Source organism: Papio anubis, chromosome 7, assembly GCF_008728515.1.
Source record: "Papio anubis isolate 15944 chromosome 7, Panubis1.0, whole genome shotgun sequence".
NCBI lineage: Eukaryota > Metazoa > Chordata > Mammalia > Primates > Cercopithecidae > Papio > Papio anubis.
Genome location: NC_044982.1, coordinates 86,175,060 through 86,402,452, shown reverse-complemented (window position 1 = coordinate 86,402,452; position 227,393 = coordinate 86,175,060). Strand labels below are relative to the sequence as shown.

Sequence of the window (227,393 nt, the reverse complement as noted above, 5' to 3'; positions counted from 1 at the left end):
CCTTTCAACATTATGTGTTCTGGGCACCTTTGTCAAAAATGAATTGACCATAAATGCGTGGATTCATTTTGGAGCTTTCCATTCAGTTTTGTTGGCCTATATGTCTGTTTCTATACCAATACCGTGCTTTTTTGGTTACTATAACTTTGTAGTAGATTTTTACATAAGGTAGTGTGATGCTTCCAGTTTTGTTCTGTTTTCTCAAGATTTATTTGGGTTTTCAGGGGTTTTTGTGATTCCATACAAATTTTATGATTTTTTTCTATTTCTGTGAAAAATGTCATTAGAATTTTAAGAACTTCTGTTTTAAAAGTTGAACTACACTGAAATATAATTTCTTATATATTACATTGACAAAAATCTAAAATTTCAATGTACTCTCTTGAGAAGGCTATGAAGTACTCTCATATATTGCAAGTGAGAATGCAAAACAAAAAAAGGAAGTGTATTTAGCAATGTGTAGAAAATACGTGTGCAACTGACCCTTGTACTTAGCAATTTTACTTGAAACAATAGGAAAAAAGAAAAGGCTAGACATATGTTGATAACTATAAAAGCTGGGTATAAATGCACAGATGGGAGCATGTGAGTACATTCTCATCTTCTGTATAATTTTTAAACGTCCAAATTAGGAAGTTTAAAAAATAACTTTTATTCTTAACTACAATTATGTCTTCCGTCATGGCTTACTTGTCCTGTTACAAACTTCTTGTGTTCAATGCCTGGTTAATTTGAAATCACTTTATAATAGCACATAACTGCATTTCTTCACTGAATGGTCATGGAACTCTGGTTTACATATACTAAACTAGGAGCTGGAAATTCATTGAGGTACAAGATAGCAGGTCCTAACTTTACAAAACTTATATTCTAAGGCACAAAGCACATACCTTGACAAGTAATTAAAGTAAAATTATACTTGTTTTTTTTCATAGGGGAAGTAGAAAGTGGCATTGTGTCTGGAATTGGTGGGTTCTTGGTCTCACTGACTTCAAGAATGAAGCCACATACCTTTGCGGTGAGTGTTACGGTTCTTAAAGATGGTGTGTCTGGAGTTTGTTCCTTCTGATGTTCGGACATATTCAGAGTTTTTTCCTTCTGGTGGGTTCGTGGTCTCGCTGGCTTCAGGAGTGAAGCTGCAGACCTTCACGGTGAGTGTTACAGCTCTTAAGGCAGCCCGTTTGGAGTTGTCTCCATCAGGGGTGTGCATAATTTATACAAAGACAAGACCTAATTTTGAAATGAAAGAGTAAGGAATTCAATCAAGTCTTTCCTAACAAAAGTAATAATAAACTGGAAAAAAGTGATTGGAAACAACTATTTCAGAATCCTGGATATTGACTGTTAAGAACTGAATGTTTATGTCCCCCAACCCCCACTAACAATCCATATGTTGAAATCCTAACCTCCAATGAGATGGTATTAGGAAGGGCAGACTTTTGGAGATAAATCAGGTCATGAGGGTGGACCCCTCATGGATGGGATCAGTGCCTTTGTAAAAAATACTTTAGAGAGATTTGTAGTTCTCTTTCTGCCACGTAAGGGTATAAGGAGAAGTTGATGGCTTGCAGCCTGAAAGAGGGCACTCACCAGAACCCAACCAGACTGGCAGTCTGATCTCAGGCTTCCAGCCTGCAAAACTATGAGAAATAAATTTCTGTTGCTTATAAACCACCTAGTCTATGGTACTTTGTGATGGCTGCCCAAACTGACATTAAGACAAAAAGAAAGAGAAACCTGTATTTGTGAAAACCTAATGAATATCACATAAGAACAGTAGAAGTATATGGTATTTTAGCCTACAGCTTCTTGCATTATCACTACCCCAACAAACTCCTTCAGCATAATAGTTCCAGCAGGGTGGGGGAAGTGGTGGAAGTCAGCCGCTTTTCTGCCAGAGGTGGCTGATACAATTTAGAGCTGGAAACAGAAAATCACATGCCCAGGGGTGTTGTCTAAAATAATAATGACCTTGGTGTCAAAATGTCATGAAATTCAGCATTGGAGTTAGTCTAATATTGATATATTGGATCGAACAAGCAGGAAACTGGCACACTTTGGATGTGTGTCTCCACCCAAATCTCATATTGAAATGTAATCCTCAGTGTTAGAGGTGAGGCGTGGCGGGAGGTGATTCGATCATGGAGGTGAATTTCTCATTAATGGCTTAGCACTGTTATGCCCAGACCGTTTATTCCCCCAAAGAAGACCACCAGAGTCCAGAGTCAAAGCTAAGCAGCAAGGATCTTTATTGCAGGTTCGAACCTGGAACTCTCACTCGCTCGTGAAACGAGAGGGGCAGGAGAGCTCCCCCACTGAGCTCCGAACAGTGTTATATAGTCTAAGAAAAGTGGGCATAGAATTATTATACAAATCAGATGTATGATTGGCTAGTGTTTGAACAAGGCAATTTGGCTAACTATGATTGGTTCCCGCCATTTCTGATATTTCGGTTCAACCCTTGAGGCAGGAGAGCAGTTTTACACAAAGGCAGTTAATTATATTGCGTCAGGTTGCACAACCGGTTTATGGCAGCATGAGTGTATCTTAATTAAACACGTCTTGTGACCCGGCCTCAGAAAGAAAAACAGGTACTTACAGAACTTACGAAATCTCTGGTACGTGCAGAGATTAGAGAGCAGAACAAAGGGTTTAGCAATAGGGTGTAGCGGGGGAGCGGGTACGCATTTTTGTGTCTTTGTGTCCTTTCAGCACCATTCCTCTTGGTACTGTCCTCGTAATAGTGAGTGAGTTTTCATGAGATCTGATTATTTAAAAGTGTGTGGCACCTGCCTTCTTTCTCTCTTGCTCCTGCTTTTGCCATGTGACATGCAAGCTCCCTTTCAGCCTTCTGCCATGATTGTAAGTTTCCTGAGGCCTCCCAGGAAGCTTGGCAGATGCTAGCATCATGCTATCTGTACAGCCTGCAGAATCTTGAGACAATTAAACCTCTTTTCTTTATAAATTACACAGTATCCGGTATTTCTTTATAGCAATGCAAGAACGAACTAATACATCACCTCGACGCATAAAAAAAGAAATTAGCTGGGCATGGTGGTGTATGCCTACAGTTCTGGCTACTTGGGAGACTGAGGTGGTGTGGGGAAAAGAAAGAGAGATCAGACTGTTACTGTGTCTATATAGAAAGAAGTAGACATAAGAGACTCCATTTTGTTCTGTATTTGAGATGTTGTTAATCTGTGACCCTACCCCCAACCTTGCCCTTGCAAGAGACATGTGCTGTGATGACTCAAGGTTTAATGGATTTTGGGCTGTGCAGGATGTGCTTTGTTAAACAAGTACCTGAAGGCAGTATGCTTGTGAAAAGTCATCACCATTCTCTTAATCTCAAGTACCCAGGGACACGCACACTGCCAAAGGCTGCAGGGACCTCTGCCTAGGAAAGCTAGGTATTGTCTAAGGTTTCTCCCCATGTGATAGTCTGAAATATGGCCTCATGGGAAGGGAAAGACCTGATGGTCCCCCAGCCTGATACCCATGAAGGGTCTGTGCTGAGGAGGACTAGCATAAGAGGAAAGAAGGTCTCTTGGCGGTTGTTGGCAGCTGAGATAGAGAAAAGCATCTGTCTCCTGCCCATCCCTGGGCAATGGAACATCTCGGTGTAAAACCCAATTGTATGTTCTGTTTACTGAGAAAGGAGAAAACCGCCTTAGGGCTGAAGGTGGGACGTGCTAGCGGCAATGCTGCTCTTTATGCACTAGAAAGGTTTATGGAGATGTTTGCATATGCATATCAAGGCACAGCACTTTTCCTTAAACTTATTCATGTCACAGAGATCTTTATTCATATGTCTTACTGCTGACCTTCTCCCTAAGATGATCCTATTATCCTGCCACTTCCCTTTTTCTAAGATGGTAAAGATAATGATCAATAAATACTGAGGGAACTCAGAGACCAGTGCTGGCGTGGGTCCTCTGTATGCTGAGCGCTGGTCTCCTGGGCCCACTCTTTCTTTCTCTATACTTTGTCTCTGTGTCTCCTTTCTTTTCTCAAGTCTCTCATTTAACCTAATGAGAAACGCCCACAGCTGTGGAGGGGCAGGCCACCCCTTCAGATGGGAGGATTGTTTGAGCCCAGCAGGTAAGGCTGCAATGAGCCATGATCATTCCACTACACTCCAGTCTGAGCAACAAAGTAAGACTCTGTTTCAAAAATAAAATAAAATAATAGTGGGGAGCTAGGTGCAGTGGCTCATGCCTGTAATCCCAGAGTTTGGGAAGCTGAGGAGGGTGGATCACTTGAGGCCAGGAGTTCGATACCAGCCTGACCAACATGGTGAACCCCATCTCTACTAAGAATACAAAAAACTAGCTGGGCATGGTGGTGTGCACCTGTAATCCCAGCTACTCAGTAGGCTAAGGCATACAAATCACTTGAACCCAGGAGGCGAAAGTTGCAGTGAGCCAAGATCCCACCACTGCACTCAGCCTGGGTGACAGAGGGAGACTCTGTCTCAAAATAATAATAATAATAATAACAATAATAATAGGGGGGACTTTAATACCCCAATGAAATCACTAAATAGATCATTGAAGCAGAGAATCAACAAAGAAACTCTAGCCTTAAACTGAACAATACACCAAATGGACCTAATAGATATCTACGGAACATTTTACTCAACAACTGCAGAATATACATTTCTCTTATCTGCACACAGAATACCGTTAAAAATCAACCATATACTCAGGCATAATGCAAGTCTCAATAAATTTTTAAAAATTGAGATTATATCCAGTACCTTCTGGACCACACTGGAATAAAATTAGAAATTAATACCAAAAGTACTCCAAAACTATGCCAGTACATGGAAACTAAAAACGTGCTCATGAACAACTTTTGGGTAAACAATGAAATTATGACAGAAATTATAAAAATTCTTTAAAATAAATGAAATACAAACACAATATACTAAAGTCTCTGGGATACAGCAAAGGCAGCACTAGAAGGAAATTTTACAGTGTTAAATGCTTACATCAAAAAGATGGAAAGATCTCAAGTTAACAATACAATGTTGCACCTCAAGGAAATAGAAAAACAAGAACAAACCAAACCCAAAGTTAGTAGAAGAAAAGATATACCTGAAATCCAAGCAGAAATAAGTGAAATTGAGACAAAACACAATACAATGTAATCAATGATTACAATGTAAAACAAAAAATTGTTTCTTTGAAAGAATAGACAAAATTGACAGACCACTAACTAGACTAAGCAAAAAAAGAGAAAATTCAAATAGTACAATCAGAAATGATAAAAATGACATTACAACTGACACCAAAGACATACAAAAAATAATAAGAGACTACTATGAACACCTCTATGCACACAAACTAGAAACCTAGAAGAAAGGAATTAATGCGTATAAACATACACTCTTATTCCACATAGCACTGGCAGTCCTCTCAAGAGCTATCAGGGAAGAAAAAGAAATAAAGGCATTCAAATTGGAAAAGAGGAAGTTAAATTATCTCTGTTTGCTGACGACATGATTGTATGCTTAGAAAACCCTAAAGACTCCTCTAGAAGATTCCTAGACTTGATAAGCAACTTCAGTAGAGTCTCAGGATACAAAATCAATGCACAAAAACTAGTACCATTTCTATACACCTATAATCTTCAAGCTGAGAACCAAATTAACAACTCAATTACATTTACAATGGCCACATGCAAAAATAAAATGCCTAGAAATATACTTAATCAAGGTGGTGAAATATCTCTACAAAGAGAACTACAAAACACTGATGAAAGAAATTGAAGATGACACAAAAAAATGAAAAAACATTCCATGCTCATGAATTAGAAGAATAACTATCATTAAAATGACCTCATTACCCAAAGCAATCTACATATTCAATGCAATTCCTATCAAACTACAATGTCATTTTTCACAGAATCAGAAAAAAAGTCCTAAAGTTCATATGGAACCACAAAAAAAAAAAAAAAAAAAATCTCAAAGAGCCAAAGCAATCCTAAGCAAAAAGCTCTAATTTGGAGGTATTACATTGTCTGACTTCAAATTATACTATGAGACTATAATAACTACAGAAGGATGGTACTGATACAAAAATAGGCAATAGAACAGAATAGAGAACCCAAAAACAAAGTCACATACCTGTAACCAGTTGTTCTTTAGTAAAGTCAACAAAGACAAGCAATGGAGAAAGGACACTCTATTCAATAAATATTCAATAAATGGTGCTTGGAAAACTGGCTAGCCATATGTGAAAGAACAAAACTAGACCCCTACCTCTCACCATATACAAAAATTACCCCAAGATGGATTAAAGACCTAAATGTAAGACCTGAAACTATAAAATTATTAGAAGAAAACCTGGAAAAACTCTTTTGGACATTGGTCTAAGCAAAGAGTTTGTGATGAAGACCCCAAAAGCAATTGCAATAAAGACAAAAATAGGAAAATGGGACTTAAACAAACTAGAAAGCTTCTGCACAGCAAAACAAATAATCAACAGAATAGACAGACAACCTACAGAATGGGAAAAAGATATTTACAAATTATGCCTCTAACCAGAGATTTATATCTAGAATCTACCAGGAACTCAAGCACCTCAACAAGAAAAAAGCAAACAACCTTATCAAAAACTGGGCAAAAGACAGGAATAAACAATTCTCAAAGAAGAAACACAAGTAGCCAACAAACACATGAAAAAATGCCCAACATGACTAATTATCAGAGAAATGCAAATTAAAGCCACAAGAGATACCGTCTTACACTAGTCAGAATGGCTTTCATTAAAAGTTATAAAACAGATGCTGGTGTGGATGCAGAGAAAAGGGAATGCTCATACACTGTTGGTGTGACTGTAATTTCAATCTCTGTGGAACACAATATGGAGATATCTCAAAGAAATAAAAATAAAACTACCATTCAACCCCGCAATCCAACTACCAGCTGTCTACCCAAAAGAAATCATTATATCAAAAATATATTTGCATTCATATGTTTACCGAAGCACTGTTTACAACAATAAAGTCATAGAACCAGCCTAAGTGTCTACCAACAGCTGATGGGATAAAGAAAATGTGATATATACACCATGAATTACTACATAGCCATAAAAAAAGAATAAAATGTCATTTGCAGTAACATGGATGAAGCTGGAGGCCATTATCCTAAGTAACACAGAAGCATAAAAAATATTGCATGTTCTCACTTTTAAGTTGGCACTGAAGAAAGACGGGGAAAACAGACTCTGAGAATTCCAAATGGGGAAATGCAGGGGTAGGTTTGAAAATTACTTACTGGGTACAATATCCAATATTCAGGTGATGGGGACACTAGAAGCCCAAACCCTACCATTACACATGTAATACCTATGTAACAAACAACCACAGGTACCTCCTGAATCTATAATAAAAATATTTTTAAGATTAGAAAAAAAATAAAAAGAAGAGAGATATGACTGGATCAGAAAACAATAATTAAAGGAAAGAATAACAACAATAATTCACCAAATAGAGAATGAAAATAAAGAAATATAATTCATAAATAAACAATAGAGATTCTAAAGAGAAAAAATAAAATACGTGAAATGAAAATTCACTAGAGGGATTTGATACCAAATTTTAGGTGCCATAAGAAAAAATCAGCAAATCTAAAGATGGATCAATAGAAATTATCAAATCTGAAAAAAAACAAGAAAAAAAAGTATGAAGAATAATAAACAGAGCTTCACAAACTGGCAGGACACAATAAAATTATAGCAAAATGACCAAAATGGAAGTCCCAGAAGGACCAAAGAGAAAGGCGCAGAAAAACATGTGATACCTGAAAAACATACCTCAAGACCTCCCAAAATTGATGAACATTAATTTACAGATCCCAAAACCTTAACAAACTTTAAAGAAGATAAACACAAAAAGATCCATACCTATTATAGACTCTCATCCTCAAACTGTTGAAAGACAAAGAGAAAATTGTGAGGTCAGTAAGAGAAAGCCAACACATCAGGATAAAGAAACCTCATTAAAATTAACAAGTGACTTTTCACTGGAAAAGAATGGAGGTTAAAAAACAGTAAGATAGGCCGGGTGCGGTGGCTCAAGCCTGTAATCCCAGCACTTTGGGAGGCGAGGCGAGGCGGATGCAGTCAGAGATGAGATCATCCTGGCTAACACAGTGAAACCCCATCTCTACTAAAAATACAAAAACTAGCGGTGAGGTGGCGAGCCTGTAATTCATGGCTACTCGGGAGGCTGAGGCGGAGAATGAAGTAAACCCAGGGGCCCGGAGCTTGCAGTGAGAGCTGAGATCCCGCCACTGCACTCCAGCCTGAAGCTGACGGGCCGAGACTCCGTCTCAAAACAAAAACAAACAAAACAAAACAAAACAAAAAAAACAGTAAGATAGCATTACTGAAAGAAAAATATTAGCAATGAAAAAAAATCCTTCAAAAATAAAGGTGAAATAAAGATAGTCCTGGATTCAAAGAGAATGATAATCAATTACTAGATCTTCTCTACAAGGAATACTAAAGGAAATTCTTCAAGCTGAAATAAAAAGACACCAGGGAGTAACCTCATTCGACATAAATAATTAAAGAACACGAGTAAAGCTAACTATGTAGGTAAATATTAAATCCTATATAAACAGGCTTTTTTCTTTTCTTCTATAATCTGATTTGAAAATCAACTGTATAAAATAATTATACAGCTTTATTTTCTACTTATAAATATGAGATGTAATGTATGTGACAATATCAGCACAAAGAAGTGGGAGGAAATGAAGATATACTGAAGCAAAGTTTCTATATTTTACTGGAACTAAATTAGTATTAATCTGAAGTAAATTGTGATAAATCAGCATGCAGGTTGTGATCCCTAGAGCCACCACAAAACAAAATAACTGAAAAAATTATAGTTAAAAACCAAGAAAGAAATTAGAATTGTCACTAGAAAATATCAGCTAGATTGTTCATTAGAAAATATCAACTAGATAAACTTTAGATTTCATATCTAGTTTTTCTTTCAGCCACTACCTTACTAACCCATAAGCAACTTCAGGTGCACCAGCTTCAGAAGCAGCAGCCTTCCATAGGGTTCTCCAGCGATTCTTATTATTGTGTAATGTCTAATTCTTATAATCAATTCCTCATTACATGTCACTCTTAGTGGTTCATCTTTCCTAATCAAATCCTAACAGATATGTGTACTGCATTAAAAAACAAAATTGTCTAAAAACTTTCCTTCTAGCATCTTCACAGGGTTTTGACATTAAGCTTAAGCTACGTCCATAAAGACAGCTGGAGAAAATGTCGTTATATTCTGCTGTTACATTTATGATTTTTCTCATTCTCTTCCTTTATTCCTATTTAGTTTTTTTTTTCTAATTTCATATATAGAACACTAAGCTTACTGTGTTTTCTCTTATGTTTTAACTTGCACATTTATGAATAGACATTTTCTTCACAAGTGTTAATATTAAGTCTATTTGTATTACTCAGTTCAAAATGTTAGTTTTAAATTTTATTTTTCCATAAGGTATTGGGGCACAGGTGGTATTTGGTTACATGACTAAGTTATTCAGTAGAGATTTGTGAGAGCCTGGTGCACCTATCACCTGAGCAACATGCACTGCACCATAACTTTTTTTCTTTGTTTTTTTGAGACGGAGTTTCGCTCTGCCACCAGGCTGGAGTGCAGTGGCATAATCTCGGCTCACTGCAACCTCCGACTCCCTGGTTCAAGTGATTCTCCTGCCTCAGCCTCCTGAGTAGCTGGGATTACAGGCACACACCACCATGCACAACTGATTTTTGTATTTTTAGTAGAGACGGGGTTTCACAATGTTGGCTAGGATGATCTCGATCTCGTGACTTTGTGATCTGTCCACCTCAGCCTCCCAAAGTGCTGGGATTACAGGAGTGACATATTTTTTTGAATTATCTTTTTGACTAATGGATAAAGCATTTTTTTTATTTTCCAAAGGTATAGGGTTTATTTTAGGGGACAGTGGGTGGGTAAGGAAGGACTATTTATCATTTTATTATTTTTATCGCATTGTGATTAATGTCTTCTGTAATTATCGATTTTCTGGTATTTATCAAGACATTATGGCCTATACGTTAATGTGTTTTTGTAAATGTTACATGAGTTTTAAGTGAAACAGACACACAGAAAGACTAGTCTCAACCTTATTTGAGCTACTTCACAATATATTCATAATTTGTTCTTTTCCTTTAAGATAAGAAGTCATTTCATTTTTTGTAGCATAATTGCCTTATGAGTGCAGAAATTTTTCCTCCATGTGTGAAATGTGAGGTGAGGAGGACAGATCCAAAAGGTATCCAGGATACAAATAGGGATTCAAATTTATTTTATTAAAAAAGCAATTGAGCTGCAAGTGAGGTATCTTTCTTTAAAAAATTGGAAAAGTTAAATAAATATGTTGATGATTCAATTACATGTTACTCTTGAAGAACAATTTTATTTAGGTACATTTTAATATACTTAAAGGAAATTTAGAAATTTAAATGTTTTAAAAATCTCTTGAGTGCAATGGAATCCTATTTAATTACTTTAGAGAGACTACTAATATAAATATCAGAAGGGTTATCAATACCTCCCTCCAAAAATTAAAACATCAGTTCCAAACTTCTAATTGTATGGTATGCTAGGGTGAGCAAAGAAAAATACAGTCATTCTTTCAATTTAAGATAGTCAAGAAAATAAAGAAATAGCCAATGAATTTACAGCAAAATTGACTTTGAAACATTTATGTTTCAAAGAAACTTGCTAACATGCTGAAATTCAGAGAATAGGGTCTTCAAGACTTCCTGAGGAATATAGTAGAGAACAAACTTCAGCCAACAAAAATGGTTACAGATATCAACTATAAGCTGCAGCCTTGAGCAACAGCAGTACTGTCATTCCCAAAAGAGATACAGCAAGATATCAAGATATTTTCGATGAAAAAATATAACATCATCTGTCATTTGTCTTGCAAAAAGTATCAAACTACATATGATTATGCCACTGGATAGGCATTTTGCAGAAAATACAGGGACAGAAGTACACGTTGAACAGTACCATGAGCATGCAATCAGCATATCTCAGACTCTGGGAGACCCTACATGGTAAATAACTCAGGCTTTTCAAAAGATAAATTATACACAAATGGAAGAGAGAGTGATAGTGAGACTTGTGGGCTACAAGAAAAGGAAACAAAGTTGATGAGGCTAAGTTTGAGTGTGGATGGATGTATATTTGAGTGTGTGTGTATATATATATATATATTTTTTTTTTTTTCATGAAACTGAAAAGAAATGCAAAGAATGTATTAAGTCAGGGTAATGGTTAATTTTGGAAGGAGAGAGTTGTCATGGAGATGAACAAATATGAGGACTTCAGGAGTGGCTGACAAAGTTCTATTTTGTGACTTGAGATGTGATTATAATGGTGTTTGCCTTATAATATTTCATTAAGCTAAACATGTTTGTGTATTTTTCTTTACCTTGCTTTTACACTACAATAAAAGGGTTATAATTTAAAACAATTGAAGTAATGTATATTGATTGATTGATGGAGTCTCCCTCCAATCCACCCTTTATTAGCATGTTTTCTGTTGCATAAGAATCTTGAAATCTATAAATTGATTTTTAAGCCAAGTTTCTCTATGCAAAGTAGATTCCACCAATTAGATGCACCAAATGAGCTTTAGAAAGCGCAAGTGAGGCAGAGACATCTACTGATATAATTGCTGCTGGTGAGCAAGATGATGATGAGATGTGAGGGAAAGCAACTGTGGCAGCCATAACTGTGTCCAGTGACTATTCACCACCTTCAAGAGTGTTGAGGGTGATGGAGTGGCAATGACACCAAGGCTTTTTGCCTTTTGCCCTTACGTCACATTACTGGGGTAATGTGCTCTGGAACACAATAGCTCCAGTAGCAGCCTCCAATGCATGTTCCTGTAAGTCTTTGAATTATTCAGAAGCATTTAATACATTGTATTAATTCTGCTTAATTTACCCAATGGTTTCTATTTTCTTAACTGTAGGACAATCAATGTAAGTATACTCAAACAAGAAGAAAAAACTTAGATATAATTATATTATCATATAAAATCAAATTACTAATTAAATTTCTATTTCTAGTCTCAAACTAAAAAAAAAAAAAAACTCTCCTTTAAATTTTCTTTAACAGGTGAGGAGTGAGCAAAAGGAGAAAAATCTAGCTTTTGTTGACGGCTTCAGATTCCTAGTACAGTTAAAACGTAAAGAAAAATAGATAGGCGAATTAACAATGGTCTTGCATTGAGTAGTCATAAAAAAGCTAACGGGGAAAAAAACCTGGAGCCTCCAGTCCGAGAACATTTTTTAATTTAAAAAATAGGTATAAATCTCCTTATATTGGCAGTGTAAATTATCAGAGTAAAAAATAAAAATGAAAGTATAATATCTTAGTACATACTACATATTGGAATTTATTTGTTTGTTTTACAAAAATCAGACAGAAAAAATAAACATGTCAATTGAGTTATATTAGCAACAATACAGACAGAATACATCAATCAATTATCCCAGTCACATTTTCAATCTCATTTGAGTGTTGGTCCTACATACTCCGGAATAATTTGTGCATATTTACCTCATAGGTGTAACCAAGAGCACTAAAAATAATTCCAAACAACAAAGTGTAACAGAAACTTATAAACTGAAAAACTATCAAGTTGCTTAGTGGATTTCATTGGCATCTGAGAGCACATGCATGAAGTTCACATGAATTAGATTTCCCTGGCTGTTTTCTTCTCACCATTTTTCAATTGGCACACACATCCGAAAATCATGGAAAATCATATCAGGGAAATAATAGGGGGATAAGAGGATTACTCCAACTCTCTCAACAATTTACTTTAACTGAGTTGTTTAAAAACTCACGTGTAGAGAAGAGATTCACTGGTAGTTTTTTAAATTTGAAAATACTTCCCTAAAGAGTCTGGATATGCACAAATAATAGAATTTTACCAAGAACTTCTATATAGTAACATAATCCAGTGATCACATTATCCTAAGCCCTTATCAATGCAGAAAAATACTTCACATAAGACAATTCATATAATATGAAACTTTACCTATCTACTAATCTATCCATCTGCCTATCTCTTCACTTTAATAATATGAGTCAAACATCATTCTTATTCTGACAACAATTGTAATGTAAATTCATCCTAAAATCAATAAACCAATTTAATATTTATTCATTGTAAGGAAGCGATAGCATAATGATTAAACAACAACTTGATACTTCTCTTGATTAATGACAATTGTGAATTGACAGAAAAACAAGTTTCCAGAAGCTTTAACTAATGTACGAACCAATGTAATTTTCTAGCGGAAGTTACTTTCAATTTTTCAAATTAATACTGACACACATATACAGACATGAACATTTACACACACATATACAGACATGAATATTTAAAACATATAAATAAAAATTTACCTTTTAAATTAAACAAGTCAATTGTTAGCTCAAGAGACTATCACGTCCCATAAACAAAGATATCCAGAGGTTATCACACAGAATGTTATAATAACTAACATTTTTTGACAACTATATGCTTTATATTATTTACTTCTTTTATGCCTCAAATAACTCTGTGGTGTAGAGACCACTATTACCTCCTTTAACGGATGTAGAAACTGAAGCTAAGAGGCATTAAGTATTTAGCTTAAGTTTACACCACTAGCAGTAGAAGTAGTATTAAACACTGGTTTTAAAAAAAAAAAAAAGAAAGAAAGAAAGAAACCAGAGTCTAAGACTTTTAAAACTACACATTAGATACTTCAGAGCCTTTTAAAGCAGGGGTGTCCAATCTTTTTTCTTCTCTGGGCCACATTGGAAGAATTGTCTTGGACCATACATAAAATACACTGACACTAAGGATAGCTGATGAACTTTAAAAAAAAAAATCACAAGAAAATCTCATAATGTTTTAAGAAAGGTTACAAATTTATGTTGGGCTGAATTTAAAGCCATCTCTGGGGCCGCATGCAACCTGCAGGCCATGGGGTTGGACAAGCTAGGCCTAAACCTTATACAGTTCAAGGACACCTGTTTCAGGGGAAAAAAAAAAAAAATCAAAATAACTAATAAAAGGTTGTTAGGTTCCATTCTAGGGCCTTGGAGGAAATCCATGCAAAGGAGGAGTTCTAAAACTTAAGCTTTACTAGCTTTATGGTAAATCCACCGTCATTATACCATATAGTATTCTAAAGTTTTCTTAAGCATTTTTAGAAACAAACATAATTTGTAGTTTTTATTGCTATTACATATATCCCGTTCCTTCACAAATTAAAATTTACACTTTATCTGTTTTTATCTATACCTGATTTTTAACAGTTTTTCCATCCTCATTCAATTATTGTCAAGCTTCATGGCTTCCTAAACACATAGAGGAAGATGAAGTTGCTTGTCAACATAGTCTTATTATAAATGCTCCAGAACTCCCTCCGTTGTGTTATTGTAGATGGTGCAGATCACTTAAAATTATACTTGTCAGCTTATCTTGTATTCTCTGCAGAACATCACCTCTGTCTCTGGAAACTCTGGTGGCAGCTGGCACCATCCTTATTATTGCTTAACGAGTCCATGGCCATTTCACTAGTTATCCTTGGTAAAAGAGTGTCAGTATCGGCCGGGCGCGGGGGCTCACGCCTGTAATCCCAGCACTTTGGGAGGCCGAGGCAGGCGGATCACGAGGTCAGGAGATCGAGACCATCCTGGCTAACATGGTGAAACCCTGTCTCTACCAAAAATACAAAAATTAACTGGGTGTGGTGGTGGGGGCCTGTAGTCCCAGCTACTTGGGAGGCTGAGACAGGAGACTGGCCTGAACCTGGGAGGCAGAGCTTGCAGTGAGTCTAGATCTTGCCACTGCACCCCAGCCTGGGTGACAGAGCGAGACTCCGAAAAAAAAAAAAAAGTGTCAGCATCTTGTCTAAGAGATATGTTGATAAAACCATCCACCATGAGTCCTACAGTCCTAAGATTTTTAAGTGTTTATATCACGTGCAGAGGTACCATGAATATTGACTCCTCACACTAAGCCACCAAGAAATGTGGTAGATAGTTCCATGTACATATGGAAGTCCCCCAACGGCTTTCTGTAATCCTTTTTATTATCAGCTACAGAACTTTACTATCACTCCAACTTCTTAATCTCATTATTGACTTGCCTTATACAGTTGTCTGCTGATCAGCTACACGTTGGAGGGTATTTTGGCAAATGTTCTTGAGTTTTAGAATTCTCCACAAAAGCACCGAAAATCAATAGCATCTCTTCCAAAAGATTCCACAGTTTTATATTGCAAAAAGCAACACAGCTTTGAAAATATTCCCTGGACAAATAAATATATCAAGTAAAAGAATTATTTCTAGCATTTTTAAACACCAGCTAAAACATTCTACATGAACAAAGTCCTTGAATCTGAACATATCTGTACATATAACTGCAACCAAGAGAAAGTTCACACTCCAAACCTAAACTGGCCTAATTGTATCCCTATTTAAAATAGAATTATGCTAATTTTGTGCTTACATAAGCATGTTTTATCTTATGTTAATACTGTAGACATTATTATTTAATAATTTCAAAACTGCTCAGGCTTTAAACACAATATCACAGACCTTCAAGCTGTTAGTTTGTTCCTTATTTGGTTAGTACGTTAACGAAGAAATAAAACACAAACTGATGAAGAAAAAATACATTCCTTTTATAACTTGGCTTAAAATGAACATCTAAGAATTTTCTGTTTTAATTATCTTTCATAAATGATAATAAATGCATTTCATTTGTTTTCTCCATTTACTCAATCATACCACAAAATAACAACTTGATATTATCAAATACTGTGGTTGCAATATATCTTTCCCTTTGTGGATACATGTTGGATCATATATAAGACACTATATTTTATCAATATCATTTAGAAAATTCTAAATAACAGTTAACTCATGAATGTTTGCCATCATTTAAAGATGATTTGCAAAGCAGAGTATACAGAATTATTATTACTCTTTCAATACTTGCGATTCCAGTATGTACCAGCAGGTGACAGTAATACTTTGTATACATTAAAGCTAATATTAACCCTACCAGGCTTATTTAAAATAGTAACAAAACCTATTTGTGTACTAAAACTTACTTATTACATTGACAATGTATTACTAAATGCAGATTCATTATTTTTACATCCAAATATTTCAAGAAAAAAACAACCAAAATGCAAAGTAATATCACACTTTAAAATGAAATCGTGAACCCTCCATAAATTCAACTATTATAAGCTGTCTCTCTTAACTTAATTGTAGTTTTAACTCCTTAGGAATTAAGCAACCATAGTGTCTGTACAAAACAAAGTGTACTGATCTGCAACTCATTTCATATTTTCTGATTTGCAGAATTCTCCAGCCTCTCTACTCATTCTGCATTATCAGAAAGAAATATATGACTGTATTGCTTTGATGATGAATAAAAGTGGTTGGTAAAGATTGCTACACTTACAGCATTTTTATGGACGTCATTAACATTCGTAATAAAATATATCTAGAGTTATATTTTATTAAAGAAAAATAGAAGATATCACAAATTGGTTTAAATGTTAAGTAGGAGTGGCTTGGGAAAGTATGTGGAAAATCATTGCTTCTCTGTCAGAGGCTAAGATCGTATAGCAGTATGGAGTTCCTAAGGATTATAGGAATCTTGCTACTTGTCATACTTTAGGAGCATCTCACTGAGTGACTCAGTTGCTAACTGTGTGTAATTGTCATAATCTCCTAGTTCTGCTTTAATCTGTATTTCTTCTCCTCATTCCTTGGTCTTCTTTTCCAGTTAATTGATTATTGATATTGAATGTCCTAACTGGAACTATCGCTCCTGACATTTTTATAGTCTTTGTTTCTAGAATAAATTGTTTTCATTAACTTGCTTTTCTGAAATTCTAAATGTTTTTTGAACACATTCACAATCATGAGAATAGTTTCAAAATACACTGAACTTGAGCCCTCACAAATTCTTGGCAATTACAATTTGATAAGAACCCTCTAGAACAAAGAGCCTAACACAGCATTGTGACTAATGTTCTGTGTCAGAAAACTATGATGGCATTGCCTTATTAAAATTTAGAAACCTATTTTTCAGTTTCCTCATGGCTATCTTTACTTCTTGATTCCTCAAAGTATAAATTATTGGGTTCAGAATAGGAGTAAAGATGGTATAAAACACAGACAGGGTCTTGTCTGTGAGAAAGCTGCTTAGTGGCCACATGTAGATGAAGATGCATGGCCCAAAGAACAAGAAGACAACGATGAAATGAGCTGTACAAGTAGAGAGGGCCTTAGATGATCCTCGGGAAGAATGATGCTTCACAGTAACCAGGACAATAACATATGAATGAAATAAAACAATAAAGCAGGACAATGCAATTATGCCACTTGTTGAGATCATAAAGAGGCCCAGAACATAAGTATCCACACAAGCCAATTGGAACACCACAGGAAGGTCACAGAAAAAGCTGTCTACCTCATTGGGACCACAGAATGGTAACGTGAGGGCAAATATGACCTGACTCATTGAATGCATGATTCCCACAATCCAGGAAGCCACCACGAGAGCAACACACACCTGAGGACTAATGATTGAAGCATAGTGCAGGGGCTTGCATATTGCAATATACCTATCGAAGGACATGGCCATGAGTAAGATGATCTCGGTGCCAGTGAAAAGGTGGAGAAAGAATATCTGGGTAAGGCAGCCATCAAAAGAGATGGTTTTGTGACCTGTTAGGTAATCTGTAATCATCTTTGGGGTGGCAAAAGAAGCAAGAGACATATCAATGATTGAAAGATTGGTAAGCAGGAAATACATAGGGGAGTGTAGGTGAGGGTCCACTATAACTGTGATGACTATGAGGCTGTTACCCACCATTGTTGCCACATAAAACAATGAAAACACCATAAAGAAAAACATCTGTAGTTCCCAGGAATTACAGAGCCCCAGCAAAACAAATTCAAACATGGTAGACTTATTGGCCACATCCATTGCCTTGATTCATAGGTAGAAGCCTGTAACAAAAAAAGAGAGAGAGAGAGAAAAGTCAGATTCAATGGAAGCAAAAGATTCATTTCCAATAATCTACTTTCAGAAATTTTATCTTCTCTAAAAAACTTGACTATTCTATCCATTCTTCTCATTTGGTATATTGTTTTGAATGGAAATTATGGAATATTAGAGTTTTTTGCAAAATATTCCTTAATTCATAGGAATTGAAAAGAACACTTTCTTTTCTGATACTAAATGGCAATCCAACCAAGATAATATCATTCTGAACAGACCTCCTACTTATTTGTCCATCTATTCATCTATGTAATCCTAACGATAACAGTAAGCATTTACTTTATGCTGATAATATGTGAAACACACATACACATATATGTTTAGTCATTTGGAATTTGTCCATAAAGACATCCTTACTGACAAAAACATGTAATAATTATATCACATATAAGGGCTCCTAAGCACATTATAGTGAAGTTTCAATGGACAGTTGTAGAGCTTTTGTAAATTTCCAGAGATGAACTGTTAAAGTATTCCCAGATAAAGTTTCCTGTTTGAAACTCAAAAAAAATACATTGAAAGTTAGTTTTGCTGATATTCATCCAAGAAAGAAGACTAATTTATTACAATACAGTCATATAGACAAAGGAAAGGCATTTAACTTCTTCTGGTCCTTTCTTTTTAATTAAAATATGAATGTGTTCCTTACAAATATTTATAATTCTATTATTTAAAAGTTTATATCCTAAAGGATATATAACAACATTTTCCTGGGAAAGTACTCAAAGATCAATTTCTTTCATTTCACCTCTGTATTATATCTTCTTCTGTAAATGTCAACATACATAAACTGTTGTATTGATCTAAGCTTCACGGAATAGGGATTAGGAAATGGGAATGGGAAGGGCAAACGTTTAAAATATTTCAGCAGAACTCATTTTTAAAACACTTTTTCTTACCGGATCTATAGCAGAGCCAGGGCTTTAGATTACTCAGTGTTAAGTAGGCTTCTGATAGAGCATAGAAGGCAATTTTAAATATAAATAATGACCTAGTTGAATCATTAGTTGTGTACCAGCTGTGGATAAAATGGATGTTGTAGGGACTCAGGAATTGAACAAGAAATCATCTTGCAATGGGATTTATTAAACAACAAAGATGGCATTATCGAGTTCACAAAGGAAAGACATTTCAAGAATCTTGTGGGAATTTACAATGATTGTTTTCACCTGGACCTGAGAGATTCAGGGACTAGACGTTGGGAAAGTCCTAATTTCAAAAAGCAACAGGAAATATCAATTCAACTAATTCTGATAAGGACTCTTGGTTCTCTAATGCTATATTAGAAGCAATGGAGAACAAAATCTAAACATTTGCCTCTGCTTCAAGTAATTTAGAGTTATTTGGCAATATTAAGCACCTATAAATAAAACAATTGGTGAAAAATACCACCAAATAAACCTAGTATTCAGTCAATTCTCAAATACCATGGATGAACTAGATCTTAGTTTAAAAACAACAACAAAAAACAAACAAACAAACAAAACTGGTAATGTGCAGAATCAATCAAGCAAGTGTTCTTGCAGGAGACATGTCATGAACTTGACTTAGAATGAAAACTAAAATATTGATTGACAGAAGAAAAAAAATGCATGTGGAGGGAAAACAGTGCAACTTATTTGCCATGAAACAGGAGATTTAGTTAGCAGTTTAGAAGAATATGAATACCTTTCTAAAAATTTAACTTGATATAAAAGATAAGGGGTCATTTTTCTTTTTAATATCATGGGCAGAATTATAATTATTTGAAAGCAGTATTGTGTAAGGATTTACTTAGATAGTTTGGAGAAGGGAGAAATTTAATACAGATCATTAAATGAAATGGATATAAGGAGATAATTTTGACTAAGTTACCAGCAATGTGAATGTGATTGTAACTAATTAAATGAGACGTCCAAGTAACTGTCATTATGAATATTTTTATTTATTGGATACTAATAATGTGATTATTCTCCTGTGCAGTCTATGTAGTAGAATAAATTTTTTTTTTTTTTTTTTTTTTGAGACAGAGTTTCACTCTTGTCACTCAGCCTGGAGTGCAATGGCGCAATCTTGGCTCACTGCAACCTCCACCACCCGGTTCAGGTGACTCTCATGTCTCAGCCTCCAGAGTAGCTGAGATTACAGGCATGTGCCACCATGCCCTGCTAATTATATTTTCAGTAGAGGCGGGGTTTCACCGTGTTGGCCAGATTGGTTTTGAACTCCTGACCTCAAGTAATCAGCCCGCCTCCACCTCACAAAGTGCTGGGATGAACAGGTGTGAGCCACCGCACCTGGCCGACTGAATTTTAGAAAATCAAAATTGGTTACCTTTTTGTGTATGGCTCATCCCTTCAGGAACCTTCACATGCTATGGAAGGAGTGTAACCCTCCCTTTATTTACCAGAACCTTGGATACATGACTTACTTTGTGCAATGTAATGTGACTAGAAGTATCATATGCCACACATGAGCAGAAGTTTTAAAAGTCAGTGTGTGACTCCAGCACTGTTAATATATTTTAATTTTTAACTCATCAGGGTCCTAGGATAAATAGAAGAAATACAAAGAAATATTGAGAGACAGACACACATGTGTACACACACACACACACACACACACACAAGGAATACAGAATGATGAAGTATTATATGTAAACATAGAGCACCAGCCAGACCCCAGCCATTTTATACACTCCAGGTGAGGCACAAGATATGTCAGGAAAGCCATTCTGGAAGTTCCAGTACCAGCTGAGCTCCCAGGTACATAATGCAAGTGCATGAGTCTTTCCTATAGACCAGAGAGTGGCACGTTACATCTTTCTATTGTCAAAGTGGTTAAGCTGAGAACTACATTTCCCAGAATTCTTTTCTCCACGTCTTTCTGTATTGGAGTTGTCTAAAAATAAATTCGTTTGGAATTTGAAAACAGCCTAAAGCACCAGCCATTACTCTCTGATCTTTGTGGCTATACAGATGCAGAGGTGCCAACAGCTTCTAGCTTGTTTTGCTCTCAGCCACTTCACTCTATGTCCACCTTTTTCCCAACTTCTGAATTTGAGGATCAACAGTAGCCTCAGGCTGCCTGCCTGCAGATCCTCAGAAGTAACAACTTCACAAAAATTTTTCTATCAGCAAAATTTTCTAAATTTTGCTCCTTTCATGACCTCTACTTCGTTGGCTAGATGGGCTTGGTTTCTTGATTGACTGGCTATTGCTGCCTCTAATTCTGCAGCTCCCTGTTTCACGTCTTTGCTTTCCTAAGTCCTTCCACATTGTTTAAGGTCTAATTCCTATGGTAAATGCCTTATCCCACAATGCATGATAGCTCTGCTTTCTAAGTTGAACTCTATTTATTAACCTAAGTCAAAACTAACAAAGTAGATAAAATCAGAGATGTTTTGATTTTATCCCTGACATTTCAACACATCAATTCTATTGTCCCCTATCATATCCCTCTCCTTAGAGGTAAATTTATATAGATATATAGATATACACATATACTTAGTTAAATATATATGTATATATTTAATATATTTAAATATTCCTCCATGGAATTTTATTATTTTATATTCCTTCTGGCATTACCTCACTGTAGCATCATCTAGAGCAGAGTGTTCAATCTGCTAGAATTTTGCCACCTGATAGAAATGTTTACCATATGTTTAATTAGATCCACTTGTCAATTTTGGCTTTTGTTGCCATTGCTTTTGGTGTTTTAGACATGAAGTCCTTGCCCATGCCTATGTCTAGATGGGTATTACCTAGGTTTTCCTCTAGGATTTTTTATGGTATTAGGTCTAACATTTAAGTCTCTAATCCATCTTGAGATTAGTACCATTATGGGAGTAAGGAAAGGATCCAGTTTGCAGCTTTCTACTTATGGCTAGCCAATTTTCCCAGCACCATTTATTAAATGGGAATCCTTTCCCCATTGCTGGTTTTTCTCCCAGGTTTGTCAAAGATCAGATGGCTGTAGATGTGTGGTATTATTTCTGAGGACTCTGTTCTCTTCCATTGGTCTATCTCTGTTTTGGTACCAGTACCATGCTGTTTTTGGTTACTGTAGCCTTGTAGTATAGTTTGAAGTCAGGGGCGTGATGCCTCTAGCTGTGTTCTTTTGACTTAGGATTGTCTTGGCAATGTGGGCTCTTTTGGTTCCATATGAACTTTAAAAGCAGTTTTTCAATTCTGTGAAGAAATTCAGTGGTAGCTTGATGGGGATGGCATTGAATCTACCATAAATTACCTTGGGCAGTATGGCCATTTTCACGATATTGATTCTTCCTATCCATGAGCATGGTATGTTCTTCCATTTGTTTGTGTCCTCTTTTATTTCACTGAGCAGTGGTTTGTAGTTCTCCTTGAAGAGGTCCTTTACATCCCTTGTAAGTTGGATTCCTAGGTATTTTATTCTCTTTGAAGCAATTGTGAATGAGTTCATTCCTGATTTGGCTCTCTGTTTGTCTGTTACTGTGGTGTATAAGAATGCTTGTGATTTTTGCATATTAATTTTGTATCCTGAGACTTTGCTGAAGTTGCTTATCAGCCTAAGGAGATTTTGGGCTGAGACAATGGGGTTTTCTAAAGAAACTACCATCAGAGTGAACAGGCAACCTACAGAATGGGAGAGAACATTTTGCAATCTACTCATCATGACAAAGGGCTAATATCCAGAACCTACAAAGAACTCAAACAAATTTACAAGAAAAAAACAAACAACCCCATCAAAAGAAGTGGGCAAAGGATATGAACAGACATTTCTCAAAAGAAGACATTCATACAGCCAACAGACACATGAAAGAATGCTCATCATCACTCACCATCAGAGAAATGCAAATCAAAACCACAATGAGATACCATCTCACACCAGTTAGAATGGCGATCATTAAAAGTCAGGAAGCAACAGGTGCTGGAGAGGGATGTGTGGAGAAATAGGAACACGTTTACACTGTTGGTGGGATTGCAAGCTAGTTCAACCATTATGGAAACAGTATGGCGATTCCTCAAGGATCTAGAGCTAGAAGTGCCATATGACCAGCCATCATGCAGGTATATACCCAAAAGGATTATAAATCATACTGCTATAAAGACACATGCACACGTATGTTTATTCGCGGCACTATTCACAATAGCAAAGACTTGGAATCAACTTAAAATGTCCATCAGTGACAGACTGGATTGAAAATGTAGCACATATACACCATGGAATACTATGCAGCCATAAAAAAGGATGAGTTGGTGTCCTTTGTAGGGACATGGATGCAGCTGGAAATCATCATTCTTAGCAAAACTATCACAGAACAGAAAACCAAACACATGTTCTCCTCATAGGTGGGAACTGAACAATGAGATCCCGTTGGACTCCGGGAAGGGGAACATCACACACGGGGCCTATCATGGGGATGGGGGAGTGAAAAGGGAGGGATTGCACTGGAGTTATACCTGATGTAAACAACAAGTTCATTAAGGTGCTAGCCGAGTTCTTGAGTGCAGCACACCAACATAACACAAATACATGCGTAGCTCTAAACCTGCGTTATGCACATGTACCCTAGAACTTAAAGTATAATACTAATTAAAAAATAATAATAATAAATTCAAAAAAGAAAAAAAAAGAAATGTTTACCATATGATAGTTGATAAGTGGTATCTCAATGAATTTCAACATATGTTCATATAAAAAGAGTTTGAACATCTTTTATACAGATAATAGCTATTTGTACTTTTTTCCCATTTTATGCAGGGTTCTTGGTCTTTTTAATTCTCTAATTTAGTAGTTTTTTATGTGTTGATACACCAATGCTTTGTTTTTTATCTCTCAGTGCAAATGAGGAAATTGAGATTTATGATAATGTGGTGATGTACTCAGTATAATATAATAAAGTATTTTACTGTGATGTAAACTCAGGCCTCCAAATCTGAGATTCAATGTTCTTTTTATTACACTAGAGGCATATAATGCAGTTTCATCAAGCTATTTCTTTTCATCTTATGAATACAAGCTCTGTGAAACGTAAATATTCAAAACTATTTTGTTAATAGAGAAATATTTAAGTATGGATGGCATTTAAATTTTATTTTTATTCTGATTTTTAAGAGATATTAAAATTTTGATGATTACTTGACATTCTTTACATAGTTAGAATTTATAAACCAGAATTTTTTCACTTTTCAATTTTTTCTTCCATTACTCCATAATGACTCAAGTGAATAGTACAAATTTGAAATTCTTGAACATTCATTTTATTATTTTCTGTATCAGTTTTTTTCCAGATGGGGAGACAGAGGCCTTATACTCATTTATTAATGGAGGAACTGAGAGATAATGTAGCAGGACCAGCCACAGACAAAACCTCTCAGACACCAAGTTGTAGAAGGAAGGGCTTTATTCAGCTGGGAGCATCAGCAAACTACTGCCTTAAAGTTCGAGCTCCCCAAGTGCACAGTTTCTGGTCCTTTTAAGGGCTCACAACACTAAAGATTTCACATGAAAGGGTCGTGATTGATTTGAGCAAGCAAGGGGTACAGGACAGGAGCTGCATGCACCAGTGGTCAGAGAGAAACAGAACAGGGCAGGGAGTTTCACAATGTTCTTCTATACAATGTCTGGAATCTATGAATAACATCAGTTTCTAAGTTATGAGTTGATTTTTAACTATTGGGTTTAGGCCAGGCAGGCCCACGCCTGTCTTTGGTTTTACTTCTTTGTTTTTTCTTAAAACAGGTACTGAGTATAAAACAATATAAAACAATATGAGAGGGTCTCTCTCTTTCCTCAATAACACTTGTAGCCTCATAAGTCAAATAATAGATACTATTTGTCTTGTCTTTGCCGTGGTCCAAGATACACGTTATTCTTTATATTTTCCCAGCCAATCACATCCATACCCTGTACATGAAACATTTACGAGCAATCATGCATTCTGTAATTCACCTTTAAATATGGCCAAACGAACTTGAAAGTTTTAATAACTCCCACTGCAACTTGAACATTTGTATATTCCCCAAGCAGCAGCTGGTCTTTTTCTTGCCATGTAATTCACAAAATTATTTCATATCAATACAGCTGTCATAAATACAAAGGTCTCAAGGACTGTGAGCCTCCTTTCCCCAGAAATTAGGCAAGGGATTCACCTGACTTCACTGTGAAGCAGTTGTCCCTGCTTTCAGGAGTTGGTTGAGTATTACATTACGTGTGTGGAAAGGATCTTAAAATTATCTAGATCAACGCCCCGATTTTACATATGAAGACTTGGAAGCATCGGTTGACTCAGTAAATTACTCGATCCCACACTCGAAGGACAAGATTTCAATTCCCATTTTCTGACTCTCAGGTCACTGTTATTTGTGGTACACCAATTTAAATGAGAGTTGTGCTAGAGACATCTGTTTAAATATCAGGTAGAAATTTAAAAGTTTCTGGGATGAGTAAAGCTAGAAGAAAAATGTGAAGGTTTTTTTGTTTATTTGTTTTCCAAAGGCCACAAAATTTTTAATAGAAAGCCAAAGAGGAGGGCGGAGCAAGATGGCCGAATAGGAGCAGCTCCAGTCTTCAACTCCCAGCGCCAGCCACACAGAAGACCGGTGATTTCGGCATTTTCAACTGAGGTACTGGGTTCATCTCACTGGGGAGTGCCGGACCCGATGGAAGTTACGCAGTCCCACAGCTGCTGCAGCCGACCAGCGAGAGCTGAAGCAGAGGCCGGAGCATCGCCTCACCTGGGAAGTGCAAGGGGGAATCCCTTTTTCCTAGCCAGGGAACTGAGACACACAACACCTGGAGAATGGGTAGCTCCCACCCCAATACTGCTTTTGAGCAAACAGGCACACCAGGAGATCATATCCCACACCTGGCGGGAGGGTCCCACACCCACGGAGCCTCCCTCATTGCTATCCTGGCAGTCTGTGATCTACCGGCAAAGGCAACAGCGAGGCTGGGGGAGGAAGCCATGCTGAGGCTTAAGTAGGTAAACAAAGCTGCTGGGAGCTTCCGAACTGGGTGGGCTGCAGCTCCACTTCTACTGCCTGTCTCTGTAGACTCCCACCTCTGGGGACAGGGCACAGCTACACAACAACAACAACAACAACAACAAAGCAGCAGAAACCTCTGCAGGCATAGCGACTCTGTCTGGCTGACGGCTTTGAAGAGAGCAGTGGATCTCCCAACACAGAGGTTGAAGAGATCTGAGAAGGGACAGACGCTGCCTGCTCAAGTGGGTCCCCTGACCCCTGGTAGCTAACTGGGAGACATCCCCCACTGGGGTGTCCTGACACCCCACACCTCACAGGGTGGAGTACACCTGAGGAGAGGAAGCTTCCAAAGCAAGAATCAGACAGGTACACTGCTTTGTTCAGAAATATTCTATCTTCGCGGCCTCTGCTGCTGATACCCAGAGCAAAACAGGGTCTGGAGTGAGGACTCAAGCAATCTCAACAGACACACAGCTGAGGGTCCTGACTGTTTAGAAGGAAAACTATCAAACAGGAGGACACCTGCACCCAAACCCCATCAATTACAACACACCACCCATCATCAGACCAGAGGCAGATGAAACCACAAAGATGGGGAAAAACAGAACGAAAAAGCTAAGAATAAAACCTTATCAACAAAGGCGCCATCGCCATATGCCAGTCAAAGCAGACGAATAAACTGGCGAGATGAGAGAAAGCCAGTCCATCAAATTTCTCAGAGCTAAAGAGGAGAATTACGTGCAGCAAAGAAGCAAAAATCTTAAGTGGAAATTGATATTCCGGTAGTCATGCAGAAGGTCATAAAGCAAAGAAATGAAGATAAAACCACGAAATCATCCAGTAACGACTTCGATCAACTTCGATTGAAGGATCGTGGAATAAATCAAGCGAAATGAACAAAGCCTGCAGAAGTATGGGATTATGTAAAAGACCAAATCTACGTCTGATTGGGGTGCCACCTGAAAGTGAGGGAAAATGGAACCAAGTTGGAAAACATAACAGGATATCATCAGGAGGAGCACCCCAACCTAGTAGGGGCAGGCCAACATTCAAATCCAGGAAATACGAGAGAGCATACAAAGATACTCCTCGAGAAGAGCAACTCCAAGACACATAATTTACTTAGATTCACAAAGTTGAAATGAAGGAAAGAAATGCCCAAGGGCAGCTGAGAGAGAAGGTCGGGTTACCCACAAAGGGAAGCCCATCAGACTCTGGCAGAGTCTCTGCAGCAGAAACTCTCAAGCCAGAAGAGTGGGGGCCAATAAATTCAACATTCTTAAAAGAAAGAATTTTCAACCCAAGGAATTTCTATCCAGCCAAACTAGAAGTTTCATAAGTGAAGGGAGAAATAAAATCCTTTATGATAAGCAAATGCTTAGAGATTTTGTCACCACTAGGCCTGCCTTACGAGACCCTGAAGGAAGCACTCAACATGGGAAAGAACAACGGTTACCAGCCATTTGCAAAAGCTTATGCCAAAAGCGTAAAGACCATGCGAGGCTAGGAAGAAACTGCATCAGCTAACGAGCAAAATAACCAGTTAATATCATAATGGCAGGATCAAAGTTCACACATAACAATCTTAACCTTAATGTATGGACTAAATGCTCCAATTAAAAGACACAGACTGGCAAATTGTATAAAGAGTCAAGACCCGTGTCAGAAGTCTGCTGTATTCAGGAGACCCATCTCTGCCTTGAGAGACATACATAGGCTCAAAATAAAGGGATGGAGGAAGATTTACCAAGCAAATGGAGAACAAAAAAGCAGGGGTTGCAATCCTAGTCTCTGATAAAACAGACTTTAAACCATCAAAGATCAAAAGAGACAAGAAGGCCATTACATAATGGTAAAGGGATCAGTCAACAGGAAGGCTAACTATCCTAAATATATATGCACCCAATACAGGAGCACCAGATTCATAAAGCAAGTCCTTAGAGACTTACAAAGAGACTTAGACTCCCATGCAATAATAATGGGAACTTCAACCTCCACTGTCAACATTAGACAGATCAACAAGACAGAAAGTGAACAAGGATATCCAGGAATTGAACTCATCTCTGCAGCAAAGCAGACCCTAATGAACATCCTATAGAACTCTCCACCCCAAATCCAACAGGGAATATACATTCTTCTCAGCACCACATCGTACTTACTCCAAAATTGACCATATAATTGGAAGTAAGCACTCCTCAGCAAATGTACAAGAACAGAAATTATAACAAGAGCTGTCTCTCAGACCACAGTGCAGAAATCAGGAAACTAGAACTCAGGACTAAGAAACTCAATCAAAACGCTCAACTACATGGAAAGTGAACAACCTGCTCTGAATGACTACTGGGTACATAACGAAGTAGAAGGCAGAAATAAAGATGTTCTTTGAAACCAATGAGAACAAAAGATACAACATACCCAGAGATCTCTAGGACACATTTAAGCAGTGTGTAGAGGAAATTTACTTAGCACTAAGAAATGCCCACAGAGAAGCAGGAAAGATCTAAAAATTGACACTCTAACATACGCCAATTAAAAGAACTAAGAGAAGCAAGAGCAAGAAAAACACATTCGAAAGCCAGCAGAAGGCAAGAAATAACTAAGATCAGAGCAGAACTGAAGGAGATAGAACACAAAAACCCTCAAAAAATCAATGAATCAGGAGTTGGTTTTGAAAAAGATCAACAAAATTGACGTTACTATGAGACTGGCAGAGAAGAGAAGAATAAATTATTGTAATTAAAAATGATAAAGGGATATGCATACGACCCACAGAAATACAAACTACCATCAGAGAATACTATAAACACCTCTCATGAAATAAACTGGAAAACCTAGAAGAAATGGATAATTTCCTGGACACTTACACTCTTAGGAGCTAAATGGGAAGAAGTTGAATCCACAATTATAGACCAATAGTAGGCTCTGAAATTGAGGCAATAATTAATAGCCTACCAACCAAAAAGTCCAGGACCAGATGGATTCACAGCTGAATTCTACCAGAGGTATAAGGAGGAGTTGGTACCATTCCTTCTGAAACTATTCCAATCAATAGAAAAGAGGGGAATCCTCCTAACTCATTTTATGGGGCCAACATCATCCTGATACCAAAGGCTGCCAGACACAACAAAAAGAGAATTTTAGACCAATATCCCTGATGAACATACGATGCAAAAATCCTCAATAAAATACTGGCAAACGGTTCAACAACACATCAAAAGCTTATCCACCATGATCAGAGTAAGGCTTCATCCCTGGGATACAGGAGCTGAAGTTCAACATTAAGCAAATCGTAAACATAATCCAGCATATATAAACAGAACCAAAGACAAGAATCACATGATTATCTCAATAGATGCAGAAAAGGCTTTTTGACAAAATTCAACAGCCCTTCATGCTAAGCGGCTCAATAAATTATTGATGGGGCGTACCTCAAAATCATAAGAGCTATTTATGACAAACCCACAGCCAGTATCATACTGAATGGGCAAAAACTGGAAAAATTCCCTTTGAAAACTGGCACAAGACAGGGATGCCCTCTCTCACCACTCCTATTCAACATAGTGTTGGAAGTTCTGGCTAGGGCAATTAGGCCAAGAGAAAGAAATCAGGGGTATTCAGTTAGGGAAAAGAAGAAGTCAAGTGTCCCTGTTTGCAGATGACATGATTGTATATTTAGAAAACCCCATTGTCTGGCCAAAATCTCCTTAAGCTGATAACTTCAGCAAAGTCTCAGGATACAAAATTAATGTGCAAAATCACAGCATTCTTATACACCAATAACAGACAAACACAGAGCCAAATCCTTGAATGAAGACTTCCATTCACAATTGCTTCAAAAGAATAAAAATACCTAGGAATCCAACTTACAAAGGGATGTAAGGACCTCTTCAAGGAGAACTACAAACCACTGCTCAGTGAAATAAGAGGACACAAACAAATGGAAGAACATACCATGCTCATGGATAGGAAGAATTAATATCGTGAAAATGGCCATACTGCCCAAGATAATTTATAGATTCAATGCCATCCCCATCAAGCTACCAATGAGTTTCTTCACAGAATTGGAAAAAACTGCTTTAAAGTTCATATGGAACCAAAAGAGCCTGCATCTCCAAGACAATCCTAAGTCAAAAGAACAAAGCTGGAGGCATCCACAGCTACCTGACTTCAAACTATACTACAAGGCTACAGTAGCAAAGCAGCATGGTACTGTGGTACCAAAACAGAGATATAGACCAATGGAGACAGAACAGAAGTCCTCCAGAAATAATACCCACACATCTACAGCCATCCTGATCTTTGACAAACCTGAGAAGAAGCAAGAAATGGGGGAAAGGATTCCTATTTAATAAATAATGGTGCTGGAAAATTGGCTAGCCATAGAAATTAAGGAAAGCCAAAACTGGATCCTTTCCTTACTCATATACGAAAATTACTTCAAGATGGATTAGAGACTTAAATGTTGAATATAATACCATAAAAATCTAGAGGAAAACCTAGGTAGTACCATTCAGGACATAGGCATGGGCAAAGACTTCATGTCTAAAAACACCAAAAAGCAAGCGGCAGCAAAAGCTAAAAATTGACAAATGGGATCTAGTGTTAAACTAAAAGAGCTTCTGCACAGCAAAAGAAACTACCATCAGAGTGAACAGGCAACCACAGAATGGGAGAAAATTTTGCAATCTACTCATCTGACAAAAGGGCTAATATCCAGAACCTACAAAGAACTCAAACAAATTTACAAGAAAAAAACAAAACAACCCATCAAGAAGAGTGGGCAAAAGGATATGAACAGACATTTCTCAAAGAAGACATTCATACAGCCAACAGACATATGAAAAAATGCTCATCACTGGCCATCAGAGAAATGCAAATCAAACCACAATGAGATACCATCTCACACCAGTTAGAATGGCGATCATTAAAAGTCAGGAAACAACAGGTGCTGGAGAGGATGTGGAGAAATAGGAACACTTTTACACTGTTGGTGGGATTGGCAAAAACTAGTTCAACCATTATGGAAAACAGTATGGCGATTCCTCAAGGATCTAGAACTAGATGTACCATATGACCCAGCCATCCCATTACTGGGGATATACAAGGATTATAAATTATGCTATAAAGACACATGCACACGTATGTTTATTGCAGCACTATTCACAATAGCAAGACTTGGAATCAACCCAAATGTCCATCAGTGACAGATTGGATTAGAAAATGTGGCACATATACACCATGGAATACTATGCAGCCATAAAAAAAGGATGAGTTTGTGTCCTTTGTAGGGACATGGATGCAGCTGGAATCCATCATTCTTAGCATAAACTATCACAAGACCAGAAAAACCAAACACATGTTCTCTACTCATAGAGTGGGAACTGAACAATGAAGATCACTTGGACTGCGGGAAGGGGGAACATCACCAGGGCCTATCATGGGGAGGGAGGGGGAGGGATTGCATTAGGAGTTATACCTGATGTAAATAGCGAGTTGATGGGTGCAGCACACCAACAAGGCACAAGTAATATACCACATATGTAACAAGCCTTACGTTATGCACATGTACCCTACAACTTACAGTATAATAATAGTAAATAAATTTAAAAAATAAATAAAATAAAATAAAATACATATCAATCAAAACAGACCTTATGAAGAAAAAAAAAAAAAAAAAAAAGAAAGCCAAAGAACAGTAGGTAGTTGAATGAGTAAATTGGGTTTGGTCTTAGAACAATTTGTTTAGACTATACAGTTACAACAGAGGTTTGAGAAGAAAAGAAAAACAAATGCTTGGATTAGTAGAAAGATGAAAAGGTTTTGTCATGAATTTTGAGTACACATCATTTCAATTGGCTTTCAGTGCATTTTGTAAATCTCAGATCTCAGTGTGAGAGAGATTTCCTTAATCAGTCAAGTTACAACTTTTGAGGTATGTTATATTGCATAGCTTCTAAATTCATTACTATCTTCTGTCTGATGTAAATTTGTCTCAACATTTGCACCATGTAAACTCTGGAAACAGGAAGAGTTTATTTTTGTTTCAAACAGCTTCTGTGAAATCGATAATTTCTAGCATTTAAAAAATGTCTGGCTTCTGGTAGCATGGTATTTAACAGTCTTTCTATTTAAAATATACTTAGAAATGTATGAGTACTTCAGGCTTTAACCAGAACATGTTCATTAGCCTCTAAAAAAATGTATGGCATTGGTGACATACATCAAGTGTCATTCATAATAGCTGTATAACTGAAATAAAGAAGTAATAAATAGAGGCGATTTCACTTTTTTTTTTTTTTTGGAGGCGGAGTCTCACTCTGTCACCAGGCTGGAGTGCAGTGGCACGATCTTGGCTCACTGCAACCCCTGCCTCCCGGGTTCAAGCGATTCTCCTGCCTCAGCCTCCTGAGTATCTGGGATTACAGGCGCCTGCCACCATGCCCGGCTAATTTTTGTATTTTTAGTAGAGACAGGGTTTCACCACGTTGGTCAGACTTGTCTGGAACAACTGACCTCGTGATCTGCGCGCCTCGGCCTCCCAAAGCCCTGGGATTACAGGTGTGAGCCACTGCACCCGGACACTTCACTTTTATTCTAGACAATCTCCATTAGAAAATTGAAACAGATGATGTTTCTCTGTAGCCATTTTCCTCCCCTCACGTTTGATTCCTGTTTCCTAGCCACTGCAAGAGACCAGTGCCCACACCCTTCCCACTATTGTGTTCCCACTAATAGTAAGCTTTGATCCTCAAATATTCCTCGTCAGTCTTTCACCCTTCATGAGGTTTGAAAAAGGTCTTCACTCCCTTTTCTTACAAAAATCTGCTGTCAGCAAGCTGTGAAATTTAAAAAGTATTTCACAACTGAGGAGTAAATATTTGAAACCGTTAATTTTTATTTCTTTTATGAATATTTGTATTTTACTTGTAAAACAAATTGCTAAGTCATAAAAAATAATATTTAACTGAATCACTCGAAATATCTGGAAAAGCTAGTGGGAAAAATATGTGGTCACTGTGAGTCCAGAAAAGAGACAATAGGGAACTATCCGATGGTGGGCTGCCACTAAATTAGTCTACACAAAAATCCCACTTTGAGTTTGATTGCTGTATTTTTTCCTAGTTCTCCTCCCAACTGGAAATGCTAGAGTCCTTCAGAAATCAGAGCAAATGGCCTGGAGTAATCAGTCTGTGGTAACCGAATTCATACTACGGGGTCTGTCCAGTTCTTTAGAACTCCAGATTTTCTACTTCCTGTTTTTCTCCGTAGTCTATGCAGCCACTGTGCTGGGGAACCTTCTTATTGTGGTCACCATTGCATCAGAGCCACACCTTCATTCCTCCATGTACTTTCTGCTGGGCAATCTCTCCTTCATTGACATGTCCCTGGCCTCATTTGCCACCCCCAAAATGATTGCAGACTTCCTCAGTGAACACAAAGGCATCTCTTTTGAAGGCTGCATGACCCAGATATTCTTCCTACATCTCTTAGGAGGTGCTGAGATTGTACTGCTGATCTCCATGGCCTTTGATAGGTATGTGGCTATCTGTAAGCCTCTACGTTACCTAACTATCATGAGCGGGAGAATGTGTGTTGGGCTTGTGATACTTTCCGGGATCGTCGGCATCTTCCATGCTCTGAGTCAGTTAGCATTTACAGTGAATCTGCCCTTCTGTGAAGTAGACAGTTTCTTTTGTGACCTCCCTTTGGTGATTAAACTCGCTTGTGTTGACACATATATTCTGGGGGTGTTCATGATCTCAACCAGTGGCATGATTGCCCTGGTGTGCTTCATCCTCTTGGTGATCTCCTACACTATCATCCTGGTCACTGTTCGGCAGCATTCCTCTGGTGGATCCTCCAAAGCACTCTCCACTTGCAGTGCCCACTTTACTGTTGTGACCCTTTTCTTTGGTCCATGCATTTTCATCTACGTGTGGCCTTTCACAAATTTCCCAATAGACAAAGTACTCTCAGTGTTTTATACCATATTCACTCCCCTCTTGAATCCAGTGATCTATACGCTTAGGAATAAAGACATCAGGTATTCCATGAGAAAACTAAGCAGCCATATCTTTAAATCTAGGAAGACCGATCATACTCCTTAATTTTCCTCAGAGAAAAGTTAAATACTTTTTCAGCATTTATCTCCCTCATTTAATTGGTCAACATATTGATGCTATCGCAAGAAATCGATTAGTTCATGGTAGAACTGTTTCTGTAATCAACCTCAGCTGTCATGAAGTTCTGGTCATATTAATTGTTTCTTACACAACATAACATTTACTAACGAGCATTACAAAATGTATACTTAACGTTTTAGTGTGAAAGGACCCACAATGTCGAATTTTTCTTTCGGATCTATTTGAATATAATTTCCTTTCAGACTTTCACATGTTTTAAGAAAGAGGAGATTTCCTCTCCATCTCTAGCAATAGTCTCTAAGAAAAAAGACAAGTATAAAAGTACCAGCACCTAGTATAGTACCCTATACACTAAAGTAGCAATAGAATGTTTATTGCTGATGAGATGCTAATGCATGTGGGGTTTTTGTAGCTCAAAATTCAGAAGGCAATAGAGGGTTTTTGGTAAGTAAAAATATTTGCCATTTAATACGTTTGCAACCCATTGTGGATAAGAATAGGAATGTATCTTACTTGTCTGTAGTCCCTACGTTCCCTAGAGTGGACTTCATAGTTTTAAAACAGTATAGGAAACTCCATGCAAATTCTCATAGTCATACCTGTATCTCTATCTAACTATCATATCTATCTATCTATCTGTCTAAAAGATGGAAAGGAACCTAGAGTACTGTGCAACAAATCTCATCCACAGCCCTGTTATACAAAAGATAAAATTAAGACCCAATGATACACTAGGTTTTTCAAAATCATGCTAATTAGGGACAAAATCTACATCATTCACCTACAAATATAGATATTTGTTTATTTCCTAAGCAGTAACAAATTGTTTTGGTATCATGATGTTTACTGTACCATTTTTTAATCCAAAGCCACATTGTAAATAGTGGGGTTCAAAGGATCTGGGCCATTCTCCCTATGGTTAAACACAGTATTTGACATAAGGACTTCATTAAACAGAGGTTCTTCAACATATATAATATATCTAATAAGTGCAGATTTTAGAAAATATAAATTATCTAGTCAAATCTATTTATTTTACAGATGATGAAATTGAGAACCAGGGAATAATGTTACTTTCCCAAGTAAGCTATTCAATGAAATAATCTAGCATAAAAGATGCTCTTTCTCTCTCTCTCTCTCTCTCTCTCTCTTTCTCCCCCCCGCCCCACCCCCCACCCCTTCTCTCCCTCTCCGTCTTTCTCTCTCTATTGAACTAGGGCCAGATTATCTGCAAGAGCGTTTTGGTCATTGTCATTCTGAGAGCTACATGTAGAAGAAATATTTAATGTATAAAACTGAACTATTGTAATCACTAATAATGGCTAATTAGTGGCATTGTCAAAGTTTACATAATATTCTGAGTAATATTTCCTTAGCCTGAGTATAAATAAATACAAAAAGATATTTAGATGACTAATGGATAGATTTTAAGGAGTCAAATAGATAGAATAGCCAACAGGTAAGTATATGGGCAGATATATTAATAAGTTGATGGATGGGTGGATACATACATATACATATGGCAATATAGGTGGATAGATAATTTATCCATGATAAAGAAATGAATATACAGCTTACTATACTTACTCAGTGGTTTCTATGGGTTTATATTGAGCCTGTACCAACTGTAAATTGCCTTACTTGTTTAAAATTGCTGTAAAAGTTAATGAAATTGGCATAGTTAAAAAAAGTAATATTAAATGTGTTTCTTGTGATGAAGTACAGCCAATTCAATTTATGAATGTGTTTAATGATTACTGGAGAGATCTAATAATGAATAAAGGTTAAACAAAAAATAGTAATAATGTTCTTTATTTATATGGCTCTCAGAACATTATAAACCCGTCCTCCCACCTTCTCAGTCCTTGTAATAAGACCGAATTTCTTAAGTTGGGTTGTTCATATTTTGTTTTAGTCAATAGTCAATGGTCAGCTGATTGAGGTCGAGAATATAGTATAGTTGTTTCTATATCAGGCTATGAATTTTGTGTGCCTGTTCAGCATCTTAACATATACACGACCAGAATTCTAACCAAATAAATGCCAGGGGTTCCATTATATTAAAGTTTGCATGTGCTCTAAAATAAAGCCATCAGTTCTAAGCCTTAGGAAAGCAACATAGGAAATTAACCCTAAAGAAAAAATACAAATAGGTGATATAATCACCAACTTAAGAAAATTTGAGTAAAGGAATATTCCAGTCCCCATTCTAATCCATCCATTGATGGAGTCCTCTCTTTCCCTGCCTCATATTATCTATTGACAATCGATTATCTGAGCATGTTCTTTAATCTTTGATCATCGTAGTCACAGAAAAACCTAACACTGAATGCCCACAGTTTATTGTTAAAGACGTACCTAGCAAACACTCTAAGGGACTATTGAGTCTAATTTCAAGATGCTATGTCTTAGGAGATTAATATTTTTTGCCTCTTATCATTTAAAATGAGTATTTGTTTTACATATCTGAACCTATTTTTTTTGTTTACTTAATAGTATGGAAGAGAGCTTTTAATATCAGTACATAGAGTTCTAATTATTTTTACCATTTCATATTATTTCACTCAATGGATAATTTATTTAATTTGTATCTTATTGATAGGTAATGAAGTTTTCTCCTATTTATTTTATTATAGTGCCACATTAAGTAATAGTGAACATATACCATTTCTTAAGTATCCAGACGTATTCATAGAATAAATCCTCAGTAATAAGATTTTATATCAAAAGGTATACACATTTGTAAATAGAAAATTGCCTTTGTAAGTAGTTTAATGTCTATCCAAATGCCTAAATCTTTAGCTTCATATCTTACCAGTCTCCTAACCAGCATCTTTTTCTTCTAAATTGATGGACGAGTTCCACTTCTCAGAACACATGTTGTTTCACCCTCCACATTTTGCATATGCTCTTCCTTTTGCCTAGAAGGCTCTCCCCTCAACCCTGCTGTCCTAAGATCCTATTTTAAGATTCTACTAGACTATCACCACATTCTATTACATCAATTAACCTTCCTTTATACCTGTCATAGTTGGCCAATCCCTCCTCTACACTCCAAAACTAACCTGCAGATACTTCTATCATTGCAGCTCATTTAATATTTCAGTAAGTGCACGAGTACCTGTGTGTGCCAGGCATTCTGTTACTTCTTGGCAATAGAGAGTAAATATGATGTATTTTGCTCTACCCTCAAGGAATTCCAGTCTAGAGGGGGGAAATAAAGGTATTCAATAAATAATAGCATAATCATTTCTAATTATAATTATGCTGTGCACTATTAGGAACATGTATAGAATAGAGAAAGAACATGTAATGCTGGAACCTTCTCCAGTTGCCGTGGTCATCGGAAGACTTCTTGGAGAAATTCCATCAAGGTTTAGTCCTGAGGGTACATGTACAGGACAAGGGCAGGGTGAACAAGTGGAGAAGGAAGACGTCATTACATAGATATAATAGCATTTGGAAAAGGCCCCAACAGCATGGAGACTGGCACACTAGAAGACAAGGGAAGTTAGTGTTCAAGGGAGAGAAAAATACAAAATAGGACTGAGGAGGTAGGCAGAATCCTGCATTGTAGGAATTTGTTGCTTTCTATTTCCCAGCCTCACTGCCATTTTTTCTTTAATCCATAAAATAATGCCCATCACATTATAAACTTTTAGTAATAAATATTTGAGAATAAATAAATATATGATATTCCATAGTAGATGAAAATTGTCAAAACTAGTATCAAGTCTGATTACTTCATGCCTAGAAAAACAAGTGCTGAGCAGTGCATCCCTCATGAGGGATATCTAGATCTCTTTGGCAATCCTTCCTGCTCCCCTCCGGGTGTTCTATCGTCTAGGCTTCCACCAACTACCACATCAGTGAAAATGCAAAAATTGCAATGCAGAGGAACAGATTTCTATAAACCAATAAAGTCATTTCAGAGTATGGGAGGTAGAGAGACTCTGAGAAGTTGCTTCAAGATGGAAGGCGATGAGGAAAGAAGGTAATAAGAGGGAAAAGAGAGACTTCGGTCTGGAAATTACAAGGCTAATAGTCCACCCAACTCCACATAACCCAAATCTCAGTATGTTGGTCAAACAAGCAAATTCAAAGTTTTACAGGAGGGGTGGAAAGAGACAAGAAGAACAAGGATAACGTTTCTTCTGTAGCTCCAACATAGTCTTCAAGTGCAGACTATATGTTTAGCACCCTTTTACCCACTACCGAGAAAAATAAGATAAAACTTCCTCAGCAAATCACCTGAGAAGTCTGTAAAAAGTTCTCACAGCAGAAACTGGATTAAAGTTGAGCAGCTGCTGGTAGTCTGCCCCCACTTAATCAATGCTTCCCCATTACGCTTACAATATGCCTAGTGTCTTTATTATAGTAGCATCCAAGGCTCTGACCACCTCCTATCAGCACAGATTCCCTTTCCACTACTACTAACTTAATACCTTGTGCTCCAGAAAAGTAAACCAAACGTAGCTCCTCAATTCATTGGGCATTTCATGCTCCTCTGCCTTTGTCCATGCTCTTCCCTTCCTGGCTTATTTTACTCCAACCTGTCATCCATCAAATTCAGCACTACCTCTGATCTCCAAGCTTACACTGACTTTGCCAGGGACATTTAGACTTGCCTTTTCCTAGCTTCCCGTATCACTACATGCAAATTTACACCATGGCAATTATCTTTCCCCTTATTAGAATATAATCTCTTCAAGGTCAGGAAAGTTGTATTATCATTTCTGTTTCCTCAGTACATCTCACAGATTCTGATATGTAAAAAGGGCCAAACACGTTTCTTGGATTATCTTTACTGAAAGGAGCCCAAAAGGCAGAAAACCCAACTTATGACAGTCATCTCCTCCCTACTAACTAATTCTGAGATACTTCATGTAGAGAAAAATCCTATCCTCTTATAATTAGACATATCTTTGGAAGAGCTAGCATAGCTCTTCAGTGTATAATGAAATGCCAATGACTGAAAACAGGTTTCTGCTAGAGTACAAACAGAAAACGAATCAGGACACAAGGGGAGACAGGTATAAAACAAGAAGAGGATAGAACTATAACAGATTCTATAACCCTACTTGACCTAAAGTCTCATATAGGAATAATTTGTAAGAACATTATATTCCTGGTGATTCAACAAATGCTATGTTTGTTGGGAGTAAGGCATGAAAGGCTAGGAACAAGGATGGATTACAGTAAAGTGAGAGTTAGAGATGCAAAAAAAGTTGTAGGCATGGTGGTAGAAAGGGCATGCTCTGTTTTGCACCAGGCTGCTCTATTCATGTAGGCAGAACTGCTGGTATAATGTATATGAATGGAGTGGCCTGATGGAAAACAAAACAGAGAGATGAGGTCTCTGGTTGTAATTCCATCTAAAAGCTCAGCTCCGACTTGGAATTCTGGTCAAATATTAGCAGGCTTACATTTGTTTCATTTTTTCATGAAAATAAATAAGTCTGTATTTGTTTGTGAAACTTTCCACTATCTAATTTTGGTAATTAACTTGATTTCTTTAGAAATCTTTGAGGGAACACAAAACATGTTGGGAATAGAGGACAGTTGTGGCTTGCAGCCTGCTAACTTACAAACTCTGCTTAGAAGATGATGAGAAAATTAGAATAGAGAAACTAATTAACATTCCCCAAGCCACGAACCTGGTAAATGGTGAAAAGCTGGATTGAAATCAGGCAATCCAGTTTCAATTATGGTGCTCTCGATCCCTACTCCAGGGGTTCTTAACTGTGTGTGTGTGTTTGTGTGTTTGTGTGCATATACAAATGCATCATAGACTCCTTTGGAAGTCTAGTGAAATCTGAACCCTTCTCAGAATAATATCTTGCACACATAAAATATACAGGGAATTAAAAATGGCCAATAAATATATAGAAAAAATGCTCAACATCACTTATCATCAGGAAAGTGCAAATCAAAACCACAATGATAGATTGTCTCACCCCAGTTAGGATGACTATTATCAAAAAGACAAAATAATAAATTCCAGTGAGGATGTGGAGAAAAGAGAACTCTTATACACTATTGGTGGGAATATAAACTAGCACAACCACTGTGAAGAACAACACAGAGTTTCCTTAAAAAAAAATATATATATATATATATAAAATAGAACTACCATATGATCCATCCATCCCACTACTGGGCATTTATCCAAATGAAAGAAAATCAATATATCAAAGAGACAGCTGTACCCTCATATTTATTGCAGCACTATTCACAATAACCAAGACATGGAATCTTCCTGTGTCTCGCAGCAGATGAAGAGATTTTTTTAATGCAGTACATATATACAATGGAATATTACTCGGCTATAAAAATAACGAAATCATGTTATTTGCAACAACATGTGTGGGACTGGGGTACATTATGTTAAGTGAAATAAAGTAGGAACAAAAAGCTGTTCATCACATGTTCTCATTCTTATGTGGAAATTTTAAAAAGTTAATCATGGCCAGGCACGGTGGCTCACGCCTGTAATCCCAGCACTTTGGGAAGCCGAAGAGGGCAGATCACCTGTCAGGAGTTTGAGACCAGCCTGGCCAAGATGGCGAAACCCTGCCTCTACTAAAAATACAAAAATTAGCCGGGCATGGTTGCAGGCCCCTGTATTCCCAGCTACTCGGGGAGCTGAGGCAGGAGAATCGCTTGAACCCGGGAGGCGGAGGTTGCAGTGAGCAGAGATATTACCATTGCACTCCAGCCTAGGCAACATAGCTAGACTCTGTCTCAAAAAAAAAGTTACTCTTCCAGAAGGAAAAAGCAGAATAGGCATTCATTTTCAGAGGCTGAAAAATGTAAGAAAAAAGGAGAAAGGGAGATATTTGTTAAAGGATACAAAATTACAGCTAGATAGGAGACACAAGTTCTTATGTTTTATAGCACTATAGGATGACTATAGCCAAAAATGATATTTTTTATATTTTCAAATAGCTAGAAGAGAAGATATCAAATATTCCCAACAAAAAAAAAATGATACTTGTTTGAAATGATGAGTATGCCAGCTACCCTGATCTGATCTCTACATGTTGTATGTATCTCATCACTATGTACCCCATAAATATGTATAATTATTGTCAATTTAAAATAAATTTAAGAATATAAGAACACAAAGAAAGTCAATTATACTAAACTCTAGTTTTCAAATATTTTTTCAATTGTGATATAGTAATACAAGTGCTTTCTGAACACACTGAATAAAAGATCTAGTGAGAATCTAACAGCTAAACCAATTTTAAAATAGTGATGATCCATAAACAGAACTAAAAACAAAAACCACATGATTATCTCAATAGATGCAGAACAGGATTTCAATAAAAGTCAGCATTCCCTCATGATAAAAAACACTCAACAGACTAGACTTTGAAGGAACCTACCTCAAAATATTAAGAGCCATATATGACAAACCTATAGCCAACATCATACTGAGTGGGCAAAAGCTGGAAGCATTCCACTTGAAAACTGGCACAAGATAACCATGCCCTCTCTTACCACTCCTATTCATCATAGTATTGGAAGTTCTGGCGAGGGCAATCAGGCAAGAGAAAGAAATACAGGGCATTCAAATAGGAAAAGAGGAAGTCACACGATCCCTGTTTGCAGACGACATGATCCTGTATCTGGAAAACCCCATAGTCTCAGCCCAAAAGCTTCTTAAGCTGATAAACAACTTCAGCAAAGTCTTGAGATACAAAATCAATGTTCAAAAATCACTAGTATTCCTATACATGAACAACAGTCAAGCTGAGAACCAAATCAGGAATGAAATTCCATTCACAATTGCCACAAAAAGAATCAAATACCTAGGAATAAAGCTAAATAGGGAAGTGAAAGATTTCTATAAGGAGAAGTACAAACCACTGCTCAAAGAAACCAGAGATGTCACAAACAAATGGAAAAATATTCCACGCTCATGGATAGGAAGAATCAATATCGTTAAAAGCGCCATACTGCCCAACGCAATTTATAGACACAGTGCTATTTCCATCAAACTACCATTGACATTCTTCACAGAACTAGAGAAAACTATTTTAAAATTCATATAGAACTAAAAAAAAAAAAGAGCCTGAATAGTCAAGGCAATCCTAAGCAAAACTAATAAAGGTGAAGGCATCACACTCCCTGAATTCAAACTATATTGCAGGGCTACAGTAACCAAAACAGTTTGGTACTGATACAAAAATAGACACATAGGCTAATGAAACAGAATGGAGAACCCAGAAATAAGACCACACACCTGCAACTATCTGATCTTTGACAAACCTGGCAAAAACAAGCAATGGAAAATGAATTCTCTATTCAATAAATGGTGTTGGGATAACTGACTAGCCATATGCAGTGGATTGAAACTGAACTGTTTCCATACACCATATACAAAAATTAACTCAAGATGGCTAAAAGACTTAAATGTAAAATCCAAAACTATAAAATCCCTGGTAGACAACCTAGGCAATACCATTCAAGGCATAGGCACGGGAAAAGATTTCATGATGAAAATGCCAAAAGAAATTGCAACAAAAGCAAAAATTGACAAATTAGATCTAATTAAACCAAAGATCTTCTGCACGCAAAAGAAACTATCAACAGAGTAAACACACAACCTACAGAATAGGAGAAAATTTCTTCAAATAATGCATCTCACAAAGGTCTAATATCCATCATTTATAAGGAACTTAGACAAATTTACAAGAGAAAACCTATTAAAAAGTGAGCAAAGGACATGAACAGTTTTCAAAAGAAGACATACGTGCAGCCAATAATCATATTTTTAAAACTCAACATCACTAATTATTAGAGAAATGCAAGTAAAAACCACAATGAGATACCATCTCACACCAGTTAGAATGGCTGTTACTAAAGAGTCAAAAAATAACAGATGTTGGTGAGGTTATAGAGAAAAGGGAATGCTTACACACTGTTGGAGGGGGTGTAAATTAGTTCAGCCATTGTGGAAGACAGTGTGGCAATTCCTCAAAAAGACCTAAAGACAGAAATACCATTTAACCCAGCAATCCCATTACTGGGTGTATACCTAAAGGAATATAAATTATTCTATTATGAAGACCTATGCATGTATATGTTCATTGCAGCACTATTCACAATAACAAAGACATGGAATCAACCTAAATGCCCATCACTGATAGTCTGGATAAAGGAAATGTAGTACATATACACCATGGAATACTATGCAACCATAAAAAGAATGAGATCACGTCCTTTGCCAGGACATGGATGGAGGTGGAAGTCATTATCCGTAGCAAATTAACACAGAAACAGAAGACCAAATACTGCATGTTTTCATGTATAAGTAGGAGCTAAATATTAAGTACACATGGACATAAAGAAGAGAACAATAGACACTGGGGCCTTTCAGAGGCAGAAGGGTAGGAGGAGGGAGAGGATCAGGAAAAATAACTAATGATTACTAGGCTTAATAACTGGGTGATGAAATAGTCTGTGCGGCAAAGCCCCATGATTGAAGTTTACCTGTGTAACAAACGTGCACTTGTACCCCTGAACTTAAAATAAAAGTTAAAAAATAAAATGAAATAGTGATCTTTCACAATATTGTGAGATTTCTGCAACAGTTTTTTATGACATAAATATATTTGTGATGACATTATCACAAGTACTGATAATACTGATTACATTCGTAATTGAAAGAAATGTTACATGTCAATTAATTAGTAAAAAATAAATGTGTAATTTTTTTCACCTAGGTTCCCAGACCTCCTGGATTCTATTCATAGACCTCTTGAGAGTGTATGATATACAGATGAAGAACCCAACTTGTGCTCCACTATTCCTCCTGCTCACATTTATGTTTTGGAAATACTTCTTGCTCTTATGTGGAGAGTGAAGATGGGAAACCATGAGGAGAAAGGTAGAGAGACCAACTCGCAGTTCGTTGCAATAGTATTGACTAAGCAGTGCTCTATGTACCACCCTGTAATAGTATACTGTGAGGTGGTACTACTGTGCAGTAGAGACTGCCTTGTCTAGGGAGATGGCAGCAGAGATGAAGAGACATAAATGAAGTCAATATATATTATTAAAATAGGAGGACTATTTAGTGGATTGTATAGGGTAGTAGATGAGAAAAAAGGGAATCAAAATTGTGAATATATTAATAGCTAATTATTTATTTGACTACATCCATTTTCCCTCTCCTTCTACTCTCCAGTTTATTCTCTTTGTACCTCTGACTCATCTTCCTTCTTTGAAGACAAGAGCTCTCGAGTGAGTCACCTAAAGTGCAATCTGAGGAGTCAAGGGTACTGCAAATGTGAGAGCCATATTCAGATACTGGCATGTGTAACATGTCGAAGAATGGCTAATCTGACATGCTGTATTTATGCAGAAATGTTAACTAGGATCCATGAGTAAGGCTTTGAGGGCACAGTCACAGTTCAGGGCTTAACTGTTTCCCCAGAATGTGTTCTAATACCATAAATTCTCTAGTAGAGATTAGGTATTTATTCTCCAGCTTTAGGGCTTCACTAGTCAGATGAAATGTCTTACTTCATGCTTTAATTTTATGGTTCTATTTTTAACAATTTCCTGAACAGTACATTCTACCATGTCTCAAAATAAGCAATTTCTTATATTTTTATAAATCTGGACAAAGTCTGCCTTGTACATTAATGTGTTTTTTAAAAATTCAATAGATAACTATTAAGTCATTTATTTCTCAGTTGATATATATAAGAACTTAAAGCATTTCCATGACTATTTTTTGAATGGGTAAAAGATGAGGGACAAAATACTGCAGGTTTTTTAACCATGTTTATTTTATTTAAAATCATTGTTGTAGAAAAAAACAAGACATTGACCTATAAAACATAGTGTATTTATTATTTTTCCCTTTTATGCAATCTTGGAATATAGTTCAATTCAAAATAAGAAACCCTAAAAGCATAATACTTCTTTGGAAACATATACAAAGGCCAATGCATACAAAGGACAATGCTAACTACAGAAGTGCATCAAAGACTAATAATAATTGATAAAAATCCAGTATTTTAACAATAATTAATACTAGGTAAATTGGTACATCCTATTACAGTATGAAATTCTGCCATTGAATTTCAAGTAAGAACCCTTATTTCCATTCCAGTACCTGTTATTTTACACATGTTTAAAGCAATAGCAACAACAACAATAATATTATTAGTTAGTATTTATTAAAGTATTAATGAACACCAAGCATTGTTAAATATATTACATATATTTTTGCTTAATTTTCACATTACTAATGGTTAAATATTACTACCACATTTTGTAGGTAAAAAAACTGAGGCTTAGAAACATTGAAAAAAACTTGCTCAACGTTGCAAAACAAGAAATCTGTGACCCTGGAATTGATACCTACAACACATTGATCTAACTAATTGCTGGATACATGTCCCTCAACGACAAGAGAAACAGATCTTGTATTTTAGTGGATCTCCGGCATCCAGCAAGGACCTGAAACAGAGTAGATGTTCAACAAATACTTATTGAACTAAAGATTGACATTTCAGGAGCAGAGATTTATATTCAAAAACAAAGATGAGAATTTGGGCAGGAAAGTGGAAATGAGGCAAAAGTACATTTCCACCCTAATCTTTTTTTTTTCATATGCCTAACTGACTCAAGGCAAGAAGGAAGAGTTTATAATTTGTTAAAATGAACTAGTGTTTCAAATTTAAAGTGTGGTTTTATATCTAGCTCCAACACTACGTTTCTTCATAAGCTTCTGCACATTATTTAATGTTAAATATTTGGCTTGGAGATTGTGTTGAAGCATGTTTTACAATTATCTTGGACTTTTAAGTGGCAAAACTATTAATGCCATTTCTTTCTTTGCAAGGCAAAGTCTTGTGTTTTGCTCATGCTACTCACTGTTCAAATCTATGATAACAGATTGCTTCCAGAACTCTTTTTATATACGTCAGTTATTTTAAGTAGACACATTTTTATCAGTATATCAAGATACCATGCAATCTAACCTAGTTTTGTCACCCCACCCAACCATACTACTAATGAAAAACTGGAAAATGTTCTATTAGTTTTTCCATCATATGTCTTTAACAAGCTGCAGTCTTAAAAACATCCTAAAACTAGAATATCTAATTTAACCTGCTAGTGACTTTTTTTGAAAGAAGTTATTCTTCAAAGGCATACTACTTTAATATAAGATGTATTTTGTGTAGAAGTCATAGGGAAATAGAAATGACATTTTTAGAATCCATTCTGTATACTTTCCATTAAAAAAGTTATGATAAATATTTAATTTACCTTTTACAGTCTTTTTAGAGATGAAAAAGGGACAGAAGTAAAGTGAATCCCCAAGGATAATACAACTAGGAAATGACAGAATTAAGATTTAATTCCAGGGTCCATGTGTGTCTAGAGAAATGTCTTTGCCCCTTACAGTGATTCAGCCTTCAACCAGTTCTGTGAATTCTCTGGACCTTCAGTTAGAAATTGGACTGGCTGACTGATTTCAAAGACTCTCTTGTCATAAAAAAAAATCGATTTAACGTGATCAATAATATACCAAATTAGGGAGAATCATGCTATATATTTCTTAAATTCTTTTTTCCTTTCTTTCCACAGGTTATATTATGTTGAAAATTAGACACAAAGCTTCTTCTAAGACTAATAATATGCTGCAAAATTTTATTTTGGAAATGAAAAAGTTATCATTAATTTCATAGCTAATATTTTTCCCAAACATTGTACATAAATTCATCATATCTATAATTTTCAGCCAGGTTTTGAAAACCAGTCAGATTTGGGTAGTTTGCTATGATTTAAACTTTACAAATTATTATTTGATTATTTGCTATATTAATTATGAAGTGTGATAGTGATACAAACACCTGTTAAGAAACTGTATTGCTAAATTTCTGATTCTTCGAACTGTTCTCTTATTTTCAAAGTTGACACAGAACTCAAATAACTGAACCCCTTAAATCGAGATTGTTGAACATTACCTAAAAGAATCTCTTCGCAGTATAAATTTTCCCATAAAACTATTCCCAGTGTTATTTTTTTAAAAACCTGTTTTGTCCTACACTGCTAATTATAGTTCTAAATTAATCTAAACACCATCAGAGTACCACAAGGCTGTGCAGAATACGAATGTTCTGGATTAGAAAACAGGAGAATCATATTTTATCTCATGCTTCTCTAAGTTGTCTTAATCTGAGGTATGTTTGTAGGATCCAGAGGTCTATGAAGTCCTGAATTTATATTCACAATTTTGATGATATGTTCATTTTTCTACGAAGATAACCTTTACATTTCACCAGATTATCAAGGAGACCTATAACTCAAAAGCCTTGTAAACACTGCGCTAACTTTTCATCAAGATGTCACACATTTCTTATCCCTGACTTCTTTTCATAAATTTAAACTAAATGATTTGAAAGGTAAATTCTAACTTTAATTTTTTGATTGCTCTAAGAACATAACTGTTAATATATCTCACAAAGGAGATCTCTATTCATTGTACGTAGTATCATGGAACAGTTTTCCCAAGACTGAAATATTGGGTATTCAGTTTCTTCTTCATCGCTGTCTTCACTTCCTGGTTTCTCAAAGTATAGATAAGTGGATTCAGAAAGGGAGTGAAGATGGTATAGAAAACAGAGAGAATTTTGTCTACCAGGAAGTTTGTGGTAGGCCACACATAAATGAAAATACAGGGCCCAAAGAACATTAACACAACAATAAAATGTGCTGTACAAGTAGAAAGAGCTTTGGCGGATCCTGTGGACGAGTAGTCCCTGACAGTAATAAGAACAATGATGTAGGAGGTGAGCAAAAGCAGAAAACTTATAAGAGCAATCACACCACTGGTTGAAATCATGAAGATCCCAAGAACATAAATATCTATACAAGCTAGCTGGATGACCAAAGGAAGATCACAGAAAAAACTGTCTACAACATTGGGACCACAGAAGGGCAAATAGAGGGTAAAAGCTAATTGGCTCATTGTATGCAGAAAGCCCACTGTCCAAGAAACTAGCACAAGCTCAACACACACTCTTCGGCTCATAATTGTTGAATAATGGAGAGGTTTACATATGGCAATATACCTGTCAAAAGACATGGAGATCAGCAGCACAATCTCAGTCCCGGTGAAGAGGTGCAAAAAAAAGATCTGAGAAATGCAGCCTTCGAAAGAGATGGTCTTACGCTGAGCAAAAAAGTCCATAATCATCTTTGGTGTGGCAAAGGAGGACAGGCACATGTCAATGAGTGACAGGTTGCTGAGCAGGAAGTACATGGGAGAGTGAAGGTGTGAGGTGGATAGGACAGTGAGCAAAATCAGGCAGTTGCCCAACATGGTCATTAAATAGAAGACAGAAAACACCACAAAGAAGAGTATCTGGAGTTCAGGTGAATCAGTAAGTCCAAGTAACACGAATTCAGATACTCTGGAATAGTTGAACCCCTCCATTCATCTGCAGACTCGGCTGCAGACAAAATTACAGAGTTTGAAAATGTGATATTTCTACAACCACATATTAACTTATCATTCGCTAAAAGATTGATTACCTAGAATCCAACTAAAAATCCTCAGGGTGAAGATATTTGGGGGGAACCACTTAACAATTGCTACCAGATATAATCTGAAAAGTTTAACCCCTTGGTTTTGACCAGCATCAGTACACATTGAGTTGTAGTCATCACATGCCCACAAAATTATATACCTATCTGAATACAACTTAACGAATTACATAATACACATTTACTGAGGCAGATTACATTACATTTGTGTGCTTTACTGAATAAGGCATATAAATAAAACTAAAAATAAAATGAGTGTTGAATTCTTAAAGGTTTCTCTTACACACAAAAATGTGAATATTTTGAATCAACTATTGTTAAACAGTAGACTTAACTAAGACTTTACTATAATGATTTCAGAAGATCCATTTAATATCTTATGAGGGTGATAAATTATTTAATTTTTAATTACTTAATTCCATAAGACAACTGATAATCAAAAGGCATACTTGTAACCTGCAAGAGTTATTCTCCACTTTGGGTAATTTATTATTTCATAAAAACATGTTTTAAAAAGAGAATCTCCTTCCTTTAATTCTCTTCATTCTACCCAAAGCTATATTTTAAACTACAAAAACAAACAAAACAGATACATTAAGAACTCAGAATTTTTTCAGAATTAATGTTTTCATTTACAGTGCTTCCCAAGTTCTAGAAATTTTATTTCCTATGGAATATCAATGTCTTTACCAAAGAGTCAAATGTGTGGTACAAAGCAAATGAAACTTAGTCCTAGTAAATGAAAGCTAATTTTGTGACCAGGTAGGGTTTACTTTGCCAACCACCTAATGAAATTTAAGCCTTTGACTACAGAAATTTTAGCTGGGTAACTGTAAAGTTGTCTAGGTTACTGGAAAATTTGATGAGACTGAAATTAATTATGTAAAAAAATATAGTGTTAGATCAGGCATTTATAAGTCTATATGCATCTAAATCATCTTTCTTTAAATTGCTTTTTCCACATGTAAAACTATATGAATTCCCTTGTTATATTACACATTTGAATATTTCACTTTACACATGTGAATATTTATCTAGTTTTGATGATAATTTAATGATAATCGATAATGCAGTTTTATCTAATCCTGTATTATAACTTATCCATCTTTGAAAATGCAATATTTCATTCCTTCTTCAATAAAAGTTTTCAAGGTACACTAAAAAAGACTTCATTATGTCAGTGAAACATGGTGGACCAATGTCAAAAATTTAAAATATCAACATACTAATATTTAAGTTATAGTCAATATTAATATGCTTAGAAAAGAATAAAATCATTGTTATGAATTTGAAGAATGAACAAATGGAAAAAGAGTCAATCAATGGGCCGGGCACAGTGGCTCATGCCTGTAATGCTAGCACTTTGGGAGGCTGAGGCAGGCGGATGGATGGCTTGAGCTCAGGAGTTTGAGACCAGCCTGGCCACCATGGCGAAACCCTGTCTCTACTGAAAATACAAAAATTTGCCAAGCATAGTGGCACACACCTGTAATCCCAGCTTCTCGGGTGGTTAAGGCAGGAGAATCCTTTGAACCTGGGAGGTGGAGGCAGAGGCTCCAGTGAGCCGAGAACATGCCACTGCACTCCAGCCTGAGCACTAAGTGAGAATCTGTCTCAAAAAAAAAAAAAAGAAGAACTATTTGACTTTTATTTTCTTCAATCTCTTCCATTAATTTATTCCCAATGATCCTTCCAAAAATTCTTGAAAATAAATAATAAAAAAGAAAATCTTGTATTATGAAAGCCTGAGATTACTGACTATTGAAATTTTAGATTGTAGATCAATACACATATAGATTTAACTGTCTGACACCGCCAATGTATCAGTTCAGTGAAAAAATAAGTTTTATGATTATGTGCCACCTTTTTTCTGAATTAACTGATTGGCTGATTACATTTGCAGATATTAGCTGGTTGTTTTCAGTTAAAAGTAGTGGCATGGTTTCTAGTCTAAAGGAAAAGTCTTACCTGATTTGTAGTAAAAACTGAAACAAATGTTCCAAAACAATTTTGGCTTCTTTTTTGGATAACTATCAGAAATTTTACAGTGACTACATATTCTGACTTTAGAGTAGAAGGATTATAGCGATTGTTCTGTTGCAGCAACTTTCAGAGTCCAGTTAGAAGTGGAAAAATAATAATGGGAAAAAATCTGATTCATTTTAAAAAATTTTAATTTGTTTTTAATTGTTGCTGTGCAGAAGCAAATGTACTGGAAATGAATTGTACTTTGTTAATTACAATTTACCTTATTATTCCATCCTTAACTCATTCTGCGATTGAACACTAAATATCAAAATTTTAAATATTACCTTCACGGCCGGGTGCAATGGCTCATGCTTGTAATCCCAGCACTTTGGGAGACCACGATGCCTGGCCAACAATGTGAAACGCTGTATCTACTAAAAATACAAAAATTAGCCATGTGTGGTGATGGGCACCTGTAATCCCAGCTACTCAGGAGTCTGAGGCAGGAGAATTGCTTGAACCCAGGAGACGGAGATTGCAGTGAGCCGAGATCATACCACTCACTCCAACCTGGGAGACTCCATCCCCAAAATAAAAATACAAATAAATGTCACCTTCAGCAATATTTTTCCTTTAGATGACCTCACGTTTTCCCATGTGGAGAAAAATCTGGTTACATCTCCATTTATTTGCACATATTTAAATTGTTTTGTCAATATTGAAAAATTATTTTGGCCAGGTGCGGTGGCTCATGCCTATAATCCCAGCACTTTGAGAGGCCGAGGTGGGTGGATCATGAGGTCAGGAGTTCAAGACCAGCCTGGCCAATACGGTGAAATCCCATCTCTACTAAAAATTTAAAAATTAGCTGGGCGTGGTGGTGTGTGTCTGTATTCCCAGCTACTCGGGAGGCTGAGGCAGGACAGTTGTCTGAACCTGGGAGGCAGAGGTTACAGTGAGCCAAGATGGCGCCATTGCACTCCAGCCTGGATGGCAGAGCTAGACTCCATCTCAAAAAGAAGAAAAAGAAAAATTATTTTTAAATTTTGTCATAGAATGATATTCTAGAATTCTTAAAAGGAGTCTATTGCCCAGTGCTTAAGAGTAGTTACGGTATTCTTGACTTCACTTATGTCTCAGTAGCCTAAGATTTGACCTCAACTTGTGAGAATTATATTACATGGTCTATGTAAAGCTTGAAGCATATTTTCTGGGCAAAATTTAAGGAATTTTCTAGGTTTCAAAATCCAGATCTAATATTGCTGTTTGGAAATAATCCGCTTGTGTTATTATTAATAACATATGCAATAAAAATTCTAATCTAAGTTCAGGGATTTAGAAAAAGACCATATGCTACCAAAATAATTTCATAGGTTTGAAATTGCATTTTTCATATGAAAATGGCACAAGTTCCTTTTACATTAAATGCATTGAAAATCCTCAGCTTCACACATTTGAATATTTCTATTTTATTGACAATTTATTTACTAATGGGAACTATTCTTATATTGATTAAACATATACATAAATTTATATTTATATTTTTTCTCCTTTTCATCACCAGAAAGAATGCTTTAAGCCCTATTTAATGGAACCATCCATTTTTAAGTCTTTAAGTCATATATACTTTTTCTTTACTATTCCTCCATTATTTCTGTTTTATATAATTATTAAATAAACGTTCATTGTTTTGCTACCTGAAGAATGCAAACCACAACTGCTTCTGAAGAGCCTTACTATCATATCTAGCTTTTAACCTACCAGTTATGCACCTAGCATCAAAAACACCATTTGCTCCGAGATTCACAAGCCTACTGAAATCACCATAGTTCTTTAGTAAGCATCAGAAGCCTGGAGTATGGATGCATATTTTCTCCTGTCTTTATATAAAACCCCTTAGAAAGCAGTGACGTTTACTAGATCAGGGATTAAACACTATAATCTACTTGCAGTGGGAGTCATTAAAATGTTGACCCAACTTTTCACAGAGTTGCAACAAGAACTGTGAAGTGTGTCTTTGCTATTTAAAGTGGGAATGCACACCTGTGATGTAGCAATGTTCACTGGAGAAAAGCACAACTGGAACCAGCCTGGGAGAAGAAAACATCTAAGCAGTCATTTACAGAGCATATGGGGAACAAAAAATTACTCCTTTAGTTATGGAAATATTCCCATATTTATGCCCCAATGTTCAAAATCCCATAATTGGAAAATTATTCTTTTAGGCTAAGGCAATTTGTCTCCAACAAATACTTGCTTACTGGAAGTTGCATATTAAAGGAAGAATCATGCATTAAAGTTTCTGACAATACATTAAAAAATTAGCACAAACTAATATTGATAGCTATTTCGAGGGATAGGTGAATCCTAGAAAGGGGGATATTGGAAAGTCCAGCATAACCAGGGGAAGTGAAGAGAGGTACTATGGAGTACCTTAGAGGAATAATGTAAAAATTAAATTATAGAAATAAATTTTAAACATTCAGTTCAATGCTTACTACAAGGAAAGTACTTAATAAAATATAGTAGAAATAATAGCAGGGATGTTTATAATAATTATCATTACTTTTGAAGTGTTCATAATAGATCATCCAGGAAGACAGTAGATGTGGATTCACAACCTAAAACCATAAGCCAAGGGTCTTGCCATATTTGCCTGCAGGTCAATCATTTATCTGTGGCTTGCTCTCTAAGCACAACTTTTTTCCCAAATACCTCAAAGACTGAACTCTGCACAACAGTCCTACATTCCCCATCAATATATCCTACATTCCCCACAGGTCTGGCAATAGAGCCCAAGAAAATCTTCCTTAGCTGACCACATTTCAGCACTCTTTGAAATAAGGAAACAAGTTTAGTTTTAAGATGTTTATCCCTTGTGGAGAAACAGGAACACTTTTACACTGTTGGTGGGATTGTAAACTAGTTCAACCATTATGGAAAACAGTATACATTCCTCAAGGATCTAGAACTAGATGTACCATATATGACCCAGCCATCCCATTACTGGGGATATACCCAAAGGATTATAAATTATGCTGCTATAAAGACACATGCACACGTAAAGATGTTTATTGCACCTATTCACAATAGCAAAGACTTGGAATCAACCCAAATGTCCATCACTGACAGATTGATTAAGAAATGTGGGCAATATATACACCATGGAATACTATGCAGCCATAAAGGATGAGTTTGCATCCTTGTAGAGACATGGATGCAGCTGGAAACCATCATTCTTAGCAAACTATCACAAGAACAGAAACCAAACACCGCATTGCCCTCACTCATAGGTGGAACTGGAACAATGAGATCACTTGGACTCAGGAAGGGGAAACATCACACACCGGGGCCTATCAGGAGGGGGGAGGGGGAGGGATTGCATTGGGAGTTATACCTGATGTAAATGACGAGTTGATGGGTGCAGCAGACCAACATGGCACACAAGTATACATATGTAACAAACCTGCATCGTTATGCACATGCACCCTCACAACTTAAAGTATAATAATAATAAATAAATTTAAAAAAAAAAAAGATGTTTATCCTTCTATGAAGAAAAAGGAAACAACTTTTGAAAAAAAATTAACAAAACTGGTATAAAGATTTAATAGTTGTCTAGTTGTCCCTTGGTATCCACAGAAGATTAGTTCCACGACCCCTACTGATACCAAAACCCATGGATGCTCAAATCCCTGGGTTAAAATGGCATGATATTTGTATACAATCTAAACACATCCTCCCATATACTTTAAATCATCTTAGATCACTTATGATGCCTAATACAATATAAATGCTATGTAACTAGTTGCTATACGGTATTGCTTTCTAAATTTGTATTATTTTATTGCTTTTTATTAATATTTTGGATCCACTATTGAATCCAAGAACATGAAACCCACAGAAAGAGAGGGCTAGCTGTAAATCTAAAATATTTGTCCTATTGTAAAACAAAAATAAGGATATATAATAATTATTAGAGTAATCCTGGAAAACTGTATAAATCCTGGAAAACAGGTATAATTATTATTAGAGTAATACTGGAAAAGGCAAGAGAATAAACAGGAAAAGAATAGAAATAAAAAATAATTCAGAAAGAGAGAGCGTGAAGGAGTTTTTTGGTATTAGTAACCTGTCCTATATCTTGGTTGTGGTGCTGATTACATAATCTATATATGTGCTAAAATCAATGGATTGTATACCAAAACAAAGAAAAAGTCAATTTAACTTTAAGATCATTTATAAAGTAGAATTTTAAAAAGTAAATCCAGATCATTCAGTACAAGGGCAAATTTCAAAATGAGCAAATAAATTCAATAACCTTCTTATAAATTATTCAACAATTAAATATATTTAACTTATTTAATTGAAATATATTGTTAAATATATTTATTTAACATTATATTAAATTTGTATTAAATATATTTAACTTGTTTAATTTAAATATAATTGTTGAATAAATATATTTAACATTATATTACATATGTATTATATTAAAATATAATATGTTAAAATGTAACCAAAAAGAACCTATTCAGATGAACGATAGACTATATAAAGTAAATAGAAATAATCTTAAACAGAAACGTGTTGTTCATAAATGACAAAAGCTATACTATTCTAAAAAAGAAAAAAGTTGACAAATTTAAATACTTATTGTGGTATCGGAGAAAAACACAACATTGTTCAATGCATACATTTTCCCTCTTATAAAACAAAATTCAATAAACCATGAGATATTTTTGAGTTCACAAAATAATTTTCAAAATTTGTGTGAAGCAATCAGATTAAAGTAGTCAATAATTAGAAATATTATTTCATTTTGTTTGTTTGCTTTATGTTTTCTTTTTTAGCTAACTTAAACAATTTTTTATTCGTACAAATTTATGGGATACGTGTGAAATTTTGTTACATGTATGTAATGCATATTGATTAAGTCAGGATATTTAGGGTGCTCGTCATTCCAGTACAATACTTTTTAAAGTATAATTATCCTCCTCTGCTATCAAACATTGAGTTTATTCCTCCTATCTTATACTTTAATGCACTTCTCTTTATACTTTCCCCTGCCCTTTCCGCTCACTTTTCCCAGTGTCTGTTATCTATTTTTCCACTCTCTACCTCCTCGTGATCAAAATTTTAGCTCCTGCATGTAAGTGAGAACATGGGATATTTATCATTTTGTGCCTGGTTTATTTCACACCAGTTTTATCCATGTTGCTGCAAATGACATTATTTCATCCTTTTTTATGGCTGAATAATATTCTGTGGTGTATATACACCACAATTTTTGTTGTTTTGTTTTGTTTTTGGTTTATTTTTTCATGATTTTTATTGCAGGATATCATCATGAAATATTCTGTATTTTGTATGTGACTGGCATGATAATAGATCACGCTTGGAAATTATTTCAGAGCTTCATCACCTTTTCCAAGCACCACTTGGGAACCGAGTACCCCAAACATTTTTGGGAACACCTGCACATCATGCCACTGCCCCTGCCCACCAGCACATCCCTGGCTGCTGAGCTGTCCACCTTGTCATCCTCACTCGTCAACAGCTCTGCATGCAGTTTGAAGAGTTTTGCAAAATCCCTCACCAACTTCACAAACCCTGAGTTTTTACTATCATAAGCCCAAAACCCCACTTAGATTGGTTTCATATATTTGCATTGTGAATAGTACTGCAATAACATGTGAAAAGTGCAGGTATCCCCCTGATATATTGATTTTTTTCCCCTTTGAGTAAACACCCAGTAGTAAAATTGCTGGATCCAGTGGTAATTCTATTTTTAGTTTTGTGAGAAATCTCTATAATGTTTTCTGCAGTCGCTGTACTGGTTTACATTCCCACCAACAGTGTAGAAGAGTTCCCTTTTCAATCTGTTATATTTTGTTTTGTTTTGTTTTTGTTTTTAGCAATAGTCATTATGACTAGGGGAAAATAATATCTCATTGTGGTTTTGATTTGCATTTTTATAATGATTAGTGATGTTGAGCATTTTTTCATATATCTTTTGGCCTTTTGTATGTCTTCTTTTGAGAAATGTCTGTTTATATCCTTTGGCCACTTTCCGGTAGAATTTTTTTTTTCCTGTTGAGTTGTTTGGGTTTTGTTTTTTTGTTTTGTTTTGTTTTGTTTTGCATATTTTAGGTATTAGCCCACTATCAGATAAATAGTTTGCAAATATTTTCTTCCATTCAGGAGGTTGTCTCTTCACTCTGCTGATTATTTTTTCTGCTGCTCAGAAGCTTTCTAATTTAATTAAGTTCCACTTGTCTATTTTTATTTGTGGTGCTTGTGGCTTTTGAGGTGTTAGTCATAAATTCTTTCCCTAGACCAAAGTCCAGGAATTTTTTTCCCTAGGTTTTCTTCAAGCATCTTTATAGTTCCAGGTCTTATGTTTAAGCCTTTAATCTATTTTGAGTTGATTCTTGTATATAGTGAGATAGTGGTCCAGTTTCATTCTTCTGGATGTGGCTATCCATTTTTCCCAGCACCATTTATTGAAGAGTGTATCCTTTCCCCAGTGTCAGCTTTGTCGAAGATCAAATCTGCAAAAAATTGTAAAACCGTAATATCTAAGTAATATTGGAGAAGCACAGAAAACAACTGACAATTAATATAAGGGACTTGAGAACAACAAATTATATATAGACCAAGTATATATAAGACCTTACAATATTATAATGTGAATATGTTACTTGAATTGCCAAAAGGGACTTTGTAGATGGGTTTAAGGTTGCCAATCAGCTTGCCTTACAATAGAGAGATTATCCAGTATTAGCAGAATGAGCTCAATAAAAATCACAGAAGTCATTAAAAGTAGAAAAGAGGTTTTGTAGATACCAACAAACTAACTCAAAAGTTTCATGGAAAAACACAAGACTTAAAATAGATAACACAATACTGAAGAAAAAGAACAAATTTGGAGGATTCACACAGCCTGACATCAAGACTTACTATAAAATTACTCTAATTAAGGCATCATGGACCAGACATGGTGGTTCATGCCTGTAATCCCAGAACTTTAGAAGGACAAGGCAGGAGGATCACTTGAGCCTTGAGCCCAGGAGTTCAAGACCAGCCTGGGAAACATAGTGGGATACCCAATCTCTACAAAAAAAATAAAAATTACTTGGGCATGGTGGTGCACACTTGTAGTACTACCTACTTAGGAAGCTGAAGCAGGAGGATCACTTGAGAAAGGAGGTTGAGATTGCAGTGAGCCATGATCACACCACTGCACCCTGCCAAAGAGACAGAGAAACACTGTCTCAAAAAAATTAAAAGAAAAATAAAATAAAATAACAGCACAGTATTGGTGAAAGAATAGACATGTAGATCAGTGAAACAGAAAACAGAGCCTAAAAATAGACCCACAGAAATAGAGTCAATTATTTTCAACAAAGGAGAAAGGGCAATTTAATAGAGAAAAGATAGTTCGGGAACAAATGAATCATAGACCTATTCTATTCCATTGTTATATGTGTCTGTTTTGGTTACTGTAGCCATGCTGTTTTGGTTACTGTACCATGCTGTTTTGGTTACTGTAGCCCTGTAATATAGTTTGAAGTTGGGTAACATGTTGCTTCCAGCTTTGTTCCTTTGCTTAGGATTGTGTTGGCAGCTTGGACTCTTCGTTGGTTCCATATGAATTTTAAAATAGTTTTTCCTAGTTCTGTGAAGAATGTCATTGTTTGATAGGAATAGCACTGAATCTATAAATTGCTTTGGACGGCATGACCATTTTACTAACATTGATTCTTCCTATCCATGAAACCTCAGTTTCATAAAACAGTTTCAGTAGGAATGGTATCACCTCTTGTTTGTACATCTGGTAGAATTTAGAGGTGAATGTGCCTGGCTCAAGGATTTTTTAGGTTGGTAGGTTATTTATTACTGATTCAATTTCAGAGTTCATTATTGGTCTCTTCAGAGATTCAATTTCTTCCTGGTTCAGTCTTGGGAGGGTGTATGTTTCCAGGAATTTATCCATTTCTTCTAGATTTTCTTGTTTGTGTGCACAGAAATGTTCAAAATATTCTACAGTAGTTATTTGTATTTCTGTGGGGTCAGTGATAATAACCGCTTTGTCATTTCTAATTGTGTTTATTTGGATATTCTCTCTTTTCTTTTTTATTAGTCTAGCTAGTGGTCTATTTTATTAATTTTTCAAACAATTAATTCCTGGATTCGTTGATATTTGGAATGTTCTTTTTGTGTCTCAGTCTCCTTTAATTCAGCTCTGATTTTGGTTAGTTTTTGTCTTCTGCTAGCTTTTAGGTTGGTTCGCCCTTGGTTCTTTAGTTCTTTAAGTTGTGACACTTAGTTGTTAGCTTGAGATCTTTCTAACTTCTTGATGTGGGTGGTAAGTGCTATAAATTTCCCTGTTAACATTGCCTTAGCTGTGTCCCAGAGATTCTGGTATGTTGTATCTTTCTCATTAGTTTCAAAGAACTTCTTGATTTCTGTTTTAATTTCATTATTTACCCAAAAGTCATCCAGGAAAAGGTTATTCGATTTCCATATAATTTTATGCTTATGAGCAATTTTCTTAGTCTTAATTTCTAATTTTATTGTGCTGTGATCCAAGAGAATGGTAGTTACAATTTCAGTTCTTTTGCATTTGCCAAGGAGTGTTTTATGTTCAATTATGTGGCTGACTTCAGAATATGTGCCATGTGGTGATGAGAAGAATGTATATTATGTTGCTTTTTGGTGGAGAGTTCTGTAAACATCTATCAGGTCCATTTGATCCAGTGCTGAGTTAAGGTCCTGAATATCTTTATTAATTTTCTGCCTCAATGATCTGTCTAATACTGTCAGTAGGGTGTTGAAGTCTCTCATTATTATTGTGTGTGAGTCTAAGTTTCTTTGTAGGTTTCTAAGAACTTGTTTGAATCAGGGTGCTCCTGTGCTGGATGCACATATATTTAGGATAGTTAGCACTACTTGTTGAATTGAACCCTTTGCCATTATGTAATCCCCTTTTTTGTCTTTTTTTATTTTTGTTGGTTTAAAGTCTGTTTTGTCTGAAATTAGGATTACAATCTCTGTATTTTTTATGTTTTCTATTTACTTAGTAGATTTTCCTCCCTCCCTTTATTTTGAGCCTATGGGTGTCATTGCATGTGAGCCTATGGGTGTCATTGCATGTCTCTTGAAGACAGCATACCATTGGGTCTTGCTTTTTTATCCAGCTTATCACTCTGTGCCTTTTAATTGGGGCATTTAGCCCATTTACATTCAAGGTTAGTATTGATATGTGTGGATTTGATCCTGTCATCATGCTGTTAGTTGGTTACCATACATACTTGTTTGTGTGGTTGCTTTACAGTGTCATTGGTCTGTGTACTTCAGTGTATTTTTGAAGCGGTTGGTAATGATCTTTCCTTTTCTTATTAGTGCTTCCTTCAGGAGCTCTTGTAAGGCAGGTCAGTCTGGTAGTAACAAATTCCCTCAGAATTTGCTTGTCTGAAAAGGATCTTATTTCTCCTTCACTTATGAAGCATAGTTTGGCCAGATGTAAAATTCTGGGTTGGAATTTCTTTTCTTTAAGAATATTGAATATTGGCCCCCAACCTCTTCTGGTTTGTAGAGTTTCTGTTGAGAGGTCTGCTGTTAGTCTGATGGGCTTCCCTTTGTAGGTGTCCTGACCTTTCTCTCTAGCTGCCTTTTGTATTTTTTTCTTTCATTTCAACCTTAGAAAATCTGACAATTATGTGTCCTGGAGATGATCTTCCTGTGAAGTATCTTACATGGGTTTTCTGTATTTTCTGAATTTGAATGTTAGCCTCTCTAGCTAGGTTGAGAAAGTTCTCATGGATGATATCCTGAAATATGTTTTCCAAGTTACTGCCATTCTCCCCATCTCTTTCAAGGACACCAATGAATCATAGATCTGTTCTCTTTACATAAACTCATATTTCTCAGAGGTTTCATTTGTTCCTTTTCATTCTTTTTTCTCCATTCTTGTCTGCCTGTCTTGTTTCAGAAAGCCAGTCTTAAAGCACAAATATCATTTCTTCTGCTTGGTCTATTCTGCTGTTAATAGTTATGATTGCATTATGAAATTTTTGTAGTGTGTTTTTCAGTTCTATCAGGTCAGTTATGTTCTTTTCTATACCATCTATTTTGTCTGTCAGCTCCTGCATTGTTTTATTGTGACTTTTAGCTTCTTGGATTGGGTTTCAACATACTCCTGCACCTTGATGCTCTTCATTTCTATCCATACTCTAAATTATATTTGTGTCATTTCAGTCATCCCAGCTCAGTTAAAACCTTTTGGTGGAGAGCTGGTGGAGGCATCTGGAGGAAAGAAGGCATACTGGCTTTTCGACTTGTCAGAGTTCTTGCACTGGTTTTTTTCTCATTTTTGTGGACTAGTGTTTTATCAATCTTTGAAGTTCCTGTCCTTTGGATGTTTTTTCTTTTATCCTATTGGATGACTTTGAGAATTTGATTGTGTTATAATGTGGGGTCAGTCAACTGGCTTCATTTCTGGAAGATTTTTGGGGACCAAGGTTCAGCTGTCATCTCCCCAACTGCATGTTTTAATTCTGGGGGACTTGTATCCTACCCTACTTTGTTCTCTGACTTCTCAAGGTTATGAACAGACTGTGATGGTGGGGGTTAAGGTGCTCCTGGACTGCTGGTCACTACATGTTGATGGATGGTGCCAAAGTGTTTTGTAGGGTGGTGGCAGTGGGAATCTGTCCTTGTTCACAGGTGCCCTCATCAGCACCAGCAGTATTAGATCAGCATGCATGCTTGTCAGCTGCAGCAGACTGCTAGCAGGTGCTGAGATGCCTGCCTCCATGAAGGCATTGACAGCAGGGGTAGAGTCAGCATAACTTGGGGAGTCAGCAGGCCCCCATTGGTGACTGTGTGCATTGTCGCACTGATGGTGGTGTTAGTATGGGGGCAGGACACTGGTGGGTGCTGGTGTGTGTGCACCCTTTGTGGCTGCTCAGGGCAGGGGAGGGTTCATTGTTTTCAGTGCCTAGTTTCATTCTGGTGGCAGTGTTGGCACAGGGGCAGGTCACTGACAGAGGCAGGACTGGTGGGCTCTGTGCCCAGTACAACTCTGACTGCAATGGCAGTATGGCAGAGGAAGGGGAGCAGAGTGCACTCCTGCTGGCATAAAGGTAGGGCAAGGTGCACATGCTCACACAAGCTGGTGAGGCAGGGAAGGGAAAATCCACCTGCACACATACAAGCCAGCCAAATGATGTCAGGGGGCAGGGGCAGATAGCCATGGGCTTGGAAGAAGCTGCAGCAGAGGTAGGGAGCACGCAAGCAGGTGCATGGCCCTCAGGGCCACCCCACTGGAGCTCTCCACCAATCACATATGGTCTGCCAGTGCAGAAACTAAGATGTGGGTCCCCAGGGAACCTGAGTCTGCACTGCAAGCAGAAAAAAGCCAGGCTGGAGCACTGGGAGGGGTCAGCAGATCAGGGGGTACTAAGGTTGGATCTGCCCTATCTGATGGGCAAGACTGCCCTGCAGAATTAATGTCCGACAGTTCCCCTAGGGCAAAAGTCTCCCATGGAAGCAACTCAAGCCTGGAGGGATGGGCATCCCTAGCCGTGCTCTGTTATAGATATTCCTGCAACAAACCCTCTGGGCGCCATATCGGCTAGCATGCTGCTCCTACTACTCTTCTAAGCAGCTCTCCCTGCCAACTCTGTGTCTGTGGTGGTTGAGGGGTCTCCTCCTGGTGGGATTCCAGAGGCTTATGGCAAAAGTGGGTTGCTCCCTGCCAGTTCAACTCACCCTTTCCCCCAAAGTTCTTGGGGGCCAGGAGTGAGTCCCATTGCACGGTCACCCCACCCAGGGTTCCCAGCTTCCTCTCCCTTCTGCCCAGCGTTTGTGTCTTGAGGACCTGTTAGGAGTGTGCCAGTCATCCCAGTCCCACAGTGACAGCTATTCTACCTGGCTGCATCTAGTCAGACATCTTGACCAAATTGGAAGTTTCTTACAAAGCTAAGCATAGCCTTACCATATGATCATACTCCTAGGCATTTACCCAACTGATTTGAAACATGTGTACACAAAAACCCAGTCATGAATGTTTACAGCAACTTCATTCCCTAACAGACAAAAATTGGAGAAAACCACAATGTTATTCAACGAGTGTATGAATAAACTAACTGTGCTATATTTACAATAGAATGTTATTCAGCAATAAAAAGGGCATTAACTACCAAGCCATAAAAAGGCATGAATGAATCTTACATGCATAATGCCAGCTGAAAGAAGCCAGTTTTGAAAGGTTATATACTGTATGACTCCAAATATATGACATTTTGGAAAAATTAAAACTATAGAGACAGTAAAAGACTGCTGGTTACCAAGAGTAAAAGGAGAAGAAAGAAGAGTCGAATAATTTAAGTTGAAGAACAATTTAGAGTGGAGAAATTATTCTTTGTAATACTGTAGAAATTAATACATGACATTATAAATATGTCAAAAACTATATAAAAAACACTTACTTCGTGTAAGTTTTAACAACTATACTATAATAAATTGAATAATCTGGAAGAAATAGATAAATTTCTGGACACAACTTATCAAAATTAAATGAAGAAAAGATAAAAAATCTTAACAGATCTGTAAGGAATAAAATTAAATCCAGCAAAGAAAAGCCCAGGACCTAATGGATTCTCTTTTAAATTTTACCAAACATGTGAAAAAGAGCTAATATCAATTTACTCCAAACTCTTCCAAAAATTGAAGAGGTGGGAACACTTCCATACTCATTTTATAAGGCCTGTATTACTCTGATATCTAAGCCACAGATGGATACTAAAAGAAAGGTTCAATCCAGTATCTCTGATGAACATAAATGCCAAAATACTAACACACTAAATCTGACAGCACATTAAAAGGATCATTCACTGTTATCAAGCACAATGATATTTGAACATATGCAAATCAATAAATGTGATATACCTACATTGGCAAAATGAAAGGCAAAAACCATATGATCACCTCAATAGAAGCAGAAAAGGCACTGACAAAATTCAACATCCTTCATGATAAAAATTTCCAATAAATTACACTTAGAAGGAACTTACCTTAGCGATAAATGCCACATATGACAAGCCCACAGCTAACATTACATTCAACGGTGAAAAACTGAAAACTTTCCTTCTAAGATCAGAAAGAAAATAAGGATGCCCACTCTTACTACATCTACTCAATATATTACTGAAAGGACTAGTAGAGTAAGTAGGTAAGAAATAGAAGGCAACCAAATTGGAAAAGAAGAAGTAAAATTGTCTGTTTGCAGATGACGTGATCTTATATAGAGAAAATCCTAAAGACGTCATCAAAAAAAATTTAGAATGAATGATTTCAGTAAAGCTGCAGATTAAAAAATGAACATACAAAAACTAGTGGTATCTCTATACACTAACAATGAATTATCTGAAAAGGAAGTCAAGAAAACCATCCCATTTATAACTACAAAAATTAAAACAAAATACTTAGGAATAAATTTAACCAAGGAGGTGAAAGCTCTGTACACTGAAAACTATAATACATTGACAAAATAAATGGAAAAAGAGAATTAAAAGTAAATATATATGTACATGAATTTAAAAAATTAATATCATTAAAATACCCAAAATAATTAGATTACCTACAGATTCAATGCAGTCCCTATCGAAATTTCAATGGCATTCATCACAGAAATGGAAAAACAAAACCAAATTTGTATGTATTCATAAAAGACTCCAAATAGCCAAAGTAATTTTAAGAAAAAGGAACAAACCTGGAAGCATCACACTCACTGTTTCAAACTCTATTACAAAGCCATATTAATTAAAACAGTGTGGTGCCATAAAAACATGACACATACCGATGGAACAGAGTAAGGAGCCCAAAAAATAAATTCACACATATACGGCCAACTAAGATTTGACAAGGGTGCCAATAATATGCAATGGAAAAAGGAAAGTCTATTTAACAAATGGTGTTGGAAAAGCTAAATATCCACATGCAAAAGAAAGAAACTGAAGTCTTGTCTTATAACATATGCTAAAACTAACTGGAAATGAATTAAAGATTTAAATGTAAAACCTGAAACTGAAAACTACCAGAAGAAAACATAAGGAAAAAACTCCCTGACAATAGTCTTGGCTATCACTTTTCGAATATGACCACAAAAGCACTGGCAACAAAAAAATAAACAAGTGGGACTATATCAAACTAAAAATTCCACTGCACCACAAAAGAAACAATTGACCAAATTAAAAGGCAACCTACCAAATGGGAGAAAATGTTAGTAAACCATATGTATGATAAGGGGTTAATATTCATAATAGGAAGTACACAAGTCAACAGCAAAACAACAAACAACCTGATTTTTACAACTGGAAAAGATTTTAACAGACATATTCCCAAAACAGACATAGAAATAGCCAACATGTATATGAAAAGGTGCTCAACATCATTAACCACTGGGAAAATGCAAATTAAAACCACAATGAGACATCACCTCATACCTACTGAAATGGCTACTATGAGAAGACACATGATAACAAGTGTTGGTGAAGATGTGGAGAAAAGGGAACCTTTTTACACTATTGATGGGAATGTAAATTGGCAGAGGCATTATGGAAAACAATATAGAAGTTCCTCAAAAAAATAAAAATTAAAACTTCCATATGTTCCAGCAATCTCACATCTAGATATATACCCAAAGGAAATGAAATCAGTATCTCTACAAGATAACTCTACTGCTATGTTCACTGCTGCGTTATTCACAATAGCCAAAATATGGAAACAGCCCAAGTGTACATCAATTGATGAATGAGTATAAAAATTGTGGTACATATATGTGATAGACTGTCATTCAGCCACAGAAAGAAGGAAGTTTTGCTCATTTGCAGCAATATAGATAAACCTAATAGACATTATGGTAGGTGAAATAAGCCAGACACAGAAAGAGATACTATATAATCTCACTTACATGTAGAATCTGAAAAAGAAAAAGCTCATACAAGGAGAGAGTAAAACAGTGGTTGTCAGAGGTTTTGAAGTGAGAGAAAAGGGGAATATGTTCATCAAAGGGTACAAATTTTCATCCATAAGATGAACACATTCTGGGTAACTAATGTACAACATGAATGGTGATTAATGTGTTAATTTGATTGTGGTAATCATTATACAATGTATATGTGTATCAAATTATCATTTCATATGCTTTGAATATATTTGATCTTTGTCAATTAAATATTTATAAATTTAAAAATCTACCAAAGAAATAAATCATTTCAATTTCTGTACAATAACAAAGAACTATCTAAAATGGAAATTAAGAAATTTATCTCATTTCCATTAGAACCAAAATATAAAATATTTAGCAGTAAACTTAACCAAGGAGGTGAAAGACTTGTACACTTAAACTATAAAACATTGATGAAAGAAATTAAAGCAGATGCAAATAAATGGAAAGACTTTCTATATTAATGGAATAGAACAATTAATATTGTTAAAATATCCACACTACCTGAAGCAATCTATAGATTCAATGCAATCTCTGTGAAAATCCCAACATCATTTTTTAAAGAAATTTTCAAAAATCCTAAAATTCATGAAGTGACACGGAGAGGGGAAAAGGTGGCAAGAAGGTTTTATTTAGGAGCGAAGAAATGTGGTTACATGCTAAAGGTTACACCCAATAGGGAGGACAAAGTTCATGTTATAGATGAGAGAAAGGAGAGTTACCAGAGTAATTGCCTTTAGTAGAGAGGAGGGGATGGAATCTGGGGCACAAGTGGAAGAGTTTACTTCTGTAGGAGCAGGAGCAGGTCACCCAGTCTCAGGAGAAGTTAAAGGAAACTTAATCACAGATGCAGGTCATATAGTGGTAGTGATGGGAGATTAAGGAAATCTCACCTGCTACCTTTCTCAGTAAAACAGGAAGCAACACAATAAACAGAGTGAGAATGGAGAAGGATTATTTGAAGATTCAGACCACTTTTTCTATATTCTATGAATATTTTTACCATGTACATAATTTATATTCATAAGTATAAACTTTGGTTATTATCAAAAATAAAATATTTTAAAACTCAGTTTTAGATCTCCTTGCACTTGGGGTTCCAGATTTTTCTGATGCTGCCCATTTAATGTACTCATATGAGATTTGAATTTGTAGTAAGCTAGTTAGGCAGGGAGGTAGTAGGAGAGTCTTCTGTTGTACTAAAGGTGATTTGATAGGTCCAGAGTGATTCTGGATCATTAACTTGATCCCAGGCACATGGCTAAAGTGGTAATGTTTTACAGACAACAGATGGCTAAGATTGTAGCAAGAACAACTTCCCTGACGACATAGGTCACCTGTGTTAGTCTGTAAGGCTTCTCTGGATGTCCAGCCTATAGTCCACTCTTTTACACTTTCCAGAGATTTTGTGAACACCTAACTCTCGATATTAAATGATGTTTTGTTTAAAATAGCTAGAATGGTTTCTTCTCTCTGACACAAAATCCTGATTGGTCTACCAAAGGACTATCATTATTAAACTTAGAGTGAAATCCATTGGCGATAAGGTCAAACATACAGCTAAAAGTCATAAAAATTTGCTAGGATTAATAATGAAGCTCTAGAAAAAAAAAAGTAAAATGTTTTTGTGACCTTTTTCAATAAAAGTAACCAGCTTTCTTTTGCCACTCTCTGCTTATTTATGGAAGAAAAATTGGTAGTTTAATATCTTTCAAAGTGCACTTACAAATATAATATTTTCCTCTTAATGATATTTTTAAACTCTTTGGTATCTGCATAGAATCTTGAGTTTACAGCCCTAAGTCATTTATGAACCTTCAGTAGAGGAATCACTCTTTTGCTTAAAGCCACAGAATGGCTTCTTATTGTAATAAAATTAAAACTCATATTTACTATGTAGACCATATGTTTTTGACACTACCAGTATCTCCAACTTTAAATCTAATCATTTTCACCTTAAATTACTATATTCTGGGTAACATGGACTTAATCATATTCCTCAAATATACCAAGTTCATCATCATCTTTGAGTTTTTGCACTACCTGTGCCCTCTGTCTAGAATACTATAGCCCCAAATGTTTGCATGTTTGGCTTCTTCAGTTTATCTAGATATGATCCAAAACGTCAGCTCCTCAAGGCCTTTTTTGATTATTAAACACAAATTGGTTACTCCCAATCCAGAGTCACAATTTATCATTTCACTTTTCTTCTTAGTTTTTACAGAGCAATATCTCTTCCTGAAACTATGCTGTTTATTTTCTACCTTAATGGTGGTCTATTTTTACTAGGTTATATCTCTTGTTATATCTCTTAGAGAGCAGATAGACCTTATCTGCCTCATTAATTTCTTTCTTCAGATCCTAGAATAGTCCTGACAAATGGGAGGTATTCAATGATTGCAGTGCTTGGAAATAAACAAATCAATTTCAGATACAATTCTACACTCTATTTCCACCCCCCCCCCGCCTTTTTCAGGCTATGTGCTTATTAAACACCTTTTTCATGGAAGCTTTCACTTCCTGGTTGCGAAGAGTGTAAATGACAGGATTCAACAAAGGAAAAATCACTGTATGGAAGAGAGAAACCACCTTGTCAGCTGGGAAAGCCCTGAAAGGGCGCGTGTAGATGAAGATGCCAGGTCCAAACATGAAGAATATAACAATGATATGGGTGGTGCATGTGGACATGGCCTTGTTTTTCGCCTCAGAAGAAGACCCTCGTATGCGACAAAGAATGACTGCATAGGAGGCCAGAAGCCCCAGAAAGCACAGAAGTGTCATCAGGCCGCTGTTGAAGACCATCAGAAGCTCTACCACAAACGTGTTGGTGCAGGCCAGCTTGATGACCTGTGGGACATCACAGAAGAAGTTGTCCAGTTGATTTGGGCCACAAAAAGGCAAGCGGAGGATGAAGACCACCTGGATAATGGAGTGAACAAAACCCCCAAGCCACAGAGCCAACAACATTGCATAGCAGGCTCTAGGGTTCATGACAGTTGAATAGTGCAGAGGCCGGCAGATGGCGATGTAGCGGTCAAAGGCCATCACAACAAGGAGTAATCCCTCCCCTCCTCCAACGAAGTGTAAGAAAAAGAGCTGAGTGATGCAGCCTCTGTAGGAGATTACCTTCTTCTCAGAGAGGAAGTCCACCAACATCCTGGGAGCCACAATGAAGGAGTAGGATGCATCCAGGAAGGCCAAGTTGCCCAGAAAGAAATAGAGGGGGGCTGTGAGTCCAGGGTCTGACCTTATGGTGAAAATAATGAGAAAATTTCCAGGGAGGATGATGAAGTAGAAAATTAAAACTAGCACAAAGACCAGGAGCTGAATATCTCGAGACTGGGTCAGACCAAGGAGGATGAATTCTGTTATCACTGTTCCGTTCTCGCTTTCCATTTCCCTGGCCTGCAGTACATTAACAAGCAGAATTAATTGTTATTACTATGTCTCTGTGTCTTCCAACTAGATACTAGTTCTACTGCTAAAAAATATTTGGCACATACAGTACTTCAGCTAAAAACAACACTTCCCATCCCTCTCCTATTCTGGGTAAACTCCATTACCTTAATTTCTCCAAATTTAAAATGAAAACAAAATACAGTTCTCAAAGCTACAGTTTTATTCCCATTCAACCACGTGCTTCTACAGAATCACTTTCCACCTTAGGAGTCTGGCATCCCCCCTGCTGAGATTCCTACATTCTTAAATCATTCAAGTTTCCTAATGGAGACACAGCCTAACTTTGAATCTGAAAGTCTTTGAGTTTTTGTGGATATACTGTGCTTGAGGCTTAGCTCTTTTCTTGGGATTAGACCCTTTTTCTCCTTGTCCACACCACCCCAAAATCTTCCTAGACATTTTCTTCCCTCAATTCCTGTGTAATTTCCAGTTCCTAGCTGGTAACTCTCTTCCTTGCCCTCTGACTAATCATCTAATGTACTTATTATACTCCTTCTGGTCTGATATCCTTGTATACTCTTTTCCCAGACTGTTCACCAGAATCCCAAGCTGTAGCTCCACTTTTGACCTAACACAGACATAGTGCTCCAGCCATACTCTGTTTGAGCACCACTCCTGTGGCCACTCCACACCTGCATGCAGGTTATTTAGCACTTTTTGAGTTTCAAATACTAATAAACTCAACACATTTCTTTCTCTCTTCCCAGTATGACACCCAAGACAGAGCCTTTTAACAAACAATATGCTACAATATAAAATTTGCAAATATAAAACTTATCTCAACTCATAAAATCATAGCATAGATACACTGTAAGTACCCATAAAGATACTGTAGTCTTATTCTTCCATTTCAAAGATGAGAAAACAAAAGCTCCTGTGGTTATATTACTTAAGTTTAGAGTGAGTTTTATTTTTTGCTCTGCTTGATAAGTAATAGGATAAGGCAAGTGTATACTATTCAGTTTAAATAGATAAAGAATTTTTTAATCACAGCTTTAATGAATGAATGTTCTTTTTTTGCATTTGAATAACTAAAAATAATATTGCTAGTCTAAAATCACTCCCATATTGCTTTGATTTGTAAGTTCAACCTTGTTTAAATAAAAAGAAAACAATGTGCATTGTGAATAAAATTCATATTTAAAATTCAGATTGTTTCATGGTGTATACTCATTCCAGAAGGTGCACATAATAATCCACTGAAGTATAGGAAGAGCATAGTAATTTATCTATATTTAGTAGATGTATAATATTTTATACATATCACAATATTTTATTCTTTTCTAAATTCACTTTTTAACATTTATAATGGATAACATATTAGTACAATGGTTGATATATACTTTATAAATAAATATGCATACATTTAAGGTTATATAGTCAAAAAATGTCTTATGGGAATAAATTTTTTAAGTTTGAAAATTGCTGGCCTACAACAAAATACAAACTATAATATGAAAGGATATTCTTCACATGATTTAACTAAGCGGTGTATTTGTTTTAAATAAGTGCTTCAGCGGCAGGGCACGGTTGCTCATGCCTGTAATCCCAGTACTTTGGGAGGCCGAGGCAGGTAGATCACAAGGTCAGGATATTGAGACCATCCTGGCTAACACGGTGAAACCCCTTCTCTCTAAAAAAATACAAAAAAATTAGCCGGGCATGGTGGTGGGCGCCTGTAGTCCCAGCTACTCAGGAGTCTGAGGCAGGAGAATGGCGTGAACCCGGGAGGCAGAGCTTTCAGTGAGCTGAGATCGAGCCACTGCACTCTAGCCTGGGAGACACAGCGAGACTCCATCTCAAAATAAATAAATAAATAAATAAGTGCTCTAGCACATGGGGTGCAGAAGGAAGGGAAAATCTTTGACGGAAAATGCTACTGTGACAGTACCTAGAAAAGAAAGACTGGAAGATAGAGTATGAGGGAAGAAAAAAGAGAGAAATAGAAAATGAAAACAAACAAGCAAGCAAACACCAAAAGACAGTGCATCTATATAGTGTCATCTTAAGGTACATATTTTAAGAAGCATTAAAACTATCTGCTTTATGTATCCCTAGAGCAGAATAGAGTGGTTAATACAGAAATTTCTGGGTGTTACTGGCAGCCACAGGCGGAATTTATGAAAGTCATCCTTTAACACATCATCATATATACATATGCAAATACCACATGAATACACACATATGCACACAAATACGTACAAACACACACTAATTGTAACAGGAAAAAATATTTTGTGGGTCCTTCAAATGAGCTTTTCTTCTCCTGTCTTAACCTTTCCCCCCTTTGCCAGCCATTTGTCTCAACATTTATTCTACTATCTGCCTATATAAATATTTCCTTAAATCAAGAGCCCCTTCTACAGTCGACACTTGAACAATGCAGGAGTTAAGGGGGCAGAACCCCTGTGCAATAAAAAATTAACATATACCTTGACTCCCTAAAAACTTAGCTTCTAATGATTCCTGTTGATCAGAAGCTTTGCTGGTAACATAAACAGTTGAATAACAAATATTTTTATGTTTTATGTATTATATACTATATTCCTACAATAAAATAAGCTACAGAAAATAAAATATAACAAAATCATAAGGAAAGGAAGATACAAATACTATTCACTAAGTGGAAGTGGATCATCATAAAGTTCTTATCCTTGTCATCTTCCCACTGAGTAGGCTGAGGAAGGGAAGGAAGAGGAAGGGTTCGTTTTGTTGTCTCAGGGGTGGCAGAGGTGGAAGAAAATCCACATATAAGTGGACCCATGTGGTTCAAACCCATGTTTTTCTGGGATCAACTGTACTTATTCGTATGTTTTATGCATCCCACATACTCACATAGAATGAAGTATTTCTTGATGTGTTAGCATTTAACAATATCCTGGAGACTTTTGAGGATTTCTGAAGGACTTTGAAATTGAAGGTTATAAGCTCTTCCATTCTGCGTGTGTCCCAGCCTCACTGTTATTTTTCTACTGTTTCTTAACAGATGGGATTCTGTACTACTTGGCATCTTGATCAACTTTCTGCCCTGTCCCATTTCCATCTTTGAAGTATCTCTACCTTCTCTAAATGGTGGTTGGAAGAGACACAGAGACTAATCAGATGAGCCTTCCTCTAAGCAAAATAAAATAAGTTTCTACCAAAAAAAAATCCATAAATGACGGCATCATCAGAATAAAGTGTTTTATTTTAGCCAAATTAGTAGAGAAAGTTCTGTCAAAAGTCTATACCATACCCTTCTCACTGTATCTCTAATCCTTCTTGCCATTTCAGCTAATTCACAGATTCATCAGTTTCTGGCCATGATGACACACTACAGAAATAGGGAAGATGAAGGAGAAGGGTTCACCATTTGCAGGGTGGAGACAGAGAAACATCTCCAGGCAACTCTATGTGTGCATGGCTGGAGTCTGAACTGTAGTCAGATGGGCTCCTGGAGCCAGGTGTTTAGAGATCCTATGTGCTTACTCCATCTCCTTTCTTATTTTTCTTTTTCTCTCTTTCTTTATTCATCAATAAGCGTTCATTTTCATTTTTTTATTCTGGTCGTGATTTCTTTTCCCTGTTAATTTGTTGCCTGCTCTTTTTCACCTCTCTGTGTCTTTCTGGCTTCATTTATTTTGTTCTCTTTAAATATTGTGCTTTATTATTTTTTCTTTCTTATCCCTTAAATGTATCTATGTTTTTTCACTCCAAAATGTTTTCACTGTCTCCACTTTTCCTCTATGTTCATGGCTACTCCATTCTACCCTACACCTGTCTTGCTAATACATCTAAAAACAAAACAAAACAGAAAATCTCATTGTCATTTTCTTTCCCAACAAGACTGAGAAATATGTGTGCTTCCCACCATCTTTCATTTTAAATATTAAGTCTACAAAATGAAAATTTATAATTCACTCATGTGTATGTACACATATATATACACATATATATATTGCTTGTAAGTGAAACTGATAAAAATGAGATTATTCCCCTTTTCTAAAAAAAGGAAGTTAATTTCATTAGTAGCATCCTAATAAATATACTGAATAAAAAATTTCAAAAATAGGGATGTAATATTAGTAGTTAGTAATAACTTACTAACTATACAAGGTTAGTAAATTAAGTATGAAATAATAAGTTTTATATTTTCTAAAAAGTGTGAATCAGGCTGAGAACATAATAGAAAATTTAATTTATACTAATGCTGATGATAAGTATATAAAGCACTAAACAAATGTATAGATTCTTAGCCAGAAAATTTATTCGTCAATCAAATGACATGGCCAGATTAAATGACCTCTAAATTCCATTTGAATGCCAGCTTTTTAGGCAATGTAATAACATAAAAGGATCCCTGGTTTGGGAATCATGTATCTGACTCTCATGCCTTGGCTTAGCAATTAACGTATTGTGTGATTCTTGGAAAGTCACTTAGCTTTCAGAAGCCTGAGATTTTGGCCGGGCGCGGTGGCTCAAGCCTGTAATCCCAGCACTTTGGGAGGCCGAGGCGGGTGGATCACGAGGTCAGGAGATCGAGACTATCCTGGCTAACATGGTGAAACCCCGTCTCTACTAAAAATACAAAAAAAATTAGCCGGGCACGGTGGCGGGCGCCTGTAGTCCCAGCTACCTGGGAGGCTGAGGCGGGAGAATGGCGTGAACCCGGGAGGCGGAGCTTGCAGTGAGCCGAGATCACGCCACTGCACTCCAGCCTGGGAGACACAGTGAGACTCCGTCTCAAAAAAAAAAAAAAAAAAAAAAAAAAAAAAAAAAAAAAAAAAAAAAAAGAAGCCTGAGATTTTATCTACCAAATAGATTAATGTATTGACTCTTTGGGTCTAATGGGGGTAACATGATGATCAAATGAGGTGATGATGAGGATCAAATGAGGAATTCCTTCAAGTATGCTTCAACCAAAGTTAACCTGAAAATATTTAGATATTAAAAGTAGTTATATTGAATGGACAGAATGCTGCTAGATCTCCTGTCAATGTCTTTGAGTAACACCTGGGATAATGGTAGTTGCATAAATCTGAATAGTTAATAGAGACAAACTGTGGAGGGTCAGTAACGTAAAATTGCCAATGCAGCTAGTGGTTTGTATATCAAGCTTTTTTCAGTTCTACAACTTTCTGTCAAAATTCTGTGAATGAATGATAGAACCATATGCAACAGAAGAAACGTTCATACCTGCTGAATGTGAAAATGAAGAGGTCAAGGACTTACCTCCTGCAAAATCATAAAATCTGTTAAGTTTTTCTCTGGAGCTTTTAGCCTACCATTTCTGCATCCTCCTCCCTTTTCTTCCATATTCAATAAGGAAAATGATACATATCAGTCACTTGTATGATCTTTGGATTTTAACACCAGATTTCAATTCTCTCGAGTCTATGGAAAATTATAATAGAATTAAAAGTTTTGTTCACCAGAAAAGTAATCCCAAGGATTAAATGCAGATGGAGATCTATTAGGAGAGAGAATACATAGTGCCCCACTGCTGAATTTAGACCTTAGCCTGTGGCTATTCCTGCTATTACTCTGACCTGTCTATTCAACTGCAATCTAAGATATCAGGTAAACAAGTAAAATAGTTGCAATATTTTTTCTATTGTCCCTTTCTTCTTGTTTCTTATATATATATGAAGAGCTCCAGAAATTTAAGCCTTCAGGGATCCTATGTTACTCTCACAAAGTAGCCATCCTCCCCCTCCAACTAAGACTAACCAATTCTGCCATTGTTCATAAATGTTGGTTGCCACATGAGGAACCTTAGATTTTAAAATCTCTCTATTGTAATGGAGAAAGTGCTTTTGAGATTTGAGACTACCATGACCCACTGAATGCTTCCAAAGGGAGTTATTAAGCAAACTATATTAGTTATCAACTAAATAAGGCAAAGAAAAATACCAGAGGTTTGCAAGAACTAAATTTTTTTAAATGTGCTACATAATGCCAAGCTGACTTACTTTCTAGTTCTAAAACAAAAATCCTATTGTGAAAAAGACAGAACCCTATTCAGAAGCATGTTTATTAGTCCAGAAGTAAATAGAAGTTTGAGAGAAGTAAATTTACATGTTATAATTAAAATTCAAAAGGAGAAAATTATTAAATAAATGATGAGAGATTATTGCTTTGTATCACAAAAACAAGCAGGGGTAGGATGAGGCAAAAAATACATATATGTGTGTGTGTGTGTGTATGTGTGTGTGTGTGTGTGTATACAGACTCCAGACTCAAATTTTTCAGTTAAAGGCTTCACCAAACTGTAGAGGGTGGCTGGCAAGATGGCCAAATAAGAGCAACTCCAGTCTGCAGCTCCCAGCAAGACCAACGCAGAAGGTGGATGACTTCTGCATTTCCAACTGAGGCACCCAGCTCATCTCATTGGGACTGGTTAGACAGTGACTGCAGCCCACTGAGGGTGAGCCAAAGCAGGGTGGGGGGGGCATCACCTCACCCGGGAAGTGGAAGGGTTCAGGGAACTCCCTCCCCTGGCCAAGGGAAGCCATGAGAGACTGTGCCGAGAAGAACGGTGTATTCCAACCCAAATACTAGGCTTTTCCCAAGGTTTTCCAACCTGCAGACCAGGAGATTCCCTCGGGTGCCTACAACACCAGGGCCCTGGGTATCAAGCACAAAACTAGGCAGCCATTTGGGCAGACACTGAGGTAGATGCAGAAGTTTTTTTTCATACCCCAGCGGTACCTGGAATGCCAAGACAAAACTGTTCACTCCCCTGGAAACGGGGCTGAAGCCAGGGAGTCAAGTGCTCTATCCCAGGGGATCCCACCCCTATGAAGCCCAGCAAGCTAAGATCCACTGGCTTGAAATTCTCATTGCCAGCACAGCACTCTGAAGTCGACCTGGGACACTCGAGCTTGGTGGGGGTAGAGGGATCTGCCACTATTGAGGCTTGAGTAGGCACTTTTCCCTTCACAGTGTAAATAAAGCCACCAGGAAGTTTGAACTGGGCAGAGCCCATCGCAACCCAGAAAAGCAGCTATAGCCAGACTGCTTCTCTAGATTCCTCCTCGCTGGGCAGGGCATCTCTGAAAGAATGGCAGCATCCCCAGTCAGGTGCTTATAGATAAAACTCCCACCTCCCTGGGACAGAGAACCTGGGGGAAAGGGCGGTTGTGGGCACAGCTTCAGCAGACTTAAATGTTCCTGCCTGCTGGCTCTGAAGAGAGCAGCAGATCTCCCAGCAAAGCACTTGAACTCTGCTAAGGGACAGACTGCTTCCTCAAGTGGCTCCCTGATGTCTGTGCCTCCTGACTGGGAGACACCTCCCAGCAGGGGTCGACAGACACCTCATACAGGAGAGCTCCAGCTGGCACCTGGCTGTTGCCCCTCTGGGACAAAGCTTCCAGAAGAAGGAACAGGCAGTAATCTTTGCTGTTCTGCAGCATCTACTGATGATACTCAGGCAAACAGGGTCTGGAGTGGACCTCCAGCAAACTCCAGCACATCTGCAGCTGAGGGTCCTGACTGTTAGAAGGAAAACTAACAAACAGAAAGAAGTAGCATCAACATCAACAAAAAGGACATCCACCCAAAAACCCCATCTGAAGGTCACCAACATCAAAGAACAAAATTAGATAGGTCCACAAAGGTGAGGAAAAACCAGAGCAAAAAGGCTGAAAATTCCAAAAACCAGAACACTTCTTCTCCTCCAAAGGATTACAACTCCCTGCCAGCAAGGGAACAAAACCGGATGGAGAATGAGTTTGATGAGTTGACAGAAGTAGGCTTCCAAAGATGGGTAGTAACAAACACCTCTGAGCTAAAGGAGCATGTTCTAACACAACACAGGGAAGCTAAGAACCTTGAAAAAGGTTAGAGGAATTGATAACTAGAATAACCACTTTAGAAAAGAACATAAATAACCTGATGGAGATGAAAAACACAGCACGAGAACTTCATGAAGCATACACAAGTATTAATAGCCAAATCGATTGAGCAGAAGAAAGGATATTAGAGATTGAAGATCAACTTAATGAAATAAAGCATGAAGACAAGATTGGAGAAAAAAGATTGAAAAGGAATGAACAAATCCTCCAAGAAATATGGGACTATGTGAAAAGACCAAACCTACATTTGATTGATGTACCTGAAAGTGACAGGAAGAATGGAACCAAGTCAAAAAACACTCTTCAGGATATTATCCAGGGGAACTTCCCCACCCTAGTAAGACAGGCCAACATTCAAATTCAGGAAATACAGAGACCACCACAAAGATACTCCTCGAAAGAACAACCTCAAGACACATAATCATCAGATTCACCAAGGTTGAAATGAAGGAAAAAATGTTAAGAACAGTCAGAAAGAAAGGTCAAGTAATTACCCACAAAGGGAAGCCCATCAGACTAACACTGGATCTCTCTGCAGAAACCCTACAAACCAGAAAGAAGTGGGGGCCAATATTCAACATTCTTAAAGAAAACAATTTTCAAACCAGAATTTAATATCCAGCCAAACTAAGCTTCATAAGCGAAGGAGAAATAAAATCCTTTACAGATAAGAAAATGCTAAGAGATTTTTGTCACCACCAGGCCTACCTTACAAGAGCTCTAGAAGGAAGCACTAAATACGGAAAGAAAAACCGGTACCAGCCACTGCAAAAACATACCAAATTGTAAACACCATCGACACTATGAAGAAACTGCATCAACTAACGGGCAAAATAACCAGCTAACATCATAATGACAGGATCAAATTCACACATAACAATGTTAACCTTAAATGTAAATGGGTTAAGTCCCCAATTAGAATACACAGACTGGCAAATTGGATAGTGACTCAAGACCCATTGGTGTGCTGTATTCAGGAGACCCATCTCACATGCAAAGACACACATAGGCTCAAAATGAAGGGATGGCAGAAGATTTACCAAGCAAATTGAAAGCCAAAAAAAAGCAGGGGTTGCAATCCTAGTCTCTGATAAAACAGGCTTTAAACCAACAAAGATTTAAAAAGACAAAGAAGGGCATTACATAATGGTAAAGGGTTCAATGCAACGAGATAAGCTAACTATCCAAAATACATGTGCACCTACTACAGAAGCATCTATATTCATAAAGCAAGTCCTTAGAGACATGCAAAGAGACTTACATTCCCACACAATAATAGTGGGAGACTTTAACACCTCACTGTCAATATTAGACAGATCAATGAGACAGAAAATTAACAAGGATATTCAGGACTTGAACTCAGCTCTGGACAAAGTGAACCTAATAGACTTCTACAAAACTCCCCACCCCAAATCAACAGAATATACATTCTTCTCAGCACCACATCACACTTATTATAAAATTGACCACATAATTGAAAGTAAAACAGTCCTCAGCAAATGCAAAAGAACAGAAATCATAACAGATAGTCTCTCAGACCACAGTGCAATCAAATTAGAACTCAGGATTAAGAAACTCACTCAAAACCACAAAACTACATGGAAACTGAACAACCTGCTCCTGTATGACTACAGGTTAAATAACAAAATTTAGGCAGAAATAAATAAGTTCTTTGAAACCAATGACAACAAAGATACAATGTACTAGAATCTCTGGGACACAGCTAATGCAGTGTTTAGAGGAAAATTTATAGCACTAAATGCCAACAGCTTAAAGCAGGAAAGATCTAAAATCGACACCCTGACATTACAATTAAAAAAACTAGAGAAGGAAGAGCAGATACATTCAAAAACTAGCAGAAGACAAGAAATAACTAAGATCAGAGCAGAACTGAAGGAGATAGCAACACAAAAAAACCCTTCAAAAAATCAATGAATCCAGGAGGTGGGTTTTTGAAAACATTAACAAATAAATAGACCACTAGCCAGACTAATAAAGAAGAAAAGAGAGAAGAATTGAATAGACACAATAAAAAATGATAAAGGGGATGTCACCACTGATCCTACAGAAATAAAAACTACCATCAGAGAATACTACAAACACCTCTACACAAATAAACTAGAAAATCTACAAGAAATGGACAAATCCCTGGGTACATATACCCTCCCAAGACTGAACCAAGAAGAAGTTGAATCCCTGAATAGACAAATAACAAGTTCTGAAATTGAGGCAGTAATTAATAGCCTACCAACCAAAAACAGTCCAGGACCAGACAGATTCACAGTCAAATTCTACCAGAGGTACAAAGAGGAGCTGGTACCATTCCTTCTGAAACTATTCCCAACAATAGAGAAAGAGGAACTCCTTCCTAACTCATTTTACTAGACCAGCACATCCTGATACCAAAACTGGCAGAGACACACACACAAAAAGGAAAATTTCAGGCCAATATTCCTGATGAACATCGATGCAAAAATCCTCAATAAAATACTGGCAAACCGAATCCAGCAGCACATCAAAAAGCTTATCCACCACAATCAAGCTGGCTTCATCCCTGGGATGCAAGGCTGGTTCAACATACCCAATCCATCACATAAACAGAACCAATGACAAACACCACATGATTATCTCAATAGATGCAGAAAGGCCTTCAATAAAATTCACTCCTTCATGCTAAAAACTCTCAATAAACTAGGTATTGATGGAATTTATCTCAAAATAATAAGAGCTATTTATGACACACCCACAGCCAGTATCATATCGAATGGGTGAAAGCTGGAAGCATTCTCTTTGAAAACCAGCACAAGACAATGATTCGCTTTCTTACCACTCTTATTCAACACAGTAATGGAAGTTCTGGCCAGGGCAATCAGGGAAGGGAAAAAAATAAAGGTATTCAAATAGGAAGAGAGGGAGGTAAATTGTCAAATTTTACAGATGACATGATTATTATTTAGAAAACCCCATCATCTTAGCCCAAAATCTCCTTAACCTGATAAGCAACTTCAGCAAAGTCTCGGGATACAAAATCAATGTGCAAAAATTACAAACATTCCTATACACCATTAATAGACAAACAGCCAAATCATGAGTGAACTCCCATTCACAATTGCTTTAAAGAGAATAAAATACCTAGGAATACAACTAACGAGGGATATGAATGACCTCTTCAAGGAGAATTACAAACCACTGCTCAAGGAAAAAAGAGAGAACACAAACAAATGGAAAAACATTCCGTGCTCATGGACAGGAAGAATCAATATCATGAAAATGGCCATACTGCCCAAAGTAATTTATAGATTCAATGCTATCCCCATCAAGCTACCATTGACTTTCTTCACAGAATTAAAAAAAACTACTTTAAATTTCATATGGAACCAAAACAGAGCCTGTATAGCCAAGACAATCCTAAGCAAAAAGAACAAAGCTGGAGGCATCACATTATCTGACTTCAAACTATACTACAAGGCCACAGTAACCAAAACAGCATGGTACTGGTACCAAAACAGATATATAGACGAATGAAACAGAAAAGAGGCCTTAGAAATAATGCCACACATCTACAACCATCTGAACTTTAACAAGCCTGACAAAAACAAGGAATGGGAAAAGGATTCCCTATTTAATAAATGGTGTTGTGAAAACTGGCTAAACATACGTAGAAAACTGAAACTGAACCCCTTTCTTACACCTTACAGAAAAATTAACTCAAGATGGATTAAAGGCTTAAACATAAAACCTAAAACCATAAAAACCCTAGAAGAAAACCTAGGCAATACCATTCAGGACATAGGCATAGGAAAAGACTTCATGACTAAAACACCAAAAGCAATGGCAACAAAAGCCAATATTGACAAATGGGATCTAATTAAACTAAAGAGCTTCTGCACAGAAAAAAAAAAAAAAGAAAAGAAAAGAAAAGAAAACCTCTCATCAGAGTGAACAGTCAATCTACAGAATGAGAGGAAATTTTTGCAATCTATCCATCTGACAAAGGGTGACAAAGGGCTAATATCTAGCTTCTACAAGGAACTTAAACAAATTTACAAGAAAAAATAACAAACAACCCCATCAAAAAGTGAACGAAGGACATGAACAGACACTTCTCAAAAGAAGACATTTATGTGGCCAACAAACATATGAAAAAAGAGCTCATCATCACTGGTCATTAGAGAAATGCAAATCAAAACCACAATGAGATACCATCTCTTGCCAGTTAGAATGGTGGTCATTAAAAGGTCAGGAAACAACAGATGCTGGAGATGATGTAGAGAAATAGGAATGCTTTTACACTGTTGGTGGGAGTGTAAATCAGTTCAACCATTGTGGAAGACAGTGTGGCGATTCCTCAAGGATGTAGAACCAGAAATACCATTTGACCCAGCAATCCCATTACTGGGTATATACCCAAAGAATCATAAATCATTCTACTATAAAGACACATGCACATGTATTTTTATTGTGGCACTGTTGACAATAGCAAAGACTTAGAACCAACCCAAATGCCCACCAATCATAGAACTGGATAAAGAAAATGTGTCACATATACATTATGGAATACTATGCAGCCATAAAAAAGGATGAGTGCATGTCATTTGCAGGGACATGTGTGAAACTGGAAACCATAATTCTCAGTAAACTAACACAGGAACTGAAAACCAAACACCACATGTTCTCACTCATAAGTGGGAGCTGAACAATGAGAACACAGGGACACAGGGAGGGGAACACCCCATGCAGGGGCCTGTCACGGAGTGGAGGGCTAGGGGGAGGATAGCATTAGGAGAAATACCTAATGTAGGTGACAGGTTGATGGGTGCAGCAAACCACCATGCCACATGTATACCTATGTAACAAACCTGCACATTCTACACATGTATCCCAGAATTGAAAGTATAATTTTTAAAAAAGGCTTCACCAATATTATTTATTTTTCCTGTTGCCTCAGGTACCAACATAGCTCAACATGGCAGTTGCTGATCCTGCCTTTGCTTAAAATTTGGTATTTTGTTTATCACAAATTTTAAAATTAATTTTGATTTCTCAAAATATTGATTTCTACTACTGAGTTTTTGGGCATGCCTTTAAATTTTGCATGCAAGATAAGCACCTTACTCAGTTGTAGGATGTTGCCAGTGATAAGGATATTAGCAAATGAAATATTAAAAAACTCATGAATACTGTTACATAATTCTTCTTAGAGAAAATAGTTTCTTGGATAGGATAGAACAATTGCTAAAGGGAAGGTGATCTCCTAAAAAAGGATGAAAAGATGTGTCATGATCTTTGTATTTGTCATTTGTTCCCTTTCACTATGCTCAACTAAAACTAGGATGAAAAACATTTTTCCATTAAAGATTATTAATTTTAAAAATTAATTGAGTCAGAAAAATTAAATGCAAATTAATTTTATTAATTTTATTTTTAAAATATTTTAATCTTTTATTTCGCTTTAAAGAAAACACTGAGTTTATGTTCACTTTACAAGCGAAATAACACAGATTTGGGGGTAATAAACATAATTTATCACCAAATATATTTGTTCTAATTTATTTCACAGTTCAAAAACAAAGTGTGAAAGTATAAAAAGGAAAGAAAGAAGAAAGGAGAGAGAGAGAAGTACAGAAAAAGTTACAATAATCAAAATAAAGATCAAGAGAAAAGGGAAAAGAAAGACTAGCAAAGACATAAATGAAAAGACAGTGGTATTGACAGGTGACAACATACTAGCAGCCCTCCATCTCGGCACCTCCTCCACCTCCGTCCACTCTGGCGGCACTTGAGGAGCCCTTCAGTCCACCACTGCACTGTGGGAGCCCCTCTCTGGGCTAACCAAGGCCGGAGCTGGCTCCCTCTGCTTGCCGGGAGGTGTGGAGGGAGAGGTGTGGGCCGGAACCGGGATTGCAGGCTGTGCTCACGGGCCAGGGCCAGTTCTGGGTGGGTGCGGGCTTGGCAGGCCCCACACTCGGAGTGGCTGGCAGGCTCTGCCGGCCCTGGGCAGTGAGGAGCTTAGCACCCAGGCCAGCAGATGCCAAGGGTGTGCCAGATCCCCCAGCACTGCCGGCCTGCCCGTCGCATGCTCCAATTCTCACCAGGTCTCAGCCACCTCTATGCGGGACAGGGCTTGGGACCTGCAGCCCGCCATGCCCAAGCCCCACCCACCCATGGGCTCCCACGCAGCCCAAGCTTCCCCTACAGGTGCTGCCCCCTGCTCCACGGGGCACGGTCCTATCCAATGCCCGAGGGCTGAGGCGTGTGGGCGTGTGGCGTGGGACTGATGGGCAGCTCTTCCCCAGCCCCAGCATGGCATCCATTAGGAAAAGCCAGATGCAATACTGAGTCCGGTGGGGATTTGGAGAACTTTTATGTCTAACTGGAGGACTGTGAATGCACCAATCAGCATTCTGTGTCTAGCTCAGGGTTTGTAAAGGCACCAGTGGGCACTCTGTGTCTAGCTAATCTAGTGGGGACTTGGAGAACTTTTCTGTCTAGCACTCTGTGTCTAGCTAAAGGATTGTAAATGCACCAATCAGCACTCTGTGTCTAGCTCAGGGTTTGTAAACGCACCAATCAGTGCTCTGTGTCTAGCTAATCTAGAGGGGACTTGGAGAACATTTGTGCCTAGCTAAAGGATTGTAAATGCACCCATCAGCACCCTGTCAAAATGGACCAATCAGCTCTCTGTAAAATGGACCAATAAGTGCTCTGTAAAATGGCCCAATCAGCTCTCTGTAAAATGGACCAATCAGCTCTCTGTAAAATGGACTATTCAGCAGGATGTGGGTGGGATCAGATAAGGGAATAAAAGCAGGCTGCCCTAGTTAGCAGTAGCAACCTGGTGGGTTCCCTTTCAACACTGTGGAAGTGTTGTTCTTTCTATCTTTGCGATGAATTTTGCTGCTGCTCACTCTTTGGGTCCACACTGCCTTTATAAGCTGTAACACTCACTCGCAAAGGTCTGCAGCTTCACTCATGACGCCAGCAAGACCACAAAGCCACCAGGAAGAATGAACAACTCCAGATGCACTGCCTTTAAGAGCTCTAACACTCACCCGAAGGTCTGCAGCTTCACTCCTGTCAGCGAGACCATGAACCCACTAGAAGGAAGAAACTCCAGACACATCTGAACATCTGAAGGAACAAACTCCGCACACACCATCTTTAAGAACTGTAACACTCACCGCGAGGGTCCGCAGATTCATTCTTGAAGTCAGTGAGACCAAGAACCTAATAATTCTGGACACAGTATGATTGGAAAAAAAAAAAAAAAAAAAAGGTGAAGAGACAGAGATACTAGCCCATGAGGAGAGCAAGACCGTTCAGAGGCAAAACTCCTTATCAGATGAATTCAGAATTTATTAGACATCCCTATTGTGTAAAGCCAGCATCTGGTATCAGATTTCTTTTCCAAAAATACTTGTGAATAAGTAGAATTTCTATACATCGCCGGAATGCATGTATTCTCAACTCATTGTGCAACCCTTGCTGACATCAAGGCACCAAAATGTCTGTAAATGTAATCGTTTACCATGAACTATGTGTCCAATATGGCTCAAATTACCCTTAAGCTCCCACTTTAAGGTCCATAAATACTCTAAGGAAAAATCTGCAGTGGTGTACTCAGTCCTCTCTCGCTGAGGCGCCCTGCTGCACTCCTCTGCAGCATTCTTTCCATCTAATACAACTTTCTTTTTCAAATCTATACAGTTGTTGGTAAATTCTTCTTAATATCCATAAGCCAATCACACTCCACTATTTGGGCTCTGACAGCTCACATGGCAGTCCATATAAATGGTACAGTCTATGAATCCATATAACCACAAAAAGAAAACAATGATAAAGAGAGTTACATAGAGGAAAATAGAAAAAGAAAAAATGCATGAGGTTAGATACGTTTTTAAGTGGAGTAACAACCCCTTCTTGGAGTAGTTTAGTCCTGCCACCAAAACTTTTAAAAAAATGATTTTTCTCATAATTGTGAATATAACCCAGGATCTTACTCACCTATTATTCACTCTAATACATAAGATAAAATTAACCTGAAGACCTAAAATAGTCCTCAAAATGGAGACTTTTTAACCCTTCTAGGAAAGTTTTATCACCTTGGATAGATTTTTTCTTTCAGATAATCTTGAATTAATTTTACAATGAAAAGTATTACTGGTACTTTATTAAATTGTATTCAATTTATGCATTGATATGTATATATTCAATAACATTTTTATCCAACAAAAGAGTTTGTCTCTGAATTTATTCATTTTTTTCTCAAAAAATATTACCACTTTTCCAAGTTTATTCTCTGTCCTCTCTCAGTAATGGCAATAAGTTGTAGATTTTGTCCCTTTATGTAATCTTTCTCAGAAGTTTTGTTCACTTTTTAAAATTGTTTTTTCTTTATTTTTGTCACACAGTGTTAATTAAAAGAACCAGTCTTTGAGCTCAGACATATCTTCCTTAGCTTGGTCTATTCTGCTGTTAATACTTCCAACTGTATTATGAAGTTCTTCTAGTGAATTTTTAACTCTAGAGTTTCAGTTTGATTCTTTCTTAAGGTGGCTAATTTGTCTTTCAACCCTTCTATCATTTTACTGGATTCCATAATTGGATTTCAAATATGTCCTGAATCTCAATGAGCTTCCATGACATCCAGATCCTGAGTTCTATGTCTGTCATTTCAGTAATTTCCTATGGGTTAGGAATCATTGCTGGGAAATACACAATCAAACCTTGAGTGACCTTGAATGTAAATGGATTAAATGCCTCAATTAAAAGGCATAAAGTGGCAAGTTGGATAAAGAAGCAAGACCCAACTGTATTCTCTCTACAAGAGACCCATCTCACATGCAGTGACATCCAGGGGTTCAAAATAAAGGGATGGAGAAAAATAGACCAAGCAAAAAGAAGCAAGTGATCTGATTCTAATTTCAGACAAAAGACTGTAAACCATTAACAATCGAAAAAGACAAAGAAAGGACAAAGAGTTAAACTCAACAAGAAGACCTAACAATCCTAAGAATACATACATACAACACAGAAGTGCCCAGACTTATAAAGGAAGTTCTTAGAGACCTTTGAAGAGACTGTGATGACACAATACTACTGGGAGACTTCAACACCCCACTGACAGTATTAGAGCACTGAGACAGAAAATGAACAAAGAGATTCAGGACTGAGCTCAACATTTGACAAAACAGTCCTAACAAACATCTACAGTACTCTCCACCCAAAAACATTAGAATATACATTCTTCTCATCTGCATATGGCATGTACTCTAAAGTCAACCACACTATCGATCATAAAACAATTTTCAGCAAATTCAAAAAATCCAAAATCATACAAACTACACTTTCTCAGATCACAATGCAATAAACATTGAAATCAATACAATAAAATACATCAAAAGCATACGTGAAAATGAACCAACCTTCTCCTGAATGACTTTTGAGTGAACAACGAAATTCAGGCAGAAGTCAATAAAATCTTTGAAACTAATGAGAACAAACATACTACATATCAAAATCTCTGGCACACAGGTAAAGTAGTATTAAGAGGAAAGTTTATATCACTAAAAAAAAAAAAATCTACATCAAAGGTTAGAAAGTTTTCAAATTAACATCCTAACTTCACACCAAGAGGAACTAGAGAAACAAGAGCAAATCAGTCCCAAAGCTAGCAAGAGAAAGGAAATAACTGAAATCAGAGCTGAACTGAGAGAAATTGCGATGCAAAAACCCAGACAAAAGATTAACAAATCCGGGTTTTGTTTCTTCAAAATAACAAACCAGATTGATTGAGCACTAGCTAGACTAATAAAGCAAAAAAGAGAGGAGATAAAAATAAATACAGTCAGAAATGACAAAGGGAACATTACCACCAATCCCAAATAAATTAAAAAATAAAAAAACCCTCAGAGACTACTACGAACAACTCTATGCACACAAACTAGAAGAAATGAATAAATTATTGGAAACATACAACCTCCTAAGATTGAACTAGGAAGAAATTGAAACCCTGAACAGACTAATAACAAGTTTCAAGATTGTGTTAGTAATAAAAAGCCTACCAACCAGAAAAAGTCCAGGACCAGAAGGATTCACAGCTGAGTTCTACCAGATGCACGAAGAAGAGCTGGTACCTTTCCTACTGAAACTATTCTGAAAATTTAAGGAGGAAGGACTCCTCCCTAATTTATTCTATGAGGTCAACATCATTCTGATACCAAAACCTGGCAGAGACACAACAAAAAAAGAAAACTAGCAAAAAAAGAAAATACTAGCAAATTGAATCCAACAGCACATTAAAACTCTAATCCACCACAATCAAGTAGGCTTTATCCCTGGAACACAAGGTTGGTTCAACATATGCAAATTAGTAAATGTGATTCACTACATAAGCAGAACTAAAAACAAAAACCATCTAATCTTCAACAAGGCTGACAAAAACAAGCAATGGGAAAAGCATTCCCTATTCAATAAATGGTGCTGAGATAACTAGGTAGCCATATGCAAAAAATTGAAACTGAACCCCTCCCTTATACCACATATGAAAATCAATCCAACGTGGATTAAAGACTTAAATATGAAACCCAAAACTATAAAAACCCTGGAAGATAACCTAGGAAATTCCATTCTCAGCATAGCCCCTGACAAAGATTTCATGACAAAGGTGACAAAAGCAAAAATTAATAAATGTGACCTAATTAACCTAAAAAGCTTCTGCACAGCAATATAAACTATCAATACAGTAAACAGACAACCTATAGAATAGGATAAAATATTTGCAAATGCACGCCTGTAGTCCCAGCTACTCAGGACACTGAGGCAGGAGAATTGCTTGAACCTGGGAGGCAAAATTTGCAGTGAGCCGAGCCCACACCACTGCCCTCCAGCCTGGTGACAGAGTGAGACTCCGTCAAAAAAAAAAGTAGTCAAGGCTGGGCACAGTAGCTCATGCCTGTAATCCCAGCACTTTGGGAAGCCGAGGTGGGTGGATCACCTGAGGTCAGGAGTTCGAGACCACCTTGGCCAACATTGGGAAACCCCGTCTCTACTAAAAATACAAAAATTAGCCAGGCATGGTGGTGGGCGCCTGTAATCCCAGCTACTGGGGAGACTGAGGCAGGAGAATCTCTTGAACCCAGGAGGTGGAGGTTGCAGTGAGCCGAGATCGCACCACTGCACTCCAGCCTGGGTGACAAGAGTGAAACTCCATCTCAAAAAAGAAAAAGAAGACATACACATGGCCAAGAAGCATATGAAAAAAATGCTCAACATCACTAATCATTAGAGACATGCACATCAAAACCACAATGAGATACCATCTCACACAAGTTAGATGGGCTATTATGGAAAAATCAAAAAATAATAGATCATGCTGGTGAGGTTGCAGAGAAAAGGGAATGCTTATGCATTGCTGGTGGGAATATAAATTAGTTCAGCCATTATGGAAAACAGTGTGGCGATTTCACAAAGTACTTAAAACCAAGTAGCATTCAACCCAGCAATCCCATTGTTGGGTATATACTCAAAGAAATATAAATCATTCTACCACAAAGACACAGGCACACGTATGTTCATCGTAGCAATATTCACAATAGCAATGTCATGGAATCAACCTGGATGCCCAACAATGGTGAACATGATAAAGAAGATGTGGTACAAATATACTATGGAATACTATGCAGTCATAAAAAAGAATGAGAACATATCCTTTGCAGCAACATGCATGGAGCTGGAGGCCATTTTCCTGAGTGAACTAACATAGGAACAAAAAACTAAATACTACATGTTCTTATAAATTGGAGATAAACGTTGAATACACATGAACACGAAGAAGGGAACAACAAATACTTGGGCATTGTTGAGATTGGATGGTGGGAAAAGGGTGAGGATCAGAAAACTGCCTATCAGGTACTATGCGTATTACCTGGGTGATAAATCCGTTCACTAAACCCCCATGACAAGCAATTTACCTATATAACAAATCCGCACATGTATACCTGAACCTAAAATAAAAGTTAAAAAATTAAAATACAAAAAGTAAAAGTTATCCCAAAACAAGCAAATAAATAAGGAAAGCAACAAAAAACAAACAAAAAATCATTGCTTGGGGTCTGGTAGACTCATTTGAAAGTAAGGGGACACTGGCTTTTTGAATTGCCAGAGTTCTTGCACTGATTCTTTCTCATCTGGAAACACCTGCGTTCCTTTACCTGTGGTATAATTTGAGTATAGTCAGTTGGCTTGGTTTCTGAATGTTTTCAGATAGCCAAGGCTTGGTGCAGGGTCTTTATTTGTGGCTGGATTCTTGCCTTTGGTTTCACTGAGGGATATTAGCAAACTATTTTTGGTGTTGTAGCAGTTTTGGCTTCAATCCAGTAGATGTCGCTTAAGAGTAATGGACTGTAGATAAGCTCTTGCTCAGGCCTGTGGTTCCTTTGTGCTTCCTCACATCTACAACCTGGTATCCGGGACAGTGGGGAAAGAAGTGACTCCCTCACCAGGTCCGCTCCTGAGCCTTGGGGGGAACCCCCTCCGGTCACTAGCACTGCACCCTCACTTCTTTTGCTAGGTGTTCCAGGCTGCGGGACTCGCTCAGGCAGAGGCCACCGCAGGGAGAGAGGCCACACCTTTTCCAGGCTCGTCCTGCCGAGGGAGGCCTACCCTGCTCCCACAGCAGCCCGGGAACCCACGCGGTTACCCCTCAGTGCTCTGAGAGTGTGGGTTTCTCTTCTTGCTCTGGTGTTGGACCTGGGGCGAACTCGGGCTTTGTATTCCCTCCCCAGCTTGGGGGAGTAGGGGTTGGGACCTTGGCGGTGGCAATGGCAGAGGACTTGTCAGTCGTCTCTGGGAACTCCACCCCAAAGAAATTCAGAGCCGCTGCCAGGCAGAATGATCAGCCCGGGATGGGACGTTTGTGCTGTGGGCCCAAGCCGGGGGCCGTCCCTGGTGAAGAGCAGAGGGATGGGGGGCTTGTTGGGGGGGACTGTCTGGCCTCCTCTCCATAGGGCAGCTGTGGCGTGCTGGATATGCAAGCTGAGCAAGCAGGCTGTTTGTTCCCTTCCTAGCCTGAGGGTGGCAGCAGTGGCAGAGGGCCTGCCAGCTGCCTCTGGCAACTCCACCCAGAGAAACGCAGAGCTACTGCCCAGGGGAAGGATCCAGGGGCGACGCGGTTGTTCTGTGGGCCCAAGGCGGGCCCTGTCTGGTGAAGAGCAGCGGGGGTCAGGGGCCCGCAAGGAAGACAATCTGGCCGCCTCTCCCTAGGACAGCTGCAGTCAGGCTCTTTGTTCCCTACCTAGCCTGCGGGGAGCAAGGAAGGGCCTTACACTCAGCTGGTGATGGCACAGAGCCTGCCGGTTGTCTCTGGAAGCTCCACCCCAGAGAAACTCAGGGCCACTGCCAAATGAAAGATCAGGTGGGGGTGGGGCAGTTGTGCTGGGACCCCAGGCAGAAGGCCTTGCCCAGTGAGGAGTAGCTGGGACAGGGACCCACGTGGAAAATAATCTGGCCGCTCTTCCGTATGACAGCTGTTTGACAGCTGCCTTGCTGAAGGTCTAGGATAGCTCCTGTGCCCTTGATCCCTCCCCAGCCTGAGGGCAGCATGTGGCAGACCACAGTACCGGACATCTCAGGCCTATTGGTTACCTCTGGGAGTTCCTTCCCAAAGAAATGGAGAGCCGTGACTGTCCTGAGTGCTCAGGTGGGACTGGGGCAGTTGCGTGGGCGACCCAGGCCGGTGGGCTTTGCCTGGCATGATGAAGCAAGGGGGGGGCCTGCAGTTAGTCTGCTCTTCAGCACCATGGATGCAGTCCCTATTCTAGGGGCATGCAAGAGAGCTGGCCTCCCTTGGTGGTGGGGCTATGGCAACTGGCACCAGGGTGCTCAGGGCCCCAGGGCTCATGGGGCTCCAGGTGAGCCTAGCTGCAGCTCTGCCCAGACTCCAGTAATCTCTCTGTGTTGGTCTGGAGGCCTCCCGGGGTCACGGGAGATCTCCTGTGCCAGGATTGCAATGGCCCATGGCAGAAGTGTGGGCCCATGGCAGAAGTGTGGGCCCCACACTTTCCCTACGGTAGGGAGCCTCCCCTGGCTCTATGCCAATCCTGGGTGGACTGCTTTCCTGCCTGGCCCCTTTCTGCTGTCCGTGGATTGCAGTTGCTTCCTTGATGAATCCTAACATGGCCTCATGGACGAGCCACTTGAAGAGCTAGTGTTTACTCACCACCTTGTCTCCCTCTCCATGACTGGCACATGATAGCTCCTTCTGGCACCTCTCCCTATTCTGTACTTTTTGATTGATAATACATGAGCAACATTCTAATGCCAATCAAAATCAGTGGTTTTTATTTCTGTGGTTGATTTTTAAGGGTAAGCTTACTTTCATGTTTATAAGCCTTTTCGTTTTTGCCTTTGTTCATTGCCCACATTTCCTTCTATGTACCTATTTCATATTCATTTAAGCAAATTATGTATTAGATAAATTTTTATCATTTATATCAATTTTTTAATAATTTTTATTTTAATTTTTATGCATGGATGCTCTCTTATGCAATCTTGGAGTAGGGAGAAAATATTCAATTTACATGCAAACCCTATAATCGTGCAGAAAATAATCTTCACATCTATATGTGATAGAAATATTTTCAGCATTTTTCTGCCTTTTGCCCGTATAAACTTTTTCATTTTTACATATCAAAATATGTAGAAGATATCAAGATTTAATATATCTTTTCATTTTCATTTTCTTTGTCAAACTGCAATGGCCTTTCTCACCTCCAAGATTGCAAACTTTTTATCCTATATTTTACCACCATTTTTGTTTGTTTTCTGAAGAAGCTGTCAACATATAGACAGGTTTGTCGAAAACTTTTGCCACTAGCATTACAGATTCTATCAAATATACGAAATTTAATTTAGAAAAAATAATTAGAGAGAGAGAGACAATACCATGAGAGGTGCTCTCTACAATTCTCTTCGTGCCAGACCATGGCTGATTGATGTGTTCCTTGAGCCAAGAGCTGGGAAAGCGGCTTCTTGTCCTCTTGGTCTTCTGGTTATTGCAGGGATAGATCACTTAGCAGGTTACTTCTACGGTGTTTTTCTGGAAACAATTTCTATAATAGATGCCCAGCATAAATAATGGTCTTCTACACTTGAACAGTTTTATAAGTACCTAATTTCTCACATTAGACCCCACTATTAATACAGGAGTTATGAAGAAATTACTTTTAGGCAGCTAGAAAGGGTAAAAGAGTCCTCAGAAAGGCTTTTCCTTTTAATAAAAAAGCAGCCCCCAAACCATTTCTTTTCTAACAGAAAGCAGCCTGAAAAGCCATGCTACAAGCATAGATATGTAAATTGCAGGCTTGCAGAAGTAAATGCAGGTGGCTAAGAGCCAGGTCCACTTAATATGACTGTTCTCGCTCACTTTCCTTTGTTGCCACATGTGCCAGTGTCATGGCACCAGCCAAGTAAAGCCACATGTACAGGCATCATGGCGACAGCCAGGTAGAAGCCGCATTTGCAGAATAAAAGATTTGGGTGGGAGGGCCAGTCTTTTCTTGGGTTGTGTGAATGACAGACACACCTGGTCAAATGAATCTGCTGGGCCCTATGCAAATCAGACACCACCTCTCTGAGCCTCCCAATATAACTGACTGCTTTCCCCGCAAGTGGGGCTATTCCATTCAAAGCCCTTCTCCCTCTGTATGGGGGAGCTCTTCTCTTCTTTCTTGCCTATTAAACTTTCTGCTCCATAACCCACTCCGTGTGTGAGTCCGTGTCGTTAATCTGCACAGCACAAGACAAAGAACTGCAGATATTTCCCCAGACAACAAAGCTGCTTCACTATGTTGAAAAAACTGGAGTGATTTCTGTAATCTACAATATAATCTGTAGTACTAAATATCTAATAATGTCTAATAATCATCATGAAGCTCTAAAGAAAAAAATAAGTGAAATAATTTCATGACATTTTACCATGAAACAAATTGGCTTCCTTTCTTCTCCCTCTACCAAATTTGGGGGGCAAATATATATTTATTTATATATTGATTAAATATCTATAAAATATATATTTATAAATATATAAAAATATATTACATATTTTATATGTATACATAAATATCGAGAGAACCCACTCCCGATGGTTACATGGGTTCTTTTCTGTTTCCTAAGTGTCTTAGCTGGTTTGAGAAATTAAGGGAAAGAGCACAAGAGAGAGAAATTTAAAGCTGGGTGTCCGGGGCAGACATCACATGTCGGCAGGATCTGTGATGTTCCCCGAGTAAAACCAGCAAGTTTTTATTAGCAATTTTCAAAAGGGGAGGGAGTGCACGAATAGGGTGTGGGTCACAGAGATAACATGCTTCACAAGGTAATAAAATATCACAAGGCAAATGGAAGCGGGGCGAGATCACAGGACCACTGGATGAAGTGAAATTAAAATTGTTAATGAAGTTTCGGGCACACATTGTCGTTGATAACATCTTATCAGGAAACACGGTTTGAGAGCAGACAACCTGTCTGACCCAAATTTATTAGGCAGGAATTTTCCTCCTCCTAATAAGACTGGGAGCACTACAGGAGACTGGGGCTTATTTCATCCCATCAGCTTCGACCATATAAGATGGCATGCCTTAAAGGGGCTGTCTATAAGCCTACCTTCAGGGCGCATTCTCTTTCTCAGGGATGTTGCTTGCTGAGAAAAAGAATTCAGTGATATTTCTCCTATTTGCTTTTGAAAGAGGAGAAATATAGCTCTGTTCCGACCGGCTCACCGGCGGCCAGTTCAAAGTTATGGCTCTTGTTCCCTGAACATCGCTATTATCCTCTTCTTTTTTTAGATGCCCAGATTTCATATTGTTCAAACACACATCCTCTACAAACAATTTGTGCAGTTGACACAATCATCACAGGGTCCTGAGGTGACATTCATCCTCCTCAGCTTATGAAGAAGATGATGGGATTAAGAGATTAAAGTAAACACAGGCATAGGAAATTATATGAGTATTAATTTGGGGAACTAATAGATTCATGAAATCTTCACAATTTATGTTCAGAGATTGCAGTAAATACAGGCATAAGAAATTATAAAAGTATTAATTTGGGGAACTAATGTCCACGAAATCTTCACAATTTATGTTCTGCCATGGCTTCAGCCGGTCCCTCCGTTCAGGGTCCCTGACTTCCCACAACATGTAAATATACATATTTATAAAATATATATAAACATTAAAATTATGTAATTTTAATTATATTTTATATATATATAAAAGACTACATATATAGTCTTTTACACAACATACTTGCAACATACATTTGGTTTTTGATATTTTACAGCTTATTAATCTCTGCCTAAAATCTTGCTGATGTTGCTCTAACCAATAGAGGAAAGCATTGCAGATGAGCTGCTCCTTTGCTTAAAACATTAAAATGGATTCTTACCACAATTAAAATACGAAAAATTTCTTACCTCAGACTAAAAGACCCTTGCAGTCACATAAAACTTAACCCCTAAATTTCTCACACTTACTCATTATACTTCAACAACTCTGGGGTTTCCTTTATATTCTTTAAACATAATAAGTTTATTCTCTCATTATGCATAACTCTCCCCCATTGCCTACAATAGTACCTGGCAAATGGGAGGTACTCAATGAAAAACAGGACTTGTTAAATGAGTGATATGAATTCCAGCCAGAATTCCTCCTTCTCAGTTTCTTATTATAAAGTCCACTTGACAGACTACATGCCGACTCAATAACCTCTTCATGGAAGTTTTCACTTCCTGGTTGCGAAGGGTATAAATCATAGGATTCATCAATGGAAAGATCACTGTGTGAAAGAAAGAAACCACCTTGTCAGCTGGTAAGGCCCTGAAGGGGCGAGTGTAGATGAAGATAGCAGGTCCAAACATAAGAAGTATAATAATGACATGAGTGATGCATGTGGACATGGCCTTGTTCTTCCTTTCAGCAGCTGTCCTACGAACATGGCAGAGGATGACTGCATAGGAAGCCAGAAGCCCCAGAAAGCACAGAAGTGTCATCAGGCCACTGTTGAAGACCATCAGAAGCTCTACCACAAATGTGTTGGTGCAGGCCAGCTTGATGACCTGTGGGACATCACAGAAGAAGTTGTCCAGCTGGTTTGGGCCACAAAAAGGCAAGCGGAGGATGAGGACCACCTGGATAATGGAGTGGACAAAACCCCCAAGCCACAGAGCCAACAACATTGCATAGCAGGCTCTAGGGTTCATGACAGCTGAATAGTGCAGAGGCCGGCAGATGGCGATGTAGCGGTCAAAGGCCATCACAACAAGGAGTAATCCCTCCCCTCCTCCAACGAAGTGTAAGAAAAAGAGCTGAGTGATGCAGCCTCTGTAGGAGATTACCTTCTTCTCAGAGAGGAAGTCCACCAACATCCTGGGAGCCACAATGAAGGAGTAGGATGCATCCAGGAAGGCCAAGTTGCCCAGAAAGAAATAGAGGGGGGCTGTGAGACCAGGATCTGACTTTATGGTGAAAATGATGAGGAAATTTCCAGGGAGAATGATAAGGTAGAAAATTAAGATCAGCACAAAGACCAAGAGCTGAATATCTTGAGACTGAGTCAGACCAAGGAGGATAAATTCTGTCACTACTGTATTGTTTGCTATCTTCATTTCTTCTGCCTATGGAATATCAAAGAGTTTATTTTCATGTGTTACATCTAGATTATAGTTCTTGAACTAAACACAAGGTATGCCACATTTATATTATTCTATCTGTCTTAACAACCCAAGAAATCACTTCTACTGTTTATGCTTCCTCATGTCATGATGGCTAACACCCTGGTCCTGAAGCCACATTCTTCCTTCTGTTTCAGTCCTGAGCTTCTGTTTAAGTGCTCACTCATGTGCGACTTGGATGCTACTGCTCTGAATGTGTTCCTGATTTGTATGAGGCACAGGAAAATTTTTCTGACTGAGAAAAAATTTAACCCCAGTTATCGAGGTCTTCATGTTTTGCTTTGAATGGAAGATAAGCTGGGATTGACAGCAAAGAAGAATGACAGAGCTTTTCAAGGGGACAGAAATGTTTCATTTTTAATTATAATGGTTATATGTATCTATTTTTGTCAAAACTTATTGAGTATTGCACTATATAGCAATTAGTACAATTTATTTTATATAAATGATACTTTAGGAATGTTAATCTAAAAACTTTTATAAAAGCAACTGTACTTACCAGAAATAATTCCCTTTTCTCTATAGAACATCAACTGAACAAACTGGTCTAAATATAAAGACTCTTGGTCACTCTGGAGCAAACAAGATCTGAGACTTCTCTGTACAGTGGCCTCCAAATTGAGACTGTGCTCCCGTTTGGGGATGTGTGTGATAATTTATTGGTATGAAAGCAATAATAGGAGAATTTCTACACTTACATTATTATATCCTATGGTTTGAAGTTTTATTTTTGAACATTTTACAGTTTATATAGAATCATGGTATGATTGAATATGAAATGCATAAAGAAGATACGTATGTTTTTGGTGCATGCTGAAAAATGGTTTGTGGTTGAAATAAAAAAAATAAAAGCTAAAGATCTTGAGCTAGAACAAAACACTACAATGTGATACGGAAAAATATTTCATATGCTTCTGTTACATGGCACATTTGTTTTAAAATAATGTGGAATATGAAGTGTAGAGTAGAGGGAAAGAGGTTCATTAACTAACTGAATGAGGAGACAGCATGTAAAAGGAGAGGGAAAGAAACAAAAACAATAAAGTTCCAAATTAAGAAATCAAAGAAAACATTTATAATGGCACATCTATTTGAAACATCAAAAGACATGCTTTCTAAAATGTATCTAACCCTGATACATTAATTAATAGCAGAGGTTTTCGGTTATGGTCAAAATTGGGAATTATGAAAGAAGTACCTAGGCCAGGCACTGTGGCTCACACCTGCAATCCCACCCTTTTGGGAGGCCAAGCTACGTGGATCACTTGAGGTCAAGAGTTCGAGACCAGCCTGCGAAACCCTGTCTCTACTAAAAATATAAAAATTAGCTGGACGTGGTGACAGGAGCCTGTAGTCAAATCTACTTCAGAGGCTGAAGTATGAGAGTCGCTTGAACATGGGAGGTGGCAGTTGCAGTGAGTCCATGTGCACCACTGCACTCCAGCCTGGGTGACAGAGCAAGACTCTCTCTCCAAAAAAAAAATGTATCTTACATCACATGTATGTACATCACATAGACACACATACACACGTATTGTATCCTAACCAAAACAGAAGCATAAAATTTTACATATGGTACCCTTCCTCTTTTCTTACTTTTTTTTTTTTTTTTTTTTTTTGGTACTTGGCCATTTATTGACCTTAATATTTATCAGTCTTTCTGTGCATATAAAACCTGCTAATAGAAAAGTCAGGAATCCCTCTCTGCTTACTCCTAAGTTGTGTGCATCTTGCACATTATTATGCAGTGTGTTATTTCACACTTTCAAAATTTGAGGATATATTTGAGTCATAGGAGCAACTTTTAAGTATCTCTCAGATTGGGAGTTATAGGTTCTTGCACTATACCTTGCATTTTATTCCCTATCATCCACTTCTGTTCTCCTGTTGACTCTGTAATATCTGGAACCCACTACCATCAAATATCTGTTATTCACTGTGTTCCCTTTGTGTACTTCCCTCTAAGCTCTTTTATTATACCGATAGTGCTCACATCATGCTCATTATGGATCCAGAGACCAAATATATAGATTCATAAGGACATTCCTCTAGGTAAAATGAATTAAGTCCTAGCAAAATAAAAGCACAGAAATCCCTGCAAAGACAAGCTTGGTCTTGTCTAACTATATTAGAAAAACATCACTATATTAGAAGGATCCTCAGTGGAAGCTGATATAGAAATCTGAATGACTGCCACTCCCTCTATCCTCTATTTCAGTTTCAAGAGAAACAAAATTTCATCTGTTCCTGACAATGCTGGAGCAGCACAGAAGAGGAAACAGTGATGGCTGGGGGCACACACACGTTCCAGCTAAAGGCCGCCCTATGCACTGTTCGTGTTTAGAGTCCAGGATCTTGTTAGAAAGTTCATGGAGCACGTGTTTCGAGACTTGATTCCCATCCTCAGGCACTAATTCATTCATTCATTTTTCTTTATATTTCCTCATGCCTCCTTTTAAAATATTTCTTTTATTATCTTCCACTCCCATCTTGTCAAATATTTCTACACTTCATTTTTTAAGTTATACTTTTCCTTAAGTTGGTTTCTCTTTCTCTATTTTATCTTCTCTCTTTTTCTCTCTCATATTTGTTCTCTAATGATTCCCCTTGCTTTTATCTCTGTCTTTTATTTTTTCTCCTTTGTTGCTTTTATTTCTCAATGTTCTTGCAGTTTCCAGTATTTTTCCACTCTCTCTTCTTGTCTTCTCTATTCATTTCTCCTTTATTAGATCTGTTTGCCTTCCCATTAATTCTGAGAAGCATCACTATTGTTTTCTTTTGAAATAATAGTAAGGGCAGCACATGAAGTTCCTTCACTCCAATTTTTCTAAGGGTTAAAAATACCTAACCCCCCTTTTGTACTAAATTACTTTCCTTGAATAGTATCCTCCTTAAAATACACTGTGTGAACACTTTTAAATTATTTCCCATTACCTCAAATATTTTATTTGTTTGTAACTGATCTTAATAAAAGTGGCACTACTCACCTTTACACTTGAAAGAAATTGCTCATTAATCCACCCTACCAGCAAAAATACATTTAATAAATGTCCCCAAAATAAGAATAAGAATGTGATGTCTATTAATATGCGCTATCTAGTTTGTAATCCATAACCTATTTAATTACTAATTTTTTGTGTGTTCTGAGAAATGTGGATAAAGTTAAAGAGTATCATCAAATCATTAACTGATACAAATGTTTATAATGCCATAATTTCTAGGCAAAGTAATGGATGTCATTTAAAAAGCCCTCGTTTGGGCATCTGCCTATCTGGGTTTGAGTTCTTCATCCTGCAATTTTTTTAACCCTGAGATCTTGGGAAGGTCATCTTCCTTAGCCTGAGTTATTTTATCTCACTGTGTTGACTTATGAATATCATGAGAATGATAGCAACAAGTAGCATATTGAAGTCTGACTCAACCAAAACTAAACCAGGAAAAAATGTACATATCAAGAGGAGTTTTAGTTTCTAAGAAGTAAATATATTATATAGATCTTCTGCCCCTGCCTTTGAAATGAGTCACTGGGGTAAAGGTGTAAATTTAAGAGATTACAAGAAAAGAATTTATGGAGGCCCCACTTCAGCCAACTGTCAAAGCCCCGACCGGTATATGGTAAGACTATTTATAAAAGAACCTCTCATCCCAGCAGGTGTGGGAGCTAGTCAGAGCAAGTGTCCTGCAAAATCGTGAAGTTGGTGAAGATTTTCTCTGCAGTCTAGCATTTCTGCATTGGTTACAATTTCCGTTCCCTCAAATCTTTCAGTTAATAGACATAAGTTTAGGACCAAGTATAAACATTCCCAAGGCAATGTTAATAAAGGTTTTATATATTCCCAATAAATTAATTCTAAATATTAGGAGAAACTGAAGCTATATTATTAAGAACAGGTAAAAGGTGCTACTGTATTATTGAATTCAGATTCAACATATTAATCTATTTCTGTTGTAATTCTGATCTTTGCATTTCAAGGCAGCAGATGTCCCACCTGAGGTGTTACAATATCCGTTTCCATTTCTTCCTTCTTTATGTTCCTTATAAACATGGAGAATGGCAAAAACATTTACCTCTCTAGTAATCTAATGTTCTTCTCAGACAGCAGAGATCACCTCCTTATAATAGAAGGAACAATAATTGATTTTTCCTGACTTCATTCTTAAATATCTCTTCTCACTGGGGAATCTCTTACACTTTGAAATATGCAACCAATCTGTGATGCAATGGAGAATGTACTTTGGGAATTTGAAGGCTAAGAAAGCTGCAAAACACTTTCGATGGGAATTGTTGAAATGCCAACAAAATATAGTCAAAGAATGAGACTAGAAACATGTTATATATAAATAGTCAAGTAATATGATGTAAAAGTCACTATGTCACTGCTAAGTTTTAAAATCAACATTCTATCAGTGACAGAGATTACAGAATAGCCAGCATGTTTATTAGGTCCATATGGGCAGAAAGCCAAAAGAGGTTATTTTATTTCTTAAATTACTATTTCTTTGAAAGCATATAGTAGGAAATCATTGATATATCAAGAAAGGAAGTAATGTGGTCAGGTAGGTAGTATATTAAACTCAATATATTTCTGGTGACAAAGAAACAGGCAAAGAAAACTAGATGATGTTCACAAAGACTCTTTGGCATAATCCTTCTTGGAGAAGAGAACTGCACTTTGAAGGACTAATTCCTCACAAAGAGAGGTACTCTTAAATACACCCTATTGTGGTCTTGGCATTTGTTGTTTTCATTTTAGGAATAAGTGTCTCTTATGTTCCACTAAAGCAATGACAACTATTTTTTTTAATTAAATATTACTAAACAGAAGAAAAGTAATTCAGAATCATATAGTAGAACACAATATAATTAAATTTCAGTAGATTTATTTTTATTTAAAAAGATTTTCTTATTTTAAAAATTAAAACACTAAACAATTTTTCAACAAATATAATGCATAATCAAAAATGTTTTGTCCTAATTTATGTCCAATTCAGAAAAAAAATAAGTGGGAAAAATGGAAAATGGGAAAAAGAGAAAAAGGGAGAAAGAGATACACAAAATCATAAAGGTCAAAAAAGGGTGGGGAGAAATGCAAGAACAGGAATAAATGCAAAGACAGTAATGGAATAATAGGAACTAAAAAGACAGAGAGGCACAAAAATGCATATTTTGCAAAATTATATGTACCAAATAAACTAAAAAACACAGTGTTTACTTTCTTAAAAGAAACAGAAAACAAGTGATATAAGTAAAGAAATGTGGGAAAACATTCCCATTTTAGAGTATATTACAGTCTTTCTTAGGCCAAAGACTTTTTAAAATATGATTTTTTCATAATTACAGACATAATTAGGGACTTTGCTTCCTAGTGTTTTCCACAGTACTTAAAATGAAGGTAGCCCGATGATCTAAATTAATCCTTAGAATGAAGGCTTGTTATTCCTACCAGGAAAGATCTGTCTCCCTAGACTATCTTAGAAGCTAAAACCATGAACCAGGTTGTATCGTACTGTCTGCAATGCAGCACCACACAAGACAGAAAGTGTCCCTGTTCCTGGGGATTTTACATCCTAATGCCTGGAAACAGACAATAAACAAACATACCAGAGAGAAAACAACTGATTGTAATGAGTGCTATGCTAAAAATACAAGAGATGGGGGAAGAGACTACTATTCCAAGTAAGCTAGCCAGGGAGGGCCTTTCTGACAAGGTGACAACATTTCAACTAAGATCTGAATGACAAAACTACACCATCTCTGTGAAGAAGATAGACTTGTTCAAAGCTCATGAAGGGAGAGACTGGTGCATTGAGAAGCAGAAAGGAGGCTAGTGTGGCAAGACAGTAGTGAGCAAATGGAAAAAAGTGTAAGGGAAGATAGAGAGGTAGAGCCGATATAGGCCAAGTGGCAATCAGTCAACATACTATGTGTGAGATGTAACAGGCAGAGGAGTGTTCCTATCTGATTTACATGTTTAAAACGTTATGCCGGCTACTGAGTGAAAAACGGGCTACAGAATGCAAGAGGTGGAGGCAAGGGGAACAGTAGGGAGCATCTGAAGTACTATTAATATAAATAAGAGATGATGGTAGGTTAGGTTAAGAGGTAAAAAAGAAGACAGAAGAAAGAATTTATACCAAAGATAAACTTTGGAGAGAGAATCAATGGGACTTATTGAAGGACTGCATATGAGAGGTATGGAAGCAAGAATAACTCAGAATTTTTAATGGCATTACCATAAGGTTGGAAATCAGGAGGTGTGCTTTAAACATACTTGACTTTAAAAATGTATTTAATTTTTGAATAGGTAATATATTCACATTTTTAAATAAAAAATAATTCATACGGTGAGAAATTTCCTTCTTATATCTGTCCCCTATATGCCCATTTCACCCCATACCTCAAAATTGGAAGCTAATATTAATTTTTGTGTCCTTCAAGAAATTTACATGTATTTACAAGCAAGCATGAAAATAAATTCTTGGTTGTATTTCTTAGAATATAATTTATATACATTAAAATACACATATCTAAGTGTTCAACTTGGTAACTTTTCTGTTAAATATATGCACTTTAGAAACTACTATTCCAAACAAGATAAAGAATATTTCCATCACTCCAGAAAGGTTTCTTGTGATCTTTGACATCCACCCCACCCATCTATCATCATAATGAGCTTTCATCTTCTAATTCCTAATAGCATAGATTAGTTTTGCCTTTTCTAGGATTTTATAAAAACAGAAGTATATGCCCTGTGCTATTTTGTATCTGGCTTTTAAACCCAGCATTATGATTTAGAGATGCACGTGTGTTGTTGCATTTTCTGTAGTTGTTCCTTTTTACTGCTGACTAATGTTTTACTATATACTTAACCCTAGGTTTGTTTATTATCATTTTATCCTTTTATCGACATTTGGGTTGTTTCAAATCTTAGGCCACCAATAAGGTTTTCATTAACATGCTAATTTAAATCATTTCATAGACATGTCTTGGCTAAACACAAATGGGATTGTCCGGTCATAAGGCAGCTGTTTGTTTACATCTACCTGAAATTACCTGAAGTTTCTATTCAGTTTTTCAGAGTGCTTAGTCATTGTAAATTCCCAACATCAATGTATGAGAGTTGAAGTTACTCCACCAATTAATTCATCAATATTTGGTGTTGTGTTTTACTTATGCCATTATATTTTCTGCATTTCTAATGCTTTAATACCTTGTGCCTTCCTAACACTGAAGGAGCTGTCCCTCCTATGGCTAGTCAATCCCTAGAGATGGTAAAAGCCTCACTTGCAACCTATCCAGAACCCATACTCCAGCTACTTCTTTTATCAGGTACCCATAGAGCTATTACACTCCAGGCCACTATTTCCCTTCCCTAATCACCCCAGGGCCAAGTAACACACTTAGAGACAGTGACTATCCTCCAGAGCCAACTGGAATTATTCAATCTAACCAATCCTAAACCCGCTTATCCTGCCCCATCCATTTCTTTCCACAGAAACCATGATAAAGGCTCTTACCCAAGTTTTTCCCATTTCCCCACTCACCTAACCAGCCTCCTGTTTCTAGGAATTTGTGAGTCTAAAAACTTCTTCCTTCATGACAGTCATTTCCATGACTGTGTGTCTTACCATTCCTGATTAAAATAAATATCGGGCACCTTTAAAACAATTGGTGCAGCAGACAAAGCCTACACCTTGATGGCGGCTGCGTTGTTTTTGTCAGTAGTTGCCACAGGTTCCCGACATAAAACTGTGGAGTTCGGAAAGCTGAGTTCTCCCAGCGCTGCTGCATAGTCTAGAGTGTCAAGTGCCTGGGACTGAGCACCTGGAGGCACTCAACATATTTCTCCATGTTGGTACAGCATCGGGGTCCAGGAGAGAGCAAGTGAGGGTGAGGGTGTATTGGTAATTGGCTATATCAGCTTCTAGAAAGATTCCTCCAAAGAGGATGAGAACTGACGGCCTAGCTAGTGCCATGGGATGAATCTGGTCCACTGACCAGGCAGCACTAACAAGCAATGGGGAAACTGAGTCATTTTTATGAAAGTGTCTCATCTCCAACATGTTATATGTTCCTCAGGCACTTCATAAACCTCTTCCTCTTTTCTTTCTAAGCTATTTTGTCCTGTTCCTCAGAGTAGTGGGAGCGTGCTCTGCCTGAACACTTGATCGTGTGTTGTGGACCATTCCCTGCTGAGTAATGATGTGCATCTTTTCGTGAACTTGCTAATCACTTGTATATCTTCTTTTCTGGAGTGTCTGTTCAAATTTTTTGCTGATTTTTCTTTACTTGAAGAGAGAAAGATACAGGGAGATTAAGAGAGACCAAATTTTCCTCCCATTGTATGATTTGCTTATTAATTTGATGATAGTGTCTTTTGATGAGCAGCGATTTTTAATTTTTTGAGGTTCATTTGATCACTTTCTATGATTACAGCTGCTGTTATGCTGCTTACGAAATCATTACTTATTCTAATTTTGTAAGCAAATATATTCTTCTATGTTTTCTTCTGGATACTTTATATTTCTAGTTACTACATTTAGGAGTATAATCCAGCTTAAATCAGTTTTTGTGTAGGCAGTGAAGCAGAGGTCCAAGTTCATTACTTTCCATACATGAATTCAGTTATTCTAGCCTCATTTATTTAAAACTTCTCTTTCTCAAGTAATGGTATCAGTGTCTTCATCAAAAATCAGTTTACTACTTCTGTGAATCTGTTTTTGTACATTCTATTTTTGTTACACCAATCTTCATCAAAAATCAATTTACAGGCCGGGCGCGGTGGCTCAAGCCTGTAATCCCAGCACTTTGGGAGGCCGAGATGGGCGGATCACGAGGTCAGGAGATCGAAACCATCCTGGCGAACACGGTGAAACCCCGTCTCTACTAAAAAGTACAAAAAAACTAGCCGGGGGAGGTGGCGGGCGCCTGTAGTCCGGGCTACTCGGGAGGCTGAGGCAGGAGAATGGCGTAAAGCCGGGAGGCGGAGCTTGCAGTGAGCTGAGATCCAGCCACTGCACTCCCGCCTGGGCGACAGAGTGAGACTCCGTCTCAAAAAAAAAAAAAAAAAAAAAAATCAACTTACTACTTCTGTGTGTCTGTTTTTTTACATTCTATTTTTGTTCCATCAATTTGTCTATCATTGCACCAACGCTACATAATCTTGGTTACTGTAGCTTCACAGTAAGCCTTAAAATCAGGTAGTAGAAGTTCTCTTTTTTTCTTTTTGCTAGTCAATATCAGATAAAAGCAGTCTTATTGTTATCAAAAAATAAATAATTAAAACATAAATATTGATTTTTTTAAGTAAAATGAATACATGAGAAAAATTGACTTAGAATCAACTCTGAGATGTGCTGTAGTAAAACTACAGGACTTAAAATATAAAGAAAAAGTCCTATGGGCCTCTATGCAAAAAAAAAAAAAAAGAAAAAATGACCTAAAAAAAGATTTCTTCCTTATAAGTTAACATTAGATTTCCTTCAATCAAGAGAAGACTGAGGAAAGGATAAAATCTCTTTGAGAGGGAAAGGAAAATAATGGGATGAAGGGGTACAAAGCATGCTCCAGAGTTAATGATAACATTCCTTTTTAATAAATGTGATAGGATGCCTGGGTTTATAATTTATATGCCTATCACATCTCCTTAATAGAAAAGTCTGTACAAATAAGAAAAGTAGTATTATAATTAACAAACTTTAGGTGGGAAACAGGTGGGAGAAAGTGCATAGTAATTGCTTCAACCATCATTTCTAGAAGTCAGAGCACATTATTATAAAAATTTATGTATAAACACGTTTAACATAATGGAAAGGTAAAATTAAAGATAATTTTTAATGACGATAATCTGAGTTGGAGGAAAGAAAGTATATACTAATTTTATCATTGCTCATAGTATAAACCTAGTAGATATTATCTCAATATTCCAGAAATTATTTTATAATATGAGGCACAAATGTAAACCCTAGAAATGTGCTGCCCACTGTGGTAGCCATTAGCCACATGTGACTATTTGCACACTTGAAATGGGACTGGTACAACTGAGGAACTGAGTTTGAAAGATTGTATATTGGTTAATTTAAATTAACATAGCCATATGTAGCTATATTATATACCAGTGGTCCCCAACCTTTTTGGCACCAGGGAACAGTTTTGTGGAAGACCATTTTTCTGTGGACGGGGTCTGGGGGTGTTTTCAGGATGAAACTGTTCCACCTCAGATCATTAGGCATTATATTCTCATAAGGAGCATGCAACCTAGATCCTTTGCATGCACTGTTCACATTAGGGTTTGCTCTCCTACGAGAATCCAATGCCGCGGCTGATCTGACAGGAAGTGGAGCTGACAGGTGGTAATGTTTGCTCACCCGCTGCTCACCTCCTACTGTGCTGCCTGGTTCCTAAGAAGCCACAGAGCTGTCCATGGTCTGGGGGTTGGGGACCCCTACATAGTATAAATATATAGGACAGGTCTAGGATAATACAAGGACCTTAATCCATTAACTTTCATAATATTCTTTCTCATTTATTTCTTATTTTTTCTCTTGGGTTTTTTTTTTTTCTAAGTGTTCTAGAGATTTACTCAGGCTTTGCATAAGAGAAAAATACTTTTTTTCAACTTTTATTTTAAGTTCAAGGGTACAAGTGCAGGTTTGTTACATAGGTAAACTTGTGTCATGAGGGTTTGTTGCATAGATTATTTCACCACCAAGGTATTAAGCTTCATATCCATTAGTTATCTTTCCTGATCCCAAAACACCATGGTACTGATACAAAAATACACACACAGACCAATGGAACAGAACAGAGAACCCAGAAATAAGACTACACACCTATAACTATCTGATCTTTGACAAACCTAACAAAATAAACTTTTGATGGATAAAATTAATGAGACTGTGGTGTTGTTTCTGTGGCATAACCTATGAAAACTAAAAACTAACCAAAGCACAAGGTAAATTTTTACCTTATTTCACAGAATATCTATTACAAACGTGAGAGAAAAAAATAAACATCTGTGTGTAAATATATATATCTATATGTATAGAATATTACATCAAAAGGATAGCTATCATTGTTTCTGGGTGAATTTCATATTTTTTTCATTTCCTGAATTAGTTGTAATAAACACATCATTTTATAGTAAGAATAAAAGTAAATCTGTGTTCTCACCATCTTCTAGAAAAACATAAAGACTAGTACATTTAACTCCAACTGTCCCAAATCTTAGTTTATATAAATGTTATTTTCATATACTTCAGTTCTTTTTCTAAACATGTTTGTTTGTTGTTGCTGCTATCTTATACAGTAGATGTTTGTTTAGATTTACTCACATACTTGCCAATCATTTTCTGACGTTTCTGATCTCCTATCTGCAATCATGTTCTTTTTTCAACCACATCACTTTAAATTTCTTTCAGTGATTGTGTGCTTGTGGCAAATTCTCTGTTCCTGTTTTTCCGAAGATGCTTTTATTTGATTATATTTTCACAGAGAGGAAAACTATTTTCTCTTGTCATAATATAACTCTTCACTGCTTTATTTTGTTATTAAGTGGCGATCAACTGAGCATGAAACCTCATACCTGAAATCAGCACTTTTGGGAGACCAGGAGGGTGGATCATTTGAGGCCAATCATTCAAGACCAATACAACCAACATAGGTAAACTTCTCTACTAAAAATACAAAAATTACTCGAGCATGTTAGCGCAGACTCATAATCCCAGCTACTCAGGAGGCTAGAGGCAGGAAGGATGATGATGGTCATCCGGTATCGACTTCGCTGAATATCGATCGTCTCCAGCGCCTCTCGATGAAATCAAACAAGTGAACAGGATATTCATTTTACGGCGCGCGCACGCGCGGCAGGCGCGGCACTGGCACGGCACTGGCACGGCAGCAGGCACCACGCGCACGCGCACGCACGCACGCACGCACGCACGCACGCAGGAAAAAGAAAAAGGAAGGAAGAAAAGGAAGGAGGAGAGGAGAGAGAGAGAAAGGAGGAGGAAGAAGGAAAAGAAAAGAAAAGAAGGAAGAAAGGAAACCAGTGAAATATTATCCTGATTGCCTTTCCCTTGAAGATGAGCTCTGCTTTCCACATCTGCTTAGTTGTCTTTATTGATCTGCAGTTCTACTATGATGTGCCCAAATATGCATCTTTTTTTTTTCTTTATTCTGTTGTCGTTGTTGTTGTTGTTGTTGTTGCTGCCAGGTCTGGCTCTGTCGCTTAGGCTGACACGCAGTGCATTGTTGCGATCATAGCTCACGGCAGCCTCAAACTCTCAGGCTCCGTTGCTCTCTCACCTCAGCCTCCAGAGTAGCTGGGACTACAATTAGCCTTCAACACCCCAGCTAATTTTTTTCATTTTTTTGTAGAGACTGAGTTTCGTCATGTTGTTCGGCTGCTCTCAAACTCCTGAGTTCAAGCGATGTGCCCGCCTTGGCCTCCCAAAGTGCTGGGATTACAGGTATGAGTCACCACAACTGCTCCCTAAATGTGTATTTTAAAACATTTATCCTGTTAATATTTTGGTGGGATTCCTGATTTTGAAGTTTGGTGTCTTTTATTAGGTTTAGGAAAATGTCAGCAGTATTTCTTCAATACAGCCTCCACTACATTTTATCTATTCTTTCCTTTGAAATTGATGAGATATATTTAGACCATTTTGTTCTGTTTTCAATGTCTCCTAGTCTCTTCATACCAGTATGTCTCCTCCATGCGTAATTCAGTTCCTTAGCTGTGTATGCTAAGTTACTGATTCTATCTAATTTACGACTACATACATTTGTTGAATTTTTAATCTGAATCTGAATTTCTCTTTTTCTTAAGATTTTCTGTTTATTTTTACAGCATCTTTATCCCTCTTCATATTTTCATTCTTTTGTTTTTTTTAAACATACCAAATCTACTTACTTTACATTCTGTATCTTTTTTGTGGTTTTGATCTTTCACTGTGTTGTTCTTCTGATTCTCCCTCAAAGAGGCTTGCTTTATTGCATATTCACTCATGTCTGACTATAAGCTCTTCTTTTTTTTTTTTTTTTTGAGACGGAGTCTCGCTCTGTCACCCAGGCTGGAGGGCAGAGGCACGATTTCTGCTTATTGCAAGCTCCGCCGCCTGGGTTCACACCATTCTCCTGCCTCAGCCTCCTGAGTAGTTGGGACTACAGGCGCCTGCCACCACGACCGGCTAAATTTTTTATATCTTTCAGTGGAGACAGGGTTTCACCGTGTTAGCCAGGATTGTCTCGATCTCCTGACCTCGTGATCCACCGGCCTCGGCCTCCCAAAGTGCTTGGATTACAGGTGTGAGCCACTGCACCCGGCCAGCTCTTACTTCTTGAAAGTTTATCTATAGAATATTTTGAGTCCTGGAATAAACATAAGAACCTCCAGAAAATATTGGTGTTTCCTTCTGTAAAGAAGCATTACATGTCTGAAACCAGAAACTTTGAACAAAATTATTAATATGCAGTGAACAAAATTATCAACTTGCAATGAATTTAAAACTCAGAAAATATATGTGATCCCACTTGTGTTTCATTAATTTTTCTTTTTTCTCTTTTGCATTTTTGAGGTGAAATTTTTTAAAAAGTTATTTTATACTACCCTAAGAATATATCCTTTGGGATGTTAGGTAGTTTTGGAATGTATCATTGGTGAATATACCATGCTGTGAACCCTGGGATCTGTCTGCTATCCGTCTGCAGCCCCACCACCAGGCTTGAAAACAGAACGTAAGTCTTCCCAGTAAAAGCTGATTCCTGTTCATTTATTTCTCTGGTTTCCTAATTTTATAACATTTAAAAAGATGTTCATCCAAAACATGTAATTTTTTCTTCTTTAGTGAGAGATCCACAGGTTGGAAATGGAGTACAGTTCTATGATTTCTGCATTGTCACAGCAGAATAGATAGCATTTATACAGTTATGACCTCTTTTGATGAAATTATCAGAACAAATTTCAGTCAAACATGTGACTAGGACAAAAGGTTGGTATACACACAGATAGCAGATAGCATTTCATATAGTTCTACCTTGCTTACCTTAGTTTTAGTCTTAGGTTTACTGTTTAATAAGCCTAATTAGTAGCCCCCTCTTATCATAGTGTTGCTTTCTGTAGTTTCTGTTGTCCATGGTCAACTTCCGTCCAAAAAATGTTAAATGGAAAATTCCAGCAACAAACAATTCATAAGTTTTAAATTATGCCCCATTCTAAGTAGTATGATGAAATCTCAAGCTGTCCTTCTCCATCCTTCCAGGGACATGAGTCATCCCTTTGTCCAGTGTATCCATGTTGTACATGCCACCTGCACTTTAGTCACTTAGTAGCCACCTTGGTTATCAGTTAGACACAGCATCACAGTGCTTCTGTTCAAGTAATCCTTTTCCTATTTAATAATGGCTCCAAAGTGCAAAAGTAGTAATGCGGCATATTGTTATAATTGTTCTATTTTATTAGTAGTTATAAATCTGTTACTGTGCCTAATTTATAAATTTTATCATACGCATGTATGTATAGGAAAAACATGGTATATATAGGGTTCGGTACTATCCATGGTTTCAAGCATCCACAGGTGTCTTGGAACATATCTCCTATGGATAAAAGAAGACTACTGTATAATTATATATATGTGTGTGTGTGTATACCCAACCTTTTGTCCTAGTCACATGTTTGACTGAAATTTGTTCTCTGATAATTATATCCTCCGTGAATCAGGCTCAATTATTAGAGTTTGCCAAATGTTCCCCTTTTCTTCATTGATATTAGTTTCTAATTTCAGATAATATTCCTAAGTAAGCAATTAGTTATCACACTATTTGTATGCCTTTTTCCTTTGTACTACCAGCTTCAATGTTTTCAGTAAATATCCTTCTATAGTACAGTCTGCTGGTGTTCCAAGAGCATAGCAAATCAGTGGTCCCTTCGTGTCTAGAATGTGTCAGTTCTTGGTCTCGCTGACTTCAAGAATAAAGCCACGGACCCTAGCAGTGAGGGTTACAGTTCTTAGAGATGGTGTGTCCAGAGTTTGTTCCTTCAGATGTTCAGATGTGTCCACAGTGTCTTCCTTCTGGCGAGTTCGTGGTCTTGCTGGCTTCAGAAGTGAAGCTGCAGACCTTCAAGGTGAATATTATACCTCATTGAGGGCACGTGGACCCAAAAAGTGAACAGCAGCAAGAGTGATCCTAAAGAGCAAAAGAACAAAGTTGCCACACTGTGTAAGGGAACCTTAGTGGGTTGCCGCTGCTAGCTTGGCAGCCTGCTTTTGTTCCCTTAGCTAACTCCACCCACATCCTGCTGATTGGTCCATGTTGCAGAGAGCTGATTGGTCCATTTACAGAGAGCTGATTGGTCCGTTTTACAGAGAGCTGATTGGTCCGTTTTGACAGAGTGTTGATTGGTGCATTTACAATCCCTGAGCTAGATGCAGAGTGCTAGACAGAAAAGTTCTCCAAGTCCCCACTAGGTTAGCTAGATACAGAGTACTGATTGGTGTATTTACAAACCTGAGCTAGACACAGAGTACTGGTTGGTGTGTTTACAATCCTTTTGCTAGACACAGAGTGCCGATTGGTGCATTCACCATCCCTCAGGTAGACATAAAGGCTCTCCAAGTCCCCACTAGACCCAGGAGCCCAGCTGGCTTCACCTAATGGATAGTGCACCAGGGCCGCAGGTGGAGCTGCCCGCCAGTCCCTCACTGTGCGCCCTCAGCCCACACTCCTCAGCCCTTGGGCGATTGATGGCACCGGGTGCTGCAGGACAGGGGGTAGCACCCATCAGGGAGGCTCCAGCCGGGCAGTGGGCAAGAGAGAAATCAGAATTGACTGATTGAGGGAAAGAAGTCAAATTGTCCCTGTTTGCAGATGATATGATTGTATATTTAGAAAACCCCATTATCTCAGCCCAAAATCTCCTTAAGCTGATAAACAGCTTCAGCAAAGTCTCCGGATACAAAATTAATGTGCAAAATCACAAGCATTCATACCAATAGCAGACAAACACAGAGCCAAATCATGAATGAACTACATTCACAATTTGCTTCAAGAGAATAAGATACTAGATCCAACTTACAGGGATGAGACCTCTTCAAGGAGGAACTACAAACCACTGCTCAGTGAAATAAAAGAGGACACAAACAAATGGAAGAACATACCATGCTTATGGATAGGAAGAATCAATATAAATTGAAAATGGCCATACTGCCCAAAGGTAATTTATAGATTCAATGCCATCCCATCAAGCTACCAATGAGTTTCTTTACAGAATTGGAAAAACTGCTTTAAAGTTCATAATGGAACCAAAAAAGAGCCCGCATCTCCAAGACAATCTAAGTCAAAGAACAAAGCTGGAGGCATCATACCTGACTTCAAACTATACTACCAAGGCTACAGTAGCAAAAGCAACTGGTACTGGTACCAAAACAGAATATAGACAATGGAACAGAACAGAGTCCTCAGAAATAATACCACACATCTACAGCCATCTGATCTTTGACAAACCTGAAGAAACAAAATGGGGAAAGGATTCCCTATTTAATAAATGGTGCTGGGAAAATTGGCTAATACATAGAGAGTAGAAAGCTGAAACTGGATCCTTTCCCTTACTCCTTGCTCGAAAATTAATTCAAGATGGATTAGAGACTTAAATGTTAGACCTAATACCATAAAATCCTAGGAAAAGCTAGGTAGTACCATTCAGGACATAGGCATGGGCAAAGGAACTTCATGTCTAAAACACCAAAAAGCTTAGCGGCAGCAAAAGCTAAAATTGGCCGTGGATCTCATTAAACTAAAGAGCTTCTGCACAGCAAAGCTACATCAGAGTGAACAGGCAACCTACAGAATGGGAGAACATTTTGCAATCACTCATCTGACAAAGGGCTAATATCCAGAACCTACAAAAGAACTCAAACAAATTTACAAAGAAAAACAAACAACCCCATCAAAAGTGGGCAAGGATATGAACAGACATTTCTCAAAAGAAGACATTCATACAGCCAACAGACATATGAAAAAATGCTCATCATCACTGGCCATCGAAATGCAAATCAAACCACAATGAGATACCATCTCACACCAGTTAGAATGGCGATCATTCAAAGATCGAAACAACAGGTGCTGGAGGATGTGGAGAAATAGAACACTTTACACTGTTGAATGGGATTGTAAACTAATTCAACCATTATGGAGAAAACAGTGTGCGATTCCTCAAGGGATCTAGAACTAGATGTACCATGTGAGCCCAACCATCCCATTACTGGGATATACCCAAAGTTATAAATTATGCTGCTATAGACACACATGCAGTATGTTTATTGCAGCACTATTCACAATAACAAAGACTTGGAATCAACCCAAATGTCCATCACTGACAGATTGGATTAAGAAAATGTGGCACATATACACCATGGAATACTATGCAGCCATAAAAAGGATGAGTTTAAGTCCTTTGTAGGGACATGGATGCAGCTGGAAACCATCATTCTTAGCAAACTATCACAGAACAGAAACCAAACACCGCGTATTTCTCACTGTAGGTCGGAACTGAACAATGAGATCACTTGGACTCGGGAAGAACATCACACACGGGGCCTATCATGGGGAGGGAGGGAGGGATTGCATTGGAGCTATACCTGATGTAAATGGCGAGTTGATGGGTGCAGCAGACCAACATGGCACAAGTATACATATGTAAAACCTGCGATTATGCACATGTACCCTACAACTTAAGTATAATAATAATAAATAAATTAAAAAAAAAAAAGGAATTCCAGCGCAGAGCTGGCTGGCCGGCACTGCTGGGGTACCCGGCACACCCTCTGTAGCTGCTGGCCCAGGTGCTAAGCCTCTCACTGCCTGGGGCCCAGCCCAGCCGCTCCAAGTGCAGGGGCAGCGGAGCCCCTGCCTGCCCGGAACTCACGCTGGCTGGCGAGCACCTTGCAGCCTTGGTTCCCGCAGGTGCCTCTCCCTCTACACCTCCCCGCAAGCAGAGGGAGCTGGCTCTGGCCTCCGTCAGCCCAGAGAGGGGCTCCCACAGTGTAGCTGCGGGCTGAAGGGCTCCTCAAGTGCAGCTAGAATGGGTGCCCAGGCCGAGGAGGTGCTGAGAGCGAGTGAGGGCTGCCAGCACGTTGTCACCTCTCACCTTTCCCAAGAACATCAGTCCTAATTTGATGAAAGATAAGTGACAAAAGGAATAGAAGTCTGGCTAGATCAAATACAGAGGAAGGATATAAGGATATAATAAGATGATACAAGATTTAGAAACATAACATCATTTTATTGTGTGTGTATATATATCTTTTGTACTTCATATTTTTTCGTGCTATGTTACAAAACATTAGAGAAGTCTACTGTTTTATTCACTTCCAGGTAACGAGAAGTCAACTCAAAATCAGGACTCATAATGTCAGTCCGTGTCTTTCCGTTCCTAGAAGAGAGGTAAGGTAGCACTGAAGATGGAAGAAGGTCACCATAAGGAAAAATTCCCAAAGCAGGAAACAAGCTCTGTGTACCACCATTCCATCCTATGCATCCGAGGTACACTGGGTCTGGCACAAATTACCTCCTCAATTAATAAATAAAATCTTTATAAATAACTAGTAAGTCTAGGAATAGTTATTTATTTTTATATATTCATTCCTAATGTTGACAAGGATCTAATTCACTTAAAATTTAGTCCATATTACATTATCAAATTCAAAAAAGAAGACTAAAGCTTAATACACTCAATGCATTCTTGCCCTTCAATGAAAAGATTTCCTAGTTTTGAAATTAAAAACTAATAAATTTAAGTAAAACAACATAACCTATAAAATCAAATGTTCTAATCTACCTTTTACATTCTGAAACTTGGAGAGTAACTGAGTTTTTAGTGCCTGAGAATAGGAAATCAATCCCTAATAATTTTCTAAGGGATCATGGGAACCAATACATCTAGGTCTCTCAATGGGAAAGAACTCTGAATTAAGTACTAACAAAAGCAGCACCCTACCAATTTAACATGGGAGGCAGAATTAGCAATCATGGAAAACATACAAAAGTGGCAGATGAGATGATAGTTTAGAAAAAAAAATTACACAGCTAGATATCTACCAATCCCAGTCAACCTGGAAGCTTTCTCCCCAAGCCTACTTTCACTCTGAAGGATGTAAGTAAGGACTGGCTATAAAAATTGCCTGGAGGCTTCATCTGGAATGACATGAATCTCATGTATCAGCCAAATTACACTCTGCTTTGAATTCATAAAAAATGTTTTCATAATGTGATAAAATTTTGAGTTGTGTCTCCAAACTGTTGAGTGGACACCACCTGAAATATAAACTGAAATGCCTTGTATAAATGAATCCTCATTTTCCATCAACTCTGGAAACATGAGGAGATAAAGGACAAATAATCTGTTTTTCCAGACCCAGCAAGACGTTTACCAGATACCATTCCACTGAGCCAACACTGAAACATGAAAACAATATTTATTTGCTAACTTGAAGCTAGCTACATTCATATGCTTGCCATTTACTTCATATTTTTAATGGACACGTCTCCATGTCTTATTTATTTTTCTCAACACGTTCTCCTCAAAGTCAGAGCCTCTGCAGAATAGTTACTCAATAAACAATTAGTTAAAATGTACTTTAGCAGATTATTACTATATCTCAAATTCTAATAATGATCTGCCGGGAATTTCAGGGTGGGTGTGAGTAAATTTATTTTCATCTTAATGCCTTATTTTTTCAATATAAAGAAGAATTAATAGAGAAAAATTATAGTAAAATTTAAAGAACACAAATGAAAGGAGGAAGTGAATGCAGCATTATTACTGCAAATGCTTCCTGCTTTAGGACAATGATCCTCAGGAGGACTATAAAATGTATCATTTATCTTTCACTTCTCTTTACACAAAATATTTTTCGTGACCAACTTCCTCATGGCTGCCTTTACTTCCTTGTTTCTCAGTGTGTAAATAATGGGATTAAGTAAAGGGAATATTACAGTATGAAACACAGATACCACTTTATCTAGGGAAAAAGAGTCAAATGGGCGAGCATAAATGTAGATGGATGGCCCAAACATTAGCACCACAATGGTAATGTGGGAATAGCAGGTGGACATGGCCCTGTTGGTATTCTCACCTGAGCCTGAATGTTTCTTGAGCATGGCCAGAAGGAAGGTGTAGGACATTAACAGAGCAATGAAACACACCACAGAGATCAGACCACTGCTACAGATCATCACTAACTCCTCTGGGAAGGTGTTGGCACAGGCAATCCGGACAACCTGTGTGATGTCACAGAAGTAACTGTCTAACTCATTGGGCCCGCAGAAAGGAAGTCGAACAATAAGAGCCACCTGTATTATAGAATGAATGAAGCCCCCCATCCAGGAGAGAGCCACCAGGATACTGCAGAGATGTCGATTCATGATGGTAGCATAGTGGAGGGGTCGGCAGATAGCAGCATAGCGGTCAAAGGCCATCACTGTGAGCAAGAACATCTCCGAAGCCCCGACAAAGTGTAAGAAGAACAGCTGTGCAATGCATCCACCAAAGGAAATTATCTTCCTCTCCACAAAGAAGTCTATGAGCATTTTAGGGGCTGTAATGGAAGAGTACCAAATATCAAGAAAGGCCAGATTAGCCAACAGGAAATACATAGGAGAAGTCAGATGAGGGTCAAGCCTGATGGTGCAAATGATAAGGATATTTCCCGGTAGGATGAACAAATAGAAGGATAGAAATATAACAAATAGGACTAGTTGGACCTCCCGAGTCTGGGATAGGCCAGTGAGAACAAATTCTGTCACCTTGGTGTAATTTGCGGTTTCCATTTCTTCAACTTACTTTTTTCATAATATAGCTATGAAAATTAAAGAAACTATAATTAGTCCACATAGTATTTAACTAGAGTTATATCACCGCTTTCAAAATTGTCATATGTTCCCTGTCATTAACAGATTACATGAGGATACATTTGGTTTCCCATTTTATATTTGATAAACCAAGAGGGAGAGAGTATATGATGAACTTATAAATTGGAAACATGAAAACTATATGAAGTGTGGATGTATTTGAAATTCAAATTTCAGCTTGTTAATGTTAACAATCTTACTTTTTGTGAAATTCGTCAATGCACTACTTCTTCCCCCAAACATCTACGTTAGTAAGCAATATGTGAAGCTACTTCTGAGTGTAGCCAAATTTTAGATTGGCAATCAGAGATGTGGCCTCTTTTTTCTAGATCTTTTTTATTGTGAAATCTTGCCAACCTGCACACTTAGGCTTGCATTCTAATAGTACACATATAGATCTAGCAGTATTTTAGTTGTAATACAGAAAAGAGGTCCCAAGGCTTCATAAGTAGTGAATGGACATATTTTTCCATAACCGAAACCTGTACAGCTCGATCCTTGGTAACAGGCAACCAGCCACAATCTACAGCTATGCAAGGCCCTATATAAAAATTCTTCGAGCTGTGACCAGATTTATCAATACCGGATACTACACTGACTATAAAATTTTCTCACCATTGCAGGAACGTAAGTGGGTGTAGTGATCTGAGAAATGGGTATGCTTGCTACCCAATTTGATACTGAGCTGATCTGCTTTGCTGTTTCAAGGTGACAATGGGAATAATATTATTTTTAAAATTTTGCTTACTGCCCTGTATTGAACCTGACACCACTAAGTAGAACAAAATTTGTCAAATAAAAATGAAATAACAATTCACATTAGCAAATATGCTTTTCTTTAAGTAAGGTTAAAAACTGCCCCACCAAAGTTAAGTTTTGTTGTAACCAACAGCCAATATAAGAGAGTTGTTTCTTTTCTGCTTTTCTGCTGATGTGATATTTTTTGGTATTGCCTCTTTTATTAGTTCTTTTTTGCTTTGTTTTATTGGGGGTTTTTTTGTTTGTTTGTTTGTTTGTTTTTGAGATGGAGTCTCACTCTGTGGCCCAGGCTGGAGTGCAGTGATGCCATCTCGGCTCACTGCAAGCTCCCCATCCCGGGTTCATGCCATTCTCCTGCCTCAGCCTCCCAAGTAGCTGGGACTACAGGCGCCTGCCACCACACCCAGCTAATTTTTTGTATTTTTAGTAGAGATGGCGTTTCACTGTGTTAGCCAGGATGGTCTCTATCTCCTGACCTCATGATCCACCAGCCTCAGCCTCCCAAAGTGCTGGGATTACAGGCGTGAGCCACTACACCCAGCCTAACCTATCTTATTACTTAAAAAGTTAAACATAAAAAAGAATATTTAAAAAGTTAAGGTTCTGTAATACCAAACAATATGGCTGTGTCCAAACACTTATTGGCACTATGTATACTACTGAGTAAAGAAATTAAGTGTGCCATTTTCAGAACCTACTGACTCAATTTGTACATAATTTTAACATAGATAAATGACCTTCAATATCTTATAGAAGCATTGCATTTTGAAGAAGGGATGGCTTACTACAAGCAGACACAAAGAAAAAAAGACCAGTGTTTTCCAGGAATCTGGTAGCAAGAGGAAGAAAGGTAAAAATATTCAGAAAGTGAGTAGTGTGGGACTATTTAGAAAAGGGATCAATTTCCCCATGTCCATAAATTGCCCAGAGTGGATGTCACTGAGTTAATTAAGCATATTTAGTAAGATACAAAAATTTTAAATTTGACTTAGGAAGATTTTAATCAAAAGAAAGATAATAAGTTTATCCAGAATGACATATTTCCTGAGATTCCACAAAACAATGATTTTACTGTACTTACCTGGAGGAGGCAGCTCATAGACCCCATAACTAATAACACAACAGGTATAGCTTATAATTATATACTTGTTATGTTATTAGTTATGAGGGTTATGAACTAGTTATATACTAATTCATTTACATTCACTGATAAGTCAACTATGAGGTTCCAACAATCAAATAAATTTCTACCAAAGGCATCTGAAATAATACAATTACTCAGCTCATTTACATATTTTGCTATTATGCTATGTAGTTTTTGACCAGATGGAAGTGATTATTTGTTCTTAAGTAAATAATTGCCCCTTTATTATTGAAAGGAGATGAATATTTTAAAGCAGTAAATACCATTACAAGACCATATGCTTTTTTTTATTATTATGGGGACATGATACAGTGATTCTGAGTGTCATCATACAAATCACCCCATTCTCCTCTGCTCTACTCCATACCCATTCCACCAAAACACAAGTAGAAAATGGCACTGATCTAGAAAGAATTTAGGTGAATGAGTGTTGATGTCTTGAAAAGACAAACATACATCAGATATTATGGAATAGAAAGGGTGATTTTACCAGAAAAAGTGTCAAAGATTTTCTTTTGTACCTCAGTGTTCAAGATATGACATAAAATTAGAAACCAATGATGTATACTTTGCATTAAGAACCAAAATCAACCACATTTATTCCTTAGGACAAAAATACAAAGGATTCATCCCTCCACACTCCTTGATGAATGTCTCTCTCCTCCACCCTTCACAAGTGTCAAGTGGAAAAGAAATATTTTGCTGGAGCATCTCAATCCGAGATTGAGTCAGGCAGCCAGTCAAACCCCCTACTCCCAAAGCTAGTAATGCTCAGCCACTACTCATAACACACACACACACACACACACACACACCCCACTACACCATTTCGCTTCCTCAAGGAAGAACAAACAACTAGTTTCCCTACATTAACATAACCATGACCTAAAATACCATAAAAGACGCAACAATTCTTATTCTGTCCAGCACTTGTCATTTAACGCATGTCAAAACAAAGCTATCTACATGTGATAGTAAAAACTCTATTCCTAAATATAGAGCTTCCGTGTCACTTCTATAAACTATTCATTTGTTTATTCCACAAACATTTAGAGAGGATCTACTATATGCTACCTGCTGAGACACAACAATTAACAAGGAAGATTCAATATCTGCCTCATCAAACTTCCATTCTGAAAATATAGACAGACAATAAATAAGTAAACAAATAAAAAATAAAATATAAATAAGTAAAATAAAATAATTGCTACTAGTGCTAAAAAACAAGCAGGAAATAAAAAGGGGGTGACGGTAGAGTAAATGACGATGGTGTGTGTGATGGAGTATTTTAGAAAAGGTTCTGAGTTGGTGACCTTTTGCTAGCTTTGAAAGTTTGAAGAAAAGCATTTTAAGAAGAGAGAATAGTAACTGAAAAGGCCTTGTGGCATGAAAGAGTTTCTAAGAACTGTAGAAGACCCGCAACTGGTAGAAGAAGAACAGAATAAAGAGTTAAAGACCAAGTAATGTAACCCACAATAATAAAATTGGATTTCCAATTTTCTTTCAATATGTTTTACAATAAAACTTGGGAGAATAGCTTAATACAATTTGCAATTTAGAAATATCACCCTGGCTGCTATGTGAATAAATTGGAGTAAGACAACATTGCAGGAAAAAAATACATGGCTTAAACTAACAATACAGCAATAACTATTTGGAGAAAGGAATAATTTGTTTAGAAAATATTTAGGAGATGCAACGGGCAGGATTTATCAGTGGATCATATGTTGCTATTGTCATACTACCAAAGGCAGCTGGAATTTAAACTCCACAATGGCAATTTAAAAATATTGTCTTTCTATCTTCTGTGTCTAAAATGAGGCTCATCCAGCACACTCCAGGTCCTTAATAAAATTGGGCTAAATAAACTATACATACTTGCGTATGCACTGCAACACCCCAAGAAAGGCTGGGAATTGTGCCAAGAAAACCCAAAGCAAGCAATTATGTTTGTGGGAAATTCTTGGGGGAGATAAGCCACTCATGAAGACTGACTTAGGGCATTTTTTTCCAAAGTTGCCATTTAGGAGGGGATGTCTATTCCAAATCGGTGCTTACTCTTAGAGCAGTGGTTGCATAAGTTGCTTAAGAAGATTTACTTCATCTTACATCTACCCACCTACTCCTCCTAAGCTTCTGCTCCTCTTTTAACAACATCTAGAAAATTCCCATTCTTAATCTGCAGGGACATAGTACCTAGAGGATGACTATGAAAATACCAGGGAGTACAGGCGCATTCCCTGTAGGTGAGTAAACTGTGAAATCTCCTCAAGAGAACCAATGCTTTGGGGGAAAACAAGAATCTGGGTGATGCTGAGGTCATGAAATCTTCCTCTATGACAGTTTCTTCGTAGCAACAGAAGGGATTTTAACTAGAATTTTAAGAAATGTTCTACCTCTAAAATCCTATGATTCCATTAAAGTGAAAGTAGGTTGAGAGTAAAATTATCAGAAAGGTAAATTAAGAATGATTTGGCTAGCAATAGGGAGAAACAGTGATGTAATCACCATTGTGGGTATATACAACACTTAGAAATAATGTGAATTAATTTTCCTATTTTTAGGATATTGAGCTCACTTATTCTGTGGGATGGTGACGAAGGAGTATACAGAAGCATCTTCACCATATAGATGGGTATATGGAAGCCCAAGGACCTCGAATGTCATAAATAAATCAGTAGCAGAAAATATCAATATGTAGTAATTACATTGATTTTCTGTATGCATTGTTGCGCACAGTAAACTAGGCAAGAAGAAACCATTAGGATCAGAGGAGGGCTGATCTCAGTATTAGACTATTTTGAAGATCATTTGCTGCCTATTTATCTCTTAATATACTTTAATATATTATTATTATATTTAATAATACACTTTAATGTTATTAAAATATGTTAAAATATATAGTAATATACATTAATATATTAAAGTATATTAAGAATATTTTTATATACAATCAATATATATTTTAATATATTCTTTTAATTTAATATATTAAAGTATATTAAAATATATTTTATATATAAATTACATATAAATATATATTATAATTATATATTTACATGTATTACACATTTATGTTATAATATATATTATATATATTTGCTGCTTATTTCTCTCTTAATGTACTTAGATATGGGGTGTTAGTGGTGTCAACTGAAGAATGATGTGGTTCATAAATTTGGAAAGGAGGACCTTTATTTCTCTTAGAGTTGCAGCCTGCAGGGTGGCTATTATGACAGGCTGGGAAATATAGCCTCTGGCCAGGAGCCAGAAACAAATATTTCGAGGGAATGTCAAAAGGAGTATGTACTGAGTGAGATGGCCAAATACATAGGCTCAATAAGCTATAGGAGGAGTCATGAATATTTATGAAAGGAGAACCATGTACATGCACAATTGTGCTTCATGCCCCTTCATGAGTAACACATAGCTGGTCTCTTGTCAGGAAGGAATGCTGGTTAATTGTTGTATTAAAACCACAAAAAAGAGGGACAGCTTCAGTGATTGGTTGATATCAGCAGTGGAATCTTTCAAAAGAGCAGGTTTCCATTTAGCACTTAGGTAGGAAAGTCTAATGGCAGTTCAGTGAGGGCGGGGATGTAAGAAGGCATGTCTGACTGCCCATCTTGTCAAGGCTGAAAACTCAGCTTTTAAGGTTACTCTGGTGTCCCCTTGGCCAAGAGAGGGTCCATTCAGTAGCTTGGGGAGCTAAGGGTTTCATTTTTATTTTATTTCTCAGTGCCTTTGTTCTAACCACAGCTGAACCACTTACTAGCTATGTAAACCTGGGCAACTCACTTACCTCTCTCTGCCTCAATGTGCCTGATTAGTGCAATGGAAATAATGACAGTATCTACTTCATAGGTATTGTAGTGATTAATGCATATGATGTGCCCCGCATTTTTCCCAGACCCACAGTCCTGTTACATTGTTGATGTATCACTATTTTTAAATCCTTCAGCTATTCTCAGAAGGCTGTTTTCTAAAATGCCTGAAATTTTGTATGAATTTTGTATACATAAGTTCCACAGTAATGCCCTATTTCTATGGCTCCCATAATAGTACTCTGTTTACACCTCCAGTAAAAATTTTAACTCATTACATTGTAATTTTTCAGTTTGTATTTTGCAAAATATAACAGAAACTCTGAGCTTCTTGAGGTCATGAAGTATGTCTTATTTACATATCTAGTGCCTAAGGTAGTTCCTAGCATGCTATGGTCTTCAATACCTGTTTGTTAAATGGATGGATGGATGGATGGATGGATGGGATGATTATATGGATTTTTGTTGAATAAATAAATCATTAGACTTTGAAAAAAATTAAATACCACAACATCTAATTGTTTTCATTAATTCATTTAGTCTTTCCCTACTCTGCTACATAATTCCTAATTTTACTTTTTAGAATCCTTTTCTTTAAAATACATATTTCACCCACATTTATTTCAAATAAGAATCTCTTTGCTTTTAAGTTTCTTTTTTGCTTTTCTATTTATTTTCAAAGTTTTTACTACTACTAACACTAATCCGTTTGAAATGAAACATTTCAAGCCTCACCTTTCCCATCCCCTTCACAGAGATCATCCTGAAGAACTATAATAAGAAGTAACTGGTTTTCCTGACTTTCTTTCAGGAGTAAAGGGATTCACAATTTTGGAAGTTTATTTTAATAATTTGTCACTCTCTGAAGACCCATAAATCAAAACAGCCTTCTCTGAGCTTGTTTACAAATGGTTCATCTTACGAGTATAAAATGACCAAGCTGTCTCCTCAATGCCCTGTTCAACCCTGATTTTAAAATGCTTTAATTATTGAGATCAAGGCACAGAAGAAACAATTTGTCCATCCACTGCACAGCTAAGACCCACAGTTCCCTAAGACATTTCCTTACATGCTGCTTTTTGTTTCTTACTACTGATCTCTACGCATTTTACATAGTTATTCCCATCATTATATCTATCCTACTGTCTCAAAAATAGGATGGTTTATGTAAACTTTATAACGACATTCCACCTACCAATTACTGTGACAGTCTTGGTGCATTCAGGAACTATGGGGAGGAGGTAGAAGCAGCATCTTCCACCATCCACTGTGGAGGACTTTATCCTCTATATGTTGGTATGTATCAGTTTCTGCCCTGATGTAACAGTAAACTAACTAGCAGCATGGGGTATAACTACAAAATATCAATCCTCTGGAGGCCAGGGGAAGCCACGTAAGAACATAAGCCCTGAGGGAATAATTTAAAAGTTGATCTGTGCTTCATCCAAAGAGCATAGAAACACAACTTTTAAGTTTCACAGAAGTAAGAAAAATGGCAAATCCTTATAGGATTAGGGGTGGAAAATGCTACGATGTACAATATGTGTTCTCTAGAGTATGATGTGCCTTTTCAATTCTATTGTCCCAGAGGACACAATAAGTTGTGTTGGAACAGCTAGTTAACCAGATTTTTTAAAAGATTTATATTATATAACTTATACTTAACATAAATTGCAAAGGAGTAATTTTTTTAATTACTATAAATATAGACTATTTAAATTATTTTGGAATGAATAAAAACTTCTAAGTATATCCTGCCCCTATGAAGGAAAAACAATAGGAAAAGAGTTATAGCATATTTGATAATGAAATTTAAAACTTATCAATGGCAGACACAAATATAGGGGGAAAGTGTTAGAAATTAAAACAATTTAAAATTATTAGAAAATAAAGACAAGTTTAACAGGCAAATAATAAATAGAAAAAAGTAAATTTAAATAACTCCATTATATAAGAAGCACTTAAAAATCAGTCCTACTATGGCAAAAATAATAATGATAATAATGCAGTTTCAAAGTGGGTGAAAAACTTGAAGACATTTCTCTAAAGAAAATATACAAATGGCCAACAGGTATATGCAAATATGTTCAGCATCACTAGTCATCAAGGAAATGCATATCCAAACACCAATGAGATATTGCCTCATGCCTATTAGCATGCCTATTATCAAAAAACAAAAGAAGCGTTGGCTAGAATTTAGGGAATTGAAACTCCTGTACACTGTTAGTGGAAATAGAAAATGGTGCAGTCACTATGAAAAATAATATGTCAGTTCCTCAAAACATTAAAAACAGAGTTATTATATGATTCAGCAATCCCACTTTTAGGAATATGTCCAAAAGAATTGAAATCAGAACCTCAAAGAGTTACCTTCACACCCATGTTTACTGCAGCATTATTCACAAAAGCCAAGATATGGAAACAGCCTAAATGTCCATAGTCAGATGAACAAAGAAAATGTGTTAGACATCAGCTAGAGTGGCAGAGTAGGTGGTCTCAGTCTTTATTCCTCCTACAAGGAACAACAATTGGGCAAACATCCACAAATGAAAATAACTAGAAGAGATCAGGAATCCACTTAAGAAGTTTAAACAATAGAGCAGACAAAAAAAACCCTCAAGAATAACCACAAAAAAAAATGGTAGAAAAAAACTGTTTCATTTTGCCTGCATCATCTCCTTCAGGCTGGCAGTGCTCAGCATGGAGAGGGCACTGCTCAGCTTGCAAGTTCCCCTTGCAGAGAAAAGGAGAGTGGAGTGAACCATCTTACACAGCCTACTGGAGCATTGCCCAAACAACCAGCTTAAGTTTCACCCATCCCAGATTGCTAGGGAGACCAACATAGCTGAGAAATCTGTAAACTGCTGGTAACAAAGAGAAATGATGAGGTCTACCAGTATCAGTCATGTGGTAGGAATCAAGGAAGTCCCCAATAGCCTGATCTGAGCAGAATTCTGGTAGCCTTCTATACTGAGGACCTCAACAGTCCTCATGGATGTGACACAGGATTCTTTCAGTGACACTTTGCCAAGTGGAAATCTCCGTGGCCAGCAGAGCCTTTGCTGAGGCTTCACTGAGGCCCCCTGAACTCGTTCCACTCACTTGGCCTGGCAGGCTATGCTCCACTCATGCTTACTCACCGAGATCCCATGACACCCACCATAGCTCAGTGCTCAGCCCATGGCTGGTCTGGGTGTGCTGTGACTGACTTCCACCTTGAGCACTGGTATCTGGATGAGGGGGATGCAGCAGTGCCCAAAAACTCAAGAGATGCCAGCAACCATGGAGCCCAAAGAGATGTTACAGCTTTTGCTCTGGGAGTCAAGGTCTGAGCCCCCAGGAAGTGTTACAGTTCTTGTTCGTTCTCACTACCAGCCACTTCAGCAAATGGGGGTGTATCACAGCTCATTCAGTCCTACTCCCCACAGCTCAACAACTGGGGGTGTGTGGCACCCAGCAATTTTTTTTCACTCCTGTAGCTTGGTGAACAGGAGCATGTGTTACAGCTCTTTTCACACCCACCGTTCAGCGGGTTGTGGATTCTTGTCCCACAACCAAGAGGAATGAAGCATGCGGACACCACAGAGTGAGCAAGGCTGATGAGGTTTTTATTGAGCGGCAGAAAAACTCGTAACAACAAGGGAGTAGCCAAAGTGGGTAGCCCTCTGTGTGACAGTGGGGCTGAAAGCAGAGAGCCATCTGTGAGACCGAGTCTGGGGTTTTTATGGGCTCAGAATGGAGGAATCTGTGCTGTCCATGGGCAGGCCTGGAAAAAACACCATTCGATTCAGTAAAAGGCATTGAGGAAGTTCTCAGTTGGGTTGTGGACTCCACCTGCAACTGGCAGCTCGGTTTTCAGGCTTCAGGTTGTCTTTGGCTTGAAGGTTGGGATTCACCACAGACTCATCCCTGTCTGCCTAGAATCTATCTGTCTCCTGCCTTTATCAGCTGCACATACTACACTGCTTTCACTACCAGGGATCCCACAATAATTGCACAAACTATAGTACTTAACTCCACAGAGGACTCCAGCAGGTTTAGTCACTGACAAAATCAACATCCAAAGATCACAAAGAAGCAGGAAAACATGACATCGCCAAAGGAACAAAATTAATTTCTAGTCACCAACCCCAAAGAATTGGAGATCTATAAATTGCCTGGAAAAAAATCAAAATAATTACCTAAGGAATCTTGGGGAAATACACAAATAAATAGTTTAATGAAATCAGGAAGACAAAGAACAAAATGAGAAGCTCAATAAAGAGACAGAAAATATTTTTAAAGAACCAAACAGAAATGTTGGAGCTGAAAAATACAACAGCTAAACTAAAAAAAAAAAATGTAATAGAGGCTTGAACATCAGACTAAATGAAGCAGAATAAAAAAATAAGTGAACTCAAGACAGAGTATTTTAAATCATCCAGTAAGTGGAGATAAAATTTTAAAAAATGAATAAAACCTACAAAAGCCATGGAATACCATCAAGAGAGCTAACATTAGAATTATAGTAGGTTCAGAAGAAAAATAGAGAGAGCATTAGATAGAAAGCTTATTTAAGGGAATAATCATGGGAAACTTAGCAAGTATCAGGAAAGAAATGATCATCCAGTTGCATGAAACCTAAAGTTCTCCAGTCAATTCAACCAAAAAAAAAAAAAAAAAAGAATCCACAAACATACATTATCATCAAACTGGCAAAAATTAAAAACAAAGAGAGAAGCTTGTAAGCAGCAAGAGAAAAGAAGCATGTCATATACAAAAGGACCCAAATAAAGCTATCAGTGGATTTATCAGCAAGAACCTTGAGGATCAGGAGAGAATGAAATAATATATTCAAAGTGATGGAAGAAAAATGAAACTGCTATCTGGCAATATTTTTCCAGCAAAGCTGTCCTTCAGAAATGAAGAAGATAAATACTTCTTTAGGAAAAAAAAAATAAAAGTTGAGTGAATCTTCACTATTGCCTGCCTTACAAGAAATTCTAAAGGGGAATTTTTAAGATTAAATAAAAGGCAGATAATTAGTAACTGTAAATATAAAACTAACTGGGAAAGTATATATATGGTTAAATTTAGAATATTCAAATACTATAATGATGGTGGTGTAAATCACACCATCATTATAAAGTTATAAGGTGAAAGTATGAAAAATGACTATAGCTATAACAAATTCTTAAGACACATAAAAAATGTAAACTGTAACATCAAAAGCAAAATGTAAGAGAAGGGAAGTAAAAGTACAGAGCTTCTTTAGCAATCAAAGTTAAGATGTTATCATCTTTAAATGAACGGTAAAACAAGAATAATACTTATGTAAGCCTCATGGCAACCACATATTAAAAACCTATAGTAAATACACAAAAGATAAACAGAAAGGAATCAAAGCACACCACCGAAAAAAAAGGATCAAATCAAAAAGGAAAACAACAAAGGAGTAATAAAGAAATAAATGATCTACAAAACAACCAGAAAACAATAAATTGACAATAGTAAATCTTTACCTACCAACTATAAATAAACAAATTTTGCCAATCAAAAGACAAAGAGTGGCTGAATTGATTTATAAAAATAAGATCCAACTAAATGCTGCCTACAAGAAACTCACTTCACCTTTAATAACACACATAGACTAAAAGTAAAGGGGCAAAAAACAAAAATATTCCATGAAAATGAAAACCAAAAAGAAGCAGTAGCAGTTACATGTATATCAGACAAAATAGACTTTAAACACTGTCACAAGAGACAAAGAAGGTCACTAGATATTGATAAGAAAGTCAATTCCTCAAAATAATATAACAGTTATAAATACGAATACATCCAACATCAGAGCACCTAAATATATAAAGCAAATATTAACAAATCTAAAGCAAGAGATAAACAGCAAGGCAACAATAATAGAGAGCTTTAATATCCTATTTTCAACAATGGATAAATCATCCAGAAAGAATGTTATTAAGAAAACATTGTCTTGAACAACTTCAGCCGAAATGAATCTAACAGACATACACAGAATATTCAATCCAACAGCAGAACACACATTCTTCTCAAGCTCACACAGAATATTCTCCAGGACAGATTGTATGTTAAGCCACAAGCAAGTCTTAACAAATTTCAGAAGACTAAAATCATATCAAATATATTTTCTGACCATAGTGGTATGAGACTAAAATCAATAATAAGAGGAAAACTGGAAAATTCATTTACATATAGAAATTAAACAACCACCAATGGGCCAATGGATGCTTTAGACATACCAAAAGGTTTGGGATGGGGGGCGGGAGTGTGGTCAATAGGAACAGTCTAGCCTCCAACTCCCAGCTACGAGCCACACAGAAGACCGGGTGATTTCTGCATTTTCAACTGAGGTACTGGGTTCATCTCACTGGGGGAGTGCCGATCTGATCGGGTGCTGTCAGCCGTTGCAGCAGCCCCACCAGCGAGAGCTGAAGCAGGGCGCAGGCATCGTGGGCCACCTGGGAAGCGCAAGGGGAAGGGGAATCCCTTTCCCAGCCAGGGAAGCTGAGACACACAACACCTGGAAAATCGGGTAACTCCCACCCAATATTGCTTTAAGCAAACAGGCACACCCAGGAGATCATATCCCACACCTGGGCGGGAGGGTCCCACGCCCACGGAGCCTCCCTCATTGCTATCACACAGCAGTCTGTGATCTACCTGGCAAGGCAGCAGCAAGCCAGAGAGGCCCACCATTGCTGAGAGGCTTGGGTGGTAGAACAAGCTGCTGGGAAGCTCCAACTGGCGGGAGCCTCACAGCAGCTCAAGGAAACCTGCCTGTCTCTGTAGACTCCACCTCTGGGGACACAGTGCACAGCTACATAAACAACAACAACAACAACAACAAAAGCAGCAGGAAACCCCTGCAGACTTAAAATCCACTCTGTCTGACAGCTTTCTTGAAGAGAGCAGTGATCTCCCAACACACAGAGGTTGAGATCTGAGAACGGACAGACTGCCTGCTCAAGTGGGTTCCTGACCCCTGAGAGTAGCCTAACCTCAAGAGACATCCCCACTAGGGGCAGTCTGATCTCCACACCACAGGGGCGGGAGGCACACCCTGAGAGGAAGCTTCCAAAGCAAGAATCAGACAGGTACACTCGCTGTTCAGAAATATTTTATCTTCTGCAGCCTTGCTTGCTTGATACCTAGGCAAACAGGTCTGGAGGACCTCAAGCAATCTCCAACAGACCTACAGCCGAGGGTCCTGACTGTTAGGAAGGAAAACTATCAAACAGGAAGGACACCTACACTAAAACCCCATCAGTACAACACCATCATCAGTGCTGAATCAGAGGCAGATAAAACCACAAAGATGTGGAAAGGGGCAGAAAAAGCTGGAAATTCAAAAAATAAGAGCACATCTCCGCAGCGAGAGCCGCAGCTCATCGCCAGCAACGGATCAAAGCTGGACGGAGAGACGACTTTGACGCAGATGAGAGAAGAAGGGCTTCAGTCCATCAAATTTCAGAGCTAAAGGAGGAATTCACGCACTCCAAGAAAGAAACTAAAAAATCTTGAAAAAAAGTGAAGAACTGGACGGCTAGAGTAATTAATGCAGAGAAGGTCATAAACTAAATGAAAGAGATGAAACCATGACACGAAACACGCGACACGCACGCTTCAGTGTCCACTGCATCAACTCAGCAGTGAGTATCAGCTTTATTGATATTCAAATGAATGAAATGAAGTTGCAGTTAGGAAACCAAAAGAAAAAGAAGAAAAAGAAAATGAACAAAGCTCAAAGAAGTGAAGTGGGATTGGTGCACCAAATCTCCGGCCTGATTAAAAAGCCTGGTGAAAGGAGGGGAATGGAACCATGAAAAACACTCTAGAGTCATCCAGGAACTTCCCCACCCTAGGTAGGTGAAATATTCAAACTCAGAAACATAGAGAATTCACAAAGAGAGCCCTCGAAGAGCAACCCAAGACATATATCACAGATTCACCAAAGTTGAAATGAAGGGGAAAATCTTATGGGTGAAGCAGAGAGGTTGGTCGAGCTACTCCACAAGGAAGCCCATCAGGACTATTAGTGAGATCTCTGGGCAGTGAAACTCAAGCCAGAAGAGAGTGGGGCTAATATTCAACATTCTTAAAGAAAAGAATTTTAAACCCAGAATTTCATATCCAGCTAAACTAAGTTTCATAAGTGAAGGAGAAATAAATTCCTTTACAGATAAGCAAATGCTTAGAGATTTTGTCATCACTAGGCCTTCGCCTTTACAAGAGACCCTGAAGGAAGCACTCAACATGGAAAGGGAACAACCGGTACCAGCCATTGCAAAACATGCCAAAATGTAAAGACCATCGAGGCTAGGAAGAAACTGCATCAACTAACCAGCAAAATAAACTAGCATATCATAATGGTGATCAACTTCACACATAACAATCTTAACCTTAAATGTAAATGGACTAAATGCTCCAAATGAAAAAGACACAGACTAAGTAAACTGATAAAGAGTCAAGACTCCATCAGTCTGCTGTATTCAGGAGACCCATCTCTCACACTAGAGACATACATAGGCTCAAAATAAAGGGATGGAGGAAGATTTTACCAAGCAAATGGAGAACAAAAAAGCAGGGGTTGCAATCCTGCCCTGATAAACAGACTTAAACCATCAAAGATCAAAAGAGACAAAGAAGGCCATTACATAATGGTAAAGGGATCAATTCAACAGAGGAAAGACACCATCTCAAATATATATGCACCCAATACAGGAGCACCCAGATTCATAAAGCAAGTCCTTAGAGACTTTACAAAGACTTAGACTCCCATACAATAATAATGGGAAAGACTTCACCCACTGTCAACATTAGGACAGATCAACTAGACAGAAAGTGAACAAGGATGAATCAGGAATTGAACCTATCTCTGCAGCAAGCAGACCTAATAGACATCTATAGAACTCTCCAATCTCAAATCAACAGAATATATACATTCTTCAGCACCACACATCGTACTTACTCCAAAATTGACCATATAATTGGAAGCAGCACTCCTCAGCAAATGTACAAGAACAGAAATTATAACAAACTGTCTCAGACCACAGTGCAATCAAACTAGAACTCAGGACTAAGAAACTCAATCAAACCGGGCCAACTACATGGAAACTGAACAACCTGCTCCCTGAATGACTACTGTACATAACGAAATGAAGGCAGAAATAAAACATGTTCTTGAAACCAATGAGAACAAAGATACAACATACCAGAATCTCTGGGACACATTTAAAGCAGTGTGTAGAGGGAAATTTATACACCACGCCCAAGAGAAAGCAGGAAAGATCTAAAATCTGACACTCTAACATCTAATTAAAAGAACTAGAGAAGCAAGAGCAAACATTCCTTGAAGCAGAAGGCAAGAAATAACTAAGATCAGAGCAGAACTGAAGGAGATAGAGACACAAAACCCTCCAAAAAATCAATGAATCCAGGAGTTGGTTTTTGAAAGATCAACAAAATTGACAGACCACTAAAGACTAATAAAGAAGAAAGAGAGAAGAATCAAATCCATCGCGAATTAAAAATGATAAAGGGATATCAAATTGATCACCCCACAGAAATACAAACTACCATCAGAGAATACTATGCTCACCTCACGCGAAATAAACTGAAAACCTAGAAGAAATGGATAATTTCCTGACACCTCTACACTCTCAAGACTAAACCAGAAGAAGTTGAATCCCCGAACAGACCAATAGTAGGTTCTGAAATTGAGGCACAATTAATAGCCTACCAACCAAAAGTTCTCCAGGACCAGATGGATCACAGCTAGCCCTACCAGAGGTATAAGGAGAGTTAAAACACCTCTTGAAACTATTCCAATCATTAGAAAAAGAGGGAATCCTCCCAATCCCATTTGATGAGGCCAACATCATCCTGATACCAAAGTCTGGCAGAGACATTGGTCAAAAAAGAGAATTTTAGACCAATATCCCTTGATGAACATCGATGCAAAAATCCCTCAATAAAATACTGGCAAACCGGATTCAACAACACATCAAAAAGCTTTTACCACTCTATGATCAAGTGGGCTTCATCCTGGGATGCAAGGCTGGTTCAACATTCAAAGAAATCAATAAACATAATCCAGCATATAAACAGAACCAAAGACAAGAACTACATGATTATCCTTCAATAGATGCAGAAAAGGCTTTTGACAAAAATTCAACAGCCCTTCATGCTAAAAACGCCAATTAAATTGGGTATTGATGGAACGCACTTCAAAAATAATAAGAGCTATTTATGACAAAACCCACAGCCAATACTGAATGGGCAAAACTGGAAACCCCTTGAAAACTGGCAATAAGACAGGGATGCCCTCTCACCACTCCTATTCGCCAACATAGTGTTGGAAGTTCTGGCTAGGGTACTTAGGGCAAGAGAAAGAAATCAGGGGTATTCAGTTAGGAAAAGAAGAAGTCAAATTGTCCCTTCGTTTGCAGATGACATGATTGTATATATATTTAGAAACCCTATTGTTCCTGCATTCAAAACTCTTTAAGCTGATAAGCAAATCTCAGCAAAGTCTCAGGATACAAAATTAATGTGCAAAATCACAAGCATTCTTATACACCAATAACAGACAAACAGAGAGCCAAATCATGAATGAACTTCCATTCACAATTGCTTCAAAGAGAATAAAATACCTAGGAATCCAACTTTACAAGGATGTAAAGGACCTCTTCAAGGAGAACTACAAACCACTGCTCACTGAAATAAAAGAGGACACAAAACAAATGAAAGAACATACCATGCTCATGGATAGGAAGAATCAATATCATGAAATGGCCATACTGCTAAAGGTGTAATTTATATAGATTCAATGCCATCCCCATCAAGCTACCAATGAGTTTCTTCAATAATTGGAAAAACTGCTTTTAAAAGTTCATATGGAACCAAAAGAGCCCGTGATTCCAAGACAATCCTAAGTCAAAAGAACAAAGCTGAGGCATCACGCTACCTGACTTCAAACTACTACAAGGCTACAGTAACTAAAACAGCATGGTACTGGTACCAAACAGAGATATAGACCAATGGAACAGAACAGAGTCCTCAGGAAATAATACCACACATCTACAGCCATCTGATCTTGACAAACCTGGAGAACAAGAAATGGGGAAAGGATTCCCCTATTTAATAAAATGGTGCTGGGAAAATTGGCTAGCCATAAGTAGAAAGCTGAACTGACCTCTTTACTCCTTCATAATGAATTAATTCAAGATGGATTAGAGACTTAAATGTTAGGACCTAATACCATAAAAAATCCTAGAGGAAAAACTCTAGGTAGTACCATTCAGAACATAGGCATGGGCAAAGACTTCGTCTAAAAACACCAAAAGCAACGGCAGTAAAAGCTAAAATTGACAAATGGGATTCCACTAAACTTAAAAAGAGTTTCTGCACAGCAAAAAAGAAACCACCATCAGAGCGAACAGGCAACCTACAGAATGGGAGAACATTTTGCACCCACTCATCTGGACAAAGGGCTAATATCCAGGAACTAAGCAGCAACTCAAACAAATTTACAAGAAAAACAAACAACCCCATCAAAAGTGGGCAAAGGATATGAACAGACATTTCTCAAAAGAAGACATTCATACAGCCAACAGACATATGAAAAAATACCATCATCACTGGCCATCAGAGAAATGCAAAATCAAAACCACAATGAGATACCATCTCACACCAGTTAGAATGGCTTATCATTAAAAGCTTGCAAGCCAACAGGGTGCTTGGAGAGGATGTGGAGAAATAGGAACATCTTTACACTGTTGGTGGATTGTAAACTAGTTCAACCATTGCAAACAGTATGGCGATTCCTCAAGGATCTAGAACTAGATGTACCATATGACCCAGCCATCCCATTACTGGGGATATACCCAAAGGATTATAAATTATGCTGCTATAAGACACATGCACACGTAGTATGTTTATTGCAGCACTATTCACAATAGCAAAGACTTGAATCAACCCAAATGTCCATCACTGACAGATTGGATTAAGAAAATGTGGCACATACACCATGGAATACCATGGCCATAAAAAGGATGAGTTTGCGCCCTTTGTAGGGACATGATGCAGCTGGAAACCATCATTCTTAGCAAACTATCACAAGAACAGAAAACCAAACAATCGCATGTTCTCACCATAGGTGGGAACTGAAACAATGAGATCACTTGGACTCAGGAAGGGGAACATCACACACCGGGCCTATCATGGGGAGGGGAGGGGAGGGGGAGGGGATTGCATTGGGAGTTATACCTGATGTAAATGACAAGTTGATGGGTGCAGCACCAACATGGCACAAGCATATTATATGTAACAAACCTGCACGCTATGCACATGTACCCTACAACTTAAAGTATAATAATAATAAATAAATTTAAAAAAAAAAAAGGTTTGGGATGCAGCAAAAGTAGTTTTAAGGGAGAAATGTATAGTAATAAATGTTTACAAAAATAAAAGAGGAAAGTCCTCAAATTAACAACCAAACATTACAGCTCAATGAACTAAAAAAAGAACAAAGCCAAAGTTAGTAGAAAAAAAGGAAATAACAAAGATTGGAAAAGAAATCAATGAAATTGAGACTAGAGAAACAGTAGAAAAGATCATGAAACTAAGATTGATTTTTGGAAACATAAATAAAATCAATAATACTTGATCTACACTGAGAAAAAATAAAATAGGAAATTTAAATAAATTAAAGCCAAAATGAAAAAGGAGACATTACAACTCATGCTACAAAAAAAATAAAGAATCATAAGATAATGCTATGAACCATTACTAGTCAAAAGATTGGATAACCTAAAAGAAATGGATAAATTCCTAGACACATACAGCCTACAAGACTGAATCATGAAGAAATAGAAAATCTTAACAGTAATGAGTAAGGAGATTGAATCAATAATAAAATCTCCTATCAAAGAAAATCCTAGGACCTGATGGCTTCATAGTTGAATTCCACCAAATATTTTGAAAAGAACTAATACCAATCCTTCTAAAATCCTTCAAAAAAGTTGAAGAGGAGGGGATATTTTAAACTCATTTTACAATGCCATCATTGCCCTCATACCAAAGCCAGATAAGGACACCAACAAGAAAAATAAATTATAGGCCAATATCCCTTATTAACAAAGGTCCAAAAATCCTCAACAAACTACTGGCAAACAAAATATACCAGGACATTAAAAAGATTTTGCATCATGACAAAGTAGGATTTATTCCTGGGATGTAAGAATTATCCAACATACACAATCAACAAATGTGCTACACATTAACAGAATAAGAAATAAAAACCATTAGATCATCTAAACAAATACAGAAAAAGCGTTTGACAAAATTCAACATTCTTTCACAATACAAAATTTTCAACAAATAAATTATAGGAATGTACCTCAACACAATAAAGCCTGTATATCACAAGCCTATGATAAACATTAAACTCAATGATGAAAAATTGAAATGTTTATCTCTAAGATCAAGAGCAAGACCACTCTCCCCACTTCCATTCAACATAGTACTGGGAGTCATAACCAAAGTAATTAGGAAAAGAAATAAAATGCATCCAAATAAAAAAGTTAGTGTCTCTGTTAGATGACATGATCCTATGTAGAAAGAATCCTGAAGACTCCACTAAAAAACTGTTAGAACTAATAAGCAAATTCAGAAATTCTGCAGACTAACAAAATCAACAGAAAAACTCAGTTGCATTTCTTTACACTAATAATGATCTATAGAAAAAATCAAGAAAAAGTTATGAGCACATCAAAAACAATAAAATACTTAGGAATAAATTTAACTAAAGAGGTAGAATATCTGTACACTGAAAAGTATAAAACATTAATGAAATAAATTGTGGAAGAAATAAGTGAAACATATCCCATATTCATGAACTGAAAGAATTAGTATTGTTAAAAAATCCATACTACTCAAAATGATCTGTAGATTCAATGCAATCCCTATCAAAATGGAATGAACATTTTTCACAGCACTAGAAAAAATAATTATGATATTCATACGCAACCACAAAAGAGCATGAAAAGCTAAAGCAATCTTGAGTGTAACTACAAAGCTAGAGGTACTAAACGTCCTGATTTCAACTCCATTACAAAACTGTAATAATCAAAACAGATGTTGCTGGCATAAAAACACACAGACCAATAAAACAGAATAGAAAGCTTGGAAATAAACTCACATACATACAGTCAACTAATTCTTTCAACAAAGGCACCAAGAATATACAATGTAAAAGACAGACTCTTCTATAAATGATGTTGGGAAATTGGATATCCACATGCAAAGAATCCATGCTTCTCTTATTCCAGTCACAAAAGTTAATTCAAAGTGGATTGTAGACTTAACATAGGACCTGGCCCCATAAACTCCTAGGAGGAAGCATGGGGAAAAGTTCCTGGACATTGGTCTCATCTTTATTTGTTTGATGAAAGGGAAATCTACAGAATGGGAGAAAATATTTGTATACCATACATCCAATAAGGAGTTAATACCCAAAATATATAAAGAACTTATACAACCAAATAGCAAACAAACAAGCTTCTAAATGGGCAAAAGATATTTTAAAAATGATTTCATAAAATGGGCAAAGGATCTCAATAGACATTTTTCCCAAGAAGACACACAAATGGCCAACAGGTATACGGAAAAAATGCTCAAAATCAGAAATAATCAAGGCAAATCAAAACCTCACTGAGATATCACCTACCACCTGTTAGATTGCCTTTTATCAAAAAATCCAATGATAACATGTGTTGGCAAGGACGTAAAGGAAACCTGATATGGTTTGGCTGTGTCCCCACCCAAATCCCACCTTGAATTGTAGTTCCCGTAGTCCTCACATGTCATGGGAGAGACCCACTGAAAGGTAATTGAATCGTGGGGGCAGTTTTCTCATGCTATTCTTGTGATGGCGAGTAAGTTCTCACAAAATCTGATGACTTCATATGGAGCTTTATCCTTTACTCAGTTCTCAATCTTCTCTCTCTTGCCACCACGTGAAGAAAGACATGTTTGCTTCCTCTTCCACCATGACTGTGACTGTACGTTTCCTGAGGCCTTCCCAGCCATGCTGAAATGTAGGTCAATTAAACCTCTTTCCTTTATAAATTACCCAGTCTCAGATATGTCTTTATTAGCAGTGTGAGAACGGACTAATACAAAGCCCTTGTAAACTTTTGGTGGAGATATAAATTAGTACAACCATTATTGAAGGCAGTATGTAGGCTCCTCAAAAAAATAATAATAAACCTCCCATATGATACAGCAATCCCACTTCTGGGTATGCATGCAAAAGAAATAAAACCACTATCTTAAATACATATCTGCACTCTCGAATTCTCTGCAGTATTATAACACTAGCCAAGATATAGAAACAACTTAAGTGTTCATCTACAGATGCATAGATTTTTAAAATGTGGTACAAATACACACAATGGATTATTCAGCCTTAAAAAGAAGGAAATCCTGCCATTTGCCACAACATGGATAAACCTAGAGGACATTATGCTAAGTGCAATAAGCCAGACACATAACGACAAACACTACATGATATTGCGTATAGGTGGAATCTTTAACATGGCACAAGTATACACCTGCACGTTATGCACATGTACCCTAGAACTTAAAGTATAATAAAAAAAAGAAATCAAACTCATAGCAATGAAGAGTAGAGTGGTGGTTAGCAGGGGCTAGGAAATGCCAGGAAAAAGAAGATGTTGGTCAAAGGGTACAAACCTTCAGCTGCAAGATGAGTAAGTACTGGAGACCCAATGTACAGTAGCTTCAAATTTGCTAAGAAAGTAGATCTCTGCCGAGCACGGTGGTTCACGCCTGTAATCCCAGCACTTTGGGAGGCTGAGGCGGGTGGATCACGAGGTCAGGAGATCGAGACCATCCTGGCTAACATGGTGAAAACCCGTCTCTACTAAAAATACAAAAAAAAAAAATTAGCCAGGCATGGTGGTGGGCGCCTGTAGTCCCAGTACTTGGGAGGCTGAGGCAGGAGAATGGTGTGAACCCGGGAGGTGGAGCTTGCAGTGAGCCGAGATTGTGCCACTGCCCTCCAGCCTGGGCAACAGAGCGAGACTCTGTCTCAAAAAAAAAAAAAAGTAGATTTCAAGTGTTAACACACATACATACACACATTATACACAAATGGTAATCATGTAACATGACTATGTTAATTAATTTGGTTGTGGTAATCATTTCATAAGTATGCATATGCCCTAAATACATGCAAATTTTATTTGTAAATCATACCTCAATAAAGCCTGAAAAAATTGTAGTATATATATGCAACGGAATATTATTCAGCCTTTAAAAAGCAAGATACAGAAGGACAAATACTGCATGATCTCACTTATATGTGGAATCTAAAATACTCAAACTGGAGGTGGAATGGTGGTTGCCATGGGGTGGAAAGGAAAGGCAGAAATGAGGAAATATCGATTAAAGATTACAAAGTCTCAGTTACGCAAAATGAATTTCATTGTTTCTTTTAATGGAGAGTTAATGCACAACATGGTGTCTGTATTACAATGCAATACTGTATTGGACAACTGAAATGTACTAAGGGAGTAGATCTTAAGGGTTGACACCACACACACAAAAAGGTAACCCTGTGAGGTAAGGGATGTGTTAATTATCTTAAATGTGATCATCACTTCACAGTGTATACATATTTCAGAACATCAAGTTGCACACTTAAATATGTACAATTCTTATTTGTCAATTATACTTCAGTAAAACTGGGAAAGGGGTATGAAGGAGAATAAGCTAGACCATGTGGCCACATGCTGGTTGACCTCCCACTAAAGGTCATTCCTCCTTTCAAATGGCTATCATAAATCTCTCTTTTTGGGGTTTCTGTATTTCCTCCCTCTCTCAGTCCCTTCAGGCACAATGGTGTAAACAGCTCCACCGCATCTTACCTCTGATTATAGCACTGGCCTGTGTGGTACTCTATGCCTATAAACTCATAGACAGCATCTCTTTAAATAAATCTCTTTATTATCCTATATTAAGTGTGTCATTAACTTCCTGTTGGAACTCTAAATGATATAATTTTCTATAAATGTATCCTTCCTTGAGTGTATAAACTTGTTTCAAACTACTGACTGTACCTTTACAACTAAGATGCTTCAATATATTAGATAATATAAATTTTCACCCTCTCCTTTCTGTTTTAAGAACCTGGGGGGCTTCCATCTTCTGCTTTCATCCATTTATGTTGCCTCCTATGCCTACTGTACAGCTGTCATCTTAAGAGTGCCTTTGATCCCTTTGTGGTTCATAAGCATGATGACTGAGTTTTTGCACTCCTGCATGAGATGTATCTCCCTCAAACCTTATGATGTGCACATTACCTGACTCACATGAAGAAAGATAAAGGAAAAAGAAAAGAGATTTGGATCTTTTTAAAAATAGCTTTAGCCACCCTGCATTGCATATATTAATTTATTGATCTCATTTCTTCCTCTTGTTTTGCTGGGACACATTATCCCATACTTTCAGAAAAAAATAATACTTGTGAAGTAAACTTTATAAATTTTCGCATGACTAAAGCTTTATTCTATCTTCCTGATAGATTTATTCTATATAGAATTCTAGGATGAAAATCAGTTTGACAAACTTTTCCACTGTATCCTAAGGATGAGTTTGCTACAGAGCATACTCATGCCATTTTAATTTCTGCTCATTTGTGAGCTATGTGGTTTTTTCTTAATAATTTTACAGTATTTTCAATCATTAAGATGATAAAATTTCATAGTAATGTGCCTTGGGATTTTTTTAAATCTTGTGCTGAGCATTCAGTAAATCTTTCGTATTGAGAAAATTAAGCTTTTCTGTTCTAAGAAATTCATTTTCATTGTTTCTTTTAAATCCATCCTTCTGTTTGTCCTCCTAGAATATGTGTGAGTTGAATGGTTTGCGCCTAACTTGACTCCTTATGTTTCTTGTTTTTATCTTTCCTATTTTCTATTTCTTTGACATTTTTATTCTACTTTCATAGAGACTGCACTTTTATGACTTCTTTGACTACTTGTTTTCTTATAATGCCATACTAATTTATTTTAATTTTGTTTATTGTTCTTTTTATTTGATTTTATTTACTTTCCAAAAATAATTTTTTCTATATTTTTTCAATGTATCATATTCTTATTTAAAGATTACAAATATTTTCTTTCACTGATGAGAAGATACAGCTTTTTAAAGTTTTTTTTCCCTGAATTACCTCTAATTCTACCAGTTGCCTTTTGTTTTTTTAAAGACTGACTTTTTTCTTTTTTCAAAACCCTTATGTAAATGTTTAATTTATTGGTAGGCTTCTGGTTAGGGTTCCAGTAGAAAGGTAGCCTTTCATTTGTGATCTCCAAAGGCAGATGTGACATTAACATTCATTTTCTTAAGCAAAGGTGCCAATATTCTGTCTGTGACTCATATGCCACCGATGGCATCTGGGAGCAGAAAGAGAGGATGGAAGATTGAACTGTTCCTTTCTCTTAACCTTCATTAGCAGCCCTGAACCTCACCTCCCCCTGACCTGGCATCCTGGCATCCCAATCATCATAGGGATTCCAGGAAGAGAATCTCTGCCCTTTTCCTCACTATTCCTCTGTTGGTAATTTAGACTTAGCCTTCCTGATGCTGTCAAATCAGTTACTACTTTTTTGTCTTACATTTTCCAAACTTTTGTTGAAATGTCTTGGCATCTAACTCCTGTCCTGTTTTGTTCCTGTGGGTCTAAGCCATTTTTTTCTCACTGCAAGTGTTGTTGTTGTCATTGTTATTGTTATTATAATACTTCGCTCTTAGGAGGAAAAAGGAAACCTAATGTATTCTATCATTTTAAATATAATTTGTGTGTTTGTTGTTTATCTTAAAAAATCAGGAGTTAAAAAAAGGATAGAATTACCCTTTTGCAAAGGGAAAGTAATATGAAAATAACTATAAGGCAATGCAGTAACTATAAGGAAATTTTAATCATCAAAATGTTCATGGTGATTATGTATGAGACGGCTGGAGTGGACAAACCATTTTAAAGACTTTTCAAAAGTGCCACCAACCAACTACTATTAATATCAGATTGTCCACACTGGGCTTCAAAAGGAATATCTTTTTCTTATAAGGTCATTCTAAATTATTGAATTGAAGTTTAAAAGAATCTGAGGCAAGTCAATGCAATATTTTAATTGGACCACCATAAATAATGTCAGGTCCCCATTACTAAGGAAAAAAATTAGAAATTAGAGTTATAATCAACAGATTCTGACAAGTACCTACTGTGCAAGCCCCTCTGTTCCATACATGGAGAGTAGAAAAGAATATACATCACTTATATTCTTCATAAGTGGTGGATACCAGCTAAAAATCCATTAAAAAAGAGAAAAAAGTAAGTGATATTTTATAAATTATATACAGGATTGCTTAAGGCATATAGAAAATAAATGTTGAATAAAAATAATCAGGGCAGAATTCTTGAACAATATGAGTCATGAGATAAGAACTAAGAAAATTTCTCAGGAGAAAAATGCCTTTCCCGGAATACTGAGAATACTTATCTGTTTTTCAACTTTACTAAGAATACCACAAAAAAGAAAATGTGTTTATTCCATTTTGTTCTTTTAAAGAACTGAAGACAAGTTCAACTAAAAATTTATAACAGAATTACATCTCCTTAGTCATTTCAATAGTACAAATATCAACTCATTTTAGTTGCTTTAATCTAGTCTGTGTATTTATTGCCGAAAAAGAGTAAGATTTCTTTCAGTAAAAATAGTATTATAGTAATGTAGTAGAAGAGTATTCAAATTTTCCAAGAGGGTCTTTAAAGAAATTGCTGCCCACCTCAAAATATGTAAAGTTATATTTTCTTTCCTGTACAGAAACCATCCTTCAGGCAATTTATTGATTGTAGGAAGTATATATTTCTATGTCTGCATTTGTTGTATTGCATTATAATTATCTCCTTGCAAATCTGTTTCCCCAACTAGATTTTGCAATATTTATAGGAAAATACTAGAAAAGGAAGAAAAAGAAAACGAAGGAAGGAAGGAAAGAAGGAGGGAACAACAGTGCAGCTTCTGGTAAATTAGACTTCTTTTTCGAAGAGACATGATCTGGTGTGAAGATATGACCAGGAATATCTTTCTCTTATAACCCCGTTCTAAATTATTGATTTGTAGCTTAAGAGAGTTTGATGTGGATAGAAGGGATCTAACGAGGTTAAATGAGCTATTGAGTAGCAGCGTTAACTCTTTTACTCTAGAAGTAAGAGAGGATAAACCTTGCCAAGCATGGAAAGGTTTAAGTTTAGCCTGTCTAAAATAGCCTTAAATTATTTCCTGTTAGACAAAACATAAAAGTTGCATTTAGGAACAATTTTTTTTAATTATTAATAAATTAGGGATCATTGAAGGTATCCACCAATTCTCCGATTTTGCAATTCTGACAAACTATCCTCTCTGCTTTTCCTTCAAGGAGATCTTGCTACTCCATAGCCGCCTCATGGCATTCTTTACATCCTCATTCCGCAGCGTATAGATGAGTGGGTTCAGCATTGGTGTGATGGTAGTATAGAACACAGACACAGCTTTATCCAATGGGAAAGTAGTGGATGGACGGAGATAAATAAAGATACATGGAACAAAGAAGAAAGTTACTACAGTCAGATGAGATCCACAGGTAGAGAGAGCTTTACGTTGGCTCTCTGCAGACTGTTTTCGAAGACTAAACAGAATGACTGTGTAGGAGGCCAAAAGAATGAGGAAACACCCCAGGGAGATGAGACCACTGTTGGCAACTACCAACATATTTACCAGAGTTGTATCAGCACAGGCAAGTTTTAGGACTGGGTGGACATCACAAAAGTAATGGTCTATAACCTGAGCATTACAGAAGGGCAGCTGGAAGGTCAGGAGGGTCTGAACAAAGGAATGACCCAAGGCCCCCAACCAGGACAGTGATGCCAGCACAGTACAAGCATTAGCACTCATGATGACAGTGTAACGGAGGGGTTGGCAGATAGCAGCATAACGATCAAAAGCCATGACGGTCAAAACAAAAATCTCAGCACAACCAAAAAAGTGGAAGGTAAACATCTGAGTTATACAGCCCCAGTAAGAAATAGTCTTTTTCTCAGAAACAAAGTCTGCAATCATCTTGGGTGCTGTGGCTGAGGAATAGGCAATATCCACAAAAGACAGGTTACTGAGGAAGAAATACATGGGTGTGTGCAGTCGGGAGTCAGAAAAGACCATAAGCAAAATGAGCAAATTTCCCACCATGATCACAACGTAGAAGAGGAGAAATAAAACAAAGAACATCAATTGCATTCCAGAATCTTGGGAAAGTCCCAGGAATATAAACTCAGTGACATTGTTGGCCACTTTCATGGGGCCCCAGGCAGGACTGGTGGAGTGACTCTTGTTCTCTGCAAAAATAAATACATGCTCTAAACCATCGTAAGCATGGTAAAGCCTAACAGTAAGAGTCTTGTGAAAATACCTACACGATGTTAAATATGGTAGAGAAAGTTCTTCATATTTCTTGAGCATAGTTCATGAATATTTTTCTTGTTATTAGCTTTATTTCCACATTATTGACTCACATTTGAATTTCTTCCATAATTAGTCTTATAGTTCCTTTTCTCCATACAAGAACCTAGAGAATCTGAGACTTTTTTTATTGAATTTAATGTTTTTCCCTAATCAGTGCTCTCTCTCCCCACCTCCAACTTCTCTTGTCAGAAATTTGCCTTGGAGTGAAAACTTTGTTTATTTAATTAAGTAATTAATTTTTTGAGGTGAAATAAAAGCATGAAGTCAGAGTATAAGATCTGATGTATAAAATTTCAGAATCCTTCAAAGATAATATATACTACTCACCTATAGAAAAGTAACGTTTTATTTAATCAAGAGAGGAAGACTCAGATTCCAATTTCTCAATTAGATTGAAAGTCTCAATTCAATTAAAAATTAAGTCATTTTTGGTGCTTATAAATCAACATTGAGGAAGTCTGAATCATAAACCTTGATCTGCAGGTTGAAAATTCCATTTTGCTTGCCAATAAGGAATACATGAGAAGTGATCAACTTATACAGAGAAATACTTTTTTCTATGTTGCTCTGAAGAGTTGAAACATTTAAAAGTTATTGAGTTCCCTATCATCCTCAATCCCTTTGCAGGTCCCTGTCATGCTCAATCCCTTTGCCTTGAAAAAGACCCAGATAACTCTCTGTCCTTGTGATCATAGATAAAAATTAGGAATGAAATTTATCATACAGATAATGTTATAAATGATAGTTTAAAAATAAGTGTCTGAAGCCATTTTATAAACTATAATAGGAATGCTTACATCATACAGAGAAAATAATGGTTAAAAATAATCAGGAAAAAATTCTTAAAGGAGATTAATATTAGACAAGATCTAAAGTTTCTTGAAATAAAAATGGCTTTTATGAAATATGAAAATTACAAGCTATTTTCCGTCTTTACTCAGAATACCTCTTTTCTGCATGGACAGCAGAAAGAGCACTGCCCAGAAGCTGAATGGTGTAAGTCTGAGTGCCCTCATCAGCTTTATAACTCTGGATAAATCTATTTATCTTCCCTGAATCTCAGCTTTCTCATCTATAGAAGATGAATGATAAAATTTTTTACCTCACAAAACTGTTTCAGAATTCAAATGAGATCTATAGAACACGTTTTGAATTTATGAGGTGTTTCCTTTTAATTTGAGTCTATCAAGTGGAATCTCTCCAGTAAGCACAATTTATAATTTGGTCTATTTTGTTATTATTTGAAAGCTATATAATGTAACTACTAGAAAATATTAAAAACATATATAATTTTATTTCTGAGATAATAGCTATAATATCTGCCCATATCCATTAAAGAAATATCATTAATAGTTGCTAACATTTACTGAGCAATTTACCATGTGCAGAATCATGTGCTAAACTCTTTGCATGTTACTTCATTCCACCCTCACAATAATATCATAATTTTTATTATTTCCATTTTACAGAGCAGAGCACTAAAAATTAAAGAGGCAAATTGCCCAATATAATTTTTAGTGAAAGGGCTGGTATAATTGTGGTATTCTTATTCCAGAACACACCTAACTTACAAATCCTTAAATAAATGATAGGTAGATAGAAAGATTAGATAGACAGACATAGATAGATAGATAGATAGATAGATAGATAGATAGATAGATAGATAGATAGACAGACAGATAGATAGATACATACATACATACATACGTAGATAGATACATAGAAACATAGATACATAGATAAATTTCTCATAAAAGAACTGAATTTATTATTTATTTTATTTTATTGTTATTATTATTTTTTGGAGAGGAAGTCTCACTCTGTCGCCCAGGCTGGAGTGCAGTGGTGCAATCTTGGCCCACTACAAGTTCCACCTCCCGGGTTCAAGTGATTCTTCTGCCTCGGCCTCCCGAGTAGCTGGGATTACAGGCACTTGCCACCACAAAAAGAACTGAATTTAAACAATTGCTTTCTTATCGTGCAAAGTCCTTCAATTGGAGAATATGTTTCACATTCCTAAAATCGTTGAATAGTTTGTGCCCCTTACCAACAAAGCCAAATTGTGCTCAGTCATCACCAGTTGGCAAAATCATTAGGGTTGAAAAAATGCTTAGGTAAATAGAAAACACTTATAATGTACTTACTATATACCAACTTTGATTCTAGATGTTTTACATATTATAGCTCATTTAACGCCCATAATGATCTTATAAAGTAGTATCTCACTCCTATTCCCACTTCAGAAATGAGGAAACTGAAGTACAGAAAGAGTAACTAACTTGCCCAAGGTCATAGAGCTAGTGACTGGCAGAGTTGGTATTTGAATCTAGGCAATGGGAGTTCAGGATTTATTTTCCTAACTACTACGCATATCCTAGGTCTGATGGCATCAAAGCCACCAAATATCTTTCTCATTTGAAAGCCTTCAACCTTCTACAATAATCAAAAGACTCTTTTTCTTCTAATCATGAAAAGTTTTTTTTAAATTATATATGCTATTTAGAGACAAAGACTATAGCTACAACTGGCAAGATCATCACAGCATAGAGTCTGTGCCCAACTCTTCTCACATTACATTTACAGTGGGGATGTAATAACAAGTGATGGGATACTGATCATTAATTCAGTCATTATTTGATTTGGCAAGTATTGTCAATCAAGTGGAGAAGGTCCACATGTACACTGTGACAGTTCTCTGAGAAAGGGCTCAAGAAGGAAGCCCAGGAGAGATAGGATTGCCTTTTCAAATGCTGTCACTGAGTGGAATTCTGATAGATGAGTTAAGAGTTAACCTGATGAGGAGGAGGATTGCAGGGTGTGGGCACAAAAGAGTAGACAGGGCAGGAAGAATTTTGCAGGCCTAGCAAATAGAATATGTGAAGGTAAAAATCATCACACCATCCTCTTTGGGGAGTGCCAGCAAGTTGAGTATGATTCAGCACAGAATCCACATAGAAAAGTGACAGAAGATGAGGCTGAAAAGAAGGCAAGCCTAGATTACAGAGTCTTGTGTGTGAAGCTTAAAAGTTAGCAATTGATCTTGAATTAATTGGGGTGCCATAAAGAAAGATCATGGCCACGGGAGGAAAGTAGCTGCGATGGAAGGTGGGGAAGAGAAGTTGTAAAAAAGAAGATGCCTGGAACCCCAACTTGTCTAGGTTCAAATTTCGGCTTCACCATTTACTAACTTTATGACTTTAGGCAAGTTACTTCACTGCCCTTTGCCTCAGTATTCTCAAGTGTAAAATGTGGATAAGAATAGTACATTTATATAGAGTGTTGTACATATTAAATAGATATTACATATAAAGCACTTATGTGCATAACATACTTTAAGTGAATATATAATTATCATTATCCATCTTAGCTATCAGAGAAAATGCTGATTGGAAGGAGAGACAGACACCTAGATAGGAGTCATCTTAGAACACTAACCTCCTTACTATGTTAATCTCTTGATTCTCATCTATATGCATGCTCATGCTTGTCCAAATCTTAGACTGCATATCTACTGCTCACACTTACCCTCTCAAATATATTCCTTTGACTGGAGCAGCAACGGACTACATTCTATATCCTTGCACAGATGTATTCAAGAGTTCAAGCATGGATGCCCAAAGATGTTTGGGCCGCTGCTGTATTCACCCTGAGTGGTGACAACTCAACTTTATCTAGACTCCTCCTGAGGAGTTTATCAAATTAATCAAAGTCTAGGACTTAAGATCTTTTTGCTATCTTTGCTGGGAGAAACAGCACAGGATTTAAAGATAGAACAACTCACAGCTCTGCTTCTTCAGGCTATGTAACATTAACATAATTTTTCTAATATCTATTAACCTTCCCTGTGAGATAATGCTACCCATGGTAAGACTCAAATTAGACAATGGACAAAAAAATCAATAAACAATCTGCCAGACTAACTCTTGATCATTTTTGTGGTAGAATTTCAGGAACACCGGTATCAGACATCTGAACTCTATGAACCAGAGCCTCCATGGGATGGATTGTTTCTACTGGTCTACCCAGGTTCTTAGGTTAAACTTGATCTCTCTAAGACAATGCTAAAGAATATGTATTAGTTAAAATAGGATTTGTGTAATTAAAGAAAAAAGTTTCCTCGTTTATTTAACTCCATGAGCCTACACAAATTATTTCCAATAGAACAACTTCAAAGAATGCAACTCCTGGAATCTTCTGGGAAAGAGATTGTCTTAGTCCCTCTCCTGAGGGATTTACAGAGGGCAGCCATATACCATTCTGGATCTCTTTCCTAACAGCAAGTTCTATCTCATGGAAAACTTTTCATACAATAGTGTTCTTGACTTCAATATCCCTCATAGAGACATTCTGACACATGTGCATGCTTTTATGTCTCTTGTTACCTGACATTATTTTATTACTTATTAATCCTACCCTGTTCCTCTAATCGGTCCCAATTGAGGAAACAATTTACTAATCTTTGTAGAGCTGAAAGATAAGGAAAAATATTGAAAAAAATCTGCAAATGAGTTAGCACAGCACAATGTTTAGATTGTTTAAGGTATCATCAATTTGATTTATATTTCATAAGTACCAATATTAATGCATCCTTTCACTTAATAAATATTTACTAAACTTAATGCGACCCATTCCTGACATAAAACCATTTATATTAGAGCAGCGGTTTTAAATGACCTCCCTAAATCATCTTAGACTGAAGCATAATTTATGTTATCTTATGTTTATACTTATCTATGTATAAAGGATTTTAGAGATTGTTTGATTTTATCACACTCATCTAACCATTGGGAAAAAAATAAGGTACAGAGAGGGGAATTAAATTGTCTAAGTTTACTGATGGTAGTAAACCTAGTAAACCTAGGACTAAATTCCAATTGAAATTATATTGACACACACTTTAAATTGTAATATACTATTTCTTAAATTAATTACTGGAACAGATGTTATAAAGCAGGTGAAGAATTTATAGAAGTAAAGAATTTATCTTTGAATGTAATTTGAATCAATGACAACTGACCTTGCCTCTTTCACTGGTGGTTAAGGTATCATTCTAGATGGAAAGCTTACCCTGGACTTTTTCTTGAGCGTGGTCCCACCTCATGGATTTGAACAATCCAAGATCTTGGATCAGAAAAGCCTTTGAAATAAAAATGTGATCGATACTAAGATATGCACACTAAAAGACTGAGATTTATATAATGATGCTTCTCTTATATACGTGCCACATTTCCTCTTGTACAGCCTAAAAAGTGGTCTTGAGTTTGTTTTCTCTTTCTCTCCCTTCTTTCTCTCGCTGTCTCTCCCTCAGAAAGATAGTATTTTGTGAGTTTACAGCCATGCCATAGCTTCTGATCTCGGTATGCAAAAGATTTCTACGTTCCTGGCTGCCAAAGGGAAGAAACTCTCAGCAATCTTTATGCATCATCAAAACCCTGAGGGAAATGATGGACAAGTGATTGGGTAAGCAGCTGGAGAATATGATTAGGCAGAGAAAGTGCAAGTGTAGTCTCTACTAAATAACTCCTTGTAAAACCATGCTGAAAGCTGGCTGAAAATAAGGCTTTCAATTAGAGTATTGAAGATGAAGAGTTGGTCAATATTTCCAGCAGAAGCAGCAGCACGTTCAGAGGCATAGAAATATGAGGAAGCTGCACACAGTTCAGAGGTTCAAACAGTGGAAAAGGACTGGGCAAAAATTGGAATTAGGATTGATAATTGATCTTGGAACAAGTTTTTCTACTAGAACAAGGCCTAAGGTGTAGAGTGGTGTTGTAGTATGAGAAATATTAGTTATTATCCTAGATTTTCTTATCACCATGCAGAACCTATACCCCGACAGAATCTCATAATATGTGTACCAGAATCTGAGGTAGGATAGAACACGGAAACAAGAAAGTATAGGTTTGATGAAATAAGAGGGAGAGACTGGTAGGGCTAGGATGTATATGTTAATTGACTCAACTGAGCCATTTTACTATGTAGACATATTTCAAAACATCATGTTGTACATGACAAATATATACATGTTTTACATGTCAAGTAAATAAATAAGAAACCATGCACAGATGTGGGCAGAGTGGAGGCAGAGTCAAATGTTCACTTAAAGAGATAAAAACTAGAACTGCACTGTATTTATGTTATAGATTTCACCATTTCCTTTAAGTAATGGAAGCTCACCAGGTATTTTCAAGTATTTATTTACAGAATAATTTCAAAAAGCTTTTTGGGAACATAAAGAACATAAGGACAATAAATTAAATAACTGCCATGATAAATAAAAAGTGGACAACATGAGTAAGCTGTTTCCTTAAGGAAGAACTAATGAAATCTGAATAAAAGGTACAATGTAATTAATAATAATGCATCAATATTGGTTTATTTGTTTGACAAATGTACTATAGTAATATAACAATAAGAAAAATAGCATGAGGTATAATTATATTCTGTGATATCTAACATTTATGTAAATCTGTAACTATTACAAATTTTAAAAATTATTAAATTTAAAAATGATTTTATAAAATCTTCGAAAGCATGTTGTAAGCCAGAAATTTGGGAGGGCCTATAAACATCTGCTTTATTCATTCCCTTTCATTCCTTTTTTAATTTCAACTTTTATTTTAGATACAGAGGGTACACGTGCAGGTTTGTTATGTGGGTTTGTTGCACCAAGGTAGTAAGTATAGTACTCAACAGGTAGTTTCCCAACCCATCCCCCACCCTTCCTCACACCTCTTGTAGTCCGCAGTGTCTATTGTTCCCATGTATATGTCCATGTGTGCTTAATGTTTAGCTCCCACTGGTAAGTGAGAACATGTAGTATTTGACTTTCTGTTCCCGAATTAATTTGCTTAGGATTATTGCCTGTAGCTCCATTCATGTTGCTGCAAAAGACATGATTCCATTCTTTTTTGTGGTTGCATAGTATCTGATAATGTATAAACCATATTTTCTTTATCTAGTCTACCATTTATGGGCACCTAGGTTGATTCTGTCTTTACTGAATAGTGCTGAGAAGAACATACAAGTGTATGTGTCTTTTTGGTCTTTTTGGCATAATCTATTTGTCATAATCTATTTATATTTATATATATATATATATATAATAGAGAGAGAGAGAGAGAAATAGGATTGCTGGATCAAATAGTAGCTTTGTTCTAAGTGATTTGAGAAGTCTCCAAAATTCTGCCCACAGGGGCTGAACTAATTTACATTCCCAACAATACTGTATAAGCACTCCTTTTTTTCTACAGGCTCACAAGCATCTGTTGTTTTTGACTTTTTAATAATAGCCATTCTGATTGGCATGAGATGGTATCTCATTGTGTTTTTGATATGAATTTCTCTGACAATTAGTGATGATAAGCATTTTTTCATATGTGTGTTGGCTGCTTGTATGTCTTTTTATTGAGAATGATCTATTCATGACTTTTTCCCATTATTAGTAGGGCTATTTGTTTTTTGTCCATTGTATTGTTTAAGTTCTATTTTACATTTGGGATATTAGAACTTTGTCAGATGCATAGTTTGCAAATATTTTCTCCCATTCTGTAAGTTGTCTGTTTCCCCTCTTGATAGTTTCTCTTTCTGTATAGAAGCACTTTAGTTCACCTAAGTCCCACTTGTCAATTTTTGGTTTTGTTGCAATTTCTTTGGGGGACTTAGCTAATTTTTTTCCCAAGGCCAATGTCAAGAAGAATATCTCCTAGGTTTTGGTCTAGGATTTTTATAGTTTGTGGTCTTACATTTAAATCTTTAATCCATCCTGTCAATTTTCTTATATGGTGAAAAGCAAGGGTCTACCTTCATCCTCTTGCACTTTTCACCTCAAGGAATCAGAAAATAAAGGACAAACCAACTCCCTAGCAAGCAGAAGAGAAGAAATAACTAAAATTAGAGAACAGCTTAATGAAATTGAGGTGCAAAAATCTGTACAAAAGGTCAATGAAACCAAGAGTTAGTCTTTTGAAAAAATAAGACTGGTAGACTGCTAGTTAGATTAAAAATAATAATAAAAAAAGATCCAAATGAGTATAGTCAAAAAGGACAAAAATGACATTACAACTGATCCCACAGAAATAAAAAAGATCCTCAGAGAATACTATGAACAACTCTATGCACATAAATTAGAAAATCTGGAAGAAACTGATAAATTCCTGAAACATCACAGTCTCCTAAGATTGAATTAGAAAGAGATTGTAATCCTTAATAGACAAATATCAAGCTCTGAAATTGAATCAGTAATTAAAAAAAGAAACTCTACTAACCAAAAAAAGCCCAGGACCAGAGGGATTCGCAGTTGAATTCTACCAGACATATAAAGAAGAAATGGTACCAATCCTACTGAAACTATTCCCAAAAAAAATCAAAAAGGAAGGGTTCCTCCCTAACTCATTCTATGAAGCTAACATCAGCCTATTGCCAAAATCTAGCAGAGACGAAACAAAGAAAGAAAACATCAGGCCAATATCCTGATGGACACGGACGCAAAAATCCTCAACAAATACTAGCAAACCGAATTCAGCAGCACATCAATAAGTTAATTCACTATGATCAAGTAGGCTTTGTTCCTGGGATGCAAGGTTGACTTGACATATACAAATCAATTTGATTCACCACATAAACTGAATAAAAAATAAAAACGATATGATCATCTTAATGGACGCAGAAAAAGCTTTTGATAAAACTCAACATCCTTTCATGATAAAAAATCCTGAACAGACTTGGTATCAAAAGACCATATCTCAAAATAATAAGAGCCATCTATGACAAACCCACAGCTAACATGATATTGAATGGGCAAAAGCTGAGACCATTCCTCTTGGGACCTGGAACAAGACAAGGATGTCCACTCTCACAACTCCTATTCAATATAGTACTGGAAGTCCTATTTACAGCAATCGGGAAAAAAAAAAGAAAAGTCATATAAATAGGAAAGGAAGAAGTCAAACTATGTATTTTCACTGACAATGATTCTATAGTTTAAAAACTCAAAAGACTTTACCAAAAGGCCGCTAGAACTGATAAACAATTTTAGCAAGGTTTCAGGATACAAAATCAATGTACAAAAATCAGTAAACATTTCTATATGCAAATAATGCCCAGGCTGAGAGTCCAATCAAGAGCATAATTCCATATACGATAGCCACAAAGAAAATGAAATACCTAGGAAAACATTTCAGCAAGATGAAAGATCTCAACAAGCATAACTACAAAACACTGATCAGAGAAATCAGAGACAACACAAATTAACGGAAAAACATTTTGTGCTCATGAATTGAAAGACTTAATGTCATTACAATGGCCATATTGCCCAAAGCAATATACAAATTCAATGCTATTCCTATCAAACTATCAACGTCATTCTTCACAGAATTAGAAAAACCTCTTCTAAAATTCATATGGAACCAAAAAAAGAGCTCAAATAGCCAAAGCAATCCTAAGCAAAAACAACAAAGCCAGAGGTATTACATTACCTGACTTCAAACTATAAGTCTACAGTAACCAAAACAGCATGGTACGGGCACAATAAAAAGACACATAGGCCAATGAAACAGAATAGAGAATAGGTGTGTGGGATAAAGCCACACACTTACAGCCCTGTAATCCTCAACAAAGTAGACAAAAACAGGCAATCTTCATTGAATAGGATAACCCCCTATTCAATGAAGAGTGCTTAGATAACCAGCTAGCCATAAATAGAAAAAAAAGACCTAAAATATAAATATTTTACATAATTTTGAGGGCATATACATCACCTAACATAAAAGTTATTATGCCAAGGCCGGTTTCAATATGAATAAGGCAGTTATTAGGAATTTTGCTGTCACCTGATAATGGTCTGGAGTCAGGTTCATCTTTCTGTTCTTTGATTCTCTAGGATTAAACAATTGTACAATATTCTTTCAGTCTTGTTCCCCTTTCAATTTACGAGAACAACTAGTAATAATAATAACATAATCAATCAATATATAATGAGTTCTGACCATATGTAGACAGTCTTACTAGAGCTTTATAAGTATTATTTTGTTTAGTTTTTCCAAAAACCCTGTGAGTTGGGTTCTATTATTGTCCTCATTGTACAGACAAAGAGGTATTGAGAGGTTGTCATTTGCCGTCTGGTATATGGTGGAGCCCAGCCATGATAAGACTATTTGACTACAGAGTCCACAGTTTGGATCTCTCCATTCTACTCTCCTCAATCACCTGGGCTCACACATTGCCTTAAAATGCTATTCACCTCCCACTAGTAGACATTGAGAGACTCTACAATTAGATATTTGGGTGATCTATTGATGCTTAGTGGAAGGCCCAAATGGCAAGACGCCTACATTTCCAGGCACATAATAGCACACAGCAAATAATTGTTGAATTAATAAATGGATAATAACAATAAATGAAGAAATACTAAAAGATCCAAAAATCACTAGCAGTTTTTTATTAGAGGAACATCCTCCAGGAGATCTTTTCAATAAATCTGGAGTAAATATTATGATGGCATGCTGGTGTCTCTCTAATAATACCTTCTAGTTTCTAGGGCTTTTAGAGGCAGAAATTTGGCAGTGGGTGGGTAGGGTTTCCTGGTTTATATTGGCCCAGTTACAATGTCTACTTTAGAGTTAGGCTATAAATGTGCTTATCTTTAGTTCCCATGATGTGTCTTGGAAATATGAAGTAAATAATTCTCCCATGATTTCATGAATCAGGTTTGTCTTTGTCTCCTATGAGTTATTTCAGTACCTGAGAGGGCCATAAGAGGTGTACAGAACAAGAAAATCCATCCCAAATGTCTATGAGACCCAAGGCAAGAGTACAAATGAAGCCCATGTAACATATGACTAAAAGCTACACAGCAAGCTAACAAAATGTAATATCTTCTCATAGCCTCATAACTACTAGAAGGCCAGTTTCCAATCCAAAATCCCCAGGCTCCTTAAATTTCTGCACCAGAATGTGTCAGCATGAACAGAGCAGGCCTTCGACTGTGAGACCTTCAGTTCACCTCTTCTCTAGTTCCAAACCCCACCATAAGGGGTCTCTCATGGATGAATGTGGACCCTGCTACCCACATGTGGAGGCTTTGTCCACACATTTTGCACACAGGGCACCTCAATACCTCTGCAGTCTAGGGATGCACACATGATATGGCCCACTCTTAGGAGGAAAGACCCAGAGAAGAGGCTCAGGCAAGCTGTGAAAGTGGGCTCATGGTATCTGAACAGGAAATTCTGGAGGACTAGGTACCTAGATAATAACAATCATGTGCAGTCTCAAGAAAGAGAAATTTTATCATTATTAATAAAAAGAATTTTTATATATATATAATTGGTTAAACAAAGAGAGACTTGAAAATGCAGAAGGGAATACAAAAAGCTCTTGCTTTTCTTAAAATAATGCTACCAATTCCAGCTATCAACAGGACATTTAAAATGATTTGCCAAGACTATACATTTTGCTATGAAAGAAGAACATCAGAAAAAGGGGATGTTGCAGCCGGCTTATACTAAGAGAACGCCTGGAGCTCTATGTCCTTGAAACATGCCTGGTAATCCCTAGCACCACTCAAACCTTTCTGTTAACTCACACACTACTCTCGGGCAGTTTCCAGCTCTTCAGGATGTTCAAAATACTATCTTTGGGATATCATACTGCTCTTCGGGATATTCATTGTATGCAAAAAACTCTGAAAATGTTGAGTGAAGCGAAAGAGGAGAACATGATGTTCCAGGTGTTTCATTCTCACCCTCACCCATGCTATTTAGAAATCTCCCAAATGGCAGCCTAGTTCCTAGTCTGTGAGGAGTCCTTCTGTAGCAATATATACATATACACATACATACATATGGCTTCTTAAATATAAAGTCATTAACTCCCAACACAAAAATAAAAATACATTTTTTGTCCCTATATCAAGAAAGCTCTTACAAGGCTAGGGGTATCGCAATTTTCCAGTATATCCTAGGATTAGATGGAGTTTCAGACATTTTTTTCAGAGGTGTATTTTTCAGCTAAGTAATCATAAAAGCCTCTCTATGTCAATTAATTAGGAGATAAAGTGACAAAATATAAAAACATTGTTAAAAGTTTGTTATTATCTTATATAGTAAATAGAATAAAGACATTTTCACAGCCATAAAATATTGCAAGGATCCTACATCAGAGATAGATAATCTTAAACATAAATGTTTAAGTTAACCTTTTTAGGGATCTTCCAGCTCTGAAGCTCCTACACAGGTATTATAGAAATTAAGTAATCTGGCCGGGTGTGGTGGCTCACGCCTGTAATCCCAGCATTTTGGGAGGCCGAGGCAGGCAGATCACCTGAGGTCAGGAGTTCAAGACCAGCCTGACCAACATGGAGAAACCCCGTCTCTACTAAAAACACAAAAATCAGCCAGGCATGGTGGCCGGTGCCTGTAATCTCAGCTACTTGGGAGGCTGAAGCAGGAGGATCAGTTGAACCTGGGAGGCGGAGGTTGTAGTGAGCCAAGATCGTGCCACTGCACTCCAACCTGGGAGACAAGAGTGAGATTCCGTCTTAAAAAAAGAAAAAAAAAAAAAAGACATGAGAGAAAGAAAGAAAGAAAGAAAAGAAGAGAAAGAAAAAAGAAAGAAAGAAAGACAGACAGAAATAAAGAAAGAAAGAAAGAAAAAGAGAAATCTGTATAATTGGGATAAATACTCTTTCTGAGGAGAAATAAAATATTAACTTCATTATATAATTATTACCTTTCTTTTTCTTTTTCTTTGAAACAGAGTTTTGCTCTTGTTGCCCAGGCTGGAGTGCAGTGGTGTGATCTCAGCTCACTGCAACTTCTGCCTCCCAGGTTCAAGTGATTCTCCTGCCTCAGCCTTCCTGAGTAGCTGGGATTACAGGCATGTGCCACCACACCCAGTTAATTTTGTATTTTTAGTAGAGATGGAGTTTCTCCATGTTGGTCAAGCTGGTCTCGAACTCCCGACTTTAGACGATCTGCCACCTGGGCCTCCCAAAGTGCTGGGATTACAAGCAGCTTTATTGATTGATTACATTTTTTCTAGGTGGTCGTTGGCAAGTCACTTAACTCTGAGTTCATTCTCAAAAATGAAGTTAGGTAACATTTATTCCTCAAAGCATGTTTGAGACTCAGAGGTAATAACTGTGAGCATTTCAAGAATAAGTGCTTTCAACCACAGTTCATTTCTTCCTCCTTTCCTTTAGAGGTAAAAACTCTTAAACATTGGGGGGGCGGAGCAAGATGGCCGAATAGGAGCAGCTCCAGTCTTCAACTCCCAGCGCCAGCGACAGAAGACCGCGGATTTCGCATTTTCAACTGAGGTACCGGGTCTATCCACTGGGGTGCCGGACGATCGGTAATTGGCCAGCGCCGCTGCTGCAAGCCCTCGGCCCAGCGAGTTGAAGCAGGGCAGGGTCACTCACCTGAGAAGCAAGAGGAAGGGAATCCCTTCCCTAGCCAGGGGAACTGGAGGACACAACACCTGGAGGAATCGTAACTCCCACCCCAATACGCTTGAGCAAACAGTACCAGGAGATCATATCCCACCTGGCCGGGAGGGTCCTGCACACCTAATGAGCCTCCCTCATTAAGCATCACAGCAGTCTGTGGATCTACTGCAAGGCAGTGGTGCCAGGTTGGGAGGGGCTACCACACCAAGAGGCTTAAGTAGGTAAACAAAGCCAAGGCTGGAAGTCTAACTGGGTGGAGCCTACAGCAGCTCAAGGAACCCTGCCTGTCTCTGTAGACTCCACCCTGGGGTGCAGGGCACAGAGTCACACAAAGCAGCAGATACTCCTGGCAGACTTTGAAACTAATTTGGTCTGATAGCTTCAAAGAGGCAGATCCCCCAACACGGAGCAAGCAGATCTGAGAAGGGATTGCCTGCCGGGTCCCTGACCCCTGAGTAGTCTAACTGAGACATCCCCTGCCAGCAGTCTGATACCCCACACCTCACAGGTGAGGACACCCCCAGAGAAAAGTTTCCAAAGCAAGAACTGACAGGTACACTTGCTGCTGTCTAGAAATATCATCTCTGGCAGCTCCCTGCTGATACCTGTGCAACAGGGTCTGAGTGGGACCTCTGGCAACTTCCAATAGCTCCAGAGCAGCTGAGGGTCCGACTGTTAGAATGAAAACTATCAAACAGGAAGGACACTCTACACCAAAACCCTAATCAGTACATCAAATACCACCGTCAAAGACCAGAGGCAGATAAAACCACAAAGACGGGAAAAGCGCGCAGGGCAGAAAAGCTGGAAATTCAGCAAAAATAAGAGCCGATCTCCCCGCAAAGGAGCGCGAGAGCCCATCTGCAACGGATCAAAGCTGGATTTGAGAAATGACTTTGACGAGATGAGAGAAGAAGCTTCAGCCCATCAAATTTCTAGAGCTAGTTGAGGAATTTACGATCAGCGAAAAGAAACGAAAATCTTGAAAAAAGTGGAAGAATTGACGGCGACTATAATTAATGCAGAGTGGTTAGTCCAAACGTAAATGAAAGAGATGAAAACCCAGCGACACGAAATACGTGGATAAATGCATGTTTCAGTAACCACTCCGGACAACTGGAAGAAAGAGGTCACATTGAGGACTTAAATGAATAAAAATGAAGGAAGGAGGTTCAAAGAAAAAAGAAGAAAAGTGAAATGAACAGTTCGTAAAGAAGCATGGGATTACAAAAAATCTCAAATCAGCCTGATTGGGGTGCCTGAAAGGAGGGGAAAATGGAAATCCAAGTTGGAAAAACACCTTCAGGATATCAATCCAGGAGAATCCCCACCAGTAGGGCAGGCCAACATTCAAATCCAGGAAAATATAGAGAACGTAGCCACAAAGATAATTTAGTTAAATCCCAAGACACATAATTGCCAGGGATCTTGACCAAAGTTGAAATGAAGGAAAGAACTTTATGGGCAGCCAGAGAGAAAGGCCTGGCTACTCACAAAGCGGTGCCTGACCAGGACTCGTCATTGGCATCCCCGGCAGAAACTCCTGGCAAAGGCCAGAAGAGAGGGGGCCAATATTCAAATATCTAAAGAAAAGAATCTTTTAAACCTGAATTTCATCCAGCCAAACTAAGTTTCATAAGTGAAGAGAAATAAAATCCTTTGGTAGATAAGCAAATGCTGCAAGAGATGATTTTATTTTCCACCACTAGGGCCTGCCTTTACAAGAGACCCTAAGGGAAGCATTAAAATGATAGGGAATAACCCCGCACCTGCCATCCCAAAACATGCCAAAATGTAAAGACTAATCGAGGCTAGGAAGAAACTGTAATTCAACTAATGAGATAGCCACAATCTGAAGCTAATAGATTATAATGGTATGGATCAAGTCTGGCTATTACACAATCTTAACCTTTAAAGACGTAAAATGAATTGGCCTTAAATTAAGAGACACAGACTGGCAACTGATAAAGAGTCAAGACCCACTGGCCCGTTGCTACATTCAGGAGACCCATCTCACACACGTAGAGAGCATACATAGCTCAAAAATAAAGGATGGAGTGAAGATTTTAATACAAAATGGAGAATAAAAAAGCTAAAGGTAATACTAGCCCTGATAAAATAATTAAAACCTGATCAAAGATCAAAAGAGACAAAGAAGGCCATTGCATAATGGTAAAGGGATCAATTCAATATGGGAGCTAACTATCCTAGCAAATATAGGCACCTGGCAATACAGGATAATCTAGATCTGGCAAAGCAGTCCCGGAGACTTAGCAAAGAGAGACTTGACTCCTACAATAATAATGGGAGACTTCCAACACTCCACTGCCAACATGACAGATCAATGTAAGACAGAAAGCACATGATATTCCAGGAATTGAACTCATCCTCTGGCAGCAAGCAGGACCTGGCTGACATCTATAGAACATAATCAAGAGTGATCCATTATAATCTGTATACTGTCTTCTCTTTTATACCAAAGTCATCAAAATGGTTTTTACACATTTACAAGATGAGTTAAGAGTCTTCCAAGAAAGAGTATGTTTTTCAAATCACCTCTTCTGCTCATTCTTTAACAAGGCAACGGAATGCCACATGGTTTTATTCTCAGCTTCTTCATAGCTGTCTTCATATCAGCATTTCTGAATGTGTAGATGAGGGGGTTCAACATAGGTGTAATCACTGTGTAAAACACGGAGAATATCTTATCCACAGAGAAGCTGCAGAAAGGCCTCAAATAGATGAATATACATGGCATGAAGATCAGGCTGACCACTGTCAGGTGAGAGGTACAGGTAGAGAGAGCCTTGTTCTGGCCCTGGCGGAAGTGTGTTCTCAGGGTGATCAGGATGATAGCATAAGAGAATAGTAAGATCAAGAAGCAGACAAGAGACAGCAGACCACTGTTGGCTATCATCAGCATCTCTACCACATAGGTGTCCATGCAGGCCAGCTTGATGACCTGTGGGACATCACAGTAGAAGTTGTCCAGTTCATTGGGGCCACAGAAAGGCAGCTGGATGACTAGTATGATCTGCATGATAGAGTGGATAAAACCCCCACACCAGCAGGCAAGAACCAACCAAAGGCATAGCTGGGGATTCATGACTGTAAGGTAGCGCAAAGGGTTACAGATGGCAACATACCTGTCATAGGCCATGACTGTCAGCAGAAACATCTCACTGGCTCCTAGAAAGTGGAGGAAGTAGATCTGGGTCAGACATCCTGAAAAAGAGATGCTCTTGCTCTGCTGTAGGAAATCCCCTAACATCTTTGGCACAGTAACACAGCTCAGGCATAGGTCAATGAAAGAGAGATGACCTAAAAAATAATACATAGGAGATTGCAGCAGGTGAGCATGGACTTGCACTGTTACCACTATCAAGAGGTTTCCCAGGACAATAGCAATGTAAAAAAACAAAAATAGTAAGAAGAGAAATAGCTGCAGCTCCCAAGAAGATGATAGGCCCAGAAGAACAAATTCTGTCACGTTGGAATCTTGTTCTTTTTTCATCAAGCCAAGAATATCAAGTGACCTAGAGAAAGAAGAATTAAATCAGAACAAGGGAGATTTAAGGTAGATTAGATAGATAGATAGATAGATAGATAGATAGATAGATAGATAGATAGATAATAGATAGATAGTATATAAATTATATAAAAATTATTTACGCAAGATCTATGAGGTAGTATAGGCAGTACACTCTTACATTGATAGAACAAGGAATTTTGTTCTTTTCTTCCAACTCTTTATTTCTGTAATACTTTTAAATTGCATTAACAGTAAACTAGAAAGAAACACAATGACCTGGACATGAGGTGATAAGTGCATGTTAATCTTTCCATTTCTTTTAATAGACAGGATAATGTCCTCTAAGGACAAAAGTTCTGGAATGGAATATCTAGATCCAATGCCCAGCTCCACCATTACCAATGGAGTACTCTCAGGCAAGGAAATAAACCTCTGAGTTTTATTATTTGGTCATTCAGTTTAATGCAGAGTTAATAATATCTCCCAAGATTGTTTTGAGAACCAAATGTAATGCCTTTGAGCACCATAAAAAAATAACTAGATCTCTCAAGATGAGGAAATATCTCTTACTCATCTTTGTAACCACAGCACAATACTTACTGCATAGCAGAAGCTCAATAATTTATCAAATCAAAGGAAGAATGTTTTGTAAACAACAAATTGCTATGTTGTTCAAAGGTTAGTAGTTACTACGAATAAACGTATTAGGAAACAAATCATTTAGGAAGGATTGAAAAAGAGCTCATATTTTTTTGTCTTTACTATCCCAGGTCACAGAAATTGGGAAGTTTGTAAAAATGAGGTAAGAAGAAATAGTCTCAGTCTTTAAAATATAGGAAAGCATCAGACTCAGAATGAGTAGGACAATGATTAAAAGACACTAATCACCAAGAGAAGAGACCAAGGGCCATGACCCACATCATGGGGGCATGCACAAAAGCCCACCATGACCCTTTTATAAAACAGAGTAACAAGAGAAATCAGAGTTGTATTGCTTCTGGACTTTTCAACAACCATAGATCCATAAGAAAATAAAGGATTTGCTAAGATATTGTTAGATCCATTTTCCCCTGCTCTACACTCATACTCATCCCCAACGTTTGGTGACAGTAACTTGGCTTACAAACAGAAAATCAGAGAACGTTGATACATTTCTTCCATTGAAGTAGTAGATGCTTCTCTGTCTAGAATATTTTTTATCTAGAACCAGCTATAAGCAAAATATGAAGTAAGACAAGATTTTATTTTGTGTCCCAAGCTTCGTAATCCATGTTGCACTTGGTTCTATCGAGTCATTCAGAGAATGTTACCCAATAAAATCCTTCATACTAGATATCAGGTATTTACAAAGACAATGCAGAAAAGTACTTAAATTCTAAAAATAAAAGCCCCTAATGACAAGAAAACTTTCTCTAGGATATTGTTCCAAGATAAGCCAGTAAGAGAGAGATTCAGGGCTCAAGCCACCTTTGGATGCCTCTGTCACACTATGTTTGTGACCATCCTCCAACTGCCTATATAACCAGGTGCACAGGTGCATCTAAATCTATAATCTCATAACTAATAGATCAAATCACCTTACTTTCTAGAATCAATTGGAAAATAAAACAAAACAAGAAATACAAGTTAGGGAACGATTTGCTGTTATACGTACAGCCCTACTTGAGCTCTGCTATATTGAAAATTCTCCAATCTTTTTTGGATGCACCAAGGATTGCAAATTTCCATAAGAAAACATCATTTTGATGTTCTTTTCAGTTATCTAAAATGCATAATTAACAGGGGTCAAGTCTCATTAAAATTATGGATCTAATTTTAAAAAATAATCTTGGGAAAACTGAAAAAGTCTGAGAAAGAGAAACCAAAGTTATTTTTTTAATTAAAAAAGGTTTCTAGAAGCCAGAAAACAATGGGAACACATAATCTAAAGTGCTGTCATAATTTAGTCTCAGAATACGGCTGAGAAACAATGTGATTACTTCCTAATGTACAGGCAGAGCATACCCAGGGTGTATGGTACACTTGTTATTTCCACCAAACATTTGTTGAGAAAGAAACGATTATATTAAAACAGACAATATTAAAACTAAATAAATCAGAAGGATAGATTAAATAAGAGAAGAATATGTAAAATATGTTTTAACCCAAATTATTACAGTCCATTTATAAACCTGAGTTTACGGCCTACTTGTTTAAAGTAAGATTTAATATCAGGAAATTTTAGTACTATAAATATTCTGGACAGTCCCTAGGTGATTATTCTGATAAGATTTTATTAATAATATCAAAATCTTTACAATTACTTAAGATAAAAATAGGCAACCCTGTATGTTAGTTATTTGAGTTTTAATCAAAGTAAGCGCTGGATTCTGGTTATTCTTGGATTTTTTTTACTGACAATGAATTTGCAATCTTCAGCCAATATGAAACATAACACTAAACAATATAGAAAGCTCCCTTTTAGGTTGAATAACATTTCCACATTTGGTAGTCACCTCCCAGCTTCTGTGTTTCTGAAGTCTGATCACAGTAAGAAACTAAGCCTGTGACTGTTCTGTGAAGAATGAAAAGAACACGACACCCATCAACATGAAGGAATGTCTACACCCCAAAACTACCCCCAATCACAACATAATTTCCCTTGCCAAAGCCCTGCAGAGCATGGAAAGCCACATTCAAAAATACCAGCTCCATTACCCCATTAGCAGTAAGATCAGGCCCTATCAAGCATTTCATGTTTCAGAGCCTAAAAATAACCTAAGAATGTGAAAAAGTCAATAAAAATTTTAAGTACACAAAATGAGCCAAAATAATTGAGAATGCTTAATGCAAAATGAAAGTCTTTATGGAAGGACCCTGCTTTGAGAGAAGAGGACAAACTAAAGCTCCTTAAATAATCAAAGGCTACTTGTGTGCAGCTGAGCAGCTGGTCGCTCGTCTTTCTAAACAGGGAACCAGAGATGTTTATGAGGAAAGTATGAAGAAAAGGAGTAAAATTTTTCTCCTGGTACTTGTGCATGTGTGTGCTTTAAGCATAATAGTATACTATATTTTGCTATTATGTTTGTCTTATATTTATTTTGGTCTGTGTGGAACTAAATGCATTATTAGAGGAGGAAATGTGACTAGCTCAACAATAGAAAATGATTTGCTAGCTGGAGTTTCAATTCCATATGAATTCCTTCTGGAGGCATTTGATGCATTTTTAAATTTCTCCTGAAAACCAAGAAGTGGACACCATTGTTGAAGATGGTACCTACAGTGGTATTGTCTATTGAGAAAGAAACAATCTTTCTGCTGTAAACTTCTTTGGCCTTGTTTGAAACATTGCATTCTATATTGCACCTGTGGAAAGTAAAGAAGATTTTAGTAAAAAGAAACTTTAATAATTAAAGAAATGGAAAACGGAATCTAGAAGGGACTATAGCAGAATTAGGTAGTCTTAAGACAATATTGCCATGAAACCCGTGCCTTCAGTTATGTGAATTTGGTCCTATCTTATCCAAATCTTGCAACTATCTTCTAAGATGCCACTAGCCCTAGAATTCCTTGATGCTATAGGAATTTCACTGTTCTGTGAATGTTTCTAAGAGTAAATTTAAAACAACAAAACTCAAATGATCTCTTAAATGTAAAAATGATCAATGCCAGAGTATATAGAGAAAAAGAGTGAGGACAACAGTAAACATAAAAATAGCATCAGAGTCAGACAGAGGAGCAGGAAGGGGAGGGGAGCTTTGAATAAATATATCTGAGAAACCTACATCTTTGCTTGTCAGAAGCTATGTGGTTTCAAGGAAGGAAGATGTTTTCCTGCCATTCATCCTACCAACCCTGTCTTCAGCTTCAGGCCAGCAAAATGGGCAATCTTCAGACGACCATCGCAGCTGCCCAGTGCATGTCTTAACTGCTTACTTATAAGCCAAGCCCTAGTTGAGGGCTGGCTGCATGAACTGGAAATATCTCCTATCCCTAGGACTCTAGCTGTATCTGAGGTTTTTATGGTTCTTACAACACTGCTTAGCTTAATGAGCCCTGGGACTCCCTAGGCTGCTGCTGTTTGAGTTGTATTAAATTTAGTTCTTCCTAGGAAGCTGACCTTGGGACCTGCAGGCTCTGAAGCAATTAGAACTGCTTCATAACAGAACCCACTTATTTTGCTTACTTTGGATTGATTAATTTGTAATTTGTCATTGATTTATTTGTATATGCCATCCATTTTCCATGCCTCAGTCTGTATCTGAAGAAGATTCTCACTGGTTTTTCTCTCAACCATGCTCCTTGAAGTGGCAGAAGCTGAAGGATAAATACCATGCTAAGGTATTTATCTCTGGGATAATTCCAGGGATAGCTTAGTATTTATCCTTTAAGGTAATATAGAGTCTTGATACAACACCTGATCTCTTGAAACCTCGAGCAGCTTACCTACTGGCATTTATTCATGGAGTGTATCCAGAAAACACAGCTGTTGCCATTAGTAATTTAACTTTTTTTTTTTTCTTTTTTAAATTTATTTATTATTATTATACTTTAAGTTGTAGGGTACATGTGCATAACGTGCAGGTTTGTTACATATGTATACTTGTGCCATGTTGGTCTGCTGCACCCATCAACTCGTCATTTACATCAGGTATAACTCCCAATGCAATCCCTCCCCCCTCCCCCCTCCCCATGATAGGCCCCGGTGTGTGATGTTCCCCTTCCTGAGTCCAAGTGATCTCATTGTTCAGTTCCCACCTATGAGTGAGAACATGCGGTGTTTGGTTTTCTGTTCTTGTGATAGTTTGCTAAGAATGATGGTTTCCAGCTGCATCCATGTCCCTACAAAGGACGCAAACTCATCCTTTTTTATGGCTGCATAGTATTCCATGGTGTATATGTGCCACATTTTCTTAATCCAGTCTGTCACTGATGGACATTTGGGTTGATTCCAAGTCTTTGCTATTGTGAATAGTGCTGCAATAAAGTGACTGTCAAATCTAATTTTTTAAATATCATAAAACATAATTCTCAAACAAATATATAATGAACACATCAAAACCTGTATTTAACTAATTAATGAGGGATAGCAGGATAACAAACCCTGTTCAAAAAAGAATATGAAAAGTGTGATTTTACATAATCAGAGCAAAAAATGAACACTAAAATAAAATTGTTAAATTAGACGTAATCCAGTTAATGTCTCATGACACAGATTTACCTATATAACAAACCTGCACGTGTACCTCTGAACTTAAAAGTTAAAAAATATCAACATGACAAAAATATTCATTTTATTTCATACAGCTCTAAAAAGGGGTAATAAGACCTTAATCTTTGGGATTATCTTTTCTACCACACTAAAAAGATACAATTTAGCAGTTTTCTATAACATCTAGCTATATGTAATTATACAATGTCTGAGATGCCATAATTCATATATAATAAGTTAAACAAAATCACATTTGCTAGAGAGTCAGATGACTCTTAGCTGGGCTTGCTAAACAATGATTTTTGTTTTGTTATTTTTTATTTCTGTTGGTACATAGTAGGTGTATATATTTATGGAGTATGAGATATTTGGGTACAGGCAAATAATACATAATAATCACATCGTGGTAAATGGGGTATTTATCCCCTCAAGCATTTATCCTTCGTGTTACAAACAATCCAATTATATTATTTTCGTTATTTTAAAATGTACAATTAAATCATTATTTACTATATTCACCCTGTTGTGCTATCAAATACTAGATACTATTTGTTCTTTATATTTTTTATCCCTAACTATTCCCATTTTTCCCCATCCCACACTTCCACCATCCGTCTCAGTTTTTGGTAATCATCATTCTACTCTTTATCTGCATGATTCAATCGTTTTAATTTTTAGTTCCCACAGATAAGTGAGAATATGGGAAGTTTGTCTATCTGTGCCTGGCTTGTTTCACTTAACACAATAATCCCCATTTCCATCTGTGTTGTTGCAAATGATCTCATTCTTTTTATGGCTGAATAGTACTCTATTGTATATATATGTACCACATTTTCTTTCTTCATTCATCTATTGATGGAAATTTAGGTTGCTTCCACATCTTGGCTATTGTGAACAAAGCTAAAACAAACATGCGAATGCAGATAACTCTTTGATATACTGTTATTTTTTCTTTTGGGTCTACATCTAGCAATGAGGTTGCAAGATCATAAAGTAGCTCTATATTTTGGGGAGAATCTCCAAACTGTTTTCCATAGTGGTTGTACTAATTCACATTCCTACCGACAGAGTATGACAGTTCCCTTTTCTCCTCATCCTCATCAGCATTTGTTATTGCCTGTCTTTGGATAAAAGCCATTTTAAATGGGGTGAGATGGTATCTCATTGTAGCTTTGAGGTTCATTTCTCTGATGATCAATGGTGTTGAGCACCTTTTTATATATCTGTTTGCTATTTGTATTGTCTTTTGAGAAATCTCTATTCAGATCCTTTGCCTAGTTTTAAATTAGATTATTAGGTTTTTTTCCTATAAAGTTGTTTCCTGGTTATTAATCCCTTGTCAGATGGGTAGTTTGCAAATATTTTCTCCCATTCTGTGGGTTGACTCTCCACATTGTTGATTGTTTTTCCTTGGATGTGCAGAAGCTTTTTAACTGGATGTGATCCCACTTGTCCATTTTGCTTTGGTGGCCCGTGTTCATGGACTATTTCTCAAGAAATCTTTGTCCAGACCAATATCTAAGAGAGTTTCCCCCAATGTTTTCTTTTAGTAGTTTAATTTTTTAAGGTCTTAGATTTAAGCCTTTAATCCATTTTAATTTGATTTTTGTATATGCCAAGAGATAGGGGTCTTGTTTCATTCTTCTGCATATGGATATCCAGTTTTCCCAGCACCATTTATTGAAAAGACTGTTCTTTCCCCAATGTATGTTCTTGGCACTTTTGTAGAAAATGAGTTCACTGTTGATGTACAGATTTGTTTCTGGGTTCTCTATTCTGTTCCATTGACCTATGGGTCTGTTTTTTATGCCAGTACCATGGCGTTTTGGTTACCATAGCTCTATAGTGTAGTTTAAAGTCAGGTAATGTGATTCATCCAGTTTTGGTTTATTTGTTCAGGATAGCTCTGGGTATTCTGGATCATTTGGGCTTCCATATCAATTTTAGGATTGTTTTTTCTATTTCTGTGAAGAGTGGCATTGGTATTTTGATAGAGATTCAATCTGTAGATTGCTTTTGGTAGTATAACATTTTGACAATAACTGTTTCAATTCGTGAACAAGGAATATCTTTCCATTTCTTTGTGTCTTCTTTAGTTTCTTTCATCAATGTTTTATAGTTTTCATTGTAGAGATTTTTACTTTTTTGGTTAATTCCTAGGTATTTAATTTTATTTGTAGCTATTGCAAATGGGATTACTTCCTTGGTTTGTTTTTCAGACAGTTCACTGTTGACATATAGAAATGCTACTGACTATTATATGTTGATTTTGTATCCTGCAACTTTACTAAATTTATCAGTTCTAATAGTGTTTTTGTTGAGTTTTTAGGTCTTTTCAAATATAAGACCACATCATCTGTAAACAAGATGCACTTGAATTCTCCTTCCTGGCACTTGGATGCCTTTATTTTCCTTATTCGACTGCTTTAGCTAGGACTTCTCTAGTACTATATAAATAAAAGTGTAAAAGTCAAGATTCTTATAGGTTCCAGATATTAAAGGCTTTCAGTTTCTCTCCATTCAGCATAATTCTGTCTGTGGGTCTGTCATATATGGCTTTTATTATGTTGCAGTTTGTTCCTTCTATACCCAGTTTTTTGGATTTTTATGATGAATGGATGTTGAACTTTATCAAATTCCCCTTTTTCAGCATCAGTTGAAAAATGATGAGATGGGGGCGGAGCAAGATGGGCAAATAGGAACAGCTCCAGTCTCCAACTCCCAGCCAGCTTACAGCGGAAGACCAGTGATTTCTGCATTTTCAACTGGAGGTACTGGGTTCATCTCACTGGGGGAGGCCGGACTATCGGGTGCTGGTCAGCTGCTGCAGTCTCACTCAGCCAGAGCTGAAGCAGGGCGCAGGCATCGCTTCACCTGAAGCCAAGGGGAAGGGAATCCCTTCCCAGCCAGGAACCGAGACACACAACACTCCGGAAAATCGGGTAACTCCCACCCCAATATTGCTTTTAAGCAAACAGCACACCAGGAGATCATATCCCACACTCTGGCCGGGAGGGTCCTGATGCTCCACGAGCCTCCCCATTGCTAAGCAAAGTACAGCAGTCTGTGTATCTACCGGGCAAGGCAGCAGCTGCAGGCTGGGGAGGGGCTCGCCATTGCTGAGGCTTATGAACAAAGCTGCTGAAGCCCAACTGGGTGGAGCTCAGCAGCTCGGAAGGAAACTGCTCGTCTCTCAGACTCCACCTCTGGGGACAGGGCACAGCTACACAACAACAAATAACAACAACAAATAAAAGCAGAAACTCTGGCAGACGCAAATCCCACTCTGTCTGACACAGCTTTGAAGAGAGCAGTGGATCTCCCAACACGGAGGCAATGGTCCAGAACGGACAGACTGCCTGCTCAAGTGGGTCCCTGACCCCTGAGTAGCCTAACCACATCCCCACTAGGGTGTCTGACACCCCACACCTCACAGGGTGCGGGAGTACACCCCTGAGAGGAAGCTTCCCAAAGCAAGAATCAGACAGGTACACTCGTCTAGAAAGGACTATCTTCTGCAGCTCTGCCACATACCACGCTAAACAGGGTCTGGAGTGGACTCAAGCACCTCCACAGATCTACAGCTGAGGGTCCTGACTGTTAAAGGAAAACTATCAAACAGGAAGGACACTTATACCAAAACCCCATCAGTACATCACCATCATCAAAGACCAGAGGCAGATACAAAACCACAAAGATGTAAAAAGCAGGCAGAAAAGCCGAAATTCAAAAAATAAGAGCACATCTCCCCGCAAAGGAGCTGCGAGTCATCGCCAGCAACGGATCAAAGCTGGACGGAGAATGACTTTGACACGAGAGAAGAAGGTTTAGTCCATCAAATTTCTGTGAGCTAAAGGAGAATTACGTACCCAGCAGCAGCAAAAACGGAAAAAAGTGGAAGAATTCAAGACGGCTAGACTAATTAATGCAGAGAAGGTCATAAACTAAATGAAAGAGATGAAAACCATGACACGAGAAATAATGCGGATAAATGCACAAGCTTCCAGTAACCGACTGATCAACTGGAAGAAAGAGCATCGAAAGGATTGAGGATCGTTCACGAAACAGCCAAGAAGAGAACCAAAAGAAAAAAAGAAGAAAGCCAAATGCCTGCGCATATGGGATTATGTCAAAGACCAAATCTACGGGGCCTGATTGGGGTGCCTGAAAGTGAGGGGGAAAATGGAACCAAGTTGGAAAACACCTTCAGGATATCATCCAGAGAACTTCCCTAACCTAGTGCAGGGCAGGCCAACATTCAAATCCAGGAAATACAGAGAACGCCACAAAGATACCCTCGAGAAGAGCAACCTAAGACACATAATTGCCAGATTCACCAAAGTTGAAATGCTGAAAATCTTAAGGGCAGCCAGAGAGCAGTCGGGTTACCCACAAGCGGGAAGCCCATCAGACTCCACAGCAGATCTCTCGGCAGAAACTCTCCAAGCCAGAAGAGAGGGGGGCCAAGATCCAACATCTTAAAGAAAGAATTTTAAAACCCAGAATTTCATATCCAGCCAAACTAAGTTTCATAAGCATGAGAAATAAAACTTTTACAGGCGCTACAAATGCTTAGAGATTTTGTCACCACTAGGCCTGCCTTTACAAGAGACCCCTGAAGGAAGCACTCAACATGGAAAGGAACAACCGTACCAGCCATTGCAAAAACATGCCAAAATGTAAAGACCATCGAGGCTAGAAGAAACTGCATCAACTAACGAGCAAAATAAATCCAGTTAATATCATAATGGCAGGATCAAGTTCACACATAACAATCTTAACCTTAAATGTAAACGGACTAAATGCTCCAATTAAAAGACACAGACTGGCAACCGGATAAAGAGCTGCGACCTACTCAGCCCGTTGTATTCAGGGAGACCCCATCTCACAAGCAGAGACATACATAGGCTCAAAAATAAAGGGATTGAGGAAGATTTACTACAAATGGAGAACAAAAAGCAGGTTGCAACTTAGTCTCTGATAAAACAGACTTTAAAACCATCAAAGATCAAAAGAGACAAAGAAGGCCATTACATAATGGTAAAGGGATCAATTCAACAGAGCTAACTATCCTAAATATATATATGCACCCAATACAGGAGCACCTAGATTCATAAAGCAAGTCCAGAGACTTACAAGAGACTTAGACTCCCATACAATAATAATGGGAGACTTCAACACCCACTGTCAACATTAGACAGATCAACAAGACAGAAAGTTAACAAGGATATCCAGGACTGAACTCATCTCAAGTGCCAGACCTACTAGACATCTATGAACTCTACCCCAAATCAACAGAAATGCTACATTCTCAGCACTACATCAGATTGCCCAAAACTGACCATATAATTGGAAGTAAAGCACTCCTCAGCAAATGTACAAGAACAGAAATTATAACAAACTGTCTCCCACCACAGTGCACCAAACTAGAACTCAGGACTAAGAAACTCAATCAAAAACCGCTTCAACTACATGGAAACTGGAACAACCTGTCTCTGAATGTAATTTACTGGGTACATAACGAAATGAAGGCAGAAATAAAGATGTTCTTTGAAACCAATGAGAACAAAGATACAAATATACCAGAATCCTGGGACACATTTAAAGCAGGGGTGTAGAGGGAAATTTATAGCACTAAATGCCCACAAGAGGAAAGAAAAGATCAAAATTACCAAACATCGCACTAAAAGAACTAGAGAAGCAAGAGCAAAACACATTCCAAAGCTAGCAGAAGGCAAGAAATAACTAAGATCAGAGCAGAACTGAAGGAGATAGAGACACAAAACCCTCCAAATAATGAATCCAGGAGTTGGTTTTTGAAAAGAACAAACAAACACAGACCACTTTAGCAAGACTAATAAAGAAGAAAGAGAGAAGAATCAAATCGATTTAATTAAAATGATAAAGGGATATCACCACCGACCCCACAGAAATACAAACTACCATCAGAGAATACTATAAAACACCTCTTACGAAATAAACTGGAAAACCTAGAAGAAATGGATAATTTCCTGACACTTACACTCTTCCAAGACTAAACCAGGAAGAAGTTGAATCCCCTGGACAGACCAATAGTAGGCTCTGAAATTGAGGCAATAATTTAGCCAGTCACCAACCAAAAAAAAGCTTCAGGACCAGATGGATTCATACCACTGCAGTGCAAGAGAGCTGGTACCATTCCTCTGAAACTGGCCCCAATCAATAGAAAAAAGAGGGAATCCTCCCTAACTCATTTCCATGAGCCAAACATCATCCTGATACCAAAGCCTGGTAGAGACATTACCGAAAAAGAGAATTTTAGACCAATATCCCTTGATGAACATCGATGCAAAAAATCCCCACAAAATACTGGCAAACCGGATTCAAACAACACATCAAAAGCTTATCCACTATGATCATGGGCTTCATCCTTGGAAGGCACAGTCTAACATTCGCAAAATCAATAAAACATAATCCAGCGCTATAAACAGAACCAAAGACAAGAACCACATGATCTCAATAGATGCAGAAAAGGCTTTGACAAATTCAACAGCCTCTTCATGCTAAAAACGCCACACAAAATTCGGTATTGATGGAACGCATCTCCCTCAAAATAATAAGAGCTATTATGACAAACCCACAGCCAATATCATACTGAAGGCAAAAACTGAAAATTCCCTTGAAAACTGGTAATACATTGTGATGCTCCTCTCACCACTCCTATTCAACATATAGTGTTGAAGTTCTGGCTAAAATTAGGGCAAGCAAGAGTGAAAACGGTATTCAGTTAGAAAAGAAGAAGTCAAATTGTCCCTGTTTGCAGATGACATGATTGTATATTTAGAAAAACCCCATTGTCTCAGCCCAAATCTCCTTAAGCTGATAAGCAAATCTCAGCAAAGTCTCAGGATACAAAAATTAATGTGCAAAATCACAAGCATTCTTATACACCAATAACAGACAACACAGAGCCAACCGCGAAATGAACTTCCATTCACAATTGCTTCAAAGAGAATAAGATACCTAGGAATCCAACTACAAGGGATGTAAAGGACCTTCAAGGAGAACTACAAACCACTGCTCAGTGAAATCAAAGAGGACACAAACAAATGGAAGAACATACCATGCTCATGGATAGAAGGCGAATCAATATCGCGAAAATGGCCACGTCTAAGGTTATTTATAGATCCAATGCCATCCCCATCAAGCTACCAATGAGTTTCTTCACAGAATTGAAAAATCCGCTTTAAAGTTCATATGGAACCAAAAGAGCCCGTGATCTCCAAGACAATACTAAGTCAAAGAACAAAGCTGGAGGCATCACGCTACCTGACTTCAACCATACTACAAGGCGTCACAAAACTAAAACAGCATGGTACTGGTACCAAAACAGAGATATAACCAATGGAACAGAACAGAGTCCTCAGAAATAATACCACACATCTACAGCCATCTGATCTTTGACAAACCTGAGAAAACAAAGAAATGGGGAAAGGATTCCCTATTTAATAAATGTTGAAAATTCATAGCCATAAGTAGAAAGCTGAAACTGATCCTTTCCTTACTCCTTATACCTAAAATTAACTAAGATGGATTAGAGACTTAAATGTTAGACCTAATAATGAGAAAAACTTAGAGGAAAACCTATAGGTAGTACTATCTAGACATAGGCATGGGCAAAGACTTCATGTCTAAAAACACTCAAAAGCAACAGCAGCAAAAAAGCTAAAATTGGCCAAATGGGATCTAATTAAATCGCATTTCTGCACAGCATAAAGAAACTACCATCAGAGTGAACAGGCAACCTATATGAATGGGGAGAGAAAATTTTTGCACCTACTCATCTGACAAAGGGCTAATATCCAGAACTCAAGCAAAGAACTCCAACAAATTTACAAGAAAAAAACAAACAAACTTCATCAAAAGTGGCAAAGGATATGAACAGACATTTCTCAAAAGAAGACATCTACAGCCAAACAGACATATGAAAAATGCTCATCATCACTGGCCATCAGAGAAATGCAAATCAAAACCAATGATACCATCTCACACCAGTTAGAATGGCGATCATTAAGTCAGGAAACAACAGGTGCTGAGAGGATGTGGAGAAATAGGAATTCTTTTACACTGTTGGTGGATTGTAAACTAGTTCAATCCATTATGGAAAACAGTATGGCTTATCTCGGTTGATCTAGAACTAGATGCACTATATGGCCCTGTTACCCCACAGATATACTCAAAGGATTATAAATTATGCTGCTATAAAGACACATGCACACGATGTTTATTGCAGCACTATTCACAATAGCAAAGACTTGAATCAACCCAAATGTCCATCAGTGACAGGGATTGGATTGGAAAAATGCACATATACACCAGCGGGAATACTGGCGTGCCGCGCGATGAGTTTGGCGCCCCGGTGATGATGCAGCTGGGAACCACCCAGCAAACTATCAAAAAGAACAGAAACCAAACACCGCGATGTTCTCACTCATAGGTGGGAACTGAACAATGAGATCACTTGGACTGCAAGGGGAACATCACACACCGGGCCTATCGTGAGGAGGGAGGGATTGCATTGGGAGTTATACCTGATGTAAATGACGAGCTGGGATGGGCAGCAGACCAACATGGCACACACAAGCATACACAAACCGCACTATGCACATGTATCTCTACAACTTGTTATAATAATAATAAATAAATTTAAAAAAAAAAAAAAAAAAAAGAAATGACAGATGGTTATTCTCCTTCACACTGTTGATTGTGTATCATATTGATTGATTTTCACCTACTGAACCATTCTTGCATCCCTGGGATCAATCCTACTTTATATGTTGTCATTTACTTTTGGAAGCTAAAAATTAAAACAATTGAACTCCATGACATGGAAAGGAAGGTTACTTCAGTGAAACTGAGAAATATGAAGTATGGGGACAAATAAAGGGCAGGATAGTTAATGGGCACAAAAGGTAGTTAGAAAGAACGAATAAAATCTAGTATTTAATAGCACAAGAGGGTGACTATCATCAATCATAATTTAATTGTACATTTCAAAGTAACTAAAAGAGTGTAATTGAATTGTTTGTAACCCAAAGGATAAAAATGCTTGAGGGGGATGGATACCCCATTTACCATTATGTGATTATTATGCATTGCATGCCTGTATCTAAGTATCTCATGTACTCAATAAATATATGCACCTCCCATGTACATACCAAAGTTTAAAATAAATTTTAAAAAAGAAAAGAAAAGGCCAGGCACAGTGGCTCACACCTGTAATCCCAGCACTTTGGGAGGCCAAGGCAGGTGGATCAACTGAGGTCAGGAGTTCAAGACCAGCCTGGCCAACATGATGAAACCCCGTCTCTAATAAAAAATACAAAAAAAAAAAATTAGCTGGGCCGTGGTAGTGGGCACTTGTAATCCCAGCTACTCAGGAGGCTAAGGCAGAAGAATTACTTGAACCCAGGAGACGCAGGTTGCAGTGAGCCCAGATGGTGCCATTGCACTGTAGCCTGAGCAACAACAGCAAAACTCTGTCAAGAAAGAAAGAAGGAAGGAGGGAAGGAAGGAAGGAAGGAAGGAAGGAAGGAAGGAAGGAAGGAAGGAAGGAAGGAAGGAAGGAAGGAAGGAAGGAGGGAGGGAGGGAAGGAAGGAAGGAAGGAAGGAAGGAGAAACTACAAGGCAATAACTTGACCATAGATGCAAAAATTCTCAACAAAATACCAGCAAACTGAATCCAACAACACATTAAAAAGACAGTTCACCACAACCAAGTGGGTTTTATTCCAGGAATGCAAGAGTGAGTCAGTACAAGTGAATCAAAAAGTTTGATACATTACACTAATAGAATAAAAGACAAAAACTATACGATCATTTCAATAGATGCAAAAAAAAGCATCTGATAAAATTTATCCTTGCTTCATGATAAAAATTCAACAAATTTAGGCATAGAAGGAGCATACTTCAACATAATAAAGGCCATATATCAGAAACTCACAGTGAAAATCATACTGACATAGGAAAAACAGAAAGTCCTTCTTCTAAGAACAGAAAAAAGACAAGGATGCTCACTTTCACCACACCTATTGAATGTAGTACTGGAAGTTTTGGCCAGAGAATCAGCAAGAGAAAGAAATAAAAGGCATTCGAATTGGAAAAGAAGTTAAATTGTTTCTCATTGCAGATGACATGATCTTATATAGACAAAAACATAAAAACGTTATCAAGACAACTCTTAGAAGTGATAAATGAATTCAGTAAGGTTGCAGAATACAAAATCAACATACAAAAATAAGTAGCACTTTTATGTGGTAATAATTGTCTGAAAAGAATTCAAGATAACAATCTTATTTATAATATCTACAAAATAAAAAAATATAACTCTTAGGAATCAATTTAACCAAGGATGTGAAAGATATCTACAATGAAGCCATAAAATGTTTATGAAAAAATTTGAAGACAGAAATAAATGGAAAGATAATCCTGCATTCATGGATTCAAATAATTAATATTGTTAAAATGTTCACACTACCCAAAACAATCTATGGATCTATCGAAATACCAATGACATTCTTCACAGAAATAGAAACAACAATCCTAAAATTTGTATGGAACTTACAAAAGACCTGGAATAGTCAAAGCAGTCTTGACCCAAAAGAACAAAGTTGGAGGCATCACACTACCTGACCTGAAAGTATACTATAAAGCTATAGTAACCAAAACAGCATGATACTGGCATAAATACAGATGCAAAAACCAATGGAATAGAATACAGAGCCCAGAAATAAATCCACAGGTGATACAGTCACCTAATAGTATTTTGACAAGGCTGCCAAGAACACACAATGGGGAAAGGTCAGTATTTTCAATAAATGGTATTGGGAAAACTTTGTATCTATATGCAGAAAAATGAACTTATAAACCCTTATTTCATACCATACAAAAAAATCAACTAAAAATAGTTTAAACACTGAAACATAAGACCTAAAGCTGTAAAACTAGTAGAAGGGAAAACATAAGAGAAAAACTATACAACACTGATGTAGGCAAAAGCTAAGGCAAGAAAAACAAAAATAGACAAAGGAGGTTACATCAAAATAAAAAGCTTCTGCTTAAAAGAAATCACAGAACCAAAAAATGACCTACAGAATTGGAGAAAATTTTTGCAAACTATGTATCTGATAAGGGGTTAATATTCAAAATATATGAGGAACTCAAGCAACTCAATAGCAAAAATCAGCAACATCATCAAATAATTCATTTTAAAAGTATGCAAAAAACCTGACTAGACATTTTTAAAAATATGACATGCAAATGACCAAAAAGCATATGAAAAAATCCTCAGCATCACTGATCATCAGGTAAATGCAAATCAAAACCACAGTGAGATAGCACCTCAGCCCAATCATGATCAAACAGACAAAAGATGGCAATAGTTGGTGAGAATGCTGAGAAAAGGGAATGTTTATACACTGTCGGTGGTAATGCAAATTAGTACAGTCATTATGAAAAACGATATGAGGTTCCTCAAAAAATTAAAAATATATATAGTATATGGTTAAGTATACAGTAGGCATTCAGTAAATATTTGTGGAATAACTAAATGCCAATTAAATTTATTGTGTGCTACATAAAATTCAACTCAAATATCTCTAATAACTCTGCAGGTATAAATATTTGATGAGCAGAGAATGATTTTTCTTCAAAATAGATATAGAGAGTATTATGGTAAAGCTTACCACTGTAGCTATAATGACAATCCCTTTTACTACTTAATTATTCCTCAGGAAGCTTTGACAATACATGGACACAAAAGAAAAAAGAAAAGATAAGATCTGCTTCCACATTTTCATTATTCTTTAGGGGATAGTAAGAACTGGCTTTTGATTGTGAAAATTCAAAATGATATCCTCTTTTAAACAAACACTATCAAAACATCACAAGAGAGACAGAGCTCCAAGTCCCAACAGGCTATGATGCAAGTAAATAGACATATATAATACACTCACTTGAGCTTGCATTTTGACCATTAATATATGCTTTGAAGGTGGGGAAAATCTTTTAGGGTTTACTTTTTGCAACCCATGAGAGATTACAAACAGGATCATGCAATTCCTTGGAAGTTCTTCACGTGTCTTTGGCTCTGTGGAATAATATTTTGTCTCCTCTCCCTGACCTTCTCAGCATTCATTCAAAGAGTGAGTGGGAAGTATATAACACGTGAGTCACCCAGTTTTTTTTTCAAAAATAATAGAAAATGTTTTCTTCTTGTCTTCGAGAAAACTAAAAATATATCTTAGAGTGAAATGCTGGCAAAGAATGAAGCTGAAAAATACAAGTTCTTCTTCTTGTTTCCCTGAATTCTGGAGGATATTTTTCAATTATGGTTCATATCCCTTTAAAATATGAATAGCCACATATACAAAAAGAAGAGGATTTCAAATGAAAATGTATATTAACTGATGAATTGATGGAGAAGGGTATATTTTGGTAATTTTTGTTACTTGGTGAGTAGAAGAAATATGGCATATTTCTCTTTCCAGCAATATTTTCTTTCTCAAGCCCAAATACTGATTTTCAGTTCCATTACATTAATAAGACTGGTATTATACAAATTACTTATTATTTAAGAAACAAAAATCTTCAGCTTGTATGACTTTTTCTTATTTTTGTTGTTATTTGGGCTAGAAGTTAACCAGAGAGTGATCAGGGGAAACGTTTCATGTTTCAGGTTTGCCTAGATAGGAAAGGCCTCAGAGAACCACCACAGTGAGATGCAAAATAGCACCAAAGGTCAAAGAAAGAAAAAGGAACATGTGGAAGAAAGCAGTGAATAAAAAACATGGAACATTCATAATATAAACCTTATCTGCCTTTCTTATTTTCCTGCAGCTGACTTGGTCATGGTTAACAAATAGCAAGCACATTGAATTTGGCCACATTCACTCAGACCAGCTGCTCTCCCTAACCTCAATGTCATAATGGGCATATGAAGTTCATATATTCACCTGGAAGCATATAAAAATATTTAGAGCAATTTAAGGGCCAAAGTGTGGCACACTTCTTCACAGCATATAGCGTATCCAGCTGCCTAAAAAGAAAAGAATGTATTTTGTATGCTAAACATTGGTAGGGATACATGAAACAGCATAAAAGACCATATATCTTCTAATGACCGAGTTCTTTCTTATTACCACTTTAAAACACTACAAGTAACCTGGAGTAGCTGAAATTGAAAGTAAATATTAATTTGTGCCCTGGCATGGTACTATATTGAGAAAGAGTATTTTTAAATATCTTGATTTTGTATTTTATTTTTATATCACTAATGAATCATAATGAATCAGGCATTCATAGTCCTGTTGAAAGAACTTCATACCCAGATAAATATAGTATCAATAATGCAGGTAGACAGAAGAAAGAGTAGACTCATTGTATATAGGTAATTTATTGGAATCACAAAAGTTTGCATTCCCGGTTTCAAGTCTAGTGGTCTTAGCAAGAAAAAAAAAACAAAACTCTCCACAATTCATATTTTCCCTGCTTTCTATTGTTGGGATTTATTAAAATAAATATGTGTAGAAGTTGAGTCATGAAAGTCACACTTTTGTTGTTTAAACAAAAGTCCAATTGTTTACTACTTTATAATATACATGATAAAGAATTTTTGTTGTTTCCCAGAAGAACCAGCATGTTCCATTTCACATTTCAATTACCTCTGCCATCTCCATGTCTTCCAGACTAATGAATGTGTCCAGCATAGAAACTATCAACTTTGTTAGCTCCTTTATCCTCATGGGCTTTCCCTCAAGCCCAGAAATGCAGCTCCTCTACTTCAGTCTCTTCTCAGTAGCCTATACTCTCACCCTGATGGGAAATGCAGCCATTGTCTGTGCTGTGTGGTGGGACCGGCACCTTCACACTCCCATGTATATCCTCCTGGGAAATTTCTCTCTCCTGGAAATATGTTATGTTACTACAACTGTTCCTGAAATGCTGGCCAACTTCCTCTCCACGAGCAAGTCCATCTCATTCATGAGTTGTTTTGCACAGTTCTACTTCTTCTTCTCTTTTGGGTGTGATGAGGGCTTCTTCCTTTGCATCATGGCCTTTGACAGGTATCTTGCCATCTGCTGCCCTCTACATTATCCACGCATCATGACTAAACAAGTATGCACTGGCCTTATTATCTTTGCCTGGTCATGTGGGTTTGTAATCTTCCTGACTCCAGTTATTCTCATTTCACAGCTATCATACTGTGGCCCAAATATTATCAACCATTTTGTTTGTGATCCTGTCCCATTGATGATGTTGTCCTGTTCTGAAGACATCATCACCCAGCTCATTTACTCCACATTCAATTCTGTCTTCATGATTGGCACCTTTCTCTTTATCCTTTGTTCCTATGTTCTGGTGATTCTGGCTGTAATACGGATGTCCTCAGAGGCTGGCAAACAAAAGGCTTTCTCCACTTGTGCTTCTCATTTGGCGGTTGTCACCTTGTTTTATGGCTCTATCGTGGTGATGTATGTTAGTCCTGGATCAGGACACACAGTAAAAATGCAAAAAATCATTACCTTATTCTATTCTGTGATTACACCTCTCTGCAATCCTCTAATATATAGTCTCAGGAACAAAGAGATGAAAGATTATCTGAGGAAAATCTTCAGGACTGGAAAGGGTGTTGATAAAATATAAATAAGAGATCATTTCCATTTATCAAATGGAACTTAATTAGACATGAATATTTGTCTACAGAATCATTGTTTTATTTAAGAACTGCTATAATAATGACCCATTAACATCTTAAACACCACTAACCATAATTTGCAATACTATGGTCTTAAGAAGAAAGCTTCAACGGTGAATTAGATTTTGTGTTGAAGTGAATAAAAAGCATGTAAAATTCTGTGTCTAAGCTAATCAGAACCTCTATATGTAATTCAACTTTTAAAAAGAATACAGATGTCCATTTTGTATTACTGAGCTAAAGCAATTGATAACACATGTAACAGATATCGTAGACTGCTCCCACAATTAACACTGTAATTCCATAATTGTCCACCGGACATACTGGCTGAAAAAGAGTCAAGTTTTTAGATGTTCATCTTGTCAAAATGTAGCAAGTGGGCTTTACATTATGGAAATAGATTAATAGCCTTAGTTTGATATTCAGTGTTTTTTCAGAGAGTACACAAAACAAGAATTAGGAATTTAAAGCAGTTTAGTTACCTGGAATATAGTGCAGGTAAGACCTAAACAAAAAGGTGAGCACTACTCAGGCTATAGTTTGCTTTGCCGTAAACCCAGTTTAAACACAGGTTTTGATATCATAATTAATTTAGTATTAATACTGTGTGACTTGTGTACTGCTGGGCATTACTAAAATAAAATTCTTAAAATCCATTTTATAAATATTTGACTAACATATTGCTTCAATTTTGATCTTTGTTTTGTTCTATGGCCATTTTTTTTCAAATACAACTCTCAAAAACATGATGAAAAGGAATCACAATATGAAATGTAATTTACAGAATTTTAATTTGTAAGCCCTCATGGTTATTTGCTCCGCAAAATGAGGTGCAGCTGCAATTAGTTTTTGTGTCATAAAGAACCTGTGTTGAGAATATTTTCTGGGTTTGAAAGGCAGGATTTATGTGAGTCCTGGGGAAATGGGTGGTTGTTTTATTATACTTCACATGTGAAATGTAAATTAAATAGATAAATACTTGTCTGAAAAACTCTTTTATATAGAAAGAAAACATAAATAATTTAGAACTTCATTCAAACTGACTTAACTGGTGGCCTCTCTTTAAAGTGCTGATAAACTTAACACTGAGTTTCACCTTTCCATGCCAGTTTTGTTTATCTTTCTTAATTATATGAGAAAAAAAGGAATAGAAATTCTTAATAAAATATGTCAATTGTTATGAGCATGCACCGTGCCCATATTTGCAATTATCTTCAAGTTAATCATTAACTAATCTTATCTTACCAATATTAAATGCTATCTCATATTGAGCTTGCTAGCACCTGATAGAAAAAATGGCAAACTATTTGATACAGTAAAAAGCATTTCCATAAGATATAAACATGCCTTCATTGTGACAATATCTCTTCCTCAGTTCGTCCTCTGACTGGGCCAGGTCCCTGATGGGCACAGAGTTGAGAAACAAACATCTGCATACTTTGTGCTTATTCTCATAGGCCCATACATATGCCTCCACCTCAAATTTCCTTAAATCTGATTTTTCTGTAGTTTGGGGGAGCTTTGCTTAGTGAAGTTTTTTTTACAACAATCTTTATTCTACACATATCCTTATCTTGCATAGCAAGCTATTTCTCCCAACATTCAAAGTGGACAACTAAGCATATTGCTCCCAGATCATTGGTTTATGAGGATTTCCTCCATCACTACATTCTATGGCTACCCTTGAGAGGTGTTAAACTGCAGCATGCAGTCATACCTATGGCTTCATGGTGGGAAATAGATAGATTTCATACAACCAACTAATAAAGGAGGAAAGAGCCTCGGGCTTCGCTCACAAATGGATTGTCTGAATATACACTTGGACAAGGAAGATATTGACTAATGCTGCAGCTTAACGCCTCTCAAGGGTAATCATAGAATGTAGTGATGGAGGAAATCCTCACAAACCCATGATTTGGGAGCAATATACTTAATTGTCCACTTTGAATGCTGGGAGAAATAGCTTGCTAGGCAAGTAGAATAATGATTGTTGTAAAAAAGCTTCACTAAGCAAAGCCCCCCAAAAATACAGAAAAATCAGATTTAAGGAAACTTGAGGTGGAGGCCTATGTATGGGCCTATGAGAATAAGCACAAAGTATGCAGATCTTTGTTTCTCAACTCTGTGCCATTAGAAAGTATCCTCCAGAGTGGAGGCACTCAATAGCTAGGTGAAAAGAATGAGTCATCTAAAAATGTCAGTCAACTCTGATTTCATTCACCTCAGTGCTTATAAAAGGGAATATAAAGAAAGTTTTATACATGGAAAATATGCACGAGCCAGAAAATATGGGCATTCTCTTACCAAGGTTGGTGACAAGTCACTGAGCCACTGATGAGCCACTGAAGATGCAGCCTTGATGAGAAACCAACACTAAGCCCTCAATATGGCATCAATCTTTGAGAAAACCAGCCAGCAATGGGTGGCAAATTGATTACATCAAATTTCTTTTACTTTGGGGGGTGCAAAGTGACATGAAAGAGCATAGTCAACCTCTACTTCTTCATTTCTTTTTTTTTTTTTTTTTTTTTTTTTTGACACGGAGTCTCACTCTGTTGCCCAGACTGGAGTGCAGTGGCGCAATCTCGGCTCACTGCAAGCTCTGCTTCCCGGGTTCACACCATTCTCCTGCCTCAGCCACCCGAGTAGCTTGGACTACAGGCACCCACCACCATGCCTGGCTAATTTTTTTTGTATTTTTAGTAGAGGCGGGGTTTCACCGTGTTCGCCAGGATGGTCTCGATCTCCTGACCTTGTGATCCTCCCGCCTCGGCCTCCCAAAGTGCTGGGATTACAGGCGTGAGCCACCGCGCCCGGCCCTACTTCTTCATTTCTTATTCACTCCCCAACTCCCTATGATCTTGCTTTCTATCTCCTCTGTTTGACTAAAACTTCTTTTCATCATGTTTCTGTAGAGGATTAACAATAATCATCATATGGATATTTTATCTTAGGTATAAGAAAGTATAGTAACTCAAATAAGTTTTTCAATCTACCATTGTTTTCATTAGTCAACATTATCTTAGCCAGTGAAGATGTGAACTCTACATTTTGTAATTCTGTGTTGTTTGGGTTTGAAAACGTTTGCTATAACCTGGGAGTAAGTTGTCTTGGATCAGTTGCAGCCTCTTATGAACAAGAGTAAAGATGAAAAAGTTGAAAAATGTGTATTACCCTATAATTGCAACCCGAAATCTAGCTTATTTTTCATGTTTCACATGAAATAGATGTTTAACCTAGTAGTTCTCAACTTTAATATCCATATCAATCACCTATGGATCTTTTCAAAACGCAGATTCTCTGTGACATCAGGAAGATTGAAGAATAGGAGGTCCCAGTTTTCCCTCCCCTTCATAGAATGTTCAATTAGCAACTGTACACAGACAAAAACTCCTACATGAACACTTCAAAACTCATGATTAAGCCTGAGAAACCTGTGTGAACTAAAGAACCAAACAAAATGCCACATGAGAAGGGTAAAAAGAATAGTCTCACTTTGACCACATCACCTCTCCCTCTCTCCCAAGTCAGCACACCACTTAGAATTTTTCTAGGCCCACAGTTTCTACAGTAGGAAAAGAGAACTAGAGGTGGACATTCACGTTCCCTGCATTCCAAGATACTTCCCAGGAAGCCTACTCTGGTCTCACCTTGGAAGGAGCATGGGGTAATAAAATGGCTAGACTACTATGGTCAGGTAGAAACAGAGCAGGAAGGCAGAGCTCATAGTGACAAACATGCAGATCTTGGTGGTAGCTCTATGTAACGGCCATCAGTGGTATGTGATTAGGGGTATTAGCCAACAGTGTAACAAACCAACAAAGTCAAGCTGGTTGCCCCTGAAAATAGGAAGTTCTACCTGGCTTGAATCCCTAAACAATCAGCCTCCATGCCAGCCCCAGATCCCATCACAAAGCCCAGGGAGGGGAGATGACCACAGCACATTTTGATAAAGTACAAGGGCTAGACCTGCCCCACTCAGAAGCCCAGACAGTAGTTTGGCTTAGTCTCAAAACCCACAACAGGGACCCAGCCAGGCAGGGAGATGCATATCACAGCCCATTTTTAGCACAGTGTAGGGTCTAGAACTGCCTTACCTGGGGACTCGAACAGTGGTTCAACTCAGCCTCAAAATCATCCCCAAAGCCCACTCACAGAGAGAGATACCTGCCACAGTGCATTTTGGCAAAGTGAAAGGGCTATATATACCCCAACAAGGAATCTAAATGGTGGTTTGGCTCAATCTCAAAGCCCACCCCAATGTCCCACCCAGGCAGGAAGGCAAACATCAAATGTGCATTCCCACCAAGTATAGTAGTTGTACTCTCCATCTTGAGCAGTGTCTCCACCTAATTTTGTAAGTAAGCCTGCAACCCCAAACAACTGCAGAACTCAAATAGTGGTATCATTTAGCCAGGAAATACATCCTGTGGCCTGGCCCAGTCAGAGGCAATCACCATCCAAGCAAACAATTTTGTCTGCTTGCAGAGCTCATTTAGTGGTCTTACCAAAAATCAGAGCCCAGCCAGTAGTCCCAGCTGAACTCAGAGCAAAGACAAAAGCTGAGCCATCAGGAGAACCTGAAAGCAGAAAGCAAGCTCTACTTTCCCAGGGTTAGTACCAGCTGACCAATCTAGAATCAAAGTCTAGACTAAATACTGAAAGTCTATCCCTGCCAACTAATACCTCCTCAAATGAACAGACGCCAGTGCAAGAACACAAGGATTGTGAAGAATTGGGGAATGATGACACCTCCAAAATAAACTAATAAAACTCTAACAATGAACCCTAAAGAAATGGAGATTTGCAAAATGACTGACAAAGAATTCAGAAAAGTCCTCTTTAAAAATGTAGTGAACTACAAGAATATAACAATAGATAATTAAATAAAATTTGGAAAATAATACACAAACAATATAAGCTTTTTGACAAAGAAATAGAAATAATAAAAATATAGAAATCTTAAAGAATAAAATCACTGAAATGAAAGTGCAATAGATAGCTCTAACAACAGGCTCAATCAAGCAGAAGGGAAACAATCAGTAAGCTAGAGACAAAACATTTAAAATAATTCAGTCAGAGACCAGGCGCAGTGGCTCAAGCCTGTAATCCCAGCACTTTGGGAGGCTGAGGCGGATGGATCACGAGGTCAGGAGATTGAGACCATCCTGGCTAACACGGTGAAATCCCGTCTCTACTAAAAAATACAAAAAACTAGCTGGGCGAGATGGCAGCGCCTGTAGTCCCAGGTACTCGGGAGGCTGAGGCAGGAGAACGGCATAAACCCGGGAGGCGGAGCTTGCAGTGAGCTGAGATCGCACCACTGCACTCCAGCCTGGGCGACAGAGTGAGACTCCATCTCAAAATAATAATAATAATAATAATAATAATAATAATTCAGTCAGAAAAAAATAAAAAGAATGTAAAAGAATAAAGAAAGACTCTGGATATGAAGGAAAACTATTAAGACCTAATATTCATCTAATAGGAGTTTTCAGAAAGAAAAGAAATAGAAAAGAGACCAGAAAGCATATTTGAAGAAGGAATTCTAAAAAATTACCAAATCTGGAGAAAGTTGCTAACATCTAAATACAACAAATGCAGAGGTATGCAAACAAGTTTAAGCCAAATAGGAATTACCCAAGATGTATAGTAATCAAAATAACAAAAATTAAAGAAAAAGAAAACATTCTGAAAACAGCAAGTAATGAGAAGCACATCACATACAAGGGAATACCAAAATAGCTGTCACTGGATTTCTCAGCAAAAACCCAGGAGACGAAGAGAGAGTAGGATAATGTATTCAAAGTGCTGAAGAGAAAAAACAAGGCCAACAAGACTACTTAACCCAGCAAAGTTGTCCTTGGCAAATGAGAGAAAAAAAAAACTTTTCCAGACAAACAAAAGCTATGGGAGTTCATTACCACTAAATATATCTTAAGAGAACCACTAAAGGGAGTTATTTGAGCTAAATTAAAAGGCTGCTAATTAAAAACATAAAACATATGAGAACACAAACGCATTGGTATAAGAAATACAAAGTCATAACCAGAATATTCTAAGACTGTAATGACAATGTGTAAAGCAATTTTTTTCCTATAGTACAATGGTTAAAAGACAAACCTATTAAAACACATAGAGCAAAAATAGTCAATGGATACCCATTGGAAAATGATGTAAATTTTGACATCAAAAACATAAAATGTGGGAGAGGAGAAATAAAGTGTACAGATGTTGTTGGCAAATAGTGTACAGTTGTTGTTGCTGTCAGCTTAGAATAGTATATCACATAAAAATAAAGACTAAAAACATCACCCAACACTACATAAGTACATGGAAATTAAGTGACTTGCTCCTGGATAACTTCTGGGTGAACAATGAAATTAAGGCAGAAATAAAGAAAGTCTTTGAAATAACTGAAAACAGAGACAAAATATGCCAAGATCTCTGGGATGCAGCAAAAGCAGTGTTAAAAGAAAAGTTTATAGCACTAAACAATTACCTCAAAAAGTTAGATATATCTCAAATTAATGACCTAGCATCAAACAGAAGAGCTAGAAAAATTAAAACAAAGCTAGCAGGAAAAAAAATAACTAAAACCAGAGCAGATCTGAATGAAATAGACCAGAAAATTAATGCCAAGAATCAATGAAACCAAAAGTTGATTCCTTAAAAGGATAAACAAGATCGATGGGCTGCCAGCTATAGTAACAGAGAGAGAGAGAGAGAGAGAAGGTTCAAATAACCACATTAAGAAATGACAAAGGTAACATTACAAATGATCCCAGAATACAGAATATCCTCCAATACTATTAGGAACACACCTCTATGAACACAAACCACTAAATCTAGAGGAAATGCATAAATTTCTGGAAATAACCTCCCAAGATTGAATCTGGGAGAGATTAAAACCCTAAAAGACAAATATTAAGGTCCAAAATAGAAGCAACAATAAAAATCTACCAACCAAAAAAGTCCTAGACCAGATGCTTTCACAGCCAAATTCTACCAGACATACAAAGAAGAGCTAGAACCAATTCTACTGAAACTATTCCCAAAAATGATGAGAACGGACTCCTCCCTAACTCATTCTGTGAAGGCACATCTCTTTGATACCAAAACCTGGCAAGTAAAAGTTTATAGCTACAAGTGCCTACACCAAAGAAGTAGAAAAATTTCAAATAACCTAGTGATGTATCTTTAAAAACTAAAAAAGCAAAAGCAAACAAATCCAAATTATTAGAAGAAAATAAATAATAAAGGTCAGAGTAGTAATAAATGAAATGGAAACAAAACATACAATACAGAAGATCAACAGAGAGAAAAGTTTGTTTTTTGAAAAGATAAACAAAATCAACAAAACTTTACCTAAGAGAAAAAGGGAAAAGACCCAAATAAATAAAATTAAGACATAAAACCAATACTGCAGAAATTAAAAGGATCACTTGCAACCATATGCCAATAAACTGGAAAATCCAGAGAAAAATAGATAAATTCTTAGACACATACAACCTACCAAGTTTGAGCCATGAAGAAATCCAAAACCTGAACAAACCAATAACAAGTAATGAGATCAAAGCCCTAATAAAAAGTCTGTCCGCAAAGAAAAGCCCAGGACATGATGGCTTCTCTGTTGAATTTTACCAGATACCTATAGAAGAATTAATACCAGTCCTACTCAAACTATTCCAAAAAATATAGGAACACAGAATACATCTAAATTCATTCTATTAGGACATTATTACTCTGATACAAAACCAGAAAGAGACATATCAACAAAAGAAAACTACAGACCAATATCCCTGATGAACACTGGTGCAAAAATCCTCAAGAAAATACTAGCAAACTAAATCCAACATCACATTAAAAAATTAATTCACCATGATCAAGCGAGTTTTATTCCAGAAATGCTAGGATGATTCAACGTATGCAAATCAATAAATGTAATTCATCACATAAACAAAGTTAAAAACAGAAACCATAGGATCATTTCAATGATGTTGAAAAAGACAACCATAAAATAGGAGAAAATATTTGTAAACTATCCATCTGACAAGGGATTAACAACCAGAATTTATAAGGAGCTCAAACAACTCAATAGGAAAAATCTGATCATCTAATTTTAAAATGGGCAAAAGATCTTGCTCAAAGGAAGACATATAAATGGCAAACAGGCATGTGAAAAAGTGCTCAACATCATTGATCATCAGAGAAATGCAAACCAAAACTACAAGATGAATCATCTAACCCCAGTTAAAATGGCTTATATCCAAAAGACAGGCAGTAAGAAATGCTGGCTAGGGGCGGGGCGCGGTGGCTCACTCCTGATATCCCAGCACTTTGGGAGTCCGAGGCGGGCAGATCACAAGGTCAGGAGATCGAGATCATCCTGGCTAACACGGTGAAACCCTGCCTCTGCTAAAAATACAAAAAAAAAAAAAAAAAAATTAGCCGGGCGTGGTGGCGTGTGCCTGTAGTCCCAGCTACTCGGGAGGCTGAGGCAGGAGAATGGCATGAACCTGGGAGGCGGAGCTTGCAGTGGGCGGAGATCATACCACTGCACTCCAGGACCTGGGCAACAGAGCAAGACTCTGCCTCAAAAAAAAAGAAATTCTGGCTAGCATATGGAGAAAGGGGAACCCACTGTTGGTGGGAATATAAATAAGTACAATCACTATGGAGAACAGTTTGGAGATTTCTCAAAGAAAACAAAAATAGAGCTACCATATGACCCAGCAATGCCATTGGTAGGTATATACATAAAAGAAAGGAAATCAGGATATCTGAGAGATACCTGCATTCCCATGCATACTGAAGCACTATTCACAATAGCCATGATTTGGAAGCAACCTGTGTGCCCATGAACAGATGAATAAATAAAGAAAATGTGGTTAATATATACAATGGAGTAATACACAGTCATGAAAAAGAATGAGATCCTGTTATTTGCAACAACATAAATAGAACTGGAGGTTATTATGTTAAACAAAATAAGCCAGGGACAGAAAGACAAATTTTCCATGTTCTCACTTATCTGTGGGAGCTAAAACTTAAAATAACTGGATTCATGGATATAGAGAATAGAGTAATGGTTCCCAGAGACTAGGAAGAATAGTAGGGTTAAGGGGAGGAATGGATAATGGGTATAAAAATACAGTTAAATGGGATAAATAAGATCTAGTATTTGATAGCACAACAAGGTGAATTTAGCCAAACATAATTCATAGTACATTTAAAAATAACTAAAAGAGCATAATTGCATTGCTCGTAACACAAAGAAAGGGTAGATGTTTGAAGTGATGGATATCCCATTTACTATGATGTAATTATTATACACTGTATGCCTGTAGCAAAATATCTCATGTACCCCATAAACATATACAGTCACTGTGTACCCATAAAAATTAAAAAAGGAAAATATAAAATAAACAACCTGATATTACAACTCAAGTGACTAATAAAAGGAAAGCAAACTAAACCCAAAGTCAGCAGAAGGAAAGAAATAACAAGGATCAGAATGCAAATAAACAAAATAGAGACTAAAACTATAATAGAAAAGAACTCAATGTAATAAAGAGTATTTTTTCAGAAGGATAAACAAATCAACAAACCTTTAGCCAGACCAAGAAAAAAAGAGAAAGGACTCAAATATTAATACAATCAAAAGTGAAAAGGGAGACATTACAACTGATACCATAGAAACATAAAAGCTCATAAGAAAAAAAAGCTTATAAGAAAGTATTATGAACAGTTGTACACTAACAAATTGAATAAAGTAGAAGAAATAAATAAATTCCAAGATACATGAAAGACACCAAGACTGAATCAAGAAGAAATAGTAAGTATGAACAGATCAAAAATGAGTAATAAGATTGAATTGTAATAAAGTCTCCCATCAAAGAAAAGCCCAGAATAGCTTTACTGTTGTATTCTACCAAACATTTAAATAATTAGCAATCCTCAAACTCTTCCCAAAAAAATCTAAGAGGAAGGAATACTTCCAAACTTTTTTTAAATGGCCAACATTACTCTGATACCAAAGACAGACAAGAACAAGAAAAAGAAAAGAAAAATGACAGATCAATATCCCTGATGAACGTAGATGCATGAATCCTCAATCAAATACTAGCACACTGAATTCAATAGCACATTAAAAAGATAACTTACCATGCTCAAGTGGATTTACCCCAAGGATGCAAGATGGATCAACATACATAAATCTATAAATGTGATATACAACATTAACAAAATGAAGCCCCAAAATTATATAATCATCGAATTAGATGCAGAAATAGCATTGGAAAAATTCAACATTGTTTCATGAAAAGATTCTCAACAGAGTTGGTTTAGAAGAAATATACTTCAACACAATAAAGACCATATATTACAAGCCTACAGCTCACATTATACTCAACGTACCCTCCAAATCTCAGGTTTAATTGTGATCCCCAATGTCAGATGGGGTGCCTGGTGGGAGGTGTCTGTGTTATGGGGGTGAATCCCTCATTGGATGGTGATGGTATCCAACCCAACCCTCATGAACAGGTTTGTATTTTACCTATAGTAGAGTTACCATTAGATCTGATGGTTAAAAAGAGTATGGAACAACACCCCCACACACACACAACCTTGCTCCCTCTCTTGCTATGTGACACACCTGCTTCTCCGTTGCTTTCTTCTATGAGTAAAAGCTTCCTTAGGCTTCAGAAGCTAAGCAGATGCTGATGCCATGCTTGTACTGCCTGCAGGACCATGAGCCAAATAAACCTCTTTTCTTTATAAATTACTCAATCTGAGGTATTCCTTTATATTAATGTAAAATGGACTAACACAAATGTTATTGGTGATTTATGCAATGGCCATTTTAAGGGTGTGGTGGGGGGAAGCCATATTTAAATATATTGGAGGTGAGGAAGACATGAGGAAAAGATGAAGATTCCTTACTGTCTTTTAAGTATGGCAGGCACGCTCCTGCCTCGTGGCCCCTATACATGCCATCTCCTCTACCTGGAATGCTCTTTTCCCAGATATTTATATTTCTTTCCCCCACACTCCCTTCAAATCTTTGACCAAATATCACCTTTTCAGTGAGGCCTTTCCTGACTAGCTATTGAAAATTCCACCCAGGGGAATTGAAAGATATTGGTCGAAAGATACAACGTTTCAGCTAAACAGGATGAATACATTTGGAGATCTATTGTACAGCATGGTGACTGTAGTTAATAGTCATATGTTATACCATTGTCCCTAAATATCTGCAATATCTGGGGGGCAATTGGTTCCAGGACTCCCCAAGGACACCAAAATTCTGGGATGTTCAAGTCCCTTATATAAAATGATATCATTTTATATTTGCATGTAACCTATGCATATTCTTCCATATACTTTAAATCATCTATAGATTATTTATAATACAAATAAAATATAAATGTTTTATACATAGTTGTTATACTTTTTTTTTAATTGCTTTTATTGTATTTTTTGTGGGTTTTTTTCCTAATGCTTTCTATCCAGTTGGTTGAATGCCTGAATGTGGAACTCATGGAAACATAAGGCCAAAAGTATACTTGAAATTGTTAAAAGAGATTTTAAATGTTCTCTCACAGTAAAATGAAAGTATGTGGAAGTGATAAATATGTTAATTAGTTTGAATTAATCATTTCACCACATATACATATCAAAAAATCATCTTGTATGCCACAAATACATAGTTTTTTAATATAAAATAAAAAATACTCAATCACCTATTATAAAGCAAGCACGTATTGAACAAGTGCCAAGCTAACCTCACATACTGGATAATGAGTCCATGGAAAGTAGCCTTGAGCCTTGCTTAAATGGGAAAAGACCCAAGTGACAGAGTAGCTCCCTGTGGAAAATTGTAACTGGTTTAAATGACAGCTTAAACTCCAGAATGTCTCACCAAACAGTCAAACATATCTCTGTAAGGACAGAAGTAAAACAATGCTAGTTTTGTGAATTGTTTTTTCTTCTAATGTGAATCTATATACTGTTTTTGTCAATTACATCTTAGGGGGGGGGGGGGGGGGGGGGGGAATGCACCTCTGCCAGCTCCCACACACACTCCTATTGACCTGACGTTTCTAATTTTTCACCACATTTACTCATCACTCCCTAACATACTATATAGTTTACTTATTTATTTATCACCTGTCTTCTCCCTTTGGAATGTAAGTTCCACATAGGAATTTTTGTACATTTTCTTCACTGCTATGTGCATGAGCATTTACAGTAGTCCCCGGAACATTCACAATCAATTGTTATTGATGGATTAACTAATCAGTTCTGAACATTAAAATATAAATATGAATACTATAAACATGTATAGTACATTTTATACTTAAATACCAATACTACTCTATGAATATAAGTATGATGAAAGGAAAAATTTTAAATGTTAAATGGTTATATTGTATTCTTGTGGATACGTATGTTTTCTCAAATTTTTCTATAATAAACTTGTAGTTACACTTGTAAAATATCGAAAGTATTTGTTAAGATAAATGTATGTAAATAAATTTCATAATTTCTGAAATGGTCATTTCAGAGGTGTAGGGGAGGTGAGGAAGAGATGAGGACTCCCTGCAGTCTCAATCATGCCAGGCGTGCTCCTGCTTTGTGGCACCTATACATGCCATCTCCTCTGCCTGGAACCCTCTTTCCCCAGATGTTTATGTTTCTTGCCTCCACACTTCCTTCAAGTCTTTATCCAAATATCACCTTTATGAGATTTCTGAATTTTTTATTCATCTATAACATACAAAAAGTACATTGTACAAATCATAAGTATATTGCTCAATGAATTGTTATCAACTGATAACTCCTGTGTAAAGGTACCTAGTTCAAGAAACTGAATGTTATCAGCATCCCAAAATCCCAACCTTTTCAGTGAGGCTTTCCCTAACTACCTATTGAAAATTCCACCCAGGGGACATGGGGAGGCATTTGTCAAAGGGTAAAATGTTTCAGCTAAAAAGGATGAATAAGTTCTACTGTACACCATTAACCTTAAGAGAGATCTCAAAAAGGAAAAGAACTCACAGAAAAATTGCTGTAAAGGCTATACATGAAAGGGGCAGAAGGGAGGTGGAGGGAGTGCAGAGAGCTGTGGGCTGGGTCTGAGCCTCAAGGCTGTTTCAGCATAAAATACTACAAAGACTGTTGATAAGCAAGCCTGTCCCCCATTTACTAAGCTTAGGCAATTAACTTTATGTATCAAAATTTTATTACTGCCCAACCCTGATTTAAGGACTCAACACTCTGACTTGAGAAAACCTAAAGTACAAAAAGTTACCTCAAAGGTGGATGAGAATCTCTAAGGAGCTCAAATATATGTCTTCAATGTGTTCTAATTGCAAGTTACTTACAATCTGGCACAACATATTGGGAGAGAGGAGTAGTAGAATGGTAAAAGTCAAACCTAACTTCAAAATATTGTAAATTATGGCTCTAAGATCATTCTTAACGACCCAATATGTGCAATGAGGCTCTTCTCTTCCTCCTCCAAGTTACAGACGGGAACACGAAACACTAAGCCATTCACATTACCCGAGGGAAGGTAGAGGGAAAGGGCAGTCCAAGTGTCCTGACCTGTACTGCTCACAGGGGATGCCTGGCCCACCACTAAGTCTGGATACTTCCAAACCTATTCTTACATGAAAACAATATCTGGGGACCATTTCATTCCAATTGGTTTTGGGTCCTAGTTTCTGCCCAGTGGTCAAATCCAGAAACCCGGTCAGGACCTAGTTTCAATGAGTGGCTCTGAGCTTAGCTAATTAATGGCTTCCTGGCCCAAGAAAGTTTTCTTGTTTTTGTTTGTTTAATTAATTGTTTGCTATTGCACTAAAATACTTTGTCTTACCTGACAATGAGTGAGCTCAGGATTATCTTGGCACATTTGGTTATGTGGTTTGAGCCCTCCCAGAGTGTTACTGTCTACTAGCTACCCATTAAAGTTTAATAAGGCGGAAGACAATGAGCTTGCTAGAGATGTCACAGAGCCTTTGTTGCCATGGCAATAATTGTTGGACCAGAACACAGAGAAGGATGTAAGAGATAAGAAAGAGAAAATTGCAGGAAAAGTTGAAGCATAATAGTTTTTTTTAAATAGTCTCTAAAATTATAATGGAGTAATGTGTTTAAACTTGTGGGGAAAACTACTTTATGAGAAAGGTTAATTTTCCAACATCCTCTTAAAGAGATATGGTTTTATGGAAGAATGGTTTCTAAGCTACACTTCATTTTTTTTTTTTCAGGCGGAGTCTCGCCCTGTCACCTAGGCTGGAGTACAATGGCACGACTTCTGCTCACTGCAATCTCCACCTCCCAGGTTCAAACGATTCTCCTTGCCTCAGCCTGCCAAGTAGCTGGGATTACAGGTGTCCGCCACCATGCCTGGCTAGTTTTTTTGTATTTTTAGTAGAGACACGGTTTCACTATGTTGGCCAGGCTGGTCTCGAACTCCTGACCTCATGATCCGCCAACCTCAGCCTCCCAAAGTGCTGGGATTACAGGTGTGAGCCACCGTGCTTGGCCTACATTTCATCTTAAAATAAAAGTAAACAAATTGGGGTTAATTTGGAAGCACACTGACTATTATAATACCAGGAAGTTCATAGGAAGGCAGATAGATAGCCATTAAAATGGCAGAAATTCAACAAAAATTTTAAGAGATGATTGGGTCAGTGAGAAATAGTTTTGATGTGCAGTATGAAACCCCAAATATTCCAGGGGCTCCTGCAAAGTATAAACTTGGAGTATCCTTGACTTAGAACTGAAAGAACAGCAGGATTGGAGGTGGGTGAAAGAAAGAACCTAGTGATCTAGGTAATGTCACCTTGGACAACATTTGCTCTAAATTGCTCCCAGCATCAGTGGGTAGAGCTTGGGAGGAGTGAGTGTGTATTTCAAAGCCCAGGGCTTCAGTCAGTGTGAATGAGACAATGAGGATTATCCTGCCCCGCTTGTGCTTCTGAGCCAATATGCCAGGGCTTGAAGAGGAGAGGAAGGAAATGAAGAAGTCACAGAGTGCCTGACTGAAGAAGCAAAGTGCAGAAACACATCCTCCTCCCTCCTCCCTATAGAAGTCAACCTCCCCCCAGACTGCCCATCACTCTCAGCATGGGATGGCAGTGTATTTACTTAATTAGCTAAAAGTGAATAGAGCTTAAAGTTTAGTCCTTAGGTAGGATTTTGCTGACATAGACTTCCTAGGACTTTTGTTCTATCAGAGTGGCCTGTTGCACTGTGAGCTTCTTGTGTCAAAGGTTAATGAATCTTGTCTCTCCTGAGTCTAATGTTCCAATGCATGTTCATTTAACCAGGCTGTTTATTATATGTAGCAGTTTAGTGACAAGATTATTTAAGAAAAAAAGCCCCAAAGATAACTTACATTGTTGATCAGAGTAAATTAAAGGCATAAACATTTAATAATACCTAGAAGCCATATTCAGAATAGATATAATTTTTACTAGTTATGCTAATCTTTTGAAAGAAACATCACAATCAGAAATGAAAAAGGCCATGTTACCACTGACCCCACAGAAATAAAATATAACCATCAGAAACTACTACAAACACCTCTACGCATACAAACTAGAAAACTTATAAGAGATGGGTCACTTCCTGGACACACCAATAACGTGCTCCAAAATTGCATCCGTAATAAATAGCCTACCAACCAAAAAATATATATATTTTTAAAAGCTCAGCACTAGATGGATTCACAGCCAAATTCTACCAGATATGCAAAGAAGAGCCAGTACCATTTCTGCTGAAATGATTCCACAAAACTGAGGAGGAAGGACCCCTGTGCAACTCATTCTATGAGGCCAGCATTGTCCTGATACCAAAACCGGGTAGAGACACAACAACAAGAGAAAACATCAAGCCAGTATCATGGATAAACATTGATGTAAGGCAGCTTGTGATTAGTATCATGACAAAGACACAAAGATGGCAAAATAAAAATGCAAGGATGGGGCCGGGCGCGGTGGCTCACGCCTGTAATCCCAGAACTTTGGGAGGCCAAGGCAGGCAGATCACGAGGTCAAGAGATAGAGATCATCCTGGCCCACATGGTAAAACCCCGTCTCTACTAAAAATACAAAAATTAGCTGGGCAAGGTGACGCACGCCTGTAGTCCCAGCTACTCAAGAGGCTGAAGCAGGAGAATTGTTTAAACCCGGGAGGTGGAGGTTGCAGTGAGCTGAGATCACTCCACTGCACTCCAGCCTGGGGACAGAGCGAAATTCCATCTCAACAACAACAACAACAAAAATGCAAGGATGGAAAAGGTGCTTTGGTTAGGGGAAGAGGGGAAAACATTCCGGGGGAAAAAAAAATGTCTTTTGAACTGGACCTTGAAGGAGGGGTTTTACAGGTGTAGATGCAGATAAATAGAATTCCAAATACAGAAAATGATCACAAAGAAGAGAACATAGGAAACTGAAGCTATTCAGAGAATGAAATGTTGTCTACTGTCTAATTTATCTGTAAAAGAGAATAGGGAAAGATAACTCCAGGAAACTAATCTGAAGTCAGTTTGTGGAGAACTTGAGAACTTGAAATCGTTGATGGCTTTTGAGCAGACAACAAGATCAAAGCTATGTTTTAGGAGTTTCTAAGTATTATGACTAAGTGATAATAAAGGTCTGAATAAACGTTTTCCTCCTTAGTCTCTCCAAGTGGAAGTTTGCTTTTAGACAGATGTGTGTGGTCCTAGGGCATACATCCCTGATGTCCTCAACTACTTCACAGCACTTCGTAGGAGCATTCACTCACACATGAGTGTTCAGTTACACTGTGTCGGCACCTAAATGCCATGAAGTAAAAAGAGAAGGGACACTAATCAATAAAAGTAAATACTTCTCTCATATTAATTGGGAAGTCACATGTTCCTCTGAGGTATCTCTGTCAATTAACTTAAATGTTGCTACTTCTTATACTGTCTTCTCATATCTAAAGAATTCTGGGCCGGGCGCCGTGGCTCAAGCCTGTAATCCCAGCACTTTGGGAGGCCGAGACGGGCGGATCACGAGGTCAGGAGATCGAGACCATCCTGGCTAACACGGTGAAACCCCGTCTCTACTAAAAAAATACAAAAAACTAGCAGGCGTGGTGGCGGGCGCCTGTATTCCCAGCTATTCGGGAGGCTGAGGCAGGAGAATGGCGTGAACCCGGGAGGCGGAGCTTGCAGTGAGCTGAGATCCGGCCATTGCACTCCAGCCTGGGTGACAGAGCAAGACTCCGTCTCAAAAAAAAAAAAAAAGGAATTCTGCCAAAAAAGTGCCATCCTTCTAAAAGTTATTTCTAAATTCTGTAAGTTTTTATTCAATATGCTACAATGTTGGAACCTCAGTATTTTCCTCACTGGGCTCTATATCCTCCAACATATGCACAGTAACACCTAAATTGTTCCTAAACATTATGTCAGAACTTTGGGTGACATATTTTGTATCTTATTTCTCCTCAGACTGTGGCTTCCAGAAGATTTTTTGGAATCTGTCTGGTGGGCAAGCTCTTTATAAATAATGATGCCTTAGAATAGTTGTCATTACTCTTTACTGATTCTTCAGAGAATATGTAATCATTAACTTTTAAAGATTCATTGGCTTGAAAGGTAACCTTCCTAATGCTATAGAGGCTACATCCCAGGAGAATGTGAGTTTTATAAAGTGCATTTTTAATTTTGGGGCCACAGTAAAACTCTGTCCAGCTGGAGACAGAATATGGTTTATAAAATAAATTATTTAGAGATTTGGTTCATGTGATGGCTCCACCTTTTGAGCACTGCTAAGAATCATGACACTCCTGTGTCAATCCCTTTTCATTCCATAATTTCTCAATGTTGGTTTATTAATGATTCTGGTTGGAAGCCTATTAAAGAGACATATATTACTAAAAGAAGCACAAACATAGCTTCTAGATAGTCATACCAAAAGACTTCCCAGAGCACTGGTATAGAGAGCAAGTTGAAAGAAAAACTTTTGAAAATTTGTGTTTCTGCTCAAAATGTAAGCCCTCTTGACATCTACGACTCACATCCCTCCATATTTCTGAGGAAAAAAAAGTTTTTCTCAGATAACTCAAATCCCTAAAGCATTTTTATAATAAGGTAGGAGGAAGGAAGTTTACCTACAACAAAAAAAAGTATTTGATTTCTGTCATTTAGTAAAAATTTTCAGTTTTACAAAAAGCATATAAGGAAAATCAATCTCAAAATTTTATGAAATACCTTCAAAAATAAAGTTTAATGTCTAGATCTTTGCACACTTTTGTACATAATGACTGAATCAATATGATATTGATTTTATCAATATAATAATCACTATATCAGTTTATGAAATTAAGGTAAAAGACTAATCCCCTAGCTCCCCACCCCTGAAAAGCCCCCAGTGTCCGATGTTCCCCTCCCATGTCCATGTGTTCTCATTGTTCAACTCCCACTGATGAGTGAGAACATGCGGTGTTTGCTTTTCTGTCCTTGTGACAGTTTGCTGAGAATGATGGTTTCCAGCCTCATCCATATCCCTGAAAAGGACACGAGCTCATCCTTTTTTATGGCTGCATAGTATTCCATGGTGTATATGTGCCACATTTTCTTTATCCAGCCTATCATTGATGGGCATTTGGTCTGGTTCCAAGTCTTTGCTATTTTGAACAGTGCCGTAATAAACATACTTGTGCATGTGTCTTTATAGTAGAATGATTTATAATCTTTTGGGTATATACCCAGTAATGGGATGGTTGGGTCAAATGGTATTTCTAGTTCTAGATCCTTGAGGAATTGCCACACTGTCTTCCACAATGGTGGAACTAATTTACACTCCCACCAACAGTGTAAAAGCATTCCTATTTCTCCACATCCTCTCCAGCATCTGTTGTTTCCTGACTTTTTAGCGATAACATATGCAGAAAGCTGAAACTGGATCCTTATACAAAAGTTAACTCAAGATAGATTAAAGACTTAAGTGTAAGACCTAAACCCATAAAAATCCTAGAAGAAAACCTAGGCAATACCATTCAGGACACTGGCATGGGCAAAGACTTCATGACTAAAATAACAATGGCAACAAAAGTCAAAATAGACAAATGGGATCTTATTAAACTAACGAACTTCTGCACAGCAAAAGAAACTATCATCAGAGTGAACAGGCAACCTACACACTGGGAGAAAATTTTTGCAATCTATCCATCTGACAAAGGGCTAATATCCAGAATCTACAAAGAACTTAAACAGATTTACAAGAAAAAAAAAAAAAAAGAAAACCATCGAAAAGTGGGCAAAGGATAAGAACAGACGCTTCTCAAAAGAAGACATTTATGCAGCCAACAAACACATGAGAGAAAAGCTCATCATCACTGGTCATTAGAGAAATGCAAATCAAAACCACAAAGAGATACCGTCTCATGCCAGTTAGACTGGAGATTCTGCCTTTCTAAAGGTCTCCAGCTAATACTGATGTTGCTGGTCAATAGACCATACTTCATGTAGCAATGGTCTAGTCATGACCTAGTTAAAATGTCCAAGGAGACAAGTTCCTGAACAAAAAAGCCTCGGGAATATCTCTACCTCACCGACATAATGACAGAAAAAAATAAGAATTGGGAGTGATTCTTAAAAATCAATGTTTCTCTCTCAAAGTCAGGTTAAGGAGTAGACATTGCCTGATTTATATTAAATCCTACTAAGATTCTGCCAGATAGTAGAAAACATTGTAATACAAATTGAAAACCATCTTTATTCCTGTCATTTATCCATTTATACCTTACACTATACCTTACCTATACACTGTGCACTGGGATGTGTGGTACTAATCAGGGATACATGGTGACCTAAACTAGACCTGGAACACTCTTGTGGAGCTTATGATCTAGTGCAAATCCTAAACCCTGAATAAAATAGCCAGATAAATAAATGCCAAATTAATCATTCAGTAAGTGTTATAAAGGAAAGGTATGTTAAGGCCTAACATGATTCAATGGAGGTGGCGCAGGGAACTCTGTCTCACTCTTCATAGCATAAAAGCCGTCTCGAGAAAGGAATGCTTGAGTTGAGACCCCCCAAAAAATGAATAACGTAGTTTAGATAAAGGGAGATGAGGGTGAAAATTGGATTTCAGGCACAGAGAATAGACTATGACATGATTTCATCTCCTTCTTGAAACAGTAACTCTGGCCATGGTAGCGAAGAGTTTAGAGAAGGACAAGGGCAAATGTGAAACTAATTATGAGGCAAGTATATTTGTTTTTGTTTTTTGTGCATTTTTGTAAGACAGGATGAATTTTATTCTATTTTTAAAAGAAACAAAGTTATCTGTTTCTTTGGAAGACGTCTAGTAAAGAATAAAAGTCATGACATATTAATCCTCAAAATTGTTATTGTTGCTCCAAAAGGAAACTCAAAAACTAAAATTGGATCCAATCAACCCAGATAAAACACTGAAAATTATGAAACTTTTGCTCAAGATACAGTGATAAGTGCAGAAAAGCAGCAACTATTTAATCATGCCCAGCAAAAATGTGCAGTGTCCTCCAATGGCCAAACACACTCCGGGTGGTGGCCATGGGTGGAGGGGAAGAGGCCTGGGGTTTTCTATGGGGTGATGACAGTGTTTTGGAGCTTGACAGAGGTGGTGGTGGCACAACACTGTGAATGTGCTAAATGAGGCAAGTATATTTGAAAAAGAGGGTGGCGGTCAACCTCTGCAGGTAGAGGTGGTGGTGGACATGGAAGGAAATGCATATTACTACATATTCGGGAAGTAAAATGTATTTAAAGATTGGAAATGGAGGTGGAAGGTTAGGAAGATGGTCACAGATACCTTGCCATGGTACCTCACTCTAATACTTCAGGGCATGCCAGCCTGACTTTCAGCGCTCACCCTCACGTTTCCTTACCTGAGGGCTTTCTCTGATCATGGAAGCTGCTTTTGCTGTCCCTGCTGCAGGTTGGGCATGCTGAGGAATCAATGTCACTAGGAAACAGTCCATAACTAATGACTATCAGAAACTGGTGTACAAATACCCTTTACTTCTCAGCACGCTTCTGAGATAAGTTTTCTACACTGGCTCTCAGAGTTATTCCAAGGTTAATCCACAGTTATCCATTCTGGTAACTGCTTCATAGTTCACTCTTTATAAAGGCCTTTGCCCCACTTCCCAGTTCTCCTACCAGAGATTCTGATTCCTACCACATGAATCACGTGCAGGTGAATCCTAGTCTCTGGATCTGCTTTCAGGATAGCACTGTAGTCAGATGAATGGGAATCCATTCTCTTAGAAATGCAAGAAGAGAATGTGGTTTGGGAAAGTTCATTAGATCAGTTTTGGAGTTGAATTTGAGGTGCCCCTGAATCATTCAAGTAAAACTATCATCCAGCAGTCAAATATTAATACCATGTAGCAGTTGTCATCTGGCATTCCTAGGATGTAATTTGTATTAACAATTTGATATACTCATTGGCAAATAAGTAATAATCAAAGCTTTGGAGAAGAAAATGACCTAGAGGATAGTATAGCATTGAAAGATGTGAAGGCCTGGAACTCAGCCTTGCAGAGCTTCAGAGTTTAATGGCCAATTAGAGGAAAACAAGCCCACAAATGAAATAGAGGAGTTGCAGCCAGAAAGGTGGGAATTTTCTGGGAAATCAGGAGGGAAAGTAGAAGAGAGTTGATACTGAAGCCAAAGAAAAAAAAGTGTTGGAACAGCAGTGCTGAATTCTGCTGAGAAGAAATGTATCTTGTAAAAAAAATGTCCATAAGACTTACAGACGTGAATGTTATTGGTGATTTCTGCAATGGCCATTGCAGGGGTATGATGGGGAGGGAACCATATTTAAATATATTGAACATGAGGTGGACATGAGGAAGAGATGAGGCTTTCATGCTGTCTGTTAAGTATACCAGCCATACCCCTGCTTCGTGGTACCTATACATACCATCTCCTCTGCCTGGAACATTCTTTTGCTAGATATTTATATTTCTTGCCCCAACACTTCATTCAAGTCTTTTCCCATATGTCACCTTTTCAGTGAGGCCTTCCCTGACTAGCTTTTGAAAATTATACCCAGTGGGGATGGGGTTCAAAGTCTCAGGTAAACGCGATCAATAAGTTATGGAGATCTGCTGTATAGCATAGTGACTGTAATTAATAATAACATATTGTTCAGTTGTCTCTTGATATCTAGGGAAGACTAGTTCCAGGACACCCTGGAGACAACAAAATCAGCAGATGCTCAACTGCCTCATATAAAATGGCGCGACATTTGCACATAACCCACACACATCCTTCCATGTAGTTTAAATAATCTCTGCATTACATATACTAGCTAAGACAATGTAAATGCTACAAAAAGTTGTTATACTGTATTTTTAAATTTGAATTATTTTTTGTTATGTTGTTATTTTTATTTTTTTCTAAATATTTTCCATCCATGATTGATTGAATATGCAGATGCAGAGCCACAAACACTAAGGGCCAACAGCATACTTGAAAATTGCAAAGAGAGTTGATCTTAAATGTTCTCACAACAATAAAATGGCAAGCATGTGAGGTGACAGATATGTTAATTAGTTTGATTTAACCATTTTGCAGTGTATACATATATCTAAAAAGCACCTTGTATACCGTAAAGGTATACTATGTTTTGCAATTATACCTTAATTAAACTGAGGGGAAAATGTACCCCTGCCACCTCCAACACACACTTCCTATTGACCTGACCCTTCTAATTTTTCTCCATCTTTACTCATCACCCCCCCAGCATGCCATATAGTTTATTTACCCCCTGTGTTCCCCCATTTGAATATAATATGAACAAGTCAGGAATTTTTATCCATTTTGTTCACTGCTGTATTCATGAGTATTTAGAGTAGTGTCTGGAATGTTAACAATTATTATTGTTGAATTAACTGATCAATTATTAATATTTTAAAAATATAAACACCTATTAAATTTTGCATTTAAATGCCATTATGAGCCCGACTATAAATATAAGTATAGATGGAAGGGGAAACCTTAAATGGTTTTATGCTTATTTTTTTTTTTTGTTTATATGTTTTCTCACATTTCTCTACAATAAACTTCTACATTTGTATAATATTGAGAGTAAATATTTCTTAAGAAAAATTAACCTTAAGAGAGAGCTTGAAAAAATAAATAATTCACAGATAATTGCTGTGAAGGCTACGCATGGAAAGGGCAGAAGGGAGGTGGAAGGAGGGCAGAGAGCTGTGAGCTGAGTCAGAGTCTCAAGGCTTTTTCAGCATGAAACTCAGCAAAGACAATTGTTAAAAAGGCCTGCCCCCTACCGCCCCTGCTGTTCACTAAGCTTAGGCAATTACCTTAGTGTACCAATGTCTTTTCACGGCCCAGCATATACTGATTTAAGGACTCAACACTCTGACTTGATAAAACCTAAAATACGAAGCTACCTCAAAGGTGGGTGAGACTCTAAGGAGGCTCAAATATATAGTCCTCAATTTATTCTCATCTCAAATTAGTTACAATCTGATACAACATATTAGGAGACAAGAACAGGAGAATGGTAAAAATCAAACCTCACTTCAAAAGATTATAAATTATTGCTCTCAGATTACTATTAACTAACACAATATGTACAGTGAGTCTCTTCTCTTCCTCTTCCCAAATACAGAAGAGAACATGAAAGACTAGGAGCCACACACATTACCCCAGGGAAGGCAGAGTGAAAGGGCAGTCCGGGTGTCCTGAACTGCACCGCTCACAGAGGGGGCCTGTCCCACAACCAGCCGGGCTATTTCAATCTATTCTTACCTGACAAAAAGGATCTGGGGGACTTGGCTCCACTGTAGGTGGGCAATTTTATTCCAACTGGTTTTGGGTGCTAGTTTTCTGCCCAGTGGTCAAATTCAGAAACCCAATCAGGACCTAGGTCTCCATCTGGAGCTCTTAGGTTAGCTAATTCATGGCATCTTGGTCCTCAAGGAAGGGTTTGTTGTTTTTGTTGGCGTGTTTGATTGGCTGTTTGCCATTGCATTAAAATTCTTTGTCTTACCCAGCAATTGATGAGTTCAAGGCTATCCTGGCACGTTTGGTGATGTGGCTTGAACCCTCCCACAGTATTACTGACTGAGATTAGCTACTAACCAAAGTTTAGTGAAGAGAAGACAATGAGCTTCTGAGCTTGCTGGAAATGTCACAGAGGCTTGGTTGCCATGGCAGCGATTGTCAGATGAGAGCACAGAGAAGGGTGTAAGAGAAAGGAAAGAAAAACTTGCAGGAAAAGCTGAAGCATAATATTATAGTAAAATATATATATATAATATACATTATATATAAGTATTTAAACTTTAGACTATGTATGTATTACAGTATACATCTTATATATATGTTATATATATATATATATATATATACTGGCTAAACTTACAGTAGAGTAATGTGTTGAAACTTGAGGGGAAAATCACTTTTTGAGAGAGACTGGCTTTCCAGCATTTTCTTGGAGAGATGTGGTTTCATGGAAGAATGGTGTCTGAGCTACATTTTGTCTTATTCTAAAGGTAAAAGGAATGGGACTGATTTGGAAGCACATAGACTATTGCAATATCAATACCAATACCATACTATTGTAATACCAATTTATAAAAGGAAACTAGGTATCCATTAAAATGGCAGAAAATCAACAGGTATTTTCTGTAACAGATCATTGAGTTGGATGTGAAATGGTTTGAAGCTTTAAATACTCCAGGGGCTCCTGCAAAGTGTAAACTTAGTGTTTCCTTGAATTAGCACTGAAAGGACAGCAGGATTGAGGGAAGAAAGAAGGAATCTAGTCATCTAGTAATATGACTCTGGATGACGTTTGCTCTAAATTGCTCCCAGCATCAGTATGTGGAAGGTGGGCAGAGTGTGTGAACTTCAGAGCCCCTGCAGGGCTTCAGTTGGTTTGAATAAAATGATGAGGGTTATCCTGCCCCCTTGTGGCTACGGGCCAACATGCCAGGGCTTGGAGAAGGAAAGGAAGAAATTAATGAATCACAGAGTTGCCTGACTGAAGAAAGAAAGTTCAGAAACACATCCTGTTCTCTCTTCCCTACAGAAGTCAACTTGCCCATCACTTGATTAGCTAAAAGTGAATGGGGCTTGAAGTTCAGTCCTTGAATGAGATTTTGTTTATATAGCCCTCCTAGGACTTTTGTCCTGTCAGAGTAGCTTATTGCACGCTGTGCTCCTTGTGATCAAAGGTTAATTAATCTTGTCTCTCCAAAGTCTAAAGTTTAAATCCTTATTCATTAAATCAGGCTGTTTATCAAGTATAGTGCTTTACTAATGAGATTATTTCAGAAATAAGCAAACAAAACAATAAGACGTGTGCTGTTTGTTTTTTTGAGACAGGGTCTTCCTCTGTTATCCAGGCTAGAGTGCGGTGACACAATCACGGCTCACTGGAGCATTGACCCTGTGGCTCAAGTGATCCTCCTACCTCAGCTTCCCAAGTAGCTGGGACCACAGGTGTACACCACCACGCCCAGCTAGGTGTTTTTATGTTCCTTTGTTTGTTTTATTTTGCAGAGATGGAGGTCTCCCTAGGTTGTCCAGTCTGGTTTCGAACTCCTGGGCTCAAGTGAACCTCCCGCCTTGGCTTCTCAAAGTGCTGAGATTATGGGCATGAGCCACTATACCTGCCCAATATTGTTGACCAGAGTAAAGAAAAGGTATAAACATTCAGTAACAGTTATAAGCCATATTCAGATTAGCTATAATTTTCACGAGAACCATCCCAATCTCTTGAAAGATAAAACACCAAACCAAATGTAGCCAAATCTAATTGCTTCACCTCTGAATTGTTTTTTTAGTCACTTGACAAGGGTAATGGTTCCCTCACATTTTGTATATAAAATCTACTGGCACAGAGCCTGGCTAGGGGAAGGCTCAGAAACTTGAATGCTAAATAGAATCCCAGGTGATTCTTACACACACTGAAGTATAAAGGTCACTGGACCATTCTAGTGACCATGGGTCCCCTCTGGTTGGCCTGTAGGTGTAATGTAGGGGAACAACTTTCAAACTACCACATCTGAGGAATAAGAGGAGGTTGGAAGGTTACTTTTAGCAGGTGATTGGGAAAGTACTCAAATGTGAGATTTGTTAAAGTTCATTTTAGTTATCACAAATGAAGAAGAAGCACACATGAGGAAAGGAGAGCTCCAGGGCCCCATGATAATTCAGCATGCCACAAGAGAACACGCAGAGACAATTAAATGAAATCACAACAATGATAGATGAGCAAGATAAAAAAATATTGAAATAAAGATATAGAAATTTTACAAAAAGAAACAATTAGAAATTCTGGAGCTAAGAATTCTATGACCGAAATAAAAAATTCACTCAGGGGGTTCAAAAGTACACTAGAGCAAACAGAAGAAGGAATCAGCTCATCCAGACACTAGTCATTTGAAATTATATAGACAAAGGAGCAAAAGAAAAAAGAATAAAAAGAGCAAATGAACCTGTGGACTTAAGGGACATCATAAAGTAAAATAATATACCAATCACAAAAGTTCCAGATGGAGGAGAGAAAAATAAGAAAATTATATTTTTTTCCGGAATGACTATCTTCTTGAGGCAGATGATATGTCAGAGAAGATTGTTACTTTTTTCTGAAATTACAAATAGTAATATCTGATTTGGGGGGTCATGACTAACGGAATCCCAACATAAATATTATTAATTTTACATATATGCCTGTGCATGTGTGTGCATAAGGAATTGTACCAAAGAGGCCAGGTAGTCATCATCAAAGTGACAAAGAATCAATAGAAGTTTTCCATAAGCAGGTCATTGGGGAAGGAGGTTAAAGAAGATTCTCCAACTGCAATATGAAAGCATTAGCAAGCCACAAAGTCTAAATTCACCAGAGGTGTTTCCAAGATGGAAGATTAGAGTATCTTTAAGTTTCTACTTGGAGAAAACACAGGATGTGGAGACAGCAGTAAAAGGACCTGGCTAATGCTACTCAGAGACGTATTCATCCAAAGTTACTCCCAGCAGCAACTGGTGAATGACTAGACCGCTTCCAGTATCACTGCCTTTGTCAGCTTGGATTAGATACATTCTGGCTGCATCCTACCACTTCACTTCTTATCTCTGCTTAAATAACCAAAGCTTGGAAAAGAGAGAAAGAACATAAAGCAAGTTATAGAGAGTCTAACAGAATATAACATCTGAAACTGGTATGACTTCCACCTTTCTATGAACTATGCCCAAAAGTTCAAATGCACAACATTTTCAATGCAGGATACTACCATGGGTCTACATAAGCAGCAAAGAAGAACAATGATCTAAGGCTTTCCCCCTCACGGGCTGTTGCTGAAACTGCTGAAACTGTTGCCAAAGTAGCTCATTACCCTGAAAGCTCCTTGTGGGCAATAGTCATTTTGAATAAATCTTTGTTCAAAATGAGGACTCATTTTTCAGTAAAATTTGTTGTACCTAAGTAAGCAGGAATTTAAGCCATAGTCATGAGCTATTGAACAAATTTATCAAACAATGTTTAAAGTGATATATATTTAAAGAAAAGAAGCCAAAATTGTATTAATAGAAGTTTTCCACGGTGTCCAAAAGGCATAATAATGACCAGAAAAACATAACAAGTGGAAGACATCAGAAGATTAAATATATTAGACTCCAGATATCCTATTTGTGAAAAGAAAATAAACCAAATTAAATTATAGCCATATCTAAACTCTTACTCTCTGTAAGCTTCTGTTTAATCATTTTTAAATGATACAGCTGTCTTCAAAAGAATTTTGTGACTATTAGATTATGCATGTGGAATCTACTGGTACAGTAATTGGTACATAATAGAAACTAAATACAATCATTTCAACATGAAAAAACCTGGACAGAGTGTTTACACCCATTGGGTCAGAGAAAATATAATTTTTAAAAAGAACATGAACTCCTTGGGACAAGGTATGAGAGGAGGCTCTGAATGTGATATTAGACCCCAGGTGTTCTTATACTCACACTCACACTGGAAGCAACTGGGCGGTACCAGCAGGCATCAGTTCCTGCTCCAGAAGTCTACAGCAGGAGTACAGGAGACCAACTTTTAATACTACTACACTGAGTGACAAAGCTGGCAGGGAGGTAACTCTCAGTGGGTGACTGGGAAGGTACGCAGGATATAGGGATTTGTTAGTGGATTTTAACTGTCACTTCATGAAATATATATGATGGAATGGGAACTCCAAGAGCCTGAAGCACTTGATGGCATCCAAAATGGGCCTGTTTTTCCTTAATCCAGAGCCACCCTGGAGGTGCCAGGTAGGCAGCAAGCCAGTAGGGCCATGACTAGGTAACAGTATCACCAACGGATTCAAGAAGGCCCTTTCACCTCTGAGTTTATCACTGGAAGTAAAACACAATGGGGGACTGAGTGATGCACTGTGATTGTCCCCGCTGCTCCTGAGGGATGCCCTCAAGGGACAATCTGTGCCCAAAAAGGAATGCAGAGTAAAAGGAAAGGAACATTTCCTGACATTTTACTCCTTTTTGTACAACAGTTAATGAGAATTGTTCGTGAAGCTCAAACTGTGGTAGGTATCCCCAAGAATCCAAAATGCTGCACAGTTAAGAGGGTATAGGTGGGAGCCTAGTGACTGCTGGCTGCAATTTCCACTGACTGTGTAATCTTGCTAAAAAACTGGGATACGAACTTTTCTTTGTATTTATTTATCAATATATATTTATTACAAAGTAGTATATAAAATAATATATAATTGTTTCACAAGGTTTCCCTTCCTCCTTGCAGGCATCTGAAATGTCTATCAAGGAAATATCTGCTTGAAAATACTACCAGAAAAATCTGAGTTGACACCTCTGTTTTTCCTCTTCTTGCAGATAAAAAGATGACAGAAGCCAGTGGACTTCATATCACTACAGAGGAGAGAGAACATTTGTAAGTAATGGGTAGTTATTTTTATTAAGTATAATTAAGATTTTTTAATTCTTATATTTACAGTGAAAGAAAAAAAATTGTACAATCCACAATGACTCAAGGCAGGAGAATGACCCTCAGTGTGTAAAACTCTGAACAGTGTGGCAGGAACAGAGATGTTCTCAAAGAGCAAAAAGCCTGCTCCTGAATCAGAAAAATCCGGATGGAAGAGCAGCAAGAATAGCTCCAAGTATTTTAGCTAAGAATTTGGAAGAAAAGCTACTTCTCCTTTCTCTCACATTTTCTCTTCTCCTTCTTCAATGTTTAATTAACAACCGCTCATTCCAGAGCCACCCTAGACACACGAGAGGCTTCTTCTCAAAAACTCCTTATTCTTCCCTTAATTTTGAGGTGAGTTTACACTGACTCTAACCAAGAATGAAACAGGGCTTCTCATTCAAAGAAAACACCCCTGAAACAGATTTGTCCTTTCAAGATTACATCTCTTTGCCCTATTTACATGCAACCTTACCAGTTGGTGCAAGTGTATAAGTTATGGTTACACAAAAGAATGTGGGAACCCTTTCTGCACATGCTTCAGTTAAGTCTCAAATATAGAAAATTTAGGTTGTCTCGTTCTGGTTTAACACATCCTACTATCCCTTCCAATGATTGAATTTCCAGTCCGAAGCCTTCTTTATTGAGCCCATAACCTTAGAAATATGCTTTATAGCTTCCCATTTTAACTCATCAGTCTATTTGTATGCCATGGTTGGTCTCTCTGAAAGAACACAAAATTATTTTTATATTTGGATCTCCCTTCAGCATTCAATGATCACTGTTAGCCTGGCAGATACCTGCCTCGCTGCCTCAGGTGATGTATCTAATGTAAACTATAGAATCTATGAGAAATATGTAAATAATATTTTCCCATGATACATAACCTCAGTTCCTAACACAGATGTCCTGAGGCAAATCTTCCAAATTCACAGGCAAAAATTTGATATAAGTAAGTTACATGTGAACAAATTCAACCAGATGCAATGAGAGAAAACAGCTAGCATATGATATACATACCTGAAAGCTGTGCAGAATAAAAACTTGGATTTTAGAATCAATGTATTTGGAAGCACAATAGAATTCCAATGGTACATTTAAACATGTGAGAGTGCTTTTCTACTCTAAAACTGGAAAGGAGAGGGGAGTAGGATTTAATGAGATAATGAACATTATGTAACTGTCACAATAAATGTTTAATACATGGCAGTGGTTGTTGCTATGCTTACTATCTTAGAAGTCAAATGTTCTTTAAAGAAAGTGTCCAAAAGTAGATTTACATCATAAATGGTGCCAAGAATTAGGGCAAAGGGCAGGTCAAAGAGGAATAGGGGATATAATGTAGCAGCTGTCAGCTTTGGTTAGTAACCTGGTTAATGTCCTTCTTTATTATAAATAGGGATCTAATTCAAAGGAAGGAAAGGTATAATACTACACAATATACCCTTGCAACCATCTGAGCTGACAAAAAAAGCAGGGTCCCACGATAGCAGAGGCTTATGAGAAAAGGTCTGAACTGAATATATAAACACCTAAGTTTTAGGCCTCCTTCTTCTAACAACCAAGATAACTTTGTATAGTTCTAATGTCTCTGGTCTCTATTTCTGTGATATGAGGAAATTGAGTTTAATAAAACTAGAGGTCCTTTCTGACACTAACATTCTACACTGGTGTATTCCTGTCACATTTTTAAAGTTAAATTTATGGTTTATTTTTTATTTTTTTTTTATTTTTATTTTTTTTTCACTGTTATAATAACTTTAATTTATCTTGCATTTTACAGAAGTCTATGAACGATTTTAAAAAAGCACCTCCTTACCCCGTATCACGTTTCTCTGACAGGTGTTAAAAGTAGGCAATGAGTATGTCAACAGCTTGAACATCAGCGTCTTGCAAGGTCTTCAGACCAACCAACCACTCGCCAAAAATCTCGGCAGCTTTTTTATCTTGTTTTTAATACAACGGTATATCCACTCTGATGGCAAACCTGTCCAGCCACATCTCCACAACACGCTTTGCAAAATCAGTGATTAGCAAATTAGTTAGCTTTGGCACGGAGCTGTGCTCGCTTGCCCGTGACAGCCTGGAAGCCGGTTTTGATGCTGGCAACAGAACATCTAGAATGACAAGTTTCGCACTGTAGGAAATAGAGTCGTGTGTCCTTCTGTAGGATTGTGTCCGGTGATCGGCATGTGTGACAAGTGACATATTCCTTGATATATCTTCTCAAGACATTTTCTATCTGTTTCTGTTGGAATCTTCCTTTGATTACAAGTTGGTTATTACCATCTATAGAACCACTTGTACCCAATTCAGCCAACAAAAATGCAAGGAGATGTTTGGGCTGACGATGTAATAGTTTACAGATATCTGTAAAGTTGACAAAAGAAGTTTTCATTTTTTATTTTTTAATATAAGATAATTCATCACCAGTATAGTAACAAGATGAGAAGGCATCTGAGCTAAGGAAATAGATGTTTTTCCATCCGCCTCTTGTTGTCTTTCTATTATAGAGCAAGATCTTCCTAGTAAAGGGGTGAAGGCAACTTTTCTCTGTATCAAATTAGCTGTTGCTCAGCAAATAGAAGTTAAATGCCGCTATACGAAGCAAATAAACACGTGCTAGCATGAAATCTGTGGCAGCATCCTCAGTACCCTACTTCAGTCAACAGAACTATCCAGGACAGATCTCCTAAAAACATAAGTTATTCACAACATACTGAGATTCTCTTTTTGTACTGACCTAATTCAATTTTAGATTATGTTTAAACTGATTTTTCTTAGAATTTTTCAAAATACCATACAAAATTTTCTTTGTAATAGGGAGAAAATATATATATAAATACTTGAATATGTGTATTACAAAACATTACATCAACACAGAATTTAAATGAAAATATAGAAAGCCATTTGGACCCTATGTTATATGATGTCAATGAAACCTATAGTCTGAAAAATAGAGATATGGTATAGTGGGGGCTGTGCGGGCTGTGGGATCACATAGTAACATGTTAACCACATTCTCCCATAACCCTGATTTCACTGAACTAAGACAAAGATGCGAGGTGAGTTATTGAATTGAGAACTATACGGAACTTTTTCACAAAAGTGCATTAAAAGAGTGTCTTGGAGTCAAAAGAAATAAATATAACCTTCTAAGACAGAGAAAACGACTATTGTAGTGGTCCCTATCGTTCATTTCCTTCATAGATTAGAAGAATGAGTGTTGTAGAAGCCAATAACATTTCTGGGCCTGTGAGTGAATGTATCCTCCTGGGCTTCCCCTGAAGCAGGGTAGATATAGATCCTCCTTTTTGTGGTCTTCTCCCTCATCTACGTTCTGACCCTCATGGGTAACACATCCATCATCTGTGCTGTGTGGTCAAGTCAGAAACTCCAACACCTATGTACATCCTCTTGGCCAACTTCTTTTTCCTGGAGATCTGCTACATTAGTTCTGATGTGCCCAAAATGTTGGCCAATCTCATCTCCCAGATCAAGAGCATCTCCTATGCTCGCAGCCTGCTCCAGTTCTACTTCTTCTCCATGTGTGCTGCAGAGGCCTACTTTCTGTCTGTGATGTCCTTTGATCGGTTTCTTGCCATCTGTAGACCTTTGCATTACCCCACCATCATGACTTACCACCCGTGTGCCCGATTAGTGGTCGTCTGCTGGGCAGGTGGTTTTCTATCTATACTGATGCCTGCAGTGCTTATGTCCCGAGTGCCTTTGTGTGGTCCTAACATCATTGACCATTTTTTCTGTGACCTGGGGCCATTGCTGGTACTGTCCTGTGCCCCACTTCCCAAAACTGCTCTGACTCGTGCTACAGTAAGCTCTCTCATCATCTTCATCACCTTCCTCTACATTCTTGGATCCTATATCTTAGTTTTGTGAGCTGTTCTGCAGGTCCCAGCTGGCTCAGGCAGGAACAAAGCTTTCTCTACATGTGCTTCCCATTTCTTGGTTGTTTCTCTGTTCTACGGCTCAGTCATGGTGATGTATGTGAGTCTAGGCTCCAGGAGCCACCCTGGGACACAGAAATTTGTGACATTGTTTTACTGCATGGCAACCCCATTCTTTAATCCCCTGATCTACAGCCTCCGGAACAAAGATATGAAAGATGCACTTCAAAAAGTGCTTGGAGTGCCACCAAAAGAAATATCTTGAAACACACAGAAATGATATACATTCTTCTACCATTATTCCATAAGAAATGCAAAATTTCTCTCATAAAAAAAAACTATTTTCTGGTGATGTATGAGCATTTGGCTTCTTACTCTCATAAAAGCATGACTCATTACACACAAAGAGCCCTGATCCTATCTCAAAGCAAAAAGTAAACAAAGTCCTAAGGTTCATTGTAGGTAAGCTCTGTACAATTTTTATTCATCTATGTATCATTTTTCCCTTTTGGAGATTTTTTTAAGTCCTAAAACTATATGTAATTCAGTTGGATATACAAAGCTAAGACCCATGTTTCTAATTTGTATTTTGGCCTTATCCTAATGCAACTTTATATATTTTAAATGTGTTTCAAATTTATCAACTATTCTTTCCTTGCCAACTCTAGGTTTTTCTATAATGAAAAACAGCACTACTCACTGTACTCACAAAAATTAAATTGCTTTATCTATAATATCAATGACCAAGAATCTGTCACTGAAATAGGAATTTTTTTTAATTTGTATTTTCCTTATTACTAAGTATTGGTAAGATGTTCATGGTGCGCAGCAAGGAAAAACTAGAAATGGTATAGTTTCTTAAGGGAAATTCCTGGCCCAGCTCTGAAGAGAATACATAGAAAGGCATGCATACATTCACATATGCCAAATCATTAAATATTTCTTACTCAAACCTGGGCTTCTATACTTTCTAAGCTTATAGTGAAGGAACATTTACTGTTACAGAAAATAAACATGGGATACCAGGGAATCAATTCTATCAACCAAAATATAAGCAACCTTAAAGCAGTCACCACTTAATATAAACTTCTTTACTTAATCTGATCACCTGCCAACACTCTGAAACTTTCATGTTTTTAACTAAGGCACAAATATTAGGGGGAAAGGAAAGAGAGGTGTTTGTGATGTTGTCTCCTATATGCTGAAGAGAAAGTTAATGATTTGACTAAAAACATCCAGTCTACATTAGATTTCATATTCAAGATTTTTCTATGAACACATACCTCTTTTATTATTTTATTTGTTAAATTTTATTTCCAATAAACACATGATAATTACGTATTTATGGGATACAATGTGATGTTTTGATAACCATTCACATTGTGAAATGATTAAATCAAGCTAATTAATACATTCATCATCTCCTATACTTATTTTTTGTGGTTAAAACATTTGAAATCCACTCTTTTAGTAGTTTCTAAATACACAGTGCATTATTATTTATTATAGTCACCATTCTATGAAAGAGATCGCTAAATCTTATTCTTTCCATCTAACTGAATTGTTGTATCCTTTGATCAACATCTCTCCTCCCCTCAGCTGCCTCTCCCCTCCAGCCTTAGTTAACCACCATTCTACTCTCTTTTTTTTTTAAGAGTTCAACTGAATGAGCTATCACCTCATATCTGTTAGAATGGCTATCATCAAAAAGATGAAAGATAAGTATTGCTGAAGGTGCAGAGAAAAGTAAACATTCGTGCACTGTTGGCGGAAATGTAAATTAATATAACCATGGAAAACAATATAGAAGTTCCACAAAACACTAAAAATAGAATTACCATATGATTAAGCAATTTCACTTCTGGGCATATATCCAAAGAAACTGAAATCAGTATGTCAAAGAGATATCTGCACTCCCAAATTCACTGCAGCATTATTCACAGTAACCAAGACATGGAAGCAACCTAGGTATTTGTCATTAGATGAGTAGATACACAAAATGTGATACATACACACAGTGGAATACTATTTGGCCCTTAAAAATAGAGAAATTCTGCCATTAGTGACAATGTGGATGAATCTGTAGAACATTATGCTAAGTGAAAAAAAAGCCAGACACACACAGACATCTCAAAATCCTCTTCCAAGTTATTTTGACTTTTGAAATATTTTCTATAATAAAATATGTTAAGGGATAAAGCTTCATAGACCACTGTGGAGCTAAGGGAGAATTCAGAGCAACCTGCAATCCCAAAGCACTAGTTCTTCTTGTCCTCTGCGGATTGTAGAGACTATACCCACCTGAGATAACTCTATCAGAGTATAATTCTGCCAGTGTTCTTACTTACATCCAATAAAAGCTGACTCTAGCTGATTATGTCAATGAAAAGGATTTGTTGATGGAGTAGCAGGAATCTCACAGAACCAATGAAAGCTGAAGAACCATAATTGAGGCTCAAATTCAAAGATACATATGCAAACCACCATGCAGAACTGGTGATGAAAAATCGACATGACTGCAGCCATGACTATGCTATGGGCCACTAAGCTGCTACATGAGCACCACTGTCATTCTGTTCTAGGAACTTGTCTTTTCTGCAATAAGTGTGCTTACCTTCTTCATTGTCTTTTTTTTTTGAGACTGAGTCTTGCTCTGTCACCCAGGCTGGAGTGCAGTAGCACCATCTCAGCTCACTGCAAGCTCCGCCTCCCAGTTCACACCATTCTCCTGCCTCAGCCTCCTGAGTAGCGGGGACTACAGGCACCCGCCACCATGCCTGGCTAATTTTTTTATATTTTTAGTAGAGGTGGGGTTTCACCGTGTTAGCCAGGATGGTCTTGATCTCCTGACTTCGTGATCCGCCGGCCTCGGCCTCCCAAAGTGCTGGGATTTCAGGCAGGAGCCACTGCACCTGGCCTCTTTATTGTCATTTTTTATGCCAATATTTCAACATTGTTCCTCTTCCTACTTCTGCTCTTGATTCAAAGCCTGGTATAGCTGTATCTGGTGGAGCCAAGAGTACATTTCTACACCTTTATGTGCAAGGGAAGCTGGGAGAGCTAATATCTGGCAATATAAACAACAATTACATAAATAGAAGCTCCAAGCCTGATAATATTGGGATTACCTCAAACATAAAAAAGGATGGAGATACTGGGCAGCAAACACACACACACATACACACACAGAGAGAAAGAGAGACAGAGAGAAAATATCAACTCAAGCCATTTATTTTGAATATCCTATATCTCTGAGCTATGTTCCCTCTAGAGATCACACAGGGTGGAAATTAAATTATCCACCTATGCAACAGCAGTGAAAGGGGAGCAGAATGAGTAAGGGGTAAAACACTGCCTCTTGGGTAGTTGAGGACTTGTCTATCTCATGATGAATGCTGTTAGAAGATACTGTGCTGATTGTAAGTTACTACTGCATTACCTGGAGTTCCGAGAGAAAAAGTTAAACTAAAGGTAATAAATTATCATCTGGAAAATCTCTGTAAGCTGCAGTGAAATTTAACGTTGTGCACTTGCCTTTCATCCTTCTTAGAACTAGTGAAGAAGATAGAGAGGATTCTTCACTTACTCCTTCACTTTAAGCCAAAAATTCTTAGACTTGGGGGAGGGGGGCCAATGAACCATAATTAACTGAATAACTGAAATCCTCACTCGTATCTAAGCTTTCATTGTGCTTGAAAAAGATGTTCATATATAAAACTGAAATATTTTAAAGTATGTTTTGTTTTAGTCTAAATGTTGTGTACATAAAAGCATAAAAGTTTTAATAACTGGGGCTTGCTTAGCTACACTGAAATGAATTATATTGTACTTTGTCATTTTTTAATTATACAAATCGTATATTTTACAGTAGTCATTGTAAAGAAAAAAACACAAAATAATGAAAATTATCATATCTCCACACCTCTACACACACACTTGCCTCCTCAGCAATGTGTTTAGTTTGGTGGATGTATTTCTAAGTCCTATTTCTGTACACTTACATATAAAAGCAAAATCTCAGAGTTTTATATACCTCAGTGGGTATATAAATTGGATTATACCTAAGTATCGTTCTACAACGGATTGACCCTCCCACCCACTCTGTACTCTCACCTAAACAGCAATGTCTGAAAGGGAAATTTCATCCAGCTCTGCAGGTACTTCTGTCAGTCTGGGACAAATCAGGACAAAGAAGCTGAAGATACAATTCTTCAGGAAAGACTTTCCCAGAAGCATGGAGGTGTAAGGTCACTACTTCCACCACGTAGCACACTCAGTGGGTTCTTTCTCCTACCAAAATCAGGATTTGAATTAGGAAAATCTGTGAAATAAGAGCATGCTTGTTCTCTCCAGGCAAAGAAACTTTATTCTGAAAAATAAAGTCGATTCACTATTTGTTTAACCTCAATATTATCTGAGGTCTATATTTAGTCCTTAGACCTCTTTTTAACCTGTACTGTCCAATATAATAGCCACGACTCACATGCGGTTACTGAGCACGTGTAATGTGACTAGCCCTAATTAAGATGTGCTCCAAGTTTGAAATCAAATACCAGCTTTGAACACTTGGTGGGATGAAAGAATGTAAACATCTCATTAATAGTGTTTATACTAATTACATGTTGATATACTATTTTGGGTGAATTGCGTTAAATAAAAATACTATTGAAAATTTCGTAGCTGCCCTTCAGCAAGGTGGAGTGGGCGCGCCACGTGCCCTTCTTCCCCGAGCTGCCAGTGGCCGACCAGGTGGCGCTGCTGCGCCTGAACTGGAGCGAGCTCTTCGCGCTGAACGCGGCTCAGGTGGCGCTGCCTCTGCACACGGAGCCGCTGCTGGCTGCCGCAGCCTCCAAGCACAGCCCACCGATCCCGAGTGCGCCGTGGCCTTCATGGACCAGGTGCGCGCCTTCCAGGAGCAGGTGGACAAGCTGGGCCTCTGCAGGTCGACTCCGCCTAGTACGGCTGCCTCAAGGCCATCGCGCTCTTCACGCGCGACGCCTGTGGCCCACGTGGAGAGCCTGCAGGAGAAGGCGCAGGTGGCTCTCACCGAGTACGTGCGGGCGCAGTACCCGTCCCAGCCCCAGCGCTTCGGGCGCCAGCTGCTGCTGCCTCCCTCATCTCCCAGCTGTTCTTCATAGGCCTGGTGGGGAAGACGCCCATCGAGACGCTATACACGCTGCTGTCCGGGAGTACCTTCAACTGGCCCACAGCTCGGGCCAGTGACCACGACGGGGCCGCGTGCGCTGTGGCCAGGCCTGCAGACGGACCTCAAGGGACAGGGGCCTCCCGGGACTCAGGACCCTGGCTTCTCTCCTCAGACTTATATTTTTTAATGACTGTGAAATGTTTGTCTTTTCTGTTTTTTAAATGATCATGAAACCAAAAAAAGACTGATCATCCAGACCTCAGCCTCCTCCTCCCCAGGACTCCTGGCCAGGATGGAGGTAAGGGGTGGAGGGTCCAATCCTGGGACAGTCTTGTCCCTTAGCACCTCAGGCACGAACTTCTGGGACGGTGGGGTTGGCTTCCCTGGCATGATGGACAAAGGCCTGGTGTCTGGACCGGAGGGCCGCTGCAGCGAGCAGGAGTAGCTAGCATATGCCAGGCAGATCCTCTGGACACGTAATCTACCTCAGATAATACGTGATGACTCAATCAAGGCCGATAATAAAGACATTTCCTGCTAAAAAATAAAAAATAAATTACGACCGGGCACGGTGGCTCACGCCTGTAATCCCAGCACTTTGGGAGGCCAAGGCGGGAGGATCACAACGTCAGGAGTTCGAGATCAGCTGGCCAATGTGGTGAAACCCTGTCTCTACTAAAAGTACAAAAATTAGCTGGGCATTGTGGTGGGCGCCTGTAGTCCCAGCTACTCAGGAGGATGAGGCATCACTTGAACGCGGGAGGCGGAGGTTGCAGTGAGCCGAGATCGTGCCACTGGGTGACAGAGTGAGACTCCATCTCAAATTAATTAATTAATTAATACTAAAATAATTTTAACCAGTTTTTCTTTACCTTTATTAATGTGGCTTTCTGAATATTTAAAATGATTTATGTGGGTCACATTATATTTTTATTGAACAGCGCTGATTTAGACTGATGTCAAAGATTTCAATAGCTCTAAATACCATTACTATGTTGACAAGTCTCAAGTTTTTATCTCCACTCCCAATCTTGTCTCATACCTCAAAACTTGCATATCCAATTGCCTACTTAAATTTCCACTTTGATGTTTATTAGTTTCTAAATGTACTTCCTATCCTTTATTTCAGTGTACCTGCTTCAGCCATGATCTTGACATAGGATGAGAAACTCTGGCTAATGTACATACTTCAAGTGTGGGTTAGTCTTGTTCTGTCATGAGACAAAGTAGATTTCCCTAGTATATTTATGTAACCTGGTAATATTCATATAACTACATATATAAGTACTTACATTGTCATTCCTTTCCCTTTTCCAAGTGGAAATAACCACCTTAATTGAAAACCTGGATACTGCTAACCAAATCTAACTTTGTGTATAAGATAAATTTAAATATAGTACATATAATTTTAAAATTAAAATAAACATTTCCATATTTTAACAAAAAGTCAGTAGGCAATGATTACTTAAGGTTAGTTATTTTTTGAGATATTAAATTTATCCTTTTTACCTTCTTCTTAATGCCAAGAAAGATAATTTTTGTTCCAAGGATACACTTCCTGAGATTACCAAAGTGCTCCCCGGGGTTGTCCTTCCCCAGGTTATGTCTTTATTCCTGTCAACATTCATGTATAAGAATTCTGGGATCGGCCGGGCGCAGTGGCTCAAGCCTGTAATCCCAGCACTTTGGGAGGCCGAGACGGGCGGATCGCGAGGTCAGGAGATCGAGACCATCTTGGCTAACACGGTGAAACCCCATCTCTACTAAAAAAATACACAAAACTAGCCGGGCGAGGTGGCGGGCGCCTGTAGTCGCAGCCACTTGGGAGGCTGAGGCAGGAGAATGGCGTAAACCCGGGAGGCGGAGCTTGCAGTGAGCTGAGATCCGGCCACTGCACTCCAGCCTGGGAGACAGAGCGAGACTCTGTCTCAAAAAAAAAAAAAAAAAAAAAAGAATTCTGGGATTTCAGACATCTTCAACCCAAACAGCCCACAGAGATTCAAACCAGTCTTGAATCTGCCGCATTTTTCAGTGGTGCATCTTCAGGCACATTTTTAAACCAAACTTCTTGCCTTTCTTAATAGCCACCACTTGGATTTGGATCTCTAAGTGTACTTGTTAGAGCATTTCCACACTCATTTTGATGACTGCCTTGCTTTCTTGCTCACCTTAAACTTGAAATAGGCAGGCCAGAACTCCCTCACTTCCTGTAGGTCTCCTTAAAATTTAGCTTAAATGAAGCCTTCCCAGACTATCCTATTTAAAAGAGCATCCCCACTCTCACTAGTATCTATTCCCATCACCTGCTTTGCCCTTCTTCAAAGAATGTATCACCACAGGAAATATTGTATGCTATAAATTTATTTCTCTATTTCTTGAACCCTGCCTTCCCATACTGTAATATAAACTGCATGAGAATAGATATCACTGCTATAGCTTCAGTGCCCAGATAATGCCTAATACATAATAGGAGCGCAATAAATGTTTGTTGAATGACCTTGTTAACTCAATAATTGAGTTATTACTATTGCAGAAGCCATTCAGGAGCAGTAAAAAGATAGTATAGCTCATACTCCTGCCCTAAAGAAACTTATATTCTAACTGGTAGGAAAGTCAAAAATAGCACAAACAATGCTGCAATAGATACCCAAAAGGCAGACCAATTTTGAGTAAATATTTGGCAAAAATCAAAAGGCAATGAATTTAGAAAATAACATTATGATATACTGTAGTGGGCAAGAAAAGTTTTATAAGTGGTATATAAAAATGGACAAGGTATGAATAGAACAATTTTGAGCTCAGGTTGCAAAACTAAGATTATACTCTGTGAATTAGAGAGAGTGAGTCAAATGGGAGTGATGAGACATGTATTAAAGTAAAAATAAAGTTTAAGAAGAAATTGGGAAGAACCTTAAATCACATACAAGCTAAGGAATTTGGGATTTTTCCTGTGTTTAAGTAGAGGGAAAATAAGTGACTGACGGAAAGGAGGTTTAAGAATAGAATTCTGGAATTTGACATGGGAGATGACAGAAACAGACCATTTATAAAGTGACTATACCATCACAGATATGGCGTGCTAGGAACCTGCACAAAAAAAAGATGGGCGTAAAGATGACAAATGATCTCAGGGAAGATGCTTAATCTGTTTAATGACAGATTAGGAGTGGGAATGAGATGGTAAGGAATTCTATTGTCAAGATTTCAAGTTCATGCTATAAATCAATAGATCCATTAGAGAATAAGGGTGGCTAGAGCTAATTTAAAAGGAGATTAACAAATTTAGGATTAAACGTTTGAATTTGAAATACATCTTCATGTAAAAATATCCAGCAGGATGCTGCAGATATTTAACTACACTTTGGTAGTAAAGTCAGTGCTGGAGTTACCCTAGAATCAAGATTTAGCATAAGATTTCCTCATGGAGTGCAGTAATAATAATAATTATTATTATTAATAAATTGCTACTCAGAAAAAAAAAAAAAACAAGAAATTAAAGGGTAGAAATTACCCCTCAGGAACACTTTTCCAGAGTTTTACTAAGAACTACACAAAAAAAATAAGTGCACAATAGGCCTAGATTGTCAGTGAGCTCACAGATTCTACAGCTCTTTGGTTTGCTCTGGGCATCAACCGACCTTCTTGTGTCCACTTATGCTAAAGTGTTAGCATTGGCAAAATGTGAGGTGTCAATCAAGTCAACATAATATTATTGAAGTCCCTTGTTAGCCTCGGAAGTTATACTTCAAATTATAAAGAATACAAAGGCAGAACCTTAAAATTGTCCCTGAATTGTTGAGGGTTTGTGTGTGTGTGTGTGTGTGTGTGTGTCTTAATCTGGTAATTTGAAGGATCAGTGGAAAACTATTTGTATAGTTCCAATACATTCAACAATTGCTATGCTCTCAAAAAAAAAAAAAAAAACTTGCTTCGATGAAGGCAGAATCTGAGAATGTTGAAACATACCAAGCAGCATGTATTGAAAACCAAAAGAGTAAGCAGAAGCTCAGTTTTAGAGAAACAGATGAAAATATTAAGTAGAATTGCAAAATTTAAAAAATCTATTTAAGGTACAAACATATCTGGAACATAATAGTAATAACTTCCTAAGACTGAAACCATGGGTCCAATTAATTCTTTCAAATTATCTTCCCAATATATAAAAGTAGAATAAAATGAAAAAAAAAAAGCATGATTTCATTGGTCTCATGAGCTTTCATCCTCCTAAACATTAATGATGCATTATATTAAATTTGACTCTTGGATCCTTTAGAAATTTCCTACTGTAACACATACAGAAATTTCTTTAGTGCCTCTTTCATATCCTTGTTCTGGAAACTGTAGATCAGGGGATTAAAGAATGGAGTTGCCAAAGCATAGAACAAGGTCACAAATTTCTGTATCCCACGATAGTCCCCAGAACCTGGGCTAACATACATCACCATAAGGGAACCATAGAAGAGAGACACTACAGCAAGGTGAGAGCCACAAGTTGAGAAAGCCTTATGCCTTCCTAAGCTTGAGGGCACCTGTAGCACTGTGCTTAGGACACAGAAATAAGTCCCAAGGATATACAAGAAGGTAAGAAAGATGATGAGAGAGCTAATGATACCACAAGTCAGAGTAATTCCAGGTATTGGAGCACAAGACAGTGCCAGCAAAGGTGCCAGATCACAGAAAAAGTGGTCGATAGTGTTTGGACCACAGAAAGGCACCTGAGATATGAGTGTCAAAGGGGTCAGTAACCAGAGACAGCCACCCACCCAGCAGAAGATCACAAATTGAGCACAAACGTGATGGGTCATCAGGGTGGGATAGTGCAAAGGTCTACAAATGGCAATAAACCTATCAAAAGACATCACTGACAGAAATAAGCACTCTGCAGCGCACATGGAGGAGAAGAAGTAGAACTGGAGCAGGCAGCCGGCATAGGAGATGCTCTTTGTCTGGGAGATGAGATTGGCCAACATTATGGGCACATCAGAACTGACGTAACAGATCTCCAGGAAGGAGAAATTGGCCAGGAGGATGTACATAGGTGTGTGGAGTTTCTGGCTTGACCACACAGCACAGATGATGGATGTGTTACCCATGAGGGTCAGGAGGTAGATGAAGGAGAAGACCACAAAAAGGAGGATCTGAATCTCCCTGCGGCAGGGGAAGCCCAAGAGGATGAACTCATTCACAAATCCAGAGATATTAGTAGTCTCCAAGGTCCTCATTGGTCTGGCCTGTAGAGGTGACAGAGATAGTAAGAACCACAGAAATTCTGCACTGTCTCTCTTCTATCTCTTCTTCTGGTGAATAGATATATGTTTATTTTCTTCAATTTGGGTTTGTGATACTGCTATCTTCCCCTTGGAAGGATGAGCTGTTCTTTCCTTTTCATCTCCCTTCCTAGTTTATTCAATAAATAGTCATTTTGCAAATTATTGTTCTAGAAGATAAAGAACAATGAGTAAAATAAAAAGAGTCCCTGATCTTATAGAGCTTATGTCAAATGCCTTTTGTTCAAAGCAACTTCAAGCAGTACGTTGACTGCTCCAAAAGTTTTATATAGAGGAGGCCTTGGAGCATACATTTACTGGAAGAGATCTGAGGAGATTTACCTTGGAACATCATTTGCATAGCAAAGATACTGTTTTTACTTAAATTGTATGCTTGTGATAACTTCACGAGAAGCTGATACAGATTATGGGGTTCATGTAAGCATCCCTCCACCTATATCATAATGCCGCCATTGACACAGTAGCAATAGAGTGTGACAAAAACAAAACTTTTTGTGGTTGTCTGAGACACACAGAAATTATTCATTTGGAAATAATAACAAAAGGCTTTTGAGAAGAAAATGAACCTTGACAAAATATAGAATTTTCCATAGTGATGGAGGGAGACTATTATTTGCATATAATGATAATGTAGAAAGATTTGGATACAAAAATTTATACCCAGAGAAGACTCTAAAATAGTACAAGTGTACTTTCAAAAAAGTTGTGAGATATTAGGTATAAATATACAGTAATCACATGGCAGAGGACGTGCTGCCAGGCTAACTAGTTCAAGTTTAATTTGCTAGTCAAGGGAAAACAAGATGTACTAGCAGAAGAATGAAATAATTGAAGCTTTATGAAAACAGCATTTTGCAAGACCATTTGGTGCAGGTTAATAAAATTAGCAAAAAATTTTGGAAATTATTTCAATAGCCCAAGGAAAAAGTATAAAAAACTTGACCTGGGGCAATGTATATACAAACAAATACCAGGGAAGGGACAGTGGTAATTACATTCTGCCCAAGAGGTAGAGGACGAGAACAAGAAAAAAAAAGAAAAAAAAAAGCAAGGTTTCACTTTCCATTTGCCACAGATAGTCCTCTGCATGGGATATCTCACAGGCAAGAGCCACTCCCAGCACAGTAGTTGTGCACTGAGGCACTGAGGACCTTTCTCTTCCTAAAGATTAGCCTACTGAAGGGTCATGTTGGATATCTCTTAGATTCCCCAGTCCTTTTTTCTTTTGACTCTTTTGAATCAGGGTGTTATATTTCATGAAATAAATTAGCTACCACTTACAAAGTTTTCTCTCCAAGTCACACACAATGAGTGAAGATGCGCTATGCTGTATCTGTGTGAAAGAGAACAATAAACAAGAGAGTTAGTCCAAATTATTGCCCAAACCTGCACCAAATGGTCTTGCAAAATGCTGTTTCCATAAAGCTTTGATCATTTCATTCTTCTAGTACATCTTGTTTTTCATTGACTAGCAAATTAAGCCTAAACTAGTTAGACAGGTGGCAATAACTCCCATTTTCTTGTCTTCTAAGAATATAATCCTTTTAAAGATAATCTGCAAAGACAAAATTACAATTTGACAAAAAATTCTTAATTCCATGTCTAATAAGCCTAATAATAAGAAAGCTGTTTGTAAAGGAAAATAGTCATGAAAATTTATGCTCTTTTTTATACCAACATCTAAAACAAAGTGGACTTCAAGATACAGAAAAGTTAGTGCTCCACCTGCCCATAATTCCGTATCCTAAGTGTAGCCCAGGAGTAAAACCATCAGCCTCTAAGTAAAGCACCTTTTTGTTCTTTTCTTCACAAAGGCCCCTTTCAGGTTTTACTCAGATATAGGACATGCCACAGATCTCCCCATTCCTCATTACTTATCCCTTCCAGACTCTGAGGCTCTGTCTCTGGAGATCTCAATTCTGGGACCAGTGGGGGCAATTAACGTGTGTTATACAGCCTTGAGTATGTTTCATCTTCAGAGATAATAATATTGGAGACAAAAACTACATGAAAATGCATACACACTCATGTGCACTCACACACACACACACAGATCAGGCTGTTAACATAGTAGTATTCCTTCCAGAGTTTCCTCTCCGAATCTTAATAAATTATCTTTGTGCTAACAAACTTTTTCTGCCATGAGAGGCACAATTACCTTCCAACTTTGTTAATCTCTGAGACCTAAACCCAGAATTTTTCATCCATGCTGCCCGATTGGCAGTTTGAAGATCTTGCCCACTAAATCCAGAAGGATCCTATTCCTAGAAATCCACAGAGCTACCCATCTTTATTTCTTATAAACTCTTTTTCTCCACATATAGATCAAACAAGATGGATGTTAGTCAACCCGGAAGTTAAGACATCAATTGTGTGAGACAGACAAATCCATTTCCTCGTATTCAAGTGTAGATCACATTTCTAAGTCCCCTTTGGAGTTAGGTGTGGTCATGTGACTGAGTTCTAGTTCATAGAAAACCATGAAAACTGCAGTGCAACACTTCAGGCCCTACCCGGACAAGGGCCTTGATGATTTTTGATACCGTTGAGCACAATGACATTGAAAGACACTTTTGAAGATGGTGAAGTCAAAGAGAAGTCCTGAATTCCAGAATCAGCACTTGAAGAACCTGCCAATCAGAAGCACCCATTTGGATTTTAAGTGAGCAGTAAACTTCTTTCAGCCCAGCATGGTGGCTCACGCCTGTAATCCCAGCACTCTGGGAGACAGAGGTGGGTGGATCACCCAAGGTCAGAAGGTCGAGACCAGCCTGGCCAACATGGCAAAACCCCGTCTCTACTAAAAAATACAAAAATTAGCTAGATGTGGTGGCACGTGCCTGTAATCCCAGCTACTCAGGAGGCTGAGGCAGGAGAATCGCTTGAACCCGGGAGGCAGAGGTTGCAGTGAGCTGAGATTACGCCACTGCAGTCCAGCCTGGGTGACAGAGCAAGACTCTGTCTCAAAAAAATAAATAAACTTATTTCATGTTTGATCCACTTTAAAAAAAAATTGTTTGGAGAAGAACGTGACCAATTGACCTCAATAGTTTTACATTTTGAAGACTGTAT

The 227,393-nt window shown here is 37.6% G+C and overlaps 9 protein-coding genes, 1 non-coding gene and 1 pseudogene across 11 annotated transcripts; 4 read left to right on the top strand and 7 right to left on the bottom strand.

The window, feature by feature from the left end:
• Positions 1-14,924: 14,924 nt before the first annotated feature.
• LOC101024101 (olfactory receptor 4K2) lies at positions 14,925-205,174 on the bottom strand. Its single transcript, XM_021940945.2, has 3 exons — positions 205,039-205,174; positions 149,140-149,209; positions 14,925-18,105 (listed from the first exon to the last, which is right to left on the bottom strand). The coding sequence occupies exon 3, from the start codon at positions 18,080-18,082 to the stop codon at positions 17,138-17,140; it is 945 nt and encodes a 314-aa protein (XP_021796637.2). The 5' UTR covers positions 18,083-18,105; positions 149,140-149,209; positions 205,039-205,174; the 3' UTR covers positions 14,925-17,137.
• Positions 32,592-34,389, top strand: LOC101023397 (olfactory receptor 4K3). The gene has a single exon (XM_003901468.4). The coding sequence runs from the start codon at positions 33,282-33,284 to the stop codon at positions 34,218-34,220; it is 939 nt and encodes a 312-aa protein (XP_003901517.4). The 5' UTR covers positions 32,592-33,281; the 3' UTR covers positions 34,221-34,389.
• Positions 43,640-50,167, bottom strand: LOC101024808 (olfactory receptor 4K2-like). The gene has a single exon (XM_009211020.3). It carries the CDS (start codon positions 48,721-48,723, stop codon positions 47,779-47,781), a length of 945 nt encoding a protein of 314 aa, XP_009209284.2. The 5' UTR covers positions 48,724-50,167; the 3' UTR covers positions 43,640-47,778.
• LOC101023750 (olfactory receptor 4N2) lies at positions 66,202-116,058 on the bottom strand. 2 transcript variants are annotated; one of them, XM_017960980.3, is made up of 4 exons: positions 115,975-116,058; positions 74,488-74,649; positions 72,112-72,341; positions 66,202-69,222 (listed from the first exon to the last, which is right to left on the bottom strand). In XM_017960980.3, the coding sequence occupies exons 3-4, from the start codon at positions 72,211-72,213 to the stop codon at positions 68,290-68,292; spliced, it is 1,035 nt and encodes a 344-aa protein (XP_017816469.2). In that variant the 5' UTR covers positions 72,214-72,341; positions 74,488-74,649; positions 115,975-116,058; the 3' UTR covers positions 66,202-68,289. The 2 variants fall into 2 exon arrangements, with proteins under 2 accessions (XP_017816469.2, XP_031524142.1); XM_031668282.1 differs by lacking the exons at positions 74,488-74,649; positions 115,975-116,058 and having other exon boundaries at positions 72,112-73,809.
• Positions 94,672-97,090, bottom strand: LOC110740365 (olfactory receptor 4N4). The gene has a single exon (XM_021940943.2). It carries the CDS (start codon positions 95,770-95,772, stop codon positions 94,822-94,824), a length of 951 nt encoding a protein of 316 aa, XP_021796635.2. The 5' UTR covers positions 95,773-97,090; the 3' UTR covers positions 94,672-94,821.
• Positions 114,588-117,661, bottom strand: LOC110743736 (olfactory receptor 4M1). The gene has a single exon (XM_021940947.2). It carries the CDS (start codon positions 116,666-116,668, stop codon positions 115,727-115,729), a length of 942 nt encoding a protein of 313 aa, XP_021796639.2. The 5' UTR covers positions 116,669-117,661; the 3' UTR covers positions 114,588-115,726.
• On the top strand, positions 139,790-139,888 carry LOC116276277. Its single transcript, XR_004185697.1, has one exon. It is a non-coding gene; the product is annotated as a small nucleolar RNA U13 (small nucleolar RNA).
• On the bottom strand, positions 141,524-144,969 carry LOC110743734 (olfactory receptor 4S2-like). Its single transcript, XM_021940942.2, has one exon. It carries the CDS (start codon positions 144,067-144,069, stop codon positions 142,969-142,971), a length of 1,101 nt encoding a protein of 366 aa, XP_021796634.2. The 5' UTR covers positions 144,070-144,969; the 3' UTR covers positions 141,524-142,968.
• Positions 159,967-195,274, bottom strand: LOC110743735 (olfactory receptor 4Q3). The gene is made up of 2 exons (XM_021940946.2): positions 194,862-195,274; positions 159,967-161,055 (listed from the first exon to the last, which is right to left on the bottom strand). The coding sequence occupies exon 2, from the start codon at positions 161,031-161,033 to the stop codon at positions 160,092-160,094; it is 942 nt and encodes a 313-aa protein (XP_021796638.1). The 5' UTR covers positions 161,034-161,055; positions 194,862-195,274; the 3' UTR covers positions 159,967-160,091.
• LOC110743642 (olfactory receptor 11G2-like) lies at positions 177,791-180,924 on the top strand. The gene has a single exon (XM_021940324.2). It carries the CDS (start codon positions 179,956-179,958, stop codon positions 180,922-180,924), a length of 969 nt encoding a protein of 322 aa, XP_021796016.2. The 5' UTR covers positions 177,791-179,955.
• An 8,213-nt stretch (positions 205,175-213,387) lies between the features above and the next one.
• On the top strand, positions 213,388-219,638 carry LOC110743643 (annotated as a pseudogene).
• The last annotated feature ends 7,755 nt before the right edge of the window (positions 219,639-227,393 follow it).

Coding starts and splice junctions, on each gene's coding strand:
- LOC101024101 (XM_021940945.2), bottom strand. CDS start 18,082: ATGGATGTGGCCAATAAGTCTACCATGTTTGAATTTGTTTTGCTGGGG.
- LOC101023397 (XM_003901468.4), top strand. CDS start 33,282: ATGGCCTGGAGTAATCAGTCTGTGGTAACCGAATTCATACTACGGGGT.
- LOC101024808 (XM_009211020.3), bottom strand. CDS start 48,723: ATGGAGGGGTTCAACTATTCCAGAGTATCTGAATTCGTGTTACTTGGA.
- LOC101023750 (XM_017960980.3), bottom strand. CDS start 72,213: ATGGAAGAGCTTATAACCTTCAATTTCAAAGTCCTTCAGAAATCCTCA. Junction 69,223..72,111: donor CAAGAAATACTTCATTCTAT/GTGAGTATGTGG, acceptor AATGTACTGCAG/GCCAGGGAAATGGAAAGCGA.
- LOC110740365 (XM_021940943.2), bottom strand. CDS start 95,772: ATGAAGATAGCAAACAATACAGTAGTGACAGAATTTATCCTCCTTGGT.
- LOC110743736 (XM_021940947.2), bottom strand. CDS start 116,668: ATGGAAACCGCAAATTACACCAAGGTGACAGAATTTGTTCTCACTGGC.
- LOC110743734 (XM_021940942.2), bottom strand. CDS start 144,069: ATGCTCAAGAAATATGAAGAACTTTCTCTACCATATTTAACATCGTGT.
- LOC110743735 (XM_021940946.2), bottom strand. CDS start 161,033: ATGAAAAAAGAACAAGATTCCAACGTGACAGAATTTGTTCTTCTGGGC.
- LOC110743642 (XM_021940324.2), top strand. CDS start 179,956: ATGTCTTCCAGACTAATGAATGTGTCCAGCATAGAAACTATCAACTTT.